The following is a 288,358-nucleotide window of genomic DNA, read 5'->3' on the forward strand; positions in this document are numbered from 1 at the left end:
GGCACGTTTTTTTCTTAGACTTTATTTATCTTATACGAAGTTATATATATCTCTGGCGTTACGAACAAACATAGTTAGGTAACAGTGTGGAGTATGGATTTATCTTAAGCCTCCTCCACACTCGTGCGCGAATCGCGGCGCGAAGCCGCGAACGCGAGTGTGGCGTCGATTTTCGCAGACAGCGAAATCGACTCCACACTCGCGTTCGCGGCTTCGCCCGCGATTCACGCGCATAGTCTGGAGGGGGCTTTATACTCACTCAGTGACGGCCGGCCTGCAAAAATATAGCATTTTTAGAGTTACACCAAGAAAAGCCTGCAATGATTTTGATAGCACACGCAGTGTAAGTGTTATTTTTACCGTCAAACTTTTATTAAATTATGACGTATAAATAACACACTTGCTGCGCGGGCTATCAAATCCGCTGCAGACTATTCTTAGCCTGACTCTATATAGGTTTGACTAATCTCGATTCGGGTGAAAATATTTATCCGAACTAACTTAAATGTAGGGAACTAAGCAATTTATATTAATGGTTCTCAAACACTTTATTTAACATGATTCTTTTTACATTCTTTTGATATACTTTCATCGGTTTATCTGTTTATATATAAAAAATACCCCAATTAATGCTGATACTTGGTTTGTTAATAAACATATTATAAAGTATAAAATCGATATTAAATATCAACAAATATTTTATAGCTAATTTTAATTTCCCTAAGCAAGACGTAACTGGTGACCGAAGAGCTGGCGGCTACCTCGCACAACGTATCAGCATTGCGATACAGCGCGGAAATGCCGCCAGCATCCTTGGTACAATGCCTCAGGGGCCTATTTTATTTAGATTTAAGCTAGTTATTAATTTCGCTTAGTTGTACCACTGTATATATATTGTATGTAAATAAATAATTTAAAAAAAGCTAAGCAAGATAGTTTTTTAATAGATGCTATGTTATAAGTAAATATTTATAAGTCTTCTGTAATGTACAATTCTAACGTTGTGTAGATTGGCTTGAACTATCGTCGAGGGATGAGGGGGGGAGTAATAAAACCTGCCCTCGGGCATCGGCAATCGTTTAATTTGTCGTCGGCGAATCGTTACTAAACAAACACGATAAATTGACGATGAAGCTGGGCGGGGGTGTCTCGAAATGTCGCACTATGCCGAAAACCAAGCACCGAGACGAGATTTACATCTGACATTGTTAATATCGGAAGGAACAGAATGAGGGCCTTCACTGCAAACGGGGAATTGTTTAGGGTACGTACCTACTTTGTATTGCAGTTTGGGGCAGCGCAGGTAAGACGGCACTCCTCGAACTCCTCTATAGATTTGGTTATACCGGGTGTGGCCTGTAACACGAGCAAATAATTAAAACATAGATTGTACTCCTCAAACGGTGACACTTTTGTTAGAACCTTTTAAAAATATGAAGTATTAGAAGTCCCTATTGTTCATACAAAATAAATATTACCTATCTTCAATGGACGCCATCGCCACGCATTGTGATTGACGTTGCTTGTCACGCCTTAAATATAACAAAATTCGCAATACATTCCGTCTTAGAATAAAGTTTAAAGTGTATTAAAAATCAAACCACAAAGTTATTTTTAAAAGTTGCTGAACAAACGTTGGTCAGTATATGAGGAGTACAAGCCTACAGTTAAATATTTTGCTCGTATTACAGGCACACCCGGTATACGCGAGCAGAAGAGAGAGCGTCCGTGTCAAAAGTGCCAATCCAATTTTTATTCCGTTTTCAGTTTTACATACCTTATACCTTAATACGATACAAATAACAATTAATAATTATCGAGAAGCAAAAATCGAAATAAGTCTGATTCTTCTTTCATGTGTATTTAATTAGGTAAGTATCTCAAATATAGTTGGTCAAACCAATTTGTCAGTCAGTAAGAACGAGGAAAACTATACTCATCCTTTTCTTTTGGGTGCTAGTACTAGTGTAAGACAAAGATAGTATGCTTCTCTCTGTCTATGATTGAAATGAGACAGTCCTTTGACAAACTATAATTAGTATAATTACCTATTCGCAGGGGTTTATAGGGAGCGTGCATGAACTATAGGGGGCAGCACAGAAACCGTCAGTTTTTTTGGCGCAAGGCGTAAATTTGAAATTTATGCTACCGATGTAGCCTAGATGGAAGCCCATAATGGCTCCTCTACACGATGGGCCAACGCCGGCCACTCCAAGGGACGCAGCCATGCGGTAGAATGAGATAGCAATATCAGTTGCTCCCTCTAACGCATAAATGCGTCCCTTGGAGTGCCCGGCGTTGGCCCATCGTGTAGAGGAGCCATAAGATGGCAGAACCTATGATGCACAAGAAAACGTACGAGAACGGTAGATGGTAGCACTTGCTTTGTCATTGTACATGTTTATGTTTCCGATTTAGGCCATAAGATGGCAGACCCTCCAACGTGCACGGTCCCTTATAGCGTGATAATAAAATAATAAGCAGTTTCACGTAGAGTAAGACCAAGAAAAGTGTGCAGCGATTTTGATAGCCTACGCAGCAGGCTTTTCTTGGTCTAACTCTAATATTCCCTAATCTTTGTGTTCTATCTAAGCAGCTCTCCGAGTAATTAACAATGGAGACGCCATGTCTAAAATTTTCGGTACAAAATAGTCTGCCGTTTTTTGCGGGGGAGGGGCACATCAAATGTATAGGTATGTCATGTCAGCTAAACGTCCGTCCATACATATGGTTGACATGTGGTTGACCATTGGCCGCCTATTTTCGACAGAGGGGAACGCCTGTTAATGGCGGCTCCATTGTTAATTACTCCGAGAAGCAACTCTATGTTTGGCTCTAAGTTGTAAGCGTATACTTACTGCCCTCTTTGGTTGTAAGTAATGGCTAAGCATAATTGAAAAGAAAAAAAAACTTCTTTCAAGTCATTTGTCATTACATATTTGCCGCATTGTATTTTATTGTTGGGTGTTAACGTTATTTTCACAAATAGACTATGGGATTTTTAAATTAAATCAGAAAAACAAAAATGTTAAAAAATAGAAAAATGATTAAACCCTAGATGCATACGTAGTCGTACTGCATCTCGTTATACAGAACCTCAGAAAATGTCAGGGTATGTTTATTAAAATATGTATAAAATTCTATGGAGTTTTTGTCGGTGTCGCTTAATGGTATGTAGCCCATAACACCTAGAGTCTGCATTTAAACATTTGAATTTTTAATGCACATGAACCGATTATGCAGCGACTAAGTATAAAGTGCCAATATAAATATCATAATTTATCCTCTTTCCTTCGTTTAAATATGCTTTATGCTTATTGATAACTCGTGATGACTTGACTCCCGCGATACAGGCCATACCTACATAGTACGAGGTTCACTGCAATGTGCCTATGGCGGCACTTTCACACTGTCACTTGCTAAGTTGGTGCAGTTACCTTCATCATTATAATTATCACCAGCCAGCCAGTCCCAGTCTCTCAGCCACTTTCAATGATTCACTGTCCTCTTAAGCAGGCCACTGAAGAGCCTTCCAAATGGATGCCGTTACAATGGATTCATCCAAAAGGACGGCATCCCAATATTAAACATTGTACGTTTTTGACATTCACGGACCGATTTTGGATTGCAGCCACGCTATTTGGACTGTTGGAAGGCTCGTCAGTGGCCACCTTTAGTGCCGCCGCACTCTTACGCCGTTTTTTGTGTAGTTGCTGTAAGTGCGAGAGTCGTGGCCGCAACGGCACCGGAGGCGGCGCCGGCGCCCTGCCGCTCATCTGCCTGGTGCCCCGCGATGGCCCCGGCCCGGCCCAATCCGGTGCCTCCAAACCTCCAACTGCTAGACCCTCGGGAAACAATAGCGACTTCCAGCTGCTTGATGATGATTACATTAAGAAAAACTTTAAGCTGCCACCGAGAGCGCTATATTTGGATCCGTTTAGGTAATAAAGGAGCTACTTTCAAACTGATCAATAAAATTACTAGGTAATAAGTCTTAAATGATATTTGTTAAGGATAGTCGATGCATGAAATAATAGTATGTAGTTTTGAAAAAAGTCATCGTTTTCGAGAAATAGTAACATATTATATTGTTAGAATTGAAATCTAGAAATCCTTCGCTTACACTGCTTTGAGCTACTCTGGTGCAAATTAAAATAAAATTACGTAGACGTCATTGCACTTATATTCCAGGAAACCTCTTATCACGTTTCCAGTTGGAGGCCAGCCCAAGAACTTCAACATGGCACGGAAGAATAAAATCAATCAAATGATTTTGGACGGATTTTTGGATCCAAGCGAGGCTATATCGGCTCCTAGTGTATTTGTAAGTACTTGTACATAACACTCGAGCAAATGAAACTCTGGGTTGCATGATTCAAATCATATTAGATTATTTATCAGACGAGTGGTTACTACAGTAGGTACGTAATGGTTATTCCGAGTTAAACTCCGTTCTGCTGCCGGGCATCTGGGATCTCAGAGCGTAGATATTTATGACCACCCTGGCCGCTCCGTTATATCTGATGCCGACTGTGTATATAATAGGTACAATGTGAATAAAATTGAATAGAAATAGAACAAAATAAATTACATCTATCATTTTCATAGTGAAACACTTTCTCGTGAACCTGTACATTTACATTATTTTATAATCATTTTGTCAGATTTTGACTTATATGTTGTTATGCAATTAAAATAGATTTACCAAATTAGTTAATGTACCAATAATTTGTATTCATAACCCAGCCTTATGCAACATCGCAAGCTGAGAAAAACAAAGCCGCAGAAGAAGAAGAAGAAATCATCTACATCTTGCAGCTGCCAGATATAGAATCTCGCTGCCCTACACATAAACAGACTATACGAACTCCCAGGTAATGCATTGCACCTGTACCTACCAAGGTACACATTAGTAAAATCCACTCCGATCCTAGGTCCAAACACCTTAACGAGCCGTAGGTTCAACCAGCAGAGTTTTTGAGAAATCGTGGCAGTTTTTAGGGTTCCGTATCGTAAGGGTAAAAACGGACCCTATTACTAAGACTCCTCTGTCCGTCTGTCACCAGGCTGTATCTCATGAACCATGATAGCGTGAAACTAGCCTCGGCAAATCTTTTGTAATTTTTTAGATTTTCTACACAGCACAGAACTTGACACCCACTTAGATCTCAATTTTTTGTCGGCGAGTCAATAATGACACATTACCTTGGCGTGACTTGGCTCTCATTTCACATTTATGTTTCTGTTGGGATTAATTTTACAGTACATACATATGTACTTTAGCGCACTAGTGCGATTATTACCAGATTACGTTACTATGTCGAAAATTGAAAGGGCCATAAATATAGGTACCTACCTACCTAGGTACCTACTGTAAAACGTAGTTATACGTTACATGTGCGAATAGGTACTTAATTCACAACTTACATCGATTTAAAATAGGTAAGTACTCCCTTCAGTCGTGTTTAATTTATCGCCACTCGTTATCGAATAATTTCCTATTTTTCGCACCTGCATCGTAATGTACTATAAGAGAACTGGACGAAAGATAGCAAACAGCGGGTAGATGCAAATATTTCAAAGTTTCCAAAACGACATACAAAATAAATCACTCGCAAAACTTCTCTATCTCTTCCATTTACCTTTCCTTTTGGGTAGCCACTGCCATCTAGCTATAACACAATATGTCGTCAGCAACTATACAGCAAGCTCGCGTGATTTGCGTTGCGCCATGGTTGCTCCACGTATTCTACTCGACTGCCATCTACCGGACGACTTTGATTCTACTACGGCCTTTTAATGATAATAAACGCGCAAACTTTAACGCAGATGACACTATAATCGTTGTGTTTTCGAGTTTCGTGAAGAAACGGAAAGCGAAAAACATAATATATTATAAATTATAGTAATATTTGTTCATTGTTTTTGTTCATCCATTGTTATTGATCTTCTTTTATTTATTATAGGTTTATTTGGCATTCCTGCAAGAAATCAAAAAAATCAGACGACGTCGACGGTGACACGAAACAAGGCGGCGGACCTCTGAACAAACCAAAACCTTGGTTACTTAGCAGGCACACAGACTTCGATTTACAATCCCAATGGTAGTCATTTGTGAAAAAATGTAAATAAATAAACAATAAGATATATTTAACAATATAATAAATGTTTTATTTATTATTGTAAGTTCATTATTCTTTGGATTAGGTACCTACTTATTCCTACTCAGAATCAAGAGCGCCAAAAATATTGATTCCACCAGGCGTGGCTCACTCCGCGATTTCGTCGCTTTGCTACAGGTAGCTAAAAGTACATCCGTTCCACGCGATTTTTGGTGGCTAGCCATAAGCCGCGCGTGGCGCTGTCGCCACCTAGCGGCCATATCTGTCCTGATCGTAACAAACGCGTTTTGTTAAAGAGTGAGTCTTCTGTACCTATAGTTCGTTCCTTTTTAGCATTAGAAAGAACTTGCAAGAAGGTAAGCGATCTTGACATGTCTTTTAAATCAAAAACTATTACTTATGCTTATGAAAGCAGAAGAATATAAATGATCATATTAGATTCATAATTGTTACATATTTGCCGTAACTTATTTAAAAAATGTGTTTTTCAATTAAAAGACACATCAAGATTGTTTACCTTATTTCAAATGCTAAAAAAAACGAATTATAGTACTATTATGTATTCTGTGATTCCACTTAGAAAAAGTGTACCAGCACCATCCAGCACAGATTTAGAGGTGGTACAGTCACGGACTTCAATTGTTGATCCATCTAAGGTTCAAGCTAATTTGGTTGTCAATACTAACGGTATGAAATGTCGAATGTAAAGTAAGTCCTATGGCTGAACAACTTTCCGTGACTGACAGTCATACGCTGTAGAGGGAAATGCTAGGGACACAATTTTTGGCTCTGTAACTTTATTTGGACTAGTTAGGATTCCTTAAGCTGGCTCATTTTACTTAAAGGAGACATTCCTTTATTTTTAAAAAGAAACAATACTGCATTCAAAGTATTTTTCTTTTTTTCTTCAATTTGGCTTGTCTAAAAAAATCTTAAGTACTAAATATTAGATTTTAAGGATATTTTGGACGACAGACGAGTGTAAGACCTAATGTTTCTTGGAGAAATGTTATCATTAACATTTAACTGTATCGACTAGTAGAATAAAATTGCGAGTTTTTATTTTTTGGAATTTTTAGTCGCTTCGAGTCCCTGGCGAGGCAAGCGAGTTTTAGAAAATATTTGAATGCAGTTTTGTTTCTTTTTAAAAATAAAGGAAGGTCTCCTTTAAGTAAAATGAGCCAGCTTAAGGATTTGAGGTAGTTTCCCTCCAGGGCCCGACTTATCTTTCCACCCTGTATAGTAAATTTCATCGAAATCGTTAGAGCCGTTTCGGAGATCCCCGAAATATACAAGAATTGCTCTCGTTATCTGCCCGAGTTATCTGCCTCTCTGTCGCTCACCCTAAGCCTACCGTGCGGGCAACTTTCTCTGCACTCTAATTACATAAGCCTTAATTTTATCGGAGTTAAAGAGAAAGATGCCGGCAAAAATTGCGACTTTCTGTGTTCGCAGTAGGCCCCCTGGTGCTGCCTCCTGCAGTATACGCACGGTACTTACTAACCTTTATATTATCTGACTATATGAGATATTCATACTTTTTAGTTCATTATTAAAATAGCACATGACGCGCATGACGCCATAAAAATATAAAAATTCAGCTGTTAAAGGAAAATGACGTAAAATTTGGGGCTCATGATAGAAAAAATTTCAAATTTAATTAATTAAAACTAAACATATTAATTTAAATCTTTTAAGTAAAATTCCTCTGCTTTATAATCTCATAATGGCAACAAAAGAACTATTAGCGAAACTTCCAGATATGTAAGTATGAATTTCTTAAATCAATAAATACTTGCTCAACATTGCATACCTTGCCAAACAAAACTATGGGTATACTGTTTGTTTGGCCTGGCAGGCAATGTTCAGGGGGTTTTGCGTAAAATTCTCAAAAATCGAGTTTTCGTACTCGACTGTTTCCTCCTCCAAAACTTAACGAATCATAACTAAATTTGGAAATCTAAATGATTATGAAATTATCTGTATCGGACCGTTTTACTTTTTTGGCTAATTTATATCAGTTTTGAATACTATGCCTCTCATTGCGGCATAGTCAAAGAGGCCATTTTTTAAGGGCTCTAATAGCGCCTCAAAAACAAAAATATCAAAAATAGCAAAAAGGTCCGACACAGATATTGACAATATTAATATCTGTGTTGAAAAAATCATTGCTCTAACAAAAAACCCACGGAGGAAACAGTCGAGTAGGTACGTTTGTATGGAGAAATGAGCACTCCTGTTGGCTCTTAAGACTAGTCATTAAATCTCGGGCCATATTTCTGGAGTCATACCTACCTTGCTTCTCTTACCTGTACTCCCCAAATGCCCGAACTTATTACGTCGATCCGAGAAATTAATAGTGTCTAAAACGCGTTTAATAACTAGGTAAGTAAGGTGCAGCGGGGAAATTTCGACTGCGGGATAATTTCAACTAATCGAAATATTATTCCACTAAGGGGCTGGCCTTTATAAATGAGTCAACTTTGGCACTTATTATGTAGGTACTTTGGTATTCCTTTTCCTGATTTTTTTTTCTGGCTTGTTACTTAACCTACACCGAAGAGATAGGTAAACAGCTAAAAAAAGACGCCTGTATCTATTTGGGTCCCGTTGCTCTTGAAATCATTGACCATTTTTTAGGGCCAATTAGTAGCTCTACTACTAAAGTAAGGACGCTAAGCACGAAGAAATTCAATGGAACAGGCGGGTCAATGACCGAAATACTTCGTGCTTCGCGACCATATTTTAGAACATTCATCAAGATTATTAACTGTAACACTTTTCTGGCGGCAGACCATTGGCAAAACCTGGTTTTGATGCTCTGAATATGACAGCGCCAGTATTAATAACGATGAACCCAGATGGCAATTGGCAGAAAAGTAAACCAGACTGTTTAGACGAGGAACAATTGAATGCTGTAGTGGCATACTTAGTTAAGTCTAAAGCTGTATCCGCAGCTCAAAGCTATTGCTGCCAGTGCGCTTCTGAAGAGGTAATAAGTGATATTTCTTGCCTCGACCCCTTACATAAATGTTTCACGCTACCTATTATTAATACAGTAAAAATATTTTGTCCTTCTTTATATAAGTATATTTCCCAAAAATATACAAAAACGTTGCGCTAGAAAACTTAAATAACTGTTTTCATACAATTTACTTGTGTGTATGAATAAAAAAATAAACTTAAAGATACCTCTAGTAACTACCTACCTAACTAGAACTTAACAAATGTCATTTGGAGACGAATTTTTCCTAGTCTTTGAGAAACAAAGATGGGTGGTGGGTGTAGTAGTTATGATAGTTACCAAAAAGTATAAGTAAATTTTTTGGACCACTTTATTACTACGCTCTATTAGGTATTTGTATGATGTCTAATATCCTGTAAATTTTAATATATAGATAAACGGAGGTGCATCTAACTACGTGCCAGTTATAATGATGCCACTCTATCCAGCTGACCAATGTCCATTCGATATGGATTGTGAAATCCAGAAAATGAAAGAAGCAGAACCTAAGAAAAAAGCGAAAGCTAAGGATGTCGCTGAAGCGGAAAAAGATGACAAAGAGGGTAAAAAGAAAAAGAAACGGGGATTTGTAATGCAGCGGCTCAATGATTTCGATTTGCTATCACAGTGGTAATTTTTATATGGTGTTGTCATGAGAAATGTTCAGTTTACGTATTAAAATGTTGATCTTTTCAATGCTTATTTATCCTCGTGTATTCCTGACCGCATATAGACATTAAATAGTTCATTGTTGTCGAGGCTCGAAACTAGCTACCTACTTGCAGGCTGACGATCTTGGGAGTCAGCAGTTTCGAGCCGATTCATATTATGTAGTGCTTTCTCAAAAATGGTGCAAGAAATATAAAAATCAATAGAAAGATCAACGTCATAATAATAGTACATTATTGTCGAGGCTCGGAAGTAGCTACTTGCAGGCTGAGGATTCGTTTTAAACGGACGACCTTGGGAGTCCGTTTAATTGAATCCGAAGCCAGCAAGTAGCCTTCCAGCCGAGTCATATATAGTGCTTTTCTCAAAAATGGTGCAAGAAATATAAATATCATAGAAATATTTTACAAAAGCAACATTCTTACGCATATATTTTCACAGAACAAAGCCCTTGCCGCCTTTTTATTTTTTTTAATAAAAAACATAGAAGTGTATTTTTCTGCCGAAAATACGCCAACCTATTTGAGACAGATAAATAGTCGCGGTACTAATCATCTGTTTGGCTGTTTAATGGGCATGTGCCTTCATTTGATATGGCCATTTCAACTTTTAAAAAGTTTGGAACTCGACAAATAATGGAATTTGTATGCAACATTGCAGTCCTAAAATCGAGACTGCAATGTTTTTAACTTTTTAATTTTTGACTGACCATAAACTCCGCGCTTCGCGACCTATTTTTTAGATGGCAAAGTCGACTTTGCCGTCCATTTTTGAGAAAAAATATTTTCATAGCAACGTTCTTACTTACCTACGTAAGAACGACGATATTTTATTATAGTTTCACAGAAAAAAGTAGAAACGATTTGCTTTGCCGCCTTTTTTTTTATTAAAAATAGAAGTGTATTTTTCTACCGAAAATACGCCAACCTATATTAAATTTGGTCAAGCAAATCTTGTCAGTAGAAAAAGGCGTGAAATTCAAATTTTCTATGGGACAATAATCCTACGCGCCTAATTTTTTTAAATTTCCCGCCTTTTTCTACTGACCAGATTTGTTTGACCATCTATATTTGAGACAGCTAAATAGTCGCGCTACCAACATTATAATAATATCACATCTGTTTGGCCGTTTAATGGGCCTGTGCCTTCATTTAAAGTTTGGAACTCGACAAATGTGCGCGAAACGCAGTGCGAAGCCGCGAACGCGAGTGTGAAGCGGCCTTATGCAACATTGCAGTCTGTTGCAGTCCCTAGGCCCCATTCGCACGACAGCTTAAAAAGCGTTGCGTTAAAACCCGACGTTGGCGCTTTTTTACGGTTTCCAATATTTGTGTTCATATGAACGCTTAAAAATCACTTGTGAGTCGTACTGCCACGTACGCATCTCAGCAAAGCCATACTTTATTTGCTATTACGACGTATTATTTGAATATAGCTTGAATATTTCAGGAATTTTCTAAGCATAAGTTGATATTTTTAAGGTGAAACTAATAATAATCTTGACGATTGACACCAAAAATTGACACTTGACAGCCAACTGACAGCAGCGCCGGCGCTTTTTTAACGCTTGTGAGAACAGATACACGGAGTTCCGTATGCTCTATTCAATTTGACGCCAACGCTCAACGCCGAAAATCGAACAGTGCTCGATAAAAAAGCACCGCGCTTAAAAACCGCCTTCGTGTGAATACATACATGGTTATCCATTTGTGTCATTCAAACGCTTTTTTAACGCGCGTTGAAAAAACTGCCGTGCGAACGGGGCCTAAATATTTCTACTTAAAGGCGTATCCAGACTAGTAAATTTTTCGCCAATGTGATTAAATTGCCCGATCAAATTAGGACGTACGAACGCAAACGCCAATTTGACTCGCGAAATTCAACCGCCGATAATGGCCGGTATTATCCATAAAATGAGGTGCGGACGCAAGAATACCAATTTGTGAGGCCAGTATTTTCGTTCCGGGGCATTTTTTCAATTTAGAGGGCTCTAATATCACCATAAATCTAGAATTGGAGATTGACACCAACATTTCTGATCTAGTCGACCGATTTGATCAGTCTCGTCTGGATACCGCTTAAGTCCCTTGAACTAACAAATGGCCCCAAACGATAATACTAGTGTCTAGCCCCCTCCAGACTATGCGCGTGAATCGCGGGCGAAGCCGCGAACGCAAGTGTGGCGTCGATTTCGCAGATTGTTCACGCCTTCGCGCCTTGTTCTCCGTTTTTTGTCGGTATTTCGGCCCGCGTCAAAGGAGACGCGAAGCGCGAACTTGCAAGACTCCACATTACACAATATTTTGGCTCCTCTGTGGCAAGATAAATATGAATTATATTATGATTATATTATACTAAGCAGCTATATTTTACGGTTTTACAATAAAACAAAATGGGAAAACAGCTAAATCACGTATGATGCCATAGATAACTAACAGTTAAACTCGATCAGCTGATGCTTTTCCGCCATATTGCCGCAAACCAAACTGCGAAATCACCGTGAAGTGTGCGAGTGTGGAGTCATACGTCAACTTCGCGATATGTTCGCTCCGCGACGTCGCGCCGCGATTCACGCACATAGTCTGGAGGGCGCTTCACAAATTGCTAGATATTCTTGCGTTCGCACCTCCATTTAATTTTAATCCGTAATATCGGCCATGATCGGCGGTCGAAATAATCAGCAGGCGAGTCAAATTGGCGTTTGCGTCCGCACAATGTGATTTAATCAGACAATGCAATTTCACCGATAAATCGTTGTCGTGTGCATATCGTGTCGTGTGTGCCTGGTTTTTATGTAAACCTCATTTTGTTTATGCTTCCATAGACAAATGAAGCAAACATTTGTATCGTCTATGGTTCAAGGCAGACAACAAAAAAAAATAATGATTATGGTCGATGGCCGACCACGGTGTTTGAAGTCGAAGAAATTAATTGGTGCACATTGCATATTTTTAGTTTAGTAATACATTGAATTATGTTGTTTCAAAGAAAATGAAGTAAAACTTATGAGATTACCGGCAGTGTATACAGGTATGTTTTAGTGAGTTGAATATGTGGATGTGTGACTGGGAGTGCAGTTTCTCAACCCACTTTATGTTTTTACACCATTATCGTATCAAAATCCCAGACAGAGCTATTTTGCTCAGGATGCGTTTCTGCGCATGCAATTTATCCCGATACCTATAGCATATTCTTAAGCATCCGGGAGCGGCCCTGTTTTTCTAATCGAATGCCTAGGTTGTTCGAATTGAACTTAAAACTAAGAAATTGTCCACACGTTATTTAGACCCTGTGCACGTGAATCCTGTGCTCGTAAAAAAAAAGTTCTCACGGTCGTTTCAGAGTCCTTTAGAGATTTTTTTTGGTGGAATAGTGAAACGTGATTTACTTCCTGTGTTCTCGTAGTAGGAATGTGCAGCGTTGTAATATGGAGTGACAGTCACGTACAGACATGTAATATTATGAAATTAAAATTTGCACATTTTCGATTCCTACGTTCTTGCTTTTTTCTTGTGAAATTATTGTTTGTGGCTGCATTTGTTGTCTAGAGGCATTATGTATGACTAGATTAGCCTTGATTCTGACATTGAGCCTACTAAAGAAACATTCTGTTAGTCCTGCCTGCAATGGCCTTGCAATGCATGGTCTTGTTTTTTTTCTTAATGCACAGCTGTAGTATCAAAACCAAAGAGTATTATAGACACGATAACAACAGATATTGGAATTTAATGAAACAGTTAAAAGCATTGCATTTAAGCACATTTATTTTCTTAATGTAAGTGCTACTACTACAATTGTTATTGTTATTACTAATAAATGAAAGCAAAACAATATTGTTTGTTTTTAAGTTAGTTACAGCTTCTATTACCTATGTCTTGATTTGAACTACCTGGCTATTTGACCATAGTTCTGTAGAAATTGACCATCTTTTTATTTTTTTCAAAGTGACTTACACCCTAACTCAGTAGCTTTGGTCGCTTTCTGCATTGATAAAAAAATCGAGTTGGTCGTTTTCTGCATAACTATGGTCATTTTATACACTGTTTGCATTACAATAGATATGAGTGAAGGAAATAATATTTATTAATTACTTTTTCAGCACACTTGCTCACACGTGCAATTTACCTGCCAACAGAGTTGTGAATTTAGGAAATTATTTCATGTAAATTAACACGTTGTGCGTTAACAGTCAAGTATTTTTGGAAAACAACCAATACATATTCAGATTAATAAATCAAACAACAATAGTAAACCATTTACTTACAGTTTACTTGTTAGTCTCACACGTTTTCCATTCCTTTGCCATCATTATGTCCAAAGTGGCCATGCCATCCCTCTGATGTCATCTGAATTTACCATCTGTAGGTTGCTTTTCCACTTCTGCTATTGAAGTCAATCCACTCTGTCACATCTTTGGTCCACTGTTTATTTAAGCTCTCAATATATCGCCTAACCATTGCCTCTTTATTACAATTTAGTTGTACAACACTATATAACTTTTAAACATTAAACACTTTGACACAATAAGAAGAAAATTATTTTCTTGGAAAAATACTTGATTTTCCTTTATACTTTTCAGGATTAGAACTGTCATGACATTCTTTTATCTCATTCCCACTTGCGCCAGCATCATTGTGAACCATTTTATTCCATCTGTTTTCCGTTTCACTCAGTCAATCAACTCACCGATTGTGCTGAACTAAAGGACCTATAGACTGATTAAGAGTGTGCAAAAAGATTTAGTTCCTTTCAGGCCTCATGGGATTTCATCCTTAACAGTTCTTAGTTCATGACCTTGGAAATTATATTTCTGTATCATGGGAAATACAAATATTTTCAAATCAAGTCTATTTTGGCAAAGTTGTGAAGAATACTTGTTAGTTAATTTTATTGGTTCTTAATAGAAAACACCTTTTCACCTCAGTGGCTCTAACAAGGATACTATGCTGCTTAAAAATATGTAGTAAGCATAATGAGATTTTGTTCACTCCATGAGACAAATTGACATTCAATACATTCAATTGACCTTTACTTTTGAATATCATTCAATGTGTGGGGTCAGCAACTGGAAATATTTGTATTCTATTTGATATGTCACGTACATGTCCTTAGGAAAAAGAAAAGTTGTGTCAGATCAAACTACCTACATATAGTATTTTTGATTCCCTTGCTACTCTCAAGATTTTAAATTAGAATATTTAGCTTACATGGGACTCAAACTAAGTACTCAAAGAAATATCAAACTTTGCTCTCTTGTTGCACAAATAACTTTTTTTCTTATCATTGTTATTTTTGTGTTTATTGTTTACTAAGTACAGTATGGGGATGAAAGTTGCTCACGTCCGTAGGAATTGCCACCATATAACCCTACACGTGTCCCCTGGGTGGCGCTAATCGAGCAACAACCTTTGGCTGCTGTACCTGTCTGAATAGACCTCACAGCACGTAAACCGAGTCGCTTCACTGGAATGCAATATGATGGATACTTCGAACACTATGTCACAAAGTCCCAATACAACCCCCCCCACAATAGATATTGGGCCTAACTTAATAATCTGCCAGTTAAACATTGAGGGAATAAGTCTGGCAAAGTGTGAACACCTACACAGAATTTTGACGATACATAAAGTTGATGTCTTACTGGTACAAGAAACCCACGCTAAAGATGAGGACAACTTGAAGTCTAGAGGCCAGATCCCAGAATATAACATTGTTCACTCCATAAACCACCCAAAGTATGGTATTGCAACTTATGTAAAAGAAAATATTACCGATGTCTCTGTCCTACCCCAAGACTCACATCCGAATTACTTTATCTCTACAATACAAGTATGCGGCCTTATAATTTCCAACATCTACAAGCCGCCCAACTCCACTTGGGAAGTCAGCCCACCGGTGTACCCACACCCATGTATTTACGCGGGGGATTTCAACAGTCACCACACAACATGGCGTTATAACGCCAATGACACAAATGGAATCCAACTCACTCAGTGGGCTGAGGTTAATAATTACCATCTAGTCTTTGATGCCAAAGATAAGGGTTCCTTTCGATCGGCGAGATGGAAGAGAGACTATAACCCAGATTTAACATTCGTCTCAAGGGATGGTGATATGCCCCTCGCGACAAAAAGGAAAATCCTTTCAAACTTCCCTAACAGCCAGCATAGACCTGTCCTACTGGAAGTAGGAGAGCAAATCCCACTCGTCAACTCCATGCCACTGCCCAGATGGAATTTTCAGATAGGAGATTGGGCCTCCTTTGCTGCTGACATGGACTCGGTAATCAGATGGATAACTCCGAAATCAGAGAACTATGCAAGGTTTGTGGGGCTACTTAAGGCTACAGCAAAGAAACATGTTCCTAGAGGCTTCCGAAAAGTGTATGTCCCATGCTGGAACAATGACAGTGAAAGCCTGTATCAGCTGTACAAAGAAACTGGAGACCAAGAAATTGGGAAAAGTTTGTTAAGGTCCCTAGACACCCAGCGTCAGAACAAGTGGATTGCCACCGTAGAAAAGATGGATTTTAAAGTGTCTAGCAGGAAAGCATGGAGAGTTCTCAACAGGCTCACGGGTAAAACAGACACAAGGTCACCCTGCACTTCCCAAACTCTGACTAATAGCATTGCAAGCCGTATTGTTGAAACATCTCGAGTCAAGGGCGACAAGCATCACACTAAGATGATTAAAAAATGTACCCGAAACTTGGCAAAAACGATGACTCCGGACGAAAATATCTCAAAAGCTTTCACTGCCGAGGAAACCTATACCGCGATCAAACAGCTGTCCTTGGGCAAAGCTGCAGGAGAAGATGGCATTTACAATGAATTCATTAAGAACTTAGGTGCCAACTGCCGCAAGTGGTTGGCTGCTTTCTACACGGACATATTAGAAAGAAACACGCTGCCCCCAGGCTTTAAGCATGCCAAGATAATAGCCATCCTAAAACCCGACAAACCAGCTGAAGACCCGAAAAGCTATAGACCTATCGCACTACTTAGCGCATTATTCAAGCTTCTGGAAAAACTAATTTCGAATAGGATCACCCCTCTCATCGATCGCATAGTCCCCGTCGAACAGGCAGGGTTTAGAACTGGACGTAACTGCACGGATCAAGTTCTGTCTCTCACAACGCATATAGAAGCTGGCTACCAGAAGAACTTGAAAACTGTAGCTGCTTTTATTGACTTAAGTGCAGCCTATGATACGGTGTGGAGACAGGGACTCTACTATAAGCTAATGAAGGCTGTTCCATGTTGTAAAATTACCTGCCTGATTGACAATATGCTTAGGAACAGGAATTTTGTAGTGCACCTAGGAGATAAACAAAGCCGCCTTAGAACCTTAAACAATGGCATTCCACAGGGATCTACACTGGCCCCACTGCTCTTTAATCTATATACTTATGACCTACCTAAAACAGTCTCTAGGAAATTTGTGTATGCAGATGATATCACCATTGCGCACCAGCACAAGACATTCGAGGTATCTGAAGAGCAGCTCAACAAAGATCTAGGTTCTCTAAACGAGTACTTTAGGAAATGGCGGCTTGTTCCAAATGCCAGCAAAACGGAAGTGTCGACGTTCCACCTCAACAACAAGCAAGCTGCTTATATTCCAACGGTAGCATTTGATGGTGAAATATTAACTTTCAACCCGCACCCTAAATATCTTGGTGTTACGCTGGACCGCTCACTTACTTTCGGTCCCCACCTTCAAAAGCTGAGCAAAAAACTTGTGACCCGAAACAACATTCTCCACAAATTAACTGGCACGACTTGGGGAGCAAAAGCGGACGTTCTTCGTACAACTGGCCTGAGCTTAGTCTATTCTGCTGGTGAATACTGCGCACCAGTCTGGCTCAATAGCGCACACACAGAGAAAGTTGACGTGCAACTGCGTAATACTATGCGATGTATATCAGGCACGATCAAATCCACACCCGTACAATGGCTCCCAACCCTAAGCCACATCCCACCACCTCATCTTAGACGACAATTGGCACTGGTAAAAGAAGCGAACAAAATTCACAGCGACCCGAACCTGCCGATCCACCAGGAATTCCTTAACCCACCACAGCATCGTCTGAAGTCTCGACACCCGCCCTATCAAACCGCTCAAAACCTGACGCAAGGTGGCTTCAATATAAAAGACGCTTGGAAAGATGAGTGGCAATCTAACCTGCCAAACCCCAGCCTAAATGCCTACGATCCTACCAAAAAGCCGTATGGCTTTTCAGCATCTAGGAAGGAATGGTGCCAACTAAACAGACTCCGTACCGAACATGGACGCTGTGCGGACTACCTGTTTAAGTGTGGTTGGCGAGACTCACCAGCATGTGACTGCGGGGCCCCAGTACAGACTATACACCACATTATACATAGTTGCCCGAAACGGAAATATGTCGGAGAGGCCCTAGACCTTCACTCGCCTAATGCACACGCTGCCCAATGGGTGAAGAATTTAGATATCGTATTGTAAATATTGTAATTGATAATTAGCGACTCTGTAAATGCCATACGAATAAATAAATAAATAAGTACAGTACATGTCTGAATACAAGTATGTATAAACATCACTACACCTTATAAAACAAAGTACCCCGCCACGTCTATTTGTGTGTTTGTATGTTTGTTCGAGATGAACTCATAAACTACTGAACAGATTTTAATGCAGTTTTCATCTATCAATCGCTAGTATGTATTAAGACACATTGCTTCTGAAGGTTTGTACATATAAGGGTTACCTTACCCCAGTTTCACATTAAAAAAATACGGGGACAAGTGAAACTTACTATAAATTATTGACGTTGATAATATTATGATATGATTTAAGATCATAACCACAGTTTGATCAAGAAGGTTTATAAACATTATAGTAAAATAGGCACTGTAGCTCTGGTTTCCTAGGATAGAATATCTAAATATCGTCGTATAGCGGCCGTCTCCATACAAAATACTACTCATCCATATTTAGCTGTATTATTTTGTATAAAGACGGCCGCTATACCTAGGGACTGTGCGCGTTGGAGGGTCTGCCATCTTGTGGCCTGAATCGGAAATTTAAACATGTACATTGCCAAAGCATGTCCTCATGTTTTGTTGTGCATAGAACGTTCTGCCATCTTGTGGGCTACATCGGAAGAATAAACTTCACATTTACGCCTCGCGCCTAAAATCTGACGGCTCCTGTGCTGCCCCCTATAGTTCATACACGCTCCCTATATGACGACACCTGGACGACACCGCTATCCTAGGAAACCAGAGCTCTTAATTAATATTGATTAATTCAAGGATGAGTCACAATTGTTATGATGTACGTAGAAATTGCTTGCTATCGTTTTGCCCCCTAAAAACCTTCAAGGATGAGTCACATTTGTTATTATGATTTAGAAATTGCTTGCTATGGGTATCCAATAACACTTAAGTCGATATTTATTTAAACACTAGCACGCCGTTAATGGTACGCCGTTGCCCCCAAAAACCGAGCTATGCATATTACATAAACACTAACGTAATAATGTAATTTCATATTATGAAAATAAATATCTAAATATAACTACCGTCTATCCATGTTGTTTCTAGCAATCTTGCTAAATAAACATAGTAGTGTTCGCTATTGTGTTTTCATGGTTTCTATTTTTATAAGGTTTACTATAAGTATGTTGTATGAACGTAATTACATTTCTCAATATAATTGTTTCAGGTTGCTTCGGATGTCCTGAAAGAATTGTAAGAACTATGTGAGTTTAGATACAATTAATATTGTAACTAAATATTATTTTTGATTGTCATTTTGAGTTATGTATTTAGAAGAAAGGGGTAAAAAACAATTTAACTAAATGATGCCCGTAAAGTTTTATGAATAAGGGGGTAACTAATTTACTGTTTCCTTTGCAGAGCTCACGCAATACTCTAGAATGGATCCAACATGTTCTCAATTTAATTTTGATGCATATGAAGGGGTTAATAATGTCTCTTTTGACACAGAAAATAAGACTGACAGTGAAGCCTGTGTGGTTGACAATGAAGCTACATCTCAAGATAATTCCAAGCATAAGATAGATGATATAGAGCGCCAGGACTTTGATGAGGAGAATAGAATAATAAATCATTGTTCTAGTATGATTGTGGATGGCAAAATAGCCGCGAGTCCACATTACTCCGGCAACCTGTCCAGTGCGAGCTCCAGCCTGGCGTCCAGCTCGGAGACCATATCCGCCTTCCCAAATATTATATCCAATGACTACAGTTTACCTGGTTGTAGCAAAACAGAAGATTGTGAAGATAGTAATGCGACAATAAAAAATATGATACATTCTCGAAAAACTGCAAGCACAGTCGAGGAGCCTCCGAGGAAAGAAGTATACAAGCCTGACTTTATGCAAAAACTTCTTAGTAGCGGTGTCCAAGAGAAGAAGGATTTTCCTAAAGGAAAGCTGTATAAAGCGGAGCAGATGGGTGAGAGTTCTTGCGAGAACCATACTCCCGACGTGAGCGACCTGGAGGCGACTGGCGGGCCCTCGGGGCGCACCAGCTCCAACGCGTCCAGCATCGGCAGCACCGGCTCGGACACCACCAAGGAGTTCTCCGTGCCGTCCACCTCCAACGCCGACAAGTTGCTAGGCCTCGACGACACCAGGAAGAATGAGCCGGGGAGCTCCAAGTCATCTGTAAGTTTAATGTTGGGGTATGAACATCGCCCGTCTCATTCGTTTCTCGTTTATTTGTTATCATTTTGTTCAGTTCAGCTAATTCTGTATACTTGTCTCTCTCTCTTAACCTTTTCGCCGTCATTGACTAGATATAAAGTCAGTACATTTCGTGCCCCACAGGCCACGACTTGACACGTTGATGACACTTTATTACTTCATTGACGTGGCGGCGAGAAGGTTAATATGTTTATTTGTCGTATATCGTATCATTCGCAGGTTATATATTACTAAACAGAACCACTGACAAATACAAAATGATAATAGATAAAAAATTAACGAAAATTGAATGGAATGAGACGACCGGTGATGGTACAAATGGTACAGTCATCAGCAATAGTATCTTACACAACTAGGGCCGCAAAAATATATGACGCGCTCTTATTGCGCTCCAAATAAGAACGTGTCACACATTTTTGCGGCCCTAGTTGTGTAAGATACTATTGCTGATGACTGTACAATTAAACCATCATTATTATATTAAGTACAATATTTATTAAATTCTAATGACATATTGTTTTTAGCCCTACATGCAGCCATTTTGCGATGGGGATGATGACTCAGATGACGACGTCATTGAAGAGACGTGGTGCACTTGTTTATCATCTCATGAGGTATTTTGTTGCTCTGTATAAATCAAATAAGTACTTAATAAGCTTAAAGCATACTCAGTCAGCTTTCAAACAATGACCGAATCGTAATATCCCTGATTATACCACAACTAACTTCCACCTAGCCTAGTCCCCGGTTCGAATCCTATAGATGTGTTCTCAGTATATAAGTCATTATATGTATCTATACGTATACAAGGCTCTAGTACCCACGACACAAGCCGTATTGAGCTTATTGTGGGATCAAATCTGTGTAAAATTGTCCTATAATATTTAAAACAAATAGACCGCTCTCGCGAGCAACAATAACATTAACCCTTTATAAGGCCCGTTGACAGGGACGTGCTATCGCAGAATTTGTTGCAGCTATCAGAAGCCTACATTTCAAAAATCTATTTTAAAAGCAAGTTGAATATTCAATTAATGCAAACGATTTTGAGCCCTATTATTAAAACAGTATGGTTGAATTTCTGATTGAGCGTATGTGGTCGATATATCGCCTCTGCCTTATAAAGGGTTAAGAAATTAATGTAGTAAACACATTGTCAGTAATAAATAAACCTGTCTCTTTCCAGGACGACGAGGATGACGAAGAGCCAGAAATTGATGAGAGACTTTGGGTAAGTTAGTTTGATATCGAGATAGCTTTTGAAATGAAGACTATAAATGACTATATACGTCATCATCAGAGCTCGGCGGGGGTGAGCTGTTTTCAGAGTTTGCACAACATGGACATGCCTTGTCATTCGATAGTATATGTGGTGTAATTTTTCGCCTTTCTGCTGCGATCTTTACGTCGCCATTAAAACCAATGAATTTTATAGCAAGCTTTTTTATTTTGGATGGATATACACATTATTTGAAGAGGTTTACCCCTTCAAATAATATGTATATCTATCCATATGCTACTATTAAAGTTTATTTGTACATAAGGCATTGTCATTTTAGTTTAATTATAATTAATAAAGTTTTATTTTAATATTTCTTTCTAAGGTGTATCTATATTAATATCTACTCTTGACATAAGTGACGTCAAAATGGCTCACCCCTGCCGAGCTCTGGTCATCATCAGCCTACGTCAATATAGTCCAAAATCCAACAGAGTTGAGAGTTATTATAGGTCTTTCTTACTTTATCAGTCTGTAGGCAATAAACTAGAGTCGGACCAAGCTAACTCTGGTTGGCAATTGCAATGACAAAGTGTGGACATGTCATCATAAACATTAAACTTGTATGAAAACACGTTTATAATGACTCTCTTCACTTTGTTCTGTTCAAATTGGTGCAAAGTTAGCTTGGACGAACTCAACTATTTATGGAATATTATTTACAGTAGGTAAGTTCAATCTGGTATAATTTTACAAGTTTTTCGAAAAAATAAAAAAAGTCTATGATTTAGTATTCAACAATTTTGTAGCTTGAATATACTTCAGGTCCGCTATTTTTGTAGTGAAGCGTTCAACCCAACTACATTTACAAGCACATAAAATAAAATATCTCTAAACATTGTAATGTTTCAGTACAAAAAAATTATAGGCACCGGAGTCTATAGTAGAGAGTAGAGTTTTGTTACTTTTGCTCTTTTCGAACAAGCTATAAGTAATAAATTTGGACAAAGTTGGTATTTCCTGAGGTCCATCCTTTTCGACTTAAATATTTAAGACTCAGATTACCTACTTAAACAGGTAAGGCCACTATTATATTCAAATATGGTGTTAAGGCCGCTAATATAGTAAATATTTTGCAGAGAAAGAGGCGTTACGAGCCGCCCCCGCCTCAGTACGCCAAGAAGTTCTGCCCGGACGGCGGCACTAGCGCGCTGCCCGACGGCGGCTGGCTGCAGGCGCTGCCGCCCTCCTCCATGCCCGCCACTCTTCAAGGACCACCTGAAATTAAGAATTGGCTCAACAGGTACACCCGACGGCTACATTGCATGGCCGCTTTATGAATTCTTTCATTTTGTAGCTCGATGTACATACTGACTCGATCGGTGTTCGAATCGTGTGACTACTCGTAGGTGCGATTGGACTGACCAAACCTATGTTGCCTTATACTCGTATTATATTGTATGAGTGCTAACATTGCACAGGGGTTTTGAAAGAGTTTTATTTTATCTTAACACATTGCGTACCAGCGCGAGGTACGCAGCGAAAATCGCCTACGAACAGTGAATGTGTTAACCAAACTGCTCGAGTTGTAAGAAGCCATGGAATAGGACAAATCTCGTTTTTTTACTTACCTAGCCAGCCCAACATTCATTCAATTAGTGAAGATGATTTGATATGAACGTTGATCAAATTATCCTTGTATTATCAGCTTTGGCGCATAAATCTCTCACTATATCTGTGAAAACTAACAGCTAATAAGAACCGTCAATTAATATTTTAACTTATAATAAAATTGTAACTGTATATTTAATAGATTCCAATCGTGGTCGAATACCGAGAAAATTCAAGCGATAGACGCTCTGATCGGGCGCTGCGCCGCGAGCCACGTCCGGCACATGATGAAGGCCATCGAGCCGCTGTTCCAGCGGGACTTCATCTCGCTGCTGCCCAAGGAGCTGGCGCTGACGGTGCTGGGCTACCTGCAGCCCAAAGACCTGCGCCGCGCCGCGCAAACTTGCCGATACTGGAGGTAATACCCTATACTTACTCGTTTACTTTTGGGGCGTGATTCGGTCGTTCACAGCTTTGGTACTGGCCGCATGCCGCATGTTGTGCGCCTTTACACCCTATTATGGGATTTGAGATCACGTAGTTTCTGTTCACACATCCAATTTCGGAAATGCCACACTGGTGGGATAGGAGGAGCCGTGGCAGAAAAAGTGAAAATGCCGTTTTACCGCTTTAACATACATTCATTATTTTATACAATATATTAAGTTAAGACGGACATGGTCTCTTTTAGGTTCCTTGCCGACGACAATCTACTATGGAAGGAGCAGTGCCGCCGCATAGGCATTACGACACTCAAGAAGATGCCTCGGTCGCTGCCCCGCTGCGTGAGCCCCTGGAAAGCGGCCTACATGCGCCAATACCTGATTGAGAACAACTGGCTGCACAAACCGGTCAACAACCCCATCATGATGAGAGGACATGATGATCACGTCATCACCTGCTTGCAGTTCTACGGAAATCGCATTCTTAGCGGCAGCGACGACACTACGCTGAAAGTGTGGTCGGCTATTACAGGAAAGGTAAGTTTCCATTTGCATACGTCAGTAACTTTCGTTTCGTTTCGTGCTTGGGTGTTCACAGAAGTCACGTTTGTACTAGTTGAAGCCACTTCAGATGTAGAGTAGCACAAAACATATAGGCAAATAAAAAAATAGATGCATTTTTATACGCGAAATCATCATGACAACTGTGATGACAATTACTTACATAGCCTGGGCCTTAGTGCGGACTGATATACCTCGGGATCTCTTAGAATAAGAGTTAATTGTCAGTTAGCTTGTACACAATTGGTTACCACGCAATCAACAAACTGATTTACATTGTAACACACGGCGGTTGCCATTGAGAATCGTCTAACTTTTATGCAAGCAAATTTTAATAAAGTTATATCGGCAGACGGTTCGGCTTGAGTCGTGCAGCTGTCGCTACAAAACAACTGACAGTAGTATTCAAGTTCAGAACCGTTTCTGAATGTTCTGGTTCCTGAGATTGGGAGGTGACATCGGGACGATAATGTTTAAATCTGGCGATGTGCTGCGTGTACATAATGCGTGATAATGAGTATAATATGTGTGTTATTTCAGTGCCTGCGCACGCTGGTGGGGCACTCGGGCGGCGTGTGGTCGTCGCAGATGGTGGGCGACCTGGTGATCAGCGGGTCCACGGACCGCACGCTGCGAGTGTGGGACGCCAAGACCGGCCAGTGCCAGAAGGTGCTCGCCGGGCACACCTCCACGGTGCGCTGCATGCATCTCTACAACAACAGGTCAGTTTACAACTACACACAATTATATTGATTACCCATGAGTTGATTTTAATACATAAAAATACTGTGTACTTATAGATATGTATTTTAAAATTGATCAAAGATCGGCTTATTCTGTCAATGAGCCTGGCTTTATCAACAAAGAAATGGAGCATTATATTACGTTATTTACTTTTGAGTAGATACAAATAATATGATCTCATTTTGTCGTGTTCATGGACTTGTAATTTTATTTTGTCATACCTACTAAGAATGAGTCCCATTTGCAATATACTTAGAAATCAAGATTTATTTGCGTATTATGTGCAGTATACTAAAAAATGTTTATGACAGGCTGGTCAACGAGGAAAACTACACTATTTATTGGTTTTTGTTTTTTCTGAAATTTTCCCTATTTTAGATACATTTTTCCATTACTTATCCCTTCTGACCCTTGTATACCTATAACGCTCACTAATTCTTTTATATATATGTACACTATACTGTAAACTATACAATCTATATTTAGTGCATAGTTCATGAGCTAAATGCGAATGTATACGTATCGTAAACTGGGGTAAAATTAGGAAAATGGGGTTAGTTTGAAAATTAGGGTTCTGTACCTGCTGGACCAATTATGTTGAAATTTGGAACACATATGTAAATTAGTGATCCAAAGATGGACATGTTTTTTATAATTTTAAACCCCTTTAACTCCGAAACTACTGGGTCTAAAATTTTGAAAAAAATACTGAATATCCGAAACTACTGGGTCTAAAATTTTGAAAAAAATACTGAATATAGTTCTTTACCTATAGATGACAGGAAAACCTATTAGAAATATAATATGTAGTCAAGCGTGAGCTGGACTCATGTACGGAACCCTAGAAACGCGAGTCCGACTCGCACTTGGCCGGTTTTTTTATAATGGCTACTATTATACAATTTGTAATATTTTTTATTTACTCGAACTGTTCGTATAACTAGTTCATCGTCATCATTATTTAAGAGTCAGACTTGTCGGTAGAGTAATTTTCACGCTTGGCGGTCCTCTCCCTTCTCTTTGACAGCCTGAGTGTAAGGCCTTAGTGCACGCTGCTCAAATCACTTGTAAGCCCGACGCCACGCTTCCACTCAGGTCACGAGCGTCCACTCAGGCCTTACATTGATACTACGACATTACCTGATATACAATATGCTGATAAGCGAACTTTTTACAGTAATACTTGGTCTTGCAATTCTTAGAGAGCCGGATGTTACACGAGTAATGCATTAATGCTTTCGAGAATATGCCATTATTTCTGAATCTATGCTGACTCATAATATTTTATATGACACAAGTCATTACAATACTGCTTTTGCGAGTGTTTAGATTATACGCGACACGCCCTGGCTTTTCTGTTATTTAGTTGCGCTATAAAGTTGGTATTGAGTATGATTGTTTGTATGGCAGGGTGGTGTCGGGGTCGCGCGACGCCACGCTGCGCGTGTGGTCCATCCCCGAGGGCCGCTGCCTGCGCGTGCTGGTGGGCCACCTGGCGGCCGTGCGCTGCGTGCAGTACGACGGCAAGGTGGTCGTGTCCGGCGCCTACGACTACTTCGTCAAGGTGTGGAACCCGGACACCGGCGAGTGCCTGCACACGCTCGCGGGGCACACCAACCGCGTCTACAGTCTACAGGTAGCGTTATATTAATAAGCCTATTTATGACGTTCCAGGGGTAACGTTTAAGGGGTAAAATTCAAATAGTGGTTGGCGCGAAAGTTACTATTAATAATGCACCAATACCAAAGCGGTGCTACGCGACGTAAGCGCCAACCGCCGAAACCTGCCTTTCCCAGTGGAACGTCACATTTTATTGCAGACATTATTTTCTCTTATCTCATCATTCTGTTTCTTCCTCTTGAGCTACTACAATACCGGACTAATCCCAATAAGGCTTAGTTTTCCCTCTGGGTTGGAATTATCCAGAGAGAAAAATGAGTACTACGTTTGTATGAAGAAGCCGTGCGTCCTCCACTATTCTCTTAAACCACGAATGATAACTAATATCATTGTTTTTAAGTCACTTAAAAGGTCACACCACCACAAAATTCAATTATTCTAGTATTGTAATTATTTGATATTGATTGAATGTATGTGGTGCAGTTCGACGGCGTGCACGTGGTGAGCGGGTCGCTGGACACGTCGATCCGCGTGTGGGACGTGGAGTCGGGCCAGCTGAAGCACACGCTGACCGGCCACCAGTCGCTCACCTCCGGCATGGAGCTGCACTCCAACATACTCGTCTCCGGCAACGCCGACTCCACCGTCAAGGTGTGGGACATCACCACCGGACACTGCCTTCACACGCTCTCAGGTTAGTCTTACTCTCACATGATCTTGGACATCACAATGAGCCCACCTTTTTGTGTTGTTAAATGAGTTATACGTTAACGATTGCCAATCCCATATTGACATGCAGTTGTAAAATATGAGATATAATGTTTTATATCATCTACTGAAATGTTTGAGGTATCTTTAATTTGCATCATCTGGCGATTTTCTCACTTCCAGTTATTTCAAGCCGTTTGTAAACCCTGACTCCGTTAAGTGTTATAAATATTTATAATACATTCCGTATCCCTTATCTATACAAAAGACCCCATTTCTTGGCATTTGTTCGGATAAAATATACAGGACATGTTAAAATTGATAAGTAGGGCATTAAATGTGATATTGGTTGTGTGTAGGTCCTAACAAACACCAGTCTGCGGTGACGTGCCTGCAGTCGAGCAACCGGTTCGTGATAACGTCGTCGGACGACGGCACGGTGAAGCTGTGGGACGTGCGCACCGGCGAGTTCATCCGCAACCTCGTGGAGCTCAGCTCGGGCGGCTCCGGCGGCGTGGTGTGGCGCATCCGCGCCTCCGCCACCAAGCTCATCTGCGCCGTCGGCTCGCGCAACGGCACCGAGGAGACCAAACTGCTCGTCCTCGACTTTGACGTGCCCGGCGCTTGTCGCAAGTGCGACGAATAGCATCGACTCAACCGACGCTTGATGCGTCGCTACGTCAACCTGTACGCGCCGTGGAACTTCTAAACGCGTCGTCTGTGTCACCCTGGTTTGTCCGTGCATGGGACGGCAAAAGCGACTCATGTTATGCGGGTGGTTGTTCATGCTTACAATTTAAATCGTCGACACACTCGTCACGAGACAACCATCATTCCTATAATAATAAATAAATAACGCGAGGCAATCAGACACAATTGGACTAGGTCCCGAATCATGACCTATCTATAGTATAAGAAATTAATGACACAATATACGTACAAGTTGCATTTATTCCTCGAGTAATTATCAATTTGTTTATTGTTATATAGTTTCCTCCGTACGCAATTATGTTAGTTTAAAATCAATCATACACTTAAGTGATTTCAAATTATAATTTGAAATAATGTATATTTACAAAAACACTTGTATTTTCAATATTTGTCATGGGTGTAGAGGCATAAGGATAGATTTCACGTTTTGGCCGATCCATGCATGTGTACAAACAACACTAAGATGTCATCACTGTCCAATGAACAGACCTGTGTTGAGTTCTCGTAGTATCCGTGGAGTGTGGACGATGCTCCGTTTTATACAAAGCTACCCACCGGCCGGCTCTGTGTGCGAGTCTCAGTAGTCTAGCGCGGACGGGTCGCCTGTTCGCGGAACTCAAGTATCCATGTACTCAACTGGTAAACTAATTCAACATTATTACATTATGTAACAAGTATAGTCCTTAATATTAATCATTAAATTTGTTCACTCGATCAACATGATGGCTTAATGCCATCACTATTGCCAAATTTCAAATGTATGCTTCATTATCCCAAAGAATTATAAAAGCATTGGGTAGGTATTAAGTTAATTACTATGCATAAATAAAAATATTTGACGACGGTTCTGTTACAAAAACTGCTCTATAGTACCGCCTCGTTTAACAATTTTTGGTTTTAGTAAGCATTCAACTGTTAAAAGATTTTTTTTGTTAGTTCACTATTCCGCGCGTTGTAAGTGGAATGCCAGTCTTATGGTCAGCCGTGTGGATTTACGCGGTGTCCATGCCACTACACTATTCAGAAGTGGTAGGGTGAATATTTACCTATATGTATGTGTTTTATTTTTTGATTAAAAAATATTTGAAAGAACTTTTTTTCTTAAGCGACTACTACTGCAATAACATTATTTCTGATTACGTCTTCATATTAAGTTTCTTACTGACGAAATAATGACAATATAGTAGGCCACAATAAATAATAAAATCTAGCAGTAGTAAAATCTCTATCTATATAGCCGGGTCCACACAGCAAGAATACGGGCGAGGTAATTTCGGCCAGTGTAGAAGTGCCTCGGCGGCATTGCCTCGGGCGAGGCATGTTTACACTGGCAGTTTAGTGCGCGAGGAAATTGTGTCGCGCTTATGCTCGCTCTGTGTGGACCCGGCTAATGTGAAATGATAACATTCAATTGTTAATGAGTTAGGGAATCTGATATACATTGGCACAAATGTGGTAGTAGTCGCAAGTAACTTATCGATAAGCATAATAGTATTCGGCACGCCAGTTATTGTAAAATTTTATTCTTGTTCTGTTGTATTCATTTTTATACTAATACAACAGTATTTCATTGGTAATCGTCCCTTATCTATATTTTCGTGTCTTTTAATAGTTGTTTATAGCTGCTACATAATAAAAGGCATTAACATAAAACATCACATTTGTGCTGTAATGCCTGATTATGTATAGTTACATACACTGCTTATCTACACACATATCATAAGCTCTCCATGATGTGTTCAGGAACCGCATATAACAACCGCCACTGCAGCATTTGATCATGATCACACTGTTGGCATTAGACATTTCGTTTCGAATAAAACGTCATCTCGACAGATACTGGAACTGAGGTCAAATCAAATTCCTTTAATTTTCAGAGTTGTTCGAAATTTAAATGTAATTATTAAATCGATATCGATGTAGTTGTAGAATTAAACGAAGAAAAGTCTGCAATGATTTTGATAGCACACACAGTGCAAGTGTTATTTTTATAAGTCATATTTTCATAAAACTTTGACATTTAAAACAACACTTGCAACACGTGTGCTATCAAAATTATTGCAGACTTATCGTGGTCGAAATGTAACAACGTTATCGCAATAATAACATTTTCACAGATAATAAATATGTTCTATTAAGACAGTGATATTTATGCTGTCTGGATTTTGCGGTTTTTGTATGCACCATAGAAGGTTTATGATACGAGTATGTGTGTAGATAAAATTACATATTTTCCATCGTTGATATTTTATTGCGAATTTCTTTTGACATGTCCTGTGTTTAATGTTTTTTTTTAATTCAATTGACTCTGTATGTTTGTTTAAATTTTAGTTTGTAGCTATAATACGTTAATAATGCTAATGCGATGTGTTAAATATTATTATTCTCCCTTTAATTGATGGCCAGCAATTTTTATTAATTAAATTCCTAAACATAGTCTGGTAAGATAAAATAATAATGTATATCTAATTGTAAACTTGATAAACAATTCCGACTCATAATAATAATACCGAATTAAGCTGTAAACAATGTTGAATAGTATCGGTGCCAGCCGCACCGTGCACAGCGCACCGCGCACCGTGCACGCGGCAACCGCTGCTGCCGCCCGCTCGGCGCCCGCAGCCGTGTATTGTTGTGTATATAAATTATAATCATAAAGTAATGTGATCATTGGAGGGCGAAGTCAACGCCTCTGTTCTATGATGGCTGATTTAATTAATAATTAAACAAAGACTGAAGCATAGGTATAGCGTTATATTTAAAGTATTAATGTAGTTACTCCTATGTACTACCGATCATCACACTGGGTATACCTTTGTTGACTCTCGTCATCATTTTGTTCAAACGTGTTTCGGTTTAGTTTTGAATAAAAATGTATGTATATTATTATGTTATATGTTGTTAAGCTTTCGCGGGGCCGTGACTCCACTTTGGTAATTATTGAAAATGTCACCTAGTTATGTCTTAGATTTAGTTTCTTTTGCATTCTTTCTCTGCCCAGGTACTGCGCAATAGCTTATGTAAAATGAATAAAGTGATATCGACGATAAAGCGCCTGTATATCGCGGTGGTAGATCTGTCTGTAGGTTTGCATAAGTAATCATCATCATCATCATAAGTCGCCGCGCGGCGGCCGCCGGTCGTACGTACACACTCATTGGTGTCGTACCTTTTACCAAATGAGTTAACGACATAAGAAATGAGCCTTCTCCGCCAGGTTTCCCTCGGGCCCCGGTTCCTTGTGAACCCCCTTTCTTTAATAATTTCCATCTTTAATTTGTCATTTGGTTACGATGATAACGATTGTGAATCATTAATATATAGCTACGTACGACGGCGATCAACATCGCCTTTTGTTATATTTCTTTTGTCTTCACTACTTTGCTTTTACTGTACGATTATTAAATAAATCTTATTGTTTTCAACAATTATTTAGTATTATTTGGTGTACCCTTTACCTCGTTTATGTTAGAAAAAGTTGTAGGTATTTTCGTGGCATTGCCACGTATGGCAATGCTGAATCGCTGTTCCAGATATGACCCAGCGACCACGCGTCAATAGGGAGTATTACTGCAATGTTCTGCCACCAGAGTGCAGCACTAATTTGTTTAGTAAACCATAGAGTAACTTAGGGGTTGTGCACAAATCACGTGAGGTGTTTTCGGCTACTTTTTGACCCCCCTCCCCCTTGGTGATATTTGGTGAGGTTTTTGGTTACCCCCCTCCCCCCACACAACCTCACGTGTATGTTTTTGACATTTTTTCATTCGTCCTAATTTTAAGGTTAAATAGTATAGTCTGATAGTATTGTATATGGAAAATCTTGTTTATTTTTCTATTTTCGTTAAATAGGCTCGCTATTTTGAATCGCAGAGTGAAGATTCATGTTTAACGAAACCGAGAAAAAGTATCTACTCATGTGGTAGGTATTTTTTTCTTAGTTTCGTTCACTGTAGAAAAATACACGTGATGTTTTCTTGATCTATCGTGATTTTTTCGCAATACGGCAATTGTGACGACGCCAAAGACGGCATTTGACGTCGATCGTTTATTGATGAAAATTACTGAAAAACATCCCACTTTTAGGTTGGCATTATTTATTCATAAAACTAAATTTTACCCCCGTGGCGTCAGTGGCACGACTGGCACGGCAAATGGAATGCACCATTTGGCTTTCAAAGATATTTCAAAGGTTAAACAGTTTTTGACAAGTTTTCACTATGACATTGATGCCTCTCTATCCAACGAATAAGCAAGAGTGATAGACAGGCAGAAACCAAACTTTCGATTGTCCTGTTTTACGGTAGGCCATGTGATTGGCCTAGTAACGCCCTCTACGCAAAGTGTTGCGTAATATTCCCTTTTTTCTCCAAGCCATTTTACGATTCCATTTATCTGTACTACATAGTGCTGCCACCTAGATATAGTGACCAAAACTTGTGCTAGTTAAATTTTATTCTTGAACGTGGCCTAATCAGGCCGCGTAGCCAAGATGCACATCGCTTACGCTCCGTAGCGATCGAAACGCAACTGTCACTGTCAGACTAATACGGAAGAGTGATAGAGAGACCTGGCCGCGTAGCCAAGATGCCGATCGCTTACGCTCCGTAGCGATCGAAACGCAACTGTCACTTTCGTACTAATGTGGAAGAGTGATAGAGAGACATAATGCTTTTCGTTGTCGAAGCGATAGCGATTGTAACCTTGGCTAGGCCGTGATGCTTTTCGTTGTCGAAGCGATAGCGATTGTAACCTCGGCTAGGCCGGCAGCTCTGTTTGTATCGTTTGGTGGCGATAGATGGCACAATGGGTGCCGTCTAGTTGTTAGCCAATGATAGACCCGCGGCCACTAGATGTCGCTTTAAACTAGAATTTGAGACTCCCGCGTGTAATGTTGTACTCACCCTCACCGTAAGGCACTGGTCCCACCGCGAGCTAGTAAGCTATGAGCTATCGGCTATAAACACGAACAAAAGATAAGCACTCCCTTGTAAATAAAAGAGACACGGCGATATTTATAGCTCACCGCTGGGCGAGTAACCTTTTAAATTAAATTTATTTGTCCAATGTCATCTCACTCTCTCATTAAGTCATTAAGCAAAACGGGAGACGCTAATACACATTGGAAAGTGGATGTTATTGTTACCATTATTATAAATACCTACTAATATTTATTATAAATGCGAAACTAACTCTTCTCTGTTTCTTTTTACGCTTTAACCTCTGACCCAAATTATTGATGAAATTATATTGGTATGGACTATGGAGATAGTTTACGTTCTAGGAAAGGAGTTAAATAGTTTTATCACGGGAAACACCATTGACCATTATAGAGGCCAGGCTGTGTGTGTTAGAGGGTCTGCCATCTTGTGGCCTGAATCGGAAACATTAACATGCACCTACCTACTTACATTGACACTTCACGTCAAAGCAAGTACGCTCTATGCAGTTCTCGTAGGTACGTTTTCTTATGCTTCTGCGATCGGGGAATACCTACCTACATCGGAGGCACAAACTTCACATTCAAATTTATGTCTCGCGCCAAAAATCCGACGACTCCAGTGCTGCCTCCTTCAGTTCATACACGCTCTACATAGGACATAGATGAAGTTGCGGGCAGAGGAAGGTTTATATTATAATTTGTTTAGTTTGGTTAATTAAGGAGGTATATATTATAATTTGGGTTTCCTTTATGAGACGAAGATTCAAGAAAACTTGTTTTAAAAGATATATTGAAACGAGAGTTTTCGAAATTTATTAATGTTTGAAAAGGTTATTTGGGATGTCAGATACTTTAGGCACGTTGTTTCAGCCTGAGCTTACCTCAGAGCGGGACAGGTACCTACCACATATTGGAAATAAAACTATATTATTTTGCTCTATTTTTATGTATTCATTCAGACAACGGTACACGGTGACAATAACGAACTTAAACATTTTACATCACTAAAAGTAATCGTTTGAGACAGTTAAGATAGGTACAGATTGAAATTTATGAATGATCTGATCACTAAAAGACTGAACGTTGTTACACGGCGAAATTGTGAACTACATCGATTTATATAAACTGTTAAACACCAATATTTATTAATAATTGTACTTGACACAGATACGGATAAAAATTTGGTTAAGATTGTGTCTGGCCGAAGGAACAAACCCAAATCGATACAATATATGAAAAATATTACTGAGAGTAATGAACAAAAAGCTTAGGATAGGTGCCTCTTCCATACACGATATAAAACTTAGCGCTCTCGTTACAATTGGTACCTACGGCTGTGGCACAAAACTGATTGTGAGTAAACAGACGGTCTAGCTAAAATGCCAATCGTTAGCACCGTAATGAACAAAACGTTAATGTCTCTCTATCGCACTTATTCGTATATGGACTTAAGAGTGATACGTTCACTACGGGGCAATCGATTGGCACCTTGGCTAGGCCCCCAGACATAAGTGTAACGAAGTAGAAGTTTATAACTGAGGTAATATTTTACAGAAAAAAAATGTAAAACGTCTATTCCGTTCGGTCAACACAACGCCGGTTAGCAACTGCAATACATTCTATACTCATCGATAGTAACTAAGCCGTTAATAAAGATATTTTGTAAAATAATAAACATAATAGAAAACTAATTAATAAGGAACACAGGTGTTGAAAATAAGAAAAATCTTAACAACTTTTAATTGAAACCGTAACATAATTTCTATAACGACGATAATTATAGCGACCTATATCATCTTCTATATTACAATAATAAATGAACAAAGACGTATTTGTTTCTTTTAAAGTGACGATACCATTTAAAACATCAGTGTCTCGGTGTGGATTCTCCTGTGACATGAGGTAGGGTAGGGACTATGAATACTAGTAATATTACACTGGGTGAACTGGCTGGGAACTAAACATGACGCGGCCTGAGCTCCATGGGCACGGTGAAGGGCGAAGGGCAGTCTATTTATGAAACTTGTACGGGGCAATATCGGCTACGACATTCCACCAAAGAAGAAACACTTTGCTCTATCACAGCTTTCACCAATGTTTATAAGAAAGTTTATATTAACATCACAGGAGAACCCAATATTTATTTGTAATGATATGCAATCTAAAATCTTTTGTTGCACTGAAAGCAATAATGGTAAGACTTATGTAGGTTTTGATACCTACCATCAACGTCACTACCTACTTAAACTAAGCAGATCATATTGATCGAGAAATAAGTAATATCTGATAATCAATCTTGTCACATTTTTGGTAAATTTCCGTGTTGGATTGTGTGCGTTTAGCAACATAGGTAGGTATCAATTTTAATGATAAAATAAGTATTTATTTTGAGCCCACAACGGTTTAAAAAATTATGTTATTTTAAACTAAATAAATAAATAATAAATTGTGATATACAGTTAAACTTAGCAATAGTGTCCTTTACAAAGGGAACATTTTGAGAAAGGATAATTGTTCTTTATATTATTAAAAATATTTTAGTTTTTATTATCACAAATCAGATAAGAAGGGATAATAATAGTATCATGTTGTCATGTAGCGCCAGCAGCGGAGCTTCGCTCGCTGGTGCTTTGCTAGTCATCGTATTCATCATGGATATTTAAAATTATAAATTAATGTCTAACATGTATACATTGTATATTCTAACCAAAACCGCCCTTCGTACAGGGAACGTAAATGTGCTCGAGAGAGTGACTAGCGCTCCGGCATGCAGGGCCCGTGGAGCCAGCGAGCCGGGCCGCGGAGTGACCTTTGCCAGCTGCAGGTTTGGGGGCTAATAATATCAAATGTAAATACTACACCAATCCTTTATCTTAACAAACCTTAAATGTTAGAATGAATACCCAACGAGAATGGGATCCATCTCTTACTCGCAGCTTATGTACAAGTTTAACAAGTGCACATATTAGGTACTATACTTATACATACAATAGACTGGAAATCTAGGTACTAAAGACTGGCTACGTCACGTTGGTTTTGCACTTTACGAATTTCTGCTAGACTATGTGATTGAAAAATAATATTTATTAAAGAGAGAGCTCAAGTATCAAAGAAACCGGTTCTGAATTCTGACAAATAGCACCAGGGAGGTACGTCGGTTACGTGAAACGCATGCGAGTAGGATCACAAAAGCGAGAAGCCCCGCCGAGGCTCGGCTCGGCGCCGGCGTCGCGTCCGCGGCATCTGCGCGCACATTTACGTTCACTGTTCGTCAACTGTGTACAATAATACTACATACCAGTAAATTTTACTTATCTATCACGAAAATAACATAGTTACTTATTTATGTAATCGAAATGTATATACTTTTACCAGTACAATAAATTAATTAAAGTTTAATTATAACTACAGAATCCACGTGATACGAAATGAACCTTTAAAGATTCAGTTCAAACGAATGGCACTTTGCTATGTCTGCATTGCTTTTCAATGGAATCAGGTGATTGTATACAAAGAATAATATAGAATTAATTTTGATGCCGAATATTCAGCTAACGCTTGCCTGTCAGGGTATAACCACATCGGCCAAATATATAATTTTATTTATATTTTTCTATAATAATAGTCATATGTATTTATTTTTTATATAATAATTTTGAATTTTTATTAGTCTAACGTTTTTATAGTTAAGCACGTGAGAGCGCGCGGCTCGCGGCGTGCGCGCACCGACGCGCAGCGTGCGCCGTGATCCGCGCGCCTCGTCCGATCTTCGCCGCACCCGTCCCGACACTTACTGTGGTCAAAAATTTGGAAGGCACTTTCTACTTTTTTTCAAAAATTTTAAATTACTTTTTGAACACATTAGCCTAGACTTAGACAATAGAAAATATGCGTAGTAACATTTACCAAAATTTACGCAATTCCTCCGAAACGTATAGGCCATTATATAACTTTCTTTTTTCCTATATTAAACGTTATTTCCAAAAGGATAGCCAAATAGTTTCAACACTAGATCTGAATCGCAAATGTACTTTTTAATAATTTGGTCTTTTTTATACACTAATTCCAAACTTGAACCGAATCGATAATCCAAATCCCAAATAATAGTGAAGTATCAAGGCCACTTGGAGACTTATTTTACATGCTTACACCGTCCGCGCCCGCGCCGGGGTCGAAGCCGCCCCGCCGAACGCCTCGAATGTCCGCCAACGAACGTTTCTAAATCATGGTATACCCTTGCGGCAAGAAGGTCCGTACTCTAACAATTTCCCACCAAAACTATGAACAAAGCAACTTTGCGTCCAGGAAGTTATCGATAAAAAAAAATTTGTACATATACACCTCAGAGCAGTCGAGTCGCTCCGGCGCAGCCGAAGGGCCGACTCCACTGGCGAATCAATTCAAGATCGTAAGTAGATTAAATATGTCGTCGCCGTTATTTAATTTATTCTGACTGATCGCTACTAATAGTCACATACATTAAATAGCTAATCTAAGAAAATTGAAATGTTTAATCTAGCTACACATAGGTAGGTCATCAGCAGACGCTCGAATTGTTTAACATCCAATGCTTGGCGATTGTGCTCTTACAACTAATCGGGCTCCTGCCTCCGCACGTTAACCAACGCAAATCAAGCTGAAATATAACGCGGAATGGACATTGCCCAATGTGAAAACGATAACGGTGAGTGAACAAGCGGCCCCGGAGGGGCGTTAATGTGAGGAGATGTACGGAGCCCTGCACGTCTAAGTTAGCCTAACATTTGGAACGTCACTACTTGCTAATCATACATCTATTTTACATTTGGCGATCACTAAGTCTACCGCGCCGCTCGCCCGCTCGGCCGGAGCGAGTAAGATGCCACCCGCCATACTTGTCTCCCATTGTAACAACTATTATAACTTTGTAGGATTATTCTACATACAGTATACATTATAAAATGAAATATGTAGGTTTCCACCGGTAGTCACTTCCTGGACTAGTATAACCTCTACACTCCTACTGACCAACAAGTATTACTTCGTTATGAGTCTATTCTACCATTTTGTTACTGACAACATGAATGAATAATGGTGTCTTGTTTAATGAAATGTGAGGAAGCCCGCTAAAGTCGACTGAAAAAAGGAATAAAACGCGCGCGTGTACACTCCCAGAAAACGTGTGTGCATGGTTCCGTTACACTTGTCACTGGGCAACAGAGTTTAGGACTTAGAGCCGGAATTCTTTTCTTAAAGACCGTTAGAGTTAGACCAAGAAAAGTCTGCAAAGATTTTGATAGCACGCGCAGTAAAAATGTTGTTTTGAACGTCTAACTTCTATGAAATTATGACGTATTAAATAAAGACTTTTCTTAGTAAAACTCTAATATATTCGTAATAATTATAAAAAATGCTATGTAGTACCTAATAATAGTTTCATCTTGCTTTAATGTGGAAATTACCTCTGTAATATTACCAGTTTTTTTGTTTTACCCCTTTTATTCAAAATCTTGTTGAAAACTCGTATTTTTTGGCGTTCCGCTCGGGATTCGAGCTATATAGGAAGTGAATAAAATAAAAATGTTTAACTAGAGCAAAGGAGATGGCATAACATAAGCTTTATGGGCAAGCCGAGCATGGGCAAGCTGAGCGGCGAGCGAGAGTGCGCGGGCGGCGGCGCCGGGCGCAGGCCCGGCCTCCGCCGCGGTGCCCGCTACCACTGCTAGTTGATAAATTGACATCGAACTGACGACGAAAGGATACATCTAGATTTCTTGTAACATTATCTCTAATACTATTTAATTTTTGTCTTACACATATTTTGATGAATAGGTATACCGAACAGTCTTTTTTGAATCGGGCCAAATATTTAAAATTTTGATTTCCCTACACTCATGATTGCGTCTAATTTGTATTGATAAATAGTAAATTTAAGCTTACACAGTACGTTTGACATTCTACTTATGAGTAGATAATAATAAAACAGTGAGGTGGAGCCGCGACCGAGACAGTTGTCCCTTCAACTGCACTTCCTGTTGCCTTCGATTACTGCGGCGTCTTCGGCCTGTGACCCACCTTTACAGATATTGACAAAACTTTATTTCAAAATATCACTGGAACACAACTATATAAACCACAAAGTAAACAAAATAAGTTTAAACTAAAATAATCTTAATAGAAAATTGAATAACTAAACAACAAGCATTATATTGCACAGCGAGTCCACTTGAAAATAAATATGAATCAACATAATTCCGTTACTCTCGATCGGTCGGATGGTCTCATGCCTCGAGACATGGAATGCGCAACCACATCTAGAATATCTAGAAGTATCCGACAGAGTTGCGGTTCGGAACGAAATACGGATAAGCGGGCAGCGGCGGCGGCACGCCGACCGGTGCGGTCGGCGGCGTCTGCGGGGCCGCGCCCGCCGCCTCGCTTCAGATATTCTCCGCTCGCGCCTCCGAGGGCGGTGGCTCCATCTTCACCGGCACCGGTGACGACAGCTCTTTGCCATTTTTCGCGATCGGGATGGGGGTCTTCGGAGGACCCATCTCTGTAATCTCTGCGACGTCGCGGTCGTAGCGACTATCAGGTCTCGGTGAAGCGAAGGGTCGGAATGGATCGGTCGGTTTTGGAGGTTCCAACGCGTGCCCAGGAGGGGGCGGGGAGCACAGCGGCGACTCGAGACCGGCCGACAGCGGTGACGGAAGCCGCGGCGATTGCAGGGGCAGCGGGGGCAGGCCCAGGTGCGGTGGGTGGTCTGGCGGCCGCTGCGCTGCCACCACCATGTTGCACATCTGCCGGCGTAGGCCGTGCGCCACGGCGGCCACGGCGGCGGCGGCGGCCGCGTTCGGGGACACGCCCCCCTCTCGCCCGTTACCGCACGCTACAGGGCCGTAAGCATTTGGCACCGTGATTCCATCCTGAAATGCACATACATCAACGCTGTAACATTTTGTCCATTTGAGTACTGTTCAAAGAAATCGCGACAAACGTTAGTGTACACAACTAGAGTCACACGCTAATCATTATAAAAGGTAATACACAGAATGCATTTGCGCAATGCCTAGCTTAAAACAACACAATACCGTCGCATAGCGGAATTAGTTTGATAAGATTAAGGCGCCGGGAGTCGCAATGATCGATACTGACCGTGATTGCGGGATAGACAGGCAATGTCTCCTCCTTGATGTGGTGCGTGGTGTGCGCGTGAGTGTCGCGGAAGACGACGGCGCGGATGACGCCGCGGATGTGCTCGTCGGGCCACACGCCCAGCAGGATGCGCTGCGGCCGCCCGCGCCCCTTTGGCCTCAAATCTGCAACGGCACCCAATAGTAAAAGGTGAACAGACCAAATATCATTACAACCCCCAATACCGGGACTCTGACCACGCGTATGTACTTAAAGAACTAGTTAGGCTAAGAGACTGTGCGATGTATATGGGCAATCTGTGTTCCTATCAGCTCCTCTACACGATGGGCCAACGCCGGCCACTCCAAGGGACGCAGCCATGCGGTAGAATGAGATAGCAATATCACTTGCTCCCTCTAACGCATAAACGCGTCCCTAGGATTGGCCGGCGTTGGCCCATCGTGCAGAGGAGCCATATCACTTGTTTTATTATATATAACTAACTAAATGTACAGTCACCACACGGGATTGTTATGCCATTTAGGGTTCTTGCTAAATTGGAAATTCTATAGCGTAAGTATTGAACAACTAATTTAGCTAATAGGACCCTAAATGGCGCACATATAGAACTCATGTTCTCCCGTTTGTGACTTCTCTAGTGCCCTAACCTGATAGGTTGATCTCTAAGAATCATTTGATCCGGAATAAAAATGGAATGGATTGACATCAGATAAAATAGTTTGTCAAAATTAACGATTTCGTCGCCAACTAATTTTTTCCAAAATCTATGAAAGTAAATATAAATGTGAATTGAAAAGTTAGGGTAGGTCTTCTAAGGCCATTATGGTGTAGCATTGAGGAATCTAATACCAGTGGTCTCTCTCCGTCCCATATTCTCTTAGCATCAAACTAATTCATCGCGCTCACACAAAATTTTAACAAAACGATTGATATTGGCTTGACATTGGCTTGGCGTTAGTTTCATTTTTTATTATAATTTTTCACCCTTCAGATTGATCAAGTATTCACCGTGTAAGTATGTATACCGGGTATTTCCTGTAACCCCTCCCCCTCTTCCCCTTAAACTGACCAACATTTGTCCAGCAACTTTTAAAAATAACTTAAGTTAGGATTTTTATTACTCTTTAAAAAGTTTATTCTAAGACGCAATGTATTGCAAATTTTGTCATGTTTAAAGCGTGACAAGCAACGTCAAACACACCGATGTCAGCGTACATTGAAGGCAATATTAATTTTGTATGAAAAGGAGGAAGTCTAAAGGATTCATAATTTTTAAAAGTTGCTGAACAAAACTTTTATAGTTTGAGAAGTATAATATATGATTTAATTATTTGCTCGTGTTACAGGTAACACCCGGTATAAATAGAAAACAAAAAAACCATCAAAGAAAATTCTAAAACTATTTGCGCACATTACGTTACCGATTAAGGTAAAAAAAAAATACTAGGTTTAAATACTTTTTGCCTCATGACTATTAGCTATTTTTGAACAAAATTCAAGAATCTAGAGGAGGATCTTAAAGAAGTTTATGTTTTTCTGTGATTAATGCTATCGTTTGTTCAAAATCAAACCAAAGACCAATATTACTAACTTTAGAAATGAGAATTCAAAAGTTTTCAAAACTTTCTTTCCTTTACCTAAAAAAAAGGAAACATTACAAAAGAAAGTTTAACCTCCGATCCCTGGCTGACGACTGGTACTCATTTCTTTAGCCTACTTATACCTACCTATATCTAAACCAATGTTTAGAAAATTATGAAAAAACAACAGTTCGATCAAGTACAGCCACGTGAATCAGCGGACAGATTTAAGGACTTGAAAGATGCTGTAACAATCAATTAAAAGGTTAGCAGTCGCTTGATTAATATGTTTTAAATAATTGGTGTAAGTATTCCCATTTGTCCTCGCTTCACGTGACCGCCACCATACATGGGGTGGGGACAAATGGGAATGACTTGTATGAAAACACCTATTGCTGTCTGTGCTTGGTGGGACAAAAGGGAAACAAAAGGGAATACACCAATTATTTAAAACATATTAAACAAGCGACTGCTTGCAAAATTTTACAAGTATAATAAGGACGATTAAGAATTTAAAGCCTGGGCTATTAAGGGAAGGCTTTAATTTTTTTTTAAAGTCAGATGAGGTACGAGTTTCGGGGCAAGAGGAACACTGAATGGAATCTTCAGACCGTTCCTCTCGCCCGGGAAAAATAAACAGAAGGTTCCTCTTACCTTACCTGACTTTAAACACTGTCTTATCGCCTTTAATACACAATGTTATAATAAAAAAACTTAATTTAACCTTAACCGATTCGCATAGCACGCTAGTTCGCTAGGCTTAGATTAATTAATATTATAATGAATGAAATAGTTCATTGAAATTCGCACTTAGCTCATTGTAAATACAATACCACCAATAAATTATCATTCTGAACAACAGGCAAATAGTAGTGCAAACACGATTTTAATAATAGCCGATATAACCAGTCAAAGCGTCTCAGTTTCTTTTCGGTAGGCAGGAATATTTATTACTTATACTGATTATAAACAGAGTCAATTCGACAAAAGTTTCGAGATATTCGAAATTGATTAATAGGTATCTATTTCATAATGCAGACTTAGCCTACCAGGGCTATAGTTCGTTTTTTTTAGCATTAGAAAGAACTCCACAGAAGTAAGCGTACACTTTTTATCAGGCTCTTTTATTGTTAATAATTATTGAATTATCTGATGTAGCACGGTCAATACATATATGTAATTTACTTCAAATTATTACCGCTAAAAGTGCCGGATTTGGAACCACAAGCTTACTTCTGCGAAGTTCTTTCTAATGCTAAAAAAAACGAACTATAGGCGTTGCCTTCAAAGACATGAGACGTTTGATAGCTTAATTCCTTCTTAAATCCCAAACACGAATAATAAACTCTAATTCTATATCTGAGGTACGAAAATTGCGTTTCGTCAAATTTACTAATATAATTCTATTAAAAAGCCGGTAAAGGAATTACATCCCAATTATAACTAAAGTTCAAAGGCACGTCGTAGCCTACAACAACACTATTACCTACAGAAATGTGTTGTCTAAAACACGAAATGCCATTTTAGTATCTGGGATATATAAATAGAGTTTAATTACTATTCATGTTTTACTAACAGTCGATTTTTATGTGAGTATGCCTATCTGTCGTATTTACCCCAAAAAAAAAGAATAACACGATAATGGATGCCCATCGGCTACGCAAGTTGACCGCTCAATTTAATTTACTATACTTATTTTTCATTTATATTACAGTTTTAATTATATTTTGGCTGATAGTTTGTTTAATTAAATAATTGAATAAAATTAATAATTGTACTCAGAATTACGAGCTCTTTGTTTATAGGACAGAAAGTTTATAAATGTTTCTCCTATTATGTTAAGTACATTTTCCCATAATTATACTAACTACATTATTTTACAGTATAGGTACCTAATGTGTGTACCATGATTTTAACGAAAAGCAGGTTTGAATATGCAAGTTATGGAAAAATTGTCTTTTTCTCGTATTCTTATTTAAGCTGTGATTTTGATTAGATTTAATAGAAAAATGCAGAAAACACACTATATAAAATGAGCAGTATTTATAACGGATCCTACATGTGACAAAATAATTTTTGTTACTTTTATGCTATCCGAAAAAAATTACATGTGACAAAATTATTTTTGTTACTTTAATGCTATCCGAAAAAAATGCAAACATGAACGGAATAGTTTGCGTAGCCGATGGTGCAGTGGGGCAGAGGAGGCGGACTGACCTGCGCCGCCGTCGGCACTGGGCCCCAGCATGTTGTGCACTCTGTTGGCGTACAGCACGAAGGTCGGGTAGGGGATGTCGTACTTCCGCGCCGCCTGCGACAGCGACAGGCCCTCCTTCAGCACGGAGAAGATGGCCTCGGCCATGGTTTCTGGCCGCCAGGACTTGAGGGGCCCGCGCTCGCGGAACCGCAGGTTGTGCACCAGGCTCTGGTTCGTGTTCCAACACTTCTGCCACATCGACTGAAGTTGGTACTGGTAGCTGTCTGCTGGAAAAACAAACGGACGATATAAGGATTTGGATTATGAGCATACGTCGGACTCCAGCGGGCATTTTCGTGGCATGTCAGAATGATAGGTAAGGTTCGCAAATCAATCAATTCACTTTCGAGTATTTGTACTTAGTATTTGGTACCTAGTATTTATAATGTGAAATTCCAAATATCATAGCAACTAACTGCGTAATTTTTATAAACGTACTTGGATTACTTGTTTTTTAAGTGGCCACTTCAGTGGGCTATCAGTCATCACTTCAAAGAGTATTTACACATTAAAGATGAATAAATGATAACGGGTAACTAATTTAATTAACTTTGTTACAAATACTAGGTACATTATAATACTCGTAAGTTAAGATTTTTTTGTAAACCTTACCTTGCCCTCAAACGGCCCCCTATAGTCCGACGTTTGATTATGAGGTTGCTAGCACTTGCGGGCTTGCCTAGCACAAAGATTTTATTGACTAGTTAATATGTATTAACTATCATAACGAAAACAGAAGAAATCTGGAGAGAATTAAGGGCCAGTTGCACAAACCACATTTGTCCGACTCATCAATGTCACTCAACATGAAATGTGAAAAATGTCCCATACAATATAATTTTGCGAATGTTTTAATCGTGTAGCTGCCCCCTAAGTAAATAAAGGTAAGACGAGATTATTTAAACGAGTAGATGGATAAGAACAACAGTCAGTGTAGGTATAAAATGTATACCTTGGTATACATTTTATAATGTATAAATATTTAGTGGAATGCGTGTGTACCTACACGCATTCCACAAAGTGAAAAGTATTAACTAAATACAAACTATAAGCAATATATTTATTTCATGCCCTAAGGAATTCAAGCTGTATTTAATTGAGAAACATTATTATGGCACAAAATCAAAAACTCTGTAACAAATCGTTACCACTTTTACTTTAGTTCTCGCAGTTCCGTTTATAATTTAGTTTAACTTTAATATTATGTAACAAATAAAAATATTATGACTTTTATTAGTAGTTAATTATCCGTTCCAAAGCCTTCACTTAAAATAAGTTATTAACTAAAAAGAAACACCATGAAGCATACATTTCTATACATACTGACCTTTCGGAGAAACCTGTGAAAAAAAGAGAAGCTCATTTGTTAGCATAGGTCAAAATAAATAAAACTCCTGGTTCCATGCCATTTATTGTCTTTTATCAGTTTTATCACAATTTATATGAAATACAATGCATGTATTAAAAGACTAGGACAATAATTTAAAGCAAAAAGGGGCTTAAATTGTATACCCTAGCCCTTTGGACGGTAAATATGTAGGTATGTTCTTTTTCATCAAAACCCTATTGTAATGCACACAGGTTTTGCAAATGTAGGTACGAGCCCCGATGCAAATTATTGCGTCTAGTTCCACGCAACAATTTTGTTTATTTTAATAAATTTTACACATGAACATAAAATGACCCAGTAATGGGAACCATAATAGCAATGTTTAATGTAGTTTATTTTGATCGTATAATAAAATTGCATGAGACTTTTATTGCTGAAAAAAAGTACTTATCACAAACGTTGTCCAAATCATATTGTCCTCTCCTACAGCACTGCTGCATGCATGGGCTCGAAACAAAATTGTCAGTACATTGGCAGAGCCCTATAGCTTTCCCTAGTAATAGCCCTTTTCACATATGTTGTAATCCTACCCGTCAATAAAAAAATAAAAAATCATTATTTTTTTCTTTCAGTGCAAATGGTATTTCTTGTATTTGGATTTAGTTATTGCAGAGTATTACCATATAATATTAAATTACATTAGTATAAGCATTAAATATTAGTAATTTTTAAACAAAAACATTATTTCTGAACAAACGCGAGAACCTCAAAAAATGGTCTCACTAGACGAAAACATGTGCATCGGGGCTCGTACTACATATACGTTCCTTCGGTTAAGTTAACCCTATTGCAATGCACGCGGGTTTTGCAAATGTAGGTACTATATGTTCCTTCGGTTAAGTTAACCACATGATATTAAGAGTGGTTCAGTTAGCCACAATTTTATTATAACTTCTCTGACAGTGATTGGAAATCATAAATTCCTAAAAAAGTAAGTTTAACAGTTCAATTCACATACAATTAATATACAGGGTGAACCGTAAGTCAAATTTAATATTTAATGTGCTATTTTGAATAACAAACTATATACACATGATAAAAACGTTTATTTGTAATTAATGTAGACAAAATAGGATTTTATTTTTCTATATTAATATATAACACTTTAAATTCTCGGGTTTCTACACATATTTAATTGCACAAACGGGTCTACAGTTTTCCGTAACCACAGCTGGTGCAACAGCTGCAACGTCAGAATTTAAGGTAAAACAATGAAAGTAAATCGCGGTAGACCTGTTTGTGTAATTAAATAACAGCAATATTATTTAAAATGTAACCCTTTATATTCCTGGCCCTCTTGCAACCTGAATATTGGAAATGAAAATTTTAATGACTACCTAATCAGCATTATGGGATATTTCTTGCAGTTCTTCCCACTTTTTTATTTTTACTTTCTCGACGGAGCTTATATAATATATATGACTGACAAACATACAGGTAGCGGTCGATTCAAATATTAATTTATACCTATATGATCCATTCTGGTGGTAAAAGTGAACAATCTTATTTATGAAATACCTAATACAGTACTCTTATCCTAAAATAAGCATGCAAACTTTTACTGGCTGACCACAGACTGACTGACATTAGCATCAACCCTGTCATGTAAATAACTACCCAGTAAGGGCTTGTGCACAAATCACGCGAGGTTCGATGGGGGGAGAGGGGTCACGAAAAAATCACGATAGATCACGTTGGAGGGGGGGGGGGGGATATAGGAAACCTCACGTGTATTTTTCTACAGTGAACGAAACTAAGAAAAAAAATCTACCACATGAGTAGTATTGAGTAGATATTGTTTTTCGGTTTCGTTAATCATAAATCTTCACTCTGCACTTCAAAATAGCCAGTTTATTTAACGAAAATAGAAAAATAAACAATATTTTCTATATACAATACTATTTATCTTAAAATTAGGTCGACTAAAAAATTTCAAAAAAATACACCTGAGGTTGTGTGGGGGGAGGGGGTAGCCAAAAATCTCACCAAATATCACCAAGAGGGAGGGGGGGGGTCAAAAAGTAACCGAAAACACCTCGCGTGATTTGTGCACAACCCCTAACTAGTGTAACAACTGCAGTAATATCTATAAGCAAAGGCAAGTAACAGAATTTGCTTAAGGTGCAAAGAGACAATTTCGACTGCGGGGTAATTTCGACTAATCGAAATATCTTCCATGTTTTACATTATTAACGAAGATATACACACAACACACACACAGCACATCTTTTTCGCTAGGACGTATATGGCACTCTAGTAAATTATGTAAAACATGGAAGATATTTCGATTACTTATTTGAAATAATCCCGCAGTGAAATTGCCCCGCTGCACCTTATATAAAATGCAAATAACACATAATTCAGTCTCTTTCTTATAAATAAATAGTATATCATTATTTCGATAACGATAAAATTGATGTTTAGGGCGTTTTCGGAAAAAAATATTTGGGTAAAATATCACTGTCCCACGACTTTGGTATACTTTTTTACCGTCAAATACTGTTTTAAAGTGTACTACATGTATACAAAAATTGTAAAGTGATTTATTATCTGAGTATTTATGGTAAAAAAACTGATTAAATGGTACTTTAAAGTAAAGAAAATGTACAAAAACTGAAGAAAAGGAGATGATTATTGAGTGTCCCATGCACACTTTGCATACTTTGGATCCAAATATTATATATCTGCCTCCTTCTAGGCCCGAACCTGGTTGTTGTGTGATAAGATCGTACAAGCCAAAATCTATTTAAAACCTTATTTTTTAGCACCTAAAGTAAAAATATGCATTAAAGTTTAATTTATTGTTGTCCTTCAATATCGACGTAGTGGAAATTTCCACCAACGTCACGGAGTTTTTACCAACTTAGTAGCAAAAATCTACTAATATCATACGCATTTTTACATGATCGTAACATTATGATCATATAATTACCCGGTGTTTAGGTTTTACAAGGCAATTGGGCTCGAAAAAAGCTAGTGTAGGTTGTGCGTCACGCTGTGCAGAAATTTGTTTTCCACAACGAACTGAATTAAACTGAAGATAAGGAGCCAATTATTGACTAAATATTTATGAATTATGTTAGATTAGTATGTGTTGTATGATATCAAATAATTATAATTAAGAAAATTCAAACGATTAGACCGCTATTTCGCTTTATTAACCAACCGGCATGCCTACGTCACATCCAAAACGTTACGTGATGTATTAGTGGAACAAAAAAACGTGACGTATGGAATGAAAATGCACGGTTTACATGCCGTCATTTTAAGTTGCCAAAATATAGTAGGTAGAGTGATATTAAAAAGACACAAATTATTTTATTCTAGCTATATTCTTCTAACTACTCGACCTACTAAGTAGTGGCGTAGCACCACTAGCACCAGTGGCGGCTCGACCTAAGAAACGCTGGCAGGCGCAGGTTATGCTTTCGACTGCAGCAGTATTGCAGTACGACAATACTGCTGACTGTAAATGTCAAAAAACTGGGAAGCAACATCTATTTTGATTTTGTAGCAGTAATGCAGTCGCCAGTATAGTCGTGCTGCAGTCGAAAGCATAATTACTGCATGAAATTTCAAAATCTGTTAAGTTAAACTATAATAATAGGTATTAATTACTAAATTATTTAATTCAGTACAACATTAAGTAGGTACTAAATTAAGTAACTATTTTCCGCACATGTAAACCCTTCATGTAGTTCCTAAACGCGATATTATGGTCCATAACGTCACTTTGTCCTACTGTGGCTGTGATTGATTTTATTAGAATTTATATTATTTATTACGATAATTGATACTGATTTCGATCTCATTTGCAAGAATAATATATGATAATTATTAAAAACAACTTTTTATAATACCTTTACCTTACGTTTTTTATAACAAAATGATTGCAAAGCAACAATTAAAACGAAAAATGTGACGTATTGGAAATACTTCTTTAAATAACTTTATTGTAATACTTAGTATTGCAGTTGTTATTCGTTTTTAGAAAATTAATATTGTTTTGTATTTCAATAAATAAAAACTGGTTCACTTAAAACACTCCGATCTTCACTTAAAACCTGCCTAAAACTTGTAACGTAATGGATCGTCACATTGGCTGTCATTCAGTTTAAAGTGATTTATTAAGAATATAAATAATGTATATATAGAAAGAAAGTAACATTTTCATAAAATATATAAATAGTAGATTTAATTCAACCCATTTTTAGTAAAAAAAAATTTCTTTTTGGGGTGTGGAATTCCATTACGTGACGGACTCTAATTCTAAAAACGCCCGTTAATAGTACCTCCTGTGCATTTTTATTATTTTTAACCGACGTCCAAAAAGGAGCATGTTATTAATTCGACCGTATTTTTTTAATTATAACTAGGTATATTAAGTAGATGGATCGAATTTCTTCAAATAATCGATTAATTGACCATTCAATAGTAAAATAGAACACACAAGTTGGTCATGGCTACAAGGTCAGGGAGGTAAGCAAGTAATTACAATGAAAATTGACAATCATAAATCATAATACTAATAAGCGTAGGCTGCAAATGCAAATATTTACAAAACTATGTTCATATAATATCGTCGGCCAAATCATTACATTTTCAGGCATATCAGATATCTAAGGTTTGTTCTGACATATCAACGATGTGCATTATAATTAATACGGCAGATATACCTATGAGAGCACTGTATTTGTTGATATTCCTAGTTATAAATATTTATCGTAAAATACATAGTTGCATGATATTAGCCGTGTTTTCTGGATGAAAAACGCTAGGATCCAAAAAAAGAACTTGTACGCAAAATAATTAATAAATAACTTCGTTAAAAATGAAATTTTAAAGAAAAGTGTAATTCTACTAAGTTACGCTTGACAATTTTATTGTAAGGTAATTTATGAGGTTCGCTCTACCAAAAAGAATTTATTTTTTCATTATCTAAGTACCTACATATTAAATATTTTACTTCATTTTACAATTGTTTTTATTCGCTAAAATCTTGGAGATCCTATTTGAGATATGCCTAAACGTCGCTACGCAAATCGTCAAACGAAGAGGTTTGAGCGATAAGGAGGGCACATAAAATGGCGACGGTGAATGACATGTGTAGGAATTTCATGATCGGCGGACTTTACGATCGGCCGACGACATGTACAACTCTCCTAAGACTCATCATCGGTACCATGATGGGATTTAAATTTGACTACCTTTGTTGAATTCGATCCATCGTAGTAAAGAGACACTATTGAATGCTTTTTGCAGAACGCCCACCACCATCTAAAGCCTGTAAGGCCGACAAATGCAAAACCGGGTTCTCTACTTCTTCGCAACTTTTCTACAAAGGCTAATATGTCTGCTAATGATTTCTTAGTTCTTCTATTGTAGGGAGAGACACTGGTTTCGCAACAGTAATCTAGAACGGCTCTCTCCTCGCTGGCCCACAGGCCGGCTTCGTCAAGGACGGCCATTCGTTTTGATTTTCCTAAAATATTGTCATAAAGAGTCCCTTTCGGTATTCCATAGTGCGTGGCGGCTTGGGTGAAGCGCATCTTCTGGGTGACGACTGCTTGAATGGCTTCTTGGAGCTGAGCTTGAGACCACGTCGGCGCCTTCAACTTGACTGTATGACCGTGGAATTCTAGTCGACAGATAAAGCAACAACGCTAACATAAAATCCCCATCCTACAACCCATACCGATTCAATTATAATACAATTTGCGGGCTTCATTCTATATCAATATTATAATTTGCATAGTTGCACAAATACTATTGTGAATTCCATTGTATATTGTTACTTATGCTACATTATTATGTTAAAGTATAAACTATCTGTTCATATATCTTAACAACATGTCAGTGTTTTCAAAGAAATTCATTTGAGTTTCCCTCTGCGTGAGGAATTTTTCCCACGCCGTTACGACAATACAATCACAACAACTAAGTACTACACTTATCGTGTTTGAATACGAAGTGTGCAATGTATGCCATCGTTCTCGGTACGGATTATAGATATAGGGAAAGCGAGCAAATTATTCACACAAAAAAGCTACTTATAAAGAAACTAAATGTGTACATAACGGTCATTATTCGATCATTTTCGGCCATTGATTCCACTTGTTTGCATATTTATAAGAAAACACTTTGCGATATTGATAAAAACCGTAACAATCCTTTGGAGATTTTATACGAAATGTCCAAACAATGGTTGCCATGAGGGCAGAATAAGGAGGTGGATGAAACTCTCGTAAAATGACCGTTTGGTGATTTTTTGTGATTGGAATTGGCGTAAATATTTGAGTAATTAATGATGGATATATCGTTGACGGATCTAAATATAAAAAAATAGCGAATCTCACACACTCCAGCGCAAAATCTCAAGTGACAAATAGGTAATATTTGCATGCTAGGAGTAGGTACTACAGCCATAGAGTTACAAAGGATATTAACTGACCTGCGATGGATGACGTGGAGGCCCCGAGCCATGCGTGCGAACTCTCCAGTAACTTAGCCTGCGGACAAAAAAATAACATTAACCACTACTTATACATATATTGCCATGGCGATGAAATCATAGTGCTTTCACATAATACATATAAATTTAACAACATAAATAGAAATGAATGTCACAAATGCCATAATAACGAGGAGTCAGGATTATTGTAAACCACGCCATTAGGTACATACCATTTTAACTTAAGTAACATAATAATTATGTAATAAAATCAAACGTATCGATGTTTGATCAATCTAAGGAATGCCTTGTCCCATATTGTATTACACAATTTGGACTGCAATTTACAGTTTCGAGGTTATTCATTCAGTAGCAAATATTTAAGAAAATCATTAGGTTTAAGTGAGACTTAGTTTAGTATATTTAGTATATACTACTGCGATGCGATAGTGCTAGCTACTAGCAGCTACCGCAGAACGAACAGTTTTTCTCGAACACGCACTTACTCATATAAGGTGCAGGGGGCCAGTTTAGACTGCGGGGTAATTCAAACTAATCGAAATATCTTCCATGTTTTACATTATTCATTAGTCACACAACACATCTATTTCGCTATCTGGTCATATATTATGGATGGAAGATATTTCGATTAGTTTAAATTACCCCGCAGTCTATCCCTAATCCTACACCTTATTAAAATTTAGATTATTATTGATTTTAGGTCGTATTTATTTGTCCGCACTCGCTACGGTCTCTGTTTTTATCGACTCGCAGGCACTATTTTTTCGCCTTTGTACCTTATACCAAATACCCAATCTTAAAGCATAAATTTCCCAAATAGCATTCATTCAATGTCATGTCTAATAATGTCACTGTTATTCGAGGCTAGTTGGATTTGAAATACAGAAATCCAATGCAGACAAAAACCGCAGGCATTTTTAAATATGTCCGTTTGTCATTTTGGCGCGGGCACAACAAAAAATTCCGTTTCAACGACATCTGGCGGCGCCCGGCGATGTCACTGTGGTCATATTTTCGATAATTCCATTTGTTTGACGCGTGACAGGTTGTTGTGTAAATTGTAAATATTTTAATATTTTTAACGTGTATCAGTATTGGTTAACGACCGGTTTCGTGCGTAACGCAAATGACGCAGCAACATTGTAGTGTAGAAGTTGTGGAGGTGGAACTTGGTATAAAGTTTTTTAACGGTTAGTTTCAGGTTTGGCGATAAATTTTTCGTGTGTGTTGAGTATCGTGATAAATGTATCGTGTATGCATAATATTTACTTCATAGGTAACAATGAGAGCTTAAGTATAATGCATAATAATTAATATATTTTTTAATGGGAAATACTATTTAAACCGCTCATTGATTACGTATGTATACCGGTCAGATGAAAAAGAACAATTGGATAGTTAATTTACATCTCCTCGTCGTATAGAGGAAGTTTACGATTGCGTATTTTATCGATAGCTACTGTATTCCCGCCGAATGCTGCGCGCGCGTTTATTTACCTTTGCTCGCAGTAATTGTTAGAGCAAAGAGCGGCATTTCTTTGTGCTCCGCGTTACAACTAAACTTTATCGAAGTTTTAATTGTGAACGCAGACAAAGGACGGTAGTAAAATAGCTGTTATAATACAGTACGAACTGAAGATAAAATGTTTTATTAAGTTGGGCGGGCGACGCCGGGCGCGTCATTAGTCTCTCGTGTTTACGAAACGCGCACGTGCACTGAGTACCGGTCGGAGCGCTGCGATGAATTGTTTGTTTACCCGAATAAAACACTAAAATCCAATTCAATAACAAAGAATTAAAGATCCCGAAATAAAATTTATTGTTCGAGTACGATAAAATAGATTTATTACGCACGGCGCGAGCTCGCGACCGCCTTGCCGATAATATTAGGTACACTCGCCTGCGTCAATATAAACTGAAACAATACGCCGCTGCTCATTACACGAGGGTGTGTAAAATTAATTGTTTCCAAACACCACCGCGACGGGTTACTGAACTATCGACTTAAGATATCTTCGTACGGTGCCTGTACTTCATACAATTAAGGATCAGTCTACATCCCAATTCTTAATCATAATCATAATATTGTTTATTGCACCATGGTAAGAAATTGTTACAAAAAATACAAAGTATATAAGTATCACATGGACCCCAGAAGGTTGTTGCTAACATTTTCTTCAGGTGGTAATCATCATGGTTAACCAAAATGCCCGAAACATACACCTAAGTATTAGTAAGTAAGTAGGTAGTAGGTACCTCAGCTTTCCGTGAACTATTCCAAATATATACCTACCCTGTAACTCCCTGTAAGTATATGGTGATTGTTAGTAGAATATTGTTTCTGAACTAGCATACGCGCATTGAATAAATTGCGACCTAATAAACAACGTATTATGGCATCAGCATCAGGAATATAAATAAAAATATCAGTAGTTTTAGTTCGGGTCAAGTCGGAAGTCCTGCACGGCTCAGCCGAGCGTCGTGTCAAAGGTCACTCGAGTCACTTTTCCATTATATTAAAAGCGTGGAAGCGTTCGTGTCAAAGAATGCACTCCTGTTTAGCAGCAGTTCGTAACTCTGGATAACTTTGAATTGATTTTTCATTAAAGCTACGTTTGATTTACGTAATGCAGAATTAAATAGATTTATTACCTATATTAATAGTAGTTTATGTGACTGCTACATAATGAAAGGCATTAAAATAAGAGTGTGGGCTTAAGAAACGAACAAAGTCAGTTTCTTGAAATGAGCACACGAGTGTTTTAATGCCTAATTATGTATGCTACTCGTATTTTATCTACGCACATATATTATTTAAAATCATTTATTTGTACAAACAAGATATATACAGTGTTATTATTGAAAGAAATTTAACTAACACAAATAATAAATTCTCTATGATATTTTATATTCACTAACCGCATGTTACAACCGGCATTGGGGTATCTTTGATCTCTGGCGGAGCTCGCGGATATATGAGGTGGCGACTCCAAAATATTTTTACAGCTCATTTCACACGAAGTAGTTTTGCTACAGTTTAAAAACAAATAAAAGATAATTTTATACTTACAAACTAATTAAAAGATCTAGACACGCGGCAGCGTGTCAAGCCAAGTTCAAGCAAAGGAACTGGCTAGCCAGCGCCAAGTGTAATATTTATTAAACGAACCACTTGGTGCCACTTTTGACCCTTCTATAACTCAAAACATCTTTAACGTAAACACATAAAACTACGTGTGTTTAATTATATCCATAAGGACATCTAGAAGCCCAAATTTCATGAAGCTAGCTCAAACGGTTATAAAGATATGAAGGTCAAAAAGTCGTAAATTTTAAGACTGACTGACAGACTTATAGTACCTAAACCTAACCTACTTCCAGATGACCTAGAAGGATGAAATTTGGAATCCAGCTCAGTTATTGTGTGAAAGCGTAGGAAAAAATCTAAAAATAAAAAAAAGTTATAAAATAGGGGGGGTCCCCATACAAAAAAACCATTTTTTATTGTGACTGACATATAAGTACCTAAACCTAACCTACTTCCAGATGACCTAGAAGGATGAAATTTGGAATCCAGCTCAGTTATTGTGTGAAAGCGTAGGAAAAAGTCTAAAAATAAAAAAAAGTTATAAAATAGGGGGGGTCCCCATACAAAAAAACCATTTTTGATTGTGACTGACATATAAGTACCTAAACCTACCCTACTTCCAGATGACCTAGAAGGATGAAATTTGGAATCCAGCTCGGTAATTGTGTGTAAGCGTAGGAAAAAATCTAAAAATAAAAAAAGTTAAAAAATAGGGGGGGGGGGTCCCCATACAAAAAACCTGTAATACGCGCTAAACAACCGGCCAACGGTGTGTCGTTGGCGGCGCGCGGCACCACATAATTAATACAAAGAACAGAAGTAAAAAACATGCAGCGGAAACACAAGAAAAAACATTAAATCTCAATACCTGCCTAGTTTTCTTTACAAAAAGTATTGATATCCCATCAAAAACATTTTGATGGGATTAACTATACTAGCGGAAGCAGTTATAAAGTTGACCCAAAAAATTTTTATTAAGCTATGAGCTTCATCACATATGTTCCTTGAGTAATTCTAAGCATTTCAAGCCTGGGAGCCAATAAGAAATGTGTGTCTACTCGGATTTGTAATGGATTCAAACTTTCAACCCCTTTTTAACCCTGTTAGGGGATGAATTTTACAAAACGCTGAAATTACTTTTCCTGTCTTTTAATAATATCCCCAAATACAAAGATTCAAGTCCCGCGTTCGAAAATTTTTTTGATATCCATACAAACTTTCAACTCCTTTTTCACCACCTTAGGGGATGAATTTTCAAAAACGCTGAAATTAGTTTTCTTGTATTTTAATAATATATCGTTTTACGAAGTTTCAAATTCCTAGCTTAAAATAAAACTTGAACCCCATACAAACTTTCATCCCCTTTTTAACCCCCTTAGGGGTTGAATTTCTCAAAATCGCTTCTTATCTCTTGTACACTTTATAAATGTAATCTAGTGTGCAAATTTCAACTTTCTATCTTTTGTAGTTTCGGCTCCGCGTAGCAAAAAACTCCAACCAAATTTTTCACCTTTTTACGTTTTTCTTGTAAAATTACTATGAAATTGAAAAAACAAATATCAGCAATGAATTCTACGTCTTTGGTTTATACGAAAATGATACCAAACTTGCCCTAGTACCCACCAGGATCAGAGTAGATTTTTTTTAAAGATGACGGATGGCGGCCGTCTTTGTACCCCACCCTCCCCCCCACTTCAGGCTAGAAATGCTTAGAATTACTCAAATATCAGATGTGATGAAGCTCATAGCTTAATAAAAATTTTTTGGGTCATGTATGGCAGCGTTACATAACTGACTCCAGTATACGTCAAATGGCAGTTTATGAAATCTTTTTTCAAGCATGTCACGCATCCGTCTATGATATGCGCAGATTAAAACTTATATAAGAAGCACTGAGCCATGTCGCTATTAAGTGAAACGAAACAAATTCAGTATAGTTTAAAAGCACCAATTTACAATTCCCCGTGCCGTTACCGCTCCGTTTCGTGTGGATATTAGTACGCGGGGCAGGGTATCAGTTAGTAGGCGCTTAGGATATTAATAAAGGGGAGGCTAGGGGAGTCGGCTGGCGCCGGCCTTATGCAAACTAAATAAAAAAATCATATTCGTAAATAACTATTCTATCACCGCAGTGAAGACTGGCCGGCAATTATCATTTCTTTAATGGGTTCAACAATCTCATCTTCCAAAATACGGCACTTCGCCCGGCGTCATTTAAAGTTGAGCATTGTTTGCGTGTACTTGCAGGCGTACTCTACCGACGGCAGGTAAACCAATTAACTACAGGATTTTTAGAATGTCTGTGCAAAATTGAAGGTTAATTTCAGTCCTTTCGCCTTTTCAGTTTGGGAACAGTCACAAACAGAAGAGCGGTTGGAAAACAACATGACCGTTGATTGCGAATCAACGGTTAAGTACGTACATGTACTCTCTTTATGGAGGAGAAGGTGCGGGGCTCGGTAATGCGGCCGGAGTCCACCTGTGGCGGCATTACGCGGAATGCAGAGGCAAGTGTTAAAGTGCACGGCGGGTAACTTCCTCGTGGTAAATGAGTGCAATCCGCGGCCATTCGGTCATTATTTATCTTATTCCGCGCCGCGGCCTCTAATCGAAACTATGCTGCGCATGAAGCGCAATAAACTTCCGCATCGGACCGCAATTACGCGGATATGTGCGCAATAACTTCAACTTAATGATGCCCGCCCTACACTCTAATTATTTTATTTAATCATTTTAATTTATGGGAAAATAAGAAATTTATACATAAAATAATAATTATGTAGTTACTTAATTGTTTTACAAAGTTGTTGTATAACCTCTTGTGCTAATATTTATACCCGATACCCGATCAAACGATAAGCGCCAAAATTGAACCGCGACAGTAGCTAGTAGTTTGTGGAATATATATATTTAAAAAAAAACGAGGCTGCGGATCATTTCAAGTGGATCAAATCTTTGTGGTAAGAAAGACAACATACCTAATATTTGCAAAAGAGTTTAAATAGAAAAACTTGCAAAAGTTAAATGATTTATTATAATAGTTGCGCGATTTATTTGTGCTGCGAGAGGCGAAGACTGCGCCGGCGGGCCGGGGCGCGGCGCTAAGGGGTGAAAGATAAAACTAATCACACATCCTCTCCGCCCGCAGGTCCGTCGCATGGTGCGAGCGTGCGCGGCGAACCAACGCCAAACAGGCCTCTTAGACAACATGTCAATCGCTAACGCTCCGTAGCGAACGAAACACAACGGTCACTATCACACTAATATGGAAGAGTGCTAGAAAGGTTTCGTCAAAGCGTTTCGTTGTCGAAGCCATAGCGATTGTAACCTTGGCTAGGCCGCCAGAAGGCCTATTGAAACATACAAAATTATGTATTTTTGTTATCCTTCGCCTGTGCGTCTCGCTCGTGCCAATACAGGGGGGTATCTACCGATCATTTGCATATCATTTTGACCTCAAAATGTAAGCTCGAATTGGCCTCCTATAAAATTTTTATTTAAGAGTCATAAGATCATTAATCCAAGTTACGCTCTCATTTTAAAACGACTTCCGTTTTATCGCCTAAATAGTGTTTACATAGTTTTAAGTTTATAAAATACATAATAATAATGTTTGTAAGTCTGTAAGGTATTTGTAATATGGGCCTTGTTGCCTGAATTAAATTTCAAAATAAATAAATAATAACTCACATTGTATCTATTTTAGATACTATCAAGTGTCAAGTCACCTGTGAATAATATCAAATGACAAAAGTAGCTATGTGGCTGCCAGGTCACGCTGCTGCTATTTTATTTTACCTAATAACCGAATTCGAATACAGCTTAAGGAGACTATTTTTAGGTTTAAGCACTGACGGTTACAGTTGACGGTTAGATATGTGGTAGAGTAAGTCGTTTAATAGAAAAAAAATTGGAAATTCAGACACATAATTAAATTGTCACACACAAACCTTATTGAGCTTACTATGGGACTAGATCGATCTGTGTAAAATTGTCCTATAATATTTATTTATTTATTTAATTGTACAAACAAAAACAAAACAGTAAATACTTTGTTTTACTTATTTATACCTAATAAATAAGTCAATCACTATAAATATGTTATCAAGTCATTAACTTCAATTAGAATATGTTATGGTTACGTTGAGTATGTACGAGTACGCGGAGTTCCAGGCATGAGCTTGCAATAGACTCGGTCCCGCCGCCGCCGCCCTCTCCGCTCGTGTCCGCGCGCGCTCCCCGCCCACGCCGCTTCTGCATTATCCATTTCCACATTACTGTCTTTTTGTTCTCCGTTTGATTGTTTAAACGTGCGTCGATGTGGTATCCACTGGTCGTTATTTTTTCCATAGAGCTTTCACTTGAAATGGCTTCAGTCAATTGTGGAAAAATGTTACTCTTATTGTTTCTGAAGAACAATAACTGCCTTCATTTTATATGTTTACAGCGTCTGAAGGGTCGATAGCCACTTTGCCTCTCTATTACACATTTTTCCCATTGTTCATAGTCCAACGGATTTGCTTTTGTTGTTAGATCGGTATTTAAATACGTATTAGACGGTTTCCGCTCCATTTCTTTTGTTCTTTATTGTCTTTTTCTTATTTAGGGTTTTGTGATTCCGGTAGTTTGCTAAAGCTACTAATGTATTTGTACTAATTGTACCGATAATTAATGATGAATCAGTATGAAATATTTTCTATTCGTGTACTTACGAATCTTGACCGTGCATTTAAGGAGTTGGCTACTTGTTTTGCTGAACGTAGGTAGTATTTCTCAACCCAGATCCCAGAAAAATGCATCCTTACCTATTCGGAACGGTGGCCTAGGCCTACGCCACCCTCAGGACGTGAGTCCTCCGGCTTTCTTGGCGTTGACAGTTGGGGTTATAGAACTTTTCTCTAAAATTTTATTATCGGTGGAGACATACGTAATGATAGATACTCGTATAGGTATATAAGTACATATATCTGCAAATTAATTGTAATCCAAGGCTGAAACGACAGTAATACGTTATAGCTATTAAGAAATGGAAACATGCATATTTAAAAACGTCACAAAATTCATTGTTTATGGGGACAGGTATAATTTTCCGCTATTCATACTGTAATACACTATGGTTTGACTCGTCGGACATGTTATTAAATAATTTCGATACAAAAAAGACGTCTTATTTGAAATAACACCATAATCGTTTTACTTGAAAAATATAGCTCTTGTGTATTTTATTAACTAGTAGGTATAATGATGGTATGTGAAATCATTTTCAAGGTACACTGTATATTTAAATAAAAAATTGTATATTGACTAAGCCAGGCAGTATATAAGTATTTATATGGTAGTAATGGTAACGTTACTTGGTCGTTATTATAGTGAATTTAATACACAAGTGTTGATTTGTAACTAAAGTAAATAATTCAGTAAGGCAGGCATAAAAAAGTGTTGTATTCTTTTATATGGCAACAGTAAGATTGACGCTCCCGATGATGTTGCGCTGTAACATACCGACCCACATATACACATAGACAGAGGGTCGACAGAGCGTATGCAGCTGAAAGCGTCTATAGGCTACGGTGCCCGCTTACCATGGTGAGGGCGGCCCGTAAGCTTGTTTACCATTGCCGAGGTATAAACGAGTGAGCAGGGCAGAAAGGCTGCGAGGAGGTACCGATATGTTAATTGCCGGCGCAGCCGCCGACACGGGACAATATTTAAGTCAAACATTAGTAACGCGTACTTATGCAAAACGACTCGGAATTTATTAGACTTGGGCGCAGTTTCGGTGTTAGCGACGATGTAAGCAAGACAAACATGTTAATTTTCACCCCGGTTCGCTCCACCCCCGCCCCCGCCCGACGCCTCGGCCCGCCCGATTATAACTTCGCCCTGAGAAGGTGAATTGGCTCAATTATTCAATACAAACTTAGGCCAGTGTTTGTTTTGACAGTTAAAAATGTGTCTGCTTAATTAACGTATAGATAAGCTTTCCGGTATCGACACAGGGATTGCGGTATAGTGGTATTTAATACAACCAGAACACGTAAGTTGTTACGCAATGGGAACATATCGTTCAGATAATCTCTCGCCTTTAATAATATCCGTAGGTAACTGAGATTTGGGCGCTGCGGTTTGGGTGCGGAAGCTCGATGTACGAGTATTATGAGGATAAGGACACTGCAAGGAGATCAAGGCAGTGCGGGAGCTGCCGGTACCTACTAGTAGATACGTCGAGACGGCAAGGGCCCGAAGCGGCGCTGCGTCTGCAGTTAGCTCGAGGCAGCTCAGCGAGGCCAGCCATGCCTCATACCTCAAATTGAACGTAACACAATTACTAATCGGCCGCACGACGCGAACCGTCAAATGTTCCGCCCGCGCATGTTTATAATTAATTTAGAACATTAGTAGCACGCGTACGAACGACTCACTGTCTATTGTGTTGTGTTTCCATATTGTTCGCGAGAACGCCCCGTTCGCTCCCTGTTATGTTTAAATCGTCCTCGTATTTTCCTTAGCAAACGAACTGCGCCGTCTCGGTATTTCATCCAGATTCATCACGCGCCTAATGAGATGTGGAGGTAATTTATAATATCTTCTGTTTTTCAACATGATCGTGAGGGGTCCTCATTCTGTATGTATATAGGTATTCATATATTCATACTTGTTAAAACGTTGCTCGCAGTCGTAAAAATACAACAACAAAAATCTTTAAACGATTGGTTCTTAAATAAATTAAATTTATATCATAAAATTTCTAAAAACATGTAATTATTTTATGGAATTTATACCTACCATTAGTACGCATAAGTTCACTTTATGTTCGGTTTTCCTGTGTTATAAAAAAATATAAGTACACACTATTATTTAAATATACATATAATGGTAAAGCAGTAAAAATAAACAATAATAGGGTAAAAAGTGAGCAACACAAACGTGCAAAAGTTAAGCGGCAACTAATTAAAAAACAAAACGAGAAAGCTTCACTTTGGCGTCGGGAACTGGCTTTCCCGCATTAAACTCGTTCTTTTTCGCGCGCTTTCGCTTTCGTCCAGTTAATGAGGGTTAAGGACCTTCATGTGTTTTTGACGCTATAGCGCTCTATATTAAAATTCATTTATTCAGGATTGACATTTTCATACAGCGAACGTATGTGCTAGGACAAACATGCCGATTTGTTGTTATTTTAAATCAAGCGTACTAAGTACCTAAGTATGCTTAAAGGCTATAGCATAATCCGCTGACATACATATTTGCCCAGCAACAAAGCAGGGTACGATGAAAGGCATGAATGGCATGATAATTTATTTAATGAAGACATCTTAAGCGCGTCCATCGCCAAAAATGTTCTGGAAATTACAGTACGAGTACGAAAATGAAATTAGATACGTAACATATGTCTGCATGTACGCAGCGCAGCGCGTCGCTGCGCGGCGCGAGCGAAGCGGAGCGGCGGCGGTGCACGCGAGCGTAGTGGAGAGGGTGTCGCGACACACGCGTCTACGACTCGCGTAGTCGTCATCTCAACAATACAGCCCTGTTTATATTCCCGGCCCATTCCTTTGAACTCGCATGTGGGCCCGAGGAAACGTAAAATAAACAGAACTTTCTCGTAATGTTTAATTAAATTAATCAGTCGGTTGATTAGTCGATGGTTCGCCGGCGCTGGCGTAAACAAAGCGCGGCGCGGCACCGCGTCGCCGGGCTTTGATCTCGGGAGACTCCTCGCGCCGTCGCACCGGCCCGCCGTATTGTTGTGCGCTACGTACGGCCGGGCCCGACCGCCGACACCGACGCATCATACTTACTACACTACTACTTTTACACTTTTATTATGCACGAGCAACTGTCCACGGCTTCGTCCGCGTGGAACTCATTGAGCACCCCTATGATATTAGGTACTATTGACTCAACGTATCATAATAGTTATACCTATCACTATGTATGTACTACTATGTTATGGGAGATTTGTAGGTGTATTACCTACGCGACCATCTTACTGCGACAGACGTAGGTATTACTTAGTTAAATATATAGAGATCTATTCTAGAATGTATACATCGAATATGTAAGTCAGCAATACAATTCGCGAAGTGTCCAATAATGCTAAAAAATGAAATATAACATACGATCTGTGAGCGAATCTTCAAGCTTTTTGGTTTTGGACGTTCGGATCGACACGTTTTCCCACGTTTCTTCTCACCAACGACAACGGGAAGAGAAGAACATCAACTTTGATCTCACTAGAGTCTAAACTAAAAAGTTGACTATATACATATTTATCCCAACCGTCACATTTATAATAATATGTATTAGCAGGATAATCGTTTGCAATCATATGAAATAACTGTTGTAGTGAATTTATTATAGAGCGGTGTCGGGTGTGGGTGATTGACGCCGGAGCAAACGGCCGACAGTTGCAACGACACTTGCGAGCAAAACGTTTCAGTCGCGCTCACACCGCCTGAACTTTACACCTCCAACTCTGACATTTTTAGTTGTTCAAATTATTAATTGCATCATATTTTTCACGAACTTTGTTAATTGGAACGTTGAAGCATATTAATGATTTATGCGATAAGTTGTTTAAGTATTTTTTAAAGTTAATTTTAATATAAAGTTAATTTTTCCAAAATATACATATATCTGCCAGTTCCCGATCAAAAGTAGCTACTTATCTTTCACAATCTAGTTGTTATTTACATAGAAACATATCTCTGTTATGCTGTTACAGGATAGTAGATTCTTTTGACGCGTATTCTGATTCACTATTAGGTACTTTGGATGCTGACGGAATGAATTCATTGTTAAATTCGCCATGCCTTTTTACGGCTGATGGTACAAATGGCCAGTTTTCTTTGAGACTTTCATTTAGTAAATCGATTGACAAATGGAAATAATAGAAATCATACCAGTTATTTAGCCAGTGGATTTAATAAAAACATGTATCGTGAATACCCCTATAATGGGCGTCTAACCGATAATCTGACATAACAATGTGAAAATGAAAGCGGCACAGTCCGCAGAGGCAGCAGATAATCTCACATTTGTTGTGCATTACGGACAAATTAAACAAAATGTATTATTAGCGGACAGTAGAGACGAGGCGCCGCCGCGGCGCGTTCCATATTCCCAAATATTGTAGAGTATACTTCTAATAATCTGAAAACATTATTTTAACAAATAGGGAACTACCTAATTCAACTTTATACTTTCTAGGCAAAACCATCCAAATTGTAAAAAACACTTGATGTGCGATATTACTTGTTATTAGAATACCAATTACATATACCTAGTTATTTTAGCATTATTATGGAAACTATTCGCCAACAACTCACAACGTTTGCTTTCGTTTGCTAAGATTTTTGGTTGAACAGAATGAATTACTATATTTAGAGTCATCAAATCAGACCCATGATAAAAATACAATATATTTTAATCAACAAATGCTCAAAAAGGGTCTCCTATTTAACAACTTTAAAATTTTGTTAATTCCAAATTAAATTTTAAAAGTTTTTGATTATTATTACTGGGTAATTTTTCTTTTTAGGTAAGTGCAACAGATATTCGGCATTCGGCCGAATACCGAATAGTTGCCGAATATTCGTGGCATCTCTAATAATTATGATAATGGATGATAGTTTTGAGCCGTAGTTTGATCCGTTACTTTTGATGCAGACTGTATCACTGCGAACAATCTAGACGTATTGTGATCATCACCTACTGTAAGTCCTGTGACTTTTCATCCGATCTGAGGATTCTTGTCCTTAGGAACTGGAGGCCTAGCCAAGATCGGAAAACGCTGATTGAATAGAATAAGAAATATCGTTTTGATAGGTGCAAAGAGAATTAACTCAATTGATCATTTCCTTATATTTTATTTCACTTTTGATTGGCGTTTTTATCAAACGATTGTCACTTGCCTAGGCCTAGGGCCCCTGATAATATAGCAGTGAGGTGGCGAGACAATGCTGACGACAGCTTACGATCCTCTCATGCATCGATTAAGGTACCCGTGTGACAGCAAAGCTAATCATTAGCCACTCCACCACAATATATGCGTTCGCTTCTCAAAGAAATGCGACTATGTGAAGTTTTCCCAAAGGGACCCATTCATGTCTTCCGGTGTTTCTCGTATGGGTACATATCAATTCGTACAATTTTCCAAGTAAGTAATTTATTCAAACATACACTTCTGATTCTAACAAACAGTAAGCCATGATGCATATTTAATAGGCGAGCTTATTCTGAAATGAGCTTTAGTCTTTAGATATATATAGACGCTATAGATAATTTAGACGTATCGAGTTGACTTAAAACGTATTGCCCGCACGCTAGTTCATAGTCAAAACTATGCGAGTGCGTAAATGTGGCCACTAAACGGATATTTTTGGTTGTATAGTTGGGCGGAGTTTTTTGATAAATCCCAGTGGATTATTTAATGTAAGTACATACTTACTTTGTCTTATAGATAACAAATCAACTTTTAGTTACAACAAAACACCATAATAACCACAATCTACATCTGTCTTTATAAGTAAATACAACATTAATTATTTAGATACCTATTTTTAACTTTTTTTCAAATGAAACATTACCGTAAGTACATATTGTAATTTTATTTATAATTATACGCTTGTTAAGTCACCAACCTCACTTCACTTGAAGATAAATATACGTGAAAAGTTAACTGCTAAGGTTTTTCTATTCTTTCAGAATGTCGAAAGGGAAACTACAGATTGGTGAAGAAATGGCAACCGCTGTATCAAACATTGAGTGATTGAAACTTTTTGAGATAATATAACGTTAGTTGGTATAATTGCACCAAAAACTTCATAGGTAATAGGTACGTATTATTAACAGATTAAATACATACTTATACTCGTATACCTATGTATCGTGCATAACAGTGTCGGAGCAGATGGACCGGACACCGCACCGGTGGAAGTATGGCCTTATTTATAAGGCAGCAGCCGACCCTCGCGACAGTACGTGTTCAATGTGCGAATGAGAACCCAATCTAATTCTGTAATCCGGGTGTTTCCAATCTGTCGAAAGATTGATCAAAACCTGAATAGGAAATGACCGCTCCATCGTCGGTGCTAAAGAGGGTACGAGCATGAAATGGATTGTGCAGAACATAATCATGTATGTTTTATGAGAGCAATCTCGGGCGAAGGTTTAGGTGGCAGAGTCGACCGCGAAATCCGATTTGAGGTTTTGAAAAGCGAGGCGGTTGCCTGTGAAATTATCTGGTCGTTTATTCAAATTAGGACACGCGTGACGTGTGATGTAATTGGAGAAACGGCGAGGGTCTTCCTGGCGTTCGGGTGAGCGCGTCGGCCGCGGCAGACGCCGCGCGCGCCCAGCCGCGCGGAAAATTGCCGAGAGAACAGTGAAAATTGTGGATATGTCGGACCACGGCAGGTACTCAACAATGAAACATATTTGCGTAAGTAGGCTATTGAAATCAATTGCGTATCGTTGAAAAGATCTGCTGCCGGAGTAACGGAACACATGATCAGATCTCGAAACTCTGTATCCGCTACAATGCCTATAGGTAAATACGTACAGTCAGCTGTAGAGAAAAGTGACAACCCAAGGCTTAGAAGTTTGTATACAAAGGTACTATACTTAGTTCGTATTTTTTAGCATTATAGAAAGAACTTAAAGATAAGCGATCTTGAAATGCTTTTTAAAAATCAGTAACTATTACTTATGAAAGCGTAAGAATATAAATGATCGTATTAGATTCATAATTGTTACATATTTGCCGTAACTTATTTTTAAAACGTGTTTTTCAATTAAAAGACGCATCAATGCTAAAAAAAAAACGAACTATAAGCGAATAGTATTGCTGATACTATTTATTTATTTGCAAAAACAAAACAAAAAACTGGTAGGTAACAAAAGTACCTGAAAGTAAGTGTTGATAAACCCATTTTTTGGGTTGTCTAAGTATAATAAGACATAATCGTAAAAATGATCCCACCTTCCTTAGTAGGTAATTGAATATGCATTGTTTCATACAAGTTAACTGGTATTTTTATTGTTTTTGCATTATGTATTTATACCTAAATATAGTATAGGTACCGTACCTATACCTCACATAAACTTTTAGAGAATTACAGGTACAGTTAGCAAAACCATTAGCTTAGCAACTCTGCATGCAGATTTAGCTAACAGTAGATAGGTACATATTTAGTTACTTACATATGTGACACACGCAATGAAAACTATGTATATCAGATCGATACAGAGGTTCCAGTAGGTATAGTTAATCGAGAAAAGAGGCAGAAGTGATGTATGATTTTTCAGATTTACTAATACATTCACGAATAGTGTAATTACGAATATTAGGTACAAATAAATAGGTAGGTACTTACACGATAAATCTAATTAATATTATTTATGTGAGCGTAAAAAATGTTTTTGCTGCGAACACCAGGATTAATTACTACTATCTTTATTTACACATTTAACATCATATTTCTCACGTTGCAAGTAATTATGGCGATGGATGCAATATTAACAGCATTGTGTTCATCGTTTCGCAGCGAACAAAAAGAAACTTGTACCAGCTAATTCTTTGTGAACATTGTATTGGAAAGTAACAATCATTAACATCGTTAAAAAGGAAAACATCTAAAAAGGCCAACAAGTAGACGAGAGCAAGCGAGATACTTGCACTAGTTTGCATAAATGCATTAAGCAAAGGACGGGCGCAGCGATCGCTGCGGCACCTACCTATACCTACGGTCGGCACCGTAAGTGCCATTTAAATCCTGAGAAAATACTCCATTACTCACTCTGCACGAATCTTTGGAGTTGTCCCAATATGCAACGTAACCAAGCTTTTTAACCAGCTTACAATTTTTGAAAGAGGAAGTGTTCCTCAATTATGTATTGTGATTTTCTCTTACGTATCCCCAATTTCTCAAAGACGGGTAAAAGGATTATTTTCGTTTGAAAGGGAATGGGTCCATATTGGGTCGTATAATAATTGATTGTCCTAATGTAATGTTACGCATAAAACTCATTTCGCATAATTGTTATTGTGCTGGAGATATTAACATTTATGAAAAATTATAACACAAACCTAACCTAACCTACCCTATTCTACACAACCTATGCAAAATATTTTCGAAAATACTTTCTGTTTCAGCTGGAGAAAAAATATGCGAAAAGAGATTTATGCGTAACATTACATTATGACAATCAATTATTATGCGATGAGATAGGATCCCGAAAGGGAATATTTCACAGTTATTCCCTTTTGCATCAGGTAAGGATCTGATGATATCTAGGGTCCCAGAGCAATCGAGGAAGCTTTTCAAATATTATAGGCACCCTTTAAATATTATGAGCACACATATTATATTTATTTGGCTTGCACTATGTTTGAAAATAGATCGTTTTGTTTCTTAAAAATACCTCCAATGTAAGAACAGACACCTTTTGGACAGGCTACGGCTCACTCTTTAGGCTATTCCTCGGTTCCGTATATTTTTCGAAACAAAATGTAGTCCATGTCAGTCCGACTATAAACTATCTCTGTGCAAAAATCACTTTGATCCGTTGCTGCAATAGGAAAAACGAACGCACAAAAACACCAAGATAGAGATTTTTATTTGGCTTGAAATATTATCTTCTTTTAAATATTCACCTAATACACAGTATCTAGACAGTAGCGCGTATCAACTAATTTGTTTGCGTTTTCTGTAGTAAATACGTATTACGTATTATTAGATCTCGATTACTTTCTTCTACTTATTCCAGGTCATGCAAGGAAATTAATGTACCAATACTTATAACTATTGTCGGTTTTATTTGTAGTTTCTATAAGCACCTATGTCACATTGTCCTCAATGATGGTCAAGGATTGAATAAGATAGCTGTAAATTAGGTACCTAGTAAGATACGTTTATAAAGGAGGGTGTTGTAGTTAAGTATCTTCCAAACTGACGAACGTTATGCGAACTGCGATACTAATAATTTTGTATATACACCCGCTTGCTTACTTAGGTCACATTAGAAATTTAAGTTTAAGTAAAAAGTCGCAACATTCAGTATAAAAAAAATGGTCCATAGTTGAACAGTGATCACTTGTTCAGGCTCAATCTTGGGCGTGTACGATATAATATTAATCCAAGAATGACGTGAGTTATGCACGCCGCGGCCCCCGCGCAAGCTGAACAATTTCAAGCCAATAAATGCTACCGAACAATGAATGGTTTGATCACGAAAAAATCATCTACAAGACAGTCGTGCCCCGTCGTTTCACGAGCGAATACGGTAGTCGTGTACGCGGATCAGGCCGGGTGGGAGTTCATTTTATTTTATTGGCACGCTTCGAGCGCCGACAGGCCCTGTTTTACGGTTCTGTCACTCGCCGTCGACGGCTCGAGATGCCCACTCTTCACTTACCTAAATCAATGCATACTTCAAGCGACAATCACGCCCGCTGATCGAGCTCAGATACCCTGCGGCTGACTATTGCTTATTCGTAGGAGGACATTAACTCTTACTAGAGATTCATTAAATGTACGAGTATGATTACGGGGACGGGAAAGAGGTTTTAAAGTATCATTTTTGTATTAAACATGACTAACAATAAAAGGAATGATTCGGATAACACTATGCTTTATTTTTCTTAATATCTGGGAGACCGAGCTTTGCTCGGAAAATATAATTATATACCTAAAAACTCAATTTTTCCAGAGATAAGACCTACGAGTAGCTTGATCGATTTGTGGCCCTCGAAAACCCCTTTATATCATGCTCGTATTCGCAAATTAGTGCGAGCGAGATGTATAAAGAGTAAATTACGTAGACGTTAGCGTATATGTCAGTTTTGACACTATCAGTGACTCATGGTACGGGTACAGCTTTACATTAACATGCGTTGTTACAAATACCGTGCGTGTATTATGTTTTGTTCAAAACACAAGGGCAATATTTTATAAAATATACAACAGTTTAAATGATAATTTATACTCCATTGTTATTCATTGATGTTATTATATGTATATTTTGCCATTGTTTCAAATCAGAGCATATTTCATGCAATTTAATGTTTAAAGCTGTGTTCCAGCACATGCGATAGATTTATTCTTAATACTCTAGACGATGAGATATTTTTTTAATAAAGATGCTAAAGCTAAATAAAACATATAAACACTTCGCTGGTGTAATGAACTAAGAAGTGTCAACAATAAAATTCAAGGAAATTCAACAATGCTAAACTTTTCCTAAATGTATATTTAGAACGCGATGCATAACCGATCGCATGTATAAATAATTCAATGTACAGTTTATAACGTTACTCTAGAATCCACTTATATAGATACATTATTTAAATTTATTGCGTCGATTTGAATTTTATACAGTTCGCATAACACATGCAATCGATACATTGACGTTCATCCCGCGTTGTTTATCATTTCAAATGATATCACGACCGGCTACATAAACATAAGTGAGCCATATGGAGACTGACGAACAGGCCACAGAATTAGCGATACAAGTTATGATGGATACTTGTATCATTTCATATAATGTAGATAATTGAAGAAAGATTTTAGGTTAGCAGGTAAGTCGGGCATGACTGTGTGAAGCTGAAGGGAATACGCATCCTGGACGTTCTGTTGTTTCCAGGTAAAGGATGACTCACGTTAGACCGGGCCGTGTCGACCCGGAGCTTCCGGCGCATCGCTTTCTATGGAAAGCATCACGTGATCGCCTTTCATGTCATAGAAAAGTAAGCTCCGGCTCGGACACGGCCCGGTCTAACGTGAGTTGTCCTTAAAGGCTCCTCTTCACGTTGGGCCAACGCCAACTAGGGACGCATTTATGCGTTAGACGGAGCAAGTGATATTGCTATCTCATGGCTGCGTCCCTCGTTGGCGTTGGCGTTGGCCCAACGTGAAGAGGAGCCTTAATACATGAAGCTCGCGATAGCTTGGCGCGGCGTGGACGACGTGCGCGCCGCGCGCTCGTATTGTTCGCCCGCCTCGCCTGTGATCCGTGCATTGTAAACGCACACAAATCGCGCACGCACACATCGGCTCCGCTTGTTTATACTAAGGACAGAGGTCGCGTGTCGACGGTATCATGCAACGACAAACGACAAAATAATACAGAATCGCCCTCGATGAAAACATGCTCAAGACACACTGTCAACTCAAACGTAGGGGCTAGAACGGTGGCTAAATTATAGGCATGATTTATAAAATGTGACATCATAAAGTGTTCGATACGTCCGGTGAGGTACAATTCGGAAGGTTGTGGGTGTCAGCGGGAACTCTCAATCACCTGCCAGTTTGGATAGACTGCTAACTAGTGTGACAGTTTAAGTTTCGTGCGCGCGGCGCAACGACAGTGCTAACATGTCGTTAAATGTCATGTCATTTTACATTTGGAACGTTTTGACTTCCTCTGGGAACGTTTCGGATTTCCGGTCGACATGTCGCGTACGATTGCTAAAGTTAGACCAAGATAAGTCTGCAACGATTTTGATAGCACACACAGTGCAAGCGTTATTTTAAACGTGAAACTTATATGAAATTACGACGTATAAAATAAACTTGCACTGCGTATGCTATCAAAATCGTTGCTGACTTTACTTGGTCTTACTCTACAAGGCTTCTTCATTTGTTATCTAACTATTACTAGTTTTTTTAGCATTAGTAAAAGACTACGCGATTTTGACGAGATATAGAGCCCAGGCGTTACTAGCCAAATCTAAGGTAGTTCCTTAAATAAAACCTTCAATAATTATAACGGCTAATGCGTAAGTAATAAATAATGAGCTACTCAAAACTAATATCACTACAAAAAATAATGTTACACTACAATCAGTAATTATGTTTTAATAAGTACCTACCTATATTTTAAGTTAGCACTTTATTAATACTATCACTTTCTGGAATGAAGAAATTAAAACCGACCTACAACCCACAAGACATCTCAATTATGAATAATTTCATATTGAAATAAACTAATAAAGAAGAATAATTGTTGGTTTGGAAGAAACAGGTGTTCAATGTTCCTCAAAAATTATAAAAATAGCAGCGCCTTCTTAGCTCATTACGGCTATAGTAGGGTGCCGTAAGAACACGCCGAAAAATATTATAAGTAAGTATTCAAAACACCTTTCACGAGAGCCGCAACAATAAAACAAAAACAATAAGAGAAACCGTTATATCTACCTATAAATGAATAGTTAGCAAGCAACCGTAGCATACGTATTAGTCGAGTAGAACGAAACGAAACATATTGGATTACAACAAACGATAAATAAAGGCTCCAAAATAATGTTTTATATGTAAATACGGGGTATTGTTATAGTAACGAGACTTGCTAAATCACAATATGAAGTTGATTTATATCTCTCCGCTCGGCTTGCTGCCTACATGGGAGGGCCATAAAAACCCTACCGAAACGAAATGCACACCTACACCTACCTCGAAAATCTATAAGCACTGCAGTTCCTTTGTACTTTGTAGGTCAGTTAATTGGGCATTTTACAACGCTACAGCTAAAGCCGCCTTTACCCGACTATTACAATTCCTATGTGTGAACGACATTGATGCAAAGAGGCGATAACAGGCGATGTCCTATTCTAGTTTTAATTAAATTCTGCCATCATATTGCTCCAATTAAAATAATAAGATAAACATTATTTGTGAATAACGTAATTATGAACGTAACATAAATAAGTAGATATCTTACGTAGGTACTCGTACCTAGAAAATTAAGAAGTAGGCGAATATAAGCCAATAAAGTCACCTACTATTTAATTTAAGGCTCAGGCATGAACACCAAAGTAAATACAAAGTTATCCCTATACTCGTACATCTCAAAATACCTAGGTACTTGTAGTGCTAAAGTTTCTTGCCCATACTATTAATAATGAATTTTAATCATGTATTTAATTTAATTGTATGTTAATATTGTCCGCTTTGTAATTGCTTCTCAGAAATATTTCACCACAGAACATTTTTGTACCTGCATGGCACAGAAGAAAAGGTAGTGTTTTGAATAGAAGGGTAACTAGGTAGCTTAGGTTGTGATTGGATAACATAATTATACCGGATAATTTGACTGTCTCAAGTCTGCTGATTGAATCCTACATACCCCTTCGCATACGTTGCCCATATCAGTCTCATAAATTTCGCGTTTGACAAGCGCGTGCAGAAATGTGATGTGCTGATGTGTGAAGCGACACGAGCGGAACATTTTATTAGGCGGGCGGGCTGTAGTCATGTCGCTTCGAAGTACTAGTAAACAATAGCGGCGACCCGTAGGAGGTTGCTAATCACATTACCGAACTAATCACGCGCCGCGCGCCCGAGGAAATTCACTAATATCCTGCTCCAACTGGCGACCGACGTGAAAAACTGGTTGCGCTGCCTACCGTGTGTGCGCGCCTCGCGGACCTTCTGCAGCCCACGTGCATGCATGCCATTGTGCTCATGTAATTTTCCCTAAGGTATTTTTGAAAGCTCCTATGTCTAAGTAGTTTGGCATTTAAGTAATGGTTAAGTAATAATTATCAATTAGGTTTGTTTAAAACAAACTTGATGATCTTGATCAGCTGTTGATGTCAAATAAAAAATAAACCTTTGATAATGATATTTATGTATGTGACTTTTTCATATAAAGGATCAGTAGGTATGTTATTGTATTCTATATATAAATATCACCTCATTATCATCAGGTAATGAGGTGATATTTATATATAGAATTAATGAGAAATCAATCTTATCGAAGAACAACGATGTTGACACAATATGCTTAGGTATTCCCGTCTAGTGATAGTGCTGACTGTAGGTATTACATTACTCACTCGTCGTTGAATTTGTTTAGAATAGGTAAATACTATCCCATTTCAGTATCTAAGATACTAAAGCATCGAAGACGTACAACTGCATGTAGTGCATGTTTATATTTTATAGTAAAGGCAAAAGTACTAAAATTAATCATATGAGGAAAGTTCTGCATAAAATAGCAACTAATCGAGTTAGCAGCTGGCACTCAGTCGGAAAAACGGTCGGGAAATAATCGGGAGACAAATCGATGCGGAAATTGCGCCATTGGACGCTATGGTAAACGGCCGGTGACGTGTCAGCCGGAGATGAGGACCGTAATTACTAACACCGACTTGTAATAAAAATGTGCACAAGGCGCTCTGTACGCTTCCACAGCACAGCTTCACTTCACTCTCAAGCGGCTTTTGTTTTCTACTCACTTATAGTTTTCTAGGCAAAACGACGCATGAAGCTAGACAGGCTAGCTGCTTTGTTAACGTCTACATCTTGTATACTTAGTATGTATGTAATGCACGCGAAAAAATAGACGTCTGCGTTACTTCTTATAAAAAGCTATTAGCGCCTCCCGCTTGCAACTTTCACTTGAGCAGTGAGACCGCATCCGCCGCTCACCAAACTAAAATGGCGAACGGTTATTTGTATATTGCTCGAAAGATATCTGCACAAAATTACTAACGCGGAGGTTCATTGCACCCTCGAAATAAATTCCGGTGCTGGGAGTTTCCCGCGGAAGGTAACATTGAACGAGGTGAACGCAAGTAATTCCAATAGTAGGTAACAAAACATTACCTTCCTCGTTTGTTCGCGGCCGAAAGGGGCGCTCGGGTGGCCACGAGGGTTTGGGGAAGGGGATAGACCCGGCTATCGCACACTTGATGCTATCATAATGATTATTAACATGTGAAGCTCCGTACCAGGCACCAAGCCTCACTTCGCCCTAGATGTTTGACATCCCTCAGTTATTTTAATACAGGCAATTAAAGGTTCCCGCTGGATACAAAGTTCGCTTAGCAAAGTTTTCGATTAGCAGTCTGCGGTTGTCTTTAAGTGGATTTCAAATTGCTTGCTGGATTCGTGGCAGAACTCAAATTTACCTATAAACTGTTTAGTTTTGAACAGGCACGATGGGGCTAGTTCTACCGATTTTTTTTTTCGTTTTACTACAAACTTCTTGACTTGCCTTAAATGTCGAGAAGATTTGAGATACATAAATTAACTTAATAGATACCTTAAGTCTAAAACCAGAACCTATGATAATATTCAGGTTCCCTTTTCATATTCATTTGTTATTAATCAATTACTATTTAAATCACTTGATATTTGAGACTTAAGAAGTGTTATGAGATCCTGTATGTACCCTTACCATGGGTCACTGACTGCTCGTAACACTGACATATACACTAACGATAACATAATTTACTTTCTATACATCTCGCTTGGACTTTTGCCGGCGAAGCCAACAACGACTCATATTCTTATTATTGAACTTTGCTCTCATTTCACATTTATGTTTTTGATGGGATATCATTACTTTTTGTACAGAAGTTATAACCATACACCCCGAATACATTATTATTTGTAAAATTACTCCATTATTCACCTATACTTTCATACTTCACTTTGTTGATACTACCTATCTTATAATTATCAACAATTATCTGTTTTAAAATTTTCTTTAATATACGTGTAATAGTCTACTACGATGCCAAATGTTAAGCTTCTGGGCCGTCTGGAAGTAGGTTAGGTTTTTGATCTTTAAGTCAGATCAGTCTTAAATTAAAACTGCTGGTATTTAAACGTTAATTATATCAACTGTTTGAGCTACAATAAAATTTTAGATTCTAGACAAGCTAAGAGGCTTTAAATAAAAGTGCTAAATTTCACGTATGGTTAGCTTTAATATAGGTTTCGATTTGTGGAGGGATCGAAGTGGTTCGTGTAATTTACACACGGCTTCTGCGTCGCCAGTTCCTTTTTCTTTGAACTTGGGTGGACGCGTTGCCGCGTATCTAGAACGTTATTTCAAAATTACAATCATAAAGAATAATAATTACAAATCGATGATGATGTTGATACCTTTCGCCTGAAGATGCCGTATCATTCGGTTATTTATGATTGGTGATTAGGTATCTATAAAGGTACCTATTACTAGTACAAATTATGTAATAGCTATGTATGTCCATATAGGGTACGTAATGAAATTAATATAACTATTAAGGTAGTTAAAAAAACTCTGTTTAAATAATTATGTATAAATTTTATAAAATATGTGGCCAATAACGTCAATTTAATTTCTTAATAGTGTTAAAGAAACTTTATTTATTGACCTAAAAAAAACATAGTAAGCATAGGTACCTAAAAAATCTAGGGTTCTTAAAATGTGAGGTGCTTCTTAGGGAGAGGTAGGCACCTACGAGTATTATTGAATAGTGTGGCTGGTGCGACACGAGTATGTCCAGGGCCCACTGTAACAATGTTTTCATTGCGTCCGGCAATGCCAACCACAACACGCACCCCCGACCAGATGAATGACGAACTTTTAGTTATCAGGTAGGTAATACTTCTTTATAATACATGTATTATAACAATTATCTTAATTTAAATTGATTATTAACATTTGATAAAGCGCAAAAAATGCATTTGGTCTTAATGGATCTTTATTTTTTAGAGACATATGATTACTTAAGGCAGTATGCATGCATTACCTATGTATGCATGTACGACAACATAGGTATATTTGTATCGTGTATATCGTGTTTTTTTAATGTGTTTCTGTCCCACTGCTGGGCAAAGGTCTTCCCTTTCTTCCGCGACCCATCACGGTTTGGTGCATTCACGGTTCGGCAATATTTTATCCGACTTAAAAGAGGAGACACTTTTAAAATGAATTAAAGTTTTTATATACATGCTACACATAAGTATAGAGATTGGATTCCAATTTCAGTATCAAGCAATTCAAGTTATTGTTAGGTACTCATATTAAATAGTATTTTTCAAGATTTATAATTTGCAGTATTTACCTATTCGTTTATTTTGATGTGTAGTCGTATTAGCTGGGGTAGCAATGTCAATTTATTTTTCTATGTGCTACTATATTTAAATAAGGAAAAAATAGGATTACTTAGAAGTACCTACCATATGAAATCTCGACAAATATTACTGTCCAATTTTGATGTACACGATTCATTGTGCGGCAGATCGTGTGCGAAGTAGAGCGAATATCAGAGGGAAATCTTTACTAAGTGCGTCAGGCTATCCATTAACGTGCCACCGCAAGCTATTACAAGTTGTGAGCTCCGGTTCCTTCCCTCTGCCTTTATTACGTCAACCCTTGTAAGACAAACTGGCGAGACCGCTAACCTTGTTCTTCATTTTAAATTGCTAATAAAGTAAAATATAAGTAATAATTTTTAATTCCCAGAATGATCCTTGAGACGTTTTGCAGATAAAGCTACAAGAAGGACCTACCGTAATAAATCATTTACCCCAGCTTAATTTCTTAATAGAATTGTCCACAGCAAATCACATCAACTAAACGAAAAAAAATTGTCGAATCAAATTATTTCTTGAAGTAGGTATTTGCTAACATGAAATGTGTGCTGATGATTTGAATCAGACTTGGTGTTAATATGAGACATACCATGTTTAGTAGGATCTCGCAATTAAGCATGATTAGTGTATAAAATATTTTAATAACTATTAGTGCTTATTGAAATGAGTTCGGGCTTGGATGTTTTGAAGAGCAGGATGATGGCTTGTCCCCGCTGACGTTAATATTCATATAGAAAATATTAGGCGAGGGGGGAGGGAGCGTAGGTGCTAAGGGTGGGCGTAAGGGGGGGTGGTGGCGATTGTGGCCCCTCGCGCCACGCCAGCCAGCATCCACTCTAACACGCTCTGCGCGCCTTTAATGAACTTTATGTCACTGTTCCCCAATACGAGTACACTTTTCTTTGCCGCTATCGTATCGTATGTTAGTTTGAACAAAGCCCAGTGTGAAGTCGCTCGGAAGGGGTAAACGCGAGCCGGCACTTTTGCCTTTTCTTATTGTTCGGGCGACGCTTTTTGCAGAGTCAAATGGGTCGCTGAAAAAATGGTTGACGCGCGCATGCCGCCGTAACCCGTTGCGGGGCGTAAACATCCTAACTGTTCACGCGTACGTACCTAGCTAGCGTACCTACTAGGATACACGGATGATGCAGCCTAGGAGACGTTTGCGATTAGGCATACTATGTTCCCTAATTCCATCCTATTCTCCGGAATCGTCGTCGTTCGTCGATTCTCTTGACTGCCGAGTCAAGAGGAGCGACTGGTCGTCTAAATAAATAGTCATCAGAGTTTTCGACAAAAAATAGTTTAATTATTATGTAATTTACACCCACATTCAAATTATACATTGGTTGTATAAGTATGTAAAATGTGGGTACATTTTAATTAACACGTTAACTATATTACATAATATAGGTAGAGGGATCCTTCATCGGAGTGAACAAGGCAAGTGACAACCAATTTAATTACAACTAATTCTAGTTAAATTATACATAATTTTAATGCATTTCCGCGTGTATAATACGTGATTAACTAATTAATATGTTGCAATAAATATACCCTGTTTGCTTCATTTATTTATAACCCTTAACCCTGGCTGGCGCAAGTGGCGCTATGTGATTTATAAGATAACATATCTTAATCTTTTAATGCCAATTGTATGTGATAAGTAATTGATTATTGAAATAATTACATCCTAGTATTAATAGGTCAGGTTTTACACATTAATTTACCTCCTATTAAATTGCCCTACCCTTAGTTAGGTACTTACAATTAAATTATTTTCGTATGCGCATTATTAACATGTAAACTGTGCTGACGTTGGTCTAATAAATAATATTTGGGCGCAATACATTCTGCACAGTGCATAATGATGCTTTTGGTTTGATCCTCTATTTTTGACACGCAGTTCAAAAGACTGACTTATAGGTGAAAGTAATTATGAAACGACATTCGAGGTGTAACGGAAAATAGTGTGACTTAGCACAAATCATGTCATGTAGTACGGTTTGTTTGGCATGCACTGGCAGGGGGAGCGGAACTAGGGGGAAAGGGGTACCGCAGTTAGATCGATTCCTATCTGTGGTAATTAGAATCCGCGTTAGGTATACTACTGACTAAGCGAATACAAGTGTTCATTATAATATATTTTACTGGTTTTTACTTTTTTATTTTTCATTTTTAATATTTATATCTACCTTATCAATAAACTTATTCAGATCTTCTTTTACTGGTTACTTCCGTAAACTGTTATAGGTAATAGATCAATATCAGCCATTACAATTAGTACGACAAATAAATGCCAGATGTTAAGGCAGGTTGCACTTTATTCAGTAATAAAAATAAAATAAAACGTTACCAAAATTTATATAACTTCACATGAACATAAATAAAACTGACAATTTGCATAACCTGAAGCGCAGGACACAGCCGTATATTTAACAGCTCTTTTCAATGTAACTTCAGTTAAGTATATCTTAGAAAGTCATATGCTTTGTCATAGATAGCTCACATCAAAATTGATTAACCTTTGTAATACTATATCTGTGTCTGTACCTGACGGGGTAGTCTGTGCCGGGCGACCTTGACCTATCTAGTATTTTGAACATTGTGCGCTAGCGAAACCCGAACTACGTATAGGTATATATATAGTGTGGCGCATGTACATACCTAGTGCATAGAGCTGGGCACAAGCCCGTTAATCTGTTAGTTAACAAAGTTAACTTTTCGATCGACGGATTAACATTTAAGTTAAATTTAAAAAATGTTACCGTAATGGTTTACTTCCGTTAACTTTCCTCAAGTCCCTTACTTCAGTCGATACAATTTGACAAAATGGTACCGCGAGTACTGCGCAGCGCCGCAAAAAGACGTTCTGAAAACTACATTCGGGCCCATCAGCTCTGTAAAAAATCTAATTGCAAAGCTTAATTATTAAGGTATTGTTTAATACAACGCTTTGATGTACTCGTAAAGAAAAGGTTTGGACCAGTTCTGGACGACAAACAATGCCAACTTGCCGCGGATTTTCATCCGAAATTTCTGTTAATATGGCGGGTATCGTATGACAGGTAGAAGGCAACTGGATACAATAATGATGAAATTGTATGGTTTACATTTTACAAGAACAATATGCCGTAGTTCACAGGATCGAGATAGTCTTAAGTGTTGCATACGATCTCTGAGCGTCTGAAACGCTTTCTATGAGATACTCAGCATCGAGAATGAAATAACCGTATCATCAGTGCAAATTAAGGTCAATTTGTAAAGTTTGGAAGTTGTAATTTATTGTGACATGATCGTGACTGCTGTGTATGGTCATGAAAGATATAGGAAAAAAAAAACATTCAAAAGAATGTAAGGAAAATTAATAGACTTAGCAATATAGGCATCGAACTCGCCTGTCGAAATGTCTTACGACAGATTTTATTTAAAATATTTATAAATTGATACTTACACTTACGATATGTTTTTATTATGTATATTAAATATTAATTCGCACTCAATTGGTTTCAAAAGTAAGCAGTTCTTTGAAAATCTAGCGTTTTTCTGTCACTTCTCCCATTTCATTATAAATCCATAATTACCTATTGATCCATACATAATAGTTTAGTTTATTTTTCTCTATTTTATTTATGTCGGTACGTTTAGTGTAAACATATACCTTAACATTTTAAACTGTCTATTTTGATTGTTGCCAATAAACATCTCAGATGTAGACTAATATAAATGCTATGCAAATAATTATATATTAGTAGTCCTTTTCTAAAACAATTGATTGCAGAATTTAAACATGTATTCATTGATTTCAGTGCGTTGGATATTAGCGTGAATGCTGCGGGTAATTATATTGCAGCGCGCGGTCAAAAGCCCACCGGCCGGCCCGTGCGCTGCTGAGAGTACAAAGCTCGGACGAACTCAATGATGTTCCAAATCCCAAGCAAGACATTTTCCGTCAACTGTGTCTCTTTGTACGGCATGCAATCAGCCGCCGGCGTACCCAGCAATTATTCAAAATACATCAGGCAATATTAGATAGGTGGGCGGCCGATGCGTTTTGCATTGCGAATCCGACGGTCTTTGTGCTAGCGGCAACCCTAGGGAGTGGTCGTGTTTATGCGCCGACGTCGCCGGCAGATTGTGGAACCGGCCTTTTGCTGAATTGTCTGTACTCTTGGGGATAAGCCACAGCACTCCGGTCACATCGTTAATGATCGCTAGCAAAACTACGTTACGTCCGGGCTTAAGTCGCAGTCGCTTGGCTCTCCTCGGCTGCTGTCCACTACTTGTCGGCCAATCAAATTCGTTTCATTAAATTACATTGGTGTGAACCAACGTAACGTAGCGTGAAATACGTAGGAGTTACATGAAATAATGTAATACAAGATAATTAATTTATACTTTTGGACTTTAGACTATAGGTTAAGTGAGATGACCATAATAAAAGTTCTTATAAAAATCCTTCGTATTAAAACGATCGTACCGTAATAGGAAAAATCACACGACATAGGTCCGTTCTGAAAAGGAAGGCTACTTCTCGGCGACGATGTGACTTCCCGATAATGTCTAGAAATCTATTCGAGTACGTACGAATAGGTATTCGAGCGAGTGTTCTTAGTCAGGTACCTACAAATTACATATTTTTATGAAAGTGAATTTGAATGGCCGTTTTTTATTTGGCAGAAAAAAATTACCTCTATCAAATAACCTGTTCTGTAAATATTTATTTAATTTTATCTTTTGCCACACCCCAAGGGGTTTCATTTACACTGTATATAATTGATACTACACATTATATAAAATTGAATGAATGAAAAACTGACCTGACACTGACATACTGCCGTATTCGAACTTTAAGATATTTACAAGAGACGACTCGTACTAGATCCATTCTAGATACGTTATAGTTTAGATATCAACTAGTTCTCTCTTGCAGCGCAATTCGGGCAACCAATGTCACTTTTACGTTAGATAGAGTAAGATATCTATTAGATGTGAATTAGATCTCTAAGTCATATCCTGTGGAAATCGTTCAAGAGTATCTCCAGAATCGCGAAAATGTCAAATTTGATAGCTTAGATCTTAAACATATCGTTATCGTATCATGGTTATGTCTAAAAGATGTCTATTTCAAAATCCGAAACGGGCCCATAATCGCTAGCGTGTGCGGAATTTACTTTCCAATCTTTCGATGCTGCTCGCTCGTACGAGCATTATTGCGAGCCCTTAGTAGGTAACTAACGCAGACGTTAGCTGTTCCGGTCTCGCGGCCCAACGCGTAGCTCACTCTTTGGCCCTCGCAAAACTTCCAAGCTGACACGTCGTGATCGTGTCAGATCTCTACCAGTTATATATCTATGTATGTTCCGCATGTCAATCTCTGCAAAAACACACACAACAACATAATCTGCAATAACAACAACGCAACTAATTGTAATACACGCACCATTGTCCGGTCGTCAACTGTCAGAATTAAGCATTATAATAATATAACTAATATGTGAGATGGCATAAGATTGCTTTTCTGCTCGTATCAACCAATCAATTGATTAGTATTTAATAATATAATATAATAATAATTTAGCCTATATACGTCCCACTGCTGGGCACAGGCCTCCTCTCAAGCACGAGAGGGTTTGGGCTATAGTCCCCACGCCAGCCCAAGGCGGATTGGGGACTTCACATACACCTTTGAAATTTTTCGCAGATGTATGTAGGTTTCCTCACGATGTTTTCCTTCACCGAAAAGCTAGTGGTAAATATCAAATGATATTTCGTACATAAGTTCTGAAAAACTCATTGGTACGAGCCAGGATTTGAACCCGCGACCTCCGGATTGAAAGTCGGGCGTCCTATCCACTCGGCCTCCACCGCTTCAGTAATAATAAGAATAGTAAGTATAATATCAAATAATCATAATTTCAGCCTAAATATATAACGTCACAGGCCTCCTCTCATGCGCGAGAGGGCTTGGGCTGTAGTCTATCTATAGTAACGCTAGCTCAATAAAAAATAAAAAATAAAATTTATACTACTAATTAAAATACGATACGGTACGCAAAGTTTACTTCAGACATCAGACGAAACAGTTAGTACCTGTCTAAAAAGAACTACTTACGTACATGCCTCTTATGCAAGAATAAATGCATTATACTGTTTGTCGTAAAATCAAAAAGTTCTAAAATACACGTACTTATTTAAAGGTATTTAAAAGCGAGAGAAAGTGCTGGGTGAAAACAAAGAAGTATAATAGACTCAGCCAATATAAAAGAGTTCGCGCGCCTGCTAGATATGAGTTGCCTCCCGACAGCGGTGTGTGCCTATTCCTCCTAGATTGCACGCTTATTCGGATATGAATGATCATTGGGAAATGTTTGATTTAACTTTAGGTCGGCGTTGGCTGCTTACATTAGTATTCCCTTTGCGCAGTTTGTAGCCGTACCGCACATTATTTGTATACACTAAGCATGAAATGTTGCCAAGCAAACGTGTACTATTTGCGTGGAGGTTTAGAAAGCAGGCGCGGGGGGTTGTCGGCGGGTCGCCCTCGCTTTGTGCACACCCTCACCCCCATGCGTACACAGATGAGGAATACCCGCATCACCCACTCTGAGGTTTCAATATTCCATACCGAAATGCATTCAATTGCATCGTTTTTGGACAAATAGAAGAACAGACCATTTCCAAAAAGGGATATTTCTTAAGATAGATTTTTTTCATAAGTCACCTATTGTCATTTATTTACTAATAACGATGTACACTCACACTTAGCACTTGTTTGGTTACATAACCAAAATAAGACTCAAACAACATTTTTTTATCCTTTATTTTCACGGCGTAACTTTAGTTTAGATATATTGAAAAGTATCAGGCACTCTGTTAACGCGTATCGTGCGCCCGTAAGCGACTTAATGTTGAATTTTTAACGAGTGAAACGGCCGTGGATAAGCGTGTTTGCAATAAATTCTGTATTATTAACGTTTGTATTTAAATAGCAATACGGCTTGTTTTTGCCGGAAACTGGCTCATAAAGTATGAGCTACACCGTTGAACAATTCATGCGATAAAATTGTACACCAAACGTCTGCACTAAGAGTGCTAAATTAACAAGTATATCGTTAATAACCGGAAGACAGCGAAAGAACAGCGCGGCGCGTTCAATATTATAAAACTTTCATACTTTTAATACTTATCTACTCGTAATCTGACATCTGAAAATATCTAATTAACATGTCGCTTTACAAATTCTTACAAGTGTCTAATGTTTATTTGAGATATCATGTACAACGAGCTGCAGAAGTGCACTTTTAAGACATAGGTAATTAATTACATTTTTTGTTTAATTTAATCTGTTTATTTCATATTGAGATGTTAAAGGTACATTCATAACTCTCTATATTTAGGTACAATCTCTATATTTGGAGATTATAATAGCTAAGTTTAGCCTTCATTATATGTAGGTATACATTCTTTTGTTTTAGGTACCTAGTTCCGTACCAATATTAGTTTGCCCGTCTGTGAGTACCTTACCTTAGTATTACATGATGTTGATGACTGTACAAAAATGGAAGTTAATCCGATTGAATATTTATTTTAAATATCATAGTTTAAATAAACTAAATAGCTATAAGTAAGTACTAGTATTAATAGTAAATTAAAGACAAGTTTGTATTAAACAAACATAACTAAATTGATTTGGAGAAATCTGATGAATTTAGTTATGTTTGTTTGTAGTTATTATCTAATCTAAAGTAATCTTCACAGCATATTTATTAGAAGCCTCAGAACGCGAGTTTAACCAATTGTCTATATATAATTTATTTAGCGGTAAAACACTCGTGATCTAGTAAATAATAGCAGGCCTGTCCGTCTGACAGGACTTTACATCGGGAACGGCTAATTATGCAAGGCTGAATAATTTATAATGATTTATATGACAAATAGGGTTATTACGGCGGCGACAGGATTGTACAACTATTAAGCAATTTGTCTACTATTAGACACTAGGTTGCATCGTGGATCAATATTTGACAATACAATAGGTACAATGAAAATATAAGCCAGACACAACTATACTTACATAAGGTCTGAGATTAAAAGTCGAAACTATGACTATGAAGAAACTCAATCTTACCTTTCTCCCCTAGGTAAGAAAGTTTCTAAACCTATCTAAGACAATTCTGCTTCGAATTTGACAGGTAAACGAGATGGCGCTGTACAGGTCCATAAGGTAAATCTGATTGTCAAAAGTTGACGTTTGACCACTCAGCGACCTCAAAACCAATGTTAAAGTACAGCACCATCTGTTTTGGATGTCAAACTAAGGGGCACGGTTTTTTCTTAGACTTTACTTCTCTATTAGGATAAATTCTCTTTTATAAATAAACAAAAAAAAAGATAAATTTCAGCCTAAAAGCGTAGAAGAAATCGTAGTTACTCGCTACCGATGACTTATACTTACAAAAGTTTTTATTAGCCGTTCATACCTAATAACGGTCATTATAAAAGCGCAAATGCGTGATGTATGCAGAGAAAGCCATACCGTAATACAACCATGTTTAGGTTTGATTGCACGCATAAGAATGTGGGGACTAGCGAATATTGTAATCTGCCAGAGAGAGAAATTCGCTCGCGGGAGGAAGCGAGACCACTACATTGCAATTACCTTGCGAGATTGTTGAATACATTTACATTCAGTTGATTGAAATAATAATGAAATTGCTACGGCACACTCCGTAGGATCGTACGCGATATTTAAATTAATAATAAAATCATAATATTACATCAATCGTGCATGCGAGCCGAGCCGCCGGTTGTTACAATGTTATTTTGATTTTTACATTTTAATTTCATTTGTTATGATATATCAGATATTTATGAATACTACTAAGCCAGGCTACTTGAGTGGTTATTAAAATCCATTAGTATATGTAATCACTAGTTGAACAGCTAGTGATATTTGATTAGTGCATTGGGCTAGTCGTTATTGGCTAGCATTGCATCTATCCCCCACCTTTGGTAAAAGACAAAAACGAAAGTACATAACTCAATGGCCGTATTAACAACTGCTTGCGGTATTAAGAAGATATATATTACGGTTTTTATTCTCGCACATCGGAACTACAATAGTCGTATAAATGGCGCGATTAAGACAAGATAACGTATTCGTTAACTTCTGATGCGAATTGACGGTTATGGGTGCTAAGTCGTAATAAATGCAACTAACAATATAGCAAATATAGCAATTAATATAATACATTGTGATGCACTTAGCATCATAAAAATGTGTATGTTCCTGCCTAATAGGTAGGAACCTATACTAACTAACCTATACACTACATGCTAATATAGTACTAATAAAACTAATTTACTTATTTTGCATGATTATGTTTCTATTTGTTTTTGTGGTCTCTTCGGTCTCGTCTCTCTTTTGTGTTTCCTCTCGTAAAATGTGAATTCGATTTCCATTGTTTGCATACTTAAATTACAATTACGAGCACGTTCTTCTTAGAGTGCCTATGAAGTCTGTACTTACTCTTGTATAAACGAATCGCAAAACGTGTCATTTTCCGGACTCATTATGATTTTGAGTCGAGCGCATAATATACAAAGATAACATAAGAAAATTGTGGGCTACTATTTTTAAATGTCTGATACATGTCAACTGTAAATTATATGATAGGCCGGAGCCACTGTCGTGCACATAGTCAAAATAGACAATAAATCAAAACAGTATTTTGGAGACTCCGAATGATACTTTTTGGAGATGTCACTTTGAACACGTAAACTTTGTAAAACTTCACGATTTTGCGGAACAGGACACGACTTTTCCGAGATTTATAGGTACATTCTTTTGAATTTCTACTTTTTAATTTTAATTACAACTGCTCTTACGTGATGAGTAAGTTTTTCGTCCCTGACCTTGGTTAAGAAGGTCAACAAACCTGACCCATCGGACGTATCAAAAACTATTCGAACGGAAAAATCGGGTGAGTCGCCGACGGGATGGCGAGATGTGGCCACTCGGGGTAGAGCCGGGGGAAGAGCGCGGGAGCTCGCGCCGAGGGACCCGAGCTCGTCGGCGCGATGTCGCGAGCGACCGTGACCTAGCTCAAGTGTTGGGCGGGTCACGCCGTCACGTGGTCGGGCGGGCGGCTTCAAGTAACTGCGGCCGTTCACCCTCACGTGGAACCGAGCACAGGCGACGGCGGAAGCGCACGCGGATTACCGATCCGAATATAACAATAACTCTACCCCTTACGCAGTAACTGGTCATAACATCCTACCACAAATAAACTAAATACATTCTGAGTTATCGTTACAAATAGACAATCGATTACCGACAACAAGAGAACATTTAATGCGTGATTGTGTTTAAATATCGAATTATCACGTATAATCGTGTTTGTGTAAGCGTGAAGTGGTGAAAGCAGTTGTTTCCGATTGGGCCGGGCCGCAACAGACAGGCCTTGACCCGCGCGCAGACACCATACATACACGCATTAGAATAACCCGGTGTCGCCCGACCGGATAAAGCTTTTCCGGCAAACATTGTACTAGTTCTGGAACCAAGTAGTTATCACTTTGGACTATGAGTACCTTACCTACTTTATTTCCTTTCTTAGATAATAGGTACTTGGATTTCTTACAATGCATCGTGCATCGTGACTTATAATTTTAGATTACGTTTCAAATGAAGGCTCTCGGGCCCGATTCGGATTTTGAAATAGACATCTATTAGATATCTTTTAGACATCACCGAGATACGATAACGATACGTTTAAGATCTAATCTGTCAAATTTGACATTTGCGCGATTCTGGAGATATGTACTATTGATCGATTTCCTCAGGATATGACTTAGAGATCCAATTCACATCTAATAGATATATTACTATCTAACGCTATCTAACGTAAAAGTGACATTGGTTGCCCGAATTGCGCTGCAAAAGAGAACTAGCTGATATCTAAACTATAACGTATCTAGAATGGATCTAGTACGTGTCGTCTCTTGTGAATATCTTGAAGTTCGAATACGGCAGCATAAAACGTTAAGAGGAAAGGGGGTGATCGATTCTCCATACAAACGTAGTCCTCCTTTTTCTCCCTCGATATTGACATTGTTTTTTTAATTATTGTACAAATCAGGAGTAAAAATCCTTTCGTCTTAATTAGAGACAACGATTGATCGTGTTGGCTTACCTAATAGGTATTTAGGTACCCATAAACTTCTTGGATTAGTTAGCACTAATTGTGTGTGTGTGTACTAATTGTGTAAATTTATTGTCAAATAAGTCCCTTAAGGGGCCCACTGATTAACAGTCCGCCGGACGGTATCGGCCTGTCAGTTGTTCGGAACTGTCAAAATTTTGTTCTAACTGACGGGCCGATATCGTCCGGCGGCCTGTTATTCAGTGGTCGGCTTTAAACAATTATGGGTACAACAAACACCAGCAAACGTACAAACAAGTTAAGTATTATAAACTTATTCAGCGATTCAGGACTCAGACAATGTGCTTAATAAAAAAGAAGGTTGAATAAATTGTATGCAACAAAGCAGCGTAACACGCAACTTAACTATAAGGAAAAACTTTTATAGTAACTAGGCGAATATTTATTTTAAGGACTTGTTAGAAATAGGTCTATAAGTATTATTGCGACTCCGAAACTTTTCAGTACCAAATTGGCATATAATTTTACGTTTCTGCTTACATATCCACATAAAAAGCATTATCCTTCCTTACTGAGGCGACAAGGAACAATGCGACAATAACGGCCTCTGTCGTGTTGCGTAAAGCCTGACCAGCCCCCGTAGCACGGTCGCGTTTTTATCGCTTGTCGCCATGCCTGTCACGTTCTAACAAGTATGTAAGTACGAAAGGGTAGTGTTAGGCGATAAAAATGGAACCGTGCTGAGCCCGCAGAAGTGGTATCATGGTCGCATTTTTATCACCTGTCATGCCATGCGTCACTTTCGCACTTACTTATTTGTTAGAACGTGACAGGCATGGTGACAAATGATAAAGAGCCGACCATCTTAGCCCTACAGGAATATATGATCACGCGCCATGTTGCGGAATTTCACTGGAACTAATTTTTTCATACTAAACTGAACGGTCAGTCACCCTATACATAAGAATAGCAGCGCCCTCTGACAATGACAATGATCATATATTACTGGTCAGGCTTTAGATTAGTTTGTCATACCGTGGTCGTGCGACGCATTGGGATGTCGCGTGGCCGTGTCGTTTAGGACAATGAGCCAGGAGAATATGGCTGGACAAGGCCTTATGCTATTTAATAGGATACCTACCTTGTAAGAGATGATAATTATTTATCTGTTTAATTGTTCGAGTCACGAAGAAACACCTAACATTAAACAATCTTTACATTAATTAAACCTATTTCCAAATGTATATAAAAGTATGGAAACAAATTTTGGAATCTAAGTTAGATCCCGTTCGATGATTTCAAGTTGGCGGATTCTGATGTGATTTCAAAATTATGAATGATCTGCTGATATAACGGGTAAGTATCTCTTGTGATACGTTACTTTATTTGTACAGATATAGTGCATGATTATTTTCCATAGTATTTTCACGGAAACTTACGAACGTGTATTGCTATCACAGCCAATCTCGGTAAAAACACCACCGAGGTTTACTGAAGTAGCACGACAACTACGAACGTGTCCGAGAAAATACGATGGAAAACAATAATCCACTACTCTGTATAGATAAATTAAGTCATCGATATACAATTTTTATTTAACTATTGTTAAGTTTTTACACAGACGTTAAGCACATGGAATTATTAGTTATTTATGCTAACTAACGCCAAACGTCAAATGACAAACAACAAACGTATTAAATAAAGGGCACACTTAAAGTGACATTCCATTTCCAACTGCAGCTGCAATACTGTTCATTTTCTATGGAAATTGACAATGACAGCGACGCGTTTCCATAGTAAAATGAACAGTATTGCAGCTGCAGTTGGAAATGGAATGTCACTCTTATTCGGCAGAATATATGGATGTTGCGTCATATGTTGCCTGTGGCTCAGTGGCGCCCTCAATAATTTTTATTAATTTTGGGTAACTAGAGTATGGCATCTATGGCAACATATTGCTTGTTACGGTTACGTATGGGTCGTAGAGTCGCATCCGGATGTTCCGATATCCGGCGGCAAGCCGCGAGCCCCGCCTGCGCCCGGTGCCTGGCTACGAGACGACCAACTTAGAAACCTACGTGAGGAAAGATAAAGAACGAGGTGGAAATTGTCGGGGCGCCATTTGGATTGAGCTAAATATATCCTAATTTGGTTAACTTTTAAAGCATAAGTACATTTAATAGGATTTTAATTGAATGCATATGGTCTAATGCCTTTCAATACCAATACTGGACCCGATTCTGATTAAGAAATAGACATCTATTAGATATCTTTTAGACATCACCAAGATACGATAACGATATGTTTAAGATCTAACCTGTCACATTTGACATTTGCGCGATACTGGAGATACTCTTGAACGATTTCCACAGGATATGACTTAAAGATCCAATTCACATCTAATATCTTACTCTATCTAACGTAAAAGTGACATTGGTTGCCCGAATTGCGCTGCAAAAGAGAACTAGTTGATATCTAAACTATAACGTATCTAGAATGGATCTAGTACGTGTCGTCACTTGTGTCGTATCTTGAAGTTCGAATACGGCAGACTAACATGAATATTAAGTAACCATAGACACACAGATACATTATAAGAATACGAATAAGAGTGACATTCCATTTCCAACTGCAGCTGCAATACTGTTCATTTTACTATGGAAATTGACAATGACAGCGACGCGTTTCCATAGTAAAATGAACAGTATTGCAGCTGCAGTTGGAAATGGAATGTCACTCTAAGTAATGCCAAACAAACTGCACAAACTGGAATTTATCTTGGGTAGTCAGGAGGTCTCTACAATACAACATCTGACAGAGGTTTTTCTATGCACTCCATAAAAATTATCTCAAAGTAAAATGAAAAAGCCACACAATGTCATGCCACTTTTGTCGGTTTTGTCCAAATCACTCCTTATAAGTGTCACTGTTATAATATGGATTAAGTAAATTACGTGCGGTAATATTGTTAAATATTATTATTATTCATCTCCATATTTTATACATTTTTGTTGTTCTGAGCATAAATTACACATGCGAAATAAATTAGGTACCTATGTCAAACAATAATAATTCAATTTTTTTATTAATATCAATTAATATTAAACGTGCTACCGTAACTGGGTGAAAAGCAAAAAAAATACATAGTTAAGGACCTGTACTTAATATTAAGTTAATTTAAGCAGGTTTTAAGTTGCAAAGAAGTGTGATGGTGTATGCTATAAACTTATATGTGAATACATGAATAAAGTACAATTAATATAATACTATTTACATAGTTAATTCTCGTACGAAAATGGAATCAATTAACTAAAGACTAATTAATTATAGGTCCTTAATTACGAGTAGGTACATATAACATACAATTTTTTTTCAATCCATCCAGTTTTTATAACCTGTAGGTAAGTACTTATATTCTACATATATATTTATAGAACTCGTACTTAGTGTTAGAACGACATGGTAAACGATAGAAGTTACGCAAATTTAGCTATGTAAGTAAGTAAATAATTTAATAGCGTGTTGTCTGGAGTACATAGAATATCACCTCCAACGCAGGAATGTAACTTAAATGGGCGTAAGTATATAACAGTTTTGATAAGTCTAGTGAAGTACATAATATTCCTTAAAGATTCAGTAAGTATCTCTCAAAAACATAATTTCGCTCGGACGGTAATTGAAAATGATGTTTTCATTTCATTCAATGAGTAATGAACGACCCCTACGCTGCATTAAATATGTGTAGATATATATTTATTAAGTACATCAATTGGTTAATTATTAAAACAGGTAACACCAATCTGTCCCGACACCTTTCAAGATTGCTCTAAACGTTCCGCGAACCTCTCAAAGCTAATTCCTTGAAGGGTTCCCGTTGGCGGCGCTGACGCCTTCCCGTCATCCAGCCCGAAAAGCACTTCCCAAGCGCGTCAAGCACTCGAGTCGGGGGCTGTGGGGGGAGACCTCCTGCCGCCCCTTCACGCCCCACCCGAGTTCGAAAAAAGGCGATGCACTTCGAATTGTTCTTTTTGTGTCGACGATCGATCGTTTCGGTAAAGGAGTGAGTTTTTATCTGTCCGTCCTGCAGTAGGCTACTTCACACGTGGCGAGCTAATTGGGGGTGCGTTCTGGAACGCTCTATCAGAAAATAGGCTGACACGACGCGGATTGGTGCTATTCTGGCAGTAAGATGCGGCTAATAGAGTGTTAAAAGTGGCTACCTATAGTTATTTTAAAACTTGGAAATTGCATAACCGTATCAGTGACGCTGATATCGTAGTATTGTATCTTGTATCTACTTCCTTACTTCAGTACTTACAAAATGTATAGTTCGATCCGGTGTAAAAGAGAGACCAGCAATATCCTTACCTGAAAAATAAGAAAAGAACATAGTCAGTTTAAGTCGTTGCAATAAAATTATACGAAAATATGTAGGGACCTAGGTATTTCATAAAAAAACAGTTACTAGTCATAATTAATCTAATACCTTTAAACGAAGACTTCTTGTTTATTTATATATATATGTATTTCGGGGATCTCGGAAACGGCTCTAAAGATTTCAATTAAATTTGCAATATGGGGGTTTTCGGGGGTGATAGATAAATCGATCTAGCTAGGTCTTATCTCTGGGGAAACGCGCATTTTTGAGTTTTCATATCTTTTAAGCTCGGTCTCCCAGACATAGTCATTAATAATAAATAACTGCGGTAATTTTGGACACGGCGCGTATAGTACGTCGGTTCCTCACTCTGCGGCCCTGACCACCGGCAGCTTGGGCCCTGCCCCGCTGCCGGCGGCACCCTAGGTTAGGTTTTTTATAATGTGTTTATATGTATTTTTTATTGTTTTGTAAGTGTTTTCATATTTTACTTTTATATTCATATTATAAATGACCTAGCCTAAGAAGAAAGATAGGTCAATAAAGAAAATAACTGCAATTTATATTCCATTTATATACAATCTTACTTATACTTATAACTACTATACCTACAACTCAAAATTGTTGTATACGAAATACATGACTTAAGTGCATTAAAGTAAAAAAGCAGTTACGCATCGATGCACCACACAAAGTAGGTAGTTATAAGAGAGACTCACAATAATATGTAAGAGTGTAGTGGCAATAAAAATAACTTGGACTCACAACGCCAGTAAACTATATCGCGTGTAAAGGACGCTACATTCCGTTACTGCTTACAGATAGTATATTTAATATTAACATTTCCGGTTTGAACGTATGTGTACAGTCAGCATTGAAAGTACCTAGCGGATTAGACTACAGGTCAAAAGTACATGTTTGCAGATACTTTTGACCGCGAACTGTAGAGATACATATATCTATATATAAAAAAGTATGGGTGGAAAATACTTTTGGTACCTTGTTTCATTCGCCACTAACAGGAAACTATAGTAGAAATAGGGCAAAAAAAAGAAAAGGCGAAAGTAAGACAGGGAGTGCATCAGGGTTGTCCACTCTCACCATTAATTTTTAATATAGTTATCAAAACTGCCATCAGAATGATTCATTGATTGTTGTTAAAGAAAGAGGGGGTGCAAAAATTTACGGAGAAAGGTCTAATTTTGTTAGGTTCGGAGATGACATAGCAGCGACAGCGGAAAATTTTATAGAACTAGAACAGCAACGGTAATGCCCCATATATTTATTGTAAATAATGCACGAAATAAATATGTTAAATGTTCATGCTGTTACATGCAAAATTACATATCCCTTTATAAATCTTAATACTTATCGCTGCAATGGGTTACAATTAATTCTCTCATTGTCTTTCTCGACAACATTAAATACCTAACGTATTATAAAAAAAAGCTATAAAACAATGCAATGAATCGATCAGTATGCAACTTTGTTCGCAATAGCTTGGTCAATTAATTACATTGTTGCAACTTGCAATCCGGCTTCTCTAATTATAATTAATGTCGGCAGTAGCATTAATTCACTATAAATTAATTATAATCGACAAAAAATCTAGCTTGTTGCGTAGTCAGCCAATGTTTCTCTAGAAATAATAAATAGCGTGACTGTTTTGCGGCGCACGGTTCTCGCTTCTTACACACTACACTCGCAGTTTCAATTTAATCCGCTAATTCATTATAAACTAGTCAAACACGAATATCTACGCTAACATTATTTAAATATAAACAAAAAACCTAGTTTATATATGTAATTAAATGATTCAATTTATAATTATACTCGTTTCCTATCAAATATATGAGACGTACTCTATCAAAAGGTACCACGTCATTCACCATGAGGACAAGGGTTGCCAACCGTACTATATTATATAGTATTGTACTATATTTTGGCTCTCTGTACTATATATTTTTGGAAAAATATATAGTACGCTAAAATACTATATTTCCGATTAAACGTACAATATATTACACTCATATTTACGAGGGCTGCTACTTATGTATCCGGAAACACAAAAAATTACAAATATCTATAGTTATAAATGGTTTTATACCCTTTGTATTTGTCCATGTCCACCAAGATGAATGATGCACTTTTGCATAATGTTGTTTCATAGCACTTTTTCCATTCTGATCTTGGTATACAAGACGTGCATTTTGTACGCAAGAACGGCACTTTCGCGAGTTTTTCTTTTTTATTTGAGCCAAATGTTCATGTAATATCGTACAAATGCTCGTCATACTATTGCCATGAGATGCCTCTATCTTGCGATATATACTATGACCATCTTGCATTATGAGTTTGTCCACAGCATCTATATTTTGTGGGATAAAAGCCGATTTTGAGCGTTTTTTTTTTTAATTCGTCCTACCGTAAATACCGTAATATACTACGACCACAATTTATTCACTAAAACATTTACCTTCGATGGAACTTACTGCCCAAAAGTCGAAAAAAGTCGATCTATGCACTATTTTTGAGTTTAACCACTCCGAACATCGTAAAAAAAACATCTGCACGAAAATTTTCACAAGTAAATCCGTTGAAGATGAAACAAAGAATTTTAAAAAATAATTCTACAATGTAAAACCAATTGATAGACACGTGAAACAAGCTGTATTTTGCTTTCAAAGAGTTCCATTTTTATATGTTATATATATATTTTTAATACAGTTCCAGTAAGTGGCCCTTTCCGGATACATAAGTAGCAGCCTCGTAGTATTTTATCTAAAAGTACTATATTTTTTGAAATGTAAGTACTATATTTTTGATGCCTTGTTCTGGAAAATACTATATTCCATAAAAAAAAAGTTGGCAACCCTAATGAGGACGCTCAGACGGGTTATTCGTATACAAGATACAAGCAAAATTCGTCTTTATGGTAAGCAAAAAAGTGGTAACTTTAAATTGAGAACGTCATACATATATGTGTAAATAGCTCTTTTAACGAATCAAATGCGTGTATTCCGTAATTCTCATAAAGATAAAGAAATTACATACATAACCTATATAATATCCATATACATATCCCCAAATAAAATATAATAAAATAAACGACTGTGGCACCTTTGTCTTAGTGAGAATATATAACTTCATCTATTCATAATATATTGGTATCCATACGTATTAAAAATACTATTACCGTAAGAACTCATATTGACTTGAAACGCATCATCTAGGTATCACTATCGTAATGATATTAAATTTAAAATGCATTACATGAATGTGTGCAAAATCATTGTTGTGAATAAATATTTCCCGAACCTCCAGAGACACCACAATGGAAGACAGTGGCGTCATGCTTTCCAGTATAATTAAATGTGAAAACTTGGTGACCTTTCGCGAGATAGCTAAGCGGAATTTAAAGCACTTGTAGGCAACGATCGTAAGATAAAGTAAAGACGTTTTGATTTACTTTTGGGACCAAATAATTACTAGTGATCGATCTGTGTTTATGCTTAATTAGTAATTACTTCATAGTTTGGCTTGAACATAACTCGTCTCAACACGTTGACCGACTTGCGGCGCGATTCGGGAAATGATTTGGAGATGCACTAGATATGAAATAGTAAAGATATGTGACGTTCCACGGTAAAAGGTACACTGGCCCCGGCTGAATATTGGAGCGGCGTTAATAATAGTAGCGCCATAAGGTACCTTTTGCCGTGGAACATCACATCTTTACTATTTCATATTTAGTGAATCTCTAACTGCCGTATTCGAACTTCAAGATATTCACAAGAGACGACACGCACTAGATCCATTCTAGATACGTAATAGTTTAGATATCAACTAGTTCTCTTTTGCAGCGCAATTCGGGCAATCAATTGGCCCGATTCGGATTCTGAAATAGACATCTATTAGACATCTTTTAGACATCACCAAAATACGATAACGATATGTTTAAGATCTAACTTGTCAAATTTCACATTTGCGCGATTCTGGAGATACACGCGTATTCGGGAAACAAGATAATCACAAGATCTAGAAACGATATAGAGATCAACTAGATTTACATTAGATATCGACTAGATGTGACTTGGATATCTAAGTCATAACTTGTCGAAATCGTTCAAGAGGGCCTCCAGAATCGCGGACACGTCAAATTTGACATATCTATCTTTAATCCAGTAAATTTGTCGAATTTTGTAACCTGGCTCTTTTGCGTCAAATCCGGTAGTTCTGATTTTTTGCAGGCATGTTTATGATGTTGGCCCAATGAATAATCCAAGTTTGTGACCTCGAGCGCCGAACGCAACTTTGTCAAAAATCGAATAAACCGCATTTTTTTTTAGATTTGGGCGATTATAACCCTAAAGTACTAGTTTTTGATAGTAACTTCCTAGGGCGTTTTTAAAGTAGACTAAATTTGCTACAATAAGACACTAGAATTGTCTCTGTATATCTAATATTTTCCGAGATAATGCCTTTCAAAATTTTATAATTTTACATCTGTTCTTAGGGTATAATATAAGGGTAAGGTAGGTAATTTATATGGAATACATCACCGCCACGTTCTACAAAATATTTATTTTCCAAAAAAAAATATTTTTTTCAAAATAGGCACTCATACATTTTTTTATGGAACATAAATATTTTGTAGAATGTGGCGGTGATGAATTCCATATAAATTACCTACATAACCCTTATATTATAGCTAAGAACTGAATAAAATTATAAAATTTTGAAAGGCTTTATCTCGGAAAATATTAGATGTACAGAGACAATTCTAGTGTCTTATGGTAGCAAATTTAGTCTACTTTAAAAACACCCTAGGAAGTTACTATCAAAAACTAGTACTTTAGGGTTATAATCGCACAAATCTAAAAAAAATTGCGGTTTATTCGATTTTTGACAAAGTTGCGTTCGGCGCCCGAGGTCACAAACTTGGATTATTCATTGGGCCAACATCATAAACATGCCTGCAAAAAATCAGAACTACCGGATTTGACGCAAACGCAAAATGTATAATTTTACTGTATTACTTACAAATATCTTTAAATTATCCATATCGTAACTTGTTGAGGTCTAGTAGAGATCTAATACATTTTCAGAATCGAGCCGATACTCTTGAACGATTTCCACAGGATATGACTTAGAAATCCAATTCACATTTAATAGATATCTTACTCTATCTAACGTAAAAGTGACATTGGTTGCCCGAATTGCGCTGCAAAAGATACCTAGTTGATATCTAAACTATAACGTATCTAGAATGGATCTAGTACGTGTCGTCTCTTGTGAATATCTTGAAGTTCGAATACGGCAGTTACTTACCGAGCGTGATAAAGCGGCCAGAGAACCATTTTACCTATAAGTACCATTTACACATTTTACCATAGTATTTTTGTCTATAAGTAGTTTTCGTTTTTAAATTACACTAGATACGGGAACACTTTTGTTAAGGTCGATGACCTGAATACAAGCGAAGGAAAGATAGCAAATACACATTATCATTTTCATGTGTTATTCATGCATTTCCAAATACCCATGAATAAATACGCTACAGGGTGTAACAATGCTTCGTCATCAGCGCATTACGAAATAGAGGAAGGAATACAGAATATAAATAAAATAAGTTTCAGCCCGTCAGACTGAGACTGATTTATCGTTCGAAAATTACGATTTACTGCCGTATTCGAACTTCATCAAGATATTCACAAGAGATGACACGTACTAGATCCATTCTAGATACGTTATAGTTTAGATATCAACTAGTTCTCTTTTGCAGCGCAATTCGGGCAACTAATGTCACTGTTACGTTAGATAGAGTAAGATATCTATTAGATGTGAATTAGATCTCTAAGTCATATCCTGTGGAAATCGTTCAAGAGTATCTCCAGAATCGCGCAAATTTCAAATTTGACAGGTTAGATCTTAAACATATCGTTATCGTACCTTGGTGATGTCTAAAAGATGTCTAATAGATGTTATTTCATAATCCGAATCGCGCCCTTTGTGTACCTACTATATGTAGGTACCTACGTAATGTTACGTGTTACGTTTAAAATGGTCAATAATATTGGTTGACACTTGACATTCAAAATTATGAAATTACCTTTCATTGTCATCCTGTTTTATAGGTTTGTTAAAAATACTGCTTTAAAAGGAATAAAAGTAAAAAAAAGTAATATTATAATAATATGGTCTCGATATAACAAAATAACGACTAAAACGTTACGGTTGCGATGCGATACAATCATCTTTAAATTCGCAGGATAGTTAAAGAGATCACGCATAACATTTGTAGGAACCTTCGCGATATGAAAATTTTTCGTCGCCACATTTTATGAATTTCGAACAAAAGTAGATATTTAAGTTACTATTAAAGAAAGTGGTAAAAAGCCGTTAAAAGAGTGTAGGGCTCACAGAGCACTTGTCAACTACACGAATTAGGTACGTGGCCACTTCCGCCGTGGCGTGTTTGCCTCCGCTCCTAGCTGGTTAATTGCCGAAACAATTAAACCATTTATCAACAGTACGAATTTTAAGTGTCCGATTTCATTCAACATACGCACCACGCCTACGCGTCCTTAATTATGTCACGTGGCCACGGTTCTCATAGGATTTTTTGGTACATTACATTGATTACTTGATTAATAAGCTTTTACAATTTTCGCACTTTTTTAAAGGAGACGGAGAGCCAATTTTTATTTAATTGTTGAAAAATAGCAGTAATGAACAACACGCGGGTTATTAGAACTAAAGTGAGGACGTTAAGCACGAATAATTTCGTATATTGACCCGCCTAATGGTAACGTTCCATTTCTGACCGCAGCTGCACTACCGGTACTGAACGCGAGGCTGTAATTGTCAATTTCCATAGTAAAATGAACAGTAGTGCAGCTGTCGTTGGAAATGGACTGTCACCTTCATACTATCTTCATCGCACGCGCATAATGATATTGCTGTGCAGGTACTTGCTCCTTGCGTGACCGTTGGCGCGGATCATTGTTTTGAATTGTTATTTTTATTTAGTTTCAACAAATTGAATTGCGCATTTGTTATTGAGGGAATATTGTTTAATCAGGTTGTAATCGATGAAGTTACTAAAAAAAAGCCTCAAGATTGCAATTCATATTTTTTGGGAAACGTAGTATGATCTAAAAAGCGCTACGATTTTTGAAAAACTCTGCTGTCTGAATGCACTGCACCTTAATAAACAAAACCAGAAATTACTTAATCTAATAAGTAGCTAAGTATCCACATCAAGACTGTAACATAAATTGTTCAAAGTACTCGAAGTAAATCTCGTGAAAATATAATTGTCTATCCAGTTTGCACTTAAGTAGCGGCTAGAGATAGGATGACGCACAATGTCCAGAGGTAGAGGCATTTTTTGGGCGGCGCACGGAGGGCGAGTGTAAACTAACAGTGATACAGGTTGCGCAATAATTGGCCACAGCAATTAACAGTGTCGCGGTCGCCCGCTGCGACCACCGATCGGATGGTTTGATTCGCGCGAGTTTTTAACCGCACGAGCACCTGCGGGTTAATATCGTCCGATACCTCGCTGATAAACGGATACACGCGTGGAAGAAATTATTCTGCCTGAATTGTTTTCAGACGATTTCAATCATATTTCGTAACAATAAGGCTAGCTTGAATGGCTAAATAATATGTTGTATTTTGGATATCTAGTTTTTTTATCGTAAAAATATTATAATAATCTAGGCATTTATGTCGTTTCGTGTAGGCTTTGACTCGAGCACCGAAACAGTAGCGATTGATATTTTGGTAACGTTTCAACATTTAAATGATACAATAAATTCGCATTATCGCCTTCGCGCGAACGGAATTATTTCGGGCGGGACTTGATTAATTAACTGGATATTGTTAAAGCGATAAAAACCAACAAGCTACAGCATGCACTATGAACGAAATTAATTGGTATTAGCATAGATTTCATAATAGAGTAATACACTAGGTTATTTGATACAAATATCAACATTCGAGTCCAAGTAAAGAGCCAATGCCGTTTGCTAATAATCGGTCCCATAAGGCTAAATACACAAGCTAAAATGTATTTTTGATGTCACATTTTGACTAAACTAATTTAAACTAACACAACAAAACACGACAAAAGTTCAGAAATCCACCCTCAAGGTTTGTCAACGCGCCATGGAGCGTAGTATTCTCGGCGTGAAGTTGACCGATCGCATCAAAAACACTATACTACGCTCCAAAACCCAAATAGCTGATGTGGCTGAAACAGCCGCCAAGCTGAAGTGGGACTGGGCGGGACACGTTTGCCGTATGCCGGATGACTTGTGGGCAAAAACAACAACCAATTGGGTCCCACATCAAACCCGGGGTCGCGGCAAACCTCGACGGCGTTGGCGAGATGACCTTGACGCCTTTGATAGGTACTGGTGGGAGACGGGTCAAGACAGGGATACGTGGAAAGGGAGGAGGGAGGCCTTTGCCCAGCAGTGGGACACTCTAGGCTCATATAAATAAAATAAAATAAAAAATTTAAACTAATTTCGTTTTGTCAAGTTTTATAAATAAGAGAGGAGTGTAAGTAGCGTGTTCAGTAACTCAATCTGATTGAGACCACAGAAGGCGAGTTCATACAAATGCACGGTTGAGCTGGTCGCATATTACGAGCCACTGGTCGCCACTCGTATTCCCCGTCAACGTCATGTAGATATGACAGAGAAGATCTGCGTAATTGAACTAATTGATTTGCTTTACTGCGGTGATTGGTAAAAAATAATTGCCTAGGTAGCATCACAGGCACTCGTAGAGGGAAGTAATCTTTGGGCACTTGTAACAGTGGGACACAAATTACGTAAGTATAGTTTAAACGCTTTGCAAAGACAAACGAGTAATATTACCTAAGAATAATAAATGAACGTAAAGCCATAATTTAGGAGGGGAATCAATTGTCAGCCGGAATAACCAGCTACGCTGGGAACGGCGGGTGGAAAACTATTCAAACTATCAGAATTCATTGCACCACCGCACTTAACGAGGCGAGTAATAAAATGAAATCTATTCGTTGTTGTGGAAATGTATACAGCGGGACATCGAGTTGATTGCTGCCATATTTCACGTTACACCGGGAGCTGCTGATGCCGCGGCCGCGCCGCTGCTGTCACGGCATTCCATCAGCTGTTTCATCACCCGTTGCTGGTGGACGGTACTTACGCGTACCTAATAATATTCGGGCGCGGCCTAATATCAGAAATATCCTTGTCTTGATACCAACATAACACAATGTTTGTACAGGGTGTTTGGTACATCGTTTGCCAAATTAAAACGGCAGATAGGTTGAGTCACTTGCTATCTTCTAAGGCCTAGAAATTTTTAATTTGGTGCAAAAACATTTTTTCACTTCTAATGACACTTACGTAAATTTCAAATTTTTACTTGCGTAAATAAACCATGGCCAATTTGGTTTTTCTAGGCATGAGAAGATAGCAAATGACTCAAGCTATCTGCCGTTTTAATTTGGCAAACGATGTACCAAACAACCTGTATTTCCATACTTACCTACGTAGTTACCAATTAAAGACGATTCGGAATGATACAATACAGCTACGTAAATTAAATCACGTTAAATAGACCAGTGAAAACTGATAATGAAATCATATTTAAATAATGCGCACGACCAAAAGTGGCTGGAACTTCGGAGCTTTTCAACACCGTTCGGGATCAAATATTGACCTCGACTCAACACGTTACATTTTCCCGCGAAAAACATTCACACACGAAATGATGAGGCTGTGCCCGAACAGGAACCGAATAGCGCACGGTTTAGTTCACAAATTAGTTTGGCAGATGGAAAAAATTAATTGGATCACCAATCCGGCTGGCCGCGTTTTTGCCGTTGATGTATTAACATTATTTTATTGGGACATCGCCCGCCGATTGCTACGATATTGTTTTTCGAAATTCTCGTAAACAATATTCCCATTCGCGAATTAAAAAGCTGGTAAACCGTGGCGGCAATGTTTAATGATACTTCTATACAATTATGAAAACAATGTGTGGAAAAATACGAGTATGTACCTACCTATTGTGTAAATTGTTTTTAGAAAGAAGTGGTATTTTTGAAACAAATATTCTAAACGTTAAGTGACTATTAAGTGGACGACCGCTTCTATGTAGCAGTTCATCATTTTCCTCTACTATGGAAAATGTTTTTACACAAGTTATTGTATAACCGTAGCTATGTCGTTTGATTTTTATATATATTTTTTTATATTATAAAGGCTCCGTCACATTGACGCGGAGGCGTTCCGGAACGGTCGCGGAGCAGGGCGGTAGCAAGGCGGTGATGTCACTGTGTGTAGGTATGTATATGTTCGCAATAAACTCGAAAACTACTGAACGGATTCTCACGCGGTTTTCACCTATCAATAGAGTGATTCTTAAGGAAGGTTTAGGTGAATATTTTGTTAAGGTTTTGTGTAACCCTTGTGAAGCCGAGCCGGGTCGGAGTCTTAAATAATGAAAGTCATCGCCACCTTATTACTTAAAAGCAAATAAACAAATAGTTCCACAGGCAAGTATCACCAGCCACAAAGCAATTCTCAGCATGTTGCTGGAAGCCACCAGCAACATGCTGAGATGGGGTCATTTCGTGGCACTTTAATCTTATTTTGTGTTTTCTTTTATACTATGTACTGTTCCGATTGTTTATGCTTACGAATAAATCTATTCTATTCTACCAATCCATAAAATACATAAATTTCAGACACATACACAAGAACAAAACATTCATTCATGTAGGTAAAAGTTGTATACAGCACAGGTCAAATGTGTAAAATAGTACATATGTATTCATAATTAGAAATGTTCCAGGTACAACGTTATTTCCGATTCTCGTCTCGATGCACAGACAGCCAATAACGGGAAACTGGGCTATCCGGGTCTCTGAAAATAGTTTTTTTATAATAGGAATAGGTAAACAGCAACCACAACTACAGATGTGCAAGTTGCGGATAGTTTAAAAAAAAAAATAGGAAACTTCAAGAAAAATTCACACAAAAAACACGGAAAACTTTAATTTTGTAAGTGGAAAATTTTGATTACTGTATTACTTAGGTACACATTTTTGACAAGTTTCCGAAACTTTTACAAGTGGATATTTTGCAATTTCGTTACGGATGGCACAGTAAACAACAACAACAACCAAGGCATTTAAACATCAGGGGTCATCCATTAATTACGTCACACGAATTTCTAGGTTTTTTGACCCCTCCCCCCCTCCTTGTCACACTTGGTCACATTTGGCAAACCCCTCCCCCCCTAGTGTGACGTCACATTTTTTCTACGAAATCGCCTAACCGAATTAAGTAAGTACCTAAGTATTATTAACATTTTATCAAAATATTTTTGACGATACAAATATTAGTAATTTTATAACCCAAAACTGCTTAGGAAAGAAAATTAAACGAATAAAAACGATTATCGTAATAAAAACTTGTTATTTAAATAAATGTACAGCGAATAAAATAAATTAATTTTCGGTTACTGATGAAGTTAAAGTGACGTCACAAAGTTTGTGTCTCCCCCCTCCCCCATGTCACAATATAAGGCTTGCTACACGGTCGCCGACAAGCCTTCTAACCGTCTGACCTTGGTCTGCCCTTGGACAGTTTTGGTCAAATTTTGTTGGTAACAACTGTCTACACGGTCCGGGACCGGCCAAGGCCACGCGGTCTTGGTGCTTGTCGGCGACCGTGTAGCAAGCCTTTATATCACATTTTCTTGACCCCCTCCCTCCCCCTAAACGTGTGATGTAATTAATGGATGACCCCTCATGAGCGATTTGTAAAAGCTTTAATTAATTTTGAAAGCGCTGGACTAGGCGGCCTATAGGTAAAGGATTCAAGGCCTAGTCTAAGCCTTGAATCCTTACCTATATGATCAGCAAGCGCATTTGATCGTCAGCGATTTTAGAAGTTGATTTTAACTCCAATCCAGTTTATGTATGCGCAGTAAACCTTTGCAAATGACATATCAATTTCTCAGTGAATCCAGTTGTAATTCGATTTAAGCCCGTGTATCTTATTCATAGCCAAACTCGTGTAGTATTTAGAACACGTGCAAGAATAACATTTTGACGTTTCCGTTATTCTGTCCAACTAATTCGACAATACAGTCGGACCAAAAACAGTCTGCAGCGGATTTGATAGCCCACGCAGTGCAAGTGTCATTTATACGTCATAATTTAATAGAAGTTTGACGTTTAAAATAACACTTTCACTGCGTGGGCTATCAAATCCGCTGCAGACTATTCTTGGTCTGACTCTACCTGCCTATATTCTAATTATCTAATTCTGAAGAATACTTCACACAGATATTGATGTAGATTAGCGGCTTCCGACGTTTTTAAATTGCTATTTTGTATATATAACCATTGCGTTAGTATATTTCTAGTCTCTTTTCTATTTATAATAAATATGGTAATAAAAAACTTATTCAGTGCAGTATATTTCTTTAAAGCGCTATTTGTTACCTAATTTTTTTATAAACAGTTACTACGGCTAAAATAAAAAGATTATAGACGTAAGCATTTAGAGCATACGGATGTCGTAGGTAGGATTTTTCGTTCAGACTATACTAGGCGACGATTTTTCGTAGGCACAGAGCTACGAAGTCTACGCCGTAGCCCAAGGCAAGTAATTCCCGTATGTAGTGAAAGTTTGCTCTCCGAACGTGGACGAAGCTTAAATATGATAAGATAAGAGGCCTATCTTACTGCCTTAGGGCCCGATTCGGATTTTAAAATAGACGTCTATTAGATATCTTTCAGACATCACCAAGATACGATAACGATATGTTTAAGATCTAAACTGTCAAATTTGACATTTGCGCGATTCTGGGGATACTCTTGAACGATTTCCACAGGATATGACTTAGAGATCCAATTCACATCTAATAGATATCTTACTCTATCTAACGTAAAAGTGACATTGGTTGCCCGAATTGCGCTGCAAAAGAGAACTAGTTGATATCTAAACTATAACGTATCTAGAATGGATCTAGTACGTGTCGTCTCTTGTGAATATCTTGAAGTTCGAATACGGCAGTTAGTCTCTCAATATGCTGTAACTTTAACATGGAGTAGTCAGGGGTGCTTGTTTAAAATTGATTGTAGTTATTCGATCTGTTTCCAATATGATAATGATCTGTCAAAAGTATTGATCAAATAACTGAAATTTGAATACGCCTGTCACAGAAGATCATCGTTTACTGACAGATTTTCTGGAGTACTGCTATAGAAGAACTTTTCTCCTGGAGGGACACAACACAACACATTACTGTTTTATGCCCCAATTTGTTATTTATTATCCAGATCAAATTTTAATTTTAAACGACATCTTTTAGTTTGAAACGAAAATCTTAAGTGGTTATTCCCATTCCTTTCCAGCCATTAAAGAAAACGAATAAAAATAATTTCATTTATTTTTTTTTAATTTTAAAAAACCTATACATACAAAGCACAGAATAAATACATACCTACATATAAACATACGGGTCAAACTGAGAACATCTTTTTTTAGGGCGGTTGATGAGTCACATAATAATAATTAGGTATGCATTTAAAATCGCCATACAAGAATGGCTATAAAGTCAAAACATCACTATTTGCCATTAAAACAAGTTAAATTGCCTTGTTGTATTAAATACAATAGTCATGTCGAGAGACATTTGTAGGTGAGGTGGAGGTCAGTACTACAATAGTAATGTCACCGATCGTTAATACAGAACCCATAAAACATTTTGCCCGGGTCCCGCCACCGGGCCAATGTCGACTGTCAACTGGAAAACGCAATATACAGCGAGCAATACAGTCGCAATTGTGTCGACCACGGAAAAAATCTCGCGCTGCTAAAGTGAAAAAGCCACAACGAATTGGAATAACGAATTTCAAATCCAATAACTCGATCCCGTGGCGGGATTCTTTTGCTATCAGCAAGCGACGAAAACGAGAAACTAGGCTTGCCCATGTTTCGCGTAGGTATACGCTGGCGCCGCCTTGCACGGCTAAATGTATGCGTGAAAATTAATTAAGAAACTGAAATTTAACGTATGAAAAAACAATTAATCAATATTAAACGGCAGGCACGTAACGCAAGAGGTAGATAAATAGGTTTAAAAAAATGGCAAAGTATAGTTGGTATTTATTTTTAGATTTATTTAATTTGAGGAAATTGTGGCTGTGGTAGTGATTAAATTTGAAACCACGCCCGTTAAACATAGAAACGCTTTTGTCCAGGAGCCAATTTTAACCAATTATTGACAAAGTGCAATTTATGGTTAATTTTATTCACTGTTTTAACGTTTCTATATAATTTGCAGGCCAATTCGAGTTTTAATTACCTATAGATCTGTTTTCAATATCAAACTGATATAATATTAGGTACTGACCTGTCAATATCATATTGAAAAAGATCTAGTAACTAAAACTAGAATTGTCCTGTAAGTCAAAGGCTTATAGTTGAATAAAATATCAGAAACATTAAACTTAACGAAAAAAATGTCCCCCAGGTCTTTCCTGTCGCCAACCATTTGTGACGTTCCACGGGAAAAGGTACCTTATGAGGGTTTCTAGTTTCGGAGATATGAAATGTTTTGTAAAGAGGTGAAAAAATGCTCAATTTTTTTTTATTGTGTGATCTGAAACCTTAGTGCGTAACGTTTGTTTACCTGTTTTTATTTTTGTTATAAGTTAGTTATAAGCCTAGTAATGTCGTCTCAGAGTTTAGTCGAAAAGGTACCTTATGGAAAAAAGATTGAAAATTCCCAAAAAAACTAGTCAATACGGGAAAAGAAGTTTGGTACAGAACTGTATTAGCATTCTGCAAAACTAATTTGATAATTTCAGTTCTGGTTGGGGCGCCTAGCAAATATTATAACCGTACATCGACCGACATTACAAATCCAAGTAGCCTGCTATTATACCAAAGTTACTCTCGTCAAGTCTTTCTTAACTAGAATAATCTTCATTTGGTTTGGTCGCATGCAATAAATCAGCCATTGGTTTGCTGAAAAATGCCAATACCCGACGCATTACCTTATGGAATATCTGAGGTCATTGAACCTCAATGCCGCTTGTCTTCAATGGCAACCAAAATATATTATTGATAAGAAATAGACTATTTATACCATCTTTACCCCAAAATATTATTAGTTTATCCTAACTGTTCCATCATCATCATGCCTCATCATGTAACTTAACCACAAGGTACCTTTTCATTACATACAAATTATTGGTCTTTTTTAAGATTATTATGACGAAGAACTAATTAAATTTGTGGCAGTTTAATGTAAATTAATATTTTCTATTCATAAAAGATAAACTTCAATGTGATTGATGTTTTGTAGTGATGTATTATTAGATTTATTTCCATAAGGTACCTTTTCGTAAATGTATGGAGCAAATACTGTAATTGTTATGTAAGTTTAAAGTGGCATAAGGGGTTAAATATAGTATTTAGTTGGGGTTTTAGGATTTATTTCATTTGAATGATAGAATTTCTTTCATATGTGCTCAGAAAAATTGATTGTTTGTTACATTAAAAGTAAAAATATTCAATTTTCTGATTTTATATGAAAAAGTCAGAAAATACATTTTCACCTCTAAATCGGTATTGCTTTTTGCTTAAACTGGCTCTCAGTGTCGTTTTCTAATAGATACAATTTAAATCTTGAGAGCTCATTGCAATCAATCGTGAAAATGAAATTAAACTTTATTTTCAAGAGATTGGTTAGTATACACATAAATCAGTCGATATCAAAGGTTTCTATTTGCATTACAGAACAAGTCGCAACATTTTTTTAATCTCAGATATATAAGGTATTATTATTTGTAGTCAACTATGTAACTTACTTCAGGAACATAGTTTTTTAGGCGGCTAAACTTAAAACTTCTCTATTGTAAAGTTGCTCATTTCACAACATTATTTTCAAAAAATCATATCTCTGTAACTACGCAACTTAGAAGGTTGATCTTTTGTGTTATCGATAGCTTATTTATTGTAGATTACTGGGGTATGCATAACTCCATACCCGCCATAAGGTACCTTTGCCCGTGGGACGTCACATTTTATCATAATATCATATATTAATCCTATAAGTACTTAGACTAATTAGTCTGCCATACGGTCACAGTCGACGACACTTGTATGGAGATTTATACAGACTTACCTACAAGTATTGTATGTATCATTATCATTACCGTCCGTTCAGCCGTGGTGCAATTTATTTCAATAGGTATAAGTTAAGTATATTGTGTACCTACTTATTGGTGGCGATATCAATGGAATTGTGGATGATAATGATCATATAATCTATTAGGGCTTTGGTGAATCAGATTAATATTTCTTTAATTGATATCGTGACATCAACATAATTGTCTGTTTCGACGAATTTTTTTCAATTCTGAAATAAATTACACTACACTTTCATCCGTGATATACAATCAGCAATCCGATATTCGTGTCTCATGGAACGAACAGAAAACGACCAAGATCAATTAAAACGTGCCCGTTGTACATACTCTACATACGTACACTACGAACGGATCGTGCATTCTCATTGCTTACGAAGCGTAGGCAAATCATCCGCACAGGTAAACTAGTATAACTGTGACCTCGAACACACATGACATCTACTCGCAGTCGGAGAGCGCACGTATATGTACGTGCTGGTTCATCGGAGTGCTCGATTAGCCTGAGCTTTGCCTGCGATTGGAATGACACCCCAGGGCGCGAAATTAAAAGCTAGACTTCGTTATAGTTTTGTCGTGTGAATTGAAAGAAACTTGTTACGTCGTCGATATGATTCCAATTTCAAAAGCGTATCCGACACCTTGATTGGATCCCGATGTATACAAGGCTCAATCGGTCGCTACGTGATTCTTTCCTTTTACCCATTACACAGATAGGTGCAAAATTGAACGTATTGCTCAAATTAATCCCATCTTCACCGTGCTTCCCCCGCCCCAAAATAATTTATATTATGGACACATGATTCCTAATTTAATAATTTAACATCACTTATAAAACTCACTAATAGCTCCTACTTTTCTTGTAGAATTTGACTAATTGTCCATTTGCGATATGATACATGGGTACATACGTCCCATTACGAGTTTTGACAGCAAAAAATACTTGAAGTAACAAAATATTCACATATGAAGCAACTTAATATGTAAGTGACACATCTTATTAAGTACCCAAAATTACACTGAAAATAGCTACAAGTATTTTGAATGTCCCAAATTATTAATTACAGTGTTGTTAGTCTTGTTTAACTGTCCTTCGTAGTAATAAACGCCCTTAGCACAACCTACATACACGATATTGAATTAAAAATGATTGGAATACATAACAAAATGTCACGCTCTACTGAAAGTTTCCATTGCACAGTACCTACCGTTTCAATATAACAATAAGATCAATAAGGTTTTAGAATGCTTACAATTTGTCGGCCTACTAGCCTAGTCGGTATTGAAGCAGGAGGCCATGCCTAAGAAGCAGGAGGTCCCGGGTTCGAGCCGTAAGCTAATTGTGGGACTATTTAGTTCGATCTATGTAAAATTCTTCTAAAGGTAATATATTTTTTTTTTACTTATACATATATACAGATAATTAAAAAAAAATGACTAAGTGATTTTTGTTGTTGAATGCCAGATGGCTGTGAGCGGTCAGGCCGGTGAGGCAGCCACCAGCAAACGGGTCTGGAAGTCCGCAAGGACCCATATGCCTTATTGCGGCGTTTATGACGATGTTCAAAATGTTGGTGTTTCTTCAATGCCGGCACATATTTGAATTATAGTATTGACATAGTAAAATTGGACAATGTCACTTCAGCCTAAAATTTACAAATAACCTATTAATCGAAGCTTAATGTTGTTTATCAGAAGTAGAGGGGAGAGAATGTTAGTTCAAGTTACGAGCTAACAAACGCACACTGTTGCGATTGAAATAGATTCCAAAAAATCGACGATGTTCCAACTCTCCTCTGTCACAACTCACCTCGGTCTCCCCTATCGTACTGGTAGTGAGGGAACGCGTCGTAACGGGAGGTAAACACATTGTCCTAGTCATTAACATTTATCCGAGCTAACACCGCGCTACACAAATAGCGGGAAAACAAAGTTTGTTGAGTAACGTGGTTATTACGACAAGTTTATTAAATAAAATATCGGCCCCTACTTAGCGAGCACGCCCGCGCTGCCCGCCGCGACCCCGCGCGCCGCCCGCCGCCCGCGGAGGCGTCCAACTTACACAAAACTATTGCATATTTTAGTGAAACGCGCCGTGGATCATAATTTATTCAGATTCACATTTCCTAGTCTTGGAGCGCGATATTGACTCTACTTACATAATGCATATAAAACAACCTCCAGGTACGTAGCTGACAAAGGGATCATACTATAGCGCTAAAAGTGTCACGTGAATGAACATGAGTTTCATATCTCGACTGCATAATTTGTCACCTGCCATGTTAAGCTTGGTAACGACGATTTCCCTTAAATTATTATTAATGAACTGTTAGATAATATCATAATGTACTTACTATTAGGAATAAGTAGGTAGTGACGCAATATAGTCGGTTAAAATTAATTTAAGAAGGTAATATGTAATATGTGACGCAATTATAATTTATTTGTTCAAACTTTATTGCACGATATAAAATTGTACAAATGGCAAACTTAATGTCTTAATGCATTCTCAACCAGTCAACCTTAGGGTCAAACAGGAACTTATACTTAGTGCAGGATTGTAAATATCGAGATGAAATCAGTTTTTCTTCACCCTCGTTGATTATCAAATTAATTTCGGTGACGCGTGTTGTTAAGATGCTTCGAGTCCGCAGCGAATAAGACGGGACCAGCAGGCAGGGCAGTAAGAGGCGAACGTGGAGCAGCAGTCGGTCGGCGTCAGCGTACATTTTGCATGACGCCGTGTGCGCCGACGGTACGTTGGAGGGAGAGGCAAGAGCGAAAGAGACACGCTCTGGATCTACATTTAAAGCGCATTGTAAGCAAACGCATTATTAATGTAACAGTTTTAGTTGTCGGAGAGCAGCGGCGCGCCCGGCCGCCAAGAGCGGCCCGGGTTCTACATGTATCATGCATACGCTATTCATATTTGATTCCTTTTAATTCCAGACGACTTTCGTTACGAAAACGCTTCATGTCGGCATTTCATTTAGCTCCACCACGTCGCTATGCAGCTCCGGACCATACTCGATTTCGATTAGTTGTACGAGGCATTGCATGAGATGTACGAGTAGTAGCGTATACTGTGTTCAAGTTCGTATTGAATGTTTCATCCATTTATGAAAGTACATTATCTGTTATAGCATCAACTGTCTAAGAAAGATAATGTTTGTATCCGGTATTCTGGCTAGAGCTACGGGACTTGTAGTATTTTTAGTACATTGATTGATATTTTCATAATAAGCAACGTATACAACAAAATACCTACTACAAAAAGTAAGACTACTTAATAAAAATTAAGATATTTTTCCTAAGCTAAGCCGCCCCATTATGGACGGAAATTATATTAATAGTCTATTAAAAGCTACTCAAGTAATTCCACCAAACACATTGACTTCACTTAATGTAATTAAAAGAACTTTTTCTAACAAGCCATTCTCTTCTGTTACATTAACCGTGAATGTATTGATAATATAACAAGCAGGTTAAGCTCCTACACCTTTTTGAAGTTGGATGGTGTTAAGCAAAAAATTACCACGGTCATCCCACATCCATTTTGCAGTAAAATCTCAACTTTAGCGTCAATTTTTTGAGTTGATATCTTATTGAAAAATTAATGTGGGGTTGACCGTGGTATATTATTGCTTAACAGCATCCAGTTATACTAGTGTGTAATTAAACAACTAAGCATAATTTATATTTCGGTTGTAGTATATTTACTCCGACCGACCCATTCCATATCTTGTCACAGTGACAATATGAAAGTCGCTAGAGACCTCATACTGTTGTCATTGTGACAAGGTACAAAATGGGTCGGATATTAAATTCTTTGACTGCTATCAGTGAAATATCAACAATACTCCACTTTCCCTCTTGTCTCATGATTGGTGTAGTTACTACAGTACCTACTAAAGGGAGTAGATCCAAAAAACAAGCGAGACCAGTTGTGGGGTCAGTATTTCAAGTAGGTCTCAATTGCATCTATTACTTTATTGCAGACATGGTTGCGTCCGTCGGTATGAATGACGGCGATCGGTCCCGCTTCAATTACACCTGCTAATTCCTCCCGTTTAATCTGTCCGAGCGCGCCCTCTGCCGAACGGATCCGCAACATGCACTCCTGCCTTAATCGTCGCCGCATTAAATATTACATTAGGCGTCGCATAGCGCAGGCGCGGGCTCGTCTCAAGATGACAAAGTTCAGACGTACACTCGACTCGGCACTTATCAATATTTAAGGTTAAGAGCAATTTAAAACGATAGTAACGCATGCGAAGGTTTTAATTAAAAATATATAGGTTACCTATGCTGATTTAGACTTCTCTATCGATTAAAAGACGATCTTATTTTCTCAAAAATATTGTACTTCGAATTCTGTTTATTACTCCGAGGTTTATTATGGTCAGCACAGTAAAATTGGTATGGAATTCTAAGATGATATCGAACACATGATCCAGCCAATTAGATAAAATAATTAGTTGTAAACGTATAGTAAAATGAAGCTCGTTATGCGTAGATAGTTTTAGCGCTCCACAACGCACATTGCAAGCAGGCCCTCCCGCTCCCGCAGGCCTTCGTGCACAAAGCACCGCACTTCACAATATACTCAAAAACAAATCGCGGCCGAAGTGCGAACTACGCCGGAGTGCAGTTCAAATGACTCGACCCGCACCTACGTACCTACATAAGTTATTAAAAAAGTGTGCCTTTGCCGTAGGTTTTAATAAAAATAGGCGTCTCGCGCTACCCTTTGTCAGAACATCAGAGGAGCTTGCACCATACCTCTATTAATGTGAGGGCTGCCTCCAAGACGTAGGCAGGGCCGCATCCAGACTATTAATTAATAATTAGCACCTCTGCTGGATTCTGCAGCTTATTGGTACGTAGGTACATTGTCCCGCCCAAGGATATTAGGCGGTACCATAATGTTAATTGTGTGTACCTATTGCATTTTGTATGGAGCATTTTTACTCTTACTTTCGTATGTACACTTATATAAAGGGAATTTTAATATTAAGGAAGATAAAGTAGGCATTATACGTACGTAAAACAAACCATTAAATTAGACTAATATACTACTAAAGTGCACGGTAAGCAAATTCATAGTGCCCATACAGATTTCTTATTCTTCACACCAAATAAATAATAATAACACAAACACTCATGGTCATGTTTAGTATATTTTTTTTATTTAAAACATACAGTAAGTATTCAAATTCGTCCCTGCGTGGAGAGCGCGCGCGGGAAACGATTTTCCTCAGTTTTCCTATGTTCTATATGAGTGAATGTGAACATAGAACTAAGGTCCTTTTTCATCAAAGCACGTCACATTGCGACGTTTGGTTTAGACTCGTGACACAAAATAATTTACTTGAGCGCTCCGGAGAATACTTTCTCAACGGATTGAAATGACTATTTATTACGAGAATGATATTCATTGCAATTTTAGATGTAACATTGTGCTCGCGAATATGTATCCTGTTAGTGAAGTATCGTTTATGCGACTGATGATAGTAATGAACGGAATACCTATGCTCGGTTCAAATGCATAATATACGATCGTACCCACTTGAGTGCGACTAACACAGAAACAACGGTAAGAGGGCCCTCTCAAGATTTGCAAGTGAAACGATCGGCCGCCGGATGTGTCGGTAATGATAATGTTTTTTCATGGGGGTCATACAATTTGCAGCTTTTTTCATCCGACATAATCTTAACGCGTGCTCGGCGCTAGCCGCGCGTGCGACCTGCGGCCCTCGGCGCGCCGGCTACGGTCCACAATCGCGCGGCCCGCTACTCCACACATCACTTAAGATATTAATGAGTGCATCCGTAATAGGCGAAACATACATATGAAATTCAAATTTGTAGCGGGTCGGGAGCGAGCTCTTCTACATATTTTAGTAGGCAGCAGAGTGTGAATTTGAATCTTTTGTTAGCATTTAGAACGTCAGTTTGCACTGGAAACTATGTTTAACCGCATCCAGATGTATGTGTTTTGTACCCAGCCACTTGGACAGTGCGGTCGCCGCCCGTGTTCGTCGCGTCTCGTCGCAGCTCGTCTCGGGCCCGCGGCCCCTAAACGTGACAAACACGCGAACGTATAAGATTTATAGTTTCTATACAAAAGCAATTAGTGAAAGCGAAAGAAACGGGCGTCGGAAAAGTCATTGGACATAATTCATAACAAACAGAAATAACGGAAAGCCCGTTCGGCGTGGGTAGGCAATGAATAATTCTCTACTGTGAGCACCCTGCCGACCCCCCTTCTCGCCCCAGTCGCGGCACCACGAAAAAAGTACACGACCCGAGTTTTATAGTCAGGAAAAAATAGGAGGCGCCCAAAATATCTATACGGCGCATGCAAAAAGTAGAAAAAACTACAATCCCGCTCGCATGAATAAGTGAGTGGACCTTCATATAGAAAAAAGAAAGGCTACAAAAATAAAAGCGGCGACGGTGAGGGGTATGTGTAAGAGTAGGTAGAGATGCGAGGGAAGTGCAGCGCGCGGTCGCGCGGCATTGTCACCTCGCGGCCGGCCGGCCCGCCGCGGCGCCGCGCCGCGTCGTCGCTGCCCGCAACACTCCTCTTCCTCTGCTTTCATCGCGGCGTCCCGGCGGCCCCACTCCTGCCCCTAACCACACGTATCCGCTGCAATCATTATCTATACAGGGTGTTTGGTACATCTTTTGCCAAATTAAAACGGCAGATAGGTTGAGTCATTTGCTATCTTCTCATGCCTATTTAGAAATACAAAATTGGCCAAGTTTTTATTTACTACTACGCAAGTAAAAATTTGTAATTTACGAAAAACTGGCATAGAAGTGAAAAAAAATGTGCGCCAAATTATAAATTTTTAGGTGTGAGAAGATAGCAAATGACTCAACCTATCTGCCGTTTCAATTTGGCAAACGATATACCAAACACCCTGTATATACTTCAATATCTGACGTTCAACACTAAAATTATTTGGTAACCGCGAGCAAATAAGCATTTACCTGTTATGTGTATTTTTGTTTATAAATATAGGTACATTCAGTATTTTTATTAAGTAAATATGTTTATATTAACGTAAATTTTAAGCTCTTAATGAATTTGTTACTAAATTATTGATTGCTTCATGCACTATCTATGTATCTACGCACTGAAGATAAATTGGCAAAGATAACGTATACATATGATATCACAGCTTTTGCAAAACCAAAGGTCAACGACCCGTCATCCCAGTACTTAATCCTGTAACCAAAAAGGAACGCATTCCTGTTTTCAAAATTAGCTCATGCTGCAAGCCCGGCGTTACGCTATGGTATTTAATCACTTTATTAAAGCCATAAACTCGGCGGCCACTGGAGACCGGGCTGCGAAAACAATGGGTACCTACCATATGCTTGTAATAAAAAGTATCGATTCATAATCGAGCCCACCGCTCACAAAATGTCACTTCTGATATAATTACTGTAATGTCGACACGAATCGAATAAATTCATTTGACTCTCGCGTCCGTCAGCCACGATACGCGATTATATAAAAATAAACAAGCAAATCTGCCAGAGCGCAGCAGTAACAATGCTTAATTAAAAAGGTGGTGGTAGTTGGGTTTTGGTGTTTAATGAGTTAAAAGAAGTAAGTTGGCCTTGAACGCGCGGCGCGGGCGGCGTGCGCGCATAATCCCGACAGCGCGTCAGCGTCAGCCCAGCCGGGCCAAATCAGATGTCGACAAGTGGTTTTTTTCAAACGGGATGAGAAGTTGCTAAATGAACAAAAAACAATTTGCTTCAGCGGCGGCTAACTTCCCTTTTCACACTCACGTTTACACGCGATCCCTTTATTATAGGACACCATTAAGTGCATTATTGCCGGCGACAGAAAGCTTTTTAAAGTTTACGGCATTATTAACTGTGTTGAGCACAGTTTAAATACCTTATGTTCCTCGTTATTATGCTATTTACATTGTTTAATACCTCTTTACTTAATACGTTACGTATTCTTCATGTAGGTATTGTAGATATATGTATGTAAATGTATGATCAGACATTGTAAGCAAGTGATTGGCCGTTTATGCACCAAATTTGCAATTGTTTGCTCACAATGCAAGAAATGTCCTCGATTTGCCTTTATCTACAACCTGAGTACAAATAAAGGGTAATTTAGCGAACAAGAAAACACGTACGGACCTATTAAAGTCGCCGTTACGCTGCATTCATCATACTATTTTTTCCCCCTTTATTTCCTTCTTACACGGGCTTTGAAAAGGTTAATGGTTCGATTCAAGTTTCGTATTATTAACCGCGTTTCTGAAACGTTCGAATAAAATTGTTTAGAGCTTTCTCGCAACATTCTTTAGGAAAAAACAAAGCGTCGCGTGCGTTGCGGAAGGAGAACAAATAGAGCGAACCCCTGTTAATTTTCTACGATTGTCAGTCGCTGATAGCTTTTATGATGCGGACTGACAGCATGAGCATAAGAATCACGAATTTTTTTTGTAGACCGTCTGTAGCAGGAAAGGGTCGTATCCCGTAAAGGTGGAATTGCGGTGATTCTCATCAGCGTTCGCTGCCCTAAGAAAGTGGGCCACCGAGCAAAAACGGCTCGAATCACAACATCGAAACGCTCGGCACCCACGTCATTAAACCTACCGCGACAGGCAGACACCTCTGAAGAATGCACTCTTAATAAGTCATCAGCTAAGTAGCGCTCCCCACGAGGTGTCGGGAGAGGGGCGCGGCGCCGGGGGCGGAGGACGCTGGAGCACTCCTCTTGGCGCCGGCCTCGCAAGGCCAATACCGATCACCAAAACTAAACACGACCATGCCTTTTATATTTTACTCATACGACACGAAATTCACTTCCAAGTGACAGCTATAAATTATAATGCACTAACCATGTGTTACCTACCTACTCGGGTGGCAGGGACATGAGCTCGTGATCTTCGAATATGTATCTTACACATGACATTTGCATATCAAAAACTAGAGAGCTAAAACCAAAGGCAAGGAGAAATAAGAATAGAATATAGGGGCTCAAAAAGGAATAATCCGGACAGCACCGGGGTGGGGGCGGCGCGGCGTTCGCACAAAAATGACACAAAGTATAAATCTGCATACAGTAATGGGGGTAGTAGCCTCTGAGAGGCTCGCAGTGTGCGGAGATCAAAGTGCAGTGGCTTTTCTGTGTTAGATTTGACTTTCAGCTATAAGTAATGAAAACTAATTTTACATATTTTTACTAACTAAAATATTACTCAAATACTTACGAGTAAGCAGGTAGGTAAGTAAACAATAACATCAACAGAGTTCTATTCCGAAATCGTGATAATTAATTATGATTACGTATATTACAGGTATACAACCAAAAAAATAATTGGCTAAACAAATTATATCGGCACAACAACAATATGTTATTTCTTCTTCAGATTTCAAGCGCTGGTGGCCTAGCGGTAAGAGCGTGTGACTTGCAATCCGGTGGTCGCGGGTACAAACCTGGCTCGAACCAATGAGTTTTTCGGAACTTGGACGAAATATCATTTGATGTTTACCAGTCGCTTTTCGGTGAAGGAAAAGATCGTGATATAATCGGACTAATCCCAATATAAGGCCTAAGGTAAACCCTCTGGGTTGGAAGGTTAGATAGCAGTCGCTTTAGTAGTGCCTACGCCAATTCTTGGGATTAGTTGCCAAGCGGACGCCAGGCTTTCATTAGCCGCGACAAAATGCCAGGGCAACGCGAGGAAGATGATGGAGATTTACAAACTTTTATTTACTGTCACCTGATCTATTTAATAGTTATGTTTTTATCAAATAATGTTTGTGTGATACATTTCAGTTCAGTAACTCTGGGGACAATATAATGTTATTATTGTTGGGCTCTGCAATAAATCAATAACGCATCGAATTTTGGCTCGTTTTAATAGTTTGGATGAATATTTGAAGATTATTTTGTTTTATTTCACGATTAGTTATATTGCCCAATTTGCACAACGTTGTATTAACAAATACTTTCGAACACCAGATTATGGTACAGTCAACTATAAAAATATGGGTGCACAAATCATCTCAAAAATATGTCCTAAGCTCTTATGTCAGCGAATTAATAATTATTGGGTCATATTTTTGAATAAGTTGGCTACACCCATATTTTTACAATTGACCCAACGAGTAAGTGTAAATTTTCGCCAAGAATTAAGTTAACGTCAGCAAACAGCAACCGGTTAATACTAATAACGAGAACGAGTTATTCTTTGGCGAGGACGTCACGCAATAACGCGACATCCTCATTGTTATAACGCATTGTTCTCATTAGAGGGAATTACTTGCCTCCTCGCAGTGCACTTCGCATTATACCGCAAGTGTCCCACACCCTCCCACTTGAAAAATATCAAGTCAAATAACCAAGAGCCCAAGAACTACGCCATTCCTGCTCCATTACATGCCAATAGACACGTTACCTAGCTGTATTAATAACAAATACAAATACGCCCAGTCACTACGATCGAAAAAAATTATCAAAAGCGAGCACTTACTTTGTATTTTCGCAGATGGTTATAATAAGTAGGCACTCCAATGAATTTTGCGGAAACTTTCAATGGAATGGCAAAGGTTAAGCGAAGTGCACCTTTTATGTAACTAAACTAATTGGTGGCAGACGAGACTGGATCAATATTAAATGAAAGCTAAGTGAATTCTAGCCCACCTCGGGAATGAATGTACACCGAATGACTCTTTGATACCAAATGATTACCAATTCAAAAATAAGGATTCGATCAAGAGATGCTGCGGGGTTTAATTAGAAGGCTCCCATTCAGACACGGATTTTCGAGTAGAAAAAAACATATTTAATTAGTGCTGGAGACTTTCGTTTGTTGCTCGATATGGCTTGTTTATCAATGGCTCTCGAGTGCCGCTCCCTCCCGTGAGAAACCACAACGCAGCTGTAGGTACTAAGAGTGTAATAAACTAAGTGGAGAGATATCAATCCAATATTTTTTCAAAGATTAAAAATATATCAAATTATAGCGTCGCCAGTAGTGGGTGCCTCGCGATTTGTAATTAGGTGGCAAGTTATTGGCTCTGCTGAGCGACTCCCCACTCCGTGCTCCTATCATCAAATTACCTAATACATTTATCTTTCAACGGAACTGTAATAACAGAAAGTGGTTTATAACTATCGTCTCATTACTCTCATTTAAGAAAAATAATCAGATATTATATAAAAAATAACTAATACTCTTATTAATGGAATGAATAAGGTATACATTTTTTTATACCACGTTGGCGGTAAACAAGCATACGGTCCGTCCGATCGTAAACAGTCACCGTACCCTATGGACGCCAGCAACTTCGTTTGGATCCTTTGTAAAATTCTGTCTTGTTTCACTAAATAATTCATAATTTTATTCATATATATGGTACAAAAACAAGTCAAAAATACAATAAGTAAAAATAACTTAAAATTAAAATAAATACAAACTATTCTAAATAATAGTTAAATAACAACACATTACATAGGTAATATAGGTATATTCTACTTCCATATCATTTATAGTGATTTATATTGAAAACATGATAGAGTTATCACAAGGAAGGCTCGCTTGTTTGGCCCTCGTGGCGTCACCGTCTCGGCGCTTAATGGACTAAATAATTTATAAATATCAAACATTAATCGGACTAGGGCGTCGTTTTTTTAATTGGTCACGTCCATAGTATCGATTTTGTTGAACACCCCTCTGTTTTCAACCCTGGGCGGCCATAAAAATAAACAGCATTATATTTTGGACGTTCGGGAACAGAGCGAATGTCGCTCCCTCTCTGTCTACTTTCTTCGTCCTTTTCTTTTTAATTCGGCGTATTTTTATTTGCTATGATAAATTGTAACTGCGGCGGGCAGTGGGGTGGGATCCCACCCCGGTAGGTACGCTTTTGTTTCGGTAATTTTTTATGTCTGCTGTTGCGCTTAATTGCGTGGCGCTAGGCGGAAGAGTATTGTGACGATATGGGTCAGAGGAACGGGTCCATACGCCCGCTGTGACCTGTTTTGACCCGCTCTTGCAACTACCATCGATCTATTAAACTAATATTATTCAATTAAATTTCCCGAAGTAATAATATAACATATATTTAATGTAATAAATATGTTAAACTATAATGCATTTGTGTGCATGTTTCAATATTCTAGTTCGAGTAATTAAATATAAATAAGTAACGCAAGAAGACCGAGACGATACATCACATCAATGAACATCCGGTGAGGTGCGAATAAGTGTCACATAGCTGCCTGTATCGCGGCTCGAATGACCCATTCACTACTAATAGTTTTGATACGCGATCATAATATCCTGAATCGCATTATATTGTGTTCACTTTTTGCTGGAAACCGTATAATAAAGAGCGTTTAGTAATCAGCGCTCTTATTACTTAGAGCAAATTAATCATCAGGCTATTTGCCTTACGGCCGATAAAACCAATATAATGAATTGATTTTTCTGACGCGTTATAAACTTTAGATACGCCATGTCAAGTAGGTAGGAACGGCAAAATATGCGATTTAGGTAGTTCTTACTTTTTCTAAATTTTCAAGTGTAATTGAGAGAGAGAAAGTATAGGTGCTATTGCGTGTGGAAATTCAATTACAAAGGATTAATGAATCTATTATTTTTGGAAAAACACCATGTCGAACTGACAGAGTTACAAGGAGCGTAGTTTTGTGAAAATAGTCACACAGTAATGAAAGCACAAAATTTGTGAACTTTTAGCATACGGCGACACGGTGTTTGTAGTGCAGTAAGCGCGTTAGCGGCCGTCAGCGGCCAGGCGGCCGTGTCCCGGGCAGGCGGCGACGTAGCCAGGCCGACTGGAGTAACCTGGCGATGCAATTTACCTATTGCTTTTGAATCAACAAAAAGAACGCTCCACTCGGCGGAGCGTAATGGAGTAAAAATGAAGTTTTCATGAAATAGGCTCGGGATTCCTTTCGTACCTACGCTAAGTAATAAAAGTTCTTTTCAGTAAATGTCTAGATATATGTACATAAGATTATGTCAAAAATTTGTGTGTATAAATAGCTTGTCCCGGCACCGGAGGCGGTAAAGGGCCGTATTAAAACTATTGAACAACATCTGTTCAATCCGACTAAACACGCGAATTTGCTTCTTTTATAAACACTAAAATAGGAATGGAAAATGAATAAGATAAACTTAGTAAGGATTTACGAGTACAATACTTTAGGGAGTCAATACGAGAAATATATGAATGAAAAATGAGGTGTGAGGCTTATTCGTCGCATTACAAGTGGTAGGCGAAAGTCGCGCGCACGCGGTAGCGGGCGCGGAAGCGAGCGCGGGTCGGCATCGGCTCGCATGATACGTAACCCCATTAAAACTGCTTCAAGCGCACCCCTCCTCATGAAATATTAAAAATTCAATTGCGCTTCTCTTTATTTTAACTCCCCCCTCCTCCGCGACACCCGTATTGAATGTATACCTAAAATATAAATAATAAAATATGTTAAATTTTACATTTTAGATGTTGATATTCCATGCTGCTATGGCTAAATTAATAATTAAAAAAACAGCTAAAAGGCTTGGACATCATGAAATTGTTAGTGGTTACAATGGTCACATATTGGCTGTATTAGTTACTAAAATAGTTAGATACAATATTATACGCTGGAAGATGAGCTGATGTTGTTTGTTAAGAGGATAATGGATCGCCGGTCTTTCATACAAACGTAGTCCCCGTTTAGCGTAAGAGGTTTCGTCTACAGGCGTGTCATGGTGGTTGACATTTTTTTTGCTAACTCATGCATAATGTTTATCAAATATATATACAAAATGTTTAGTAATCAACTCTCTTTCGCAATATTGGATTAATGGTAACATTCCATTTCTAACCGCAGCTGCACTACCGGTCACTGTCATTGTCATAGTAAAATGAACAGTAATGCAGCTGTCGTTGGAAATGGACTGTCACCTTAAGAGTGACATTCCATTTCCAACTTCAGCTGCAATACTGTTCATTTTACTATGGAAATTGACAATGACAGCGATGCGTTTCCATAGTAAAATGAACAGTATTGCAGCTGCAGTTGGAAATGGACTGTCACCTTAAGGGTAATATTCCATTTCTAACCGCAGCTGCATTTGCATTACTGTCAATTTTACTATGGAAATTGTCAATGACAGCGACGCGTTCAGTACCGGTAGTGCAGCTGCGGTTAGAAATGGAATGTTACCATAAAGCTACATATACCTAGACTCGAAGCTAAAGCTACATAAACCACACGTCGTCCATTGAATACGATGAAAAATATTAAAAAAATAATTACATTCCAGAGCGTTAAAAACAAAACGAAAGTTTATTTAGCAACCGCGCCTAGTTGAACACGACGACTGCAAAGTTTCCGCGTCGAAGTTGCCAGGTTACCAACAGTTTTTAAAAGCTGCTCCGTACAATACTATAACATGTATTATGTGCTGGCGTTGCAAATGGTGTAGTGTTTATTTCGGATAGAAATGTAGGTATACATATTAGTGCAAAAGCCACTACAAACTAATTATAATTAAGTGTTCTCGCTACAAAAAGCGAAAGCTGTGTTTTATCTCTTCAGGGCTAGACTTCAAAGCCAATTTTATACAAATTGGCATATACATACTGTTACTTTTTATTATTTTTGTTAGACTATAATTAATAGTAACTGTGCACAGCATGTAGTCACAGTCCATTAATGACAATAAAATTGTACGCCTTACGGCACAACATAGTGATATTAGTGATACAACAGTAATACTATAAGATCTCAACTTATGTACTATTCATACCTATGCTGGACCAATAAACGATTTTGTATTTGTATTTCATTTTTGAGAATCTTAATTTAGGAGGGCTTATGTTACAGATCGAATCCCACTCAGGTGTAGCCGTGGGCACAGGCAGTATGATATAAAAACGAGTTACTACGGGTTAGTGAGATTGTATTTAAAAAGTTATCACTGTCACTATCAGGATTAAAAAAAAGACAACAAATTTGAAAAATGCCTTCTTTTGTGTAAAAAGTGTAGGTAATATTAATTAATTGAATGGCAGGTAAATAAACAACATTAGTAGAACGCTGCACCTACTGTCTAGACAGCGTCTTACTGAAGTCTCGTGATATCAAAAGTTTCGCTACGTTATATTTATAACATATATAGTAACAGCACCAGTCATGGGACATTTAAGAGGAAATTTTGAGTATTTTTGATATTTCCTCAATACATATAAATGGTCTACCGCTAAGCGTGTTAAAATATGAATGTCCTATCCGTCTTTCCTTTTTCAGGCGTGTTGTATCAAAGATACTGCAATGAGTTTCCACATACTTAACAAATTAAAACTATGCTTTTTTTCTCCAGTCATGGACACCAAAGCTCCAGTAATGGGCCCCCCTATAATGGACATTGCTCTATCAGTATAAACTATTAAAATAGGTCATCAGATCTTGTCCATGTTATCATAATATTGCATTATCATCCGATTTGCATACTTAATTACGAATACAAAATTTCAACTCAATCGGAAATCGGAAAGTGGCTCAAATTCAGTTACCAAGATTTAACCCACACTAACTAATACGGCAAGTTAAATGAAAGTTTGGAAAAACTATATTAATTTATCCGAGTCCGAGCATACCTCCTGGTTGACATATTTCGTAACTACATTTTACTTCTGTATTGTTTAAACATGAAAATTATGGCATGAGAAGGATCATTATGTAAATTGTCCCATCATAGGAGGTATGCAGTTTTACAGCTCCTATAATGGGATTGGGCCTAATACCACTATTTTTTTACATCTGTGGAGTCACAACATAGTGTGTTGTATGCCTTATCTCATGGTAAATGCAATTAACTAAACACATTCTAGTTTTCATCAAGTATTAATTAATTAAAATGTAATAAATTAACTCACCTCTTTTAGCGAAGTTGTTAAGAATTCGTAGTTGTTGTATTTTTTTTCAGTGACACGACAACTTTTGGGTTGACGCCAATTTCTTAAAAAAACAACCAAATTTAACAAAAATTCAAACTGAATGAGCTCTAGGACTCTTATTTATGATAATATACAGCCAGTGTTTATAAACTACTTTTAGATACTTATTTTAGAGGATTTGTGGTTTTTTGTCCCATTACTGGTTCCACGTCCATTATAGGGAACACTACTATATCAGCCGGTTACAAGAACGAAGAAGAAGGTAAGTTTTACATTACGTAACGGTGCACGGAGACTAGGGACAAAACAATTTTTTATTTATCGAGATGTGACACTGGTGTAACTGTACGGATATGATGGTCGTTCTTGTCTACATGACAGCGTGATAAAACGGTGTCCATCACTTTCTATCGCGCGGTGTTAAAAAGTGACAGTTATTTTATTACGTGGATAAAACCATCCATAATACGCCGACTGACGACCTTTTTATTTCGCTAAGTAATTAATAATTCATAAACTGATGTCAGTCGCTACACTTTATGTATCATATGCTTGCCCTCTTTTATTGTTTATATGTTTAATGGTGAAATTATAAAACTTTAAACTGATATGGTGCATTAGCAATTGTAATAAAATACTAGCAATGTACTCGTACAATGTCCTGAGTCATTACGGTTTGACGGTCCAGCAGACGTCCCTGAAAGACGTTATTTGAAGCATTGTTTCTATCAATACATTCATCAACTTCGTGTGTCTTAGTGTTACAATGTTATAAAAATAATTTGAATGTAGCTTATTAGAACATAATAAGTATTTAAAAGGATAATTGTTTTAAACGAAAATAAGTGAGCATTCACGATAAAAACTATGCGGAACCAATAGCACTCGAAGTTGATGAACGATGACATCGGGCCGCGCCGCACTGTAGTACCGGACATTGTTTGTCTATTTGCACATTATAATGTCGCAGATGATCCGATCCGAGCTAGCCCGCGACCGTTTCCACGTACACCATACAATCTGGTACACACTACACACTGTATGCCCGCGTACCCACGCATAGTCTACACCTGATCTCCGCACCAATGGTCCTTCCATATTTAATCTGCTTGTCCCGGAGTATTGGTTTTGAAGAGGAATAAATGCTTATTCATATTTAGAGCTTATCTGTTACGCCATTATTCTGAACGTCTAGCAATAAACGAGCCGATATACCCACTCACTTTATTATACCGGGTGTGGCCTGTAACATGAGCAAAAAATTAAACTGTAGGTTGTACTCCTCATTCTGACCAACATTTGTTCAGCAGCTTTTAAAAATAACTTGTGGTTTGATTTTTAATACACTTTAAAGTTTATTCTAAGACGCAATGTATTGCGAATTTTGTTATGTTTAAGGCGTGACAAGCAACGTCAATCATAATGATAATGGCGTGGCGATGGCGTCCATTGAAGATAATATTTATTTTGTATAAAAAATAGGGAGTCTAAATGCTTCATAATTTTTTAAAGTTGTTGAACAAAAGTGTCACCGTTTGAGGAGTACAATCTATGTTTTAATTATTTGCTCGTGTTACAGGCCACACCCGGTATAGAGGCTACTTAGCTAGGTTTCATTCTAGCCACCTTAAATACATAAGTATTTAGTTTAATATAACGTACTAAATAGCTGTTGTCATTGAGAAATTAGTGGAAAATAAAATAAGCCTAACACTCACTCCGAATTTAAAGTTATCACAAAACATTAGAGATGATATGTGAGAATACTACGAATGAGGGAAGCGAGGAAAAGATGTTACATATCTCGGCGTTACATACGGATTCAGACTGCTTCAGTTTTGAAGCTGCAACATTGCATTCCTACTTCATGCGTTTGTTTCTAATTTATTTGGTACAAAGTTAATGATTACGTATGATTTAGGAACGTACGTAACATATGTACATAGGTACAACTATTGAAGCGAATGAAGTGTGCAGTTATATCGAATCAGTCGTCCATATACAGTACAGTAAACCGGTTTGTCGGACTTCCAAAAACACATTCGGTCCGACGCGGGAAGGAATGCCGCAAGGCAGAGTCGACTGGGCATAGAAGAGCAGGAAATCCGCCATTTTGCTAAATGCCTTATCGCATATTCCGATTCTCGTGCGATCTGCGGTGGGATTTTCGAGATTTTCAGGCCTCGAACTGCCCCGGGCCTTGTTAAGAATCCCACCGGACATTCGGTGAAAATTAGAATTCAGGTTGAATACGAGCAGACGCAGTGTATGCGAGCGGTGAATTATGTTAATAACTGATAACTCATGTGTACTCGTCTACATACTCCTATTATACAATTCTATAAACGTATACATTATTACTAATTAAAAGAATTAATGTTAAAACATTAAACAAAATTATTAATGGGGAGATTTCTATTGAGCGGATTTGATCATGATTATTAAGACTTTTTTTTCTATTCCAGCACTCTTATTTGTAAATGACTGCCAGTGAGATTGAAATCAACTGCATATAAAGTGCAGCGCGCGGGGCTCCGGCCGGCGGTAAGTGTTCTTAGGAATATTCATAAAATATTGTGCAAATGATCTTTTTTTTCTGACTTCTAGCCAAAGATCTACAAACATTCACTCACATTTTTTTAAAGTTGTGTTTATAATATTAGTGTAGTGGTGATTGCTACTGTAATAGAATAATTATTGCGTGCAACGGTATAAATACCTATAATAAATGTTATATCATCATCAAATTATATCTTTACAAAGTAATGGACAAGGTCATTGTATTTGTCCACATACATGTACCTATAGTCCATACAACCGGTAAAAGGATACCATACATTCGTACATTGTTCTGGATTCATTGATGTCCTTTTATCTAATTAACGTTGCATCGAATTATGCGAATTATATTACAATCGCTATAATATTAATAATGACAGGAAATACGGCAGCATTTATTATTAGTTGCGTGATCGTTCACATGTGGTACCTTATTGTGTTCTACACATAATTTGCCATTATTATGTTTATTACCATGGCAAATAGTTACAGGAAACCTGTCGCTAATGTATTGGTCTTTATGAACCACTGGTATGTAACAACATGATGAGTTAACCTCATCTTCATTTTATCAAATATTAGGATTTTACAAAAGTTATATTAATAATAACGTAAGTTATTACGTATTTACCCCCTTATTCATAAAACTTTATACAATCCTCAATGTAGTTAATTTTACGTTTTATCCATGTCTTATAAAAACAAAATTCTAAATAGACAGATGAAAACAAACGATAATAGCCAAGTCAAGCTTGTAGCGCGTTTATGAATGACGCAATGACCATGAGTGACAATGTGAAACAATGTATTGGAAATTCCAAGATGAAAATTCTTTGTCATTCATATTGAAACAAAAGAGGTGTAGTAGCGTTTAAATTCGACAATAGTTGTATCCTTACAAACTAACTGACGCCGTTCAGGCGCAGACACAGACCGCGGAAATGACGTGTCTGTCACTATCTTCACAGCTCGAAATATAAAAGCTGATTGAACATAATAGGTACAGTAGAGGTAGGACACGCGTTCCACCCCAGAACATACTCGCAGCGCAGTCAAACGACAGAAAAAAATACACAAGCGGTAGGTATCTGCCTAACGTAATTTGGAAAACTAAACTTTTTGGTGGGTTTTTATTGATATTTTTTACGTACTTTAAGTAAAACACATTTTAATTCAACGTTTAAACCGTCTTGACTTAATGTCTCATATCTTCACTACGATACCTAATTAATTAGAACTACTACTAATACTAATTAATACTAATTAATTACTTAGATAAAATTAACCTTTTGTTTTAAAAAAAACAAGATGCGAAACGTGCAAGTAAATTCCGTTTTAGCATTATACATCAAATGTAAAATGAAACGAACATTGATATTTGAAAAATTATAACCAAACATAAAAGAGAATTAGGGCTCGATTCGGATTTTGAAATAAACATCTTTTAGATATCTTTTAGACATCACCAAGATACGATAACGATATGTTTAAGACCTAACCTGTCAAATTTGACATTTGCGCGATTCTGGAGATACTCTTGAACGATTTCCACAGGATATGACTTAGAGATCCAATTCACATCTCATAGATATCTTACTCTATCTAACGTAAACGTGACATTGGTTGCCCGAATTGCGCTGTAAAAGAGAACTAGTTGATATCTAAACTATAACGTATCTAGAATGGATCTAGTACGTGTCGTCTCTTATGAATATCTTGAAGTTCGAATACGGCAGCACGATAGAAAAATCAGCCTGGTAAATAACTTAATGCATACAAGATTGAATAATTTGACGCTGATTAAATTTAGCGGCCGGTCAGGCGATATTAGATTCGAGATATGCAATGTTAGACCACACAACATACTTACGTACAAGTATAGCGCGTGTGTGCAGACGACCCTCCCAACCGCACCAATCTATTTTCAATTTCGAATGCTTTGGCACAAGTAGTATTCGTCTAACTCGCTAACGCGTACGTGCTTTCGATGCATTTGGTTATGCATGATATCGACAGTGTGACATTATAAGCAAGTCGCTATGCGTTTTAGTCGTTAGATTACTGCTTCGTTTTGATAGGAGAAATAATAAATATTGATATATCGCCTGAATTATATTGTAACATGCTCTAAAATACTTTAAATGTCAGTAACAATATGCTATATTAGTGATTTGCCCCGAACATTATATGAGATAAAATTTACTATATTTCAATGTAAAATTTAAATACATATTAATAAAAGCTACAACATAGATGTGTATATTTAATAGTAATTTAAATTTTATGTCATAAACTACGTTATTGAATGTCTTCAGGTACATTTTACAAGTATGTCATATGCATATTCAAGTACATTTCATTATTATACCTACTGATAAATATTTTTATAGGTAATATATTTAGTGATTGTGATATCATTAAACATTTTTTTTCCATAAAGCCTTAACAAAAGTCTCTTTTTGAGCCAATGGTATCATTGTACAGAATATCTTAAGGTATTAAGAATTAATAAGTCCGCTATTTATTTATAGTTTATTTTTCTCTCAGATACAATAAAGTTTGAATAGAACAAATATCAGACGGAACGAATTTTTAAGATTTGCTTGTGTTCCTTATGTGTGTGTGCTCATGCTAATATTTTTGTTGTACATAATAGGTACTTTTTTCGCTTCTATTGATACTAACTGTCCGATTCGAACTTTAAGATACTTACATTAATAGATCTAGTAACGATATGGAATAGATGTGTCAGTATCAAAAATGACGTTTTTGTTTGAAGAAACGTCACATTTGACATTGACATATCTAATCCATATCGTTTCTAGATCTATTAACTGACGTATCTTAGGGCCCGATTCGGATTTTGAAATAGACATCTATTAGATATCTTTTAGACATCACCAAGTTACAATAACTATATGTTTAAGATCTAACCAATCAAATTTGACATTTGCGCGATTTCCACAGGATATGACAATGTTTACAATAATAACTCAGAGATCCAATTCACATCAAATAGATATCTTACTCTATCTAACGTAAAAGTGACATGGATGGTTGCGCGAAAGAGAACTAGTTGATATCTATACTATAACGCACCTATAACCTATCTAGAATGGATCTAGTACGTGTCGTCCCTTGTGAATATCTTGAAGTTCGAATACGGCAGTTAAAGTTTGAATCTGGCCGTATCACAAATAAAAATAAATAAAATATGAAATCTCAAATGCAACTATATCTTTGTTGTGTTCGACACATTTTGCGGTATTCAATATGAAATTTGTCTAAGCGCACCACCCCGTTGCCCAAAACACCGCCTCCGAGTGCCGGCAGCCACCCCGCGCCCGCGACCAGTGGAGGCGACCACAGCGTGATTCACTATTACACACAACCCTTTGTTATTAACAAGAAAACACCAATATAACACAAAGTTAACATGAACAAAACATACATTCAAAAATATATTAAACAAGTTAGTATAAGTAATTAAGTATAGTAATACTTTTAAGAAAAAGGATAAAACAAACAAAATAATTACAATACACATTTTTCTATAACGCTAAAACATTTTGTTACATACGCAATATCGAATGTTCCTAAAACTAAGCTCATACCTACCATATGTGCAACAAAAATGAATAAACATAACAGGTAAAATGCATTCTTCCAGCTGATATCTTTCGTAGACTGCTTGGCTAAAAACGCATTGATTAGTTTGAAATGGTACTGTGAGGCGGGGAGGTGCGTCGCCCGCCGTCTATTTGTTTTGCCATAGCTTTGTCCGGCTAGGGACATGCAGGTCATTAATTGTTGTGAACGCCAACTCCTAATCGATAGCGCGCTACGTTCGATTCTAGTTTATATTAATGCTATTTGCGCTAACCCCACTGTCAGTCTAATGCGTTTATTTCTAGTCTTGTTGTTTCATTTAAAATATCAACTGTTGAACTAAAATTTGTCCATTTTTAACTCGTCGCTTTTAAACTACGAGTAAATAATGTATGCGGGTCAAAAACTTCTTTATTATGAATTAGGGTTATGCGTCTTTCCCCTGGATATCATAAGTTAAACAAACTTAGTGTATGTGGTAGTTTTCCTTTATCTTTATTTGGTTATTCTTCGCTGTTATGATTTCGCCTTGCCGTGAAAAAAGATAGAATACCTATTTAAATTATAACCAGTGCCTTTATTTATCCCGCTGTTCTGGAAAACATTTTTGATGACGGATAAAATTTATTTCGAAGTAGTGTGGATGTTTAAAATTAATGGGGTAGTTTAAATTTCTCATATTTGATTCAATGTGTCAGCTCATTAAGCTGAAACGTTTTTTATGTTTGTACTTAGTATGACCGTATGGTTCGCAAAGGTTGACGTTGATATACTTAACGTTATTATTATTTGTATGTCTTTGCCATATCTCGGGACCATGGGGTCCCGGACCTTTGGGAGGCGTACGTGGGGCCGAAGCCAACAGCGCAGAGGCCCTTTAAGACACTTTAATCTAACAGCAAGATTATTATTTATATATTATTGCGAGCCTAATGTGTCCCACTGCTGGGCAAAGGCCTCCCCCCCTCTTCTTTCATTCCTCCCGATTTTGAGCTGCATCTGGCCAATCTCTCAAAAAGGAGTCTAATAGTTATCCCGCCATCGCCGACGCGGTCTGCCGGGTCCCCGGTTCGACTCGTAACGTAACGTTATGCGTAACGTAACGTTATGGATAACGTTATTTATTTAAACGACTCGTGTTGCTGAAGAGTGGTCGATGGTCAGATAATACTTGAGCGGTGAGGACTTAGGGTTGCCATACGTCCGGATTTGTCCGGACATATCCGGATTTTTGACCCTTTGTCCGGATTGCGGCCGGACTTGGCATGTGTCCGGATTTTTAGGAATGACCTTATAAAAATAAAATGCGCGCCCGGGGAGGGGGCTACGGGATCGGGCGAAGGGAAAGGGAAAAGTAGATCCACGATACAGTACACCGGAGAGAGCAGCGCACCACCGGGGCGTCGTTCAAGCTCCGCCAAATCTCTGCTACAAGAAATCTCCGGATTTTTAGGGTGATGTCCGGATTTTTATCAGGACATTTAATTCTTCCATATGGCAACCCTAGGTGAGGTGCGCCCGCGCACGCGCGTCCCTATACCCGACGGATGGTCGCCTTCTTAGACCTTGTTCGGTGTAACAACATTCTTTCTTTACCTTGCGCCACACACTATTTAGAAAACTTTTAAATTCAGAGTAACTCATCAATCTCATCATTGTGATTTGTTTGTTGCAAAAAACTTCAAAACTCTTTGTTTAAGTAAAGACATATTCTGATAAAGCGTAAACTGTCTTTGTTCTCTCGGTGTTGTCGTAAACGCGAAATGTAACACGACCTGGTTATTGTTTACCAAACCCAAGAATAATGTTGCAATTGCTGCGCACTTAACTAACCCGCATTTTTTAACAAGTCTCCCTAGACATTTTAACAAGTTTTGCTCTAAAAAATAGGTATTTAGTTAACCCAATGATCAATTATCATAACAGTTACCTACTTGCTATAGTGTGATCGAACCTCTCATTTGATATAAAATCCCAACTTTCTTTACCATAACAATGGTTTTCGTAAAAACTTTGGTCCTAAATTGTTTTACCATAACTATTGTCTTAATGGATATAGTTCTAATGTACCTACAATAGCTAATACAATGATTATTTGCCATGTATTGATTGTCCTAAACTATATTACATCTAAGCATAGCCATAAAAACCAACTAAATAGTCTAATGTTGTGTGCCGAATTGTTGCCAGAAGAGTAGGTTAGCTTAGGTTAGAACTGCGACCCACACAAGGTCGAACTTTTTATTTTATAGAGCATAAAGTAAAATCATCTATTACGACTCTTATTGTCTTAGCAGTAAACTCCAAAACCTGCCATACACACTCCCACTGCTTCGCTGGCGGCAAGCGCTCTCTACTCCCCACGCGGCCGTACGCGGGATCTATGCGTAGATAATAATAAGTAGCTCTTTAAACATCATCGAAAATGAGATGTCATCCATCAGGTATTCCGGACCAATAGATACGTCTGCAGTGCATTGCTGGCTCGATCAAAATGTTTAGAAATAACAGTAAATTATTTTATGAATTTAATTAATACAATAAATAGGCAATGAGTCTATATTTTTATTTATTACTCCTAATTACAGGATACACCCTGTATGGGTGCGGGGACCTTTCTCTTTTACTCCAATGAAGGCGTAATTAGAGTGACAGAGAAAAATCCCCGCAATTTCGATTTTCGCGGTTATAGCCCTGATGTGTTCTCTCCAGCGCGAGAGGAATTGAGCTATCAGTCCCCGCGCTCATACGCTGCTAGCCCAAAATGAGTCGGGGACTTTACATGCATCTTTAAATCGCAGATGTGTAGGTACCTAATGCAATACGCAAGTTTCCTTAAAACTTATGATTTCACACACCGAAAAAAAAATTCAAAGCGATAATTTCAATTTTAATCAACATGTTGTACTCTACGTTATTAGTCTTCATGGCAAAACATGGTGTCAAAAGTAAGCGGTGTGTTTTTTTATTATTATTATGCCAAATTTAAATAATTTGTTCAAACTATATATAATCGCGCCAACCCTAAGGGTAATATTCCATTTCCAACGACAGCTGCCCTACATGTCAATTTTACTATGGAAATTGACAATGACAGCGACGCGTTCAGTACCGGTAGTGCAGCTGCGGTTAGAAATGGAATGTTACCATACGGCAAGCTACAAATCTAAATCCATGAGTACGAATGTGATTAGAATGATACTAGTAATGCATGTACACATTAGATAACGCACACATCGCCGTGGCACTTGTTTATAGCAACATAAAGCATTTGTCCGATAACCCGCGTGCACGGATGGGCTCAATTCAACTTATTATAATGACAGAACGTAACATGATAACAGTGCAAAAGTTGCAAGTTTACCGATGACATTGACCATGTAAAATTAATATCAAATTACTTTCGTGATGACCAGAAACAAATATTCATTGAAGAACAGGTAATAATGCAGATCTGCCGGCGTATTATGGATGGCTTTATCCATCTTTATCCACGTGATAAAATAAATGTCACTTTTTAACACCGTGGGATAGAAAGTGACGGACACCGTTTAATCACGCTGTCACGTAGACAAGAACGACCATCATATCCCTACTGATCAGTTTAGAAGCCTTTTCTTGGTTTTAAAAAAAATTCAATTAAGTACCTATACCTATTAAACAGGAATCGTGAACAAATTGACACTTAATGTTACGTTTCATGTAGGTACTTATTTGCTAATAAAGTTCAATTAAGACACAGTTCTTTCTCCAAATTTACTACAGGTTTCTAACATTTGTTGTATGATAATGAAGAAAGTAAAAAAAATAGATACATATATTTATTAGGGGATAGTAAGGTCGCGCTAGCGCTCAGTGCGTCATACGATATGGGAAGTGTACGCCGACGAGTCATCCACGTCGCTCACTAATGCCGCTATAAGCAATTGAAAAGCAATTCGTTAATTAATACAATTGCCGTGGGCTACGCTGCGCGGATATGCCCCAATTACCTACGGGATATTATCGATCCATACCAATATCTCAAACTCGCATCCTATTTGGTGCGCCTACGTCTGTGGCTCGGGCTCCGAAGCGCTTTTAATAAATTGATAATTGAGCACGCCGTGCGAGTGATTTGTCGCGTATAACTGGAAATTGCGAAGGCCCGGATGCACTATCGAAACTATTCTGCATTATGTGCTTGTATGAAATCCGTAAACTCTCTGAATATTGATACAGTTTCAAACTCATACTTACTCGGAATAAAATTTCGATACAATTCATGACGTAAAAGGATTTTTATTACAATTCTTTAACCTAACTAAATTACGCCTAATCTAAAAAAAAAACATGTTACACATAATTTAAAACAACAACATTTCCGTTTTTAACCAACTTCAAAACGAAGGAGGTGCTCTATTCGTTAAGATACGTTTTATTATGCTAGACTGCTGATTCGATTCGTAAAAGTATTTTTCTTGCCTTTAAACTGTATCTATGTACTGGTAAATTAAATGAAGCCCTTCTTCAAAACGATGACGAGTAAAAATTTAGAGAACCTCTCAATTAATAAAGATGCACCTACGTTTTTTTTAAGACTCTAGAAAATAGCATTTGGTAAAGTGGAATTGCTAATGAAGACCATAACACGGCACGTTAGATTGTTTTGTGAAGTCAGTAGTTTTTTACTAAAGATTATTTTCCTTTAGCAAAATTGAACGAAGTCAGTAGATGTATAAAATGCCAGGAGAACGCTCCAATAGCCCCTAACAACATCACATGTCAGGCGGAGTGTCGACTACATGATTGAAATTGTCTACGGGCGTGTATCACGCGGGCTACAACTCTCGTAGCGAGCTACGGAGCTACGGGCTACGGTGACATTCCGTTAAACTCATTCATATTTACTTATATTCAAAAGTTATTATAAACCAATGAAATATTTTCGTTACATCCCTACTCGTATTGTAATTCGTGTTAAATATTCGAATAAATCATTTAATCTACTATTTAATGAAAAGTGAGCATTCTCGCCTTCATAAGTATAATAACGAAAATATCTTGCGGCAAAAACATAATGACAAGGACTCACAACAGGTATTTACCTAATATATTACCCGCGATAAATACATAAATAAGGAAACCGTAAATAGTTTAGGCCAAAAACGTGTCTATACTCTTAGTTCTATACACACAGCCTATGCACTAAACTATGGCGGCAGGGCCGGGAGCCGAATGCGCAAGTGATACCTTGGTATCTAAAGCCGGCATTACCTAGGTAGGTACCCCTAATTTATCGATGCACAGTTTATGTACAAACGGCTTCCGAACTTCTGAGTATAGTCGGTGCAGTTAATACCAAAATGACACGGCAATGATTGGGCGACATTAGTATAGTCAATCCAATAAATGAGACGATACTGAAGTCTGAAGGGGCTCGGGCTCTTCAGATTTATCGTATAAATTATACACCCAGCTGCAATAGTCACTTACCATTTCATTCATAGACTTTTATTAATCTTAAAAAAACGCTTTATATAAACATTTAATATCCACATAATTATTTCCGCAACAATGATTTGTCTCTTCTTTTTCTTGTACCACCACCAACCATATCATACGTTGTCAACATATCTGCTAGCTTTGTTTTATTGCAATAGTAGACTGCAATTAGGTGTGGTCAATTGGCTGTGAAATTAAAACCCTGGTCTAAACCACTTCTTCGAGTGCTTTATTAGTTAGCAATTTCAACAAGCTTTGTGTGTCGCCGGCTCGCATCAAATGCGAGCTCGAGACTCGATAAAATCGCAACTCGAATCACTATCGATAGAGCGGTGTCGGGGACTAGAAGACAAAGCGGGGGCTAATCAGGCGCATTTGTTCGACAAACCCGGCACTCGGCTCCCTGCGGGCGCGCGGCGCGGGGCCCTCCCCCCCTCCTGCACGCTCCCGCTGATGCAGATAATTAACGGGACCTGCCTATTGTTTAGGTGTCCACTTGCAAGCCTCTATTATTTTTCCATGACTTTCATTAAGTATATAAATCTTAATAAAATGATATGACTTTACACGTGATAAATAACCTTCTGGTTATTTAATGACATTATCTTTGAGAATGATTACTTATACCTAATGGGAAACATATTCCTTTGATCAAATATGGTTTACATAATTTGCGGACAAGTTCCGTCACTATTTTGCTGCGGACTTGATACGCCCGGCAGCACTGTGGTAAACAAATTGAGAAATGGATGATGGTTGCCAATGTGCTTAGGTACCACGGTTGCTGTAATGTTGTAAATTTTAATATTATGTATTTAATGTTTGTGTTTGTTTAATGTTAATGCCTATTATTTAAATTATGTATTCATGAGTCACAGGTACTTGAAATAAATGAATTTTAATTTAATTTAATATTATTGAGTGGGCGGAATTAAAATAGGCGACATGCATCGAAGGTCAGACATTGAGTCAGACAAAATGCTTTCAGCGCAAATGCCCCGAGCGGCTGTATGTTGTTGAGTAATTATATAAAGAACAATCGAACATACTATGAATATAAATCTGTATAACATAATTAGGGGCACAACTTAAAGTAAAATCGGTAATAAACAGAATCCCGCCGTAATTTTATATTAAAAACAAACAATTAGTTATTAAAGGAAATTTGGCTTTCCGATACCTTTATATTTGAAACTTCTGCTTTAAGTATATTATTATTATGATTTTTCCAGCGTATCCCAAGATAGGAGATAAATAACAAAAGTTAACTAGGAGGCTCGTTGGTACACAACGTTATGCTGGAAACAACTCTGGCGTGTAATTACCACAGACAAAACATCCTCCAGACTGAGCATAGTCGCGCTACCCCTTCTACCACGCAAACGGTAATTTTACTCCATGGTCGAGTCGAAAGTGTCTTTCTGCCCGATTCGAACTTTAAGATACGTCAAATATTACGGCTAGATACGATATGGATTAGATATGTCAGTGTCAAAAGTGACATTTTTCTTTGAAGAATCGTCACATTTGATACTGACATATCTAATCCATATCGTATCTAGCCGAAATATTCGACGTATCTTAAAGTTCAAATAGGGCCGTTTGTGTGACGTCCATGTCTTTGAACGGACCAATCACGGCACGGGACTTCGCTCACCTCGTCCCGCGCACCCCCGCATTTTTAGCATCATCGGTTGCATGAAATAATTGCTCTAAACTCGGTCTAGAGGATTCCTAGTCTATGGTAATGCTTATAGTGAAATATTCAGTATGCAATAAAAAAATTCTACGTTTATCTATATACATAAATTAATACGTTATGGTTATCACAATTGTGAATGACTTGAACGGAACGTGGGAAGACCGATGCTGCGCTTTAAAGACTGTGTCAAGCGAGACATGTCTGCATTTAAAATCGACCACCATGCCTGGGAAGCCATAGCTGAAGACCGTGATGGATGGCGCAAGCGTGTTGTGGAGGGGAGAAGGCTATGCGACCAAGCCTGGTTTAATGCTTTAGATAGCAGAAGGTGTCGCAGAAAGCAAACCGGGACTGGAACCTCGGATGGCATGAGCTTTCTCTGCCAAAAATGTGGGAGGTCATGCCGCTCACGCATCGGCCTCCACAGTCACCAAACCCGGTGTCTGCACAGCAATGTATAAATCGTCTGCAATAGACGGAAAGGCCTGTGATGAATGACTTGAATATCGAATCAATCATCGATATCCATTAGATAATTACTTTGCAAATAATATGACTTTATTATGATAATGCATGTTATGATTATGTTAAACCTATAATAATCTTAATCTGGATTACCTAACCACGATAAATGAATGATAATTGTATATTTCATTTAAATATAATAAATAATATGTAAATTGTATAATTGTTATGTACCTTTATGTAAAACACCGAAAACAGCGTACGTTCATCGTATCAAGGTTCATTTATAAGACTCTCAGGCTAATTCAAACGTACCTACACCATCATCAGAATGATATTTGAATCGTGTTGTTTAGTTATCGTGTGTCTCGCCCGCGTCAATACATGTATGGACAAGTACGAGCGAAATGCATTATAACTGAACGACATCAGTTATATTTCATTCTGATATCAGTGTAGGTACGTTCGAATTGGCCTGTAAGTGTCAGTATGTCAAGCAAACGCTAACGATGTTATACCTACATTAATTTAAGCCCAATGGTTGACTGGTAGAGAATGCATCAAGGCGTTATGTCCGCCAATTGTACTCTTTTTTTATAAATTTGTGCAATAAAGTTTAGATAAATAAATAATTTGCAGACTCTGAGCAGGCTCATTACCTACACCAAAAAGGTTCGTTGTTATGTGCTTTTGAGTATACAACATATAAGTTTACAAAGTCGGGAAGAATGAATAGTTGCCATTTACCCAAAAAATCTGGAGCTTGCCTGTTTACTTCTTTTCGAAAATTGTTTGATTTGAACTTTTCCTTTCATAAAAATTATGTTAAAATTCCAAGTACGATTGAAGAGACAGTAGAAATATAAATGCCGGAATATCATTCACACATAAATTGCTTTTTGGATTCGCATTATTGACTACCACCGTATGGCTGTCAAACAAATAATGCCAATAAAAATAGACGTAGTGCATGTATGTTTCCCATCATATATTCTCGGAAACGTACGAAAGTGTCTTGCTATTTCAATTAGTCAGTACAAAAAGTACTGAGGTTGGCTGAAGTAGCATGAAAAACACAAACGTTTCCGAGAAATTACGATGGAAAACAATTATGCAATACATCTAACCTACATTACGTCCATTTATATAGGGCGGTTCCAGACTAGCGTTTTATACGAGCGTGCCTAAATGTGGGGAAAACAAACGCGCGTGTAAGCTCACAACGCCGAAACAACGTATGCGTGTAGATAAATACGCCAGTATGAAACCGCCCTTAAAAACGATTTACTATAAAACACATAACATACAAGTTTCTTTTCCGAGAGTAACATTCTGAGATGAAATCAAAAGAGGGGTGCGAGACGAAACATAAAACCTGTATAAATAATTCAGTTCCCCCATTACGTTGTCGGAGGCGGGTATCTTAGAAGGAAAACTACGGGTTTAAATATTTAAACACTGGCGTTATATGTATTGCAATTTTCATTAATGAATAATATGGATTCAGGTGGGGCGCGAGGGACCACCTTCGGCCGACAGACAAACACTCATACATAACTTATGTCAACAGTGCGCTTCTATTCGGCTGTTAATCTAAAGGGAGTACTAATACGGTAAGCTATTCATATTGGATGAGAAAACGGACGGTAGCCCTATAATATATTTATTACGTCATTGTACGCGACTCGCTGCTGCATTGACACACATGTTTAATGTAACGTCCTCAAATACAATAAATTGTCTTTTAGTGTTTACGATTGCAACTACAATTAAGTGGAATCAAGAACGATCAATAATTTCTGAGAAAAAATAATTAACTTTTTTAACAAAGTATTTTATTAACAAAAATGGTTAGAGCATCGTGTTACGTGTATCGTAATTGCACCTGACATCTAACCTATATTTGAATAATATTGGACTCATATCAGTTAGCTGTCATTTGCGCGTTCATTTCTCTCTGACTTATCTGTATACATATAATAAGTGCAAGCGATAATATGTTATACAACAAGAAAAAGGAGAGACTTAAATAGGAAATTTGTATTTAGAAGTTGCTGCGCGTCGCATATTCAGCCCACTATCGTGTATTTGTATGTAAATGTAAAACCAACAACACATGCACTGGGTAATTAATGGTCGATGGTGATCACTCGAAAACGTTCTAATTGAACCGTTACAGTCGTAACACGTTTTGCAATAAGAAGAACCAGCCTTATTCAAAACATGCCGAAAAAACAACGTTAAATTGAAGAACTATTTAACTTACGAGTAGGTAAGGTGCAGTGCCTTCAACCAGCAGCGTATTTAAAAATCGTAGAGCTTTTTACAAGCTTTTTATTAACTTGCAGTGTGCCTATGTTACAAGCTTTATTAATTTGCAATGTACCTAAAATGTAATATGTATGTGTGTATGTATGTAAGGGTCAAATATTGCAAGTTAAATTTGACACCTTATCGACTTCAAAAAAAAGGTTGCAATTTACATACATAATAATAATACATAAGTCGGATGACAATGCAATATTATAGTACTTTCGAGCTGAACTGACGATGGAGACAGGAGGTGGCCATAGGAACTCTGTGATAAAACAATGAAACCTAATTGTGATTAGGGTTTTTAGAATGGTCTCGATGAGCTACTGTGGGAAAAATGAACTTTTTTGCCAAAAAGTTATTTACATCATAATTCATAATTAGGTTGCCAAAACATATGAATTGCAATCTTGAGGCCGATAAATTTAATCTAGTACCTAACTTCGTTAATTCGAAACCTGGTTAAATAACTGTTGGCAGAAGGACTTGACATAAATAAATGAATAAACAAAATTTATCAGAACATTAGAAAAAGATGTAGGTGATCGTGCGCCGACATTAGTCCGATTAATTCACCGGCCATCAAAGAGGTCCTTTGAACGAAAGGCCCTGTCATTCAGTATCGGCTCGTCTATAGCTCAAACTTTACACATTGAACGACAATGGAAACTCCGCATAAACGCCACAATCGACAACAATGCTCTGCTGGTGTCTATATCCAGTGAAATAGCTGTTCAAAAACGACTTTTATTTCCATTGATGGTGGGTTCACAACTTTGACCGTTTTTCCCGATTGCTAAATAGATTCTCTGATTGTTGGCATTTAAAGGCGCTGATGGCTAACTAGGTCTGCTGCTGAGGATGAGGAGTGAATGCGACGCGGCGCCGCCCGATCCTGTGTTTAACACCATTATTCTGCCTCACAATGTTACAACGGACTTGGAACCTTTAAAAGGCCCGCTTTTACTTTTAGATTTACGTGTTCACAAAGAAGATGTATGTTATGTATGTTTTAATTTATTTTTGTATGTTTGACGATCTGTCTGGCCTACTCGGTTAGTGACCCTGCCTAATATGAAGCCGATGGTCCCGGGTCCAAATCCTGGTAATTCATTTGTGAAGAGCACGGATGTGTGTTCCTGAATTTTATATGTATTGAAGTATTTATATATTATATATTTCGTTGTCTAAGTACCCACAACACAAGCCTTATTGAGGTTACTCTAGTCTAGAGCTTAGTAAATTTGTATAATAGGTATGTAATGTCCGATTAAATGAAAGTTACTATCTGTTATAGATGTGTATGTTTAAGGAAATTGACTCTTTAACTACCATGCCAGATTTGTATGTGGTGTTAAGGTAGAAATATAGTTTCTAAGACGTCTTTCGTTTACCGATCAAAAGTCAATCAAAACAGACCACAGCCACGATTTGACGCCAGAACATAATTGTGGTAAGTTGTGTCCTAATCTCCTAATGTTTGGCGTCTTCACAAGAACAAAAGCGGAACTGGCTTATTAGCAATTAAATTCGTACTAAAATATACAATATAGCCAAAAAAAAAATCGTACTTATTAAAATATCACAGAACCGTTTTCGAAAACGCTCAAAGATTAATTAATTTATCAACGCGATACAGGAAGGCCCATAATTCCAAATATTTTTCTTACATGTCTTTGAAAACAAAATGACATTAAATATTAAACCTACAATATAAGTGATGTAACTAAATCAAATTTGACGTTATCTATGAAAAGGGACCTTATTGTCGATGGCGCTAACGCCATTATTAACGATGCTCCGATATAAATACAATGCCGCGCGACGCTGTGCGGCGTAAGCGCCATCGACAATAAGGTCCCTTTTCATAGATAATGCCACAAATGGTTTACGCAAACGCAAACGCTTAGTAAAAATTATGAACAATATGCGGCAGTAAAAATAAAAATAACGTATTTTTGGACCACCTATAAATAAATATACTAACGCGTAATTTTGAAAATTTAAGAATTCACGGCATAGAACAGTAATTTCACATTATAGGTAATTGCTGGACATGTTCTGAGCTAAAGTCCTATCTCCATACTGCGCTAACAATCCAGTATTGTGTATGTATTTGGTGCAAATATGGAGGTTCATTTTGCAATTCAGATTGACGCGTAGGTAGGTAGGATAACATCATCTGACAAGTTTGTAATCTTTCAGTCTAAAACAACCATAATACCAAAAACATCTTATACAAATGTGATAGAATAAGTAATATGAAATATCCAGATATAAATTAACTTGTTGTTTGACTCAAACGAATAATATGGATGAAATATTTAAAGGTATCCGATCATTAAACAGTGTCGTTGTGTAAACATTGTTTTGAATCATGTCCGTTTAGCTCAAATCAATAATTGAATAGCCTAGTTCGTGCTCATTAAACCGCAATCTAAGTTAGGTATGCTTATTTTAAAGCAGGCAGTGGTGAGGGACGCATCACGATATTCACGATACATAAGTGCTCTGTGGACATGTGTGTAATTGGCGGTCACTAATATTGTAGAGGCGGGCTGCCCGGAGGACGTCTACCGCACAACACCTATGTCACATTGAAGGAGGCAATATGTGCGAAAAAGTTATTGTATTAGGTATTCAAAATACTGATATAATTAGTTATAATAAAAATGAGGAAGATGCCCATGAAGTCATATTAAAATTTCATACTATAGCCGTTTTATTTGGATATTAGTACAAATTTAGTCTATCATATAATTTTAACGGGCTGTTTTCTAGAAACCCACGTAAGACCATATCGTGTAGTGCTAGGTAGCTACTAATAGAATGATTGGCTACATGTCCAAAATCAAGCGAAGCTAATTCGTGGCTCGAAGCTCGCTCGGTGCACTGCAGTGCGCTTGCGTTAACAAATCAAGTTTGCTGCGGCGTATCCCTTGATAATTTGTTCTAATTGAAATTCAAGTCATTGACATGGCCAACGGTCGTAATCGAGTTTCTCGGGGCACGTTCTCTGGACATCTGTTTCGGCGTGAGATCGGATGCCAATTTCGCATGCTACCTAATGATGTTCATACGTAATGTTATAATCACAATTTAATGATAATCAAACACGTATTTAATTATTACATTTATAAGCAGCATGTTCAGAAAAACTAAGCAATAGTTTCAGGTACACGAATGAGTACAATCAAGGAAATATCAAATGTGTAGCAAGGAAGTAGGTATAGGTACCTACTTATATATAAAATTGTAAAACTTTTAGTCTAATCACATGACAGACTAGTGAGTACCTTAACTTAGTTAGCTTAGTTGCATCATATTCACTCACGGTAATAAATCATTACTGTAAGAGACGTAAATAAGTAGGGTAGGGTGGTCTAAGACTGCGCACTTAAGGTTTGGACCGTGATAAAATAAAAACAAACGGTAATAAATGAATTCAACTTTTGTTATATTCTTCCCTAATAACGAGACAACATAATTTTAAACACTTTTTGTAAATGAGATCAACCAATATTGATATATTAGAGCATAATTGAAAAATGAGAAATGCGCATTCTTACACTACCTGTGTTGTAAGAATGCGCAGCATGATGTGTAAGTCTGCGCGGGTAGGGTAAGAATGCGCGATACCCAAAAAGGCTATATTATTTACATAAGTCAAAAGCAAAGGCGGCAGCACCAGTGTGCGCTGTGCATTGTTTATGCCACCATTCATTACAAGTGACACACGCGATCCAGTCTTCAGTAATAGGATCTTTATAGATCTTGCCACATCACGGGCATATCCAAGAGGGTCAACATGATTTACAACAACATATCTTGGCTTGTAAATTGCGCTTGATGTGTTTCTTTGCCTTCAGCAAAATCAGCCTCGTTTTATCGTTCTATAATATCGGGTATTATAGAATTAGCCAAGAAATCAGCTTCAGTGAGTACCTTAGGATTATAAGGCGATATTCCTGTAGTTATACAACTTTCAGGATCACATGCGGGGTTTGCAGCTTTGAGACAAGCTGGTTTGAAGGTTTTACGCATTTGGAATACAGTTATAAGTCCTGGGGTATTTCTGAGCCATATTTCACATTCATGTGGAAATGGATGTGCAAGACTGCGCGCGCATTTTTACACGGTCGTACCTTGCGCATTCTTACACATTCCTTCATTTTCACTAAAGCATACTGGTAACGCCATCTATGTAAAATGACGTGAACTAACGACTCCCATTCAAACGCGCCTTCGCATACGCGATACAAATTCAACATCTCATCTTTTAATTTACTTAAGTCTATTTAGTGACAATAAATTTAAATTGAAGAAAAATAAGATCAAAGTGTGATAAAAACTTCAAACTTGCCTAGAGTGTCGTATTTTCATAGTAAACTAAATTAATTCATGGAGCAAGAACGGGTGCCAATAAACTTCAAAACAGCACTGAAGTTAGCCACGAACTTCATTTTGAATCTAAGTTATGACGTATGCGCATTCTTATCGACCGCGCAGTCTTAGACCACCCTACCCTAGGTATAACTTGAGTAGCTTTAGGTTATATATGTGAAGGATGCTCTTAATTGTGATTTCTCCCCCTTATTCATCCCGAAAACCGTTTAGAGAAAAATCCTTCGCTTGCGCAATTTGAAATAGATAAGATTTTCATTAGGTACTTATTTTCAATGGCCAATGTGACCATACACCTAATGAAGTTATGACAAAGGTAATAATAATATGATCAGAATAAGAGAAGAGGAGGGAAGATTATTTTTACATAATACGGAATTGTATTATAAGTATATCATGTCGTTATTTATCAGCGTCCGTAATAGCTGTTGCGGCCTTGAAGCAGGCCATGTCCCTATCAACTTACTTGTGCCACCTTCAACAGTTTTGACATGACTCGCAGTGCATACTGCGAATACCTAACGTCAAATTAATATGATTCACAGATGTTTAAAGTTCGAGTGCGGTTCCCGTTCGGGCCCAATTGTTTCAACCATTGGAGCGGCAGGTACATGCCGGGTTAAAATGAGCATTAGTGCCTATATGGCGTTTGCAACGGCAAAACATTCGTGGGAACGGGTAGACGGGGCGGGCCGGGGCCGCGGCTCGCCGCTGTCGCGCCACTCTGTCATCGGTTAGCAGTGTGGGCTAACAGGTTGCCAGGTTTCGCACTATTTTTTCGTGTCCCGCGCGGCGGCCAGTGATGTGACCAATTGCACACACCTGTTGTTTTCTACAATCACGATTATGCCTTTTTTGTCGCATCTAATTCATAAATAAAATACCCACAGAAGTGGGACACATACCTAAATATAAACTGAAACGGAAGAAGTAAATCCTATTTTATTTTAGTAAACTTTTAACGATAACTTTTTAAAGTAAGGGGAGTTTCATAGTTCACTGAATAACGTTGATCAAGTTTGGTTGGTGCAACTGAAGTACCTAATTATTTTATTATACATCAATGAAATATGCTTGCATTTTTTAAAGCCTATAATTATCATTTGGAATAACTAAGGATAAGGTGCGAAGTGGAATCATTAACACACGTACGTTGTAGCAGGTGCTACACCACAGCATTCGTTCCGAGTAATTTACCTTTACTTGTTCTGCAATAGGAATTAAATCATTTATCCATAAACATTTTTAGTAGAGAACATTGATCCGTGAATTATCTCTTTAATTCTTCTATATTTATTCTAGGACTACATACAGCACTGACTTTTAACTTAAAATAGCGCCCCGCCCCGGCTTCGCACGGGTTAATACACAAAAACTTTACAAATTATAAGATCTAAGCCTTCCTCCGCATGAAAATCATATATTGACATAGGGGTATGAGACGATCTTAACAACGCATCCCATAGGTTCGTAAAATAATTCATTGAATTCATTGTACCTAATATATTCGACCACGTGGTGGAACTGGTGGGACATATACTCGCCTCACACACTAAGCATAGTAGCGTAGCATACATAAGCACAGAATAACTGCCGTATTCGAACTTCAAGATATTCACAAGAGACGACACGTACTAGATCCATTCTAGATACGTTATAGTTTAGATGTCAACTAGTTCTCTTTTGCAGCGCAATTCGGGCAACCAATGTCACTTTTACGTTAGATAGAGTAAGATATATATTAGATGTGAATTGGATCTCTAAGTCCTATCCTGTGGAAATCGTTCAAGAGTATCTCCAGAATCGCGCAAATGTACGGCCACGCACCGCCCCGCCCCGACTCGCATTACCTCGCCCCGCGACTGGCCGCGACATGAATCTGGCGGACTTTGGCGTCCTTTCAGTAAAGCGACTTACCACAATGACATGTGTACAGACGTGCCGCGCACACATATAAATGTAAATGATTTTTGATGTAGGCGTGTCCGACCTGTGACATAACCAATAACCATATAGTTGGTCACCTTACACTTCACGCAAGTGCTTCGTCTCATGCGCCTAGTATACTCGACCATGCAGTAAACATCTATGATCTACGGGTCCATATTGGCTCATATACAATTTAATATTCGAATATTTCTAATAATACCGCTTTGTAGTCATAATCATCGTTTCTCCGAAAATTGTTACTTATATATTTTTTTTATAGTTTTTTGTGCTACTACCTACATTATTCATAACGATACATATTCCGTTTTTTTTTATTCATAATATTGTCACTAAGAATGTATCTGTGCCCATAATGTTATTTGTAAGAATTTCTCGAAGACTAAGGCGGGAGCATCAGCTCTCGCTCCGCTCGCTCACTGTGAGAGTCACAGGATTTCGGTTCTGTGAGGTTCGCAGTTCTAACCTAACCTAACCCACCATTCTGGCAGCATTTCGGTTCTGTGAGGGTCGCAGTTCTAACCTAACCTAACCCACCTTTCTGGCAGCATTTCGGTTCTGTGAGGGTCGCAGTTCTAACCTAACCTAACCCACCATTATGGCAGCATTTCGGTTCTGTGAGGGTCACAGTTCTAACCTAACCTAACCCACCTTTCTGGCAGCATTTCGGTTTTGTCAGGGTCGCAGTTCTAACCTAACCTAACCCACCTGTCTGGCAGCATTTCGGTTCTGTGAAGATCGCAGTTCTAACCTAACCTAACCCACCTTTCTGGCAGCATTTCGGTTCTGTGAGGGTCGCAATTCTAACCTAACCTAACCCACCATTATGGCAGCATTTCGGTTCTGTGAGGGTCGCAGTTCCAACCTAACCCACCTGTCTGGCAGCATTTCGGTTCTGTGAGGGTCACAGTTCTAACCTAACCTAACCCACCTTTCTGGCAGCATTTCGGTTCTGTGAGGGTCGCAGTTCTAACCTAACCCACCTGTCTGGCAGCATTTCGGTTCTGTGAGGGTCGCAGTTCTAACCTAACCTAACCCACCTTTCTGGCAGCATTTCGATTCTGTGAGGGTCGCAGTTCTAACCTAACCTAACCCACCTTTCTGGCAGCATTTCGATTCTGTGAGGGTCGCAGTTCTAACCTAACCTAACCCACCTTTCTGGGAGCATTTCGGTTCTGTGAGGGTCGCAGTTCTAACCTAACCCACCTTTCTGGCAGGATTTTAACCTGGCTTGACCTACAGGTGCATGCTGTTATAAATAAAATCAAATATGTCGAAATCGATATGTCGAGTAATAATATACGCATAAATTTTAGTAATAGAGATATTTATGTAGAATGACAATATGAATATAATAAATTCGAAGTTCCAATGAGTACTGTTTAAAATGAAAATGTACAATGATCATTAGGATGTAAAATTATATGAGATACATTTTCGGAGTTTCAATAATCGAATTTGCAATTTTATATGAACTTTGGCGCACCCTTATAGAACGGCAGGTCGAGCCATCGGAAGGGCAACGCACGCGTATAGCTATACAATCTATACGTTTGTCTTAGTCCGACAGCCACCCCTTCCCTATCTCCCCTACGAACTTGACCCAGATACGGACACGATCAGAGTGATATAGGTACACACCTGTCATGTCTAATCCCCGTTAATATCGGACAAGTTTGTATAATAAATTGATTTTAGCAATTCCATGTGACTGATAATCAAATATTAATGCGCGATTTTGACTTATCTATTTCGCTGTGCCACAGTTGTAAGGTAATCATTTTTTGTTCGCAGGGAAACGTAAAACGGGTTAAAAAATACATGCATTAGTGTAACCGAATCTTAACTACGTGTACCGCAACTATCCAATCAGCCATAAACACTCCATGGTTATTTTTCGCTGCCCTATTGCAAAAAGATAACGCTGGTTTGGCAATAATGTTTTGATTCAAAAACGGCGTGCACATCACTATAGATCGAATGAACTTTGAGCCGGTGTGATTGCGAATGATCCGCACCGCGCGTACTGAGCCAATTAAGCGCTTTTTACGCGTGCGAGCAGTGGGTACCTAACGCACGGTCCGGCCGCGCCGCGGCGCGCCGCCGCGCACCCTGCTCCGCGGTGCCATTGCGTTTGTGTACATTGCGACTGGAACAAGTATTCATGTTTTTTCACGCCTTTGTTTAATTAACGCACTTCATAGTTTGGCACTAGACACCATGAGATCAAATGTTAAAACCTGCTTTTAGCATCAACTTTAATTGAACTCGTTGCGGTCTTTCCACACTTCACAGGTACACACGTACAGTTAAATATGCAGAGGAATAAGCGTAAAGCAGTAAAGCACTGCGCAAAATACTTATACTCTTTAATAATTATCTTGATAATATATTATGTTCGTGTTCAGATCAGTATGAGCAGGGTGCACCTCTATTGTTAGACTAAATTTACGAGTTGGCAAATTTTGGCAATAGGAGTACATATACATATGTACTTACATACACCTAACCTACTAATTCTGCATCTGGATCGTTCGGTGTTGGAGGCGGTAGGTAACCCCACTGGGTAATTGGTTTTTCAGGCGGGTATAATTCGCACCCGGCCTTTATACCTAGTGTATAAGGTGACATTCGGATGTCAACTGCAGCTGCATTAGTGTTGCGACATTAGTATTGCTGCTGCGGCCTAGAAATGAGTGACATTCGCCACCACATTACTGCCGCGATTATGACGTTCAATCTTGTCGTCAAGGAAAAACAACACATGGCAGAACGGTCAACATTTATAACATCTACTGTACTTTATCTATATGTTCTTGTGAATACATTTAGCTACAGTAATGCAACTGCAGTAGACATCCGAATGACACCTTAAGAGTACGGTCGTACCTACTTAAACGCTGTCAATAGCCACTTAGGCACCAATATTATCAGAGAATACCTACATACTTAACTTTATTATTTTTTAATAAGATCTAATTTCCATAGGTTTCGAAATCTATGTTCCTTAAAGTGATTGAACAAATTATTTGCTTTGGTAGAAAATAATGTTTACGTTGTGTCACATCATAAATAACCCTACTAATGTATAGTATTATTATATATGTCACTAATCCATACTATAATATATTATATTATAAATAAAAATATTCTACTATAAATAAAAATTATATTATAAATAAAAAGGTTGTCTGTCTGTATGTTACCTCTTCACGCTTAAACCGCTGAACTGTTTTAGATAAAATGTTGGATGGAGATATTTTAAGGCCCGGGGAAGGACATAGGGTAGATTTTATCATCATCAATTCATCATCATCATCAAACCAGGTGAAGTCGCGGGCAGATTTTGTACCTATACCCGTAATTAGACCTGTTTTGTACGTAATACTAGAGCAGTGGTTCTTAACCTTTTCAGTCCGGTCACCCCTATGACTAACTAGGGAACCTGATTTTACCCCTCCTCCCAATGGTAATAAAAAATAAAACGTGTACGTTTGTTGTATTATTATATTAGGTTAGTTTATTACCCCCGTAAAATACCAGTTTTACCCCCACGGGGGTAATTACCCCCAGGTTAAGAACCACTGTACTAGAGTCATTATATATTCAGTACGTTAGATTATTTCGATATTATAAATTATTTCCATGCCACCGTACTAGCGGACCGTAAAATGACTGGAGTAATAATAGGGGCAATAAATAAACATAATTATACTTTACATTCCTATTAGCTAATATTATAAATATTTTAAAAATATGAAAGTTACTCTTTCGGTCTGTTTAATCTTCCGGTTAAGCCCGATTTTGATGATTTTAGGAGATAGTTTGAGTCTCGAGGAAGCACGTAGTTCAAATTTTCAGTTCTACCTCTTATATTTAAAAATAAATCAATATAACCAATGTTATATAATATATGTAATATAAGTACTGGGAGATACTATATATATTGGGGAGGTCGATGATCCTCTTCCCTGGGTGTCACAGGGCGGCACATCGAAAAGATACCGACTTTTAAAGCCGAGAAAAGAAAAATTTCAAAATTGATTATACTCAATATAATAAATACAATAACTGTAGTAGGACACGATATATCTCTACCTGAACTCTAAATAACATAATAAATAGTATAACTCTACTCTAACTCTAAGTTTTGGTCTGGAAATTATTAATCCTGACTTGATTCTGATGGACACGGCAGAAACGTTCTGAGACCGTTTTTGTACTACCTGGCTGATTTTCGGTACTTCCCGATCATATTTTATGAATGTCCAGTAGGTACCATACATCTCAGTAAAAAAAAGTGCGGTGTATTATCAATTTATCACATTAAGCCGCTTAATCTTATAGCGGTGCGTTTTTGTTTATCCTTGATGATGTATTTATTTCAGCGTAGTCAATTTGTACCTGTGTTAAAATTACAATACACCAAGGAGCAAATTGATTTGCCAAATGTGGTTAGAACAAACCGCCCTTAACGGCAATTACTAGCAAAAACCAATCGCATTAAGCAGCAATCACACCAATTTAAATGCCCCGTCAACAGTCCATCAATATGCCGGTTTAACCGGAAAATGATGAATTAAATTCTGTGTAAAAGTCCGTGATCGACGTACAGCACGCGCGGAGATTCAATTAAAATATCAGCTAGTGTGGATGGATTTGACGACAATCGCACGGCCAATTATCGCAGATGATATTATCCATCGCTGTTTCTCGTTATTCGGCATCGAGCGAATCGTGGTGGTACCTGACCGACTTCGTCAATCGGCCTTACCCTTATCCCCATTGATAAAAAATGCCTAGGTATAAACAAGAATGCATTCTGGGGCCCACTGATTAACAGTCCGCCGGACGGTATCGGCCTGTCAGTTAGAACAAAATTTTGACAGTTCCGAACAACTGACAGGCCGATATCGTCCGGCGGACTGTTAATCAGTGGGCTCCTTAAAGAGCATAGTGGACGACTTCACACAGTAGGTAACTATTTTCCTCTACGGATATTGGCATTATGGAAAATAATTTTACACTAATTTGATGGATATTCATTATACCTTTGTTTGACTTTTTTCAATTTTTGGATTATTACTTATACAACTAAGGAGCCAAAACTTAGGAGTATAATAAATAAAAAATCTCAGAAATCAAACTAACCTCTTTGTTTGATTTTAATTGTTGTTAATCGCACGATCATTTTTCCTCTTAATAAGGTGTTGTCAATAATGCGTTACTGCAATAAATAAGGGATGCAATTAGAAATCGTTCCTAACGCCTAACTATAATGTGGTAGGTTAACCCTACCCTTTAACGTCATTCGTGCAAGTAATTTTGAATGGAATCTGTAACTACATCACGCGTGAAAATTCGTTTGCTTTACCTACAGCAAATCAGCGTAATTATGGCGACGCCAGTTTTAATTTCTTCCTTACCATTTATTACAGAAACATACACCATAAAGTTTAAGTTATACATCATCGAATATTAGAAATCGCAACGAGCAACGGCGTACATGAAATTCCAAAAATAATCGATCCCCACCCCGCACATTAACGGCGTCTGTTCAGAGCAGGGGACTCATCGTTATCGACCAAATTTTTATTATGCATATTTTTTAAATTTATTTTTTGTTTCGCCCCCGTCCCTAACACCGGCATTGGGTGACTGCATGTGGCAGTATTAAATCAATACCGGCTGAGGCGACTTGTTCTATTTGTCGGAATGGGCGAGCTTTTTGGCGAGTCTACGGAGCACGTGTCTGTATGACTGTGATTTCTATCTAATGGAAGGCCTACGTTATGGAATTCTTGTACAACGTGAAATACCGCGCTACAAAACTTTAGCTTTTTGCCTTGAAAGGTTGCTAATGCACCGGCGGCTGCATTTTTTTGTTTTTAGATAACGAATGCATAGGTTCATGTGCTTTTAGTGCATGTTGCATTTTCTTGCTTCACTACATAGGAGACAAAATTGTCATTTGATATCGCCCGCCAACTGTTTATTAATAAGTAATATGAGCATTATTATAACAACTAACGTCAGTTTACGAGTAGGTATGTACATTACTAAGTAAAGCTTTTATTAACCTTTCATATGTGTGTGGTGGTCTAAAATCGTCGGTACAAACCTCGGTTGTGCTGTATAGGTATATTTAGTGCTCTAAACGATTATTGTCTGCTGTTTAAGTTTTCTATATATTGATTCAAATTTTGACTGGCCAAGAACGGTGCAAAGGTGGCCAATAACGGTACTTCTTCCATGTTTGTATTCATTTATAAACACGTGTTTAAATTACACGTATACGCATATACTATATATCGATATAACTGGTGTCGTTCTAGCACAAACTTCTATGAAAAGCGTATTTTAAAAAGTTACAAATATAATTATAGTCGCAGGGAACTCGCTGCGAGCACGCTCTGTGATCGCGTCGCTCACGGGCCCGTAAATCGCCAGTGTGATAACGTCCTAACAACCTCTCAGAATGGTAGACAACAACAGTGCAGTGCAATATACGAGCCCTAGGAATTATATTTGAGCCTAAAAAATCAAATAAAATATAGTCTTAATTATTCACATTTACTTATACATAACTCATAAAATTTTATCTATAACCGATCGTAGAACACATTAACGTGAATGTCTAAATTCCCATCATCTCTGTCTTCTTACATTTAACTTGTAATAATTAGCGCCAATGGGATGAGTCAGGGCCAGCAGCGGCAGCGGCGAACGGGAAACGCGGCAAAAGCGAGCGATTACGTGTAGCGGCGTAACGAGCTCGTGTGGGCAAGTTCCGCCACCTTTATTTTGAAATATTAAATAATCACCTTAACAACGACGTCCGCGGCTTGTTCCTGTCACGGCACACGTAAATCGAGCAAATTGACCCTTTATTCCCGTGACTGAAGTGGACATCTACTGTGTCAAGGTCGTTTATATGCCTGTTCATAGCTCATTTGAAAAGAACAGAGTACCTAGCTAGTATACTCGTACATGCTAAACACACCCTAATGCTACCGGCACGTAACTTAAAACCAACTCAAACCTTAAGGTTGACTTGGTTGACAAGTTTAGTGGTCTCAGTCAATGCCCAAAATTAAAAAAAGGGTTTCGGCTTCGTGTCTAATCAACTCTATGTGGCAAAGTTAAACCCGAAACGTCCTCCTCCTTGCGTCGTATTCCTCAGTATTGAGAGTCGTGACCTCCCCTCTGCATCACTTTCTCTCGTACGATCTACCTGAAACGTACGAGTATAATAATCAAACATGAGTTTGATCGTTTTGGGTGCAAGAGATGTTTATCTTGTTGAGAAAAGCGCCAAATAATATGTACCTATGTCAATCTTGAGTAGTGGAGTGTTTATGTTGCTATTGAGTGGAAAGAATATGAATAAATGTATTATATTATGTAATTTTTGTAAATAGTAGTGACATTGGTTAATTATTTTCAATAAGCCCGCACCTAACAAACGTCACGTTTTGGCCCGGTGGCAGAGAATGTCTTTAGGCATGAAGTCCACCATTCGTACTTACCTAATATTTTAAGTACAATAAAGTACCTCTAAATAAATAATCACTTGTTTCACTAAATATTTCATCCTCCAATGGCCCTACACCGTCTCGTCCAGTCTCCTCAATTTCATTATATGTCATTTAACGTTTTAAACTGTCGTGTTCAGTTTTCAAGGCGTTTCTGCCGGGCAGGCCTGCCCGTCTCCCCCCTACCCATCGGTTTCGGCGAGGACTTCGCAGACGCGGAAATGTCAAGAGCCTCACGTGTAGCAAATCGCATTTACCAATAAATAATTCAGGGGACAGCGTTGGTCAAGATTATTTTCTTTAATACCTTACAAATGGAGAGTCCAGTCATAAAGCCGGGCGGGTAAACCCGACTCGACATTAAGGGCAATTTAACTATGATAATCGTGCATGCGACCGTCATAGGACCTCGTTATAAATTACTGAACATTGTGATTTCTCATATTCTTTCACAGGATCGAGATCAAGTATAAGTAGGTATCCTAATTGAAAATTAGTCAAAGCTTTAAGTTTCTATCGTACTTTAAAACTTGATATTTTAAATGCATTTTTTTACCCACCTATTATACCTAATCGTTGCCTAAACTGCTAGTTGGAGTAAGTGTGTAGTGGTGTGGTGGAAATTCAGATTAAATATTTTCTGGCTTCATTAAATATGTTTTAAAAAGTCATCGCATATTAAAGCCGATGGGCTCGATGCAAAAAAGATTGAGAACCCTGGCCTAATCGAGAGAATCGTTGTAATCATTTGCAGTTTTCTTTGTTAGATTTTACCAATTATTAAATAAGTAGGTACCTAAAAAATACAATAAAATGATGATTATTACCAGCACGAATCAGTGTCATTCATTACTTACCTTATGTAACGTCAGCTGGTAGTTTTAGTTACCTACTCGTAATACCTACTTCATTTTTATTTATAAAAGAAAAGTAAACAACGAATGCTAACCGTTTGAGGTTAGACCAGTATTTAACAAGTAATGTCACCTTTAATTTGGCTCGTTTAATTACTGAAGAATGACGATTGGTCGGGTTGCCTGCGGGCAAGATATGGTCGCACGGTAATAACACGGCAAATGCGAATATGAAACGAAAAAACAAAGTAAAGGAGAATATAATCGAGTAGGTCGGCGCATTAGTATCCAGTCATAATTGTACGACTGCATCGATGAAGACGGCCTACTACTTAGTAGTAATTCGATACTACTTAAGTGATTGGAAAATAGAAAATAATAGCAAATCAGCTTGCCTTGACATATGAAAAACTTTCCCATTGTGTGCAATTTCTTTGATACTAATTCTACTACTATCATTGCGAATTCACTTGATTCACTTTTAATACATAACAATTTAGAAATACTGTCAGTGTCAGTACTACTATAATCTGTGCGGAAAGAGAAGAGTCGTAAAATGTATTGGTTTCCATATAATACATGACTCTACTCTTTCCGCACAGACTAGCTTAAAATATTATTAACTAAAGAATTTTTCATAGTTAAAATCTTCTAAGTATGAATCACTGACACACTGCTCACTCGAGCACTGTACATCTTTGTACACCGGCTCCGTTTTATTATATTAAGTATCTAATATGTATATTTTTTACCACACAAGCTCGTAAAGGCTCTTCAGCACATCTTCCGCTTGCCCCTTTGCAGCTCAGAGTATAAGATGCGCTTAGCCACTCTGACATCGTACATACGACCACACATTTACAGCTGTCGCCGCATTAAGTAGCTCCAATAACTAACATCTAGACAGCTTAGATATAAAACACAAAAAATGCGGTTTATAAAATACAGCCAGCTGACAAACGGATACTAGAGGCTCACTATGATACGGTCCTGTTAACACCGTTTGCGGAGGGAACCCTAAAAACAACAACTAATGTGAGGGGCACGAATCAATCGAGCCGATTCGCACGTGCAGGCTGACAGCTCGCTTCTGCGCAGAGCGCGCGTTTGAGCGCACTGCGCACGCACAACCATGGCTGCCGCTCAACCCTACTATGAAACGTAAAATTCTCATTATTCTTCACCCCCTTGTTCATTCACACTCCGCACAATTATTGTCTCGCTCGATTATGCAAAATATTCGTTATAACAATTAGCAGGAATAGATTAGGTACGCAGAGTATTTTTCTTTATTTCTTTTTCTATAATTCATTTGGTTAGGGTATTTTACAATAAAATTGGCTCTCATATTACCTTGCAATTGGTGTTATTTTTTACTTTTTTATACAGACTGTTTATTTTTCGTGGTTGGTACTCATTGGCTAATAAGGAATTATACAACGTAGAATAATTAGAACCCGAACACCTTATACTACAGTGGCTGTAATGGTAACATTCCATTTCTAACCGCAGCTGCACTACCGGTAGGTACTGAACGCGTCGCTGTCATTGTCAATTTCCATAGTAAAATTAACAGTATTGCAGCTGTCGTTGGAAATGGACTGTCACCTTAAGAGTAAATAGAGCAACTGAACACCAATGCCCCACCACACATAATAACTGCAAGAACAATCAGAAATCTCTCGTTTGTTTACTATATTCTCGCGCAATAAATTACAAATTCGAACGGAAATTTATGACGATGAGACCATCGGTATCACACTGTACTACTTTTAAATAATTCTCATTAATTATTTAGCATAACTATGTTTGTAATATACGGCCGAACTAAGTTTCTAACAAATTAAACTTGATATCAATTTCAATTGTAATTAGGACAACCACTTAAAATTGTATCTAATATGTCCCCAGTTGTTAATAACTAAAACAAGTGAATAATTTAGGTATTGGAGATTTAATGAATGAATTTTTAGAAATAGTCCGTGGTATACCTGCATTTAATTATACGGCAAATTATGATGATGGAATTTCCTATTGCAGAGTTGTTTCTTTTGGCTCACAGATTGATTTAGAAAGGCAAGCCAATAAAATTTTTATGCATAGTTTTGCCTTAAGGTGACAGTCCATTTCCAACGACATCTGCACTAGGTACCGTTCATTTTACTATGGAAATTGACAATGACAGCGACGCGTTCAGTAGGTACCGGTAGTGCAGCTGTGGTTAGAAATGGAATGTTACCATTAAGGCCCCAAAAAAATTATGGATCGGAATCGTCAAACCATGGTCACAATGGTCGCTTTATTGTGACGAGTTAAAGAATATATTAAAATATAAACTATCTGAATACCTATATAAGAAAAGTTATTGTTATAAAAACAAGAATATCAAAAAAGTTAAATTCACAGACATAATATTGTACTCATATAAAAAAAGAGAGAGAGAAAAAAGTCGAGAACGGTTCTATGGGAAAAAAATTGTATTAAATAAGTAGTTATACTACTGTAAAAACTACTACTACTACTACTACTACTACTACTACTACTACTACTTACTACTGTATAAATTATAAACTGAAATAAGTAGATGCCATATACTAAAGAAAATATGACCAGCTAATCAGTATTCAAATATCTCGTTACAACTAAAAGGATTCCAAAAAACCTCCCGTTTATTACCTCTATAGAAGGCATTGAGCCTGTGTTTCTGTGTACCATAAAGCTGAGAGTAAGTTTCGCACTTACGTCAATCAGTGCGTAGCTTAAGCATATCATAGTGCGCCAACCGCCGGATTAATTTAATGAGAGGGTCTGACTTCAGAGCTCACATTCATGTATTTTTTTACGATTTTATTCAAATCTCATAATTAGAACACTTGCAAGCAATACGATATATTTATGCACTTTGAAAGGGCTCATTACTTATGGGTAAGATATTAAAATCTTGTCCTTTATATGATGTAGTGCTGACTCTTTACTTTGCGAGTTTCCTTTTACATCCCTGCATTTTAATGATGTCGAGCCACTCGGAGCGGGAACAAAAAGCGAGCGCATCGCTCATTTGGTAAACGGATTCTCACTCATCAGCCGCTGCAAAAGGTGCAACACATGACAAACATTTTACCGCGCCATTATCCGCGCGAAACTCGCACTTTGCCGCGCTAACCTAAAGCGTTCCGCCCTCAATGATCCACTACTGACTACGCAGACATTTCAACGCGTCCTAAAACCACAAATTAAGAGACAATTTACATCGCACGTAGCGTAAACGTATATTTTTTTCACTCGGATAATGTAAGCGGCTAAAGCGAACGCACAGATAAAAGCGGTTACACGTGACGCCTCCAGCCTGTTATTAAAAGATATGCAGCTACGCGTATATAAACGTAAAGACATTGTGAATGAAACAGAAGGCTCCGCACACGGAAATATGAAAGGGGTAATTGCGGCTACGTTCACAAAAAGCTAGCTGAAAACTAAAAGAAGCTGTTAGCGCTTAAGTCTAGAAACAATCCGAGAGGCGTTTAACATATAGCTGCGGCGTGTAGTAGGAAAGCTCGCCGTATTTATTCAGAGCGCCGCGAGCCCGCGGAGACCGCGCGGCGCGGCGGCGGCTCGGCGGCGCGCAGCGGCAGGACCTCGCGCGATACAATGCACACTTCTCGCACAATGTGGAGCCGCAAGGATGTGGAGAGCGCCGTCAAAGGACGACACTAATGATTTCAACATTTTTACTCACGACAGTGAACATGTTTTAAGCAAACCCCTTCAAAGACATCGTGTTGCTTGGTGTGTAATCATAATCAATTTTGATGGAATGCTTAAGATGTTTTAGCTTGATAATTTAAAAGAATTACACTTACCTATATTTCGTGAAGTAGCATGTGTAGCACAACAAGATGATAATAGTTTGTTGCACAATCTACAATTGGGCTGCATATAGCATAGTAGACTTACCTGGAAATAAAAATAAACACTGTTAAATTGAGTCCAATCGTACACAAATTATATACCTACTTATTGTCTACGTAATTTACTTTCTATACATCTCGTTCGCACAATATGCCAGTAGGAGTGAGATGCATAGAAAGTAAGTTACGTTCACGCTAGTGCAGTGCCAAACTGGTGGTAGCTGCGCTGAACTATGTAGGGTAGGCACTTAACTATGTACATACCTACCCATCTACACACCCACTACCCACGACACAGATTTACGGATGCCGCCCATCTCTAAGACGAAACAGGAGCTGAGTTTAAAATATTTTAGGTTAATATACCCGTCTTTCTAACGGAAGCGGCTCCTAAAAGTAGTGCGATAAGGACAAGCCGAAAAATCCTGCGTAAAAATCTCAAAGATCGAGGTTTCGTACTCGACTGTTTCCTCCTCCAAAACTTAACCAATCTTAACCAAATTTGGAAATCTAAATGATTATGAAATTATCTGTGTCGGACCGTTTTGCTTTTTTGGCTAATTTATATCACTTTTGAATACTACGCCTTTCATTGCGGCATAGTCAATGAGGCAATTTAGGCCATTTTTGAAGGGCTCTAGTGCCTTAAAAAACAAAAATATCAAAAAAAGCAAAACTGTCCGACTCAGATATTGTCAATATTAATCTGTGTTAAAAAATCATTGCTCTAGCATCAAAACTCACGGAGGAAACAGTCGAGTTAGTTTGTATGGAGAAATGACCACTCCTGTTGGCAGTATGATAAATGATAGAGCGTTTAAGAACTTTATTTAAATCTATTTTGCACAAAATTTCCAAACATTCCTGTCAAGCGACAACAATCAAAATACTTCCATTATATTTTTATGTGTGTGTACCTACCGGTGTGGTCGTTCTACGTCCCAAAATTAAATTACTTAAATGTAGAATTTTACATTAAGTTTTTTGTCCACTCAAAGTATGCCCTGGCCGTTGGAGATGGACCGGGCTCTATGTAATTAGACCAATTTAAATCTTAATTAATAGTAATTGTCCGACGTCGGAACGAATCTGTCGTATAAAGACTGTCGGGGATAAAAGTATTCCACTTGAGTTAAATATATACTTAATTGCTTAAGATGTTCTTAGTGAAATATAATGGTTAAATCACATTAGTAGTGAATGAGGTTGGTGTGCGTGTCGCGGCACTGGCCGTCGCGGGTCGCGGCCGCTCGGCGTGTTTGGACAGCGCGCAACCAAACGGCTCAAGACTTTTCCTACTGAATGTACGGTAAAATAACACTGACTTTTATCCTTGCCGAGTTCATTGTTACCACAACACAATACGTTGCCCTGTTAGTTCTCTTAATACGGAAGTTAACATTTATTATTCTATTAAATTACAGTCATTACAGTGAAACGGTCTATTATGCGACTATCTATGAACCTTCACGCATGAATTCTTTATGTTCGTAGATGATAAATACATTATTTACGTAACATAACACACTTTGCTGAATATTCAATATTTCTTCAGTTCGATATAAATAAAGTAAGCCCCGTTGAGTATAATTATAATTCAATCACTAAGTTATACTTATTTAGGAAGTTCGTTATGTGTACAGCAATTTTTAACTAAGTACTCATAATAAGTATACTATAAGGTATCAGAGAATATTAATTATGTAACTTAAAAATAAAAACCAGCTAAATGCAAGCCGGACTCGCATTCCAAGGGTTCCGTGCATTAAGTCCGACTCACGCTAGACTGCACATTTCTAATAGGTTTTCCTGTCATCTATAGGTAAAGAACCCTTTTGTGTATTTTTTTCAACAACTTTGACCCGGTAGTTTCGGAGATAAAGGGAGGGAGGGGGTGGTAATTTTTTGCCTATTTTCTTAAATAACTTCTAACCTATACATTTTTAAATTATAAATAAAAATACATTTTAAATTCTCAAAATGAGATCTTTCATTTGACATATAACACGATAGTTTAAAAAACATTGTTTTTAATTTTCTCTTTTATCCCCCAAAAGTGGCCCCATGTTTAAATTTCATTTATTTACGTTACATGTTCGTCTTTGGGTCACTAATTTACATATGTGTACCAAATTTAAACTTAATTGGTCCAGTAGTTTCCGAGAAAATAGGCTGTGACAGACGGACTGACAGAAGCACGAGTGATCCTATAAGGGTTCCGTTTTTTCCTTTTGAGGTACGGAACCCTAAAAATGTGGGATTTAGGCATCAATGCAGACAGCAAAAAAGCCGATTAAAATGTAGCACAGCACAGGACGTCGTCGACCTCCCCCCGCGGGCTGCTTGTTTCTCTCACTCCGCCCCCTACACTTTCACCACTATGTTATTATTGTAATTTACGGTCCGCCGTTTTAATTGTTTTTATAGTGGTGCACCTGTAGTAGTAGTACGTAGTACTACTAAGAAGGTGGAACAGATGTCGCCTTTTTGCAGCAATAACGGCAAGTTTCTTGCACGTCCAGACAATGTAGTCAGTACACACACACTCGCCCGCTCGCCTCGAGCCAAGCGCTTCACACGGAATGCAGGAAAGGAGGTACTTTGTACATTCCATTACGTCCGATTGACGTATAAAAACGGATGATTGCCGACTAAATAGAATAATACCTTTTTCAAGACATCAATAGGTAATATTCATAAATGTTGGGATGACACGCTTTACTAGACAAGGTGTCTGTTTTTTTATACAATTTAAAAGAACTCCGCAGAAGTAAAGCAAGACGTGGGGGGGAGGCATTCCCAAGATGACATCATCTCTCGCATATTTAAAAAGTGCTTCATAGAGTTAATGCTATAAATATTACCTACTAAACTAGAATCAATAATAAATTAAGTTATAATAAATAAATAGCTTGCATTGCCTGTATACCTATACCATCATGTACCTATTTGTTGCAAAATACTAGAAGCGCGGCGCGGTTTATTGTACAAACAATGGTGCTAAAAAACGCATTTTTTGGAAATAATACAATTGGGGGGGGGGTCATTTGAATTATGATGGTTGGATGATTTTAGGAGAGGGGGGGTCAAAAGTAGATGACGTAATTTATGAATAGCCCCTTAGGCGGTTTACGTGGTAAAATTTTAAAGAAGGTAATAACTGTAATTAGGAAGTAATTAGAGAGTATCAGAATATTAATAACTTTACTTGAGATTAATATTAAATTTCATTTGTATAATATGTACATAAATACGTATATAGTACCTACCCGATAGATATAAGATTAATACTATTAATAGACAAGTATGTATACCTATGCTTCTACAGAGCTCTCATCAATATTTTTTTCTCTAGTAATAAGATAATTTTTGATAGACATTTATATCTAATCTCACCAGATTCTACTGTATTAATATATTATGTTATAATGTTATGTTATATTAATATGTTATCTATTGGTATAAGAACCTAACAAAATTGGGCCATAGTTATTAATCATTACATACTTTTCAGGAAAAGTGAAAATAAAAATTACTCGAAAAACGCAGGTGAGCAATAAAATTCGTAGTTAATTTTTAAGTGCGTGTGTGTTAAATTTGATGAATAACAATACAAAATGTAACATTAAACAAAATCAGCGGCGCAACAGTCAGCCACTGGTTCGCTACGGTATAATGAATAACCGGGGAAAATGGACCGCAACGTAAAATGGACACAAATGAAAAACAAACAATACCAAGAAAATTGTCGACACATAAACAGAGTTCTAAGCTCGCTAAGTGCGGCGTTAATTATTAGTTTAAGTATTCATAAAAACGTTCTCCTTTACACCGACCCTCGAGGCGGAAGCCGGCAAAAAGTTTTATTTCGTCTTTATGGTAGCGAGACAGCTGGCGTTTGGGCGTCCCGCACACGGGCGGCCAGGCATGCGGAGCCCTGCGTTTGTTTACACCGGACGCCAGGTTGCAACAAGCAACAAATACTTATCCCTTTACTAAATATGCAGGTATCATTGTATTGTTTTGTAGAAAGTAGGTAAAGTAATATTAATTAACGTGTCATTGTTACCGCTAATTAATATTACTTTACCTAGTAGTAGATGACAGCTGTTTTAAAATAGTCTATCATCCAATACTAACTAGGTATTATTTATGTACTCTCGGCATCAATTAGATAGTGACGGCCAAAATGGCCAAATGTATCGGTACACGTTCTCATTTCTATGATAAAAAAGGTGTGTTTGGCCGTCACTATCTATCTGATGCCGACTGTACTTATTTAGCCGTTTATTCGCGTTTTCACCAAGGCGTTGCGGAAAACAAATTTGACTAGAGAATACGCGTTTTCTCGAATTTCAGTACCTAAATCATAACTGGCTAATTAATACACGTTCTAAGGAGTAGAGTAAGCGATTGAGTACAGTATGGCAAAGAATGGGGCTGGTGTGGTCAGAGCGGCTACCACGAAAACCAAATTGAGGGGATCTTTCTCTTTTACTCCAATAAAGGCGTAATTAGAGTGACAGAGAAAAATCCCCGCAATTTGTGAACTTCGATTTTCGCGGTTATAGCCCTGAGCGGCTACCGCGAAAACCGAAGTTCGCAAATTGCGGGGATCTTTCTCTTTTACTCCAATGAAGGCGTAATTAGAGTGACAGAGAAGAATCCCCGCAATTTGCGAACTTCGATTTTCGCGGTTACAGCCCTGATCAGTCGCAAGCGCAAGTCGCAGCGGGCGCAAGCCGCGGGCGCCGCGCCGCCTGCAGTCGTCCGCCTGCACACGAGACGAGTGTTATGGCTACTATGTTGTGCGGTCACTATTTACAATGTACCATGTTATTATTCAAGCGCACCGCTCCAATGATCACAAGACAGTCGTATTTTCATAATGCAATGCAGTATAGGAAAAGTAGTGTCCGACCGAAGGTTCGGTTTCGGTTTCGGCCAGTTTCGGCCAAAAAATCAAGTTTCGGCTGTAGTTTCGGTTTCGGCCAAAAAACGGCCGAACCTTTCGGCCGGGCCGAAACTTACGAAATGGTACTTCGGACAAAGACCAAAAGTTGGGGAATAAGTGGGACAACAATATTAATATCTACATATACTGATTCATGTATAGCTACAGAAATTAATTGGTTTATTAAAAACACAATTCCACTAATGAGGGCGCCACTGGACGGCCGACGCAGTCTTAAGAGGCTGTCAATACCTATAACGCGCACACTGTCTAATTGTATCGGAGTGAATGAGATAGCACTGTCGCATGTTACTGGGCCCTGGGCAAGAAAATAATAAGAAAACTCATCATCTTCCTCGCGTAACCCCGGAATTTTTGCCGAGCCGTGGCAATGGGAATGGGAGCCTGGGGTCCAATAGACAACTAATCCCAAGAATTGGTGTAGGCACTAGTTTTTACGAAAGCGACTGCCATCAGACTGACCAGAAGGTCAGAAGGTGTGGGTTAGAAAACCCAGAGAGTAAACTAGGCCTTATCGGGACTAGTCCGGCTTCCTCACGATGTTTTTCCTTCACCGAAAAAAAGCAAATAGTAAATATCATATGATATTTCGTAGGTATATAAGTTCCGAAAAACTTTTGCTTCGTCGAACGTCGACGAAACTGCGGTCTCGCATTTTAATTTAATACAATGGACATTGGTTGGAGTCTGTGCTCAACTACTTATCCTGAAGCCTGAAGCACGGCTTTGACTTCGCATGAAAGTTCGCCTCACTGGGGCACTTCGGACTTTTAGGCCCAGGTGAAGATCGGTACCTGGCCTTGCGATATTGTTAACAAAAAATTTTGCGCACGCTACGCTCGCGTTTTTGGTTGGTGTTTTGGTTGACCCTGTATCTACACGTTAGCTTGACTGGTGACTGAATAGAGTTAAACCAAGAAAATTCTGTAATGATTCTGATAGCATACTTGGTCTTATCTTAGTAATTTTCTTAAAAAAACTGCTTAATTAACATCAATTTCAAGGACATTGGGTGTTGACAGCCCTATAATATGTGTGTAAAAGCGGTTTTATGACATTTTTCCAACGATTTTATCAAGTCTACAAAAGTTTCGGTTTCGGTTTCGGTTTCGGCCGAAACTAGAGCCAAAGCCGAACATTCGGTTTCGGTTTCGGTTTCGGCAAAAAAACATGTTTCGGTCGGACACTAAGGAAAAGCAATGTGTTCATTGAGTTTATAGCGAACAAGAAAGTATGTAATAGTTTCTTAAAATAGATTAAGTAATGAAAACTAATTTATTTTTTCGCTAAAAATGCACACTCGCGACTGCAATAAAGGGTGTTTAATCATTTGATATTTTTATAATACATTCCATTACAACGGACGAGTTCTTGATAAATGCACTATATTTTATTTTTTGCCGCTGGTCAGAATAACAGGGCTTATAAATAAAACATTATAAATGTGGTGTGGCGGCTTGTCACCAAATGATATACTACTGATGGTTCACACTAAGGAAAAATTATCGCGTAATAACGTCTCGGGGAGAGTCCATTTATTTTAAAAACAATGTCTCTATTAAATATTTCAATTGTTCTTGATTTAAACGCCTTGATTTATGTCTCGTACCTATCTTTTTGATAAATAAAAACTACAAGAACATATAGGTATAGGTAATTATTATCTTTGTTGATATTTATATGTATATTTATTTTATATTATAGTAATCATTTATTTAATATTTAAGTAAATATGCAGAAGTAAATATTGTTTTTATCAATTTTGTTCAAATTATCTGTTTACATTTTAAACGGAAATGCAAAGTAATTTAGACTTAGAATGAAGTACTTACACTAAATCTTTTTTTTAATGGTTCCGTAGCTGAAAATGCAACAGCGGAACCTTTTTATGTTCGTCATGCCTATATGTATGTCTGTATCTCCGAATCTCATAGGCATTTTATACAGACACCATATGATATAAGGTACAATTTACGCATTTCTCTGATTTTCGGGTTGGAGTATCGTCGGAGTTACTTGTCATAGGTACCTACGTACATACTTTATAACTGTTACATTTTTTTTAATATTCCAAATATTATGTATACCTAGGCATATATGTATAATGTATTATGTAATACATAGAATTACTTAATGCGGTAACTATGTACGTTGCCATTATAGAACGTTACATATACACACTAAGTATATATGTAACAATCTACTTTAAACAAATAGATACGCATATCTAAAAAGAAAATCGTTTTGCAACGTACAATGAACTAGTTTAATTAGTCTATTGTTCGCTGAAGCGAAAACACATTTTACTTGGCGAATAGATACGACGGCTTCAACAAAAAAACTATCAATTGTAAATTATAACACTTCACTATAGGAGACGTCGGTGAGAGAATGAAGTTAAATAAAACCTTATTTATTATCTTTTACCTTTAAATTACCTCCTCGTCCAGCCCAGCAAGCCTATTATGGATCGCTTTATCCACATTTATCCACGTGATAAAACAGTCACTTTTAAACTCTGCGGTATGGAAAGAGACTACACCGTTTTATCACGCTGTCACGTAGACAAATACGACCATCATATCCGTACAGTAAAGAAAATTCAGAGGCAGTGTTCTTCATTTTATTTTGGCACAACTCTAAACCGGCACAGTAAAGTCGTGTGGACAATTTAACCCGAAAATATGTCCCATAGTTCTTAATACGCTGACATAAGAGCTATGGGACATATTATGATGATTTGTACACCCATATTTTTACACTTGACTGTACAACTGATCATGTTCTAAAAATGGTTGAAATAGGTCAGTAAATGAATGCTCAAAAAACGTTGTAGAGGGAAATGCTAGGAACACAATTTTTGACTCCGTAACTTTGTTTAGACTAGTTAGGAGGTGAACATATCAAAAGTCCCCGGCTGTAGCCCCGGTGCTGCGGGGTAGAGGGGGGTAAGAAGGTCGAATTTTTCGGTTTTTCATTGATATCTTGGAAACTTTGCATCTTAGCGACATGACTACTAAGACAAACCGAAAGCTCATAAAATTAGTTACAAGTTTTATCTAGTCAAGTTTTTCGATATCTTGAATAGTTTTTGAGATACCCGCTCTTGAAAGTTTATTTAGGGATTTTAATTTTATCTTGATATCTACATCAGTGATGCTGTTAGGCCATGTTTGGTATCATTTTCGTATAAATCGGGGGTGCTGAATTCATTTGTGGTATCACATTGACACTATTCCGAAGTAAAACCAAAATTAAAAAATATATATTTTTAAAAATCCCTCTTCACGCTTAAACCGCTGAACCAATTTCGTTGAAATGTTGTATAGAAATAGTTTCAGTCTCGACACAGGACATAGGATGGTTTTTGTAACCAAAAGCATCTTTTGAGGATGTGAAAAGTGGGGTGGAAGTTTGTATGTGGAGTCAATAACCGCTGAACCGGTTTAGGTGAAATTTAGGATGGTATACATCTGTAATTTGGGTCCATATTGGCTCATATACAATTTAATATTCGAATATTTCTAATAATACCGCTTTGTAGTCATAATCATCGTTTCTCCGAAAATTGTTACTTATATATTTTTTTTATAGTTTTTTGTGCTACTACCTACATTATTCATAACTCATAACGATACATATTCCGTTTTTTTTTATTCATAATATTGTCACTAAGAATGTATCTGTGCCCATAATGTTATTTGTAAGAATTTCTCGAAGACTAAGGCGGGAGCATCAGCTCTCGCTCCGCTCGCTCACTGTGAGAGTCACAGGATTTCGGTTCTGTGAGGTTCGCAGTTCTAACCTAACCTAACCCACCATTCTGGCAGCATTTCGGTTCTGTGAGGGTCGCAGTTCTAACCTAACCTAACCCACCTTTCTGGCAGCATTTCGGTTCTGTGAGGGTCGCAGTTCTAACCTAACCTAACCCACCATTATGGCAGCATTTCGGTTCTGTGAGGGTCACAGTTCTAACCTAACCTAACCCACCTTTCTGGCAGCATTTCGGTTTTGTCAGGGTCGCAGTTCTAACCTAACCTAACCCACCTGTCTGGCAGCATTTCGGTTCTGTGAAGATCGCAGTTCTAACCTAACCTAACCCACCTTTCTGGCAGCATTTCGGTTCTGTGAGGGTCGCAATTCTAACCTAACCTAACCCACCATTATGGCAGCATTTCGGTTCTGTGAGGGTCGCAGTTCCAACCTAACCCACCTGTCTGGCAGCATTTCGGTTCTGTGAGGGTCACAGTTCTTACCTAACCTAACCCACCTTTCTGGCAGCATTTCGGTTCTGTGAGGGTCGCAGTTCTAACCTAACCCACCTGTCTGGCAGCATTTCGGTTCTGTGAGGGTCGCAGTTCTAACCTAACCTAACCCACCTTTCTGGCAGCATTTCGATTCTGTGAGGGTCGCAGTTCTAACCTAACCTAACCCACCTTTCTGGCAGCATTTCGATTCTGTGAGGGTCGCAGTTCTAACCTAACCTAACCCACCTTTCTGGGAGCATTTCGGTTCTGTGAGGGTCGCAGTTCTAACCTAACCCACCTTTCTGGCAGGATTTTAACCTGGCTTGACCTACAGGTGCATGCTGTTATAAATAAAATCAAATATGTCGAAATCGATATGTCGAGTAATAATATACGCATAAATTTTAGTAATAGAGATATTTATGTAGAATGACAATATGAATATAATAAATTCGAAGTTCCAATGAGTACTGTTTAAAATGAAAATGTACAATGATCATTAGGATGTAAAATTATATGAGATACATTTTCGGAGTTTCAATAATCGAATTTGCAATTTTATATGAACTTTGGCGCACCCCTGTAATTTAGATGAAAATGATACCTAACATGACTTCAAACTTTACCTTAAGCAGTATTTACCTCAGGAATTCAGTTTCGTCGACGAAGTTGAATTCCCCCCATACTCCATTTCACAACTTTAAAGGATGATTATTGAGATAAAAAGTATCTTATGTCCTGTCTTGGGACTCGAAATATCTGTATACCAAATTACAATTAAATCGGTTGAGCGGTTTAAGCGTGAAGGGGAATTAAAAAAAAAGGTATTTGTTTAAAGTTTATATGTTTTTTCTAAGGAATGATGTCAATGTGATACCAAAAATGAATTCAGCATCCCCGATTTATACGAAAATGATACCAAACACGGCCTAGCAGCTTCACTAATGTAGATATCAAGATAAAATTGAAAGCCGTAAATAAACTTTCAAGAGCGGATATCTCAAAAACTATTCAAGATATCGAAAAACTTGACTGAATAAAACTTGTAACAAATTTTATCAGCTTTTGGTTTGTCTCAGTAGTCATGTCGCTAAGACGCAAAGTTTCCAAGATATTAGTGAAAAACCGAAAAATGAGACCTTCTTTTCCCCCTCTCCCCCCCAGCACCGGGGCTACGGCCGGGGACTTTTGATATGTTCACCTCCTAACTAGTCCAAACAAAGTTACGGAGTCAAAAATTGTGTTCCTAGCATTTCCCTCTATAACTTCTTATTTCTTGGCCTAAAAGTATTTACACAGTAACAGTATTATTTCTCTACTTTATTTAACCTCTCTTCAAAATTTGGAGGAGCTGGGGTTAGGATATTTATATTTACAAAAATATTTTATTTTTGTATTCAAACAATTATTTTTCTGGATATTTACTTTTATAACTTTGAAAATAATTGAAGTTTGTCATTTTTTGGTATTTAAACTGTAATAAATATTCTATTAAAAAGTTTTATCTTGAAAATCCTTAGTTTAGAAAAAAAATTTTGACAGACTCAAACCAAAAACTAAACAATAGTACCTATAATGTACCTAATGCGAACACTAGGCGGAAAATTAACGGTCACGTAACACATCAACATAGTCATCATCATCTCCTCACTTGTGTCCGGCATTTTGCCACGGTTCATGGGGTCCGCTTGGCAACTAATCTCAGGAATTGGCATCGGCACTAGTTTTTACGAAAGCGACAGCCACGGATCCACAGATCCTGGGAACCTATTAGGCCTCATTGGGATTAGTTCGCTTTCCTCACGTTGTTTTCCTTCACCGAAGAGTGGCCACATAAGGTTCGAAAAACTCATTTGGTACGAGCCGGGGTTTGAACCCGCGACGTCCGGATTGTTAGACACAGTACGCTTTTACCGCTAGGCCACCAGCGCTTTTTAAAGCCTCAACATAGTATTTTTTTTAATCTTATTTATTTTATAAGCCATACATCTTATGATTAAGTCGGCTTAAAATTAATAACATAGTAACTTATACTTTAGGTGTTACTTAACACAATTGGGGTTACTACTTATGGAGTATGCCTCAACATAGTATTAATTATAAAAAAAAACATGGTTATTTTAGTGTGCATAGGTTTTGCGGTCTTTTGAGAACGATAAATTATAAATTACCGTGTGCGTTTTAGATAATTTATTTATATACGTATGTACGTATTATATAACAAAGCAATACATTCATTTATATTTTCACTGGAATAAAAAAAATGATCTAACAATTACGCCGCAATTGTTCCAGCAAAAATTAACGTCGAGGCAAACAATACATTTTTTGTATTAGTAGATGAGCCGCACACAAACGCAGTAACAATGTAGCGGGCGGCGCAGGAAGGTCGCGGCTATTAATAAAATGTAATAAAAATAAAATGTAATTATAATTATTTGCCCGCATTCGTGCCGGGCGCGGGCACGTATCGATAGCAGTGGAATAGTGAGGGGAACAATAAAATATACTTTAATTAGAGTCGATGTTGCCGGTTCGGCAGGACGTCGACCCCGAGCGCACGCGCGATCAAGCCCCGTAGACAACATGCCAATTGCTAACGCTGCGTAGCGAAAGAAATGCAACCGTCACTGTCACACTAATATGAAAGAGCGATAGAGAGACACAAAGCGACTCGATGGCGAAGCGCAAGCAATTGTCACCTTTGCTAGGCCGCTAGGACACTTTTCGTCTCACAGAAAAAAAGCTTGACTATTTTGACATCTCGACACATATGTAATTACCATACAACACATTTAAAGAACAATTTATACAACAGATTTAAAGATAACTTGGACCAAAGTAATAGTAAAGCAAATTTGAGCTAAGATTAAAAACATCGTACAGATCCAGCCGCATATCAGAGTTAATGAGCGTCAACTCAGTGTCAAGGGCACGGAGCACGCGTCAGCGCAGGACGAGATTTCATTAGCGCCTCACACGCTCGCTGCGCGGCACCTCACTACCTCACTCTCACTCCATCACTTCCTCACTCTCACTACATCATTACCTCACTCGATGGTATCACAGTACATGAACCGCACCATAGAGGTACCATAAAATGTGCCGATTTTCTTAAATTTTCTTAGCTTTTCTGCCCTCAATTAGGTGCTATCTACGTAGGTACTATTTATTTTAATGGAGCCTCGTTGCAATGGGTACATTATTCTATTCAGAAATAGGTTAAAAATAGATGCAAAGCGTACAAAACGTACGTTTTATTGTACGTTTTGTACGCCTCTCAAATTTTCCTTAATGTGCGGTTTGAGCTAGTACAGTTACTTCCCTACATTGAAGAGTGTAAAGACATGCTCTATGCCTACATGGAAATAAGATTTTAATTTGATATCAATAAGAAACTAAGTGTAATCTAGTTTTCAAATCGAATTTAAAGTATCGAGTTCCATTTAAGAATAAGAAGACGTATAAAAAATTGATGTTAATTTGATATCAAACCGAACCTAACTGTAATTTGTATATATGTAGTTGCCCCATATGAGCGCGCGAATCATCCATTGGTGAGACATATAAAAACATAAAACATTGTGATAAAATATTAAATTCTAAATTCGTAGACATGCCTCATTTGTTAACATGTCAAATATTAAATTACAGCTTTTAATGAAAACAATAGCACTGGCTGAAACGATTTGTCCAGTTATCGGCTTATTTTAATATAATTATCACGTTACAACATCAATGCAACGCAACACATTGTGATCGTAACTCAAATACGTTGTCCATTGGTAACTAAACTAATAAATCTACAAAAACAAATTATAAAACGCTCCCAAAACCGTGTATTCCCGTAATGACATACAAAAATTTAACGTGCGAGCAAAGTCACCCGTGTGGAACGATGCGACTCCCACATACCTCATTTGTTACAAGCCACATTATAATCACATATTGTGTCGAATATTAAATAGAAAAAGCGACAATAGAAATAACGAGTACAAATAGGCATCTAATAATGAAATTGTATTGCATATAAATATACGCTTATTACGAGTTTCTCGGTTCGACGGACCGTTTAATAGTGGCTGAGTTTATTCGTCCGGCATCCCGGGCGCGCGCGCAGTCGCGCACCGCGCAGCCGCCGCTCGACGCTCCGCCGCCGCACGCAGCAGCGCCGGGGCCGGATCCCCACCGCACCGCAGCTGCACTACCAACTAGTACTGAACGCGTCGGTGTTATTGTCAATATCCATAGTAAAATGAACAGTAGGTAGTGCAGCTGTAGTTGGAAATGGACTGTCACCTTTATAAGCTTTTGAGAGGAAGCCAAGATGAGGCCAAGTTCTTGGGCACTATTTCTATGGATGATGTGGTTGCATTCGTACTGGTTGTCGCGAATCAAACGACCGGCAGTTCTCGGCAAGGCCGGAGCTGTCCTCGTCGTCTGCTGACTATTCGCAGACGAACTAACAGCATTCGGTTACGCCTGGGTCGGTCGACCCTCGGCCGCGCTCGGGAAGCGATGGGAACACTCCTTGCATTATTGATAATGTTCATTGATATGCTGTCATCTCATTTCATTTTATTTTCTTAGTAAACCCGTTTTTGTGTAAATTTAAAATTATTAATAAATTGGAATAATTTAACTGAATTGACGGAATGTCATAACATATTCTTATGTTGAATATATGTGACCAATTAACAAATAAGCGAGTATTAAAAACACTACCTGCTACGATTGCCCTACCTTTAATCCTCTTCATTTATGCCGTAAAGTTGAAAATAAACGAGATGATGAAAATATTTTGAATTTGTCGCTTTTTTCAAATTTAAATTCCAAAATATCGATCCTAGAAGAAAAATCGTGAGGACCTAACTTGTAGAGAATCAAATTTCCTACAATTTTTGTCCTCACGGTTTTACTGTAAAATCAAAAATGGCCGAGTTATTCAAGAAAAACCGTTTTTCGAATATCCACAGGAGCCTGATTCAGTCTACTTTTAGAATTTACACTCACAGTGACCCCCCCGAGGGACCTACGAAAAAAAAATCCTAGAACTGATTATTCACAGGGCAAAACTATATTATGACTGAACTAATAGGTTTAGGTATATAATTTATTAAGGATTTGTGTAACCCGTGCGAAGCCCAGGCGGGTCGATAGCTATAAATATACTGCATTAATTACAAGCACTTTTGTAACCATGATAGACATACGTATATTATGCACAACATGTCTTATTAATTTGTTGATATGGAAGAAATGGCAGCAAAATATATCGTCAATTAAAAATATCATAGAAGTGAACCGACTTTTTCCGTTAAAAATGTTATATTATTAAACGGCTGCCGTTAATTTAGTCAATTAAATGTGTATACAATACAACAAGTGGTATCACATCGGGCTAGCTGTCAGCAGCAAGACTTATCGCATGCGGGCCCATCCTTATGTGGGGCATTCTTTTCTTGTAGCTAAAAATGCTTGTTATCCTCCAACATATTTATATTTCACGCGGCCCGTGTGCGCCATTCATATTTTTTATATAATAATATTCTCGTTTAATTGGACGCACGTCCATGTATGGTCACGCTTTGGCGGACCACTCCATACAAGTTTGTAGCCATCTACTTCTACCTGTCTCTCATCCATAATAATTGTAATTAGTGCAGAGACTCAATTATCCGGATTCGCGATGATCCGGGCTGGCACCCCGCACTAATATCGGCCCTGCCCGGTGCCAGTGCGTGCACGGGCATGACGCACTCATAATTAACTGTATTTTATCGGGGAATCTGTGTACTAAGGTAACATCCTTGTTTACCGTACCTGATCACTACAACTATTTATTTACAATATAGCCGATGCGAGGTGGCACGCTGGATGTTGTTTATGTTAATACTAATCTTTGCAAATGTGATTCCAGGCCTGTTAACCATCATGAAAGAATATACATATTTACATGCACTAACTATAAGCATTTTGTATCATAATCACGACATTTGTTTGGGCAAAGTACCTAAGGCTCCGCACAATTTTCAGTACCAGTTAGCTGCCAGAACACGCGTTGGCAAGACAAGAACCCTCGAATGCCAAATTTAACCGCACATTCTGATTATACATAGTTTTGATCACAGTGATGCATGAGTTTCTCGAGTAATATTTTTTGTTATTAATACTAAAATAAAAACAATTTCAAGTTAATTACTCGTTTATCAACCGAGTCATGAGACAACTTTAGTACAAAGTACCTCAGTAAATGAACCGACGAGAAGTTTTCCATCAAATGAAGGGACTTAATTACTGTTGCAAGGCCGCTTTCAATTTAAGACGATCAATAGTTTGAACGCAAACAAAGTTTCCCATCCAGACGGTACCCAGCAAAAAGCACTTCCTACGGTCGCCTCTTGTATTTTTAATATCGCCCCCTGCTCCGACGCCAGCTTTAACATAATATAAAATTATAAACGATATGAATCACGATAATGTTGCGCGGGGCTGTGTGCGTGGCCAATTCACAAGTTTGCCGGGGCCGGGAGGCTCCCCCTGCCCACCACTTGCCACCCTACCCCCTCGCAGCGCGGGCAAAAAGAAAACTTTTATTTTTATAAGACAAGAAATTTATTATGGCTGATGCCCGATGCCGGTTTCGCGTTTCTTCGGAAATAGAACGTAAAATGTTGCCCGCATCGATCCGGCGAAGGCGCGGTTGAGTTAAGGTTATGACAGAGTATTAGCAGCTTTAAGGGTAGTTTCACGAGCTATACGAGTCATTACAGCCCTCATCAGGCCGGCTCGAGGAAGCAGTTCACACACTACGTGATAGCTTCCTCCACTGCTCACAGTCTGGTTGTAGCTACAACCACCAAGTGCAGTTAGTTGAAGCAGGAATTTCACCATTAATGGACAAAGTAGGTACTGCAGACGAGATCTAACACTGGGGTTTTGGCAGTTCCTAAATGACGTAGGAATGCGTATTAATTATTGTAGTGAATAACGATTTCATAGATATTTGGTTTACAAGTTCAGAAAGAAACCAAGATGGCATTTAAGGGCAAGATGGAATGTACCTACTTATATTGTAATCATAATCTTTAACGTTACAAGTTAAGTGCTAAATTAATCTTTAAATTATAATTACAATAGCTTAATATTACATGGAATTACCAAACGCTCCACGCTCATTCGTCTCAAGCTCGCTCGCTTAACTTTGAATTGATGCCTTCCATCTTACCCGCCCTTTCCATCTTGCATTCCGTTGGGCTTAGGGTGGTTGAACATCGGACACAAATGCACGTGTTACGCGAACGTTAGATACTGACCGTACGGATAAAGTGCGCACACTGTGTACATTTAGTTTAGTCTCCGTCCAATGGGCTCTGATCCCGTAAGTACATAAATTATACCTATATACTATACAGTGAAACCTGGTTAATTGGCACCTGGATAAATGGAAAACCTCAATAATTGCAACCAAAAGTCCGGTCCCGGTCCCTTGAGACCAAAAGGCCTCTATAATTGCAATTTTGGAACCTCTATAATTGCAATTTAGATTTTAGTGCTTTTCGCAATTTTGCCTCTGTAATTGACCACATCGCAACTAAGACCTCTATAATTGACACTGTGTTAAAAAAATCCGTTATTTTTGCTCTTTTTTTTACCTCTATTATTGAAACGAGTCTAAAATATTACCTCTGTAATTAAAATAATGTAGTTGTAGACAGCAGAAACAATATTTTAATAGCAATGATCATTTTATTTATATCTTCATCCAGAATTCAATTTATTTATTGGGCACAGCCTGTAGTAGGTGAAATAGTTATGTTAAAATCAAAAACAAAGTATGCTTTTTACATTCTAATAAAAATTTCTTCTACAATTCAATGGATTTTTTTTAACCCAAATGATTAATAAGAAAATAAAGTAGTAATTAATGTAGTGTAAAAGTGCAAGTATTGACAGAAGCTATATAGACTAGAAACACAGAACGTAAGCGTGTAAATCTACTTTCAATGGTTATTTGCACCTCTATAAAAGAAATTTGTCAGAACGCAACCTCTATTAATGAAAACCTCTATAATTGACACAACGATTTTTTGAACCTCGTTAATTGACACGACCTGCTTAAATGAAAAACCTGGTTAATTGACAAAAAATGGCCGGTCCCTTGAGATTGCAATTATCCAGGTTCCACTGTATATACTATTAATTTGTGTGTAATTTGTAGAGTAGGTATGTATAGTGTACATAAAAATTTGGCTGTATATAAGTTACTCAAGAATATGAATCTTAATTCGCTGATATAAGAGCTATGGGACATATTTTTGAGTATGATGTGCGCCCCCATATATTTACTCTTTGATAATGTTTGCACTTTAACATAAATAGTATTCCCTTTTAAACACTATGTGGCAATTCTCTAGAAAAAGTTATTAGGTTTAACCATAAACTAAGACCAGAGGATTTAGATGCTTCGTGCATAAGTTATGTCTTTAGTAAACATTAAGGACGTTAGTGAACTCGTCTACGTACTTAATTTTTCGCTTCTATAATCCTAACTAGTTCGGTTCGAATGGACATCGCAAGTGTCGCAGCCACGCGTAGCGTAAGTACCGTACGTGATGTACGTTTAGCTACGTCCAGCTGCAAAAGTGCGTGGCTACTTTATGTATGAATTCCATTCATTCATAAAATAGCCTAATATGTCCATGCTATTTTGCCGCTCGCTATGGATATTGCACTACTTTGTAGATCGGACCCCTCCTGCTTATTCTTAATAGTTCTCAGGGGTAAAAAGTGACGAAAATTTGCATAATGTGCTAGTACCATTAATCTATAATATAATAAATGTAAAAGTACATAACATCGCCTTCTATTCCCTTTTCACCGCTAAATCACTGAAGAGATTGACCAAATTTCATACCAATGTAAAAGCTTTACCCCTAGGAATGGACACGTATAACTACTTTTTTCCGGGTCGTCGGAACGAAAACCTTACGCTCTAGGTATTTCATCAATAAAGCAGTTTGATAATAAGTAAGATGTCTTGGTGGCCTAGTCGTGTTTCATGTATAAACACAAATTAAAGTGAAACCGCAGACCCTTTGGCAGTCGTTTATCTTGTTATAATGACTCCTAATTACAGCAGCGAACATACAAATTGGTACAAACAATTACGCATTAATCTTATTTTTATTTTGAAAATAATGAATTCAGAGTCTAGAGGCTTACGTTGCAGCACAGCAGAAGAGGAGCAATACCCGTACCACTGCTGACAGTGTCAAAACTGTTAAATACATACTCTAATAACGTCTACGTAATTTACGCAGATGCATAGAGCCAGTGCCAAACTGATGGTAGCCGTACACTACAGGGCCGAACGCGACCGAACGTCGCCGAGCTCCCGCGTAATGGCAGTGCAAGCCGCAGACATTGTCGGTAATTACTGGTGCCGCTATAATCGCGCTTAATTACAACTATACAACTCACAATCGCGCCCGTTTCAAGTATTCATTATTAATATTAATTCGCAATAAAAACAGGTTTGCTCTCGATCGGGATGCCGTACAGCTGGGCGCCGCCGCCGACACCACTGCGGCTCGCATCGCAGGCGACAATTCGCTGCTGTGTGCGAGCTGCGTGCTCGCTTCACGTAATTTCTACTCGAGTGCGCAAATGTACATTTGTTAAGGCGTTTAGCTCGACACCTTTAGATCGCGCTGCGGGCTGTCCCGCCGGGTATGAAGTTACATAATCCGTTTTGCGCATTGTTAATGCCAACCAATTACCGCAAAGTTTGCCACAGTTTGTACGATAACTCGATTGTGTTGTTTATCTGGCGCGTTTTACCTACTTTTATTTATCTACGTCAATAAAAATCCTATTTATTACGTCGCCGCAACGTTTTTCATAACAAAAACATTGAAAATTTACGAAGACAGACGGAGCAACGCATAAAAATTACGTTTACTACATAAAATTTCATACAGAAATTTTATACAACATTTTATTTATCATCTAAATCGGCGTTTACGATGGCGAACAATGCCGCGCTCCGAACCAAACAAAAGTGGGACGCAAATAAAGAAAACAATAAAATTAGAATACATAAACACATAAAACGGCATCCAGAAATGTTCCGCTGCGGGGCCAGCGCATGCGCCCCGGTTCGTACATTACATCAAATAAATTAAAATCTACTCCGACTGTACGCCTGAGCGAAGGACTGACGTTCGTTTCAAGACGCCACTGTACTAGAACATGAGTTCGTCTAGAAGAAGTGTTAGGAAGTTGGTGACCTAATCTAATACTTAGACATTGACATCGAATGAGAAGCACGTATATGTACGAAAACCAATGACATCGCCAAATTTATGATATAGTAGCCGCGAAAAAAATCGAAAAACACGATGAAGTGACATTGCTTATGGTCGTCATGTTTACGAGTTGTCGCCAAACAAGTCGAATTGAACCCGAGAGCGACTTGCCGTCTGCGTCGATGACTCTAATATAGTTAGAAGCTACCGTAGAACCAACGATTTAAAGTTTAATTTAATTTGGTATGCAAAAAGGGAACGCTTTACTGAACCCGACTCAGGAACGATGAAAACGGGTCACTTTGTATATAAATTCTATACAATCTCGCTAGTGTTGATTGCTCGACAGTCATAATGAGCTGAGCTTTGCCATATTGTGCTATTGCAAAAAGGATTCAAATTCGTTGAGATAATTTAACCTATATGTGTTTGAAAGGATACTCATCACAGTTGGTGTTATCTCATTGTTATCAGTAGAATCGAACGAAAGCTCTTGAAATTACCTATACACACTTCTATTGCTTTGGATATTTTTATAGTAATTCGTAACACAGAAAGCACGCATAAACTGATCTATTAAATCAGTTCGTATGTTGTTAAAAATGTAAACTAATTAATTGTAACTACGCCCCAACGGCAGTCTCGTACAGAACTTTATGCACGTAGATAATAGATACGAGTACGTTATAAGTTATGCTAGAAAATTGGAATTACAAACCAACGTGTGGAGTTCGTATCGGTCTGTATAAGTACAGAGGGATCGAATGCTATTATTACAACTAGACGTATATTAGCCCTAGACAAATTAGCCATTGTCACTTCCGTAGGAATTTTGTAATTAAATGGTAAAATGATAAAGCAGAATGTTTCTTTATTAGAGCGACAACGTTTTTCTGACGCCTAATTCCTCAATTATAACAGGCTTTGTAGGTTATTAAGTTAAAACCTAAATACCTCTTCCATATACATGTATGTACTAGACCTCTTTACAAAAACGATATACATATATATAATATATATCCTTTTTGTAAAGTAAGTTGTGTGTATATACATATATATAGAGCACCGCGCCAAGCGGAAGCGGAAGTAATCGCCAAAAATTTACAAATTATTAAATTTTAAATCGGAACTTATTATTCGCCAAAAATTTACAAATTATTAAATTTTAAATCGGAACTTAGGCGTACGCAACGTATGCAATGCATTATGACATGTGAACCCTGAAATTTGTACGCTTAGAAACATACTTGTCATTCGCAACGCAAGGCAAGTATGTTTCTAAGCATACAAATTTCAGGGTTCAGATGTCATAATGCATTGCATAACGTTGAGTACGTGGGGTAAGTGTGTCCCTGCCTTTAAGATTTACCTCCGACGTTTCGAGGACCCCGTGGTCTCAGAGAAGACTGGCTATAAGGTTGACATCAACGTCTTCTAGCCGCGCGAGTTGTTCGAACTACCCGCACTTGGACTTGTTTATCAACTTGAACGTTTTGCCCACTATAGTTCGTTTTTTTAGCATTAGACAGAACTTGCAAGAAGGTAAGCGATCTTGACATGTCTTTTAATTGAAAAACGCTTTTTAAAAATCAAAAACTATTACTTATGAAAGCAGAAGAATATAAATGATTGTATTAGATTCATATTAGTTACATTTTAGCCGTAACTTATTTTTAAAAGTGTTTTTCAATTAAAAGACATATCAAGATTGTTTACCTTATTTCTAAACGAACTTTAGGGATGTAGGGAACTAGGGATAAGAGATGGTGCAGAAAGTTCATTGTAGCATCTTTTTAACTTGATTTTTTGACTTTAGCTCGAAATTGCTTTTAACAATTTTTGAACAAAAGCTAAAAATATGATTAAGAACATTGCTTACACTATTTATTAATTGTAAATAAACAAAGTGATCCCTACGTGTGATTGGTGCTCTGTTGCACCGACTAGACCAATCGCAATGTTTTATTCGACTGCGATGTGTAGTGAATTGTGATACCAGCGAAATGTCCACAAAATTAAATGTTATATCCTCTAGCGGCCCACCATACAAGGAAAATTGGCAATCGAATTTGAATCTACCGTATTAGAAAATAGAGTTGAATTTGTTTTGTTTTAAAATCTAACTAAACAAAATAAAAGCAACTCTATTCCATTTCATTAAGATTTAAATTTAATTGGAGGTAATTTGTACTAGTATTAGGACATTGAACCCCAAGAGGATAAATGTACCTACCTACAATTTGTTAGACTACCTACTTATAAAACATAATCTTGTAAATACAGTGCAGCCTGCGTATTATGGATAGCTTTATCCATCTTCATCCACGTGATAAAATAACTGTCACTTTTTAACATCATGGGATATAACAAAGTGACGGACACTGTTTTATCACGCTGTCACGTAGACAAGAACGACCATCATATCCGTACAGTGCAGTATAAATGGTTACTATCACGTGTAGGCATTACGAATACGTCACATTTGGATATGAGATTTGTAGTAGGGAGGTAATAGTGACTTAATTTTGATTACGGTACGGTGGGCCAAGACCGATACGATTTTCCATCGACCTACCTTATGCAATTACCTGTTTTTTAAATATGTGAGATTGTTAAAATTCATACGATAATAACATAGGTACACGAAAACTTAAAATTGGATCGAATATTTGATAATAACGTCTCAGGTCCACCTCACCTTGACCGTAGTCACAATATCCATATAAATCAAGTTAACTATAATAATTTGTAATAGCCGGCATTTTCCTAAATGTATGAATACCACTAAAATATTTAATGTTGTAGATGGTTATGAAGCGGCATAATAATATAGAGAACAGAACGACACAACCGATGAAGTTTATATCATTAATAACCTTATACTTATAACAGTAAAACTGCTTTTGCATTGGGACCTGCAAAATGTATTCAAACGCTTATATTACAAATCACTGTATAGTCGTGAAGAAAAGTGCAAAGCAGTGCAAAGTGTGTTTACATTTTAGTCTTTTCTTTTTATAAAAGAAATATGTAGATAAGATGTAATTTGTATCCAATATTTTTGATAAATCAGGTTATTAATAAAATGACAACGAAAATACTGCAAAGCAATATATAAGTATAAATAAAAAGAGCTTGTTGGGTTAACGTCCCTATGTAAGCGTGATGGTAATACATATTTAATATATTACAGACTATTATAATTAACAAAATAATCAATAAAAAGACATCGAAAATTGATTATTGGGTATGCGAAGTTAGCGGCAAGTAGTTAACCGGACTAATCCCAATAAGGCCTAGTTTCCTCTCTGGGTTGGAAGGTCAGATGGCAGTGGCTTTCGTGAAAACGAATGCTTACGTCAAATCATGGGATTAGTTGTCAAGCTGACCCCACGCTCTCATGAGCCGTGGCAAGATGCCGGGATAACGCAAGGAAGAAGAAGGAGTTAACTGCATCACGACTATTTGGAAGTCCGTCAATGGCTCTGATTATTAGCTTCAGATAAATCTTCTGATGGATTTTCAGATGGATCTTTATTAATGGTCGAGTTGGAAACAAGAAGTGCTGCCACATGGTTAGTTAGGACTTGCCTCTGCCATTGTACTTTCACAAGCGCGTATACAACGTAGACTTGTATCAGATAAAATTATTCAAATGATACGATCTATTGTGTTTCAGCAACAATGATAAATAATATTATTATCTACATATCTACCTATTATGTATTGCAAATATGTATGTAAGTGGGTTTATGAAGCTGTACCATAATAAATACATGCATACAATTTTGTATGTAACCTAATTTCATTTTGAGCACCAGTTAACATGATATGAAAAAATTAACTACTTACATTGAATACAACATAATTACTAAGCACGCACCCTAATCATAATAATAAAGTCATAGATCGAAAGAATAGACACTGTCATTAAAGACAATAAAAGATACTCAACGTAGAAACATAATTACCCTAACAAAAAACGAAATAGCATTGTCGTGTGTTCTTTACAACTTTATCTTTATACGTAGAACTTATACAGACAAGTATGTCCTCGATACAAAGCGTTGCAAAATCTTCACTCATGTATCAAATCATAACATTTAAATAAATTGTAAATTACAATGAACAGTATAAGTCATCGACCTCGGTGTCTCAAACGTCTAATAGCACCCACACATGTAGAGACAGTATCTACAGACCCCACGCAGACTGAAGAGTGCACTTGTGTGCGTGCACATTAATATAAGGCAATAACATGTTCAAATACGGGATCGCAAATGAAATCGACCTTCGCCACGTAATGGAAGCAGTCGCTTACGTTTAATCGTATAATCAATGAGTAAGGAACCACAATTTATTGGTTGTACAGTGTCCTCACGGCAAGGAAGACGTGTGCGGTGACCCGGCTGCGGGCGGCTGTCGGCCGAGGTACTCATGTTCGTTCAGGCCCGCTCTCTGCAAAAACGCCATCGACAAGTCACAAGTTTGTTCCACGAGAATAAACCTCCAACTTGCCTGATAACAAATTCTGTTCAATTTACGTTTCATTGTAAACTTTATTGTTGTATGTCGCGTTCCTTTTTCTCGAGCACTTTGTTTTCAAAGGTAACCAAATTTTATTGAAAATTGTCGGGGTAAGAAGATTTATTACTATAAACGGCGGGCTATTTAAGTTATGTTTTATTAATACTTACGTTTGGTTTAGCTATTTGATTAGGATTGGTAAAGCTATGAAAATTGCAGTGTCGACAATTGATGCAGGTAATTGCTAACTACAAATGTAAATAAACTATATCTTATTTTACTTTTTATCTATGCTACTAGCACGCAATAAATAATAGTACTAGGTACAGAAGATTCACTCTCTAACAAAACGCGTCTGTTACGATTAGGACAGATATGACCGCTAGGTAGCGACAGCGCCACGCGCGGCTTATGGCTAGCCACCAAAATTGGTGTGGGACGGATGTATTACTGACCTGTTGCAAAGCAACGAAATCCCATGCTACTAGTATGTATGCCCACACGGGCCTAAAGCAGATTGGGAACTCACATACAGCTTTAATTTTGATGAGCATAATATTCCTTTACCAAAAAGTATCAAATGATATTTCTTTCAAATTCAGAGAAACTCAATGTATGAGTTTGGGTTTAATGGCTCCTCTACACGATGGGCCAGCGCCGGCCACTCCAAGGGACGCAGCCATGCGGTAGAATGAGATAGCAATATCACTTGCTCCCTCTAAGGCATAAATGCGTCCCTTGGAGTGGCCGGCGTTGGCCCATCATGTAGAGGAGCAATAAGCCCGCGACCTCGTGATTGAAAGTCGCGCCTCTTACCGCTAAACCGTCAACGCTATTCACAGGCGCGGATCCAGCCCTCAAAAAAGGTTGTGGTCACAGCCACTCCAAAATCCGCCAAGTGTGAGTCGAGGGTACCTGATGATTCCCCGACCAATAAATTCGCAGAGGGATCGCAAGCCATTTATTTCAGTCTATACACACTTAGATGGATAACTACGCTAAAAAACTCCTTCAGCTGTAAATTAAAAGCTGGCATTAAGCTAGAAATAATTGCCCCTGTTAGTAAATAATCTATATTCTTGCAAATAATTAGGGCTCTGTATTCAGCTGGGGTACCTCCCCTAATGATTCCCCGACCAATTTTTAGTAGATTGTCGATTCGCTTACAAGTAACAGTCTTACAACGTTTCGCCGAAAATGGTTTTGCTGAGTCAATTATTCGTAGATGTAACTTTAAGTCGACTAATTTTTGGTAGACTCTGGTTTCACATAAATGATTCATTTTACCTGTGGACACTGTCGGTATTTAAAGAACTACTAACTATAGACTACCATCGTGAACTTAAAAAAAAATGCATTTTTTGGGTTCCGTAAAAGGAAAAAACGGAACCCTTATAGGATCACTCGTGTGTCTGTATATCCGTCTGTCACAGCCTATTTTCTCCGAAACTACTTGACCAATTAAGTTGAAATTTGGTACAGATAATAAGGCCAAAATCTGGAAAATGTCCACATGTAGAGCAGTTGCCCCTACACTTAAGTAGTCGGAATTTTACCAAAAATGGCATGCGATTTTTTGTAAGGTCTATGGAACCCTTTCCATAGGTACCCATACATATAGACCTGCGCTCTAAAACTCATATGACAGTCAATTAAAAGCTGAAATTATTTTAAGAAATTGTACAAAAATTTCTGATTGTTTAAATTTAAGACTCATTAAGTTAACAATTTAAGAAAATGCTGTTTTTTCTGTATCACTATAATAATTTGAATTGTCAGCTGATATAAATAATTAAATACGCGTGTATGACAGCTAGGAGTTCTATTTAACTACTAGCTGTTGCCCGCGACTTCGTCCGCGTGGACTCTTATCTTGAACATTTTACGTCTTGAATACTATAATTTTCATCGATGCAAACTTTAAAATACAAACTTTTAATACAATGTTAATGCCCTTTTACCAAGTTTGAAGTTCCTAGCTTGAAAAAAAATGTTTGATATTCATACAAACTTTCAACCCCTTTTTCACCACCTTAGGGGATGAATTTACAAAAACATTGAAATTAGTTTTCTTGTATTTTAATTTAATACCTTTTTGCAAAGTTTCAAGTTCCTAGCTTAAAATAAAATTTGCACTCCAAGACGAACTTTCATCCCCTTTTTAACCCCCTTAAAGGTTGAATTTCCAAAAACGTTGCAATTACTATTTTTTGTAATCGGCTATTACGTCTTTCTAAGAAGTTTCAAAGCATTTGTAGTGGATTCAAACTTTCAACCCCTTTTTAACTCTGTTAGGGGATGAATTTTACAAAACGCTGAAATTACTTTTCCTGTCTTCTAATAATATCCTTAAATACAAAGATTCAAGTTCCACACTCGAAAAAATGTTTGATATCCATACAAACTTTCAACCCCTTTTTCACCACCTTATGGGATGAATTTTCAAAAACGCTGAAATTAGTTTTCTTGTATTTTAATAATATATCTTTTTACGAAGTTTCAAATTCCTAGCTTGAAAGAAAACTTTAACCCCATACAAACATTCATCCCCTTTTTAACCCCCTTAGGGGTTGAATTTCTCAAAATCGCTTCTTATCTCTTGTACACTTTATAAATGCAATCTGGTGTGCAAATTTCAACTTTCTGGCTTTTGTAGTTTCGGCTGTGCGTTGATGAATCAGTCAGTCAGGACACTTGCATTTATATATATAGATGCACCTAGGTACCGTGTTTCGGCCAATGGTTAATTTACTCGGGCAATTTTGACGTTCACCAAACGATCATTCTACGAAAAGTGAATCTGCGTATCGATCAACTCACTACTCTGCGTACTTATACCTAATGAAATTCTTCCAAATGTTTCTCTGCCAAAGCGTCTATAAAACAAAAATCTACTCGGGGAATCAATAGGGCACCCTATTAGGGTTGTGGGCATGCCCACCGTGCCCACAACGGTGGATCCGCGCCTGGCTATTCATCACATTAAAATACAACATAATATCGTCATGCCTTTATTGCAGTGGTATTAACAATACTGATATTGTTTTAAACATGTGCCATAACCACAACTGCTCATAACTTACTAAGTATAGGGATATTTCCACTATAATTCGAATAATCATTATTCGGTAATTTTATTTGTGTTATTTGCATTGACATTTAAGGTATGTACTTACAATACACATATTATTTTTTAACATTTGCAATGTTCCCATCTGATAAATAAGATACTTATTCATTCGCAGGCTATTTAAAAATGTGCGAATAGACACATCGTTTATACAATAGGTAAATAATACAATGTTTTGTATACGTTTCTGTATTTCCCCGTAACAATCGCTGTCACAGATCACTGGACCCAGGTTAGGGCTGTATTATTTTTATATTGTAGTTAGTAATATCCAATTATTATCGTTGTTGTATAACATTAAATATAAACTGGGTTTAACAAACAAAATCAAAACTTTGCAAACAAATGCAACCATTTGCATGTGAACGAAATATTTTAAATACAACGTTTACTAAGAAAGCCTAAAACTAGTAACATGCATAGTCTTCCCGTAGGACAAACATTTCATATAATTTATTAATAAACGCCCCCGTAATAGTTGTACAGTTTTTCGATTAATACCGAGTAAATGTATAGATAATAAATATGGTAAGTGGCCCGCAGCGGAGCGGGCATAATGAATTCAATGTGTAAATTATAATTACACTTATTGCCTGCAATATAGCGAATTTCCGTATAACTCTTAAGCAGAAGTTTGGCTTATAACTACTTATATACTCGTACATATACCAATATAATAAATTATTCAATGATATTTTGGAAAATTCTCGTGTAATCTAGAGTCTAGATTATACAAGGAAAGTAAATAATATAATTTAAATATCTTCAAGTTATCTGATAGGTAACATTACATGAGTACCAGATAGTCGCAGCAAGACTACAGTGAATAATATTTTAATATCTAGACAGACCTTATTACATTTGTTAACATCTAATAAGAACACCACTACTACCAGTAGAATCTTTAACCTTTAACACTATCTTAAGGTTCAGTAGGAAGAGCAGGAAAAAGACAGTGATGAACATTGTTCGATCCAATCAGATCTAAAGCCAAGACACTTGATCAGCACCTTGGACTGACGAGCATGAGGTAAATTTACAAATCGAAAATATAACAGAATCTCAGAGTATTATGCAAAAGGAAATCCGAGAAACATACGTAAAATGTGAGTATTTACCTATTTACATATTTGTCAGGACATAATTACTCGATATTAAACTTTCTTGTGACATATTTTAAACTGTATAGACGTCAACGGTTTCACTCACTTGAATTTTTAGTCGCTATTGGGGGTCCTTCCTCAGGCTCAGGCAGGGAACCGTTGTCGTCTAAACGACATAACTACTTTCTAGCCCTACGTTGCGGTCTTCAATATTTCTAAGCTTATGCACCAGACTAACTGCCCTATTCGAACTTTACGATACGTCAGCTAAAAGATCTTGAAACGATATGGATTAGATGTGTCAGTGTCAAAAGTGACATTTTTCTTTGAAGAAACGTCACATTTGACACTGACATATCTAATCCATATCGTTTCAAGATCTATTAGCTGACGTATCTTAAAGTTCGAATAGGGCCGTTCATACATATAATGGTATATGAACGATTGAGAAAGTAGTTCGCCTTAAGAATTTACTTGAAACCTTGTTGTTTTGTTCGCAGGCAACTATTTATACTGTATTGATAAAAACTAACTTATTAATATGATGCGCGTTGCGTGAGCGCGGTTTATTGTGCGGCTCCGGCGCACTCGCACACCTATCAGCTCTATCTATTATCTTAAATAACCATATTTTATAAAAATGCAACGACGGTTACATTGAGTTAATGAAATGAGTATACGCTTCGTAATGTAACCATGCTAGTTTATTTTGTACAAGAAATTAATACACCACTAAACCAAGTACCTCTTGCCAATTAAATAGAAGATATAAACAACACTTTGAGAAGGATATTCATTTTAGGGCCCCGTAGGCGAATGGTGACAACCCTATATCCCTAACCTAACTTCTGTCAGTCTGAATTGACTGGATTTTAAGAAACGTCATAGGTTGTTCATGAATTTCGTTTGTTTCATAAAGCAATTAGATATTCTAATCAATTTAATAACCAAACCTTTCCCGTATCCACTAACAAATAGTTTCCGTCAATAGGTCATTCAATAAATGCCTACTGTTTAAACTGTACAACTGCATAACTATGCAAATCATGCATTGAAACGTCGTTATTTCATTTATTAAAATTTCAAAATCTCAGTTCAGTCTGGCTTCAACTCATCAGCATCGAGTAACCTCAGCGCATAAACATATTGAAATCAGTGCATCCAGCCGCTATAATATAATTTACTTCATTATAAACGTCATCAGTAGACTTTTAATTAGCAACAATTATGCATATTTTAAATCGTGTCGTCCATTAATAAATATGTGCGATTCCATGTCGCAGGAAGGCAATTAAGAGGTCTGCTACAGTGTCGGCGGGGCGCGGGCCGCCTCGCCGCTCGCTCGCAGCGCTCGCCGGTGTAAAAATAGAGCCACGGCAGTGTCGCCGACGCCGGTAGTCCGTGTCGCTCGCTACAGTGCAGTCTGTAACTTTCGCACATTTGTCATCTAAGAATACCTATGATTTACTATTTATATAGCCGATAATTAAGTAAACATTCAGTCATATTTACGCCAGCGTATTAATTTATTATTCAATTTATTAGTGTTTACTATTAGTGTTAATTTATTTATTCATGTACAGTTAATAAACTGTGGAATGAACTGTCGCTGTGGTATTTCCGGACCGTTACGTCCCTCAAACATTCAAGCGTACTCCCATCTTAAAAGGCCGGCAACGCACTTACAACCCCTCTGGTGTGGCGGGTACATTGGCGACGGTAATCGCTTACCATCAAGAAATTCGTTTGCTCTTTTGCCTCCGATACCTAGCAAAAAAAACATTGTAGGAAACCATTTGGTGCGCCGAGGCAAAAACTTTCCTTGGCTAAGTGGGGCGCCGCCTGCAGAAAAGGGGCTTCGACCCGCGCTCCGGGTCATTCCTGGTTGGCAGAAGAACTGACTGTAAAATTTCGAACCGACGTGATAACGCGATGAAATGGACAATGGTTTCCCATAAAAGTGATGCTAAGTCCGAGTTTTGATTGTCACCTGTCGATAAAAGATTTGTAAGAAACATCAGGCGGCAAGAAACGAATCGAACTTACTTACTCAACGTAAATTTTAAATAACGTCGCTGTCACCTGACATGACGTAGAGTAGTTGAATAAGGTTTCTACTTAGTACTTCTGTACTAGTATTCGACATGGGCACTTTATGTCAAAGCAATATAGGTTAAATTTGAACGGCGAAGATTTTTCTGTATTCAAACTTAATCATTGTCACTTTGACATAAAGGGCCCATGTCGAATACTACTGCAGCGTCGAGCACTAGTACTTCTACCATATACTAGATAAGACTATTAGAACTAATTGATAATATAATGATAATGTACTTGTTATGTTCATTCTATAGTACTTACATTATTATATACGCTATATAGCGTGGTTAAGTTACGTAATCGAGCTGTGTATTAAGTTTTTTATCAATGAGTTTTGAATATCTAATTACCTAGTGCAAAATAAATACCGATCGACCCGATTCCAACATACGTCAATTAATAGATCTATAAAAGATATGGATTAGGTATGTCAGTGTCAAATGTGACGTTTCTTCAAACAAAAACATCGCTTTTGACACTGACACATCTAACCCATATCGTTTCTAAATCTATTAATTGACGTATCTTAAAGTTCGAATCGGGCACTCACTTGAGAGCTAGCAAAAAAGGGTTAGCACCAGTCATACCGCAGTATACGTTAAAACAATTTGAATGCAATTAACTGTACAAAGTTATAACGAACTTAGTTAGTTATAACGAAAAAAGCATCGCTAAATAAACAACTTCAGCAATAACAATAACACTATATCGAAACGTGTTCCTATAACAAAACATAACATTCTGAACCTTAATTCGCGCAATAAATAATATAGACCCAGTCTTCACTGCAACTTGAATATAAATCGCCTAATTAAAGTTAAACGGCAGGAATATTAACCAAATACAGCGTCGGGAGCAGCAAACAACATTGTAACACTCTATAAGCATAATAATAAGCGTCTACCTATATATATAATTAACTAGATATTTTATTTATATACGATGGATTCTTGTCGGCTTAGTGAGTATGTGTAATGTAAAATGTTTAACGTTGATCCAAATGCAAGAACCGGTAGGTACACTTGTATTGCATTGCATTACATTGATAAATGCAAATGTATTATTTAAATACGTACCTACTCTATATTGCGGGTGACTACTTTTGAACCGATCGATTGAACTTAGCGCAAACACAAAACGCCAGGAATGAGGAAAGTCGAGGAAGCACCTTCGATTTGCTGTAATAAAGTTGTAGCCAACATTTTCGGTAAATGTCAAATTTTGATGCTCTAAAGCCAATGTAGAGGCAAATTTTGACATTCAGTGCTGTGGTAAAAAGTTATAAATATTAGCTAAGTCACTAGCTGCCTAATAATGTTGTGAAAGTGTGTACAATTTTTTTTATTGTGAATTGAAAATTTAAGACGTTTTGCAAATTGTTACAAACTTCTACGTAAATAATAAAGATTAACACAATCTCTAAACATTCGATTATCATTTTAAAAGTGATGGTTGAAAAATAGTTGAAATTTATTTTTTCTAAATACTTTTGGCCAACATAATTAAGTTATTTTTTCATATATTATGATAAAATTGTTCAATTGTAGGGCAGGATTTATGGAAGAGGCCACAGATTACGAGTACCAGTTCGCCGGACGATATCAGCCTGTCAGTTAAACGCAAAAGGTAACAGTTCCGATTAACAGACAGGCTGATATCGTCCGGCAAACGGGTAATCTGGGCCCCTTTACACAAAAGGCAGTCGAAGGAAATGGATCAAGCCATCCATAATGTGTGTAAGAGAGGTTCGGGTCCAAGAAGGTGATATCAACGATTTCCACTGGCAATCGCGGCCAAGATCTTGGCTGAAGCTGGCCAAGATTTGCCAAGAGTAAGTAAGTAATGGAGGTGTGGTTAATGTATCGTCTTCGTCGTAGATCCGATTGCTTGGAATCCCAATCCCCTTCAGATCAAATCAAATCCCCTTCAAAACTAGATTTCTGTACGACAATATGCCATGTTTGAGTGGGATTAGGATGCAAATTTCCACACCCTAGTGAAATTTAACCTGTCATGCATTGCCTGACGCACAGACAAGCATAAAAAAACCGGCCAAGTACTGACCCCGCCCGACGTTGCTTAACTTCGGTGAAAAATCACGTTTGTTGTATGGGAGCCCCACTTAAATCTTTATTTTATTCTGTTTTTAGTATTTGTTGTTATAGCGGAAATACATCATCTGTGAAAATTTCAGCTGTCTAGCTGACACAGAGCACGAAATACAGCCTGGTGACAGACGGACGGACGGACGGACAGCGGAGTCTTAGTAATAGGGTCCCGTTTTACCCTTTGGGTACGGAACCCTCTATCATTAACACAATATACAAAACGTAAACTATGTACTTAGTTATTGAAAACAATATCGTTTATATGGTCCGCAACTCCGCTTGAATAGACTTAACAACAAAGTATTCTAGCATAATATTATTACGAAGTGTAGGTATGCAAAGTACCTATATATTACCAATGCAATTTATATAAATTCTTTGTAACATAATACGTCCGTTTCTACACGTTTGCATATTTAAATGAGATATTAATACAGAACATCTGCAAGTATAAGTGCTCGCAAATTAAGTGTTGAGCAGCTATCTCTGAACTAAAGTAACCAAGGTAATGGCACTCCGACCCAATACCAGTCTCGGACTGGGACCCCGTTGCTCAAGCCAGTGTAGTCTTGATCCTGGGCTCATTTAACCATGCGTAGTAGTTAAATATTTCATGTATACCGACTAATTTTCCCGGAATATCTAATTTTCTAAATATGAAATATGGTCTATTCGTTCAATGCTGTCATTATGCTTTGAAATCCACAGCTAATGCGGTAATCCATCTGTTCTATAGGTGGAATATCAGATTAATAGTACAGTCGCCATCAGATATATCGGAACGGCCAAGGTGTTCACAATATCTAAACAAGCACTCTAACGCCTTGATAACAGAGGCGTGTTCAGATATTTGTGAGCACCTTGGCCGCTCCGATATATCTGATGGCGACTGTACCAACGGTAAAATAATCACTAACGATTCCGTCATTTCATACCAGTGCCATTATTAATTTCTACACGAATAATAAGTTTCACGGTACTAAGACAGGATAATTATATAAGTATACCCCCAGGTATAGTTAATATTTTATCATCGCGAGGACCAGGCAGTTAATTTTCGATTACTATTGTAAATATCGGATCATATTGATTTTAAAATCTCACAAAACGGTCATAACAGACATAACAATATTAGTTGGTATCAGCACATGATTTATCAGCACCGGAGCCGACAAGACGATCAGACGAGGCCGCGGCGGCCGACGTGTGCGTCTGTCGAACAATGTAAAACCCGCTTTATTTGTCCGACGAACGAGACGACTGACACAATAATGCTCTCAATGAGTCACAATAGCGAATTAAGTATTATTTTAAATTGACGTAATTGAAAAATATGCAGCCGGTCGCGCGCTGGGCTCGTATAAATTGATTCATGTATAATATTACGCAGGGCCGGCGGCCGGCTGGCGGTCACGAAAAGGAATAAAATAGACGTTATTAACTTTACAACATTGTATGCCGTTGCAATTGTCTTGCGTATTATAATAATCAAGTACTTATTTTCAATTGAACACAAATAAGTAATTTCTTGCGGTGGGAACAATAATATAATTGAAATTATACGTAAGTAATATTAGCTAATGTTATAAATGCCTCTACACGCTAAAACCCCTGATTCCGCTGAACAAATTTAGATGAAATTGGCTATAGAGATAGTCTGTGGCCCGAGAATAGTTTTACCAATCATCATGATCATCATTCCACGAAGACGAAGACGCGGGCAGAAACTAGTACATAAATAAAACAGCATGTTTGTTACCCAGATACCTAATTGTTACCAATTAAAATATTCAAGGCTTAAATACAATAGAGAATATGCAGGTAGGCAAGGGCTATTCTTGCGCTTAGACATAAACATAAGTATATATTTAATTATAATTAGTACTTACATTGATATGTCATAACCACGATTGTTACCTACAAGTACTTAAGCGGATGTGATGGGAAAAATAAAATAAGAGCGGTTTCGCACTACGTCCGATCCGAATCCGATCCGAACCCGCGAAAATATGGTCCGTAGTAGTTAGTAGAACTATTTCTATGGTAAGCTACGCACCGCACACGTTGAATGACGGAAAGAAATCGGATGACGGAGATCGGATCTAGTGCGTAACTTACCATAGAAATAGTTCTATGGCTACTACGGACCATATTTTCACGGGTTCGGATCGGATTCGGATCGGACGTAGTGCGAAACCGCTCTAATTGAACTACTTGTACCTAAATAAAATACTAGCATGTTTGTTACCCAGATACCTATTTGCGATCTATTAAACTATTCACAAGTGGTCCCCATAGCAGGTTGAACTAGCCTGCTACGTCTAAATTCATGCATATCATTAAACAGGGACTTAACTAGTCTTCTTTGATTGGGTTAACGTCGCTTATTCTAACGGTTCTCATTTCTATAACATTCTATTATCCTAAATTAAAGAAATGATATTAGATATCATATTGTAAATTTAATAACATTTAGTATTGTTATTAAATTAACAATATGATATCTATTGGTCGCCTGCTACTAAAAGGTTGGGTAGAAGAGATTGCTTCTTACCGATAAGACCCTCTGTTACTCTTAATTGTTTTTCATTTTCTGTGTATTGTTTAACTTTGTGGTGCACAATAAAGAATATATATTTACTTAATAGTATACAAAAAGAAAACTTCATTTAACTGAGTTCAAAGTAGAATAATAATTAATTCCATAATCGTTGAAGACATACCTACTGTCAGCATTTATTTAGCTATTCATTCATTCAGACTACAGGAAACTAAGGAAACTAGAAAAAACGGTTTAAACGAGAGAATCAAACCAGCAAAGGACAAGTGTCTCACTCGCACTTTGCTCTAGTTTTGTGTAAACAAAAATTGACGTATTGACTTATTGTAATGTTGGCATTATTGTTACTAACGTCATGGCTCCGTTCGCCATGCCGTTTGTCCAATTTATAATCTAGTAATAAAATTTATAAATATATAATTAGATTCGTTATAATCGAATAAATAACATGGTTTGAATATCATTCTAAAGCCGACCACTGACTAACAGTCCGCCGGACGGTATCGGCCTGTCAGTTAGAACAAAAATTTGACAGCTCCGAACAACTGACCGGCCGATATCGTCCGGCGGACTGTTAGTCAGTAGTTGGCTTAATGTACGTTCGGATTGGCCTGCAAGATACAGTAGTTTTAAGATTTGAAGGAAGTTGTAGGCTTATTATTAGGGTCCCGTTGGCACCATTCGGATACGGAACTTAAAAACTAAGGTTGTACAGGTTAAATTAAATTGGTCATAAGACTTTTCAACACTAAGCAGTGCTTGGAGACTACCTAGGCTAGACTCCGAAACATATTGCGCGGGTGATAAAAGGCGAGTAAAACCTTAAGGGCTCCTCTTCACGATGGGCCAACGCCGGCCACTCCAAGGGACTCATTTATGCGTTAGAGGGTGCAAGTGATAATGCTACCTCATTCTACCGCATGACTGCGTCCCTTGTAGTGGCTGGCCCATCGTGTAGAGGAGTCATAAGATTAATTTAATGATATAAGACACGTAATATGTATGTTTAGTCAAGTGGAATACAAACGATTGCTATCCAACAGATAACATTTTCAGATATAAAGTGTGTCCGATTTTTCTTGTACAGAACGTCAATCTACTCGTAGCAGTAATAATTATGTTGTTAAGATCAGCAACCTATGAATCTTCTTCAATGTATTCATATTACAAAGAATACCTACTACTAGCAACATGCATTGCTTTTTAGCGTATTATGCTGTTGCGTATAAGAACTTATTGCTATTTATAGGGCAACAGGTGGAATGGAACATTATATGTTCTTATAAAATAACTTACATTTAACTTTCAAGAAAGACATCATTGCGCAGGTGAAACAATGTATAATTCAAAAAGGTAGACCATTTTCCATGGATCTACTCGTAATTTATATCAATATTATTATCCGTCATTTTTGTGAATCTATCGAATACGTCTGTATTTATTGACGATTTAAACTATAAAACTCGAATAATCATAACATTATAATGCATGACAAATGATACGTTACATTGTTATTAAACTTATCGTTTTTTATTATTCGTGACTCCAAAAAATGTTAATAATACCGCGAGCGGCTTATATTGGACGTAATTACAGTATTTCGTGGTTCGCTTCGGTGGGTTTTGGTTCGGTCCGGTCAGAATATCAGCAAGGGTAAATAAATACCGGCCCTGACGCCATTTGGCATGGTTCAAATGTATTGTTATGTTTTCGATTAGGACTCATAGATTGCCCGGGGCTACGGGCCGGCGCACACTATGCTCCCTTTAGTTTTGTGCAAATGATAATGACAAAGGTTGACTATTCTCTATCTCGGTAAGGATGGCCACACCGATGTTATCTTGTTCCTCGTATGATCGAAATTGGATTTCCGGTGAGGAGTATGCTAGATCCGAGCCGGATCGACTGATGTGACCTACCGGAAAGAAAGACCGTGCCTAGAGCTCTGCCAGGCGGGGCGTGAGCGCGGCGTGAACGCGCCGCCCGCAAAACGCGCCTGTGTGATGAAGCCTTAATACTTTCAAACTAAGGTTCCGTGAGTTCAGGTTCTTCTCTCACTCTAACTAACCCGTCCCGAGGGGCCCGTTTCTCAAAAGCTTGTAACTTTATAATACAAGCGGATGTCAGAAATTGACCGCTTTTGTTAGAAAGGGACTTCAGCTTGTATTACAAGTTACAAGCTTTTGAGAAACGGGCCCCTGGAGGCAAAGGGGCGTAAACTTATTAATTTTTCTAACGATTGGCACCCATATTTGGCGTTCCATGACTTAATGGGTCCTTTTGCTCCATGTGCATAAGGACCCTTCTCTGATGGAAAGTCTCCTTTTATGCCATCATGGTACTTTGAAGTAAAAACATTAATGTCGTTTGATACCGATACTTCGAAACTGAATACTTTTTCGGCAATGCAAATTTGATTATATCCATCATATTATAATAATGTTCATTAATTAAGCGTTAACATTATCACTATTATAATTAAAAGTGCCCGAGGGTCGGGGAAAGTGCACATTTTATATAAATTTCCGAAAATGTTTGCTTAATGCTTGCTTAAACACATGTATGCTTAATGTATTTATAAAGCTGAATTTTCTATCGAAATATAAACAGGTGTGATAACTAGAAAATACATGTATGTACATCCGACAAAACAAAGTCCCCCACCGCGTCTGTCTGTTTATGTGTTTGTTCGCGATAAACTCAAAAACTACTAAACGGATTTTCATACAGTTTTCACCTGTCAATAGAGTCTTTCTTGAGAAAGGTTTAGGTGTATAATTTGTTAACAAGTGCGAATCCGGGGCAGGTCGTTACTAATATGCAGAGGGATGTAGAGTAGCGGATGACACAACGTACCAAAAGTATTCTGCCACTAACACTATGGAATACTTTTTCAAATAGAGATAAATCTCTACAGTTCACGTTCAGAAGTATTGTTATAGTCTAATTGTTCCACATATACATAGAGAGATACATATTATCGCTTATTATTAAGTTTTTAGAGAATAATAGGTATCTATGACGATTTTGACGCATACTTTGATCCGCTACTTATGATGCTGCCTGTACAACGGACGGGCAAACAGATATGAGGAAACTATAACGGTGCCAGTTTTGGTGATTTATGTAGATACTTATACTTTAGGTTTTAACCTAAACAAAGATTGAAAAGACTGAAGTCCTATGAAGTAAATGCCTAGTATTTATGGAATATTGAACGCAAAGTTTAGTACTTTTTAGGGTTTTATACCTCAAAAGAAAAAGCGGAACTCTTATAAGATCATTCCGACCATTCCGCCTGAATTATTTCCGAAACTACTGGAGCTAAAATAAAAAAAAATACATAAAATAGTTCTTTGCCTATAGATGTCAGGAAAACCTATAAGAAATGTGCAGGCAAGCGCGAGTCGGACTTAATTATGTACATAGTTTTTGGTCCGACCCCTACGGGGTTTTTAAAGACACTTTATTCACGTTCCACATAAAAAATACATTGTTAAAAATTTGGCAATGTACCCTGTATGTAACCCTTGGATAGCGAGTCCGATTCGCACTTGACCGGTTTTTGTATGAATCAACACTCGTTTACCACGATTCATCGCAAAAATCAGTACTAATCACTTAGGTTAGCGGCGGCCGCACGCGCTGGCCGTCGTTACGTTGCACCTCATACGTAGAATGTCCGTACAAGCACTCAAGGCCAACAATAATTATGTCAACCGCATACCTATATTTTTTACATACTGAGCATAAAAAATTATAGACATCTTTGGACCATAATTTATATTAAATATACCCAATCGTACATGATACGACTCGAATTACTGCATCTAATTACACACTCATGCACCAGTGCCCCTAACTCGTACACTAGCAACCAGATACGTCGCGCTAAGTGTAATTTAATAAATGAGTGTAGGTACTACTTGTTTGAGTTCTTCAGAAATATATTGTTAATGAATTAAACAAAAGTATTAAATTTTTATCTTAGTATCCCTTTGTATGTAATAGGTGACTAGAGTGATATAATTTGGTTTAGGGTACCTACGCTACACGTAAAGTGGTTATTACCAATATTACACTTTCATACCTTAAATCGAATATTTTTTTGAAAATTTTCAATACGGAACATTGGCGTTCCGGACCTTCGGGACGCGTGCGCAAAGCCGAAGCCAACACGTAGAGCCCTTTTGACACTTACCTAATGAAATGAAAGAGGTACACCGAGCGGATGCTGTCCTTGCCCTTGTCATGGGACGCACGCAGAGGCATCCGGCAGGGCTATTTGACTGTTGATGGAATCTAAAATGAACTAACTAGATTACCTACTATAACTATAGATTATTGGGTGAAAGTGATGGACTATAAGTACTGGAGCTATGGGAACAAAACCCGGACGCCTGCCTAATAAAAAGTGAATAGGTATTTAATTGGCAGTCATAATATCGGGTATCCGCCGTATGATATAATAGAGCCAACGTGTACTTAAGGCTACTTTTTAAAATCCACAGTGAACTCAAACGGTATGGTAGTAAAAACTCTAAGGGAATTTATTTTAGAAATCGAGAGGCAAAAAGTAAATAGTGAACCCGAATCGTGGATAAGGAAAACAAAGCGTCGCAGGTTGGACAAACAGAAATGGGTTAGACGACGTCACAGACAAAACATCCTCCAGACTGATCATAGTCGCTACCCCCCTCTGCCACGCATACCTACGGCAAATTTTACTCCATGTTCGAGTCGAAAGTGTCTTTGTATGACGCCCGTGTCTTTGAAAGGATCAATCACGGCACGGGACTTCGCTCACCTCATCCCGCGCACCCCCGCATTTTTGGTATCATCAGTTGCATTAAATAATTGCTCTAAACTCGGTCTAGAGGATTCCCTAGTCTATGGAAGACGTCTGCCCCACTCACATGCTTTACAATAAATAAATGCATGCGCGAGGCTTACTGTGCGACTATTGTTAAGGACACAGAAAAAATGTCATTTATTAGTTATAATTTTAAGGTAATAATAAAAAATGTAAAGAGGTAATTTTTACGGGTTTTGTTTTGGTGATGGACTGGTGGTCTAGGTAGATCTATGCAAATTTTACAAACAAAATTTATAAAACGATATCCAGCTTTGCGCTATGAAGTAGGAAGTCGTAGCATTCTACCTATAGTTCTACGCAGTAAAAAAATGTGATAGAGTTAGACCAAGAAAAGTCTGCAGCGATTTTGGTAGCAAACGCAGTCCAAGTGTTATTTTAAACGTCAAACTTCTATAAAATTATGACGTATAAATGACACTTGCACTGCGTGGGCTATCAAAATCGCTGCGGACTTTTCTTGGTGTTGACAAGCAGCAAAATACCCTTTTTCGAGCTGCCGAGGTAAACATACGATTACAACTGACTTTACAACTTATTTACTATACGGCAGCTAAACGTTACTTGCAACCTTTTAATTTTACATAACATCCTGTATCTTGTGTAAATAATTAAGGGTTAGACAATGTGAGTGTATTTTTTAGCCGCGGCCAACTAAACAAACAAGCCGACAGATCAAACATGCGATGTTTTTGTGAACAGATTTTTCTCTTCGCTGCGATACTGTCGCACCGCGCCAGTAAAAGAATACAGAGCCGCTAGTATTCCTAGTAAAATGTATTGAGTCCGGTAAGTAATAAATAGTTAGGCTCTCCTTTTTTCCTCGAAATAGCGTTACTAAGAGCTAATGATTGCGTGATATCTTATAATTAAAGATAATCCAATAAAATTGTTTGAGAATTAATGACATTATAAATTAATTATCTTAATTCGCTGTAAAATAATGATCGTTTTTACTACCGAGTTTATCCATAAATACTGCCACTACGTTAACTGTACGGAAAATCTATTAAGTACAAGTTATTTAACAAAATGTTACTTATATGTATAATTTAATAGAGCAACTAATAAACAAAAAATTGCTGGTCTTTTAATAAACAAGTGACGCGCCTCAAAAATATGCATCACATTTTAATCACCTCCGTTGATTATTTCGATCCCATGCACAGCTTCTAAAGATTTCTGTTAAAACTATGACGCTTAGAGCAGGCCTTGATCTCGAGTAGGTATTTTTAAATATATACATTTTTTGTTATTCATATTGCGATTTGACGAGTGGGCACCTTGTGTTCTGCACAACAATTGGAGCGGTTTTTAGGTATTCGCTTCGTCCTTAAAAATCAACATCTCATCTCATTTAGTAATGCAATTTACAGTGACAACGCCCGTGTTAAGGCCGCGCCAGTAATGTAGCAACAGTAATGCAGCTTGCTGTTATCATCCTGTCACCTTTAATGGCTCCTCTACACGATGGACCAACGCCGGCCACTCCAAGGGACGCTGTTATGCGTTAGAGGGAGCAAGTGATATTGCTATCTCATTCTACCGCATGGCTGCTTCCCTTGGAGTGGCCGGCGCTGGCCCATCGTGTAGAGGAGCCATAACATTGTGACAGTATTTATGGCTAGAATAGGTAAATGGTTCCGTTACTTAGGCGGTCTATAAAAACCGGGCAAGTGCGAGTCGGACTCGCGCACGAAGGGTTCCGTACCATAATGCAAAAAAACAAAAAACAAAAAAAAAACGGTCACCCATTCAAGTACTGACCACTCCCGACGTTGCTTAACTTTGGTCAAAAATCACGTTGGTTGTATGGGAGCCCCATTTAAATCTTTATTTTATTCTGTTTTTAGTATTTGTTGTTATAGCGGCAACAGAAATACATCATCTGTGAAAATTTCAACTGTCTAGCTATGACGGTTCGTGAGATACAGCCTGGTGACAGACGGACGGACGGACGGACGGACAGCGAAGTCTTAGTAATAGGGTCCCGTTTTACCCTTTGGGTACGGAACCCTAAAAATGTAAAGCATGTTTAGAATCTTGTCAATCCAAATAAAAAAATGTGTTGAGGATCGCCACTACATAATATCGATTTTTTAATCTACTATAACAGGCAAGTTTTCGTTTTGTTAGGCACACTCAACATTTTGTTAGTACTTAAGATAACGCAAAAGCTAAATAAAGATTAATGTTGTCCTGGAACAGAAATTACTATAATCACTAACCCACAGATACAACATTCGAAACACGATTGCAATGTTATTATTGTGTCGAGAACAATAGATTATTATTATAATATTATAATGAGCACGTGAGTGAGTGATTATTTGCATCACCGACGAAAGTGTTCTTACTTCACCTGCAGCACTTGATACAGAAAAAAGCACCTTAAAGATATCAACACAAAGCATGTTTTTGTATGAGGACACTCTTTACAATGCATACATTTAAGAATAACTCTTTGTTGTGATGAGTAGTGCTGTATTTATATTATAGGAAAAGTATCTACTCATATTGATATTATCCCGTATCTTTGCTAACTACAATGTATGTATGTACCTACCTATTAAGGACTTGATACTTGATATCAATAACAAATTTTATCATACCTTATTTGGAAACGATGACATTTTCAATTCAAAAAGATTAATGTTATAATGAAAACAGAAGTTATACGGGGGCTATACATTCAAGGGTCAAGTTGGGAATTGGTCACGGCCGGATGCGAAGGGACATGCGACGAACTATGGTGTTGACACCAGATACAAGTATCTAAATTTATGCACTCGTGTATGTGTGCCTGTGTGGCATTAGCAAGTGAAATCGACCAAGCAATTGTAATACTGGTTCATCTTATTGAACAGGTAATCATTTCTCACGCTAGTCTTCAATAATAAAATAAATAAAATAAAAAAAAATAAAAATCATTTATTTCAGGTTACCAGGACCCATATTATTATTATCGTATTAAGTATATCTGCGATTATCAATGATAATCGCAGATATACATACTTAATACGATCTCTTCATATGAAATAAATGGAAAAAGTGTACTGTTTTATATGCTACCAGGTTTTATGTGCTAAAATAAGTGTTCATCATTGTAAATAAATTACTTGTACACTAACGAATATATAAAGTCGATAAAGTATTTGTAACGAGAACTGTACAATCGTGTGTCCTTAGTATTTTTCGGTATAAATAAATTATTGTATGCCCTAAAACGTCGCAAGTGTACCGACTGCACCGGTTGCAGTGTTCGCGGCACCCCATTATAATAATCTGCGAAAACGGGACAGCAACATTATTAGAAAGGAACAATCGTTGCCATTACGCCGAATAAAGAGAAAAGTTATTATATTTTTTATTGGAGAGGGCCGCCACCCTCACCACCAAGAGGGTTATTTTTATTTTATTTGAAAAGTTTATTTTTCATTTGTTTTAACTTGTATTGTTTCTATATGAGGGGCGAATATTGCGCGGCAGCACGCACGCGCTCAATGACTCACTAATGCGTACGCCGTCATTACATTTTATATTTAAACTTTGCGAGGAAACAACATTAAAATGAGAAAAGTTGCGCGAGTATTATAATATCAGTGGCTGTTTTGGACGCTCTCTGCTTCCAAATTCGTTATAACGGCGCGTTGCCTCCGACCAGTTTCTCAAACATAACTCAATATTGTGCAGCGTGATTTATTTATACGAAAAATATAAATATGAACTCATGAAGCTACTTTGAGCTTAGCCAACTTATAAACACCAATTAATAAACGAATACGGTTTTTATAAATATCGTGTTTTTTTTGTAATATGCTTATTGACAGTGGGTAAGTGGTTGCTTTTCCATATAAGCATGGAATTGCTCTTAGTAGTCCATGATAGTTCTAAGCGAACAATACTCAACGCGTAAACAGAGGAAACGTGTGGCGACCACCTCGGGCAACCTACCGCGACCACTTACCGCCCAATATTAGTATTTCTTTTTAACTCTCGACCTGTGGTAGTCTATTTGGTCCCGAGAATTTAAAGTAGTTCACGTATATTTTAACAGACAAACCCGAAAACACAGGGCCCACAAGACGGGCTATCGCGCCAGCTATTGACCGCTGCGCGGGCGCGCGTTGCCCGCGATACAATGGGGTGGGTAAAACGTATCTAATTGCTATAAAAACATTCGGCCCTCCAACACACCACGTTTTTAAAGTGATATTCTCAAACCATAAAGATTTCACATGGGTCTGTGAAATATTTATCATAATATTATAAGTAAACTTAAAGACTGCCTGTTCGCTGTATTGCTACGCCACCCAAATAGTCTTGATATTTTACATATGCTAATAGATATTTTCAATTACAAATGTATTAAAAACAGATCTTACTGATATTCTAACATGTTTTCGTGTCCCTTTACAAAGAATAGGTAAATTTGACTCAAACAAATCCACAGAAATATTTTGTACTTATGCACATATATAGCCAGCAAAATTACTTGCTTTTGGATACCTACGCAGACTCTCCGGGGTAACTCGTGTGTAATATTTATTCAGATACCTTAGTGTGAAAAATCATGCGGTGGTAATAATCCGCTAATATAATTAAAATCGAGATTTTCTATAGGTAGGTTATCTATTTCTACAATAAAACACGATAACTAGCAACATTTGCATCATATATGTAGGTCGTTTGATAAGCTTCGGGTGGGTTAGTCATTGGGCGCAGTATCTCGCGCGAGCCAGTATCAAAGTATCGCGGGCCGTGCTAATGGGGTTTCAATTAGGCAGCGGCGCAGCGCAGCCCGCGCGGGCGCAGCTCCTTTCACACTGCCCTGAACTGGCTCTTTGTTTGAGAATACATTTAAACACTGTTGGTTTGATGCGTCCGGCTTTAAAAAATAAACAGGCTCACTGACTTCAATATTTGAACACTAGTAATAATTTATGAGAGATGTCCTTTCTTAGTAGCCTCCGCTATGTTTGGGGATGATAAATAATTCAATAGGCTAAAAAATGTATACATAAATAGGGTAAAAAATGTAATAATTTAGACACAATAGTCACTCTTGATTTTTATAAACGTATATTTTCAGTGTGTTATTAAGTAAGCTCTTAAAACAACACATCATAAGTAATAAACACGAAAATAACATACAAGTACCTAGGTAGGTACAAGATTACGTAGGTACGTAATCTTGGTATGATTACATTTCGCGCACTTACAATTTTATTATTTTTATTCAAACTAATTAGTGAGTTGCGATTGAACATCGAAATTAATGATGCAACGAATACGAATATTCAAATAATATTTGTATTTGTTAACTGTTAAAAAGGTATGTGTAAGTAAGTACTATTTTTTTAATGCATTAATTTTAAATTTATTAGGTATCGTACCTACTTATTAAATTACCCAATTGCGTTTTATATGTAAGGTTTGCACTGAAAAACATTGCGAGATACTTCAAAAACAAAAACGCTATGGTAACACTATCGCAAAGAATGTTTAAATATATGTTTAAAGTTTAAATGTATTTAATATTGTATTGTATGTATGTGAAAGTGATATACGGTTGCATCACTACAAGTTGAGAGCTTTGATGATATCGTAGTTCTGTTGTGGTAGTAAGTTCGTGTACGATATTCGTCAAGAGAAGTGTATTGACTAATATATGACGGTGAAGACGAACGCCACTAGTCGCCCGTTGCGTGTTTGTAGTAGCGTTACGGCTCGGCCACGACATCGAGCGACTTGCGACGGCGGGAGCGATAACCATAGGTTGGAGCGAAAGGTCCGATCGCTGTGTCACGCTCCAACCTGTGGTTATCGCTCCCGCCGACGCAAGTCGCTCGATGTCGTGGCCGAGCCGTTACATTGGCCGTCGCGAGGCAAGCGCCGCCACCGGGTAAATAAATAGCTACTTAGCTTACACCATTGGTTATGATACGCCTAATCTATTGGTCAGCACTACCGCCGTCGCCGCCAGCCGCCAGCAATTAGGATCGAGGTGTCAAAGGCTCAATATCGAGGGAAAGAAATCAAGTGAATATATGATCTCGAGTATTCTGTATTGTTTATGAGCGAGTTACTGAGTTATGCTAAGTGTAGGTAAGCATCATACTAGTTTATCCTGTTCGAGGCGTTATATTATGTATTGATAATGAGATGTAGTATGCACCTGGCTGTGTACTGGTATTCTCTGGTTCATGTTTATTTTCGCAGTAATTTTATATTGAAGAACTGTCAGAAAATACTTGAATTATTTTGCAATCGTAAGTAATGGAATTTTTTTTCGCACGGATTGCGGAGGTTGCGGGTTCAAGTCTTGCCGGAAGCGTAAATTATTCAATTTTTCCGTTAAGGTGGTTCGCTTTTCATACAAAATTCAATCAAAGCTCATTAAGTAACTACACACTATTAGTACACAAATATTTTCGCATTTATCTTCTTTCGAATATTCGTTTGCGCGAAATTAACAGGAAAACAATGTTTCATACAGAAATCATGCAAAAATCATAGTTAACTTTTCATCAAATTTACGTATGTGTGTGTCACAAATGTCGTGTACAGATACATTTGCGACGTTGCCATTCCATTTCCGACGTTGCCGGGCTGACCACGGCTCGAATTTGGAGTGCCGTCATGTTTAGTGCAATTTTGTTGACACTGATATTTGACAGGTAGTTAATTGACCTAAGCGAGAAGTTCGTCAGCTTAGCTAAGAACTATCATGGCGTGTTATGCAAACAGTCGCTTTTTTGCTTGCAAACGGAAGATTCCCGGTTCGATCCCCAGTCATTGTATGCTGGAACATAACTTTTTGTATTTTTGTTACACCTAAATTTCGTATTGTTTTTTTATTTTTATTTAATTTTTCTTATTATCATAAATCGATTATTAAGTATGGGCTACACGTATTCTTTTATTTTTACAAAGATAATTAGTAATTATACTCTACCTAATCTCTCTGATTTTTACAATCAGGACATCTTCACTGCAATAAAAACCGGGCAAGTGCGAGTCGGACTCGCGCACGAAAGGTTCCGTGCCATAATGCAAAAAAAAAAAACAAAAAAAAGCAAAAAAAAAACGGTCACCCATTGACCCATCCAAGTACTGACCACTCCCGACGTTGCTTAACTTTGGTCAAAAATCACGTTTGTTGTATGGGAGCCCCATTCAAATCTTTATTTTATTCTGTTTTTAGTATTTGTTGTTATAGCGGCAACAGAAATACATCATCTGTGAAAATTTCAACTGTCTATTACGGACTATTACGGTTCGTGAGATACAGCCTGGTGACAGACGGACGGACGGACGGACGGACGGACGGACAGCGAAGTCTTAGTAATAGGGTCCCGTTTTACCCTTTGGGTACGGAACCCTAAAAAGTAGTGTATAAAATTTCCTGTGGTTAAAAATAATGGATTTTGTCTATGTATGAAAAACACAATTATTACTATAGTTTGTTTTTTTTAGCATTAGAAATAAGGTAAACAATCTTGACGTGTCTTTTAATTGAAAAACACATTTTAAAAATTAGTTACGGCAAATATGTAACAATTATAAATCTAATACGATCATTTATATTCTTCTGCTTTCATAAGTAATCGTTTTTGATTTTTAAAAAACCTGATAACACTGAGTATGTGGGGGAAGCGCTGCTGGCCTAGCCGAAAGCAATTCGGAGGTCACGGGTTCTAACCCCGGTTCGTACCAATGATTTTTCGAACTTTTGTACGAAATAGCATTTGATACCTACCTATTTACACACCGATACCTATTTTTCGTTGAAAGAAAACAATGTGAGGAAACCGGACTAATCCAAATAAGTTTACTCTCTGGGTTGGAAGGTCAGGGCAGTCGCTTTCGTAAAAACTAGTGCGCATGCCAATTCTGGGATTAGTTGCCAAGCGGAGATTGAATATCTGGGAGACCGACCAAAGCTTAGAAAACATAAAAACTCAAAAATGCGCGTTTTCTCATAGACCTAGCTAAGAGATCAAACCCCTTATAGCAAATTTCATCGAAATCGTTAGAGCCGTTTCTGATACCATCCAAATATGTATATAAATAAATAATTATATATATAATAATTGCTCGTTTAAAGGTAAGATAACACAAAGGAGAAACGAAAAGAAATTACCTACTCGCACCAGTCTTGAACCCCAATCCTCTTGCACGTATTTCCACGAACATACCGTTACGCTATTGCAACATACTTACGTTGTGTGAAATTGTCTACTACAAGGATCACGGAAACACTGTTTACAAAAAGAATAGATAGTATAGAGGGGTCCTGTCAAAGTAAATTTTGTAGTCACGGTACATTTACTGCCATCTATCGACACACGATTAAAACTTAAAATAAAATTGAAAATGTATAAATGAATTAAAATATGTTTACGGATATATGATTATTAATTTTTATTGTTCCACAATGACCCATGTTCTTTCACTGATACGTGTTAAAATTGTTAAATATCAAACGATGTCGCCAACGCCATCTAAACGACAATAGACCAAAGGTATATGGCGCCATCTATTCGACAGTGACTTTTGCTTGACATCCGAGGCACGTTTTTTTCTTAGACTTTATTTATCTTATACGGAGTTATATATATCTCTGCTGTTTGCATGTGTGAGTAATAGTAGGAAAAAGCGTGACAGCAACACTCCGTCGAATTAAAAAGGTGGTTTTTGCACAATGAAGTATTCAATGTTTATTCTAATAGTTCAATATTTACTTAAAAAGTGCGCGAAACATACTTTTAAGTATACAAATACCAAGACCATTTCACAAAAAAATAAAATCTGAAATTTTGCAAAAGTGGTGCCATCTAGCGAGAGTTAAGTTTTGAGTAACCTAGGCGAACCACCTTAATATGAAATTTGGAATATCGCTCGCAGGCGTATCTGCATGTTTAAAAATTGATTTCAAAGCCACAATTATTATTAGAAAAGAAACAGATCGCCTTATAAAAGTCTTGTGCTTTCGAAAAATGAGCATCCATTTTACATCCATTTTTTTCATGACTACACAGCACACATGAACTTCCAGCAAATTATATTTCCCTCACCGGACGTATGAATCACGTAGTATTTGAGCGTATTATCGTAATGTATCCACAGTAGATAACAGTTAGATATTAATTGTAGGCACGGAGCCCGGAGCCCCGCCCCGCGCCGCGGACAGTTCAAACATCAAACTGAGCAAACAGCGCATATAATGCGAGGACAAAACGATTGTTACAAATTCCTACTATTTTAAATAATAAGTACATATCAAACTTTAAATTAATACTCGGAGACTAGCAAACGGGTAGTGTGAGCAATTTTTATTAGTTACCGTAGAATCAGGTAACTTTAGTCCAATATACACTGGCCCAAATTTAAGTTCTGAGCTCCATATATTTTTCAATTATGTTGAGTATTTAATATAAATCGAGCATTAGTGTATCTAAGCTCCAAAATAAATGCAAAGAGTACCTACAAAAAATAAAGGCTCTTTAAGAATCAACGTTAATAACCGGACCATGCTGATTTTACGTTATATGAAATATACAAATGAAATATCGATAAAATCGGTATAACGCTACAGTTTACTTGAGTATCGAGAGGGATGAAGTCTGCTATTATATTTGCAAAATTGCAATAATCATTTTGTTGTGAGTGGCATCACTTGAAAAATAAATTGTAATGATTGTTTTTTTTTATATCGTCTCGGTAAAGCTACGACGATGATGACTATATTTAATAGATATGTATGAGTAAATAAACATATGCAACCTCGTGAACACACGCAGATTTAAAATAATTGTAATTTACGTTTCCGTCTTATACTCGTAGTTCCAACCAACGGAACCCGCCTCTGTTCTGTCCCGCCTGGGAAGCCACTGTGGCAACAATAGGGCCAAATTAGTACTATGGCGACCAGAACCGAAGCGCGTAAGTAATACTTCAGTACAGATATGATGGTCGTATTTGTCTACGTGACAGCGTGATAAAACGGTGTCCGTCTGTTTCTATCCCGCAGAGTTAAAAAGTGACAGTTGTTTTATCACGTGGATAAAGCGATCCATAATAGGCTTGCAGTATTAGTTATAAAGGGACATCGAAATGATATGAGTTACAAATTAGCGCATAATGTCAGTTTTATATACTCTGGTCAGTAAAATATGAAGTTATTCCAAGGTATTCATATCCATCATTACCAACATCTTTAGAAAAGTAGGTAAAGATTCAACCTACGTTAGTTCAGTCAAATGAGTCAAAAATATATTGAGTAATATTTCAACAATGCATCCAAGTAACGGAAAACTACCGGCACCATTAGAACACATTTAATAAACACTGGCAGATTTCGTAAAAATTTAACAAACATAAGAATGGGTGTTATTTTTAGATGAAATTAACGCACATTACGAGCGCCGGCCGCTTTCAAGACGTGAATCATCTCGAAAGCGGCGCGCGGCCCAGTGCGAGCGAGCCGCTTAAAGTGCAGGAGGCGCAGAGAACGGAGTTTTTGAAAAGTCGTACAGCTCTTTGAGATTACATTACGGTTGCCAAAAATTTAATTAGCAATCTTGAGGACTTCAGCGATTCGAATCATGAGGTTTTGACTTTTGCACAATAGAAAAATATCACAAACACAGGTCTAAAATGCACTTTTACTAATATAAATAACTAAAAATATAATACATACTTATTTCTAAAAATAAACAAAACCATATTTAAGGGAACTCTGCGAATACTTTTTTTTATTAATATAACACAAACAAATCTCAGAGCACGCACATCCATCTCGCTCACGCTCAATGAGAGAGAAGAAGATGAACCTGGGCCTTAGAGCCCTCTGCCCGCCACAAAAATCTTATACTTCAATTTAACTCATTTTTACGAGAATGTGTAAGTTAGGTCTTAAAACGGCATAATACAAAAAGTAAAGTACTTTCGAAACCTATAATTGTATCGTACAGTAAGTGTTTATCACTTCTTAGATTTGAGAGGTTTGTTATTGTGCTCTATATTTTACTAAAAGACGTCGATGAGATTAGAGTCGCTCGCACTAGCACCGCGACCAACTTACGCGTACGGAAGCTCCGAACCTATTTTCTGCGTTTGGTCATCGTTTGGCTAAAAAAACCAGGCAAGTGCGAGTCGGACTCGCTCACGAAGGGTTCCGTACCATAATGCAAAAAAAAAACAAAAAAAAACGGTCACCCATCCAAGTATGAACTGACCACTCCCGATGTTGCTTAACTTTGGTCAAAAATCACGTTTGTTGTATGGGAGCCCCATTTAAATCTTTATTTTATTCTGTTTTTAGTATTTGTTGTTATAGCGGCAACAGAAATACATCATCTGTGAAAATTTCAACTGTCTAGCTATCACGGTTCGTGAGATACAGCCTGGTGACAGACAGACGGACGGACGGACTGACGGACGGACGGACGGACAGCGAAGTCTTAGTAATAGGGTCCCGTTTTACCCTTTGGGTACGGAACCCTAAAAATGTTGTTTTCTAAGAGCAGGTAGTAGGTATGTATTAAATAGATAGGTACTCTAAGGGTACTTAATATAATGTGCGTAATATAGGACTTATATTAAGATAATTTTCTCAAACATGCAATGAAATATTGATGTTATGTTCCTTATAATAGGCTGCGAAGTATGACGTTTCAGGTTCGGCTAGGACAAGAGGTATTTAATGGAATTTCATACAAATCTTGCAGGCCTAGGCCGGCAAAGTCCTCTTTTTTAATTTCCAACTCACAGATATTTGTGATCAGCATCGTGGCATTCAGCCATAAAAAAAACTAGAGGCAGTATTTGCTTTATGGTTCGTAATGACACTCTGCCACTACGCCTATAAAAAAAAACAAAAACAATGTTTGCTACAATTTGCAGTTTTATTTGTATAAAATCAACATGAACTTAATAAATAATACATTATTAACCAAATTCTGTAATTTTAAATTATAAATTTAACTACACAAATAAATACATTTAAAATATTTCATCTAAACGTTAGCGGTAAAAAGGTCTACTCAAACACGCGTAGTTATTTTTTTAAATTGTTATGGAGGCAAAGTTGAAAAATTTTCATTCTGTATTTCTGTTTTATTGGATTTATGGTGCGTTGTTGATTTTTTTACTTTAATATGAGTCCCGACAAAATAATGAAATTAATTTTAATTGTAATCGTAGGAGTTGGAATTGGCAGCGTAACCAGAATTGATTTTAAATAACTTGCTGCCTCTGCCGCCAAGTCAAAGACGAAGTATCTATATGGTTGCTTATGGCAATTTTATTGTTTTAGAATCTAAGTAAAATGGCTTACAGTTTATTAGAAACAGTTTTGTGGCATATTTTAAAGAAATGAAAGTAACTACGAAATCGTGAACACTGTGGAAATTATACTTATTTTCTCCATGCATAAAGCAATGATGTATGTGAAACATGATATCAACATGAAAGACTATGTAAACTTATGTGACGAAAACGACAGTCAGACGGATACAAGGCGAAAAAATCAAAGATACATGAAAATATACGGGTAGTAAAAATACACGACTCGTGTAAAACATACGCGTGATAAAGATATAGGTACGTGTTAGTTATATTTTGGGTGTAGTTTACTTTTAGTTTTTTCTATAAATAAAACTTGGGTTTCGTGGATTTCTTATTTTATTTATTTCATTGCATGTTTGAGAAAAGCACTATACATACCTCGGCGGGAAATGGGGTTGCCCGCGCTCAGACCTATCCGTCTATATGTCTTCGGCCGGCAACCCCTTTTGTCCCGGCCTCTGTAGTAATGTACTATTGAATATAATTTTTTTATTGCCCCAGTTTTATATTATTAGATATATGAAACACTATGAAATCCTATTATTTACCGTTACAAAATATGTAATGAGAGTTTTAGACGGTGATGATCGGCTAAGAGGAGTAAACGCGAAACGTGATAATATGTTTAGGTATAATTAATTACATATTATAAACAATACTAAATTCCCATTACCCAAAGATAAACTTTACCTGTCTACGAAACGTCAGCACAATTCCAACTTTTAGGTATAATCGAATAAGTTTCGTTAAAATCATACTGAATGGATCATGCTGAACGTAACTTCAATTATAGAACATAAAAGATGATCGGGAAAAAATACCACGTTTTTCTCTTTTTTTTTTTAGTGTTCCGTAACTCAAAAGGACAAAAAGGATTCCTTATAAGATCACTTTGTTGTCCGTTCGTCTATCTGTCAAGACCCTTCATCTCTTGAACTCGTGGAGGTAACCAGTTAAAATTTAAAACTCAGGTCTACGGTCCCTTGAAGCTGTGAAAAAATTATACTTCTAAGCTCCTGATACGAAATTAGAAAATGGGGTGATCCAGTGTGAACATCTTACCCTACTATATCTTATCTTATAAGTATTAAGTACCGATATTTAGTGATATTATCCTAGTGAGGCCACGTGAAAGTATAAATTGTGTATTCGACATGCCTACATTTCCAGCAACTATATATGTTAACAGCACATCATATACTTAATATAATCTAGCGATAAGCGTAATTATATTATAATAGATGTAGAATAATTGCAGTGGTTACGTTGCTGCAAACCCGTTCGAATAAAAACTAGTTGGTTGGCGTTATGCAAAGCAAGCATATTTGGACTTGGTGGAAATTCTCTTGGAATGTACCATTCCATCCATCTCTATTATTTCACAGTTCGTCAAAAAAGTATGTCTTTAGAAGAACGAGGTAAGTTGGTACTTGGTTCCATCTAACATTTATTGTTGAAGGTGAAACAAAAAGTGTTTAGCTGCTTTCAAGTGGTTACCTAAACACGACAAAGTTTTATTAAAATTATCAGAGAAAAGAAACCGGCTAAGTGCGAGTCGGACTCGCGCACGAAGGGCTCCGTAACATTACGAAAAAAACGGCAAAAAAAACCATTTTTGTTGTATCGGAGCCCCGCTTAAATATTTATTTTATACTGTTTTTAGTATTTGTTGTTATAGCGACAACAGAAATACATGATCTGTGAAAATTTCAACTGTCTAGCTATCACGGTTCATAAGTTAAGTACAGCCTGGTGATAGACAGACGGACATATATACGGACGGACAGACGGGCAAAGGAGTCTTAGTAATAGGGTCCCGTGTTTTTTCGGATATGGACCCCTAAAAAACCCTTCAAGGTGACAGTGACACCGCCCACGTCAACACTGCAGCAGTACGTTGCAACAGTAATGCCGCTGCAGTCGCAATCGGAAACTAACCTAACCTAAGGAAAAATACAATCACACTGGTAAAAAGTGCCCTGTTTATCAAAAGCTTGCAACTTGTAATACAAGTGGAAGTCCCTTTCTAACAAAAGCTGTCAAAAAGGGACTTCCACTTGTATTACAACTTACAAGCTTTTTGGCTCCTCTACACTATGGGCCAACGCCGGCCACTCGCACAGGCCATACGCAGCCAAGTCAGAGTGAAAGGAAAAGAAGGCTAGTTTACAGAAAAGAATATTAAAATAAACACAACCGCAAAAAACATGGAGTTTTCTCGAAATCTTCGCCCCGCAGTTCTTAGATTACGTTTATGATAACTCAATTCAGATTTAATCCATAATATCCCAAGTGCCAGCTTTTGCAGTTATTTTCCAATAATAATAACGCGAATTAATTCTTTTGTCTTGTCAATGTTTTCGCACAAAGAGTAAACGATAAATTGTTAGATAATTGTTTTAGATTGCGTGACGCCTTAGGGCCGATATCTTTTTTTTTTACAGTACCTACTTCCTTGCGAGGATTTCATTGCTTGGTTACATTAAAATATGTAATCACTAATAATACACATGAATGGTTCATCGTAATGGTTCGGTATTAGGAAATTGGAGTAAGGGGTACCTAGTACATATATTATCTGAGACTAAACGTCAAATACTTATAGATCAATATTTATTTGCTCATTGATTAGACGAGATTTGAGTGTCATTCATGAGCTCCGTGTTATTTTTTAATATTTGCTTATTGTTACATATTTGTAATGTTAATTTATATTAAGTTTAAAGTTGGCAGCATCAGCCAGCTGGGGTTGTGTACGTCGTGCTCCGCTGCCGGCGACTGCGGTGTGGACGCGGACCTTTAATTAAGTCACCTCACTAGTACTACGGTCACGTCGATGAACGTGTGCACAGCTTCATCGACAATCTTATTTGTTAGACTAGTCGGCAGTAGTTAGCAAACGCTAAGCAAAATAGCGCCGATGTCGAGCTTTTATTATTAATGTTTTAAAGTTGGTGCGATGAATGTTTTATTGGGTATGATATCTTCATTGCAACCCCCCTGTTCATTCGTGATATTTTTCTTACCCCCCCCCCCCCCCCTTTAAATGATCACATGATTTCTGGACGACCCCTTAGCGACGCGGCGCCGGACACCGGCTCTGTCAGCGGCCACTTAAATATAATACCAAACTACCTCAAGCCCCTTTATACACATCTACCTACTGTTAATATGTTAAATGTAAATTAGATGTGAACGACGTAAAATACGTAAAATGTTTGCGCCGCTCGACTCCGGTAATGATAAAAATATTCATAAGGGATATTTTAATTATAATTTCATCTGCATACGAGTTATTTAATCCGGCGGCGTTCGCGCAAAGATCAATCGGTACCGCTGATCTCCCGTTAGTGCGTCGCGAATCCCACTCGCCCTGACAAATATTGTCGTCAAGTCCAAATGTCATTTTGTATAGCTAATTAATATACAACAAGTCGCCGAGTTGCGGAAAACTGCTCGTGCAATACAATACAACACCCGTATTTATAAAATACTGGCCTCCGCCCGCGACTTGTTCTAGCACGCGTGTAGAATTCGCCAAAGAGTGTCAACCCTATTTTCCTTCTCTAAGAGGAAGGATTATGTGATTGCTTTCCTAGTGGAACTCTACGACATTTGAAGAAGGAATATAATTACCTATGTCATTCAAGCCATCAGCCGTTTAGGTTATGCGTTGCCTTTCAGCTTGCCTTGCCTTTGCCTGCCTTTCTGTATCTATGAGTAAGTAGCAGGGTTGTAGCAGGACTAGGAATGTAATAATAGGTAGATAAGGTTCACAACAAAATTAAATTTTCCAGACGACCGACGTATGAGAAGGCGAAAAAATTTGAATGAATTCTATTTTAAATTATAATGCCTAATCGTCTATTTGCGTATGCCTAGATAATTTATGTATAGAAAACGTAGGTGCAAAACGCGAAGTAAATTTAGCATTAAATATACCAACTTACTTACGAGTACCTATTCGTAGAGGCTTGAATCGTGTGTCTGTCTGACACAGAACCAAATGTGTAAGGAAATCTGGTAACAAAAAAGGAATGTTTCATAGAAACTTTCTGGGACATTTTGGGAAATATGGTGGAAGTGGTTCAGCTTCATGTACTTTACCAGCATACCAATTTTTATAGAAATCTAAGAGGTGATCGAAATGTACATACTTTTTGAGAAATGCTCAGATCCAAAATGGAGTTGACTTACTTTAATTTAACTAAAACACTAGAAAATATACACGAAGAAAAGTGCATAAGTACGCCAAATAATGGATTAGGCAATGAATATTTTTCAATCGAACCTTGCCATCCGGCAGTTTAGAAAGCACCGATCGAGGTGATTGCTTGCGCATCGACCATTTAGCCTGAGTAATTAGTAAGCAACTATAATAACAGCTCGTTCGTAAATTACTTTCCCCACAAACCGACCATTTCTAGGGATAATAGCCGTTGACCGGCGACGCATCGATGAAATGGTCAACGAACGATGAACGCGTACATAGTAATAAACCGGGGTAGTGACAATGCGCACGATCAGAGCATAAAAGCAGGTGACACCCAATGGCGCGTGCGCGGGAGCCGGACTTACAAAATACAACGTAAATATCATCACGTAACATTCGACTTTATTTGCCTCGATGTATACACGAATAAAATAAAATGTATTTCTTGAGCAATATATTGATTTTAGATTCACCGTTAATTCTCAAATAAAAAAGTTAGCATGAAATAACTTTGCTCTACGGACGTTATCAATTAGGCACCTAATGTTATCATGACTGATTCAAATGGGGTTAAGATTAACAACCTTATTAAATATAACTTACTGGATTCAATTGTCTTTCATTTTGGAACCAATTCCAAATAACAAATTCGAGCACACGGTAGCTGCAACCGAAACAATTGCAGCGCCATCTGTGTTAACACATTCACTGCCAGAGAGCCGCTAGGCAGATTCTCTGTTAGTAGGCGCTATTCGCTACATACGGGTATTCCCGTCACCTCGGCTCGCGCTGGCACTAAAGGTGTAAAGCTGCCTCGTCGTATTAAGTAAGGAAGGGGGAGGCCTATGTTCAGCAGTGGACGTCTTATGGCTGAGATGTTGATGATGATTAAGTAAGTTCCTGTAATATTAACGTCCAATTTATACATACCAAACGTAATGGTTTATTTATTATTGTAGTCTAGTAAGGAAATTTAAAATGTTATCAAATAATAGGGTTAAAAGTAAATAAAGTAAAAGGGATCTCTTAACTAACTTATCGATCCTTAAAATATTGTGAGTTTTTATAATCAGCTTCATACGCAAGCTACTTTTTGTTCTAAGCTACAACAGCTTTCTATAGGGTTCTCCCCTTCTACATTAATTATTGTTATAATTATTAACAACCAGTACCAGTGTTAGTGGACCTGTACCTTTTTTGTTTTGACTGTTCCACGTAATTGCAACAATTTAATTGTTTTATAGCAATAAGAAAGTAACACTAATTGACCACTAGATATATAATCTTGCAAGCGTTACTACATTATTACCTATTGTAATTTAGGTCCCTATATGTGTCAGGTCAATGTGGTTAACTCAGTCATAGGGTCTTTTCCGTCCATTAGCGTTTTTCTCGAACAACGACCCCATTGATAATGTCGTCGACGAAGCAGCAATTGCTTTTAGTTTCAGCAATCAAAAGCTTAATAGTTTTTTTCCTATGACTGAAAATCAAAGATAAATGCCGTATTCGAACTTCAAGATATTCACAAGAGACGACATGTACTAGATCCATTCTAGATACGTTCTCGGGCCCATACTCTCGCGGGCGGAATAGGATGATGGAATTATCCATATCGACTACCGTTTAACTGAGGCCGTTGGTAAGAAGTTATTATGGTCAACTACGGACCGGTTGAATATGTTAACTGTTGTATGAAGTACGTTAAGTAAGAAAATTAACTTACTCTAAGCAACGTCGTCACTCGTAAATGCAAGTATTTCTTTTTATGAAATAGGTATTTAATATGTTTTTATGTATAATTATATTTAATTATACAATTACTCGCTTAGGCGTATTAAGTAGTAAGTATGTAATTGTTATTGTTAAATAAAACTTCACAGCACGATAATCGAACCGCTTTTTTGCCAAACTATTAAATAAATAATTTGTACTTGTCGGAAATTAGCAGTTTTTGTTTTAGGTAAATAATGCGAAGCTGACACGGTAATTTGCATTATAATAATTAATTATTTTAATAGTTATAGCCATAAAATAAAAATATATGCACTACGGTTGTACATAATTTAATGGCATTGCAAACTGTTTGGAGAAGTCGGTTTTTTGCATTAAAGATTATTAACTTGAGCTAACAAACGGGCTATAATCGAAACCAAGATAGCTTTGATAAGCGGTGTATGCCCGGAGATTATTTGGAGATCATCTAAAGCATCTTAAACAAATACACGAATGACGGATCGACTTATTCGCCATCATGATGATAATGATTATGATGAATTACATAACATTCATTCGGAATTATACAATTAGGTACTATGAAACAGGGCTATAACCTCTAGCCGCCCAGAGATAGGTCTCCTGTTCAATTCTAATTTGAACTTTGTGTTGACAAAACAAAATTTCATTTTGTGTGGCAAGATTTGACGTATGGGGGGCTAGAGGATAACACAAGTGGGTTAGAATATTTTCACTTTGCATCAGGATACCTATATGTATATTTAAAGTGACATAATTTGATGTAAGGTCAATTCCGTCATAGGAACTATTCCGTCCACGGGTGTACGGGTATATTTCTTTGATTTTCAATGGTAGGTAAAAGCATCGGCTTTTGATTGCTGAAACTAAAAGCAATCGCTGCTTTGTTGATGAAATTATCAACTTTGATCGTTATTCGAGAAAAACGCTTATAGACGGAATAGCCTTCATGACCGAATTAGGCATATTGACCTTGGTAGAATAGGTACAACCAGTTTTAATTAGGAATTATTTCAGAACTGTCAACCAGGGCCCATGGAGTGGTTTTATATAATAAGATGGCAATGTCGCAGGAGTACGATATTGTCAGGTCACCACAAGTTTCCACGAGACCACTTTCCTTTTTTAAAACTGTGTTTCAATACACGGTGTTTTTTCAAGTCAAGCCAAAAATTGCGAGGTAAATATATAGGACATCCTACAAAGTACAAAGAGTCTAAAACCAAAATAATTGGTAGTGGTTTTTCGTACTTATTTCTGGCATTATAAAGTTGTACAGCAAGAAAAATGTTTTTGATTCAAAATTAGATCTTCATAGTCTGTTAAACTCGATCAATTCGATCATACTTACCTACATAAATCAACACGTCGGCAGGTACAGTAATTAAACGTGTTTCTAATCATTCCAGTGTTACATAGTGTTACCAGGCGTAAGACTTTACCAGACCTGTCAGGATTAGAATTAGGTAGGTAGGCATTTTATCATATTATAGGCAGGATTAGATTCAGAATTAGGCATACGGAAAATCTACCCAGTAATAATTGAGCTTAATTTGAACTCATTTTGACAATACTGTATCTACCTCACTTCGTTTAAGTAATATCAAAACGAAATTGATTGATGTTCATGATTTTTACAGCGACTATTCATATTCAGGTGTTTCTAATTTAGTACATTCTCTAGATCCGGTTTCGTAGAATAAAAATATGTAGATAGGAAGTTTTATTTGATAAACGCTTTGTTGGGTTAAAAAAGGCCGCTTTTAAAGTGCCGCAAACACTATAACGTTTATTACTGACCCCAACGAGGTTCTTTCGCTTAAAACAATGAATGTATATTTCATCATACTCGTATACGCCTATTGACACAACAACGGTCACAAGAATCGACATGTAAACACAAGCTCGCTTAATTCGTATGAAATAGCGCGTCGAGTATGTTATCTGTGTTGTTTTAAATTAAAACTATAAAGGAGATAACCGCTGTGTACCTAAGCTTAAACACACGCCTAAAAAGAGAATAGCCGACATTTAGGTATGTTACACAAATTGTGAAAGGCCGCATAGATAACACAAATGCATGTTAAATTGCTATTTCTTAATTTTACTTTAATTGGTAAGTACACTAGGCAGAAAAAAAATTATTAAAGAAAAATACAAATGATAATCAATTATCATTGAGCACTTGTTTCGAGTTCAAAGGTAAAGAGTTACCTATGTACCCGACCTGTAGAATCCAAAGCCATATATTTGCATAACTAGAAAGTTTACAGCGATATTTCCACATTCATTCACTGCAGACTTAGAAGGACTGCAACCTTCTAAAAATCCCAACGACTGACTGCCAGTCACAAGGTCTTCATCGTCAGAAAAATTTTAAGTACCTACACGTTTCGGGACTTGCATAACAATGTATGTAAGCTAGACTAAAGCATATTTTTTATTAAATACGTCATTTTATTAGTAAGTATACAGTATACTTACTCATGGCACCTATCTATTCTATAGCGATGCTAACGCAGATGAAGAAAAGATATGCGTGTCTAAATGATCTTAAGCAAACCGAAGTGAACAGTTTGATTCATCGTTCAATTAGAACAAATAATTCCGTTAGTTTCTCGAACGGCCGGTATTGTAGCAGTTAACGTTCCGCTGAAATTGAAATGCTACAGTCAAGTAAGCGCCGTGGTTCGTCGACCGAGAATGACACGGTCAAATTTAAATTTCGACTCGCAGCTATAGGATGGCTGATCATTCATTCATGCAGGCGACTGCGACATGTCACTTCGCAGTGCATAATGCACTTCAAACTTCCAATTTATTCGCGAGTGCTTCTTTTCCAACTTTTTGAAAACTGCGACTGTAATCATAAACAATCTATAGGTAAACGTGTTATACCCCGGTCATAGAGTCTTACCTTAGTTTAATGTTGATAGGTACCTTCCCAAACTTACCGTTAATTTCGTTAATATTAAAATTGAGATTCGATGCCATTTCAAACGTTATTAGGTATCTGTGAACATCGATGTTGCACGAAGGGTTAAACAAAAAATTAGCCCCCAAGTAACTATTTCACCGCCCCAGGTGGTGTATTTCGTTCAATAATATCTCCACTACTAGGCATTTAAATTCTACTAATAAGTAGAATTGAAAACTAGTGGTCATTACCACTCGATTACAAATTTCTATCGCTTGTATTTCAAAATTTAGCATTTCGCTGTTTTCCACCGACTTTCGAGTGACGAAATCGAGCGATCGAAATTCAAAAATCGACACCCAGTTTGTAAAGGCTCTCTCTCTTTATTCTTCAAAAACTGACGACGAAGTTTCATTCTATCCAAAAGTAAGTTGATGCAAATATTGAGTTGATTCCTCATGTTTGCTGGTAGAATTGACTTTTAAATGATGATTTTGAATAATAACTATGTAATAGCGTTCATTTGGATTTGATTTGTATGTTTTACAGTTAGTATTAGTTTCCTTGCGTTGCCGTTGGGAATAAATTTGTGTTTCACTCGGGAGAAAAGTTTGCCTTAAGTATGCCTTGGAAACCCTTGCATGATTCTCAAGACTCGCTACGCACGTGGTTTAATTGACGACCGGTCTGGCCTAGTGGGTAGTGACCTTGCCTATGAAGCTGATGGTCCCGAGTTCGAATCCTGGTAAGGGCATTTATTTGTATGATGATACACATATTTCTTCCTGAGTCATGGTTGTTTTCTACATAATTATATATCGTTGTCTGAGCACCCACAACACAAGCTTTCTTGAGCTTACCGTGGGGCTTAGTCAATTTGTGTAAAAATGTCCTATATTATTTATTTATTATTAATTTTGGACTTATTCGCTTGTTAGTTTATCAATATTAGCACGAGGGGTTAGCAACAACTTTGACCCTTGTAAAACAAATAACTATTAAAAGTAATATCATAAAATCTATCATTCAAGATTATTTCCACTTTATCATAAATGAATTCGGCATCCCCGATTTATACGAAAACTATACCAAACTTGGCCGAGTAGCTTAAATGGCATAGATATCAAGATCAAGTTGAGAGCCCCCCCCCCCCCCCTTTCTTAAATCCATCCTTGGGTCCTAAGGACCAATCCTGCCAAAGGAAATCTCTTGTTCACGCAACGCCGTATTTTAGGCCCAGCACCTTCCGCTACTTAGGTATATATTGATCGCTAAGTAACCTAATCTCTGAAAGAACTTGACTTAATTTTATCTCCGCATGCGTCTTATCGAGCGCAAAATCAGAGCTATCTATGTTAATAGCAATACAGTGAGATGCACAATTGCATGAATACATTATACTTATGAATGGAATTCATTCATAAAGTAGCCATGCAGTTTAGCAGCTAGGTGTGACCGAGTAATGGCTACTCCTCTATATCGACATCAAAACTATGCAAAGGTTTACACCTACTAATACATACATAGTTGTGATGCTGGTGTCTGTTATCAGTTGCAGAAATATAAGCGGTACTTACCGGGGCAACCTGCCGAATCCTACACCAAGTCAGACGACGCAACGGAGCCACGCTGTTACGTCGTCGCCCAAATCGAATGTTTAATTTGTTTTTATTTGTAGTTTCTTTGTATTGTATTTTTTTTTTGTAGTTTCACAGTGCCTTGGTTTTACTGTAATGCTGTGTTACTTATTTGACTAATAAATAAAATAAATAAATAAATAAGCCATCAAGCCAGAACACTTCGTTACATCTGGTTTTTGATCCGACCCCTTCTACGGATTTTTAAAGACGTTCACTCGCGTTCTCGTCAACAGCCATACAAACGATTATGTCATTTTAATAGAAAGAGAAGTTCTTTGGAAAAAACTCTTCAATTACTCAACCGATCAGGTTCAAAACAGTTATTTTTGCGAGAAATATTTTGATTTTTTTTACGACCGGATAAAAAGTTAGATAGGGTGGCACACATATTATTGGATGATTTTTATTTTTTTCACATATACTTATTCTTTGTTTTTATTTTAACTTTGCTTCAAACTTCTTAAAAAATAGCTTAGGTAGTTGAATGAAATAGCTGGGACATACTGACTACTTATATTCTTTTTTTTATTTTACCTTTGCTTCAAACTTCTTAAAAAAATTGCTTATAGGTTGTTGAAAAAATGGCTGGTACATACTGACTACTGACAGACCTCTAAAAAAACATTACATATTACATACATTTAGTATTTTTTCCCTACAATTTTAATAAGGCCGCAAACACTTCAAAGGACAATAATAAATGCTATTAAGTATTCTTCGTACTGTCGTTTAGCTTGTAAGTGTACATTAATTATTTATCGTGAAAATTATATGCTATTAAGACCTAAACTGTACAATAGCCTATTCACATATTACCTATGTACCTACCATGGCGTATTGCTTTTATAAAAAAAGTTTTTACTCGACTTCCGAACTTTGCGTCAAAACCGGGACTTCTTGTTCCAAGGATAAAACAAATTGTTGTACCTTTAAGAAGTTTTATTTATGACTCAGAAGTTCATAGTTATTCATTCCGTTATTCGAGGAAGCATTCCAGTTACACTTAGTATTTTTTCTAAGCCTGGTATTCTAATTAGCACATTTTGGAAGATATTTTTTGTCTCTTTTGTGATAACGTAATCTAGCATTAGTCGATTATTGGTATACCTAGTTAAGATCTACGCAATAATACGCATTGCTGAATTTGGACGCAAGTACTTTTTTAAATGTTAGTTTGAAAGGGATGTTTATATTTTATTATTACCTATTTTTATATTTAGGGACAGTACTTTAACTTAGTACTTTTGTCGTTGTACGAATACGAATAATACCTTGTGAGAAACTAAGTGAACTATTCCGGTTATAAAATGTATAAATCTTTATGTTTTGGGATGTTCGAAGAAAATTGTTTAGGCCTCGTAGGTTAGTTAGGTTAGTAGGTTCGTGTTCTTCTCTCACTATCACTGAGCGTAAGGGTAACATTCCATTTCTAACCGCAGCTGCATTACTAGTACTGAACGCGTCGCTGTTATTGTCAATTAGCATAGTAAAATGAACAGCATTGCAGCTGTTTTTGGAAATGGACTGTCACCTTAAGCGTGAGCGAGGTGGATGTGCGTGATCGGGACCGCCGATATCATCTTGTTGATTTTTTTTGTGGGTAACAATGAGTTCCCCCATGCTCATTTTATTTTTATAAAGAATATTAATTTCTATTTTTTTATATCTTGAGTTTTTAAAGTACATTTTTAACCTATGTATATTTTTTTTATATCGGGCGAAAGTGAAAAACTCAGGAATCGCTGAAGTCCCTAAATAAAGGCTACAAGAATTGTAATTGAATTTTTGGCAACCATATAGTGATCTAAAATAGGGGTACGATTTTTCAAATACTCTGTTCTCTGAGCATATTTAATAATTAATTAATTTAATGGTTATGTACGTTAGTAATTAAAAAAAATACGACTATCTTTTTAATATACGGCGTATTCGAATATATTATTGTGGCATCACTAATTATTTACATATTGAAAACACATTACAGTTTGGCTGTTTTTATGCTATAATTCTTTAACATTATTATAGCATTTGTAATATAACACAGCGATAATGAAAAGAACATAGCTATAATTCCTTATGAAATTGAACACCATTTCAATGGGAAGGAGTTGCAAATTGAACTCGTATTGCGGCCGCATAGAGAACAACTGTACCTAACCGCGAGCACGCGTCACGTCCCAGTAAACTATAATCTTAAATATAAATTAAGTATTGCAAGTGCCGTGAATTTTATAACGTCTACATATTTTTAATTTCACGCACAAATAAAATATTAATTAAAAACAAATCTTGCATTACAATACAAAGAAAATTAAATACATTTATGCGTTTTAGATTAATGAAATAAACTATGTTTTCATATTTTAATCTATACCAAGCATAAACGTAGACCGTGCATGTATAAGTAATTGTTGGTACCACGTTGGTATATGTATATTGACTATCCATCCATAACAGTTTTTTAATGTGAAAGTAAAACTGTCTGTTGCATTTTCACGGCATGTAGAGTGGTTATGCTTAATAAATTAAATCATTATCGGATGATACCTATACCGGGTCTGTCCTGTAATAGGAGCAAAAATTTAAACTGCAGAATGTACTCCTCGAACTTACTTTACAACGACTTTTTAAAATAACTTGTGTTTTTATTTTTAGTGCGCTTTCAAGTTTATTCTAAGACGCTATGTATTACAAATTTTGTTATGTTTAAGGCGTGACAAGTACCTAACGTGAATTACAATGATTATGCCGTATACATTGAAGATAATATTTAATTTGCATGCAAATACAACTTAATTTTTTTATAGTTGTTTAACAAAAATGTCAATAAGTACAATTTATGTTTTTATTATTTGCTCATGTTACAATCCACACCCGGTATAATATGTCTAGATAACACAGTCATGGACTAAGTATACATTTAATGACGTCATACTCAAACGAGACCGGACTACCTACAAACATTAATATATGTATGTAATATAGTTGGTATATTACATACATATATTTATCTTAATACAAATAATAAGCTCATGCAGCCATGCCTTCAACCAGTAAGTAGCTGCCATTATAGCTTATTACCGACTGCCTCATTTAAACGGTAGGTAGACCTGTTGTAGCTGATGGTTCCAATTCCAGGTACGCTGGACTAGCTTGGATTCGCTCCCTTCATCCCCCAGTAAACTTCCAAATAACTAAAGTAAACAGACTGTGTTAAACTTCCAAATAACTAAAGTAGTTAGGACTGTGTTAAGCTCGCCCCCCCCCCACCCCTTTAACGGTTGGACAACATAGCTTAACATAGCTTACATTCTTCATAATAGTTACTTACTTCTTAGATGCCCGTGACAATAATATACAGAGCCCGCTCAGCAATATGTTATAGGTATATTTGCTACACACAATGATCATTGCTGCGATAAACGTCAGTTTCAATAAATGTTAACAAATGTTTCATATACCTAAAGAGGTGACATAATTAAGCACCTACTAATTATTAAGTTATAAGATTTACAACGATAAACCTAAATATTACAAAGAGTCTTCTAATTGATTTACGGCGTGATAAGCAGTGTTGCCAACTCGGATTTTGAAAAAATGCTAGACTAATGTCTAGATTATGCCAAAGATTTTTGAAACACCTATGCTAAAAAAATGCTAAAATATCACTTGAAATTAGACACTTAAAACACATACATTTTTCAAAATTACCGCCTTTCTCTACTGACAAGATCTGCTTGACCAACTTTATATAGTCCGTTGACGTCCATCCGTCCACAAAAGTCAAAATTCATATGAAAATATGAACCACATAAGGCGATGGCGCCAGGATGGCGCATATTGTTGCTGCCAAGTTGGTGCAAATTTGGCTTAGACTAAATTATGCTAAAAAATATGCCAGATGCTAAATGGAAAATTTTGGTGCCAAAGCGAGTGAAAATATGCCAGATCTGGCATCATTTATGCCAAGTTGGCAACACTGGTGATAAGTTATATATGAACAAAGAACTTAAAGGATTCCGTCACCGCCATTAAAAGGTTAGGTCATAGAGACTTATTCACGAAATAACCGCGAGAATAAAGCGAAATGGACCGCCAGTGAATCATGCCATAACAAACATAATTATCGTTATCTTTACGAGCAATGAACAACGATTGTTTCACCAACGTCCAGTATTTTATTTTAAATCTTTGCCAGCACTTGATTAAGTAGTAATTAGGGCACAGGTTTCTATAATAGGTACTTACAGTTACACAGGCCTGTTTCATAGATTTTTAGGGTTCCGTACCCAAAGGGTAAAACGAGACCCTATTACTAAGACTTCGCTGTCCGTCCGTCCGTCCGTCCGTCCGTCTGTCACCAGGCTGTATCTCACGAACCGTGATAGCTAGACAGTTGAAATTTTCACAGATGATGTATTTCTGTTGCCGCTATAACAACAAATACTAAAAAAATAAAGATTTAAATGGGGCTCCCATAAAATAAAGATTTAAATGGGGCTCCCATACAACAAACGTGATTTTTGACCAAAGTTAAGCAACGTCGGGAGGGGTCAGTACTTGGATGGGTGACCGTTTTCTTTTTGCTTTTTTTTGTTTTTTTTTTGCATTATGGTACGGAACCCTTCGTGCGCGAGTCCGACTCGCACTTGCCCGGTTTTTTATATCGTATGGTGTAGGGAAACAAGTATAGAAAGACCTATTGGGTTTGTATGTGTATACAACTATAAGTATATGCGTTGTTTTCGTATTAAGAATAACGGCGAATTAAATATTCATGGTGGTTCACGTAACCTGATGGTACTCGTAAACGGATTTCTAGTGACATTACCTTAAAATCTTCAGCAACGGAGAAATAATGTACCTAAACTAAATATTATGGTTCTTTTGAAAGATTTTTAGTAATGAATGTACTAAGCCAATTTCGATGAAGTTTATGGATGACCCGAGTGATATGACAAGAGCTACATTTTAACTGACTTCTAAAAGAGCCTCCTCGTTATACTTATTAGGTATACCTGTTTTATTGTTTATCGATTGGCTAGAACACATGAAAAAAAAGCCCTCTCTACCGATGGTACAAAGCTATAAAATGTTTGTTAAAAGAAAACAAGAAAAACTTTTAAACTTGGAACAACTTGGAATAAATACAACTTTTAAAAGGGTTTATCGAGAAACCCTAAACTTGACTTAGGTATTTTAAAAAATAACAAATAATGAACCTATAACCCACATAAATGTTTATTTCGATAATACATGCGAATTACAACGATAACATCTAGCTGGTACCCAACTAACAAGTTTTAATAACGCACTAGTAAAATTGCATTGAAGCAATGTACTTAATAATATTATTTTGAATGTTCGCTGTGCTGCTAGTTAGGCCGCACCAAATAACGCAATAAAAACACGCGCTTATCTCGACTCCTTCGCCCATATTAACTTAACAGAATTAATCGAACAGCGACTACAATAAATAGTCTTATCGTTCGGCATAAATTAATCTCGAGGCTAATACATATTTTTTTCGATGTACTTTTTTAATTACGCACGTTAATTGAAATACGTACGGCACGTGTATATTTGCACAGTTAATATCGCACGACTTATACATGGAATTGTGTCATAAATGCGTATTTACCTACTAGATGTGCTTTGAAAAGAAACTAATCAACATTATGATGATGAGAAAGAAATAATTAAAAACTTGTGACCTTCCTTATACACACGTAATACACATATAACTATAGTACCTATTTTATTTTCAGTAAATACGTGTTATAGGTACAGTGGAATTATATTGGAATTACATTTGGGAGCTGTGGTCATGGTCACCTATCAGTGACTAAGCACCTTGTGTACCTACAAAATAAATATTAGCAAAAAAGAGTAGAAATTAAAAAGTGGCAACACTTTAGTATGGTCCCGTTCTTTTATGTAAATTGATTTGAAAGGGACAACACTACAGTGTTGCCACTTTTTAATTTCTACTCTTTTTTGCCAGACTGTATATTTAAATTCCAATGCCGCTGAGTGCGAAGGCAATTCAAAATTAAGTGACATTTTCATACTAGTACTAGTATCAACCGATAATTAAAAAAAAGTATCACCTGGTCCTAGATAATAATCTCACCTAGCAAATTTGTGTTTCAAACAAGGGGTTTTTCCGGAAGCATTGAAGCAAGCACTAATCACTCCAGTGTTCAAGAGTGGGGATAGAAGTGATATTTCTAATTATAGGCCTATATCGGTACTGCCAGCCATTTCTAAAATTTTGGAAAAACTATTAAATGCGCGACTGATGGCATTTCTAAATAAATTTCAACTACTCTCGAATTCTCAATATGGGTTCAGACAGGGTATCTCCACTGAAGATGCGGTTCTGGATCTTTCATCTTTGATCGCAGAGAAAGTGGACAAAGGTAAAAAATGTATCACTGCATTTTTGGATCTCAAAAAAGCTTTTGATACCGTGTCTGTCCCCATACTTGTCAAGACTCTAGAAGACATGGGTATCAGAGGTGTCCCTTTGTCCCTTTTCAAAAGTTACTTGCATAACCGCAAGCAAAGGGTAAAAATAGGGAACCACGTTAGTGACGAGTGCACTATAACTTATGGAGTCCCACAGGGCAGTGTTCTTGGTCCTACCCTATTTTTAATATATATTAATCAGCTCTGCTGTATGGAAATTGGTAAGGGAACGATTTTCACGTACGCAGATGATACTGCTATTGTATTCTCGGGAGATACGTGGGATGACGTGCGGATATCAACTGAACGTGGGCTCACAAAGGTTGCAAATTGGTTGCAAGAACATCTACTTACCTTAAATACAAGTAAAACATATTACATTTGCTTTACGAATTACAACCGAACACAACCAGATAGTGGCTTTTCTCTGAAAATACATACTTGCTCTGAGTCAACACAAAGTAACTGTTCCTGTGCGACTATAACTAAAGCTGAGAGTACGAAATATTTGGGTGTTGTAGTAGATCAGCGCTTAACATGGCACGTTCATGCAGAGCTTATTATGTCTCGTATACGCAAACTCATTTGGGTTTTTAAAAACTTGAGACATGTTGCAACTAAAACCCTCCTCAATCAAATATATGTTACGCTAGCACAATCAGTACTAACTTACTGTGTTCCCATATGGGGTGGTGCAACAAAAACTAGGAGCTTGAAAGAGCACAACGGTCATTACTCAAAGTTATTTATTTTAAACCGTATAGATTTCCGACAACCGAATTATACAAAACCTGTGATCTACTGTCCGTTAGAAAATTGTATGTATTACAAATAGTCATAAAAAAACATAAAACTACCACCTTCTCACCGGATGTTACAGCTAGTCGAAAAAAAAAGACCCGAATTATCCCTATACCGTCCACGAGCACCGTATTTGCGAGACGACAACATGCATCTCGATCTGCTAAATTATACAACAATATCAACGAACACCTAGACATATATCCCACTACATTATATGAGTGTAAGAGTATGGTAATAAAATGGTTAAAATCTAAGACCTATAAAGATATTGAAGACTTAATAGAATAGCATAGGAAAATAAAAAAAAAAATATATATATATATATATATATATATATATATAGGTATACATATACTGCATAATCTGAAACTACACACAGCAGAAAACACACACACACACACACACACACACACACACACACACACACACACACACACACGCGCGAGAGTATTCCTTGTATAAACTTAGCTTTAATTACTTACTTATAAGTCATGTACTTAAGATTCAAAATTGTTAACCCTATGTGGAAGAGCGGTTGTCTCTTAATACAGGTATCTTGAATACTTAAAAAGAGGCACCAGCATGAATACTGAAATGTTACTTTATGTTACTGAATAAACTTTTTTTTTTTTTTTTTAGTTTCCCTCAACAGAAACGCCCGTTATATTCGAATTCCACATAACACATGTTTTCCACAGTTTTATATTAGATTTATAATTTTAGGGTTGCGTACCTCATAAGCAAGAAACGGAACCCTTCTAAGATCACTCTTCTGTGTCAGAGAGATGGAAAGACAGAGTACTAAGAGTACTAAGTTAGTCATAGCCAAGCCAATTTGCTTCGAAACTACCCAACCGATTAAGATATGTAAATTTGTAACCCAAAGACGGGCGTGAAAATAAATGAATTCTAATCTAATCATTAACCACTCAATGAATTAAATTAATAATATCTACTTTGCAAAATATTGTGTTATAAGGAACTCTCGGGGCGCGAATCTGGCTCAGACTTCGCCAGTTTTTTTTATTGTTTATTGCTTTGTTATTTAATTCCTACAGAACTCAAATCATTCTTCTAAATATATTATTAAATATACCAATATTTTTAAACTTGTGCCCCATTTATGTGCGTCGGATCCTGAACTAAACAAATACACGTACCTAGTATTAGTAGGTAGGTACCTAGCTACTTTGTACGACACTCACCCGGGATCACAGAGGTATCTTGAGGGTCAGAGAATCTGACCACTAGCCACATGTGCAAGCAAGAAGTGATGACGTAAGCTTGTGTCACTAAGCTTGTGTGTAAATTGTCTCTGAATTACGAAAGATAATATTATAACATCTTATACCTACATTTAAACGAGCAATTCTTGTATATTTATATACTTATAGGTATATTTCGGGGATCTCGGAAGCGGCTCTAACAATTTCGATGAAATTTGCTATATGGGGGGTTTCGGGGGCGAAAATTTTCCCCAGATACTTATACTTATTTATAGATGAGGCATATTCCAATCATAACACTTTTCTAATAAAGGCTTTTAATTATTAGTATTTGTCTACGTCTAGCGCCGCCTTTTCCGAAACATACTTAACACTGGACAGGGTGGAGGGTTTTAGTCCTTAGGCAGCTGGAGCAATCCCAGCTGAGTCGGACATGCTGCCAAAACCGGGCTAGCAGTGTCCAATGAGGATTACCTCCACCTCTGACGAAAAAAACCCCGACCACAGGGTAGACCAAAAAAAGAGATGGCCGGATGTCGCGAAAGCAGATATGAGCGTGAACGGGCTCACACGAGAGGGCGCTGAGGGTCACGCAAAGTGGAGAAAGGAAAGTAGGAAAGCGGATCCCGGCAAAGGCCGGGATAACGCTAGGTAGAAGTAGAAGATTGTCTACATTTACGTCAGTCTTCTTTAGTTTTATCACTGAGGAAAACTTACCAACAAGTAATAGGTAATAACAAATCATAATCAATACCTCACACCTAGCATGTTGGAACGCGAACGTGAGAAAGCATCACGCATTCTCAACCCACTCTTTTACATAAGTCAACTTGATTTGTACAGTAAAATGGGGTTAGTTGGGACACATCCCAAGTTCAAACCTGAATAAAAGTTAATTTTTATATGTGGCACGTTGATTTATATGCTTGAAAAGTGTTGCAGTAGTATGAACTTTAGTTTTTCAATGATAAACTGTCGTTTCATTTCCGAGATTCAATGATAAACACAAAATATTTAGCAACAAATCCCAGCTCACCCCATAGTCGGGGTCAGGGGGGATAGGAATTGAGTGAAATGAGACAATTGCTAGAATTGACATAATGTTACAATAGCTTGACTTCTCAAGAGAATAAAGTATTTACGTAATAATGTGATAACTCTGGTCTAAAAATACCATCTCACCCCATTCATAACCCAACTGCCCTCGTAATCCCTACTCACCTCATTTTACGGTAATAAGTGAAAAATAACCGACCGACTAGTCCACACACAGCCTCTATAGATAAGCCCACAAACGTTCTACCTCTGGGAAGAGACTTCTTTGTAAGATGAACACAGATTACTTTTTTACGAGTATGGATGTTTTCTGTGTATTTGTGTAAATAAAAGCTTGTACCTATAAGTTTTTGGCAAAATTTTCATTTTTGGTACAAGCTTTTATCGCTGACTGTACTTTTCTTTCCACATGCAATTAATACTCATCGAGACAATTCTAAAAACCCCAAACACAATTAGGTTTAGTTGTTTTATCACAGAGTTCCTATGGCCACCTCTGGTCTCCATCATCACATCAGCTCGATTACACCATAATATTGCATTGTCATCCGATTTATACATGCATGCAAAATTTCGTCAGCTCAATCGGAAACCGGGAAGTGGATCAAATTTAACTTGCAAGATTTGATTACACACAGACAGACAGACAGACAACGGTCAGGTAAAACTAAATAAAAGCTTGTAATAAAATAGGCGAAGTTGGGGACGGGTGGCAAAATTAGGTTATTCTAGAAATTTTACTATTTTGTTACTATAATTAAACTACTTTAACGCAGCTCAACGTGTATTTCTTAGTAAAATTATTATAGGTGTTAATAACTTGGACAAAACTGGGCACCAACGGTAAAGTCAGAGTTATGGCAACATTCCATTTCTAACCGCAGCTGCACTACCGGTACTCAACGCGTCGCTGTCATTGTCAATTCGCATAGTAAAATTGACAGTAATGCAGCTACGGTTAGAAATGGAATATTACCCTTACCGAGAGCAGCGTTCTCGAGGGCATGTGGAAACGTAAGCGACGAGTCTATGTTTGAAGTCCAGTGACACCTATACGAGTATCTACCCTCAGCCTTACACCGGTGTGGCCCTTGAGCCATCCTAGATGCCGTTTTTTGTGGGGGCCCATTTTGTGGGGGCCCATCTTGTGGGAGCCCATCTTGTGGGGGCGAGTCACCGTCTGACTGAATAAAATTGTATAGGTACCATTTTATTAGGCAGGTTTTAAATACCATAAATAACCCAGTATTTAGTCCATCGCTTTCAACAAATAGCCTAGTTCTTTTTTAGATTCCATCTACTCCCAATAGTCCTAACACCCTCACGGGTGCTGTCTCTGCGTGTGCCCCATGACATGTGTACAAGGACAGCATATGCTCGGTGTACAGTCGCCATCAGATATATCGGAGCGGCCAAGGTGCTCACAAATATCTGAGCACGCCTCTATTGTCAAGGCGTTAGAGTGCTTGTTCAGATATTGTAAACACCTTGGCCGCTCCGATATATCTGATGGCGACTGTACCTACCCCTTTCATTTCATTAAAGTGTAAAGGTTTCTACGTGTTGGTTTCGGCTCCGCGCACGCCTCCCAACCCGGACCGTTGTTACGTAATGAAAAGAAATACATAGGTACATTAATAATAATATAATTACTTTGTAGATGTAGGTAGAATTAATTGATTTATAAACTACCTAACTTATGAAATATGAAAAGGTTAGGTAAGTACTTATTTCTTCTTGGCGGTGAAATTGTAAGTTACCTACCTACGAGTACATTGTACTGAACAAATAGTACAAAAAGTTGACTAGGCGTTCACTCGTAAAACTTTTAAACTGCCTGTTACAATTTACCTTATACAAACGTGTATGTAGTACGTGAATAATGCAAACATTCACTTATCTATGTTGATTTCGTCGGTAATTGTACTGAAACAATATCCTTTTGTTAACAGAGAGACCTAGTTTTGGTCTCAAAACACTAAATTATACAACACTCTGTTAACAATAGCTAGTGTTTCTACCAAGTTATATTTTAAATGAAAGCTCTCGTAATCCTGGAGATTTAACTTTGTAAACAGCACAGTAGCAAAGTAAACGCACTCGCCTGCATTTGCTTAGTTAAACCCAGTATTATTTGGCCTATTTACGCAATACTTAATAATGAATTTGTTTGTCTTAACTAAACCGTACGATAAAGTTATGGAGATATGAATTGTTCAAAGGGAAATGGCGTCGTACATGGCGTCTTGGGGCAGTAAGGTGCTTACATGCTTGATATATTAATTTTATTGAGCATCACATCAGATACGTCAATTTTCAAGGATGTCAGAGGATTAGTGGGCTAACTAGATAAGTACCTATAATCTGTATAATCATTGACTCAGGCAATAGTGACATCTGCCACTATTAAAAACACTAACAGTTGTGTAGTCACGGTCTCCAGTGTATCGATCTTTAAATGTATATGTCGCAGTTTGTTGCAGTTAATCTAACCAAAAGGAAATAAAAATAAGTAAGGTTATGAGGCTCACTCCACACACTAGGTACAATCCTTGCTTAAATAAAAAATTAGGTACGTATTGTAAAACATATCAGAAATTTTTGCTTCAAACTTATTAAACTTGAATCTTATTTGAAGTAAGTTTTCGCAAATCTCGCTTAAGTGATTATAAGTTTTTATCAATGTTGGTCTGACTGAGCACTCTAATAGAATACTAACAAAAAGGAGAGATGTAATACTATGTAATTTAATATGTTATGTCTTTCACAATGGTGTTCCGGACATTTGGGAGGCGTGCGCGGAGCCGAAGCCAACACGTAGAGACCGTTACTTTTACCCTACCTAACCCACTAAGATTGGTTTAAGCAATTGGTACTATTAGTAATGTGTTTAAGTTTATCTTATTACAATACTCGAACGAACCACCCGAAAAACTAGTCTAACAGCAGATAGTTGTCCATCAATATACATTTGTTGAATGGATAGGCATCCTCCAATATTTATTTTTTTTGTTTAAATAGCATTTATGTTCTATTCCAGGGCTCTCCAAACCCCGGTCCGCAGGTCAAATCCGGCCCGCGAAGCGTTCTAATCCGGCCCGCCGACAGCGTTCCAACCCGGCCCGCAGGAGCGAGGCTCCAGGGGTTCAGCCCTAACACTGCAGCAACCAGACCCCTCGGCGCCAACGGTGGCCCGCGCGAAAGTTTTTGAGGCGCACTATGGCCCTCAGGTAAAAAAGTTTGGAGACCCCTGTTCTATTCGTACAGTCAAGGAATTTAAATTCCGACCCATTTCGTACTTTGTCACAGTGACAACCGTATGAGGTCTCTAGCGGCTTTCATATTGATTGTCACTGTGACAAAGTACGAAATGGGTCGGAATTTAAATTCCTTGACTGTACCTAGTTTAGTAGAGTTTCATTAACATATTGCCTTATGACACCCTATCCTATGTGCGGAGCACAAGGCAAAGCAAGAGTATCCGAAATAAACTTTCACATTAACCGTAAAGTAGTAAAGTCTAAAATAAATTTAATTACGTAATGCGATACGGAGCAGAAAGTTTTGCGTAGGGGGCGGCGGGGGAAAACTTTTACGAGCGTGGCCGCGCGGGGCAGGGGGGCGCAACCCTTCGCACCGACCATTCTAGCATTATCCCTTAAATGCATAGTGTTGCCAAATGACTACAAAGCATTAGAAACCTCAAAGATTTAAAAAAAGGCTTACGTTCTTGAACGCACCTTTATACCAAACGTCAAGACATTAGTAGTAGGGTAATGATTTAAGGGTTAAATTCACGCAATATTCTTAATTTATAAAAATTACATCCATTTTAAGACGAAAAGTTGGAAAGCTTGGAAAAATTCAGAGGTTGATAATTTTTTGTATGTCATTTTGAACGGTGCCTTCGGAGTTTGTAATTATTTTATATTTAAAAACTTTATCATAGGTATATCACAAATAGTGTACCTTTGTAATGGTTGTAAAAAAAATCATATATCTATTACTAAAAATTACATATATTTACATAAATATGATTTAGCCAATTCAACTTCTAACACTGATTTCGCAGTGAAAAACTAAGTTCTATTTTTAGTGTTCCGTACAAAACTTTGTTTACGGAACACTTATGGGATCACTTCGGTCTTGTTTTACTATATTTCCAAGAATCGGCACACAATTATTGTGATACATAACTATATTAATTTCGGGCAAAAAGAAAAAGTCATGCATTTAAGGGTTATAACGGGTTGGCTTAAAGTAATGAGAATTTTCGTTTTCGGAAATATAAAAAAAAAGACAATAGCTGTGGGTTTTCGAAATTTTACAGTGACAAACAAGAGCATATTTTAAATTACAAGAAAACATTATATATACTATAACATCTCCCACATCCGATTTCTCATAACTGTGTTCAAACCCTCTGCGTCATGCTTTGGACAACGTTTTATTTACATTCCATAACTGTTTTATTGCCGTTAATTTTAATTATTTCGGCATATTAGCTTGTTATCTATATCATGCCATCATTCACAATTGCTAACTGATTAACATTTTCATGAAATCTGCAACTGATTGATATTTAGAGAAAATTGTTTATGTATCATATTTTGGTAAAATGTATGCAATGACGTTTTTAACTGGTTTTAGGCTCTCGCGGAAAAACGACTAAACGTTTCCAACCCTAGAATATCCCCAAGACTTAAATCAATCGAAGAATTTTGGCAAATATTATATACTCTGATATGTATATTGCGATAGTAGGCAAAAATATTATAGAATAAAATAAATTTTACCGTGTAATTACAAAACGATCAGTCAGAGAGTACTTGGTAGTTTGTCCAAAGTGAAAAGCAAACGGTCAGAAGCATGTTACGTAAACTAACACAAGGGAGGCCAATTACTTCATTCTTGAATTTGGTTCTAATGTTGGATATTGCATAGTTCTTCAATATAACATCCAGAAATCCATGGCCATTGTCTTTTTGTCTTTATGTCCGAAAACAAAAATTCTCATTACTTTAAGCCAACCCGTTACAGTACATCTGACAATAAATAAGGGCTGGTTGCATCCGTGCAGCACAGAAGTCAGGAGACTCTAGATAACACTTAAAGCACTAAGCGAACAGCGAACAAACGAGACATCACTAATATTACTATAAACTATAAAGTATAAACATAACATTAGTGCGAAAAACACTTAATTTTTTTTTGTCTGACTTGCATAGTTCGATAGTTACCACTAGCTTTTCGGTGAAGGAAAATATCGTGAGGAAACCTGCATACATCTGCGAGGAAATTCAAAAGGTGTATGTGAAGTCCCCAATCCGCATTGCGCTAGCGTGGGGACTATAGATAGCCCAAGCCCTCTCGCGCATAAGAGGTGGGCTGTGCCCATAGTGGGACGGATATAGGCTGAATTATTAATTTATCTTGTCTTTTGAACTTAGTTATTCTACCTGTCTATATCTACGTGTAGGTAATTAACTGTTGTTCAGTTAAACCTGCCTACATAACATTAACTGTGAAATAGGTATACAAAATAATCATATATTTTTATTATCCCTGAAAGTAGTTAACTAAATCACTACACACTCAATCAGTCAATAAACATTTCTATCATTACGCATTTGGCATAGACATTGCAATTAGGCTTTGATTAAATTTGGTTATAACATTAAAACAATTACATTCTGCCAATCATTTAGTCGCCAATATATCTAGCCTGCTAATGCGGTCTTCATTCAAATTATTGCAATATTCGCATTTATCTGATAGCCAACTACGCATTTAGTTAAGCCACAGAATAAATAATAGTACTAGGTACAGATTTACAGAAGACTCACTCTCTAACAAAACGCGTCTGTTACGATCAGGACCGATATCGCCGCTAGGAGGCGACAGCGCCACGTGCGGCTTATGGCTAGCCACTAGCCACCAAAATTGGTGTAGAACGGATGTACTTTTAGTTACCTGTAGCAAAGCGACGAAATCGCGGAGTGAGCCAACCGCAGCACATCTACCTACGTCATGTCGATGACATTAAGGTTCAGTAAAGTGTAACTAGGCAACATATTCCGGATTAGGCATATTGTGAAAGTTAAAAACAGATCAGGTACCTTTTCATTTCTCGTACCTTTGTCATTGTTTATCTTAAATTATCTTAGACGCGGGTTGAAAGCGATACGTTTCCATCCTGAGGCAGAAAAGTGTTGTTTCTTCGATCTGCATTGCCAATCCTATGAGCGCGGGTGGAAAAAGGAAAAATATCTAATTTTTCCCAACTGGGAATAAGATAGATAATTTGTATTCACGCCTGTCCACGTCTTACACGTATTGTTATAAAAAAAGTTAACGTTGCTGCCTTTAAACTTTTCTATTATAAATAATTATATAACTATACGAGTATGAGTATAGGTAGCCCAGGATATGGCAATTCGTGAATAGATTCTATTTTCGAAAGACGAATCCACGAATTGCTTTTTCTATTCTGCCGAGGTATTAGTATACATATAAGTAGTGCTTTTCTCCAAACATCCGAAGAATTAAGAAAACTAATCAATTATTTAAGCATCAAGCATCACTCGAATCGAAACTTCACATCAAAAACAATTTCGCTCGTTAATTATTTTTTTAAAGTTTAAGGATCAACACAACTCATACCGCCATCTTAATTCAAAACAATTATGCTATAAAAGGTATAGTATGGCAAGCGAAAATTGTCAGTAGAATAAGGCGCGAAATTCAAGTTTTGTATCGAACACCGACCCTCCCTGTTCGCCTACATTTTCAAATTTGCCGTATTTTTTATTACCGGAAATGGCTCGTCAAGCTATATATGGGCACACTGTTTTTAAGTTTTTACACACCTGAGATCCTTAAATAATAAGTATTCGCACGGTGATACACAGCGGTTTTGTAAGAACGAGACATTTAAGGTCTTGCATCGCCCTATCTCACACTAACCTCGACCTAAATTGAAATGATACCTGTACCGGGTCGTGTGGACGCGGCTTTAATAATTACTGTTTGCATTGATTTTCTTATTGATTCTTGTTCTTAAAAGGTTATTCTTATTACCTTACCTATATTAGTTTTTACCAAGAAAATATATTTTGGTAAGTACAATGTTTTGGCCTTGACTGTACTTTTCTTTCCGCAGGCCACTAAAACTCATCGAGACAATTCTAACAACTCCAAACACAATTGGGTTGTGTTGTTTCATCACATAGTTCCATATGGCCACCTCCTGTCTCCATCATCAGATCAGCTCCATGGTACCATAATATTACATTGTCACCCGACTTACATATGTATCAAAAAATTACAGCTTCATCGGAAACCGGAAAGTGGGTCAAATTTAACTTACTTACAAGATTAGATTACAGTCTGTCGTTGTCTGTCTGTAATACAGACAGCCAAATGGACAAGCGAATGTAAACAAAAGCTCACCATATAAAGTAGATTAAAACAATACCTACAGTCATTGATTTTTATAATCTTCCCGACCGCTAAAACAGAACATTTTTTTTAATTGGCCATAATTCCCGTACTACTTTTGCTAAGATAAGACGAACATTTCCTAGCACATTGGGGAAAATTTAAACTAATTTATACGACGAAATTGTACTTATCATATTAATAAACCAGTTATTTCATTTATTTATTGTCAAAATAAACTTTGTTTAACGTAGGAAATTATCAAATTAACGTACTTACGCAGTCGTGAAACATAAAAAAACAGCGCAAATTGTATAAAAAGGAAAATGCTCACTAGCACTGTGACTAATTGTGAAACGGATTTAACATTTTCAATATACCTAATAATATTAGAATTTCAAATACTGCACCTACCTGCAATAATATGTTACACAACGAATGTAGCAAAAATATGAGACACGATCTTATTTGTAGAGCAATAAGAGCGTGTCACATATTTTTGCGGCCTTCGGAGAGTAACATATGCAGGTGACTGTACCAAAGTCAAAGAAATAATTTATTTGGTTTTATTCCTATTTTCTTACTCCCTTTTGGTAAATGTAATGAAAATGATTTTTGGTAAAAGTACACATTCGAAAGTCTTAGTTCCACTCGCCATACCATATCCTTAAAATAGATTAGGTACTTTAACGACTTTTTTATAAATTGTATTTTTTATCAAATATATTATATTTCAAATTATATTGATTATGTGATTTCGTCTATTTAAGTAATCCCTGAAACTGAAATGATAAGAGCGTACATACCGGGTGTGACCTGTAACACGAGCAAATAATTAAAACATAGATTGTACTCCTCAAACGGTGACACTTGTGTTCAACAACTTTTAAAAATTATGAAGTATTTCAGACTCCTTATTCTTCATACAAAATAAATATTATCTTCAATGGACGCCATCGCCACGCCATATCATTGCGATTGACGTTGCTTGTCACGCCTTAAACATAACAAAATTCGCAATACATTGCGTCTTAGAATAAACTTTAAAGTGTATTAAAAATCAAACCACAGGTTATTTTTAAAAGTTGCTGAACAAATGTTGGTCAGTATGAGGAGTAGTACAGCCTACAGTTAATTTTTTGGCTCGTATTACAGGCCACACCCGGTATAAGGCGCCTATTGTCGCTCGAACTATGAAGTTTAACTCGGAACTTGAACTAAAATGTGCGCCACCCAACATTGGCTCACAATCTAGGCGTTCTAGGATGGTATTACACCTGTCCAATTTCTTTGTCCAACGTGTATTTTGTCTCACAATTTACTTAATGAGAGAGTGAGATGCAATGACATTGACCAAGATATTGGAGAGACTAATAGTAATTTGCCATCATAAATCTCGTCTATATCTAGGTACCTATATCGATTATAAAGTCACCTCACAAAAGGAAGGAAATATAGCAAAATATATCGTAATATGTACATATGCCGAGCTTAAATATATTTTATAGCAAGGTATCTTAATGAGATGCGATGGTTTAAGATATATTATTAATTATTAATATACCGAAATATATATTCTCTATACTCTACTCTGTCAAATAGTAAGTACCTACGTAAATTATAATATGTATTGTAAGTCGCCTTGCTATTAGGTAACATGTATTTACTTATTTTAATATGTATTATACAGTGTGGAAAACTTAATGGTACCCTAAATAAAACCTTGTTTGCTCATTTTACTTAAAGGAAACATTCTTTTATTTTTAAAAAGAAACAAAGCTGCATTCAAAGGTTCTTTTAAGCCGCTTCCCTCGTCCGGGAATCGAACCGACTAAAAAAACACTAAATATTAGATTTTATGGATATTTTGTACAACAGACGAGTGTAAGACCTAATGTTTCTTGTAGAAATTTTAACATTACCGTGAACTATATCGACTAGTGGAATAAAATAGTAAAAGTTTTTTAGCTAATTAAAAAAAAACTCCAAATGCAATCTTGCAATTTTTTTAAATAAAAGAATGTTTCGTTAAGTAAAATGAGCTTAAGTTAATCCACACTGTATAGGTATTATAGCTACATCAGCGTGTAGCAACAAAATGCAGCTTGAGCTCAAAGTTGAATCACCAATGCTCCGGCAATTTGGCGTGTTTTAAGTTACGGCGGCAATCCATTGAGCGCCGGCAAGCGCACCCGCCTCCTCTCCCGCAGCGAAACCCTCCATGAAATAAAAACATAGCGTCGAAGTCGTCTCGTTTCATGTTAAACTAAATGTAAAGACGTTGCTTTTTAACATACTATTACACGTTGTATTCCCACTTCTAGCCTTAAAAGGTAGAATGGTTAATAAATTGTTTCATCCAAATGACTCGCAGTGGCTACTTAGTTGCAACTGTTTAATTCAACCCTAATTAAGTTTATCCGTTACAACTTACCTCTTTTTACAGGCATTCCTGGTGGCATTTAGCAAGCACCTGGCGAGGGGCGAGGGGCGAGAGGGCCCCGCGCCGCTGCCCAACATCGCATTTTATTTGTTTGTACCTACTCAACCTCACCGAATAAACCCTTCTATTATCTACCTATACCTACTTACTTACGTATGTTACATTCATTCAGGTTTTGGTTTTAGATAGACTCCTCAACTACTTTCATCTTTAGAGGCAATCTATTGCACTATGTAATGTAATTTGTATGCTCTATTGATTTCTTTAAGTACCAACTTATGAAAAGTACAGTTACTTAGTTTCATTTTATGTAGATATAAAAAAAGGTAAATAGGTACTTAGTAGGTAATTTTAGTGTCAACCTACTTTTCCTAAGAAGCACTAACATGATCAATAAAATACTTATTTCTTTCTTACTTCTATTGAACTAAACAAGTTAATATCTAATAAAATTACTGAAGGTGAGAATTATTCCGTAGGTACAAACATTATGAATTAATAGATCCATATACATGGACATAGATGGGCATGTAAGGTAAGGACTAACTGGGAGGCAGCGCAGAAAAAGAAAATTGACTCACCCGTTCCTCTTCGCGAATCATCTCGGCGATGCCGGGCCGGATGTCCACGTCCTCGGCCAGCAGCGGCGCCGGCGGCGCGGGCGCGTGCGCCGCGTGCTCGCCCAGCAGCTCGGCCGGCGTGCTCGGCGACCGGCGCGGGCTCGGGCCCGGGCTGCGCTCCACCGACCGGCGCCGGACCTTCGCCGGGGACTCCCCCTCGCGGCTCACCGGCCTCTTCGGCGCCCTGTCCGGCCCGCCCGGCCGCAGCACCGCGTGCTCCCCGCTCACGTCCGTCAGGCCCCTGATCTTCAGCATCTCCGCCACCTTCAGTAGCGCCGTGATCTGATCCTGCGACACGTTTATCTCCCCGCGGTACATGAAGTCCACGACCGCCTTCAGATCGCAGTACTTTATGTCGCGCATTATTATTATGGGGTGCCGGCATGGATTGTCCATGAAAAGCGTCTGGAAGTACGGGCTGCAGGCGGACAGGACCACCTTATGGGCTTTCAGGCTCTGTCCTTCACAGGCGAGGGTGACGTCCACGAAAGATTCCGTCTGAAGAAGCTGGTCGAAGCAGTTGGCGAGGTTGCTTTGGTAATTGTTCCATCTCAAGCAGAACTGCTGGGGAGACCCATCGGCGGTTTCGCGGCCCTCCATCGCCGCCCCGGGTTCGTCCTCGGCGGGCATTTTTTTATCAGTGTCGAACTCGCATCTGCAATGTTACGCGGAATTAGAACGCGCGATACGTGCGCAACATGCGACGGCACGCGAGGCACTGAGCGGGTCTCGCGGGCGACGGCGCCGAGGGGGCGGAGCGCGTGGGCGCCGGCGGGCCAATGACGAGCGCGCGCCGCCTCCGCCGCCACGCCCCCGCTCTGCGCCCCGCGCCCCGCATCGATCGCCCGCGCACCGGCGCGCGCGCACGATGCACTCTACGCTCCCTGCGTCCAACAGAACGACATCATTGCGTGCGTGCACTAAAACAATTGTACTGTAAAATTCATCATTGTATCCAATCTAATTAATTTATTTCAAGATATCATTTTATTCAATGTATGTACAAGTTTTCCTTACCCGTAAATATTTCTAGATAAAGTACTTAGTTTCATAATAGTGAAAATAATGATTTGACTAAAGCCAAACCGTAATTACTTACTTAGAAAATAAAAATTAGGTATCTCTAATAAATTGATTTCATCTTGCAATAAGTTCACGTTCAAGGGTAATAAGTTCACGCATTTTCCCGATATTCTACCCACCATTTAATTATGTAGGTACCTACCTATTTCATTATATGGGTTCACCGTGGGAGCCGTATTAAATTGCAGAAAAAGTAGTTGGCATTGCAGTAGGTAGATACTTTAATAAGGTAACCAGAGGTAACCCAACCGAAATCGAAATCTATTTACATAAGTTTTAATTTAATATCCCACACGTTAATAAAATTGTGGTTCGATTACCCAAATTAGTACCTACCAAATCTGAGGTCGGATTTTGTTATTACAGTTGTATTGGAGAGATTATTTAATATATAAGGTGCTAACAAATTAGTCACGGATATTTTAAGAGATAATACATTACATTACCGCCTGGCAAAAAAGAGTAGAAATTAAAAAGTGGCAACATCGTAGTGTCGTCCCTTTCAAACCAATATATATAAGAAAACGGGACGACACTACAGTGTTGACACTTGTTAATTTTTACTCTTTTTTGCCAAGCTGTAAAACAATTAATTTTTAACTATAATTAATGAACCTTTGTATATATTTTTTTGTTTTCATTTACCGGTCAAAAAAATTTATTATTAATTTTTAAAATAATCACCCCTATTATGTACCTGTCAAGATGTTTAACACTGTCTGTCAAAAGTTGTTTTTCTTAAATGTCATTATGTTTCGGCGTGAAATGATAGTTTAAAGAGGTTCTAATAGAATGTCTAAAGAGGTCTCATTTAATTATCTTATTAACAGGGTGTTTTAACGTAGCAAATTTGTTTCCTAGTTTTCTCCAAAAAAACATAACAAAACCAATGAATGTACTCCAAGAACCGAGTACTAGCAGCAGTAAAAATATCCGTGACTAATTGTTTAGCACCTTATACCCGGTGTGGCCTGTAACATGAGCAAATAATTAAAACATAGATTGTACTCCTCAAACGGTGACACTTCTGTTCAACAACTTTAAAAAATTATGAAGTATTTAGACTTCCTATTTTTCATACAAAATAAATATTATCTTCAATGGACGCCATCGCCACGCCATATCATTGTCATTGACGTTGCTTGTCACGCCTTAAAGATAGCAAAATTCGCAATACATTGCATCTTAGAATAAACTTTAAAGTGTATTAAAAATCAAACCACAAGCTATTTTTAAAAGTTACTGAACAAATGTTGGTCAGTATGAGGAGTACAGCCTACAGTTTAATTTTTTGCTCATATTACAGGCCACACCCGGTATATGCCAATTGTGTTAGGTAATTAAGTAGGTATTATTTTAGTATTTGTCTACTCAGTCTACTCTGCCACGCATAGTAGTAATAACCTAGACCTACTCATTAGTTTACCATATTCTTACGAATTATAGTAGGTATGATAGGTACTTAATTACAATTAGATACAAAAAGTGTATGAGTGTGTCAGTTTCGACGCACGTGTAACTAGTTGCGAACGATTAAAATTAGTACATTACGATACAAGTTTCCCGATTGGTAGTGTTTTAAATCGACACGAGTTGCGAATTACCTATTCGTACATGTATCGTACCTACAACATTTTAGGCCCCCCCCACATCTGGCGTCTTTTGAGCGTCGGCGTCTACAATTCTATGGCCGACATCGACGCAACGTCGACGCAGCGTCGACGCAACTGCGCAGCGACGTCATTTTCCATAGCGCTGGACCGACGCCGACAGACGCCGACGCTCGAAAGACGCCAGATGTGGGGGGGGGGGGGGGGCTAAGTAGTTAGTAGGTAACGTCAGTAACGTGCTAAAATACATTTTAAAATTTAAGATCAAAACTCCGCAAATTGCCAATTGCTATGTCTTGCATTTAACAGCCTAAGGGGATGCGCAACATAAGTTGCGCGCGAAACATATACGAGTAGTTTGATCAATGTTTTTACCTACTGCTCATTTGGCATTAGGTAAAGTCACCTGCAATAATATGTGACTCGCTCTTAATGGCTCTACAAATAAGATCGTTTCAGATATTTTGGCGGCCTTCGTTATGTAACATATTATAGCAGGTGACTGTACATGTAGGTATATGAAATAAGAATATGTACCAAGAGCAAACTATTAGTTTTCCAATGTGTGGACGTAGGTTGAGTCGGACTAAAGTAACTCTGCATAGGATTGACGAGAGGATCCCCTGACCTGTCAGAATTTTTGATCCTTTTGTCAGAATTAATACGGACTTGGTGAATGTCAGTTTTTTTTAGAAACCTCAACTAACTACTACAATTTGGCTAAAAGACTATGGACCCGCCCTGGCTTCGCACGGGTTAAACAAAACCTTAACAAATAATACACCTGATCCTTCCCCAGAATCACTGTATTTATTTACAGGTGCAAACCCCATGTATATCCGTTCTGTATTTTTTGAGTTTATTGCGAACATACATTCATACAAACAGACAGACGTGACGGGGTACTTTGTTTTATAAGGTGTAGTGATATGGAGTTGGCCAGAGGAAAGATATTACGGTTAGGTATATGCTGTAACTATATTTACAGCATAGGGTGGAGAGTTATGGGGCTATATAGTAGACTAAGTGGCTTACGTAATGTTTTGGAATAAGGAATTTATTTTGGGTGAAATGAAAAATCCAGTCCAGGAAATATCTGGATTTTTAGGGTGATGTCCGCACGAAAAGGGTTCCTTCCGTAACTCAAAATGACAAAGCGGAACCGTCAAAGGGTCACTTTGTTGTCCGTCCGTCTGCCTGTCTGGTAAGACCTTTTAGGACAGCCAGTCAGACGGACATGGCGAAACTATAAGGGTTCCTAGTTGACTACGGAACCCTAAAAATGAGTAAGTAAGTATTTGGTCATACTATTGGTAATGACAGTAATACGAGTAGGGGTTGAAACGTGGGACATAACATTATAAGTCTGAAACGCTGAAAAGCTTTCGTATTAGGAATTAATTCAGGCATTCATTAAAGTCTACATTAACAATAGTTTAATTGGCACCTTTGTAGACAAGACAACTGGCAGAGCATGTTTGTGTACCGTCGCCGTCAGATATATCGGGGCGGTTAAGGTGCTCACAAATATCTGAACACGCCTTGACGCCTCTATTGTTAAGGCGTTAGAGTCCGTGTTCAGATATTGTGAACACCTTGGCCGCTCCGATATATGTGATGGCGACTGTACCTACGGCGGCGGGCATCGATTTATTAATTAGATTATTAAGAAGGTGCCTGAGCATTAAGAGACTACAAGCGCACGAAGACTGCACGCCAAGTGCAACGTCGATGTGCAGTTCCCATACAAGTTGCAATCGGGTTGCTGGCCGTCTGTACCGGCCCTAAGTACAGTCGCCATCAGATATATCGGAGCGGCCAAGGTGTTCACAATATCTGAACACGCACTCTAACGCCTTAACAATAGAGGCGTGCTCAGATATTTGTGAGCACCTTGGCCGCTCCGATATATCTGATGGCGACTGTACGTGTATGTAGGTATCTAAGAGTAGCAATAAGAAGATTATGTGTAAACCACCTTGGACAGATATAGTGTATAGACTTTTTCCATTTTGTTTTCTCGGAAACGTTCGTATTTGTCATGCTACTTCAATCAGACTCAGTAGTACCTACCTACTGCAATTGACTGAAATAACATGACACGTTCGTACGTTTCCGTGAAAATACGATGGAATAAGATTATGCACTACCTACATCTGTACTACTTTCTACAGTCATTGAATCATAGGTAGTACTTAGGTATTTCAATATATTTAATCCTCTTGTATGTGTCAAGTTTTATAATGTCTAAACGTTTTAAACACAAAACAAACAGTAAGAGGAATATTGATATATATAGGTAAGTATGTAAGTACGAGTACATATTAATACCAACATGTACATTGTACATACATATTTATTAAGCATGGAAACAATACCGACTCAATCTCAGCTTCTCACTTAACCACAAACGGAATTTAAAAAATAAACTATACCCCAAAAATAACTCTCAGCTCTCTGGCTGTCTGTAAGATGCTTTCTTGTTATGACTACAGTTAAAGAAATAGGTTGTAACATAAAATTGTTCCGAGAACACAGTTGTACCGTGTTTAACTAAAAACTGTAGCTGCACCTATTCGTACAAGAAGGGGCTTTGTTAACAAAACAAATACTACTTAAACACTCCGATATACATATTGTCTAATCCAGGGAATGTATGCTAACAGTATTTTTTATGTTATTAGTGAATTTATCAGTCCATACAAACTTAATATAATGCATACCTAGAAACAAAATAATACCATAAGTTTACATTATTTGAAAAGTGACTAACAATAAGTAGGTACTATGCAATACTCCATATTTTATTCAGTGTCATAACTGTTATGAGCATATTTAAAGCAGCAGTTATCAGATTAAGTATATTGAATATTGAGAAGTTGATGAGCTATGTATAGCTTTATTTGAATTCGTTTAGGTTTTGTTTTCTACTTGTATAGTTATGTCAGACGCACATATCAAGTATGTATCGATATTTATTACATCACCAACACTAATGCATTCCTTAGATTTAATATTAGTACCTAAATATTCAATATTGGACCACGTCCCTAATTCCCTAAAGATGACTTTAATAGAACGGTAAAATATAGTTTCTTGTAACTATTTGTTACATCGTTTATAGGTAGGTTGTTTTTTTTTAATTGTAATTTCTGGTTGTGTTTAAAAGTAATGATTATCAGCAATATACAATACACCCCAATGCTGGGCACATGCTTCCAACCTCACAAACATAAGATGGATTGGGCTCAAAGCTTATAGCAGGCCTATGGAACTCTCCGCGCGAGCTCGGATTAATACCTACGAATCTGCTCCCGTTCACGGTAGAAAAATAAGCCAGTTGGTTGCCACACGCGCTCACGTACGCACGTCTCCGCGCGCCGCACTGTCAATTTTTACGACAGTTTCAAGCTACGTAGTAGGTACCTGTACCTACCTACGTACCTACTATTGAATTTCTTTAATTAAACATGTAATGTTTATTATGTAAGTATGACAAATGTATAGTTTTAGATATCTATCTATTTGAAATAGGTAACAAATATTTAATTTATTTTGGTAAATGTTTATTTTAACGACAGTAAGTTAACTTTACACCGGAAAGTGCCTACTAATTTTTGCTCTGGTTAACTTATAATTAATTACCTGTTTCATGGGGTTTCTATTATTTTTCTTTATTGTGTAACATTAATCTCTATCTGGTTTTAAATACACGAGGTTTTAAAACTAATTCTTGCTGGGATTATTGCGCGGTTTATAAACACTGCGGTTACTGCAGGGACATATGACCTTTTAAAATGACTATTTCGCAAACACTAAAGCATAATCGGAATATTAGGTATAATTTAAGATTTAGCTTTCCTTTTATTTTACTCTGCTGTTTAAGTAGGTATTTATTTATCATTTCTAAGCGTCAGCAGCCCTAGCATTGTGCCGGTGCGCGCGGTGCGGGGAGCGGCGCGTTGAAGGTCACTCCATTGTATTTTTGTGTAGGTATCAAAACGGTAGGTATTTGCGTTTTGTTTGAGAGATAAGTATCTGTTCGTAAGAACTATTATATAATCTGTGCTTATAGTCCGTTTTTTTTAGCATTAGAAAGAACTTCGCAGAAGTAAGCTTGTGGTTCCAAATCCGGCACTTTTAGTGGTAATAATTTGAAGTAAATTATGTGTATTGACCATGCTACATTAGATAATTCAATAATTATTAACAATAGCCTGATAAAAACTGCACACTTGCTTCTGTGGAGTTATTTCTAATGCTAAAAAAACGAACTATATAAGTAATACCCTGCTCCCAGCAGGTTGGGTATTCGCACAGGTACACATGTTGCTTTCAGTGATACGTAAAATTGTATGAGCTTTTAGGAACACTAATAAAACGCCAAACCAACGCAAGGTGTCATTAGACTAAAGGTCTAATATCCAATTAATTAGAGGCGCGTTTAATAGTAATGTCACTACATTCATCAGTGGACATAAAACACGGAAACCCTAAATCAAAATGACGTTCATAAAAGAAGCTATCTGATACTTTTTCATTATTTTACATCACTCATAAAAGTATGTGACGACAACGCGAGCTGTGTTCTGGTCACGCGAACATCACTTAAATTGTAGCACATAAAATGACCTAAATCATAACTGGCTATAGTGCCTGCTAGTCTAGGCGCTTATTAATTAAGTTATAAAAAAGTCATAGCCAAATTTACATATTTATGGTGCAATAAAATTATAGGTGCCAGCGTGGAACGTGCGTGTGGATACTTCCAACTGGGGCGGCCATTCAGGTAGAGCTTTCACACGTCGCCCACTACAGACTGCCGTATTCGAACTTCAAGATATTCACAAGAGACGACACGTACTAGATCCATTCTAGATACGTTATAGTTTAGATATCAACTAGTTCTCTTTTGCAGCGCAATTCGGGCAACCAATGTCACTTTTACGTCATATAGAGTAAGATATCTATTAGATGTGAATTGGATCTCTAAGTCATATCCTGTGGGAATCGTTCAAGAGTACGAGTATCTCCAGAATCGCGCAAATGTCAAATTTGACAGGATCTTAAACATATCGTTATCGTATCTTGGTGATGTCTAAAAGATATCTAATACATGTCTATTTCAAAATCCGAATCGGGCCCAGAATCGACTTAAGGTGGGGTAGGTTCAGAGAGCAGAGTTATTGAAAAGGCGTAGTGCTTTTTTAGATCACAATACTAGTACGGCTGCCTGAAACTTAATTAGAAATATTGAGGCCTTTCAAGAGGGCCTCTCTCTGATTGATCTTGAACATTACTTACTCTTTACTTTATACAATTCATTTAGGCAACCGATTTTACTTGTTTATCGTTGGTAATTTATTAATAAAATATATATTTGTATTTCACTTATATTTGTATTAGCAAATAAAGTACTGATTATTGGATAGGATACCGATCATGCCTATAAACGCATCACCATTATTTTTTTCGGGCTCTGCATTCTACAACTTAAATAAATTTAGTCATAGGTACTTATTTCATAGTCATATCCGTACCTACTCAGTTCATAATAATTCGCATATTCATGTTATATAGCTGGCCTGATGGAATGACCTCCGTTACGGATAACTGCCGCAAATATAGTTACTTTTTTGTACCCAGTTATGGTAATTAAATATGTAACACCCTCATTACAGACTGCCCTGCGGCTGTTATGCCTTAAGTGCCCAAGCAGATGGCAGTGAATTAAAATAAAATATATTCTATACAAATTACTACACACGGTGTTTTTATTGAATTTTGTTGACATCCGTGTACTTATATGGCTAACTAGATTACATTTAACCTCTAGCCGCCCAGATACCTATAAAAAGGTCTCCTGTTCCATTCTAATTGAACTTTGTGTAGACAAAATCAAAATTTCATTTTGCTTGGCAAGTTTTGACGTATGGGCTAGAGGTTAAGGAAACTAAATGACAAATTATGTAATTTATTAATTAACTATCATAAAAAAAATGCTGCATATAGCGTTGTTTTAATATGGGTATTATATAATATATATTATTGAACTCAACAAAACAATTGATTTTCAAAGCTCATGAATGCATCCTTAAATATCTAAGCTTGAATACAACGGAGTTATAAACACGGTGTACAGATAGGTTGGTAATAGGAAGCAGGGTAGTTTTTTTTATATATGAAGGTAACATGTCCCTACTAGCAGATACTTGGCGGACCAAAAAATGTAACCTTAGCACACTTCAAGAGTGCAAAGTGTGTCATTAATGTCATTATGAAGGTACCTACGATCCCCAGATATTATCTATACGCAGGACAAGTTCATAACAACTAATGTTACTGAAAAAATATAAGTAATAATGTGTCCTCCCTCAAAAAAGGGTGTGTGAAAAACTTTGAAAAATATTAAGAAAAAATGGCTTAAAGTACATTTCACAAAAAATATTTTGAACATGATCGGTTGAACCAATAAGTATGACAGTCTTATTACAAAAACCCTCTTTTTTATTAGGGTTACATACCCAAAGGGTAAAAACGGGACTCTATTTAATCACTAAGACTCCACTGTCCGTCTTTTCTGTCACCAGGCTGTATCAACAGTGATATGATGTATTTTTGTTGCTGGTATACCTAACAACAAATGCTAAAACAGAATAAAACAAATAGGTGTTTAAATAGGGCTCCCATACAAAAAACGTGATTTTTTTGCCGTTTTTGCGTAATGGTACTGAACCCGTAGAGCGCGGCTCTGACTCGCATTTGGCCGGTTTTTAAAAGGACATAATAGCCGCGCCGGTACACGCTTATGCTTGTATGGCTTTTTCATATCATATGAAGGTACGGAACCCTCCATTATGCTAGGTCCGACACGCACAACTTGTATAAAATAAGGTTTATATCTACTAGTTTCAATTCAGGAATATGGGTAGGTATATTTCAACTAAATATGAAGTCAGCCTCTTCGCTCGTTTTATTCTCACAAAACAGGTTTTAGGAAACTAAACATTTGGCGGGTGTACTCGTATTTATAAAGCCTTTAATTGTCTTGGTTGTTAGTATGTATAACATTTCCACGAATTCAAACAAAGGAATGTAGGAAAACATCATTTTTGAACGACTTAGATAATATAAGTACGATATCAAATACCTATTTTTAAATAGGGAGAGCACTAGACATCCTACCATAAGGTCAATGTGGCTAATTCCGTCACAGGGCCAACGTCCACAAGCGTATATTTCCTTGATTTTCAACCGTAGGAAAAAAAAACATTTGCCTTTGATTGCTGAAACTACAAGGAATGGCTGCTTTGTCGACGAAATTATCAATTTCGATTCGACCTCCTGGATTTGTTCTGGATATAATATATATCAGTGTCAAAAGTGATATTACTGGGGCCAAATTCGACATGTACAACTGTCAGATTTCGCATCCATGTCAAATCAACAGTTGATTGTATTGCATACAGAGTGTTGATTCCATCAACGGTAGATAATATCATTTGGTACAACCAAAACTCAACTCTAAACGAAGGGTGGTTTGGTTTGGTTTGCTTGTCACCCTAACTGTTGATTGTTAATGTCAAATTTTGACATTGTACGTATTCGAGAACTTATGATTTTTCCCACATAAACGGGAGATCAACACGATACGTCAAACGTCGCTTGTCGAATAGGGGTCCTGGATGAAGTAGGTAATATCACTGGTACGTACACTGATATCAGAATGACATCTAACTACATATATGTCATTCCGTAATGTGCAATTCGCTCGTACTTGTTCGGCGAGACGCACGATAACTAACTCAACTCAAACTCAAAATATACTTTATTCATGTAGGCCTAGCAACAAGCTCTTATGAATCGTAATTAATCTTAATCTAATTATCAGAGCAATTCATTGATGTTAGTATCATTCCATAATAACATTGGATTATTATACACATTATACAGATTAAAATGGTCAAACATTAAAAAAATTGTATAAAAAAATTCTAGTCTAGAATTTCTAATATAAAATCTAAATGTCAAAAAAAAACTAATAAGTATAACGTGATTCAAATATCACCCTGGATCAGTGTATACCTACTTTAAAATTGGCCTGACAGCAAGGCTCGGAACCGGATTTTTCTTCATACATAAAATACCGGTAGGTATTTTCTAATATGTTCTTTATGATTCTTGGCCTCCAACACAAGAGCACGCCACTTTGCTCGGTCCAGAGCGGTACCTATCCCGCCAGCTTTACGCCGAGCTCATATCACGGAGATCTGTCTCCACTCTATCTGCCCAACATTATACCCACGTTCTTTCTTCGTCGTTTCGCTCTTTGGTTTATTAGATATTTCATTTTTTATGGGACAATCCATAATGTAATTCTAAGTTGTTACCTAAATACGTGATTCAATCGTATCTTAAGTAAAGAGCATAAAACAATAATAATATTGGGATATTTCGTGTTTAAAAAAGCGGCCAAGTGCGAGTCGGACTCGCCCATGAAGGGTTCCGTAACAGCAAGTAACATAATAAAATTGCGGTTTACGGTTTATGACGTATTAAAAAAAAACTACTTACCAAATCTTGTTCAAACCAATTTTCGGTGGAAGTTTGTATGGTAATGTACATCATATATTTTTTTTAGTTTTATCATACTCTTATTTTAGAAGTTACAGGGGGGGGGGACACATTTTACCACTTTGGAAGTGTCTCTCGCGCAAACTATTCAGTTTGAAAGAAAATGATATTAGAAACCTCAATATCATTTTTGAAGACCTATCCATAGATACCCCACACGTATGGGTTTGATGAAAAAAACTTTTTTGAGTTTCAGTTCTATGTATGGGGAACCCTAAAAATTTATTGTTTTTTTTCTATTTTTGTGTGAAAATCTTAATGCGGTTCACAGAATACATCTACTTACCAAGTTTCAACAGTATAGTGCTTATAGTTTCGGAACAAAGTGGCTGTGACATACGGACGGACAGACAGACAGACAGACAGACAGACAGACATGACGAATCTATAAGGGTTCCGTTTTTTGCCATTTGGCTACGGAACCCTAAAAAAACCAGTTCCGAGCCCTGCATGTAGTCTGTGTTAGTCACATAAAGCCAGTAGCAAACGGCGGCCGCCACAAAAGTTGCGTCCCGTGACAAATTAAAGATACACGTATAGATAAACTAGTATCGTGCACAAATGAGTCACGTTATAAAGTTAATGGCTGTTGTCAAACAAACTAACGCTTTAATTAATCTCATTATTATTCAGCATCTTTGTTTACGTAAATTAGTGTGAACAAGTAGAGTTATTAATTATTATATAAGTAGTTGAAATTTTTTAAACTGACCGTATAAAACTGTGAGAGCTCATAGTCCTAAGCGGTCAGCTTAAAAAATTCAACTATACCTATAACGATTTCGTCCTTTAATAAAAATAAAAAAAACAATATGTAGGTATATCCGACACAATTAGTGAATGTTGAATCTAATTTGGCTTAAAGGGCGTCCATTAATTACGTGAGCGCGTTTTAAGGATTGAAAGGAGAACTTTAATAGTTATTTGTTTCACAAGGGGGCAAAGTTATTGTTTTGAAACACGAGCATAGCGAGTGGTTCGAAAAATGGAATCTTGAGCGTTGCGAGGGTTTCAAAGCACGAGGGTTAAACAAAATTTGCCCCCGAGTGAAACACAAAATTTTTCACCACACCAACCCGAAGCAAATATTAAATGTAAAATATCAAACAAAATCAAATCCAAATGAATGTTATTAAATATTTATCATCCAAAATCATCATTTAAAGTCAATTCTACCAGCAAACATAAGAACACAACTCAAAAATTGCATTTGATTACTTTGCCTCACATGTGGATAAAATGCAACTTTGCTATTCCTTTTCGAAGTGCAAAGTAAGCCTTTCCGAGCTGGTGTGGTGAAAATTATTTATAAATAAAGTGAATAAAGTGATAAGATAGGGGTAGCAGTGCACCCACGGCGTCCTGCGTGCACATACACCTCAGTTTTTCATACTTTCCGGATTTGCGAAAGTGTCAACATGACATGCGGTTAATTGGAAAGGGCGACAGACAGACGATGTCGTGATATGTCCGAACACGAAAACAAACGTTTTATCCAACAAACTCGTGTATAATTTTTTTTACCTCGATTTACAAGATGTTGATTAAAGTGGTGTAGCGCGTGTGAAATTTATATTTGACTGTCGCAAATGAGTCAATAATTATTTATAGGTAAAGTTTGCAGGTGAACATTTGGGAATAAATATTACTTACAGATATTTGAAAGGTGTGAACTCAGATTCTAACCAAGATACCTTCTGCACAGAGTTCGCAGTGACAAGGGTAGGTACATTGTTGCCATAAGCGTCAATTTAGTATGAAAATGTGAAGTTTATAGTGGCATTGCCCCACTTTTCATACCTACCGTATACTCGTACTCGTAAGCACTAGGATAATACAAGTAAATATTATGTGATTTTTGACATTCAAATCTTAATCACAGTTTACAAATACCTATTTAGGTATTTACCTAATGAAAAGTTTAGTTTACTCAAACAACATATCAACTGGCTCGTAATATCACAATTAATTTGGCAAGCACTGTATATTCTTCGTTCTGTTCAATTAATCATCTACGAACAGTGGCGTGCAGTGGAGATAAGACTTAAATCGGGCTCTAGAAGAGTCATTCTTGAAGGAATGTAACGCAAACTATAAAAATCGGCAACTTTTTTTTTGGTCATTTTGTATGGACTGCCTACCCTAGTGCCTACCTTTTTTTGTATGCACTGCACGCCACTGTCTACGAATATATTAATTGCTCTAGACTTTAGGGTCTCCGCATACAGCACTAGCGAAATTCACCCCGATATTCAACAGCTAGCCAGGACGATTTTTGTGGTCGGTATTTTCGAGGAAATTATTGGCGAAACTTTATGTAGTTAATTAGGTATGTAACCGATCGTTAATGGGCTACTAAATAGGGATAAGGAATGAAAAAGTAAAAATACCAACGGCCGTTTTGACGACTGCTTTCAATACTTTCAAGATATCAGTTTTCAAAACAATTCAATATACCTACATATTATACTTATTCGTTAACCTCGTCAACCTGTAGCTAATATTCTGAATGGAAAGGAGTGTACAACCACCTTAAACTAAGAAAGAGGAGCAGTCGCCCCTCCCAGACTTTTACATTTCATTCCATAAATCCATTTTAATGGAAAATCGATGATATAATTCAATTACTGGATCGCCACAGCAACGCCACAAATCGCATTTTTCTTACAGTCCTTTTGTTTCTTAAAAAGAAAACAAAGTCGCTTTGAAGAAAAAATGTAATAAAATTGCAACGAGTCATTTGCTAAATGGGTTGAGTAGGTAGGTAGTTATTGTTTACGCTCTGAAGACTTGGCCAGGCTGCGCTTTTATTATTTCGCAATGAAACAAATATTCATTACCCGCGTTAATTCATGCATTGAGATTTGTAATCCGAATTACCGGGCACGGCGAACGGCAAGGCCAAGGCTTCTGGGCGGCTACTCGTATTGCGGCGCGGCGTCCGTGTCAGCTCATCATTGGGCGCACGATTGCTCGGACACCTATCCCTATCCCACGTAGATAAACAAGATCCATTTAGCCAATTTTCTAGTTCGGCATATTTACCGACATCACTAAATATGTGAACATCCCATGAGTAAAAAATTAGGTACTCACAAAAAAAGATTACTTTTTTATACAGGGTGGAAAGGCACGACGATCCTTCCCGGAAGTTAATTAGGTCGTTTAAGTGATACAGAGCAGATTGGTAATGGTAAGAATCGTTAATTGAGTAAAAAATAAAAATACCAAATTTTCTACTTTTTAACTGTGGTGATAACCCTATAGCATGAGCACATGACGGCTAGATTAAGGATCTCCGTCGGGAAAGCTCGGGACTTTACGCTTTTTTCCGATCGTTGACAGAAGCGCAAAGATGTATGAATGACGCATAAATGACAAATAAATCAAATGAATGCAAAAATATTACAAACAATTTTATTATTTTCCTAGATAATTACTTTTTGACAATATTTAACACTATCCTTCTCTTCACATACGGTGTTCAAATATACCTACGTGTCTTATAATGTACGCCGCAGCACGCACCCGAGCCCGCGCACATTGCCTATGCGATAGTTTATGCTCTTCGTCATTTTTCCTCCGCAGATTGTCAAAAGCAGCAATTAGCCTTTAATGTCTCATTTCGTCCGCAGTTTCACATTCCGTTTGGTGCACCATATCTTTTACACAGCCCCACAAATTTAAATAACCACGAGCATCTAACAATGGCATTTTTATTTGAAGAATATGAAATAAAGTAAATATGAAGTAAAGTTCAATGACAATTTAATTTAAAACATCAGACGTCTTGTCTATTTCCTACCACACAAGAAGGTTTGTTAGTTAGGTATTTAAGAAGTATTTATTCTTGATTTATTCTTAGTATTTCATTTTTGCAAGTTCATTTGGTAAATCAAACACAACCTACTTGTAATTTTTTATTATTTTAGATAGTTTCCAATTATTCGAAAATAATTTTGTGAAACGTGTTAAGAAACTAAAACCTTTTTATCAGTCAAGGAAACCAGAGATATTTATAAGACGATTGCGTACTCTGAGTGGTTGTCAATGTCACAATTTGAACTGTCGTTGTAAACAATGTTGTGGTTAGTATTATTAATATTAAGGAATAACATAACTACTTCATTCAAGTATTGAACAAGTGGAACCACTAGGAAAGCGAAAATCCTGCAACGATTCTTACCGTGTTGTAAGCAGACCTAAGAATGGTTATATGGCAACAAATTAGCATAATTTCCTGTCGTATACTGATTGTTTACAAGTAAGTTCATTGACCCTGTCACCTGTTAGGGTTAGAACAAAGTAGTTTTTTGCACGGATGTTTAAAAGGCCATAATTTAGAAACGGTTGCCCATATTAACATAGTTTCTATAGAGAAAATATAGAGCTTAGGCTAAACAATCCCCCTTTTGCGGAAAGGATCGTCGTGCCTTTCCACCCTGTATAATATATTTTTTGGATATTTTGGATATGTACTATATACTCGTTAATCGGAAATAGGTACTTACTTAATTTTGTATTACTTGCATTGACCAAATCAGATTCAATCCGAATCAGACTGCAAAATAATTTTCCGAAATTGGTTCATAATAAACACATCCAAGTCCCTAATAAAAATACGGTAAAATTGAAATCCATCCTTTTTTGAAGAATGAGTCTTGTTAAACTAATTGAACAAAAGAAAAGAAGTTAAGAGATAAATGGAAAGTTTATTGGAACAGAGATGTCGGGAGGTTAGGAAACAATCGAAAGAGGAGTGTGATGAAATGTACGAATGTTAATAACGCGTCCGCGGACCGCCACTCCGGTGGGACTGCGAGCGCGGCGCGGAGCGATGAATTCATTGACGCGGTATTTTATAGTTGATTTAAAGTATCACGATAATTACTCATTATTTTAATACTATATAATACGGGACTTAATCGCGGAAGTTTACGTTCATTAATGCCCTGACGTTTCGAACGTGACGTTACATTTGTAGTCACAGGCAGACTGGCGAGGAGTTGAGTTATTTTTAGTTTAGGCGTTTGTTCAATGTTTTTTTTTAATACAGTTACTCAAAAAGTGGTAGTAAAAATATATATATATATTTTTTTCAGAATTCAATACGTTTTCGAAGAGTTTCACTACACATCTTTTTTTTTGGCTGGCTCTAACTTAATTCAAGTTATGGGCAGTTGTTTTCTCCATTTTGGTCACAGTAGCCTATGGTGACTAAAGCAATCAACGCTTAGCGGTTTTCGTAGTCTATGGAGGGTGTATGTGTTTCTGACTTATGACGCCAGACTATACACTGAGAGAAAAGTACAACAAAAATACACTTAGAATTACAAAAATAAACTTAATCCGGGGACAACGAGAGTTAACTAATAGGAACAAATGAGTCGCTTAACTTCAAACTCGGGTAAATCCATCTGTCAGATTATGCGATTTTGGTACTAAGAAAAGGTAATAGGGTAGATATATGCTGAGAGGGTCGAATGGATTTACCCGATTTTGAAGTTAAGCGACACAAATTGACTTTTGCAATTCCTATTAGTTCTTGCAATTTCTATTATCTGTTTGTTGAAATTATATTTGGGATTACTGAGCTGTTTGTAGAAATAAATAAACTTTACAGAAATAGTGAAACGTCCATAATTATTACTAAAACTTCATTTTTTCCCCCAGTACAGAACTGTTTTTTAATTCCTGGTGATGATTTTTCTCTCAGTGTACTTACAACAAAATAAATAATTTCTTTGAACCATAATTTTGTTTCGCCCTCTTGGCCGCCTACTTGAAATAGACTATCTTTATCAAATAATGTATCAAGCCTCTTGACCTCACCCCTTAAGATTTTCACCTAGGTACTAAAAATAATAAAGTTTTCAATTCGGTTTGCTTTTTTTTCGTGAATGTAAGTAGTTGGGATTAATCCCACATCCAAGCCGGCAGGTTCCGCGGCGCACGCTCTCCACCGTGACTTTTGTTCCCTTTGTGACGGGTTCACGTTATTATTAAAAACAATAAATCGCTGAGGGCGCCACCTACCACTATTGCTTCGCTTTCACATCGCAATAAGTGTGCAAAACTCTGCAGTGTAATTTATTTTTCTGTTAATAAACGTTTTTTTAATTCGGCACTCGACTTTGTTTATATTTGGCAGGTCAAATTCAACGGCAGTACCTACGGGCTACAAATACGAGTAGTACAATTAAATGCATCCTCAGTAATAGTACTTATTGTTTTACAAATATTCTGTGGCTAGACTGGAGGACAGAGGCGAAGATTGCCAAGGCACAGTAATGTACGCGACGTATCTGCATGTGTTTATTCGCAGCTTACATGTACCTATCTTCTAATGCACTGTCAACACATAATTATAGTATTTTGTGCAATAGGCACATAAGGGTTTTTAATATTCAAATTTCAAGGGCCGTAGAGATAATCTAAAACAAACTAGACGCAGTCAAGTTTTGTTAAATTAGACCCGAGAATCTTAAGACCTAATAATGAACCGTGACGTCACTGACAGTTAGGGTCAGTCGATGTCAGACTGCGAACAGAGTCGGTCGTACCGAGTGATGTTTGTGTTGGCGAACCGTTGTAAATACATTATATCGTCTGATTTACTTATGTAAATAGTGTGTACTGTTGCAAACAATATTTAAGTATTCTAAGAAAACAGCAATAGGCCAGTCAAATTAGGTGGATATTTTTCCAGGAATTAATTCCTATTAGTTCTAAATTAATGTAATCCGATTGCTCCATTCCAGGAGTTGTGGAATAGTTATTTGTACAACAAAAGATCAAAGTTTGAAATTCATCGAGTGCTTATTTTGAGTCCCGCGCAAGCGAAAGATTGTATTAGTACTGGTTCTCTTGGAATGCTAATTTCTTGATATAAATATATTTTAAATTTCGAATATTCGTATCCATAAGATACGAGAATAGAAGAGCGTCACTGGTATAGTCATTTTTTTTTAAAGAAGTCCAAGTTTTTTATAAATAAATTGTTCTACAATTAGGACAGTTTCAAAAATTAAAAACTAAAGTTGTTCAATGTTTCTCGAGATATAAAGCAATAATGGGCTTGTGAACAAATATCATTTAATACCGAATAAATACTAAATTTATGAAAGTCGTAATGATTAATGTAATGTGTAATGTGATGTCTGTGATTACGAGTACTGTCAATCATTTAAGTTGGGATTTTAACACACCTAGACTTTTTTGAATTTTTGAGTTAAACAGAAAAAAAACAGTAACTCTGTAAAATATTTTGCCAATGAGCTACGAAATTATACTAGAAGCTTGTTCACGCGTAATGCGCACCGACTAAGTATTTTAAATAGTAGATACTCGATGTGACGGTTGAAATTAATTAGTGACCAGAGGACATATTCATGTCATTGTGACGTCCCGGTTACAATTACATAATTATGTATGAAAGGACCTAATAATTTCATTGTACATATAACTTTAGTGTAATTATTCGCAACATGGTCAACAGCATTCAGTTGCATATATTCACACTAATAAGTACTCTAAACAGTTGTACTGTCGTGTGCAACGGTGCTAACACGACATTAAATTACGTCGCAATCACAATCGCCTAGGAGGCGTACTCAGATTTTTTAAATATGATACCGATTCGATCATGATTCTATATTCATCTCAAAGCATTGTTTTCCCACTCATATGTAGGTATATCGGTGCTAGAGAGGATACAATAATCAAATCAAATATTTTAGGCAGGGAGAATCGGTTCGTGAATTATCAAAATGTTTATCTTCAGGTTCAACCTCAGAAAAGTCAAAAATTAAAATAATTATTATCCCGTGATCAGGCGTGTTTTTATATTATGACGAAAGTGTCACATAAATATTTAAGTAAGTACCTATAAGTAAAAACATTGACGTACATCTCAAAGGTATTCGTACAGCCTTTTGAGTGGGAATGACTAGTCTCAACCTAGGCTATCATCATCATCATCATTTCAGCTATAAGACGTCCACTGCTGAACATAGGCCTCCCCCTTGGACCTCCATACGTGCCGGTTGGAAGCGACCCGCATCCAGCGTATTCCGGCGACCTTAACAAGGTCGTCTGTCCATCTTGTAGGTGGACGTCCTACGCTGCGCTTGCTAACCTAAGCTATGGATTAGATTAGAGGAATTGAGAAATATGTGGCTTAATAACCCTTGTTAATTCTAGCCCCGGTCTCCATTCATGTTATTTTAATGAGTAAAGCTGACGAGATAAAGTCAATTTGAGGACAAACATTAGTTTTTTTTTTCACTTTAACTTATCTACTAGGTAAATAGTATTTATTAAATACAAAGTAAGGTTGGAATTGCACGCGAGTGTACACCACAAGCGCACTGGGTTATTATTAATAACGTTGGACAGTGTAATTAAAGTTAACACATAGTTATGGCGGCTCAGATTGTAATTCCTCTTTAGGTTTGTGTTTATCATGATAGCGGAACGATGTCACCGGGGTTCCACCTGCTTTATGTGACGGCGATTACAGTTTATAGTTATCTCCCAGTAAATCAGCGTTCATAATTAATTAACGTGAGATTCTAGCGAGAACTACGGGCTGATTCTGAGGACGGATCAAATATGAGTACCTATACATACATACCTACATATAATCACGCCTATTTCCCGGAGGGGTAGGTAGAGACCACGGATTACCACTTGCTGCGATCCTGACATACCTCTTTCGCTTCCTTCACTTTCATAACATAATATTCCTCAAACACGCTCGCCAGTTCAGGGTACTCTTGAGCAAGCTGCCAAAAAGGGACTCCACTTGTGTTATTAAGTTAGAAGCTTTTGATAAACAAGGCTCTGGCCTTTATTCAGGATTTCCCCGATCTGATCAGAATCTGAAATATGAGTATGACTTGAAAAGTTATTACTTACTTAATTGTTACTAAATAGCTTTCTTCTATTTCACAGGATATTCATCGGAATACGTAGCTAAGCGTTTACTAGTATTCCGTAGATACAGGCTGAAGGTGACAAAAATTGTGGGTAAGGTTGATCGCCTGGAGAGTTCAGAATAACTATAGTCTAACTATTGACCCGTTTCTTAATTAAGAAAATAAAGTAAGTAATTCTTTCAACGAAAATTATTTGGGAGATGATCGGTTTGGCCATGAGATATTTTTCAAAAACTTCCTCTTATTAAAGTGCCTCGAATTCACCGCTTATGCTTGTATGTTACTTTGTTATATGTTGATTTGTTATGAAATAAATTGCATTTAATTGTTGTTAGGTGCAATAAATTAAACAGAGAATAACATTGATAGTATTATTTTTATTCAATTGTTTAAAAGTGCAAATAAATTTTGGTCCACCCTGTATTATAGGGCGAATATCTGAAAATGAACATGAAACTTGCACACATAGGTAATACCTACAATATGATGTATAGCTTTAGACCGTCAATTAACAGCTCCAGTTTGCATCATAACGTGCGGTCATTAAACAAGCAAAGCTTAACAAGAAAACCGAGGTATCAGACTAGGCCGTCAAAAGCACGAGGCAACATTTACCCCGCCTCATTCTGAACGCATTTCAAAGGATTCAGCCCGCTTTATTGGATATGGCGATTTCATTGTAGGTAACACGCCTTTCCTTCCACCACACTGCTCGCTTTTTGGTCAATGCAATCGTTAGCTAATAATTAAAAGCGCAAAACGTCGAGGTACCTACTGTTACCTAGCTTAAGTCGAAACAAGTAAGGAGCCGTCAAGAACTTTGAAGGATTTTAAAAGTACATACTTCGAATTAATTGCTTATATTTATTGAAAACCTGAATTGGGAAAGAAATAAATATTACAAAAATATTGATGGACGATGATGCTTTTTCATGGCAGCTTTTGAAATAAATTCAAACATTCAGCGCCGGCCACTCCAAGGGACGCAGCTATGCGGTAGAAAGAGATAGCAATATCACTTGCTCGCTCTAACGCATAAATGCGTCCCTTGGAGTGGCCGGCGCTAGACCATCTTGTAGAGGAGCCATAAGGTTGCCAGAGCTCAACGAGGCTGTGTAGTGTTAGGGTCGGCAACGCGCATGTAACATACACCCCTGAAGTTGCAGGCGTCCTTAGGCTACGGAGACTGCTTATCACTTTGTCGAGTAGGACTCTGATAGAATATTGCAACTTTACACAATACGTAATCCATATGTAGGTACCTACATGATTGCAGCCCGGGTAGTAGGTAAAGGATTTCCGAACAAGAGGCGAGTTAGCCAACCCATGTTTCCGCTGAAGATAATAGATACCTATAGTGAAACCTGGTAAATAGGAAACCTCAATAATTGCAACCAAAGGTCTGGTCCTCTATAATTAAATTATTGAATCGCTTTAAATTATATTCAGATTTTAGTGTTTTTCTTAATGTGGCCTATGTAATTGAATACATCACATCAAACACCTCTATCATTGAAACGGGGCGTATTTATTACCTCTGTATATACTCGTAATTGAATTATTTAATGTAGCGAGCAGGAAAAATGATTTTTTATAACTTAACCGCACGAGGCGTTGAAATATTCGAAAAGTGGAATCTTGAGCGTTGTGAGGGTTCACAACGCTCAAGATTCCACTTTTCGAATATTTCGCTTGCTCGCGTATCCCATATTAGCACGAGGGGTTAAACAACAATATGTAATTTGAATTTCACCCCCCTTTAAAACCAATAACTATTACTATCCTGAACTTATAGAGTACTTAGAGACATTGTAACATTTTAGTTTAGTCCTATTTTTGTGTGTACCAATAAATTACGGTCAACTAGGTACTTAGCGAATAAAAATGGATAATTATGTGCACCTGTCTCTATGTGTTGTTGGTTATTGTAGTCAGGATAATAGCGCCTCCCAACTACCAAACAGCCGACACGTATTGTCTGTTAACATCCGGTTTAAAAAGCATTTTTATTTTATTTACTAAGTCTATACTACTTGCTAATGTGCTAAAACTTTATATTGACTACCTAATATACCTACATCCTATTTTAAATAAAGGTGTTTGTTAGAACATACTTAATTAACTCGTATAGTTTATACTGCAGTTGTAGTAAAGGTTCTACAATATTTTCATCATTAAATTAGGAAAGGTTATGCACGACATACAATCTTACTTGCTCTATACGAGTAATATTTATATAACATAATCCCCTGCTCAGAATAGGTCCTGGGCCATAATTTAAAGTTGTACACTACTATTTTGTATTTGTTAACGGAATACCAATTTTCATATACTTACTTTGTATGACGGTAACGGAATAGAAGGAAAGAAAAATACAGAAATGCGTCAACTTTTTTCAGGATCGAAAGAGCTCGTAGGTAATTCAGAGTAGTAAAAACACAAAAATTCCCACATCAAAAATAAATTGTAGTATACAAAATGAAACGGTAGGGTATAGGGTATAGAGTACCAGCACATTTTTGCAAATGGACGCATAACAGACGTAAGTGACACTGGAAAACCAGTTTGAATTTGAAATTCATTGCATAAGAATACTGCATACAATTCAATGAATTTTCGAATGTCGCTACAAACGTAAGACTCGTAGGAATAGGGTACGTGAAATTAATAGTTGTCACTGTCGCTGTCTGTTCAAATACTAGATTGTTAAGGAATATACACCGTGTTTTTATTGAATTCCGTTAACTTCGGAGTATGGTTAAGTACGTTTAAGAGAACTAAATGGCATAGTTAGATTTAAAAAAAATTTTTTTAGCTTTTTTTTAAATAAATTAAGTTTAAAAAGTAATTAAATGCAGCATGTAGCGTTGTTGTGAGACAGGCATTACATTTAACTCAACCAAACAATTGAAATCAGTGGCATATCAATGTCATTCCGAACATCGATCGACCGAGATTGTACTTACTTAAGTTTAGTAGCAAATGTATGAACTCATTCTAAACACTAATATGTAAACCGGCTCTAAGGCAAGTGTATAAGCTTGTAGAGGCCTTATAGGAAAAAAAAAATATTGATTATCTCCGAAATGGAGTTAATTAAAATACCGGTGTCTTTGAGAAAGTTACTTGATTTAAGCTCAGGAACGGAAAACAAAAAAAACACGGTGTATGATGAGGAAAATACAGCAATAAATTAAATAAACAACATGATAGGGTTAACATTTCTTGAGACAGTCAAACACTGCGTTTTAACTTCAGAATTTTTAACAAAGAACTAAAGTTTTCATTCGTCAATTATGATGAATCCGAAATTAAAGATATTCAACTTTTAACAAGTTAATTGGTAAAACTTGTACAGACATTGATCACTTGCTTAGTCAAATTGCAAAAATTCTCCAAATTGTGGTCACATCATAGTAATAGCTTCTAAGAACCAAATAAACGAAGAGTGCCATTTTAATATAGGATTCTAAATAACATTTATAGTTATATATGTTTCTATTAATTCAGTGAGTAGCGTCGATAGACGAACCATCTGAAATCCCTCATTCATATGCGAGGGCCGGTGGGCTAGCCCAGTTAGAATTAATAATGGCTGCCGGCCGGTGCTTGCCGTGTTATATTTGCTCAATCAACCGTCGGCCCCAATCAGGAATTATCGCGAAGCGCTTACATCGCATCGATCCGTCGCAAGAAATCTAACTTTGTACCGAGTCGAACACCCTCGCTTCATCTCCATTGCTACCTAACACTCGTACTAAACAGGGGTTCCACTCGTACAGAACTGTGATGAACAACCCCTAATTATTTGCATGGAGACTTGCGGCTCGATTCGGAAAATGAATAAGATTTCTACTAGACTTCAACAAGTTACGATATGGATAATTTAATTTGTAAGATAGATATGTCGATTTTGACGTTTCAGCGATTCTGGAGGTCCTCTTGAACGATTTTGACAAGTTATGACTTAGATATCCAAGTCACATCTAGTTGATCCCTAAATCGTATCTAGATCTTGTGATTATCTCGAAATCCGAATAGGCCTGTTAGTCGATACTCGATTTGTGTAAATCCAAACGCTGCGAAAGATTTTCCAATTATCTATTACGAGTAATTCATTCAAAAATGTCTTCACACGCACCATCAAAAAAATTACATGCACAATATTATCATTTATTTAGCACAATAACCCAACACTTAGTGAGAGTGAGAGAAGAACACGGACCTACTGGGCCTTAAGCAATAACTAATAACTTCACTTATATTTGATTAGGGCAGGATTAGGGCAAGACATAGGCGTACGTACGGTGGGGCAAGTGGGGCACCTTGCCCCAACCTGGTCTGTGGTCTGGCTAGAAGCTAAACATTTTTAGGAACAATTAAGGCACGTAACCCTATTTCTGCCCCACCCTGTAAAAAATGCTGGGTACGCCTATGGGGCAAGAAGAATAAAACGTTGTCAAGACATTGGATTACTACGGATAAACCGAAACGGCAAATCCGCATATGATGATTCTTGTTTTAAAATACATAGGTTTACCTACTTAATTAATAAGCGACCGGACTGGCAGGTCAAATCAGGCCGTGGCCAAGATGGCAATCGTTATAGACAAACGCCAATCGATAAGTAAATGTGTATCGGGGTAATAGATGCGGCGCTAAGTCATGGCATCATAATTAGAATGATTTTGGCGTTTTCTATAAACGATGGCCATTTGGCTAAGCCTACGGGGTGCTTAACCAACGTGCCAATCGTTAACGCTACGTGGCGTAACGTACTCATCGCTCTCTATCATTCTTCCATATTAGTGCGACAGTAACAGTGGCGTTTTGTTCGAACGGTTGGCATGTTGGCTACGCAGCCAGTTAACTGAATATTAAAACGATTTGTTAGTATGAAGTTGGTTTGAGTGACTAGCGTTTAATGTCATATTTCGGTGGCATATAACTGTCACCTAAGACTATCTCATACGTAGGTACTTACTTTATTGCACCACAAAAGAAAAAAAAAAATAATAATTCTGTAATCCGTTGTACTAATGTTTTTTTTTGGTACTTTCGATATCCTATTTGTTTAAATGCAAAAACTCGAGGAGGCGAACGTAGTCGCGTCTAACGATAAGTAGACACGCCGCGCGTTAATACGACACAATCGGACCCGTTTTAAGACACTTGTCGCTTCTCACGTGCGATACATCGCAAATTACACGGTGTGTCGTAACTTATCTAGACGTGTGAAATCAATAACTACCTACTCTATTTCCAATCGCGAATAATGTGTATGTAAAGTATTTTTCTATCCTTTTAGACTAGAAATGACTAGAACTTTATAAAATAATGGTAGGTACCTAGGTGTATTATGTCGATGTATTTTCCTTGCACTGGCGAGGCATAAATATCTGCCTTGTTCTTATGCGTCTCGTACTTGCATCCTTTGTTTGCTCGTCTTTCAGAATGAGCACTTACGAGAAAAAAAATCTTAGCCTTATATTGTGAATATATAAGTACAAGATGCTTGATCCAGTTGGGCCAGTGAGGGAAGATGAAAAACTAAGAAATAGTCACTCCGGCGAGACTGATGTGAGAAATGATGTAATTTTTAGAATTTATTAACATTCTTTGAAACCCATATTATTGTGTGTGTTTATGGCAACATTCCATTTCTAACCGCAGCTGCACTACCGGTACTGAACGCGTTGCTGTCATTGTCAATTTCCATAGTAAAATCAACAGTAATGCAGCTGTCATTGGAAATGGACTGTCACCTTTATTGTGTGTTGTAAGGTATTTCCAGTGAAAAGTTCGTGCTATATATGAAAAACTTAGAGGCTTAGAACGTGTAGACATAATATTCAGTTTAAGTATACTCAATAAAAGACATTTTATTCATTCTACCTACTTATGTACATGTTACAGATTGTCTATTCAGAATAACGACGTATGGTTTAATCCCATTTTCATTGCGGTTTGATATTTAACAGGTGTATTTAAGAATATATTCAATTTTATCTATAAAACTAATTCCGTGTTTTAACAGACTTGGTAGGATTTGACTCCGTGCATGCGATTGTTGGGAATTCTCTAATGCACTTTTTTCTTATTCCTAAAATAACATTAATAAAACATTAATAATTGTGTCGTAAAGAACAAATGACGAAATCTCTCACAATAGGGCACTATTTGCTCATAGAAAGTATATTAATAGGATATTAAGCGTGGCTTACTTGAGCAATAACTGGAAGTGCTTCGGAGTAGCGAAATCAATGGCAGATCAGCAAGACGCTCCAGTCAGCAACGCGGCACCGCGGCCGGCGCTCCGCTGCCGCCGCTGTTGCCTCGGCGCCGCCCGGAGCACGGAGCGCGGACCCGCTACCACGCTGCACGGAGCGACGGTTGCTGCTGCTGCACTGCTGCCGCGTCCCGGGCTTGAAGCTGTCTTCGCTCAGTAGGAGATCGCTACTCCTAGTCGGCCACCTATTACAATACGAAATTAAATTGAATAAACATGTTGATATAAATAAATCAATGAAATAAAATACATAAATGGGTTAATGTGAAACATTTAATGTCAAACCATATATTTATTCATCACTTAATTATTTTTTTTCAAACTTGGTCTAATGACGTAATGACAGACTTTCAAGCCATGTTTCATACCAATAAAATGTTCTAGGACCGTGAATATACAAGTAAAACGAATTTAAATCTATTCGAATTCTATTTTCTTTCAACTTTTGTATCAAGATAATTACTCATATACACGTACATTGCTTTAATTTTCATTGATTTTATACATTACCATCAGATACCACTATTTGTTCTGATTCTGACGAGTAATATAAAACCACCTCAGCAATGCCCATCCATACTGAGAGGTCACAACTTAATCACTCTTAACAAATGAGCTTCAAAGGTAAAAACAGTAGTCATAGCGAGCACTCTAACTCCTTCTTGTGTAATCTGACATGCAATACAATATTATTATTAAGTACCAAACTGTAAGAAGCAAATGAATTTCCAGGACCTGATAATGCCAAATGCTTGCATTTACGTTTCCATTAGTTTATATTGAGTAGTTCTGTTAGACGGACGCCGCAATTATTCCGGGGCTAATCGAATTGCCGTGTCGGTCGGCAGCAAGACGCAGGGAGATGCGCCGGACAGCGTCGCGCACCTGAATGCCTGTCTCCTCAGCCTCACGCACCCTGTACACATCCATTCAGAACCCTAATAGATCTAAATCTAATCACCTCATCTATTTATACTCGAATCCATTAACCACTTTAATGGGATGTTTTAACTTTATTTGGAATAAAATTGGTCTTTAAATTTCCTAGAAAGTTAACTTGCTTTGTGTAAACGGATTCAAAAATTCTATATAAGTACCTACTTGTCATATTATGAACTTTTCCAAGTTGATTGATATTGATAAATCTATGTTAACATTGATAAATGGTTTAACAATTCTCAAAGGTTGTAAGGTACCTAGGTATTTTAAAATTAAAAGAAGAGAATACACAACACAGAAATTTGTACCGAACTGATGGCCAACCGCAAATTTTCTTTTTGAAAACCCACTTGTAGAGCCTAAAACATAGATATTTTAGGTACCTATTGCTTAAAAAACTAAAAATAAAACTCAATAAAAACGAATGATACACAAAGTCATATTAGGTTTGGTATATTATGGACAAAGTAACTTTACATTGTATAAAACATAAATATTTGCTAGTTTTATAAAGTAAGTAGGTACCTATTACCTAAATATTAAAACAAAACAAAGAATTACATACAACCAAAATAAATTACAAAATCATTATAATATTTCATATATTAAAAATTAATTGCATAGGTCCCTACTGTTACCTACTCTACTAAAATACCGTTAAGCGTTTAAAAACAAACTGTGGTCATATTCTTGCGCAAACCAAATCCTTAACACCGATCGAATTAGCTCCAGCCGCAGACAATGCTGCACAATAATGCCGGCCCAGCTGTGTTAGTGCATAATTTTATCAATTCTCTCTGCACCCCACACTGTGGCCTACTTAGGGACCTCGGCCCTCGCGGGGGGATGCCACAAGAGCCCTACATCTATCGATCTAGAGTATCCGGTCACACTCACTGTACATTTGACATGTAAAGTTTTTATTTTTATTATTTCATATTTATTCAAAAGGGTTTTAATAATGAATATAATTTTAAATATTTTAAAATAAGTGTGATGTTAATATGATATAATTGATGTAATTAAGTGCCTCCGAAAAACAAACACCGATATTAAAATACTTATTGTAACTTAGACTACCGTTGTGAATAATTTGATTAACCTAATTAAATTATATTAGTAGTTTATGTGACAAGTGTGGGTTCATAAAAGGATCGAGTGCCTGATTATGTATTTATATTTTATTACATACACTGTTTTATCTACACACATACTAAAAGCTTTCTATGACGTGTTCAAGAACCACATGTTACGACCGGCATTGCGGCATGATAACATTATCACGAATAAGAAATTTGTTCTAACAGGAGTATCATATGCTGAAATGGTCATAATTTGCGATCTTTGAACGCATCTTAAAGGTTTTATGATATGTATATTGATACAATTTGATTTAAAACTAAAGGCGGGCCCTGGATCCTAAGTAGGTATCAAAAATGTATGTGTATTTTTTTTTATATATTATAGGACATTTTTACACAAATTGACTAAGCCCCACGGTAAGCTCAAGAAGGCTTATTATATGAACCTACTTATACTTGCATTCGCATGCATAAGTTTTTTTACACGTGTGAATAAGTAGGTAGGCATAATTTTATTATTATAGAGATAAAATTAAGTGAACCACAGTAAACCGATTACAGTAATAATTATTACTGTCTCGATCATTTAGAACACAAACAGTCGTAATAAGCATATTTATATAACATAATATTGTACAGTCACCTGCAATAATATGTTACTCTACGAAGGCCGCAAAAACATCTGACACGATCTTATTTGTAGAGCCATAAGAGCGTGTCACATATTTTTGCGGCCTTCGTTGAGTAACATATTATTGCTGGTGACTGTACACAATGTACAGGGACACAGATAAATAACAAATTAGACCTGGACCTATAACTGGAATCCCATTCATCCTATATTCATGCATTAAATTCCTAACTAAACACCTACAACCTCCGCATACTGTTAAAATGCAATACTAATAAGTTAAAGCTTGTGCATGCGATCCTACTCGCACCAATGCATATCGAATAATTCTCGTCCACAGATATTACGAGTCTTTTCCTCACGCAAATATTGACTTGCACTCAGCCGGCAGAAGGAAAATGTATTTATTATCTACGGAGTATAAATTCACTATGCAATTTGAACAAAGTGTTTCTTATTTCATTCGTTAGTTGGTTGTGTAATGGCGGGTGGCGCGCGCAGTGAAATGAAGATAGCGTTTTGCGAACTCATCGTTTGCTTACACTGTAATCTTCTGATAATAGGTATAACTAATATTTACTTTACTTTTTTGTAACACGAAGATCATACAAATGGTATTCTGTACCCCTATCGTGACGTGACGTACGCGTTTAAGTGTAATTTTGTATGGGATTTGAGTTTCCAAAATGTCCCGCTTGGCGCGGTGTTCAAAATCCCATACAAGAATAGAAACACGAACGCACACGTCAGGCTATCGAATGTACCCTACGGGTTATGGTTTGTGTATCGTGTAGACATATGTAACTAACATATATATATATATATATATATATACTTATAGTCCTCCTCATCGTTTTCGATGACGGCGACCCCAGATAAACATCATGGACGCTGTCTAGCGTGAGCCCTTATGTGGCTGGCCAGGCCGAACTTGGTCTTACGCTACGTCTTACGTAGGCGAACAACGCGCGAACGCGGCGCGGCGCGGCGCGGCGAAATCAATCCTTTGATGCCCATAGAAGTGTCCTACGTAAGCGATCTCGTTGCGAACGCGGTGCGGCGCGATTTGCACGCGAATGTCAGGCGGCGCGGCGCGGCGCGGCGCGGCGGCGGCCGCTTTCGCCGCGCCGTGCCGCGCCGCGTTCGCGCGTTGTTCGCCTACGTAAGACGTAGCGTAAAACACATTATTGCACGTGTGACAATACATTTGGCTAACTACTAACATAACACAACATTTCGTTGGGTAACTAACATAGGAAAGTCATCAATTACCAGACTATAAATAAATACCTATAATGACTGTTTTTAAAATATTTAACTATCGCCATAACGTCCAATAAGATGGATCCTTGACAACTATGCGTTAATAGGTACATGTACCTATGTACACTCAGCTGCAAAAGTATCTAGGTGCATGACCACTTTTGTGAATGGATTCCATTTATAGGTAACGTGTCCATGCAATTTTCTCTATGATTAAATCACACTAAGCGACTCGAATTTGAATTGCAGTATCAAAGGGTGGTATTCCACCTGTCCAATTTCTTTGTACAATGTGTATTTTGTCTCACATTTTCCTAAATGAGAGAGTGAGACGCAATGACATTGAAACAAGATATTGGACAGATGAAATACCACTAAGTCACCGTCTAAGATATGTTAGGCTAAAATTTAACTAGGTACAATGTGAATATTTACGTTAGGTTAATATAGCAAAATTATAACCAAATACAATTCGGCACTATTCCCTGCTAACATCACATTGATTCACATTATTTCAAAGAAAGTTATTTTATAAAGCTACTTTCTAGAACGCAACACTGGTAGGTGAAAATGTGAAAAAAAGAACAACAGTCATGAATAGACATAAGCGAAACCATATTAAACAATGCCCATCAAATCTAGCTAAAGGCTGTTCACCTTATTGTCATTCCCGACACGTCGACAATCGTGCTCCGTTCCACGATTCGCGCTCGTGAGTCCGAATCCGATCGTGTATGGGGAGCCTACTACGCTACAACCTGTCTTGTCTGTCAAAGTCTGACGACTTTTACCGTTTTAACTATGCATATTCGGTCCCCTTTAACTTGTACCAGGTAAGGGTTACTTTCACGGGCTACGCGTGGCCACGCTAAGCCCATTGTAGTAAACAGTACAGTCTGGTAGGTAGTGTGCGTGGACACGAGGCGCATTCAGACCGACAATAGAACAGTAGCAGTTCAATTGTTCGTAAAGAGTCCTTCATCGTCTCTTCAGGGTTGCTCCACACTAATAACTTACTTTAGCACAAAGACAAAGACACCTGCTCATTGAATAATTAATATCAATACTTATAGTTATTTGTTTTACAAGGGGGCAAAGTTGTTGTTTAACCGCTCGTGCTAATATTGATACCCAAGCAAGCGAAAGATACCAAAACTGAACCACGAGCGTAGCGAGTGGTTCGAAAAATGGAACCTTGAGCGTTGCGAGGGTTTCAAAGCACAAGGGTTTAACAAAATTTGCCCCCAAGTGAAACACAAAAATTTTCACCGCACCAACTCGAAGCAAACACTCAATCTAAAATATCAAACAGAATCAAATCCAAATGAATGTTATTAAATATTTATCATCCAAAATTATCATTTAAAAGTCAATTCTACCAGCAAACATAAGAAAACAGCTCAAAGTTTGCATTTGATTACTTTGCCTCACATGTGAATAAAATGCATTTGATTACTTTGCCTCACATGTGAATAAAATGCAACTTTGCTATCAGTTTTTGAAGTAGGTAAGCCTTTCCGAGCTGGTGTGGTGAAAAATATATATTTACCTTACATTTATTGTTAGAATTTGATAACTTGAACATGTTGACTTAGAAACGTAACTACTCGATGAAATCTGGTTACCTACACATATTCTGGCTATCTATCGCGGTTGACCCTGATTTCATAAAACGAATTTATTGCGAAATACTTACATATAAAACACTTATTAAACAAACTCTAACATTTAGTTTCGGAACGACTCATCATGACCTTTCGTTCTACGACTGTTAAGTAGTTAATTAAATTAACCCAGTGAACGCTAAGAACCCTTTAAAGGCGTCGTGAGTAGTCACGCCTGTCCATAACACGCGTAGTCCATATCAGATATCACTGTCAAAGTACCTCTAAGGATGACTCACATTAGACCGGGCCGACCGGGTCGTGTCCGGGCCGGAGCTTCCGACGCTTACTTTTCTATGACAGATGACAGGTGATCACGTGATACTTTCCATAGAAAATGAAGCTCCTGAAGCTTCGGCCCGAACACGGCACGGTCTAACGTGGTCCTTTATGCTTTCAAGTGACGTCGTATATTTAATTTACTCTGCGTAACATTTTTGTTTGTCCCCAGTTCAAATTACAAATAGGTACTATTCCTATGTAGAGATTAAAATGCAGTTTTGTCCGCTCATTTCAAAGAACAGAGACTTTTTAAGGTGGTCAGGCGAAAAGAAATATCGTGTCCATTTTATATGAGAATAGCACAGAAGGGAAAGGTGATAAATAAAATTAGATTTTTTCGAAGAATTTATTCCCAGCTAGCTGGAAATCGTTTTAATACCTTCATTTGGTTCTAGGTAAATGCATGTAATCCGAGTTTATTCTGTTCCAGGAGGTGTGCATAAATGTTTGCTCTATTTCAGTTTTTCACTTGTAGGTCGAAAACGGTACGTCCGTTGATATCTCAGGATCCGCAAGGTAGTGCCTTAATAAGAATTCGTAGCCAAGTTGTAAAAAAATGGCCACAATTTTTTTTTAATTTTTTTTTAGTAAAATTATGTTTAAAATCCGTTAACGCCTTTTTACCAGTATCTGATCGACCAAACCCTATAATTGATGGTGGGTTCCTTCAACATCGAGTAGTTTGGCAATCCAAGAAAAAAGATAATCCTGAGACTCCAAAACTTTATGCACACCGACAGACCGACACACACAATTATTATAGTTGAATTATCGAGAAGATGGAATTGCATTTGTAGTGGTTGTACCGTTTGCAACAAAAGGAGAATAATTTTCTCTTAACTTAATAAAATGACATACCCAAGAAGTGGAATAAGTAGTAGTCCTCTGTTTTTTATTATTCGTAGTCGTACGGGCGGACACAATAATTAATTGAGAATACAATCAAATCAGAGTTAAAAATATACGCACAACGTAAATAATATTGACAATTTCACACTGACATTATTTTTGTTTTTAGTTCTTCGATATATATATAACAACCTCTTTGTATGCTGATAGTACAAGAAAATAGAAAATTCAAATATAGAATGCCTGTAAACAAACAATACTACTACATATGCAATTCCACGCTCTCGATGATTCAACTATACACTGCATGATTACACGCATCTAGGACAAAATCAAACATGACTTCCAGCTTACTTGGTAACTCCTCATCAAAACGCTATTTTTGGATCTAATTCGATTGGCCTGTAATTAAAATTGTACGGTACCGGAGAGCGGACCGAGAAGCCCGCCGGTTAATATTGCACGGAGGGCGGGTGCGTGTGTGCCGTGTGTGCCCGAGCAGCGCCGCCGCAGCCTTTGTGCGATCTTACGTGCACCGGCCGCTGCCCATTGTTGCCAGAAGGAAGGAAAAGCCCCGATCATACACCAATCAAACTTTTAAGACGCGATCAATAGCCGTCCTCAATGAAATAGCTCCTGCGGTACTGGTAAAAATCGTATCCAAACTCTGCTTCCACTATGAAGGTATAGTGGTCAAGCTAAAATATGTTAAGTACCTGGAAGGTAGATGTACTAGTGCTCGACACTGCACTAGTATTCGACATGGGCACTTTATATCAAACGGCTAAGATTTTTCTGCATTCAAATTTAATCCTTGTGACATAAAGTGCCCATGTCGAATACTAGTGCAGCGCCGAGCACTTAGTACCTTCTACCTTGCCTACATTTTTATTTATGAACGTTATTTTTATTTGAAATCACCCGATAGGCATGAATTCTCTACCTACTGCAAAATTTCCAAATATCACATTTAAACCGGATACTTACTATTTATTTATACCATATTTACCATATTTCACGCCTAAATCACAGGGAATACATAGTACAGGCACATGTAAACCATCACTATTTTTAAATCTTTGTTTTATATGAATGCAAACATAAAATACGTATTTTTAAATAAATTATGTTTATGTTTATTCTTGTAATAATGATTCTTATGATTTGTAGCTTTACTTTGATTATTTAAATGGTTCGAGGCAAGGTTTGGCATCCTTAATTCAGACAGCAGCAGATTTTACCTATGTGGTTCCAAAATTATCTAAACAAATCATTTTTTAATGTTCACTGTGGTTTTGTAAATTCTCTTCTTATGTTAAGTGTACAGTACAGTCGACTACGAAGAGATGTATTTTTCACTTTATTAAGTACAATTCAGTAACGATACATTTCTTTGTAGTCGACTTTAAATACGTCACACTCGTAATGACGGTTAATTCAACCTTTTTTTAGTCGAACCCGTAGGTAATCTTCTTCTTCCATCGATTGTCTAATTATTTTGAGTCGGGCCTCCTCACATTTATTTGCGCCAAGACGTTATATCTTGGGTTGTCGAAACCATAATAAAGTTTTGAAAAATTCGCACAAGATAATAATATTGCTATCTTATTGGGTTATCGAAACCATAACACAGTTTTAAAAACTTTCCACAAGTAAATAATGTCACTCCAATTTTAATGAGCAGAATAAGTATGTCGAAACCGAATCCACCGGGCGCGCCTATGACGCATGATCGTACAAACATACAGCCAATAAACTATTACTTTATTATACCGACGCCCTCAATAATCATTAGGCTTTGTTAAACATTGGCTCGTCGCGCTGGCTTTACGAGTATTTGCTTTCCTGCAAAACGATGTCCATAGTCCGTATGCCAGTGAGTGGTGCTCCGCGGGATTCTAGTTACGGCTACCAAGCACGACTTTTCCCAGTGTTTGCAAAAGCCGTCCAATATCTGTTTTACGTTGACAATAGGACATGGATACCGGTATTCCGGTATATACCGGAAATTAAGAGGATCAATATCGGAATATCGGTTTTCCGGTTTTGGATTGGTTTTAATTTTATTTTATTAAATTAAATATAAATACATATGACTATTTATTAGAATTTTCTAAAAAAACAAAGACTGTCGGTGGTACAAAAATACATACAGTATAATATAAAGGTCAACCGGAATAAATGCGTCTCTTGTGGTAAATGCGTCTTTTGAAGATATCTTCGATACGCAAAATATTCTAACTATTATAGCCGTCTGCATTAAAAGTTCAGATATCACACTTCGAACGGAGAGGGTTACAATGTTCTAAATAATTCCGTTTTAAAGAAATCTTTAAAAGACGTATTTACCTCAAGTGACGAATTTATCCCGGTTGGCCTTAGATTACTTATGTTAATAAAATTAATGATGTAGATATATAAAGTATTGGAAACGGACTATTTTCACTGACTGTCTTTCAGATTTTACCTTATAATAAGATAAAAGCAACATTTGTTACTTAAAGAGTTCTCGTGCAGCAAGCGATATATGTCGCAAACACCTTGCGATATCGGTGGAGCTCGTAGCGCTTGTCACCCGCGACACGCAGCCACACCAAACAACTTCGCTACAAACGTGCGTCGATAAACACGGCACGAATGTAAGTACGAAGCACGTACTGCCGAACGAATAGGTTCACCGAGCACTACAATATATAATTAGAGTTATATAGCGATTAGCAATTGTTGACGATAACATAAATAGACATATAAATGTAAGTTACAAAACAACAATTACTAAATAAACAAAAACAAAAAAGGGCAAAATTGATGTTTACCTCCTCGTTTAGTTGATACCCGAGCAAGCGAAAGATACCAAATCCGAGCGTGGCAAGGGTTTCAAGGATTAAACAAAATCAGCTACACAGTGTTTCTCAATTTTTTGACCACACCAACGCGAGGAAAACACTAAATGCAAAACATTACAAATAGATTCTAAACGAATGCTATAGAATACATATTTACAACATGAGAAAAAACTTAAAATTTGTTTCCAATTCGGTACTTTGCCACTACTGTGGAGAAAATGCAACTTTCCCATCAGTTTTACGAGCTGATATTGCGAAAACATACATATATTTACTGCTACTTCTATGAGCTCTTCTAGAACAAGTACAATCAGTCATCAGTTATATCATCTAGGTAGTAAATGTATTTTTAAGTTGTAACGTCACTATAGAAATAAGGCAATTTAAGTAAATGAAATACTTAACAATTATATTGGTCTGTTCTGAGACCTTCCCGCGAGGCGCGCACGACGCACGGTAGCGAAGCTGCGAGGGGGCGTCAGCAGGCAAATTGGTTTTTTTATCAAATTATCCTACCTGCATGGTAAAAGGTAATCATTTCGTAATTATTAGTCTTGCCTGCACTTGTACAGCTCCGTTAAGTATATATTTTTTATTTCTTTTCGTTTATACCAACACAACTGTTGAAAACCTCTTTCTTGAATTACAAAGTAAAATATAAAATTAAAAATATTACGAGCTGGTAAGTTTGTGTTTTACGAGAGTATTTACGAGCCCTGTTTTTAATTATTTTTGGAGCCTATTTAAAAAGACTGGAGTTCATAATCACAAACAAAATACCTTTTAACACTATAGGTAGCTTAGGTATACACACTACACACTATCAAGAGGATTGCAAACTATACAGAGCAATACCTGTCCATGTTTTTTTTCTAAGTTGGAAAAGCAGACGGCAGTCGCATTCATAAAAACTATTTTTTACGCCAATTCTTGAGATTAGTTGCCAAGTGGAGTGGACCAAGATCTCCTATGAACCGTGGCAAAAATGACAGAGATAAAGCTAGGAAGAAAGATGAAAAGGATCTGAAAATTTGTACTGTCTTTCTATTTATTAAAAAAACCGGGCAAGTGCGAGTCGGACTCGCGCACGAAGGGTTCCGTACCATAATGCAAAAAAAAAACAAAAAAAAATCGGTCACCCATCCAAGTACTGACCACTCCCGACGTTGCTTAACTTTGGTCAAAAATCACGTTTGTTGTATGGGAGCCCCATTTAAATCTTTATTTTATTCTGTTTTAGTATTTGTTGTTATAGCGGCAACAGAAATAAGATCATCTGTGAAAATTTCAACTGTCTAGCTATCACGGTTCGTGAGATACAGCCTGGTGACAGACGGACGGACGGACAGCGAAGTCTTAGTAATAGGGTCCCGTTTTACCCTTTGGGTACGGAACCCTAAAAAAACATGGGCGACGTTAAGTATAAGTTCTTAGGCAGTTGTGAACTAGCGTTTCCTAGAGGAAGTAAAAGTAAGTGTGCTGAACGCTTGCTGACGTATTTAATGCCTCAGGTAGTGAGTATCAACCGGAATTGACTTCGTATGTGTAGGTACCACCAGCGCCGATAAGGACCCGACTTGGCTCCAGTTGCCCGCGGCCAAACAATCGATTACCATAAAATCGTTGACACAGAAGCGTAAAATTTCAACTTTGAATTCCCCAAAGCCATTGGCGGTTTACTTGTCGCGTCGATGCGTCCGCCTTCCCCATTGGTTGATAACTTGATATAATTTAAATATTGTCACCTCACCGACGGAGGTTGTCGCGTTATCGCAATTTATTTCACGAGGGAACATGATTTAATTTTCCGTCACCCGATACATTAATAAATAGATATTGAAGGGTGTAAAACTCATGTACGTATGATTTGAACAAACTCGTTTTTACATACGAATCGAAGATGTGTCTGTCGCCAATAATATTCGTAAATATAATAGATGATTAGTACTCTAGGTAACTAATAGCTGATAATAAGGTTTGACGTAATTGTTGGTTATTTAGGCAAACCCCGAAGGTGAAAGATTTAAGTATTGTTAGGCCTGTTTAATGTTGACCAACCATTAAAAATTAATGGAACTAATGGAATGCAGTTTGATAGTGAACAATCGAAAAATATTGTAAATTTTTTTATAACTTTAGTCTGTACACATATCTATATTTTTAAACAGACAATTTTACTGAACACTGGCATTTTGAGGATTTAAGCATCCGAATGCAATATTCCTTGGTTTTCGTAATCAAATTTTATTGATAACCCGGCTAGATATGGCAATTTATTGTAAAAGCAGAATGAAATCGTTTGAGCTAGAGCGGCATTTAAATTATTAAAACTTAGATTTTGGTTAGTCATTTATTTGACGTTACTCGCAATGCATCTCGCTGTTCTTGAATAATGGTGGTGTGAGTTAAGGTGCCAGTCCATTTCCAACTACAGCAGCACTACCATTCATTTTACTATAGAAATTGACAATAATACCGACGCGTTCGTACTATATACGTAATAGTGCAGCTGCGGTGAGAAATGGAATGTTACCCTTAGATGCCCTGCGAGTAACGTCAAATCAGAATCAAATTAACAGTGATTTTTAAAGCACGGATGCCGCTCCAGGTGTCGCCGACGCGGCGCGGCGGTAGCGACGTAGGCGCGCTACGGCGGGCGGTCTACGCCGGTTCCGCTCGGATATTGCGACTCGAACCGCCCTCTGCGCCGCGTTGGCCCGCCGACCTAACCCACGACTACAATTTTAACCTCTAGCCTCCCATACGTCAAACCTTGCCAAGCAAAATGAAATTATATTTTGTCAACACAACGTTCAAATTAGAATGGAACAGGAGACCTTTTTATAGGTCCCTGGGCTGCTAGAGGATATGTACATCTTAACGTTTCTTATGTATAAATTAATGGTTATTCTAATAATAACTTATTATAAAACCTAAGAAGTCCTCCTGTACTGATATTTTTTGTGCAGTGTTTATTATTTATGAATCTGCCGCCTACGCTGACTCAATGGCACGTAGTCATCAGAAACGCGCTAATATCTGCAACCTGGTCATCCTGGATCCATGGAGCATTAGCAGGTCAACGACTGCACACGTAAACGAGGCACACATAAATGGACAATTTCATTACCAGAAATACGATAAGATGCAACTCAGACGTGTATTCCAAAAGAAATTCACGCTTAAACCTACATATGGTAGGTTACACAGAGATGTAAAAAATGGCATTAGACATTTATGCTAACTGTATATAGTGTAGCCGTAAAGTAACGCAATCCTTGACTGGTAAAGTAGGTACATATCTAAACGTCCCAGTGCCTGACATGCCCAATAGTTGACACCGTGTTGTCACTATTGCTAAAGAGTATGATGAATGATGTTAAGCATATACTTATCCATTCCCAGTTCGAGTAGGTATATACTGGAACAGTGAAGAGCACTCGGAAACTAAGCTGAAAAATTTCGTTTAAAAAACTGAATCGTTTCAGTTTCATTATCAAAACTTACCAGTCGAGTTTTGATTCATAATAATCAAGAATTATAATTAACCTTCAAATTAAACGATCTATTAAACAAATCACATATTGCTACATTCTCAATAAAACTTGTAACGCACGAGATAATTCACATGCGATACAAGTATATCCTCTATGTCAAAATGCAGGTCGGGTTTTGACACTACGAGACACTATAGTGCTTAGTATTGTCAATAATCAATCCAAAATAATCCATTTAACAAAACAATACGCAGGGAGCGGGTACGGATGCCTGGCCCGTCTGTTGCGGCCGGGCTAACGATTTGCGTGATAAATACGCGCTCTCAGCGAATGATTTGAACTTGGGAACGTGCTTCAATTTGCACATAGTTTAATATCCCAATGGATACAGCGCCGCCGGTGTTTGGACGGCTCGCGAATTACAGACGGTTTACCGAATGTTGGCTGTAATCACTCTAATCAGACGTATTCGAGACCGGTGCATCGTACCTACCCGCCGTGCATCATACCTACTCGCCGTGCATCGTACCGTACGTCTGAATGAGGTCGCCTGACTTTCGCACTAATTGCGGATGTTCCGAATGTTTATCACATTGTTCAATATTGAATGTCAATTTACTAATCATTAGTTGGAATCATTTATTTAATTATTTTGGCAGTATATATTTTCGTTGGAAGCGAATACAAACTTTTATATTGTGCAATGTACCTACCTATGTATGTTTGTAAGGGTCTAATCTTGCAAGTTAAATTTGACCTCTTCCCGGTGATGAATGACGCAAAAAAATTGCGTATGTACATATGTAAGCCGCGTGATAATGCAATATTATGGGACCATCTGATCTGACGATGGAGACAGGAGGTGGCCATAGGAACTCTGTGATAAAACAACGCAACCTAATTGTGTTTGAGGTTTTTTAGAATTATTTCGATGAGTAGCGATGAGTACTAGGTATTAGTTGCCTGTGGAATGAAAAGGACAGACAGCGATAAAAAAAATGCTGGAAAATATTAGTGTAATTCGGAAAATTTCACAAAGTCATAGAAAGTTAAAGATACGTTGATGGATAGGTATATCTAAAATGTCACTCGGATTGGGCTCTCCGACCTATCGTTAAAAACCTGATGAGTTTTTTAAACTTTGATCCGATATTGCCAATAAGTAAACAATTAGATGTATTTATTTATAAGGTAAACAATTGATGTCACTATGAAAATTTGAAAATATGCCGCAGTTTGCCATGGGTGTTTGTACCCTAATCTAATAAAAATTGTATTTAAGGGAACGTGAAGCCTGGAAATAATGACGTCAGATACGGCCATCGCGCGGGTTGTAACATTTTACCGGTATAACTCTGAAAACATAAGTAGGTACTTCCGTATTAAATTTTTCTCTCCTTTATTTCATACTATAATTATACTGCTGGGTCAAAATTATTTTCCTTGTCTTGTTTCTGACCACTCTGCCACGCTTTAGTTTATTATTGTCTTTTATCAAATAAATAAAAAAAGTTGAGTGCTATTGCATGTCTTTCTAGCTATAGGTTATAAATCTCTTGAGAAAAAATAAATTTCACACCATACAAAAAGCTCCACTTAGTCACATTTTTTGGGGACGAAATTCAATTCCAATTAAATAGGAATTAGACATCAATAACGGTCACAATACAAATTCTTAAGAATTTACCAAGTGTAATTTTAAGTGAAATTGTATATTGTGAGATAAATAATCATAATCATATCATGTTTTCGGACCAACCTTAACCAAGTCAGTTTTGGTTGGAAGCTTCTAATATTTATAATCTTGTTCCCGTGTAAATCTTTTCATGGCGTTTGCCTTTATAAAAATGTGTAGCTATTCAAGATATAAACTACAACTTTGCGTCACCCCCCTCTTGACCTGTCAATCAGCCGGTAAAATGCTAACGTGTATTACCTATTGTATTGTATATTTACTCTTGTTAGTTTTTTATTTCATTTTCAACAATCAGAAAGCGTGCAAACTTCAGCATGGAGTAGTCGTGCTGGTCGTCCGCGGGACTTCTCTAAACAATAATTGCGAGGGAGAAATAATAATGTCGGCGCAGCGCGGGCCGTATCCGCTAGCAATAAAAATGTAAAACGCTACCGATAAGCGACGGCGCAAAGGCTCGAATGTGAAACGGTAGGGCCGCCCCGCCGACACGCGCTCTATCGACAACAAACTACATCCACGCTCGACAACCTGTTCTATTCGGGAATATATTTGTTTGATCATTTTTGACGTGATAACGTCTTATACGAACACCGGTAGCATGCACGAAAAAGTGTCACGTTGTGGACAGATCTCCATGGTAACGTTACGGCCACGTTTTCTTATGACGTTATCACGCAAAATTATCGACCGTATCCCGGCTTTACAGATAGGTACCATATTTTATAACATTAAAATAACTTTTTTTTAACAAATCAGATGGTGTGAAATTCAATAAGCTTCTTGATTATTCATTTTTGGTGGCTTAAGCCGTTGAGTTTTATAATATAAACTTTCTAAGTATGTATTGCCATTGCGATTCAGCGAGAGAATGCTGCTAGTTAGCATCTTTGGCACAATGCCGCGGGGGCCTTATTTAGATGTACATATTTTAATTTAGTTTTTAATTTTATTACCTATAAGTACATAGTTTTATATATAGATTATATTCGGTGTAAGTTTTATATATAGATTATATTCCGTGTACCCCTTACATTTCAATAATATGCAATGAATAAAATACCATAAGTAAGTATAAGTATGTATGTATGTATGTATTAATTTTCTATAAGTAGAAAATAACAGCAGTTCAAACCAATTTATTCCTCGCTTTCCTCGTGGCCAAAATGAGGCAGCCTCACTTGCTGCTTCCGAGTCCAGTTTGTTAATAAATATTCTCCTTTATTTCGCAAACGATCCAAAATATATATTGACTATGACTATACTATATACCTACTCAAAAATAAAATTGCGTTAAATATGATATTATTTAAAATTTTATCGATACTGGTTATGATTTAAATTGGCTACTGCACTACGTAAGCGGGCTGTTTGAGTTTTTATGTCCGGATCAAAACCGCTAGGTATTTTGTCACACAAAATATAAATGTAGCCGACTTCCTTCCTTCATTGGTGCAGTTTATCTGAGTGATTAATTATGACTTGTACTGCGGCGTGTTTGGCTTTCAGCGGCTAAATAAGTATTTCAATTCAACCTGTAGGTACAGGGGGAGTATCTAGTATAATTACTAACTATGGGAAAATGCATATGCCAAGGATACGCCATCGTCGAAAAAGCTCTATTGTTTGTATTTATTGGGTCGTTAAAACAAACAAAAAAGGATATAATCGCAAAACAAAAGTATGTATAAACATAAACCATCTCCTCTATTTTTGCTGATGCTAGAAAGACCCTTTAAATCAAGAAAGTTTAAAAAATATAAAAATCGATCTATGGAAAGATCGTGAGAAAGTAATAATAAACATATCAATTTGGCGATCGATCAGCTTTCTCGTGATGCCCAACTGTTTATTAGATGGCAATATAAAGGATCGGCTAACTATAGGCAGCGTGCGCAACGGCCATATTTATTGAAATTACTTACAATTTGATTGTGGAGGGTAATGAGGGACTCGCAAGTCGGTAGCTCGGCTCGACTTAAAATTAAGGCAGCTTTTTGTTTGAAACTGCATGAATTAGATACATTATATGTAGACGATTTGCATGTATTACGGCTCGCGGTTAGCGGACGAACCGCGAGCCGGTATGGCTTTACGCTACATTGTTGACATTGTTTCAATTGTTTGTGACGAACGATTCGGTCATCGCATTGGAAAACTCGCGTAAAAACGTTTATAACTCATGGTACCAATTGAAATTTTTAGTTCTTTACGTAACCGGTAGAGGCGCTGTACGATTACTCCATACATTTTCCTTAACTTTCTCACTATCGACTGCCATTCACGGAACTCAATAGTAGAGCTTCAGGGCGCGTGGCCGCGGCCCGCGTCACTCGGGTGACCCGCTGTCAAGAGAACTTAGAATCGTTCTCAGATACTTTTTATTATCGCTATATTCCTGTTAAAAGATAAAATGCACCATTCTCAGTTTTTATTGTACAATGGCTCTTGGAGTAAATTTGTTGAAAATAAAGGACTTCAATATATAGTTCTGCACAAGTTACCTGCACCGCCACGGGCATATTGATGACGTAGGATTCATGACATAGAAATACTCATAATTATTTCGATTGCAATCGACGTCTACTAGGTATGTGTGACGAGGCGAGATAGTTGTTTAAACGTTAGACCGCCGTTATTTTTTGAATGTACATAGTCGCTTTTAAGGTAGGTAGCTATAGAAAAGCGAAGGCTGTCTTTTATAGGTTATTCGATCTAATATCCGAATAGACGAATACGTTTGGAGCGGCTTACGAGAACAAATGATATTAGCGGTTAACTTTATCTTGTGAAGTTTAGAGAAATTATACAAAACGACTATGTATATTAATATACAGGTATATTGGTTGACGACGAGGTTCAGGACGATTCGAAATGTTTCCAATCGTTTTTCTACATATCTATTTAGGACCCATCCGATCAATACAAATAGATGCTTAGTTATTAATAACCTAATCAACAAAAATTGTGTACAATTAGTAGGTCCTACTTATATTTCATAACAAAAAAAATATCAAAGTTAACCATATGACTTGATATGACTGTTTAACTTTATCATACCTATTAATATTTTTTCTTCATACTCGTAAATAAATCAGTTGGCATATCAAACTTTAGAATTTTGCATTATTTAAAACTATTGTTAATACAAATGACCGATGCAAAACCAGTTTATGGTAAGTACATGCATCCAATAATTGGAACTGGTGCACCAAATAAGTATACCTCGATGGGGCATCATTATGTGTGACAAAAAAGCTAGTTCGGTGGTTTCTCGATTATAACCACAATACTTTTGCATGTTCATTTTAATTTGAACAATATGGTATTATGTAAACTTGTAAAGCCGGAATTTTGAAAATTATTGTCAATTTGCTTACACGCTTTGAGCCTCCTCGCACAAACAGCGTGGAAAGCGCAGTGGCTTATTACAACCATTAGGTAAACCTAAGTAGCGCGTCGGCTACCGAATCCGGTACCGGGCCGGCGCCACGGCCAGTCAGTTGCCGGAGCCGATACCGGAGACCGGTCCAGTCCTAGACCTTGTTGGATACGACGCTGCGACATACTTATAGAAGATTTGAGAGTGCCTATTCGGCTGGTGAGTGATACGAGAGTCTATTATTAGGAAAGCGGAAAATCGTGCAGAATGGAGAGCCTTGGTGCACAAAATAACGACCTCATGTGGTCGCGACCCTCAGTCATGAGGAATCGAGGAAGAAGAAGAAGAGAATGGCTATAAGAAAGTTCTTAAGCCGTCGCACTTTGCACATTGCCAATAAAATTGTTCTTTTAGTCGAAGACAGGGATCTACTCGTGCTGTTATTAAGAACAGGTTTGAAACATTTATGTATGTATAAAATAGTATCTATAATATACAGTGTGTGTCTTTCATAACGACACTAATTTTAAGGGCTGAAAGTATAAGTCCTAATGAACTGAAATTAGCATATTTAGTTAAAAAATAAAAAATAAAAATTTTCATACAAATTAATTGGGCACGCAATGTATTAGTAATAAATTAAGCTTAACAATTGACATGTGATTTCATTGAAATTTCGCTCTTAGTGACATCCTGACACCTATTACAATCACCTACATCGTACATGTCGGTGACACTTTTGATTGACAAGACCGTCAAAAATCATAACAAGTGGCCTTGTTCGTAAGAAAAGGACTTAACCGCCCTGCTATCGCGAAACTAGGGTTTTGCGGAATTCGACGATTTGGAAATCGCTCCCGATACAATGTTAACGCTAGTTTAGCATCTTGCATAGCTTCGCCATACTAAGGTTGCCTCCAGAATCTCGCGAACTAAATTGACAGGTCAATGTGCACAAATGATACCACAGTTTGGCCAGTGCTGGTCATATCGATATTTAAAAAAAAGTTTGAATTAGAGAATATCGCGAGAAATCACCGCTAGCGGCGCTACTGTTGCGCGGTCAGTTAAAATGTATCTTTAAGTAATTTAAATTATTTTACAATTGTTACTTGGTATTTCGAAAATTGTGCAATTTTATAGTAATAGATACAAGGATATTGGATAAACATATTGCAGGTAATTAAATAAATATTTCATTGTATTTATTTTATTTTATTTGTTAGAAACACTTACAGCTAGAGTATCAAGTTGTAGGTGATAACATAGAAACAGTGATTTTGGCTCAAAATACAAATAAGGCCGACTATGACGGGGAAATAAGATTTCTCATTTATTTTGTGTGGTGTGGACGTAAAAATTAAATCGTCTCGGTGATCCCTATTGTTTTGATTGTAAAGAAGACC

The 288,358-nt window shown here is 37.5% G+C and overlaps 4 protein-coding genes across 6 annotated transcripts; 3 read left to right on the forward strand and 1 right to left on the reverse strand.

Moving 5' to 3' along the window:
- Nucleotides 1-3,104: 3,104 nt before the first annotated feature.
- Nucleotides 3,105-6,148, forward strand: LOC134679111 (uncharacterized). The gene is made up of 5 exons (XM_063537954.1): nt 3,105-3,112; nt 3,711-3,941; nt 4,192-4,324; nt 4,747-4,874; nt 5,967-6,148. The coding sequence occupies exons 1-5, from the start codon at nt 3,105-3,107 to the stop codon at nt 6,106-6,108; spliced, it is 642 nt and encodes a 213-aa protein (XP_063394024.1). The 3' UTR covers nt 6,109-6,148.
- Nucleotides 6,149-7,748: 1,600 nt separating this feature from the next.
- On the forward strand, nt 7,749-9,775 carry LOC134678340 (uncharacterized). Its single transcript, XM_063536873.1, has 3 exons — nt 7,749-7,886; nt 8,916-9,114; nt 9,521-9,775. Exons 1-3 carry the CDS (start codon nt 7,849-7,851, stop codon nt 9,758-9,760), a joined length of 477 nt encoding a protein of 158 aa, XP_063392943.1. The 5' UTR covers nt 7,749-7,848; the 3' UTR covers nt 9,761-9,775.
- Nucleotides 9,776-12,687: 2,912 nt separating this feature from the next.
- On the forward strand, nt 12,688-31,555 carry LOC134679300 (F-box/WD repeat-containing protein 7). 2 transcript variants are annotated; one of them, XM_063538203.1, is made up of 12 exons: nt 12,688-12,825; nt 19,504-19,540; nt 19,698-20,470; nt 21,034-21,123; nt 21,696-21,740; nt 22,868-23,031; nt 23,542-23,757; nt 24,031-24,319; nt 24,884-25,065; nt 26,498-26,723; nt 27,192-27,402; nt 27,776-31,555. In XM_063538203.1, exons 3-12 carry the CDS (start codon nt 19,718-19,720, stop codon nt 28,060-28,062), a joined length of 2,463 nt encoding a protein of 820 aa, XP_063394273.1. In that variant the 5' UTR covers nt 12,688-12,825; nt 19,504-19,540; nt 19,698-19,717; the 3' UTR covers nt 28,063-31,555. The 2 variants fall into 2 exon arrangements, with proteins under 2 accessions (XP_063394273.1, XP_063394274.1); XM_063538204.1 differs by having other exon boundaries at nt 19,504-19,529.
- A 2,441-nt stretch (nt 31,556-33,996) lies between these two features.
- LOC134679054 (protein bric-a-brac 1-like) lies at nt 33,997-242,999 on the reverse strand. 2 transcript variants are annotated; one of them, XM_063537883.1, is made up of 5 exons: nt 242,231-242,999; nt 51,882-51,939; nt 44,001-44,264; nt 40,204-40,367; nt 33,997-39,974 (listed from the first exon to the last, which is right to left on the reverse strand). In XM_063537883.1, exons 1-5 carry the CDS (start codon nt 242,897-242,899, stop codon nt 39,489-39,491), a joined length of 1,641 nt encoding a protein of 546 aa, XP_063393953.1. In that variant the 5' UTR covers nt 242,900-242,999; the 3' UTR covers nt 33,997-39,488. The 2 variants fall into 2 exon arrangements, with proteins under 2 accessions (XP_063393953.1, XP_063393952.1); XM_063537882.1 differs by having other exon boundaries at nt 44,001-44,267.
- Nucleotides 243,000-288,358: the final 45,359 nt, after the last annotated feature.

This window comes from Cydia fagiglandana, chromosome Z, assembly GCF_963556715.1.
Source record: "Cydia fagiglandana chromosome Z, ilCydFagi1.1, whole genome shotgun sequence".
NCBI lineage: Eukaryota > Metazoa > Arthropoda > Insecta > Lepidoptera > Tortricidae > Cydia > Cydia fagiglandana.

Bases quoted from the DNA above. Each gene is read 5' to 3' on its own strand.
- LOC134679111 (XM_063537954.1), top strand. The intron at 3,942-4,191 runs GTAATAAAGGAG...CTTATATTCCAG, and splicing joins CTATATTTGGATCCGTTTAG to GAAACCTCTTATCACGTTTC. The intron at 4,875-5,966 runs GTAATGCATTGC...TATTTATTATAG, and splicing joins CAGACTATACGAACTCCCAG to GTTTATTTGGCATTCCTGCA.
- LOC134678340 (XM_063536873.1), top strand. From the start codon at position 7,849: ATGGCAACAAAAGAACTATTAGCGAAACTTCCAGATAT. The intron at 7,887-8,915 runs GTAAGTATGAAT...TTCTGGCGGCAG, and splicing joins TTAGCGAAACTTCCAGATAT to ACCATTGGCAAAACCTGGTT. The intron at 9,115-9,520 runs GTAATAAGTGAT...TTTAATATATAG, and splicing joins GCCAGTGCGCTTCTGAAGAG to ATAAACGGAGGTGCATCTAA.
- LOC134679300 (XM_063538203.1), top strand. From the start codon at position 19,718: ATGGATCCAACATGTTCTCAATTTAATTTTGATGCATATGAAGGGGTT. The intron at 21,124-21,695 runs GTATTTTGTTGC...GTCTCTTTCCAG, and splicing joins CTTGTTTATCATCTCATGAG to GACGACGAGGATGACGAAGA. The intron at 21,741-22,867 runs GTAAGTTAGTTT...AATATTTTGCAG, and splicing joins AAATTGATGAGAGACTTTGG to AGAAAGAGGCGTTACGAGCC.
- LOC134679054 (XM_063537882.1), bottom strand. From the start codon at position 242,899: ATGCCCGCCGAGGACGAACCCGGGGCGGCGATGGAGGGCCGCGAAACC. The intron at 51,940-242,230 runs GTGAGTCAATTT...TTTTGTCCGCAG, and splicing joins TGATTCGCGAAGAGGAACGG to GCTAAGTTACTGGAGAGTTC. The intron at 40,368-44,000 runs GTCAGTCCGCCT...GTGCCGTTGCAG, and splicing joins CAGTGCCGACGGCGGCGCAG to ATTTGAGGCCAAAGGGGCGC.